At 41.1% G+C, this 243793-nt stretch overlaps 8 protein-coding genes and 1 non-coding gene across 19 annotated transcripts; 3 read left to right on the plus strand and 6 right to left on the minus strand.

Moving 5' to 3' along the window:
* Window positions 1-61590: 61590 nt before the first annotated feature.
* Window positions 61591-63014, plus strand: LOC121199774 (leucine-rich repeat extensin-like protein 5). Of its 3 annotated transcripts, XM_041064712.1 has the most exons (6): window positions 61591-61629; window positions 61708-61763; window positions 61842-62090; window positions 62234-62352; window positions 62623-62871; window positions 62949-63014. In XM_041064712.1, the coding sequence occupies exons 1-6, from the start codon at window positions 61604-61606 to the stop codon at window positions 62952-62954; spliced, it is 705 nt and encodes a 234-aa protein (XP_040920646.1). In that variant the 5' UTR covers window positions 61591-61603; the 3' UTR covers window positions 62955-63014. The 3 variants fall into 3 exon arrangements, with proteins under 3 accessions (XP_040920646.1, XP_040920644.1, XP_040920645.1); XM_041064710.1 differs by having other exon boundaries at window positions 62234-62871; XM_041064711.1 differs by having other exon boundaries at window positions 62234-62851; window positions 62949-63001.
* Window positions 63015-72264: 9250 nt separating this feature from the next.
* Window positions 72265-100792, minus strand: bcl11bb (BAF chromatin remodeling complex subunit BCL11B b). 5 transcript variants are annotated; one of them, XM_041064270.1, is made up of 4 exons: window positions 100380-100792; window positions 99928-100237; window positions 91668-92051; window positions 72265-74534 (listed from the first exon to the last, which is right to left on the minus strand). In XM_041064270.1, exons 2-4 carry the CDS (start codon window positions 99989-99991, stop codon window positions 72469-72471), a joined length of 2514 nt encoding a protein of 837 aa, XP_040920204.1. In that variant the 5' UTR covers window positions 99992-100237; window positions 100380-100792; the 3' UTR covers window positions 72265-72468. The 5 variants fall into 5 exon arrangements, with proteins under 5 accessions (XP_040920204.1, XP_040920206.1, XP_040920203.1 ...); XM_041064272.1 differs by having other exon boundaries at window positions 91668-92048; window positions 99928-100792; XM_041064269.1 differs by having other exon boundaries at window positions 99928-100792.
* Window positions 100793-104496: 3704 nt separating this feature from the next.
* ccnk (cyclin K) lies at window positions 104497-110924 on the plus strand. Its single transcript, XM_041064967.1, has 11 exons — window positions 104497-104625; window positions 105399-105637; window positions 106032-106113; window positions 106207-106338; window positions 106735-106840; window positions 106943-107000; window positions 107877-108046; window positions 108145-108353; window positions 108473-108503; window positions 108676-108747; window positions 109244-110924. Exons 1-11 carry the CDS (start codon window positions 104617-104619, stop codon window positions 109792-109794), a joined length of 1659 nt encoding a protein of 552 aa, XP_040920901.1. The 5' UTR covers window positions 104497-104616; the 3' UTR covers window positions 109795-110924.
* Window positions 110925-111290: 366 nt separating this feature from the next.
* ccdc85cb (coiled-coil domain containing 85C, b) lies at window positions 111291-178871 on the minus strand. 5 transcript variants are annotated; one of them, XM_041064970.1, is made up of 7 exons: window positions 177396-178871; window positions 149190-149269; window positions 147944-147985; window positions 143825-143926; window positions 139992-140084; window positions 114459-114557; window positions 111292-113532 (listed from the first exon to the last, which is right to left on the minus strand). In XM_041064970.1, the coding sequence occupies exons 1-7, from the start codon at window positions 178108-178110 to the stop codon at window positions 113443-113445; spliced, it is 1221 nt and encodes a 406-aa protein (XP_040920904.1). In that variant the 5' UTR covers window positions 178111-178871; the 3' UTR covers window positions 111292-113442. The 5 variants fall into 5 exon arrangements, with proteins under 5 accessions (XP_040920905.1, XP_040920904.1, XP_040920903.1 ...); XM_041064969.1 differs by having other exon boundaries at window positions 143825-143929; XM_041064971.1 differs by lacking the exon at window positions 147944-147985 and having other exon boundaries at window positions 111291-113532; window positions 143825-143929.
* A 737-nt stretch (window positions 178872-179608) lies between these two features.
* LOC121199949 (cholesterol 24-hydroxylase-like) lies at window positions 179609-185523 on the minus strand. Its single transcript, XM_041064968.1, has 15 exons — window positions 185287-185523; window positions 185088-185165; window positions 184626-184707; window positions 184303-184376; window positions 183879-183965; window positions 183522-183660; window positions 183302-183412; window positions 183054-183216; window positions 182540-182605; window positions 181166-181238; window positions 180999-181083; window positions 180686-180796; window positions 180401-180489; window positions 180252-180318; window positions 179609-180171 (listed from the first exon to the last, which is right to left on the minus strand). Exons 1-15 carry the CDS (start codon window positions 185433-185435, stop codon window positions 180022-180024), a joined length of 1524 nt encoding a protein of 507 aa, XP_040920902.1. The 5' UTR covers window positions 185436-185523; the 3' UTR covers window positions 179609-180021.
* A 77-nt stretch (window positions 185524-185600) lies between these two features.
* trnat-ugu lies at window positions 185601-185673 on the plus strand. The gene has a single exon. It is a non-coding gene; the product is annotated as a tRNA-Thr (tRNA).
* Window positions 185674-192752: 7079 nt separating this feature from the next.
* ism2b (isthmin 2b) lies at window positions 192753-204773 on the minus strand. Its single transcript, XM_041063951.1, has 6 exons — window positions 204081-204773; window positions 199570-199821; window positions 198081-198411; window positions 196023-196160; window positions 195831-195899; window positions 192753-195471 (listed from the first exon to the last, which is right to left on the minus strand). Exons 1-6 carry the CDS (start codon window positions 204189-204191, stop codon window positions 194954-194956), a joined length of 1419 nt encoding a protein of 472 aa, XP_040919885.1. The 5' UTR covers window positions 204192-204773; the 3' UTR covers window positions 192753-194953.
* A 734-nt stretch (window positions 204774-205507) lies between these two features.
* sptlc2b (serine palmitoyltransferase, long chain base subunit 2b) lies at window positions 205508-223859 on the minus strand. Its single transcript, XM_041063950.1, has 12 exons — window positions 223628-223859; window positions 219554-219748; window positions 218992-219146; window positions 217945-218093; window positions 217351-217475; window positions 216204-216297; window positions 215659-215764; window positions 214003-214222; window positions 212990-213116; window positions 209683-209818; window positions 209242-209371; window positions 205508-207666 (listed from the first exon to the last, which is right to left on the minus strand). The coding sequence occupies exons 1-12, from the start codon at window positions 223769-223771 to the stop codon at window positions 207553-207555; spliced, it is 1695 nt and encodes a 564-aa protein (XP_040919884.1). The 5' UTR covers window positions 223772-223859; the 3' UTR covers window positions 205508-207552.
* Window positions 223860-231521: 7662 nt separating this feature from the next.
* snw1 (SNW domain containing 1) lies at window positions 231522-238182 on the minus strand. Its single transcript, XM_041065010.1, has 14 exons — window positions 238137-238182; window positions 237499-237652; window positions 237133-237294; window positions 236662-236757; window positions 236215-236321; window positions 235830-235934; window positions 235681-235750; window positions 235469-235534; window positions 235135-235251; window positions 234875-235016; window positions 234029-234131; window positions 233229-233346; window positions 232826-232986; window positions 231522-232147 (listed from the first exon to the last, which is right to left on the minus strand). Exons 1-14 carry the CDS (start codon window positions 238148-238150, stop codon window positions 231952-231954), a joined length of 1611 nt encoding a protein of 536 aa, XP_040920944.1. The 5' UTR covers window positions 238151-238182; the 3' UTR covers window positions 231522-231951.
* Window positions 238183-243793: the final 5611 nt, after the last annotated feature.

The raw sequence follows: 243793 nt of genomic DNA on the forward strand, positions 1-243793 counted from the left end.
GAGGTTGCAGGGGAATGGGCCCCGCTAGGCAAAGTCCCCAGGTGCCCTCCTGCCCCACCACCACCACCCCTCCTCACCCCTCCCTCATAAACTCCTGGCAGTTCCTCAGCCTATCCGCTGCCAGCTCCATCAGCCCCCACTACGCAACCTAGGGTGTGCTAAGTGCCTGCTGTGGCTCTTGGCTCAGTGGAAGTGCATTAGTCCTCATGACAATGTATCCCCCCCCCCCCCCCTGCCAATTATGGATCTGATCTGTGTGTTTAATAATTGCCCTCTTCAGACGCATTCAATTGTGTCCAAATGGGAGTGGAATTGATTTTTTGTAGGATATTAGCCGATTACTTTGAGTGCCCCCGTAATTTGAATCGATTTGAATAATGGTTATTCATGTGATCTTTGCCTTTGCTACTGTGCTGCGCAACAACACGCCCTCAAGGTGCAGCACCGCCACTGTGATAAGTACACCGTATATGCAAGTGTTGGCATGCACACGCGTTTTGATATTACACATTCTTTCATTACTTGAGAAATGTAAAATGATTAATACACTACACTGTAAAAACTTCTATTCTTTGGCATAAATAACAATTACTAGCTCTTGGGCCTTTGAAACCTAAATGATCCGCATTTAAAGTAAAAACTGAAATTGTGTCAACAAACCAAACTAATCTCTGATTTCTACAAAAGTGAGTGAGTCCTGATAACTTTGAATCACCTGTAACTACACAGCGAGAAAGTTCTTTTAACTTAAAATTCTTTAATTATCACTTTCAGAGCTGATAATCACGTGTTCAGCTGACTAAATGTCCAGTGGATTTTCTTAACTGAACTCATCAAATGAAGTTATTTAGAAACACTGTTAGGTTATTTGCCAGCACTTCCCAGCATGCATTGCATTTAGGTCAAAATTCTCCAGAAATGATGATGGAAAGTGTAATGTGTGTTTTTCTAACAGTGTATCAGATGAGTCAGATGGTCTTCTCTCTGATCAAAATTAAAATAGTGCAAACCATGGTGAACATCGGTCTGCACTTCAAAGACTTCCTGCAGCGCTACCGTGTAACACACCCGAGTCTTAGGGTCATATTGAGGAATGCTGTACCTGAGCTTATTGTGACTGTTATCAGTACATCAAAAGATTGAACTTTCACTGTGAGCTGTGATGATACAAAAGAATATGTTGTGCAACAAGTAAGTTAGCAGAAGTAAAAAAAAAAAAAAAGTTGAGTTGAAAAAAGTTGAACTCAAAACCTAAACTTGATTTAACTTGAAGTTAACTCACAAAAAAAAAAAATCTCAAGTTTTTCTGTGTTTACAGTGTAGAGGCTACAGGATGGGAGGGAGACTGAAAGGGCATGGACTGATACAAATTCTTACGACTTATCCTTCCAGTTGGAGATCAAACTCATGTTCATGCTTCAAAATCATGATGGGCCTTTGATTGTTGCTGTTTAAACAGTAAATTAATATATGGTTGTTGTTCACTTGCTTAAATGTGAGGTTTTCAAATGCATAACCCCACTTGATCAGAATGAAAATTTATGAGAAGATGGCCCCCCCCCAACTCGCTTTTGTTGAGCATATATGCAAAGCGCAGGCCTGGGTGCTCTCATCCGTAGCTGAGTGAATGCTGCCCTGGCCATCATATGTGTCTCAAAGAGAACTGGGGGGACACAGACAGTGATTTACCCCCCCAATAGATAGACAATAGGCCTGTCTGACACTTAAAATATTAAAGAGTGGAATATGCACCGCTACGTTGATCTTCACTATCAATATTTAACATCCTCTTATGCATGTATGCTGAGTTGTCCAATTTCATTAAGGCCATTTGTCATCCTGGAGGGCACTGGTCTTGGGCCCCGGAGAGCCCAGGGACAAACCGAGGGGGGCTTGTGTCACCAGCACCCATGTGGGGGAAGTGATCTGCCTTCCTTACAGTATATGCACTGAACACAGGCGACAAACAAAGTAAAGTCTATTGTTTTGTCCTCTCACACTTGTTCAAGTGTTAATTGTATGAAAAGTGTTTTGAGTGGCTGAAACATTATCAGAAACGAAAAAAATATTTATTTTCGCTGTGGATTTCGATCATTTGAAACCTCTCAGTGACAGTGCATAAGCATGTGCTTCTCAGATCTGTAAACACTTTGAACAAATCAGCATTTGGTTTTCATTTACTCAGAATTACGCTTTGAATGTCATTGTGTGGGTACATGTTCCTTTTTTTGTCATTATAGAGAAAATGTATGAGTTCCTAAGAGAAAGGTGTGAGGAAGTATATAACCACAAATTGTGCATTCATCAGTTTGCGTCTGTTCTGTGGGCGTCGCTGTGAGCACGTTGACTAAGACAACGTGGTATACATGGAGCTCTATTTGCTCTCTCCGTCCATTTGGCTTGTGTTTATCACATTTCCTCTAACAATACATCTCGATTCCTAAAGGCACAGAATCTCAAATGTGACATTTTAACAACCCTTATTCCTTTCACGCTGCACCATTTCCTTTTTGCACTTTAGTGTCATTTTCATTCCAAACCTGAATTACCAATTTGTCTTTGTGGCACGGGCAATTTACATGCATCCGTTTCAGTTTTTTTTATATGCAAAATGCACTAAAGTGTAGCATTTTTCCCATCACAAGGATATTTTCCTGGGTCTAATTTCATGGTTTTGATGGTGAGTGAGTCTGTCTCGGAGGAACTGTACCTCTTGTTCTCATAGCTCCTGGGTGACGTCTTGATGACAAGTGTCTTTAATATGCATGGAGAATGGCAGGTCCCACATTTTGTCCCCACAGTTTTGCATGTTGAGGGGAAATTGCCCAGCGCTGGAGCTGCGGTTACTGTAGGAGATGAATGTCAGTTACCATTCTGAAAGAGACTCTGGCTTTTTATGATTATTGCCTCTGTGTACCACCATTAAAAACAGAGTGGGGGGAATTGTCCGTGCGGCATTTTTGGCTCTCTGTGTGGGGGCTAGGTTCCAGTACGAAGGGTTGCACAGACATTTCCCTCCTATGAAAGAGGTACAGGGATCCCATGCCAAAGCCCAGAGGCCTGTTCCACCATGCCACTGCCATGTTTAAATGAAATCTGAGGGCTTGTTTGCTTTCAGAAACACAAAGCCATGTTTATCGGGTTTGTAAGGACAACAAAGGCTTGAAGCTCTGCAGACTGTACAAACCTTCTTCAGACTATCGACACCATAGTATATGAAACCAATGTCTACAGATATTATTTGCTTGCATCTTGCAGTGACTTCAGAATTGCTGATGTGGACTTGGAGTGGTATCAGTGTAGGTGCAGGTGTTTTTGCTCTGTGGGAAAAAAGCACATTGCAGTCTAAAACCACCGAGGGTTTGAATCCACAGCACCTTTTTGCCCTCTTTACTGAAGCGGCACTGCCACAGAACAATCAAACGAACAAATGAATGTGTGAAACGTGTACGTGCGTCATGCCTTTTGGTGTTAAATCTGACAGAATGTGAAGGGACTAATGAATTTCTTGTGCAGTACATGTTTGTCCGTAGAGTCTGGTTTTTGTGGCACACCTTGTGTTAGTTCATTTCAGTTTTACTGAAGCAGCATTACTCTCATCTATCTGAGCAGGGTTTGGATTTTGCTTTGCAACGTCTGGTTTGGTGGTGAACTATTTTCTCTTTCCTGTGAATTCAGTATTGTTCTGCTACAGTATTACCATCACTACAGCCTCTATTACACTATTATATACATATATAAGACTTTTGCTAGTTTTACTATCTCTACCATTCCTGCTGTAATACTGTAACTGTTGCTGCTGCTATTACAGCTTTAAAATGACAACTACTGCCTGAACTATTACTACAACCACTTTTGGGAATAACATGCTGATTTGTGTTATCAATTATATTTTGTTCCATTAGTACTAATTTTTACTATTTTTTTTTCTTTTACAAGAGAGACAAGGGTTGTGCAAAGTTGCAGTGTAAAGTGTCAAACACAGAGTCACATGAAAACTAATTTGCACAATAACAGGACAAAAAGTTGCTGGGTTGTATTTAGTAACAGTAACAACCAAAGGACAGTAAGATATCGTTTTAAAAGTACTTTTGATAGTTTAACAGTATGGATTCGTACCTGCTGCATATTGTAGAGTTTAATCTGTATGTCGGTGTGATTGGTGCCAACACGTCGTTGGTCTGTTTGTTTTATATTTAGTGTTGAAATCTTACTTTTTCTTTAAAGGAGCTAATCAGTTTTGACAAAGTGAACATGTTCCTGTATGCACTCTTACTTTTTCCTCCACAGGATTTGTTTAGAAACAAAGACACATCACTCCACACACACACTACACAGTATATAGAACATGACAGGTGATACCCAATTACTGAAAGTTGGCAAAAAGAGGAATCCATTGACTGATCTTTTACTTAAGAATGAATACTAAATGAAGTTACTTGTTTTGTGGTGGATGTTGCTTTAGTGTTTGGTTGTCTCGATGTATTGAATTCATGAAAGAATTGCGATCTTGTTTGTTTTTTGCTTTTTTGTTTTCTTTCTTCACGTTCTTTTTTCACCTCTCAGTTTTCCACCATGTCTCATTTCTCACCTGTGTGACACTCTCTGCAGTCCATCCAAACACAGATACACACTTATCACATCAAGCACACACACACACACACGCACACATGTGCAAATGAGCACAGTCGGACATAGTGCACATATTCACACACACGCTTCCACTTTCACCACCAATCTCTTGTCTTTCTCTTACACTCATACACACACAAACACACACGCATGCACGCACACACACACACTAGCACACACACAAACACACACACACACCTCTGGTGGCCATATCCGCCACACTTCTTACTGGCGCTAATCAATCTTACAATACATTCATCATCAGCACCGCACCGCAGGCTCCGTCCTGCTGAGTGAAATCTCATTTAGGCCTCTTTGGATGTTTCACTGCGGAAATACGCAATTACATCACGGACATGGAGGGACCGGGCCTGGCAGGGAGCAGCCACTGACAATTAGACACCAAACAGACCAGGTGTGAACTGTGCTGCGGCACATCACAGAAGAAGAAGCCTCTGTATATAGAAACTCATATCTATCTATCTATCTATCTATCTATCTATCTATCTATCTATCTACCATCTCATCAAATGAGCAATATGGAGTCAAAGGAATAATCTTTGCTAAACTAGTAAACTACTCATCTATAGTGGACTTGCTGCAATGTTTGATAAACACATGCAACCCAGCCCCATATTACTGTAATAGGTTTTGGTATCTCAGAATTGATAGCAGCTCTCTTACAGCTTAATTACAGCCAAAACACTTATTGTTGTGTGCTGGAAGAAGGAGGTACCTACACGTTTATCAATATCCTATACCTTGAAAAAGTAAGTGTCATGCTAAGGGACTGACTTTTACATAACCTGGCAGCCTCTTACCTATTATCTAAAGTCACAACATTAATCTTCAATGACCATCTTTGAGGCGTGATAATATTCTTGTGTCCCCACAGTGTTTTTCTCCCCTGACGTACAGCAATGGTCAAATGGTATCGTCGAGCCCTGACGTACAGTATGTTATGATCATAGTTTATATGGTCCTGTTATTAAAAGTGCTCACTGCAGTTGACGTCTTTATTTGAAGTTGCAGTCATAGAGGCAGCATCTCCGTCACTGTCGGCATCTGCTGTGATTGAGGTAAGGGACGAGGCAGGCGCAGACGTTAGGCTATTGTTACCTGAGCTGCTGGCTAACAGCATCGATGTAGCATCACAAGACTGTTTGTAATTCTTATATCAAATTTTTTGTTTGAGTAGTTTCATCTTTCCTATTAATTTCATTAATGAAATAATGCAAAAGAAGCAGTATTTTGTTGCGTTATCATTGAGGTAAACCGACGGGGCAGGTGATAGTTTCCTGTACTACCCTACCTGATTGGCTTACCCTGATATTCTTACCCTAACCAGTCATGACTCTTTGTGCCTAACCCTAACCAACTCAACAAAAGAAGGCAACGGGACTAGCCAATCAGGGGTGGGTAGAGTCGGGCAGGTCATGTCTTTGCAGCACACTACTGAATGATTCGCATCAGATGGGATTTAGAAATGAGCTTACACAATGCAGACTGAAATATAAGTAGTTTTACGCCATATACCTGTGTATACCCTCCACTCAGATTACTGGTAATAGTCTTTGAATAATATTATGTCAGAGGAGGTGCACAGTATGACAGTCAGCACAGCTGGTGGGCAGTGAAATGAAACACATAGGTTCATTATTTCATCATTCATTAATTATTCATTAATTATCACTTTTTCCCTCTTTTCAAGAAAAATAACATTATATTTAGATTTTCACAGCATTTGTGTTAAAGCTGCCTTGTGACTCCAACGTAACAATGGATGACATGGTCCTTTCACTCTGTGACAATCAGGAAACCAGTGTCCTTCAGATATGTTTGTGTGTGTGTGTGTGTCTCTCTCTGTCTTACACTACCTGTCTACGTGTGTGTGTGTGTGTGTCTCTCTCTGTCTTACACTACCTGTCTACGTGTGTGTGTGCGTGGCATACACACAAGTAACTCTAACATATGATTGTGAATAAGCATGCAAAGCAGACATCTTTACAGTGCAGGTGTGTGTGTGTGTGTGTGTGTGTGTGTGCGCCTTTGCCTTTATATGTGTGTGCGTGTGCACGTGTGTGTGCAGGGTTCACAGGCCCAGGCTTTGACATTCACGCTACGCCACCTACGCACTGGGGTCCCATCTCGGGGTCATTTACATATCTTTGAAAGACAGATTGGAAAGAAAGAGAAAGGAGGGAATGGAGGGGTGGAGGAAGGGTGGAAAGAAAACGGGGGGAAAAAGAGATAGATGGAGAGGGAGAGTGGAATAGAGAGAGTGAGAAAGAGAGGAAAAGAAAGAAAGACCAAGCCAGAAGATTACATTCCCCCATCTACAAAATGAGGGGAAAAGGCAGGGTGTGTAGGGGCCTACTGGGAGGATCCTTATTCATATTTGTGTGTGAATTGTTTATCACGGTGACAGAAGCGTGCCAGGGCTGAGATAAAGGCAGCGCTCCATCACGGGGCTGTGACAGCGGGAGGACACGCCACGCACTCACCGCAGCAGCCCCAGAAATATTATTAATAGATGCTGACTTGATTTGCCACGATTGCAGCGTCTTGGCACCGCTTGATTGTGGCCTGTGAAGTTCCGTCCAAAGGGGAAGCTATTTTTCATGAAGTGACAGAAGTCTTCGCGATTTCTATCCCCCCCCCCCAACACCTCCCTTCCTTCCCCCCACCCCCCTTCCTTCCCTCCCGCCTTCTTCCCTTCAGTTGAGCAGTTGCATCTCTTTCCAAGGAGCTGATATGCAAGGCTGCTTATTATGAGAGCGGTGTCAGATTTAGAGAGAAAAAGCCAGGCAGGGAGTGGGAGAAATAGTCGCTGCTTTGATGGGATGGCCTGTGAGATGGCCTGTAGATGATATCCGGTGTGTGTGTGTGTGTGTGAGAGAGACAGTACTCATGCGTGTGTGCATGTGAGCGTGCCGAGCATGCATAAACTTCAGTAGTTTCAAGCAATATCACAGCTTTAAGAATATTGGAAAATTTGTTATCACATGTGCACATACATAAATTCATAAGTTCACACACAGCTGGTAAACAGTTTTTTTTTTTCTTCTTTTTTTTTTTATACACACGTCGACAGCAGTCATGGTGCACACATTAGAAGCCACCTTCCTCACAGTGAGGCTCGGATGAAGGGAGAGCAATTTACAGTACAGAGCAGGAAGCTCCAGATCCTTTCCATATTGACAACATGTGATGTTTCTCCTTGAACACGTCCACCCTCATTCGACACAATATCTTGATCGCATTGTGGGAGGTTTGCTTTCACTTTTCCTCTCCATTTCAACTACACCCTGGGTGTATACTTGTGCAGCCATGAGAGGGCATTGCAGTCCCAGATGTGTGAAGAAAGTGTGAATAAACTTGGTTGTTGCTGTCAAAGTTCAGCTTATACACACACACTGTCTCTGACAAATGGGTTTGCGACTCTGATTTGAATTTCAATCCCGGGCCACCAACAAGTATCATAGGCGCCCCCCCCCCCTCCCACTCTCTAAGTGCCAAACAGCATGGAAAAGATCAGTGAGGATATTTGACAATGAAATAGAGACAGAAACCTTTGTATTGAACAATGTCATCTCAAACCGCAGACAAGCCTCGCTGAGTGAGGTTGAAAGCTGGTGAGTACAGTGAGATCACGACATCTGTAGACCGCCGTCATAACGGCAGGGTCGCCTCACCCTTTCTGACCTTGTTTGCTTACAGACGTATCAAAACGACCATGAGATCAGAACACGGCGGAGTTTCTCAGGTCTCTCTTTGTCGCCGTACACACACACACACACACACACACACACACACACACACACACACACACACACACACACACACACACACACCTGCACCTTGCAACCGCAGGCTCTGTCCTCATTGGCGTGGAGACGGGAAGGAGCTGCGGTCACACACACACACACACTTAAACACACACAAACATGTATTTCAGCGGAGTGCTGTGCTGGTGGGGCCCTAACCTCATACAGGATGTGCGCTTGTCTCCATACAGCCCTTATCTCGGTGCGCTGCACTGCTACTGCAGCCCAGAGGCCACAGTGTGGGTGTGACACCTGCCAGGGAGAGGGAGGGAGGGAGGGGACAGAGAGGGGGAGAGAAAGAGAGGGGGAGCAGGAACAACAGAACAAACTGAGAGATGAAGAGAGTGAGATAACTCTTCACCTCTTACTTTTAAGCAGCTACATTCATAATTTAACTAAGTACCAAGTCTCAGTCTTTCAGTCTAAGCCTTTCTCGTAGTTTTAGTTAATGTAATTCAAATGAAGTCGAATTTGTTTAGGGTGACACAATGAACACCCGGCAATGCAACCGTTGCACTGGTTGCCACCCATGTGGCCCTGACCATGATTTATCCCAGCTGCAGCTTCATACACACAGAAACATTTTCCCTCGCTATATTCCACACATGCACTACTTTGAAAACTGCAGGAGATCTATTCAGTCCCCTGACAAATACTCAATGTTCAGTATCGGCTGACAAATTAATTAATACAGTGGTGGCAGCAGCAGCAGCAGGTCATCTTTATTCAGCATTATGCTTTCTGCACTGAACATTGTTTATTCAATCTGCACCCGTGCCGGCTGCCGTCTACTTTGGAGTGTTCTGTTTTTCGAGCAATCTATTTCTGATATTGCTCTATTTTCCTGAGACAGAGTGATATTTTCACACTGGCCTCGTAATATTACACCACCCTTAATGGAATCACGGTGCCTCCACCCCTACTCCCCCCGCAATTTGAATAAACGCATTCAATTAAATCAAAACCAGGAATACTGTAGCTTTTAATTGAAAGGGAATTATCCTCTATATGATTTCAGAAGCGATCTCCAGGGAGGTAGTGGTGCTTTTCAACAACTCACCAATTAGACACTTGTCTCTTAAATGGAAACTACCTCCAAAGGAAATGCCCCGCATTAGGGCTTAATGATTTGGGCACTTACCAATTACGGTAGCAATGAATTTCTTTTCTCGTTAAAACAAGACATCATTTTATGGATTCATAAAAGCTGCAGTTCTATATACTGTTGCAAAGGAGAAACACGGGGGGGGGAAGAAAAAAAACAGTAGTTACACCATATATTCTGTCACATGCTATTTATTTAACACTACATCATTATTCTTGTAAAAGAGTGAGAGTATATATTAAAAGAAGGAGTTAAAGTTTGAGTTATGGTTACAGAATTTTTATTTGCTTCATTTTAAACACTAAAAAACTGAAGTGATAAGAAAAAAAACCGGAATGAGCTTTAAAGCTCAAATCAACATTTGAGAGGAATTTCTCTAATGTAATTCCATGATTTCATTTATTCACTGGGGATCACAAGTCTGTTGGCTAATAGGTTTTAATTTCACATTAAGTCTTATACTACTGTGATCAAGATGATATCCATTCAGTACAGCCATAATATTGACAAAAGAGGGCAGCAGGCTGCTACTGAATGACCGACCAGACCTTCTGTGTTTGAGAAAAGAAGCAGACTTGGCCACAGAGAGTCTGGGCCTGGTTTCGCTCACTGAAGAGGGCCTGCCTGTCTGCTCGCCTGCCTCCTTGGCTGCCTGTCTGTGTGAGTGACTGCAAGATTGGTTTATTTTAGTTCATCATCTCCCTCATCAATCTTTTACATGGGACTGGGTCAGCAAAGATGACAAAAGTAAATCGCTTATGTGGTTTAAAGTTTCTGGCAGTGACTCGGTGTGAGTACCCCCCCCACCCCCACCCACCCTTTGTCACCCGCTCCAACTTTCTCCCCCCACCCCCAACCCCTTACTCCCCATCACACACCCGCCGCTCACCCCTTTCCAGAGATATATGAAGGCAATGTGTGGATCTGGTTGACTTTGTGAACTAGGTGCCAGACCACATCTGAGAAGCTGTGCTGAGGGAGCAGATTGCATGGTGACGTCTTTCTCTCCTCTCCCTGTTCTTTCTCTTCTTCTTGTGCTCTTCTTTTCTCTTCTCAAGAGGTGTTTGCAAGTCACCGTTGACTGACATTTTTTCTCCCTTCCCTTTCTGTCTGCAACCACTACAAAAAAACTTTACTGCCCTGCAACATGTCCACTGCAGATTAATTCCCATTCATGTATTCTGCTGGCTACTGTGCTGTAGCTTGTGTGGGTGGGGCAGATTATGGGCTCCAGAGTGACGATGGCCCACCGACAGTTCTAATCAAGACCGAGATGCAGAAAAGATGAAAAAAAAAAAACAAACTTAAATGGATAGCATGGAAAAAGAGGAGTCTCCACTTGGCCTTTTGAATTCAAACACATGTCAGATGTTGTAAAGACTTGTCAAAATGGAAAGGAAAAAACAGGGGCAGGGGGAATGAAACGCTGGGACACATTGGTTAGCGAGTGCTATTAGTGAAGCCTGAGCCTGAGACATCTCACCGGGCCATATGAAATTACGCAAAATGGAAACCATGTTGAGAACCTCTTCAGCACAGTATCTAATAGAACAAAACCCTCACTGCTTCCATACGTTTACTATCAAAGAATTCAATAGAATAATACAGGTAAGATTAACTTTTCTGACCAATGATTGTGATTTTATGTCCCTAAACTCCCAGAACTGTCAGATTGTCATGTGATTTTTAGTTAGGTAAACTTTTTCCATTTGTGGTTCAAGACAGTGAAGGCACCTCTGTATGGATAATACAGGAATTATTATATTTCATTAGCGTGAATAGCACATATTGACTTATAGTCCAAATAACTGTTTCTGGAAATTCAAAAACTCAACAACAAAAAATCATGGAAGTCTAAGAAAAGAGCAAATATTCTTATGTGGGAAACTGTAACGAGAGATTTTTGGTCTTATTTTATTAATTAGAATGATTACTTTACTATCAAATGACCCACCATGGCATAGATTTTGGGAATTTATGCCTTGTGTTCTTCGTTCAGCATGGCTGCAGTTCTTGTAGCTGCACGTGATAATTTAATAATAATAAATTATAATTTTCACATTCTGGATCATCTGAAACTCATTGTAAAAGTAGTATTTACTGCATTTTGAACTTGTATTTATATTAACTGTATTTTGTAAATGCAGATTGAAAGCAGACAGTAGCTAAAGCACCTCGTCTCTTCTCTTCCTCTCTGTATGAGGTTCGGGCCTTTTCCACGTGGTCCCTGAAAAAATAAACGTAATAAAACTAAAACTGAAGTGAACTTTTTAACTACTTTTAACAGTCCAGCTACGTTATGTCTTCTGCTGTTTCAGCTGGACTTTCTCTAGTAGACATTAGAAGAGATACCAGAGAAATGTTGACTAAAAGGTTATGAACAAACACCAAACAAAACTTGGGGGAAACAACTGGAAAGAAAAAGTCCGACTTAGCCAAACTGTGAAAACACAACTCTCCAGGAACATGTGACTCACCAAACAAACTGTTTAGCCACAGACGTGATCTGCTCCTTTCCAATACAGCCTCGGTCGCCCTTTCACTTACTAACTCACACACATATAGCACACACACAGAACACGGGTGCAGGGTCGGCCGGCGCACATGAGAGAGACACTTTGAAAAATAAGCCCTCATTTGGGCAGAGTGGATTCAGATGGCTTGGCTACAGCTCAAAGGCGAGCAGCTCTCTGGGTCAGCTTATTATTTCAATGGATGCAAGGCGCTGATGTTCTCAAGTGTGGTGCACTTCAATCAAGCGACCCGACAGCTCAGCACATGGGTCAAGGCTACGGTCTCATCTATCGGGTCTGAAGGCGACCAAGGTTCGTCCTGTAGTGGTTTGGACTGAGCTCTCAGTCCCAGTGCTGCTATCCCCAAGCCTCCTGTATGAGAGGAGCTGGGCTCCTACTTTAAAAAAAAGTGCAGTAAATTGAATTTGGCTGCGGCAAGGGAATCCCAGACCTGACCATGAAAAAAAAAAGAACTAGCAGAAGAAAGAAAAATTACTCAAAGATGCCAAGTTTTTCAGGAGTGAGGGAGAAAAAAGACAGATGTTTAATTTCCTTCAGTGTGCGAGCGGCAGGGCTGAGAGGTGTGGATTTGTTGGGGTGGGGGGGGGGGGGTGCGCTTCTCATGTTTGCATTCTGTCAAAGTGTTTGTGTTTGTGCTGAAAAATATTTTTGACTCTTATTTTTCCTCAAACAGAGGAGAGCGTAATTAACATAAGCAGACTCTCCAAACAAAAACAAACAATTAAACTCATGAGTCACAAAAAAGTATGGAAGTAATCTTTGTTGTTTCGTCTTTATCTTACTTTCTGGCCGGTCTCAAGTGGTTCCTTGTTCATACATTTACTTGTATAAACATACCTTTGTTTGTTCGGCTGAGGACCGATTATTACCATAAAGGATTGCTTTTCCACTTTTAATGTTGTGGTTGTGGGTTTCATAAACACTGGCCGTAATTAAATCACACTACAGTTGACAACACAGAGGAAGAGACACCTCACACATACAGAGAAATATGTATGTGCAGCCACATACACACACACACAAAATGGGACAAAAAAACAAACAGCTAAAACTAATAAACACTTAACACAACAGAGTGAAACACAATCACAGCTGAATGAGAGCCATCATGTGCGCTTGACCGAGCCTGTGCCTCTCTGACTGGTCAAAGGCAGCCTTGCGAGAAGGTTAACCGGACTATATTTGTTGTTATTCCACCGTGGGCATCTGTTACATTGCTTACATTAGCAGTTATCGACTGCGCCAATATTAGTCATGGCCCCGGAGTTGTGTAATTCAGACTTACTAAAGCGTACCATCCACCACCATGGTCTGTTTCCCCCTCTAGCCATACCCTGATAGGGTAATGTGGGGTGTAATGATGGCCAATTAGAAGGGATCACGAAGCAGGACATGCAAACAGAACCCAACAGACCAGACCCGGAGGAGCTGCACCCTGCTGTGGCTGCCGGTAACCCAGCTATCGCTTTGTTTGCCCTGGCGCTGATCTGTTATCAGAATTAGTTTTCAGTGCAGATTTCATCTCAGGCAAACTGATTTGAGATCAGTGTCCTTGAGAAAAATCATTGGTCTTACAGTATAGCAGTCCTTGACTACTCTGGGCAGTGTCAAATAGTTGGACCACCCAGTCTCCAGCTGCACTGTAAGGCCATTGTGCAGCCATGCAGGCAGCACCCTGATTCATAACAGAGCTGATGGTCTATGTCTGAATGAGTGCAGTATGTGGTGAGTGGAGATAACCTCCAGCACTTTGTATCAGTAATTGGCCCTGATGAATTGAACAGCCTTAGAGATTTGGTTGGTGCAAATTGAATAAGGGTTGTTTTCCTGCTGTAGATGTGTCAGATAATGATACTGAACAATGACCTGAGCACACACAGGACGTCGCTGTGTTTGTGTACATGTGCATTTTTTGTGTCTTTGTACCTGCTCCTCTGGCATGTTGCAGTATAAACACAGTTTTTTAGCTCTTATGTTTTTGTGACTTTGGCTTCACTTCCTCATTGTTTGGGGTCTCACAGATCCCACTGTAAACTGCAAAATCAACCATTCATTTCCTTTAAATATGTTTTTTCTTTTCTTTTGACCTTGTTAAAACTTATAATGTAGAAACATACTGAAGTCTAGGCCCTAAACTTTGCCACAAACTGTTCTTGGACATTTGATGAAGGTGGCAAAGTCTGTAACTCAATGTTAGACTTCTTACAACAAACTGTTGTAAAACTCCACATAAACAGAAATTCAAATATTAAGAGTAAATAAAAAAATTCATTCTATTTAATCACGTTTTACAGCCGGGACCTCTAACAGAAGTGTCAGTCTCTGTAGCAGACATGTCAGTTCAAAATCATGTCAATAAGCAAAAGTCATAAAATTAGAAGAAGTCATAAAGTATAGAGTATGTTATTTTGAGCTGCTAAAGAAGGTGAGGGGTGTACACGACCCACCCAAACAGAACATCAGGGGAAAACCTGATGCCTCAAAAAGTTAAGTCTTACTTATTCTAACAATCCTGGGATGACACTCGGGTCTGTGTATGCAAACATGACTAAGTCTCTCCCAAAACTGTAAACCACACATACCAAAATGTTAATTTGTGATGTTTATGACAGAAATGATCTGGAGCTGAACTGCAATGAATATGTGACTGGCAAAAAATATCTTTTTTTTTTTTTTTTTTTTTCAAACACTCATAAATATGTTTTAAATCTGTATTGTGTTAACAGTTCTCCAGCAAAAATACCCACAACACAAGAAAATCACCCTGAGAACTGTCTACCCAGTGTCGACACTTCATCTACATAGCATATACAAGTGGCGTCACAAGTGCCTCTTGCCTTATTTGCAGCTATGGGATTAACTCAGTCATGTGCACAATTCATACTGTGAACCGATCACTGCCAATGAAAAACATATGAATTTAGTTTCGGGGTGGATATTCGCGTCGTCTGAATCGCATTTGTTGCAACAGAAGATGGAAGAGATACAGAAATGCTTCAGATGTTTTACAGCCAGTTTTACCAGCAGTAAAACTGCCTCACTTCGAATACAGTAGTACCATTCAGTGTCTGCTGGGTAACATGTGGGCATCTTGATACAGTATGGAAAACATATAAAGCAAGACCACGGACAGCGTGAGGGGTGTTACTCATTACACAAGATAACATTTGGATAACATGTGAATTCACCTCTAAATGAATGAGTCATGCTGGGCACAAGGAGACAACTGCAGAACTAGTTGTGTTGCAAGGATGAGAAATTCATACTTTCATTTTTCAAGCTTGAGTTTTAACACAGACTCGGTTCCTGCGTGTTCTCGCAGTAGATTTAAATTGATAAGTCTGTTTCAACTTATTAAGTATAATTGCTGTTAACGATTTGAAACTGCATCATCATCTTTAATTTCTTCAGTGTCACCAGAGGGAATATGTTCTCATGACTTTAATGAAGTTAAGATTTTGTTTGGGTGAAGACAGATTGAGCTGTTATGGTTGTGTGCCTACGTGGTCAGATCAACCTGCTAGGGGGCCCAGGGGCAAAAATTAGCTGTGGGACCCCAGTTTGTTTCACCGTTTTTCTTTTTTTTTGTTGTTGTTTGTTTGTTTTTGTGGTGTAATATATAAACTTTATTACAGGCTCAAGGCCCACAACTTGATCACAATACAAACATCAATTACACAGAACAATTCACACTTATTTACGTACAAAAAAAAAAAAAAAAAAAAAAAAACAGTATATAAGCTAATGAAATGTAATATTACTGAGCTCCAGATTTTCTGTATGGTAATTTGAATAAACATTAATTTATGCAACAAATAAGCACAACTGAGGTAATAAAAGTCTTAGTAGTCAAGTAACACAGCAGGGGCCACCTTAAGGCCCTGATAATGTCTTTAAAGTTGAACACACAACCTCGCGTCCCTAAAATTAGTTGGAAAACTGACACATTTATTAACTGACTTGTCCATTCATAGCCTAGTATCTGTAACTAAGCGTGGCAGGTCTGTCAAGCTTTGGATTTTGCCACATGTTGAAGTAGTGTGTGTGGGGCTGTAGCAAGAGCAATACTCAGTATATAAAGTGTTTGGAGAGGGGTGTCATTTTTAGGCTTTTAAAAACCAAAAGCACAACAGCAAATGTGCACTTACCTCAAATATAAGCTGCAAATGTTAGCCTGCAAATGTTGTCCTGCTAACTTGCTAACTACTTTCAGTAGAATAAAAGAAGTACTAACACTCAGGACTTTACTACCTCCAAGTCCAAGGAGAATCTATTTAATTATGTAACTAATGTACTTTTTGTGGGGCTACATGTTATATCAAAATAGTACAATGGTACAATTACAATGGTTGTCGTTTTTTTTAGTGTTTTCATCTAACTCTGCTTCCTTTCTGTCTGAACGGAAGGGGCCAAATGTTGGAAAGATTTCCATGACTTTTGAGTGGTAAATCACCCGCCATTTTTATTGTAAACTGCATTATTAGCCATGCAAGAGCAGAAAGTTTGACAGGCCTTAGCAACAGTAACTGCTAATTATTTGAAATTACTGAGCAGGGCTTAGTGAACGGTGAATCACAATTTACTCCTACACCCTTAACTAGTAACCTTCAAAATACACAAATATCTTTTTCACTGTAAAGGTGGAATATGTTTGACACTGTAGCTCCTAAAATAAAGACACAGACTTCCCCTCCACTGCATCGTAGTGTGCTGCAGGCTTTGCAGTTTGCCTCCTATTAACGATGAATGTGCACAACAACTGACAAACCCGACTTTCCCTTCATCGTAGTTTCTTTTATCAATAAATGCTCATGCACACATGATCTATGCTCAGCTGTGCACATGCAAAGAAACACACACAGCTGATACACACTTCTTTTGCCTTTGAGATGCTTCCATTGGGTCACGAAGCGAAACAGGCGATTGACACCCTCTGGTTTCAACTTCTGTGACCCTTCCAGCAGCCTGTGAAGTAGGCACAGAAGAGCAGAGCGAGGCCCTTGGAAATATCTGCGGTCAGCTGCATGGGGAGGAGGGAGCGAAGGAAAGAAACTTGCTTTTAATAAACAAGATAATGGGTGCCATACGCCCCTTCTCACACCACCAGTGCCTGCAATCTCTCTCTCACTCTCTCTCTTTCTTGCTTTCTCTCTCTCCGTGCCTCACCCACTCTATCTCACATTTTCTATAAAAATTACATTCATTGTTTAAGAATGGGGAGAAAGACTGAGAGAGTGTGAGAGAAAGAAAGCAAGGTTGTGGGGGGGTGGGGGGGCGGCTGATCTTCAAACCAACAATTAACTGGCGTCAGGATGTTTATGGGCAGAGTTAGTTTAAGCGACTGGTCCTCAGTCAGTTCAGCTGTGGCCTTAAACACTCATTCTCTTTAATACTGAAATTACGCAGAGAAAAAAAAAAGAGTGTTCATAATTCATTTCTAGCCCTCAGTCTTTTCTATTGGAAGATAAATCTTTTCACCCCAAAATCAAACTACTCTTTTACCCATTGCATAAGTTTTCAGTGAAGAAGTTATTCCTGCAGTGAGAGAAGTCAACAGGTCTTTGAATGCATATTTTCTTCAGAGCACTAAGTCATACATGTGTGTGCACCAGACTAGGAACAAATGCCTGACAATACCTTCCTATCTGCCTCCACCTGGTTCCAAAAAGTTTGACACAGGTCTGAGTGCGGTCCAAGAATAACATAGAGGTGAGGATGGGCTGAGGGGCTGACATGTTGCACACAAAAACTCCAACCATGAGACTGGAAAAAGACCAAGCATTCAGAGGCACACGAGCATGGAAAGTTGTGGTGCTCTGTTGCGAGTGTGTGTGTTTGTCTCATGGGGCCCACCTCTGTGCTAGTGGCCAAAGAGATGGCAGGGCCCCGGGAAGCTGTAGACAGCCGGTTCGATATGCAAGAGACCCAGCTGTGGTTTTACAAGTGGAGCTGGCACTTACTGTGGAGTGTGTTTATGTGTGTGTGTGTGTGTGTGTGTGTGTGTGTGTCTGAGGCTATATGCGTATGCTAAGATATGCCAAAGATAATGTGGATCGAATGAGGTGAAACAAATCCTTCTCTAGCGTTGCCCTGATACAAATTAGTTAAGGATTTCACAATGTTCATAGTGAAGGGTGTGGGAAACCAATGAGAGCGTGTGCTGCAGAGGGCTTGTTTTGTTTTTTTTACTCTGTTGGAAACTGATCATTTATTTAAGATATTTTCAGACAAGCACAAGCTTGGATGTCATGGAATATCAGAGTAAGATAAGGTAAAATCATTTTTCCAGGAGATTTAGTTCACCTAATGTCTCCTTTCGTCATTTATTTTTGTTTTCCTTTTTCCCACTGACAAATTAGACTACGGTTTGGAGGAATATTATTCAAACAAATTCATGCCACCATGTCCTAACCTCATGGCCTTAGTTGTCGAGCGAACAAATTGCCCTGTGTCTGTTTGACTAATCAGCTAAAACACGGCTGTTCAGAATTTCATTAACAACTATTTTCATGTGAACTGCAGGGGATCAGATGAGCTGCCTTTGTCTTTTAAAGAGTTGCAGTCCTGAGGACATTAAAAGAACTACAGAGTCAGTGAATAACCCTGTTTTTCTAGTCAAAAAAGTAGCACAGTAAGGAGAGTGGCTGCATTTTCTTCATGTTCACTGTATCTTTTATCTCGACTCCACCCTACCAGGCAACACAAACCTTAATAATGTCCAGACTTTTCTCATTATGAGACATCCATCTACCTTTTTTTAGGCTTTGTAATACAAATTTGAAGTGCTGCCTGGTGAGTAAAAAACACAGAGGATCAGTGTTTTGGATCCTTTCAGTGTCAGAGCCCACGATTCTGTATGAACACGTAATTTACATCCTAGGCAACAAAGTGGTTTTCACCACAGAGTCATAGCTGTAAAACCACTGCTAACTGGTTGATGTGGATCCCAGCGTCTTGTGAAATGTAACGTCCCACAAGACCCCATCCTGGCCATCGCCCTGCTGCACTGAGGACTCCTTTTTTATTAGCATGTCCTTTCTTTTTTTTTTCTCCTTTTCTTTTTTTTTTTTTTTGCTCCCCCCTCTTCATTTTCATTGTCTTTCTCTCCCATTTTTGCTCTCGTCTACTGGTGTTGTTAAGCCCTCTGAGACCGCCGCTGTGGTGTTGCGCCAAGTATTTTTGGCTCGACACTGCTTACATGCAAAATGCAAATTATGGTGAAATCCGTTGCTCCATGATCTAATTTGCTGCTAAAACCACATTTTATAGTGATATCTTTTCTGTCACCCTCACTCGTTTCAGATAGATTTTCACTGACACATTAGTTATAGTGCCTCATATTTCTGGCAAGAGAGCATCTGTTTTATTCAATTATATCACTTGACTTGAAATTGACATTTGGTAATGGATACAGTGCTGATATTAAAATGTACTCACCCTACCATATCTGCATTGCTGCCTTTTTATGTGACTTTTCTACTCAATTACATATAATCATAGGATGAGCACATGTCTTCTCAGGTATATCGCCTTCCATTTCAACACAGATGTATTGTTTTCAGCCAACATGGGGGCAGGGGATTCCCCCCCATTTATGCAGTATTAGTGCAGCCCCTTGGCCAGACACTTGGCCGGCCCTCTCTCGTCTGGCACGGTGTAAAGCGGGGCTTGCCAGGACACGCTGGAGAGCCAGGCTGTAGCTGCTCCGCTCGCAGGAATGTGTCAGTCATCCTTGCCAGTCCATCGCTGCTGATAATTCAAAATGACAATATAATGAAAGCGGTGAGGTAGAGAGCAATGTGGTACTGTGATGTGCTACTCTCACCCTCTCTGTCTATCAGTTGAGTGGGCTTGAGGGGGGGTTGGGGAGGAGTGGGGGGGAGTGGATGGTGCCAAATAAAACGTACATAAAAGAAGGTTTGTGAATGGGGCTAAGTGTAGGCAGCCGTGCCAAATTGTTTGTGGATCTCAGTGCTTTTGGACTTTCAGCACATTTGGCCTTGCTTTGCTCAGACTATCGTGAGCTCCAGACAGTAAAGGTTCTTTGCGGTCCATCATTACAAAATGTTTTGTCTCCATTTTTCCAAGATGGTCGCCCAGAAAATGACATCACACGTACAAGTATCAGAGGAGGCAAAAACGAGGGGTTTGGCTTCCTCTGGGAAAGCAGAAAAGTTTCAACTTTTTCCTGATTAATACATTTTCATTACATGAAATATTAATCAAGATGAATTGTTTAACACAGGGGTGGGTGCAGTGGGGGATTTGCATACTCAAGCCTCTTTCAGCTCGCCCATTATTTCATCTCCGAAATTCCACCTTGTGGCTTCTGTCAACCAGAGAATACCTCTGATGAAGGTGTCCTAGTCTGTCTCATTCTGGCTCCGTTGCCAGACAGATGTTGGCATTTGAGTCGGAAACCTTAAGGGACTGGCATGTTCCTCTGGGGTGAAGGGGAGAGCAAATTATATTGACAAACATGCATGAGATTCATCCTCTGTCAGACAACCTTTTCAGAAGAGGAAACTTTGAGTGAGTCAGACAGGACATGAATATTCTTTTTTTTTTTATTAATGCCTCACTCCAGTGACACTCTCCCATTTGACTGACAGATAAGTTGTAAAATGTAAAAACCGATCATTTTCAGTTTTTCTCCGAACACGAGAGTAACTGAAAAACATTACCAAAGCTTTGTGTTTTCACTTAACCAGGTGAGAGAAGAACAATTGCAAACCTTTAGCCCAGAATCCCATTTCAGCATCCCAGCGAGGGTGTTGAGTCTAATCGGTGGATAAGTGTACTGATACTCTTTGCTTTCCCTGATGCCTCCCGGGAGATGTCCTGGCTTGGCCGTCAGCTCAGGATTAATTAGAACCTCCCGTGTCCCTACAGACGTATTAGTGAGCTCAGTGCCGGTCAAACACCAACCGCATTAGCAACCAAAGGCTAATACCTTGCACTTGAACACATCACCAGGTAGTATAATTAATAACTACGTCTCTACCCACTCAGGCATCACCACTTATTATTTACCACATGTGACCTAAAGGCATTTTATTTCTGCTGCCATAAGAGAATGCTTGCATTTTATTTATTTATTTTTTAATACTGCTCAGGAAGTTACTGAACATGTGCAGTGCTGTAATGTTATATGTGCTTCCTGTTGGTGTGCCTTTCTGCAGCAAAAACAAGGCTTCTTTGAATGTCAGACTGACGAAAAGCAAGATTTTTAGTGTGAAATTTGTTTACTAAATGTTGACATTTACAGAATACAGTAGAAAAGAACAACCGTTTTTTTTTTTTTTTAGTCTTAACATCTCAGCAAGTAGGAAAAAATGCCCATCACTTTTCCCAAGAGAAACTGGCATCTTCAAATTGCTTGTTTTGTTTGACAAACACTCTGAAACCCCAAAGAAATTTAAGTTAAAATAACAGAACGCAGCACAAATGCAACAAATCCTCATGTTTAAGGAGCTGAAACGGGAAAGTTTAACATATTTGCCTGATCAATAATCTGAAAGATGAATCTGTTAGTCGATGAGTGTTTCTGTAAAAAAATAAATGGAATAGAATACAGTGAAGAATTAATGCTTTAGTCGCGATATATTGAGATGCTTCTTGCCGTATTCATATTTGGCATAGACTGTGATTGTATGGAAAAAAAGGCATTTTATGAAATTATAATTAATAATCCATGATTAGTTCCTTTGAGGAACACTAAAATAGAAGAGGTGCTTTTTAAAAACAAAAGCATTTTGCAAATTGCAGATCTGCAATTTTGTTGTGTATTATAATAACCCATTGGAGATTACTGTATATTTATATATAGCTTTTCTCTGTTTTGCTATGCACACTAAATTTCTCCCCGACCCTACCTTTGCTATTAACAACATTATCCATGTCCCTTGGATAAAGTTCCCTTTTTCTTTTGTCTTAAGACTCTGCAGGCTCGACTCGACCACTGGTCTCTTGAATAAACATGGGCTGAGGAGGATCAGGGAGGCCTGGATTGCCAGGGGTTTGGTGAAATGTCACCACAGAGAGGAGCTGAGGTAGACGCGGGCTTGATCTGCTTGATCACTCAGTCATACCGCGTCCACTGAAGGTTAGGAGTGAGACAGATTTAGGTGGAACAGCCGTACGCACATGCAGTGCACACACATAGGGACACACAAGCACGGAATCAGAGTCACAGTGGATCATAGCCTATCCCTGCTGTCCAACTAGGAGGCAAGGGAAGGACATAGAGCCTCATATATCCCAGGTTAGAAGACCTGACCAGCACCTTTGAAGGAATCCATAAGAATACATAAGGGTATGGAGAGGGGATATAAGGAATCCCTGCAATATTAATGTCCAAAATGTCATGAAAAAGCCACAGTATCATTCAAAACACGACAGGCCTGGTTAGGGTTGAAGAGTGACATCTAGAGCCGGTGAAAGACTTGCCTTGTATAATGAATGAACTCAGGGCTCCTGCCTTCAATCCCTCTGGACTTGGGTTTGCGAGTTAGCATGGCCAGGACTGTCAAGAGACTTTCCGTCTAGACGTACAGGGAAAATAAACTGCACTCCGCAGGGTCCAGTTCAAACAACAAGGCTATCATCTTGAAACTTACTTGAGTAGATTTGTTGTCAAGGCTGCGGTGATTGTTTTTCCTGAAAACTCCCAGCAGAGGAATACATGTTTATCCACCTCAAATAAAACACCAATTTGCCTTCCATTTTCTGATCACCCCCTCTATAAATTAAGCTGCGCTCAAATTCAAACACGGGCAGTGTGTGCAATAATGAGCACGAGCGTCAACATTGCTACATCTCTTTTGAGAGTGTGTAAGCTTCTTATATCAAAATGGCTTGTTTGTCCCCCAGTCACAAATCATTAAGTATTTTGCTCTACTTTTTTAGCTCAGTGGGTTATATGAAAATGAGCGACAAGCCTCCATCCCTCCTGTGTAGGGATTATGAGGCTGTGTTTGTGAGGGTCTGACTCTAATGGGCTAGTAATTACAGTTTGTTTATGAGTTTATCGATGCATACCACCACCATGCCTGCATGGGTTATGGGCAATGGCAGATAAGGATCACACATTTATTTTCATTTCCCCCCCTCTAAAGAGCGAGTTAGCTCACATTGTGAACTCCCACTGTGATCATATTACAAGGCCCAGTACTTTTGATCTACGCTGGTATGGGTCCAGGGCATGGATCTAACTTGACTTTGCAACCTTGGCATACACAATCTATACTGTTTCTCACAAGATCTGTGAAAAAAAACTATACACAGAAATAGCTCATTATAGAAAAGGCTAGGATTGTCCAATTTACACTTCTATCATGTCCCCACAGTAATACTGCTGTTCATTTAACAAGGTCAGGACCTACACGCACCTCACATTACTAACATACACTGTAATCTTTCCTCCTGTGTCTCCATCTCTCAGTGTTTTGGGCCAAGTCTTGGAGCAGGACCGGATGGTGGGTCACGATCCTGCGCCGGCTCAGGGCTCCGAGGGTATTTTCCACGGTGTGTTGTCAGCAAGGCAGCAACAGCAGGCGGTCTCAGATCCTTCCCTTCTTCCCGGGCTCCTGACGACCTGCATGGCATATGCTCTGGGAACCCTTGACGCAGACCCGCTCGCCTCCATTTGTGTTTGTGCGGTCAAATTTAATCAAGATGGCATCTGTTGGTGTTTAATGTGAGTAATTGTCCTGTACAGTGTGTGTGTGTGTGTGTGTGTGTGTGTGTGTGTGTGTGTGTGTGTGTGTGTGTGTGTGTGTGTGTGTGTGTATGTGTGTGTGTGCGTACAAAAAGACAATGTTAGCATACACCGAGGGAGAGTATTTAGGGAAATGCCATTTCTTTCTATATGCTCACATACTGGATAAAGCTCACATTTACTACTGATGCATAATTTTGCCCCATATGTTTTCACCACCTTTAATAGCACCCTGGACTCCTTCTGTTTTTTTCTGCACCTATGTCTTCTTGTTATGAGTGCACTCCCTCTGTGATAGTGTGTTGGTCTGTGTCAAATCATGTGCCAGAGTAATAACTGCCTTGTATGAATGTACCTGCAACTAGCTGGCTGTGGAAATGAATTTCCTCCTTGACAACAAATAGAGCTCTAATCTGATCTACCCTGCATCTTTCCAGCGTGAGTGAAGATACATGGACATACGGTATATGTGTGTGGTCGTATGTGTATTTCAGTAAGTGTGAGAGAAGAAGACAGAGTGCAAGTGGGTGCATGACTTTGAGTGTGTGTGTGTGCGTGTGTCTGTGTACAGTATGTGTGTTTGCATTAAGGTTCGCCTAAGAGCCCATTGTTGACTTCAAAAGGATTCCTCCGAGGTTTTAATTATGCTACTGCTTAACTTGGCACCAGAGAAAGAGAGTGATCCTGGCTGAAGCCTATAAATCTCTCAGCGCAGACACATCCACGCCCTCCAAAGCCCTCGACTCCCCTGGACCTCCCAGACACACTAAGGAGGAGCGCTCAGGTTGGCCCCAACCACAGTCACCCTGCTCACAAACACAAACACATATACACATGGACACAAGCAAAGCGCTGAGCACACATGGGCGAACAAAACTGCCTGAGCTGACGCAATCAAACTTGCTTTCATTCATACAGTATGTGCAATCACGTTTATATTTGCAGGCGTGCATTTAGGTACACAGAGCTTAAAGTTAAATTCACAATGTGCCTCACACACCTTGATTCTCTTGAAGGATTAGTTTGACATATACAATTATTTTCTGCGTTACATGGGAACATTGATACTTGCCTGGCAACCGAGAGTTTAAGCTTACTCTGACTAAGAAATAGTGCAGCACATATCTCCCCATAAACACAAAATCTTTACACTTTTTTATACAGATTAAACAAGATATCACACTTAATTAGTGAATCTTAGAGGTGCTGTTTGGCAGATATTAAATACCTTTGAACAGAGTCAGACTAGCTGTTTCTCACTGTCAGTCTTTGCGCTAACTTGAGCTAAACAGCTGCTGGCTGTAGAGTGAATTTTGGTATAGACCCTTCCATGCTAGCTGACAGCGGTTCAACTTGAGGGAAAACATAATACTCAGACACAGAAATTAAAAGGAGAGGGGTCTGTAATACGATAACAGTGAGAGGTGGAATAAATTTTGAGTTGTCACACAAATACATACAAAGACTTATTCCACATATGCATGGTTTGTGTGTGCGTTCATGAGGTGAAAATTTACTTTGAATCAAATCATACACCTCTATGTAAACCAGCACACCACCTTTTACTCCATTTACTCTTACTGTAGTCTGCATCCTGGGCCTATAGTATTTGATAGGAGAGAACACCAGTGTAAATGCATTAAAGTGTAGAAGCATGAAAGTTGGTTTGTGATGCTGTTGAAAAGGGGTAAATGCATCTCTCTCTCCAGGATACATATGAAGTCTTTTCTCCTCCCAAATGTAAATGACTTTTTAATGTATTATTAGCTGCCAGGCTGAGTTGTGATTGTTGTAGCTAAACTTAAGTGCACACATTATTCTTATTTTTGAATTTTTAGTTACCAAACAGCTCCAGGTGCATCACCACCACCATCCTCTGGAAGAGAACAGGCTGACCTTGATTTGTATGTAGCCTATGACAACCAAGGCAAGTAAACAAAAGCGTATTAAATTGCATCTGGACTTTATCTGGCAATGAGACACCCGAAAGTGTAAATAGAGCTAATTGTCCCAAGACCTGGTGCCCTTGCTGGGGCCTGAGGGCAGCCATGTATACCCCTCAACTCAGTTTCTTTTACAAGTTGTGTTTCAGTGATACAGAAACTCAACCATCTAACAGTGTAGCAATGTGTGGAGAAATTGTTTATTTGTGTCAGCTGTTTTTTTTCCTCCTTCACTATAAAATGACTTTCTTTATGTCTTCCAGAGTGGCTGACATATAGTTAATGTAGTGTATCCCCCCCGCCTCCTCTGCATTACCCATATGCCTCTAAATCTAAAGTGGAATACCCAGAATTATCTCAAAGGCAAATGATGGTTGTTGGTAGCAGACAATCTTCAAATGACTGTATCTTTCATCTGTGTACCTTTTTCCAGGGTAAAACAGAAGGAGTGAGGGACTTGAAAAGTGATACCTCTGCGTACCTGCTTGAAAGAGTTTCTCCTCTCAGCGAGGGATTAAGAGCAGAGTGTTTTTTTCCTTTTTTTTTTTTTTTTTTTGTTATTCTTCGCCATTGCGCTCCACCCTCCTCATTAAAGACCATGCATATTCTCCCAGGAGAATCCTCCAACATTACAACTCTTCTCCACAGGTACAGCTCTCTGGGGTCCATCACTTTTTCTCATCCCTTTCCCTCTCCTCCCCTTTCCTCTTCTCTGCTCTCCCTCCATCTCCTCTCCTCGTCTGTCTCCCAACCCGTCGCCCTTCTTTTCATGTACTTCCCATCCCCTACCCCCTTAGATCCTCTCTACCTCCTTCCCTCCACCTTTACCTCACTACCTTTACTTTGGTGGCACACAATGCACTCCTTCCCCCTTTCCCTCCTTCTCTCTCACCTTCCATCTGCATATGCAAGTGCTTATTTTGAAGTCGTGGCCCACAACAGATATTCAATATTAATGAGGACCCTCATGAATTTTTGAGCTCTAATTAGACGGCTCCCGGTTCGTTAACTGAGAGGGTTTCGGTGCTCAGTAGTGGCGATGGAGGGCTTGTTGGGGGGTGTGAGCTGTGAGAGAGAGAGAGGGACAGTCCCACCCTCATCTTCCACCTCTGCACTCCTACTCCCCTTCTGCCTTCCCCCCTTTAGTGCCCGTAATGTCCCACAGTGGGGACAGCCATTGGGGCGATGGGGTAATCAGAGGGCCTGGATCGCCAGGGCTCATTATAAGACAGCTGGCCATTAGTTTGCAGGCCCTGCGCATTGTATCATCTCTGCAAACGCCCTCCTGCTGGGACATTATTTAGCTATTCTATTTCATCGTCACTTCAAATGATGCAATGGTCTTTTCAGGCACAGGCAGACAGACGCAGGAGTGAAATCAGACGGTGACACCTCCGCCCTTCTGTGACAAGAGAGACATTCCTTTTCACAAGTGTGGATGACCAATGGGTGTGCGCAGAACACACAATCCCACCCTCCCATGTCTTGTTTTTCCTTCACCCTGCTGACCAGATACAGATTAGGATTAGACCTTTAAACAACCAATCCTCTCTGTACCTTTTACCCTTTTCCTTTAAGGTTTTAGAGCACATTGGTTAGCTGTCATCCCTGTGTTATCATCCACAATGTCACAGACATGTGCCTTGCCCTTGCAACAACCCCCCCACCACCACCACCACCAAAATCCCTCTACTCTGATATCATGCTCTCCCTATTTCTCGAGAAGCATTCCCTCTGTCCTTTGGTTTCTGATTCCCAAAGGTGTGTCAGGATCAGCAGATACCACAGGCATACGTGCCTTGCCACCCCCCCCCCCCCCCCCCCCCAAACACCCGCACCTCACCACCCACCCCACCCCTGCCTACTTGTGCATATGCAGAGGAAGGAAGCATCTCCACTGTGGCAGCAGCAAAACACCACACTACAAAAGAGATGCGCACCTCTGACAGTAACCATCAAGAAGGGCGTTGACAGAATAAGGGCGGGAGATGATGATCTGAGAGGCAGGGATGTGCAGAAGGAGGCAAGAAGGGAAGAGAAAGGGCTTTCTTTCCTCTGTCTCCTTTTTTTTTTCCTTTTTTTTTTTCTTCATTTTCCCAGGACTCATCAAACCCCGCTTGACACATGTCTGACTGGGGTGGCGTTAATCTCCCCAGAGGGTGGGGTCCCCTTTTCTCCTCTGCAAGCCACTCCTTCACGAAGCCCTTTCCTTTTCCCGTCAATTTACATTTCAAAACAGGCGATGAGCCGATCAAAGACGGTCACTAACGATGAGGCCTTTCATCAGTGGCTGGCGTGGTATGCCGAGATAGTATACGGTGAGGGTTTCATTGATCATAAGCAGGTGGGTGTGCGGTTTGGCACTGGTTTGTGTGCTGCTGGGCTCCTGTCATTGTTTTATCCTAAGTTTGTCTCTGGGGGCAAGACGTCGCTGGCAGGGGATGTGCCAGTGGGAATGTCTTTGTCATCCGGAAGCCTTACATGCCAATGAATTAATCACAAGCACTGCAAGGCCTGCGTGAGCACTGAATCCGAATAAATCTGAAAACACTGTTTCTGAGAGAATCCTTGAAGGATCTTATTCTTGGCTGTGATTAAGAACTCAATTGTTGACAATAAGACTCAGTTTCAGTTCAGGTCAGGTCAGCTCCAGAGCCACAAATGCAAGACCGTTCAAAGGTAGAAGAAATCTGACCTCTGATGACTCACTCACCCACCGAAATTAAACACAGCACACATGGAACTCCTCAGTAATACATGTCATTAATCTTGAATATGATTTCTGATAAGACCTTTTGGACAAATACAGAAAAGCGGAAACTGCGTCATGGAAAATTTAATGACCGCTGTGATCAAACTTGTCAATTAATCACTTCTGGAAGAGAAGAAAAATATACTTTATATTCTGATTCTGTTTATGTTTTTGCCAAGTGAGGATGGGCAAGTTGGAGAACTTTTGTCTGGTCTGTGGTAAGCACTGGGCTTAAACAAAATTACAACTTTTGAGCAACTCAAAGGGCTGAATACTGCAATGAATACTGAGTCAGACCCTTAATCTTTGGATCATCCCCCCGGGGTGGGAGATTATATTAGCAGAGCCATTCATCTCCAATAATTTAGTAATGTAGATAGTAGATTAGCTCTATTCCCTCTTGTCTGTGAACACCTGGGGCATAGCTCATATTCAATACCTCCTTGTTCTCCTACTGTATATTCTAACTGTTGTAGGTGGCCTGGCCTCCCCACTACGCTCATTTGACTCCAAATTACTGAGCTCTCCAGGGAGACAATTCAACAGCAGCTGACCAGAGGACCTCCAACACCCCCCCTCCCCCAGCCCCCTCTCAGACGCACAAGTCCACAGACACTCTTTCTCTCAGTTCTATCAAAGATCACACATTAAGGTGTAAAACAGCCGGATTATGCACATTAATGCCTAATCAGATGTCATTTTTTTGTATTCACTTGGTATGTAACCCATGCCCTTTTTCCTGTAATTATAGCCACCGAGTGGCAGGAGGAAGGCACGCTGTAATTGTTTTTGAGGGAGGAATGGCAGTGGCAAAGATAGATTTCAGATGGCATATTTGCACTGAGGAATTTGTGCTTTTTCTCCCCCCTTCGCTCTCTTTCCAAAAAGGACCCTGTCGTTTTCAGAGCTTGCTGCTCCCGGGGTAGTATGCTTTTTATTATTTTTCCAATTAGAGTCAATTGACCTGACAGAATGGAGGGCAATTAGTGATATTTCCCCCTCCTCGCAGGCCTGCGGGGTAATTTGCTGGAGGTTCTCGGCAGTGCTTTATGTGGATATACGCCCCGCCCCACAAACCCCTTCTGGAGCATAATGGCTTATGATTTTTCAGAATATATCTCCTCTTACTTTATTCTTTTTCCCGGTAAAGTACAATTACAGACTGTTGAAGGGTGTCATCTTTTAAACTGCCTATAATGTCTCTCTCCCCCTTCCTCTATCATATAAAAAGAGGGGCTATAGTATCAGCACATTACTTTTAGTATTTATGCCCAGAAATGAGATCTTTACTGATGTTTAGGGATTGTTGCCAGAGAAGTGGCAGTAGCTGTGTTGGTTTCATAAAATATCCATCCAACGAGGCATAATTGTGAGCAGATCATTCCTCTCAGTGTATGCAGAATTAACTTGCGCATTGAAAGCCAGACTTACGGAAGAGGGGGAGGAGGTGTCGGTAGGGTGAGCTCGTTGGCTTAAATCCCAACTTGCTATTGATAAACTTGATGAATGTAATTTGTGCTTGCAACCCTGGGTTATTGTCCCCCTCTATACCTGCAATGCCAGAACGTTCTGTTCCTGCGTGCAGGAAAGCACAATGGCCCGGTCCGTGTTGGCTCCCATCTGAATACCTGTATCTGCCTGTGCCTCTGCTGAGGAGTCTGACACACAAAGAGAAAAATAATCTTCAGAACTAAGCTTGTCTGGCATATCCACTGCTGAGTCTATAAGAGCAGAGAAAATCTCCTCAAACTGATGCACTGAAATAAATACGCTTAATTTACCTATGCAGAAGCCGCATTGGAGATCGTAAAGGCCGGCAAATAAAAGAGCCATCGATGGAGTTGTTTGGAGATTGAGATACAAGACAGTGTGGGTTAGTGGAGCATGCAATGCATATAGTGAAATGCAAATTCTTTGAGAGGGGGAGAGGATGCAACAAAAACACATTTGATACATCGGGTAAAATTTATTCCATGCATGTGAATGTGCCGCCCCAACCCGAGCACATCATTTGCTCGACATTCAGTACATCTGTTGTGTTAAGTGACTGTAATTTAGGTGACATTGGCACAAAGCCTCTTAATGTAGCCCCGGTGGACCCCCTGTAAGAGGGGCACGCGGGACCAAACAGAGGCATCTCGCAGCTGGAGCCGCGTCAAGGATCATTTCCCTTTTCACATGATTAATTACAGTTTGATCACTTGAATCTAAATCTGATTAATTTTGGTCACATGTCAGGGAGGCATCAGTGGTCTATAATGTATACTGTGCTAATCTGTACCAGGCTCTCCTTGAGAATCGTTTCATGAGGTTACAACATGTGAAACTAATGTCGTGCATGTGTGAAGAGCTGAGGCGATCACTTTATGTCATTCATGTGTGAATCTTTGGAATTATCATGTGTAAATTGCCGGAATTGTCATCATGAATGTTCGTACATGCTGTCTTTAATGGGCCACCCGTACAATGAGGTGATTTAAGCTATATATTCATTGTCTCCATACTTTGCATATCGTATGCTCTGTAAATGTATAGCACAATATAGTACAACATTAACCTTCTCCTGCAAATTGCCTGGTGAGGTGTATTTAAGGAACCACATGCATAACAACTCCTTCGAAATCAATGTCACTCACGGCTGTTTTCTTTTACCCTGACCCTCATGAGAAACACCTCAAAAAAAAAAAAAAAGAAAAGAAAAAACACACACACATTCCCTCAGGACCTTTGGACAGATTCCTGTCCTAAGTGGTTGTTGTGGAACTCCTGAGCTGTCAAAGACTCAACATAATCCCTCTCATGGGTCAGGGCACAGTGTTGGAGCTCACTTTACTGTACAGCTCTCCAGTGTTTACTAGTGTTATCCTCACTGTGGCTTAATAGGGCAGATTTGTTAAGTAATTTCTACTATAGTTGCCCAGGACGCTTCATTACAACTGTTGGTGTGAAGAAAGGTGAAGAAATCCTGTCCGTGTTTTGAGAACTAAGGAAAGAGGATCTTTTCTAAGTTGGCCCATTGTGCAGGTTTCACTTCATTCAGTGGATTCTAGAAGAAGTTTTAGTTTTCATTTAATGTTTTTACTCTAAAAATACATTTTGAGCTGCTGGAATTGTTATATTGTGAATTAACTGTTTTGTAATTTCTGAAATCTCTGCTTGCTACAGTAGAAATTCCAAGAGGGACAGTTAAAGTAGCTCCACAGATGCTGAAGACCTGACCTTACAAATATGGCAGGAATGTGTTGTGAGTGACAATAGTACAGTGCAAAGAAAACACGGCAAGGCCAGAGGTCACTTTTACACTACCTGCATGCCCAAGGGCCTAAAGCCTGTGTGTGTGTGTGAAAGTGGATTTTTGTGGTAACAACTCATCAGCCAGCAACAGGATCAGCGTTTCTGCCAAACCAGTAATTAGATAAGAATGATAAACATACTAGTTTATAGTTAACAGGAAAATTAAGGAGAACTGGATGTCCAGTGTTTTACATTGCTTGTTTTCCTACAAGAATATCTGGATGGTGTATTTATGCCCCCCCCCCCCCGGGCCTGTTTCAACTGTCAGATGACAGCTCACTCAAAGTAGTGTAATTTTTCAATTCTGAGATGACAAAAGACAGCATGTCCTGAATATCTTGTCAATGTCAAACATTGTTTAGTATAATCAGGATCACCTTGACTGTGCTTTGTGGGCAAACAGAGGAGGAACTGTAATTGTAGATATGCTGTACGTTTCAACACAAGAATATGAAAGGGGGGGCACAACAACTTGCAGGGAAGCTTTGTGAAGTGTGTGAGCTCTGGAACTGTGATCCTCAAGGGCGAATCAGCGGAAAACAAAAGCACACAACAGTCGTGGCCTACATTCGTGTTGGAGTGCTTTCAACGCCAACAGAGCTTATTTTCATACGCCATTAATTGCTTGAATAGATTGCCTGTTGAATTCTTAATGTGCTATAAATTCCATGTTTGTTTTCCCCGAGTTGACAGCACACAGGCATACTGTGTCAGGCCTTGTCCTGTAATCAGCACTGGCCTTGGAAGAACTTCAGCTAAAGAAAACCCTTCTGTGTTCTCTTCAACTTTATCTTCTCATGGGCTATTGTCCACAGGTCTGTCTCTCTTCTCGTTTCTGCCACAATGAAATCTATCCATTACATCTCTGCACTGTACATCAATGGCCTTGTGCTGCGTACAGTAGAGGGATTACTTTGTGCTCATCTTTTCTATTCACGAGGTGTGAAAGCTGGGTAGGGTCACGGAGCAGTGTGCGGCATTGCCAAACAGATTATCCTTCAGCACAGTGAGGAGTTGGACAGCAGTGAAGGGACATCTCTGGTTTTTGTCTCCTCAAAGTGCAGAATCAGTCGTTACTCCAGGGCTTTTACCTGTAGGAGTCAAACCCTGCTTCCAATCCATTTTAATGCATAACCAGCAGGGCTTTCCTTTCCAGCTTAATTCGTACGCAGGGACTTTGCATGTTTTAAGCTCTATGCAAATATTATTGGATTTTCCAAGGATTTGGGCGGATTTCCTGCCATGGATTTTCCTTTACAAATGTCTTTAGAAAATAAAGTGAACCTATTTTATTTAAATTCGGTTTAAGAAGGCAAACAAATATTTAGATGCTAAAAATATTGAAGAGGGATCTTCTGAAGTAGGGACCAAACTTTTATTTGATTTTTTTTTTTTTTTTTTTGCCTATATTGGCATTTACTTTTCCACTAATCTTTTTCTTTTTCTTTTATGGGAAATTAACTTTCTTTTTGATCACATCAACTGTATTGTCATCACCACATAACCCATGTGGTTCTGTGGTGCTCAAATTGTCTGCATAAAAAAAAAAGTGGATTATGGCTGCACATATCTGTGTAATGATCCTCAGCATTGTTTTTCAGTGGCCTTGACACATTCTACATGGACCCAGCCTTGAAAGGCAGCACTGACAACAGCACATCCTTGAGCAAACCAAAAGGCTGTCCAGAATAATGGGCTGCTGTTGCAGTCGTGTCATCTGAGAGGGCGTTGTGTTCGGGAGCAGCAGTGAGGAATACGACGGGGGTTTGTTTGGACATGACCGTGGTGGATACGCCATCCCCTCTGGCCATGGAAGATGAAACTGTAAAGGGAAAGAAGAACACAAAAGCAGGTACTGTCTGCCCCTGAGAATGTATCTAAGAGAGAGAAAGCCTAATTCCTCCGAAAGATGTTGACTGTGTACACAATATTCATAATCGCAACTCTCACCCCTTTGCCACCAACAAATGTCTTGACAAAGGCCTTAATCAGACACTGCTATGAGTGGAATGTGAGGTGCACATGTTTTTGATTAGTGCTCACTTGTGTACTGTTCCTGTGCTGCCATCTTTAACGGTGCCAGAACTTTCAACAATAATGTTTTCCCAAACAAACTGCAGCAATCCCTGTATTTAAAACATTACGCTTGTGTTCTCCCAGCATACAGGGCACAGTTTTAATGACTATCTCTCACACCCTGCTCGCCTCCTTCTGTCTCTGCCCCTCATTTCTCTCATAGTTTAGTCTGTTGGTGGCTTTTCGGGCTGGGATGGGGGTAGGCCCTGGCCACAAGCTGAAGGCTTGATTACAGTCCTGGCAAGAGAACAGAAAGCTGAGGGGCAGGAGGGATGAAGGGATGGAAGGGGATGGGGAAGGGGAGGGAGAGGATGGAGGGACCTCAGGCCCTGACTAAAAGCAGCTGTGGAGCGGGCGGGGGTGAAGGCCCTGTGTGCTCTTAAAGGGCTCAGGAAGACTGACCTCAGCAGAGCTACACGTGGAAGTGCAAAGACGTCCATGTTAGCTAACTTGGCAGACAGCTGCACTCACTTTAATCACTTTAGAACTTCCTGTGTTTCTGATTTGGATTCTCATTTTAAAGGATAATAACAGTTTACTACAACTTACTTTTTTTTTTTTTTTTTAAAGCTTTGGCTATTGTTTCTATAACTTGTACTCACGACAGTAATTGCTGAGATCAGGGAACATGACGACATTGCTGAAATGAAGTCCGATGTGGAAAGAAACACAAGTGGTTAGACAATCAGACAAGTTGTAAACAAATCCAGATTATCAAAACCACTAAATTTGGAGGTAAAACTGAAAGTGAGCGCACACAAACGTTCGCTTTCATTTCCTCTTCCAAATCACACCGCTGTCTAAACCCTTTGTAAAGAGTTTATACACTTTGCTAAAATTTTGGTCCAGAGCTCGTGCACGTCTTTTCTAGCAAGTAGCTGGTCATACAGTCCAATCAGTTGAAGTTTGAGATGTTTTTTCAACGACCTGGCGACCCAAAAGTTGTTTTTATTAATGGATTATAATTGAGCTACAAAGCTTTGTAAATGGTTTGTTAAACACTGATAAATCCATTCATTAAAAACACTTTATAAGAGGCGGGTTATGAGAAAGTTTTAGCTTCCAAATAAAACAATCTGGGTGTTTGTTCTGCATAAATTGTCTTTTCACAATTAACCTGGTGAATAAAGGGATAGTAAGCGATATTTGATACTTTTTACAGGATTGTAAACCAAAAATGTAAAGGAGTAGCACATACTTTGATATTTTTATAAAATGGCAGTATTTTGATAAGCGAGACCTTGCATTCAAAACCAATCAAGATGTGGACAGGTACTGGAGAACATATGCTAAACCTCAAGAGCAAATGAGTCTGGCTATTAAGAAGCGTCAGTACTTCAAGTGACTTGATGCTCTCTTCTTGTGAAGCTTTTATCTATTCAAAACAAAGAAAAAAGAGAGAAATGGTGATGAGCTGGATGTGATAGTGCTGCCAGAACAATGATATATTCACAATAATGGCTGTGAGAGGAGCTCCCTAATGGCGATGTTCAGGAGCCGAGTATTGTAAAGCACCGCAACAAGGCTAAACTTGTGTGGTGGATTTATATGGGGAAATAGCCAGCGACTCCCAGTGACTCCCACTCTTTTCCTGTGAGGAAAACAGTGTGTGTGTGCGTGTGTGTGTGTGTGGATTGGTTGGCGGTTGTGGGGGTTCCTACACATAGAAGATGTGCAATAGTCAACACGGTGTCTTAGTATAGTTTTCTCACACTCCCACAAACCTTCTGTCAAATGCAACAATATCATGGGAGAGAGAAGAACTAAAGAGGATCTAAATTTGTGAAGCCGCTGGAACCTGAACAGGAGGCACAACAAAATTATATGTTCGGAAAATGACAAGTCTAACACTATAGCACCTTCATATTTCACTGAACTGCACTGTCATTTTGGCACAGCGGCAGAAACGGGAGCACGTTTCTGAATGATCCTCTCTTGCCCTTTGAGTGACGAGGACAGTCAGCTTTATTAAAGGGATATTTCATCCAAACACGGGGCTCCATTCGCCCTCCTGATTTTGATTGACAGCTCAACTTCAGCAGAAAATCAAAGCAATCTGGGATGCATTTGGATTAAAACGAAAGGGTCATCCTCAAAGGCTAAGGTTAGGCACACCGTGTGGATCTCCCATTGCAGTAACACACATTTGAGCACGGATCAAACGCCTTTGTTTCGGAACAGGGCTTTAATGTGAAGATAACATGTTGTTGTTTGGAAATGTTAAAATGCAGTCTTAAGTATCCCTCTTGAATGTGAATCATCTCATTACCAGGCATTCTCACACTGAGATAATGTGAAGCATAATGTGTTTTATATCATCATGGTATGAAACAGGGCCAGCAGTGCACTGTGTAAAATCCCCTTCAGTGGCATTATTTTGGTCGTCAGTAGCATAAATTTGGATGTGAGAAACATCAAAGCCCCCATATAAATGCCTTTCTCTTCATGTTGTCATCCTATCTTTGAATCACTCCCCCTCCCCCCTAGGGCCATGGTTATTTACATTTTCAAATCTGCATTTTTCATATAGATCTGTCTGCCTCTGATTTTAATATCAGTGATGTTTCCCACGACACCTTTTGTTTTATTATGCATTATGAATTTCTTCCCCTCTCACTCCTCCCTCTCTCTCCTTCTCTCTCCCTCTCTCTCTCTCACTCTCTCTCTCGCTCTCTCGCCTCCATCTTTTTCTAATCCCTATCCCCCACACTAGGCTTATGAGTCCCAGTGTTTTATCATGGGGAGAGAGATTTATCATTTCAATCTCATTTCAATAAATAAAATAATCTCTCTTCTCCTGTACGTGACAGCAGCTAATAGTATTTTGTTATCGTGGAGTGAAACTTTGCAGACTTAGTGCACTTGCTGAAATGCTTTGCATTGGCATTCTGCACCAGCATATTGTAACATCGCCTGCATAGTGAGGAATACTTATCGCATTGTGAACTGTGCACAAGTACATTTAAAGATATGTGATCCCAGCCCACTTCATTAAAGTGAAGCGTGGTGTCAAAACATTTTATTTGTTGATTTAATGGGTGTAATAATGTCGTGCTTCTGTTACAACATGCATTCATCTGATGTTAGAACTGAAACAGAGGTTAAATGCGACATCGTGTTAGATGCTTAGTAATTAAATGAATAATGCACTTATTGGGTTTGGTTTGTACCTATTCAAGCAGCAGTATAGGAACCCTCTTGTACCAATTCCATCCTCTTAAAAGCTACTGGGCTGCACTCATGTATGCTTTTATCTTTCAGCCAGGATATGTTCTTAAAGCACGGTCTGTCAGATCCGCCTGCACTGTGGTGTGTAGAAGAACAAGAGCAGCCATCAAGACGACAGTTTTATTTTAATTGCTATCTCCCTTTCCTCCCGGTCCTTCATTTTCCCTTACCCCTGGAGCAAATCAACAGAAAAAATGTAAAAGGACTGACAGGAAAACAATTGCGTTTCAAATTGAACTCCCTGCAGAGTGTGTTCACTTCCTTAACCTGACATCCCTCCCTTCCCCACACATGGCAGAGGAGAAGGCGAGGCGAGCGGCAGCCACACTAAAGCCGGAGAGAGGGGGGAGACCGTCCTTTTGAATATGTGTTTTCTGTTTATCATTAGCTGACTGGGTGCTTCATCATTCGGCGAAAATCCCTATCTGCTGAACATAAGGCCGAGAGACAGCGGGGAATCAATCTTTTGTGCTTGGGCAGATAAACACAGGACGCAATCAGGGGGAGACGGAGCGACGGAGCAGGCCGCGGGACTCACGCCGCCGGTGATGGATGGCGGAAGTGAAAGTGTCAGGATGGCATTATGCAAATGGGGGAGGCATCCGAGCATCGCCCCGGTGATTATGGGAGATGGGAGAGCAGCCTGTGGTCCCCCTGGCACCAAGGCAGCCATTTTGGGAGCTCGTTGTCTCCTACTGGGGAGGAGGGAGAAGGAGGGGTGTGGATAGAGAGGTGGACGGGGAGAGAAAGAAGGAGGAGATGAAGGAGGAGGAAAAGGGAGGGAAGAACGTGTCATGGTATCATTCCCTCACATGCGCCACCGCCTCACCCCCACCCTTTACCCAAAAAAGGGGAGGAATAAGTCTATAAGGAGAGTGAGAGGCATCTGTGTCATTTACTGAAACAAATGACCAGCCTTCTCTTTCTGTGGGGTTTGAATGAGGAGGGTGAGACTCCTGAATGATAGAGATGGAACACTGATGGAACAATCATGAATAATGAACTTGAACTGGACAGAAATAAAAACTGGTTAGGGTGATTGCGACAGCCGCTATGTTTTTCGACAAGTCGAAACGACTGCATGCCGAGGAGCTCTCAGAGGCCAACGTGACCCCTGGGTACAACGGTATCCATCCCCGGCTGTGTCACTTTCACGACCATCTACACTCTCACACACACACCGATCTCAATGACAAGTGAGCAGGACACACACTCCCACTATAATGACCGAGGATGCTACTTGTATTCAAATGAGGGTTGAAGTGAGAGCAAGGCAGATACTTCAGGGAGCAGCCGGGCCCAGAGGGGAGATCCAGCCACAGTCCCCTCTGTACCATTACAGTAAGATTGGATGAAGATGGAGACATGGAAAATATGATAGTGTGAATGAGCTGATGGGGACAGCGCAAGGAGAATGCCGCCCAGATGATTTATGCACACAACCCTGTGCGTGGTTTGTGTGCATCTGAGAGATGTATAGTGGGTTAGCGTGTGTTTGTGTGATGTGAAATTAGCAGCTGTAGTCAGATGAGCCCATTTTTCTCCTGTTTACACAAGAGGAGAGGGAGTACGCCTGTGTTTGTGATATAAGGGAGCAGGGGGAGAGTCAGTGATCATGCACGGTGTAATTCTTTTGAATGAACGTCTGCCACCACCGCAGCGTCATTGTTTCGCAACGGGAACACAATTAACAATAACCATCCGGTCTCAGTCTTTACAGTCTCAAATTTTGTTGTCCTGTCTCTTTGAGCCTGCATCCATTTTTAGTCCCTGTCCTAGTAAGACAAAGCAGGCTGAGGTGCCCGTCCTCCACCTCTAACTTTACCACTCGCCACAACACACAGACAATACCACTCCGTTCCGCCTGATTGGATCCATTTGCATTGGACACCTCCTCTGCATATTGATTGATGGGTTTAATCAGCGAATCAGGGGGAGCGCTCAGACATCAATCTCTGTCAGGCCCCTACCTTTTTTCCGAGCCTGTGATTCCCTGCTAGGACTCATCAAGGAAAGCAAGTTTAGACAGAAAGAACGAAGGAGGTAGGGAGAGGGAACAGAAGAGAAAAAGGGAGAGAAAAAAAGAAGGAAGGCATGCGGGGTGGGGAAGGACGAAGCATTAGAAATAACTTCAGGTGGATTTTTGTGACTGGCTGCAGTAAAAGTAGATCAGGTGTAGCATAAAGGAAGGTTGGCTAACTGTGAAGCCATGTAGGAAATTTAGAAATGAAATAGCAGCCAGACAGAGCAGAATCTATACAGGTTCTACCTGTACAGTTATGCAAAAAATGTATGAGTCCAGCATGGAAAAAAAAGAGTTTTGACAGTTCTCACAAATGATCGGCCACATTATTTATGGTGTTTTACATACTTGTAGTCAATGTTATTCAGTCATTTAATTTGACACTTTTTAAATCCGAATATAACATTTAAACGTCTTTTGACCTTGGTGTGAGGATAAATGAATTCACAGAAAGATTTCCCTCCGCCACCCTTCACTCAAATTAAACTTTTGTTCGTTTTCTCTCCACCTAAACTTTGGTGCATGGAAGTAATAGGGGATGACAAAACAGTTAACTAATTGGCATCAACCAGCTCAAGTCTTAAGAGCGTTCTTCTTTCCTGTCTAATTTCACAGGTCCTACAACAGGTGTAGCTGTCAAAGTCACAGGATCAATAGAAAGAGTTGGAAAGCAGCCTTTTCTCTCCTCTCCCTGCTGTTTGTGTGTGTGCATGTGTGTCTCTGTGCATGCACAGTTGTATATATAGAAAGTGTTAATTGAGTTGTGATTGCCATTGTGTGCCTCATCAGGGGACGTAGGAGACCCCCCTCTACCCTTCCCATGTCAATGTGAGAGTGTACCTGTGACACGTCGAGCTGACAGATACTTCGTTTCCTTCTCACTTGATAATTACTGTAATACAAACTCAATTAAAAGTAAGCAGCTCAAAGAGGAAGGAGATGAGTTTGATTAAAATATGAATAAAAATACAGATCTGAGAATACATATTTTCACATATCTGTCCCCAAGATCGTGTGAGATTTGCACAAATGAATGCAGGTATCTCTAATTTCTGTATCACTGGAGACAGTTAATAGTCTAGAGACAATGCTGTGTTTTTAAGGCAGCTTGTTTCTTTAGTTTTGGAGAAAGGTGTCTTGTTTTTAGGTGAGGAAATCTGACTGCCTCTACGTGACAGTTTAACTAAATCAGCCAGTTAACAATAAATAAATGAACGACAGAATTAAAGGCTCCTTCTTTGTCACGAGCAAACACTCACCCTCTATTAGCAGCACAGTGCTGAGGTTGGTTTAATAGCGACCAGATAATTGTCATGAAACAACATCACACACAACTAGTAAAAACAGTAAATGAACTCTATCCTTCTGTATTTCAACATTTGTTCAGGCTGAGAGTATTTTTTTTATTCCTTCTATTAAACTCAATTACTTCCTGCATGAACCTGGCCTTGATGGAAAGGGCCCCATAATTCAGTTCTGGAGAGAGGGAGAGAGAGAGAGAGAAAAAAAAAAACATTGCAACATGCTCGTTTTTTGGAGGAAGAAACTTTTAATACCCACAGCTCTTAATGACGGCACTGCAATTAGAGTGGCTGCATTTTTGCTCTAGCCGCGAGTCAAAGGAAAACAAATAAAGCAGCTCGATTTAGAAACCTTATTAGACTTTGAGTCCCTGAGCAATTAAAGTATTACAGCTGAAGTGCTTCTGTGAACCCACCGATGGAAAGCATTTATAGGTGGTCTCTACTTTACTGGTGGTCTGTTACCAGGCTTTTTTCTCTTTTTCTTATTTGCACCATTCAGAGCTGCAGCCTTTTCATTGTTTATGTGTAAGCATGTTGTGAAAAGGTATTGGACAATAAAAGCTCTTGATATTACGGTGCCTGTCAAGGACAAATTGTACAAACATTCCTGACCTCTGCTTCAGTTGAATACATAGATTATGGCAAAATATCAGCGTACTTGACACAGATTTAAACAAAAAAAAAAAAGAGAGAAAGATTTAAGACTTAATTTCAGCAAGAAAATTATTAAAATAAACACAACTCATCTTTTTATCATTCATTCTTTAATCTTTTATCTACAGCATTTGCCCCACGCAGTGTCTAAATTGGCTTGGCTGTGATGATGCCCTTTGCAATGCAATCTCTCCAATTTGATGCCTTATCAAATTACTAACCCAAAGGAAATTAATGGTATCATCTGTGTCAAGGCATTGATGTAGTTTCACTTAGCCTGAAACACTATGGTCCTAATTGAATGATTAGATTCCTCTAGATTTTCTATCCATCTTTATACTAATTACAATTTAAGAGGAAAACCAAGTGCCTTTCATATCAATTTAACAAATAAAACCAGGTAAAAATGAAAGAAAAAGGATGCTTCGATCACACCGAATTTAATAATACATAATTGTAATTGGCTGTAATTGGAGAGGAAGTGTTCTGAAGACAAGCTGAATTTTATGTTCTTAAATATATTTTATTTTAATGAGTTGTAATACATTTTGGAAAGAGCACAGTAATAAAAGACTAAATCCTGATGTGCCACTAGGGGGGGTGGTGATGCTTTTTGAGCCGAGCAAGCACATGAGTTGGTGTGCACTGAAAAATACAGTGCATTCAAATGTTGTCTCTCTCATTCATACACATGCACATAAGCGCACAAACACAGCCGCACACACACAGTTACTTTCCCACAAGACAGAGAAGGTAGCTTGGTTTTAATGCAGAGAATGAAAAGGAAAAAAGAGAAAAAAGTAGGAGAATGTGGTCACATGACTACTTGCATTTCTGCTACAGCTCTATCTCGACTAACTTTGGCATGTAGTTTCACCCTCCGCCTGCTAATGCTATAATCCCCCCTCAGTGACCTCCTCCTCTCCGACCACTTCTGACACCTCCTCCTCGACCACCTCTGCCCCAGCTCCTCCCCTCTGATCACTCAGCAAGAGTCCCCGCCATAACTGACTAATGACCCCATATCAATATTTGGCTGTGGTCACAGGCTTTCAGTACCGTTGTAATTTAAAGTGGATTAGTGTTCGCCTCAGCACGTTTCTTTTGGCAGCCAGCCAGCCAACTAGCTTTTGATAACAGGTTCCTTCTTGAGTGAGTGTGTTTCCAGCGTAAGCGCGTGTGTGTGTGTTTGTGTGAACTACATAAGCTGCCCATTGCCCTACGGGACTTAAACACCAGAGCAGCAAAAAGGCTGCAGTTTTTCCTGATGAGGAGATGAGAAGACACACACACACACACACACATACACAGGCTCTGGCTAACTGACTGACTGCCTGAGCCTGTTCCTGTGAAATGCTGAGGTCTCAGTCCAAGTATTTATGCTGCCCTCCCACTGTGAGCAACACATGACGGTGGAGACAGCAACCAAATAAAACAACAATTTTGCATTACTTTTGAAACTGTCAAACAAGTTAAAGCAGAACTCATCAGGTTAGATTACACTGGTATAACTAACTATACTCGTTCTGGATTAGCTCCCACCCATTTTCACGTGTGGGCTTTTGACAGGTTACGGCCTTATTATGTACATGAACTATGAGCTCTTCAGCTTATTTGTTTTATCCCTTTATCTCTCTTGACCCTTCAGATTTATCCAGGGACCCTCGACACCTCTGGTTATGATCCCGAGTTAATTCAGCAAAAACGAAACATTCAGCTGTGCTCTTATTATTGTTTAAATATTTCAGCCATGTTGAGATTTATAGATTTTTTCCCCCCTTTGCCTTTTTATGTCTGCACTGCTGTGGCTGATCAGACACAACCAGGTCCAGACTTGTCAGGGTACACTGTCTGTCTTTTTGCTGCACTGAACAAACTGTGCAGCTTTACTACGGCAATACCCAGACAGACAGACAGACAGAAAGACAAACAGAAAAAAAAGACTCTGACCGTGTCTTACCTTGTCCCTGCACTGTTTTCTGTATGCAGAGTGTGGAGGCAGAGTGTTTATCTCGCTCGCTGGTGGAATGTTTGTGTAACTGAATGCTACGCTGATCGAGTTCAAATCACGGCAGGATAATTAAAACATGTTGATCCCTTCAGTCATGGGAAAGGGGCAGATTTATTAATGATACACTTACCACAGCCCGTGAACTGCGTGCACAGCTGAGAAATGGTAATATTGCATGAAATCGTTGGTTAGATTGTCATTTACCTGCAGGCCCGTGCCAGTGTGAGAGGTCTTTCATGTAAATGAATTTGTCTAGAGAATGAGAGAAATGAGAGACAGAGGGAGGAGTGAGAGATGAAATTAATAGCTTCGGGTCATGGGGATAATGATTTCTTCATGGACCCAGTCAGAGTCAAATGGCCCGGGCATCTCGTTTGTTTTTTTTGAACGGAGGAATGAATGTAAGGGTGAACATTACATTGAACAGGGGCATTTACTGAATATGTAAACGCATTTGGTTTTATGACAGGGTCTACATGCCAACAACGCTTCCAAATGACCCACTTTGTATTCACGCAATGCAAATTTGCCACTGCATCGTTAGAGCGCGTTGATTGAGTGGTGCTCCCATATGTTGAACAAGGGAACATATAATTTACTCATGATATCAAAATATTATGACATGTTTGGGTGAGAAAAATGCCTTCCACAAATCTAACCAACCCTACCTGGTCAACTTCAACCCTGTCAAACAGATTTGTCCCATTTATCCGGCTTAATTCCAAACTTCCAAGTCACCCAGGACAGACATACCCCTTTAGCATTAACTGTGAACCCACACACATAAAGGTGCAGGTGTGTTTTTCCACTCATGCTCATTCATATCTGAATGGGGGTGGGTGCGTCAAAAGCTGCTGGTCAATCTCTTTGCACGTCTATTGTTAGGGGGGCAAGTCTGACAGAGTAAACCAGCATGGACACATGTGAACATAAAGGGCGTACCTCACACCCCCACCGCCCCATGCTGAAAGGACCCAGTGGGGGTGTGATCAGGAGGGACAGAGGAGGGGACAAGGAAAAAGGGTCCAGGCCAGGGCCTAATGGTGGGAACAGTGCGGAGGTGAAGCCGTCTTTTTGTTCGCTGTGGATAAAGGAGGCTTTTGAGAGGCAGCGTGTGTTTTTGTTCCACGGAGGGCCATCGAAGCTGCAGGCCATGCTTGTCCTGGGTTGTGTTGTTGGGGGTGGGGGGGGCAGGAGTGTGGACACAGGCAGGAGACAGAGTTACTTGCTCCAGGGAGAGAAATATGCTACTGTGAGGGAAGGAGGACAGCGTATCATCTGTCTATGAAGAAAAAAAAAATAAGGGGGGGGGTGAGAGAGTAAGGCAGTGCTATAGAAAGAGACAGATGGAAAGGGGGGGTGGTAGAAAGTGAGACAGAGAAAGAAGGAAAGAGAGAGAAGGAGAGGCGTGAAGGTGCTTTATGGGGTACTTAGTGGCTCATGTATCCAAGCTGCTGTCATTTCAGGTCATCCATTGTACTGTGAGCAGCTGTACACACCTGATTTTCCCTCAAAATACTTCAAGATATTCTAGAATATATTTAATTTCCGAATCACCCGAACATCTGACTTTGACGTTGGAACCAAGACTGCCAATTAAATTTGGATAAGCGACTCTACCTTCCTGTGACAATGACCTATTGTTCAACATGCCGATGAGAAAGCTTCAGGCAGCCAGCGGTGAACTCTCAGTGCTCCCTGACCTGTCTGACCTTCCCAACAGTTCAACTTCCACAGACCAGCACTGATTGATCTGCCTTTAGGGCCCTCAAATTGCTCCTTGTCTCCTCAGCTGACAGGGAACAAAAATCTTTGATTCCTATACCGAAACCTGATCTTCACATAAAATCTACTAAACTACTAAAAAAGGGTTAGTATATTAAACCTAAAAACACAGGGATTTATGCACTTATTTTGCATCTGAGTAAACTCATTTGAAATGCTGCATGGAAAATTAAAATTTTTGTGTAGAAATATAAATTCATGCACCCACTTAACAAAATAGGATCACCACTGTAAAGCCTGGCTCAGACTACATGGGTTTTGTGCCGGTTTATCCCCGATTCACCCCCCCCCCCCCCCCCACAATCGGAGGAGAAATCGGGTCTTGCCCCTCAGATAACTTGTTTACTGAACAATCACTTGTTATACATTGCACCACACAAACAAGCAGAAAGTCATCACAGGTGTTAGGTGTCACTTTGTACTGTTAAGTCGCTATTCTCCTGAATGACCCCAGGTGACTTCTCTCCGGTCTTTTAGCCTTTCAGTTGATTGTCAGACATCTAATCTCCTAAAATGTCCATTAAGGTGTGAGGGAGAGTTTGTCTGTAGAGCAGACTGTAATTGATGGGATCAGATGACATTTCAAACTGGTAAAGGGGAGGACAGATTCCTTTACGGGCTGCACAGACATGGAATTAAATGACAAGATGACTGTCAAGATCGCTGCTCTTTTGCTGAGGGTACACCACCGTACAATACAGCAGGATTTTCTTTAAGAAAAACCACAAATATACACTCTGCCTTAACTGTTTCCTCGAATGTAGCTTAGGTTTACCTTTTGAACACTGAAAAAAACTCAATAAACTCCTGAATTAAAGTAATAACAGTGAAAACATTTACATACCCAGTAATCAACACAATTCTGCAATAATTATTCTCTTTAGTGGAATGTAAGTAAACATTTTCAATGAAAATTACGATATGTAGTTAATAATAATAATGTCCTTTGCAATTCCAGGAGACTCACAGAAATCATTGAAAATGGACAAGAATGAGAAGAAAAAAACGACCTGCCAAATCTAAGGTAAGATCACCAGAGTGAGAATTGGCAACACTAATTAGTCCGCAATATGTTTTTCCACATTTTACATGGCAGTATATCACAGTTTGATATATTGTTACATGGCCAATTAGCATCTCATAATGCTCAGTCAGCCACAGAGCTCAGGGTCAGAGGTCATGTTCGCTCTAGTCTGAGAGTGAATGAGACAGAAGCAGAGGCAGCGCAGCAAAAAGGGAGTAGAAACAGACTATTTCAATTTATTTTATTGTGATGGATCAAAGATGAGAGGAATTTCCATTATAATTAATATAAATAGTCAAAACAGGCAAATGGCAGATGATATCTCACCACGTCAGTGTGTGAGAAACATCACAGAGCCTAGATAGCCTGTAGATTAAACACTGACTTCCTCAAGCCATTCCTTATCTTACATTAGATTAGATCTTCACACAGGTACTGAGTAAATGTTCCTCAAAAAGGCAATGCACTGCACACAGTCATCTGTAAAAGGTAAATGAACTCTAATAATAGCCTTTATCTGAGCACTAATTGCCATAATCCATAAATCATCCTCAGAGATTACATCACCGGAGGGCTGTCAAGTATCATAGATGCATGATAAAGCATTAGAATCAGTTAATCACCTCTGACAAAGAATATAAAATGATTGAATGACTCTTCTTTCAAAAGGAGCTTTGTTTGGATAGGCTAGGACACGCAGAGAGTGAGGAAAAAGGCCAAGTATTTTGAGGCCTCTGAAGTGGTAGAGAGCTAGTGTGTGTGTGTGTTGAGTGTGTAGTCCATAGCATAGCATAGTCTCATTTCACATTGGTTACAGATGCATAGTAAAAACACCACAATCACGCCATCGTATGATAGTCAGGATTCCACACCTTCAGCACTCGTTCTCGTACCTACCGGGACCCTCCATTAGCCTGCCCATGTGCTTACATTCCAGGGGTCTGTTCACAAATGATTTGAATGTATTTTTGCTGGCTACTGTTATTTATCACATGCAAAATGGACTGGGACACGGTGATGTATGCTATCAGCAGTGACAATGATAACCAGGACAATAATTACACAAAGCCCGGCTCATCCATCACCGTCACTTATCACTTAAACAATCAGGCAGTAAAGAGTAGGAAGGGTTGGGGAGGAAAGGGAGGATCCTGGACTGGGATTCTCTGTTCCGTATGTTAGTCGAAGCCAATCCAGTTTGGCCACTCTTATAAACGCGGTGAGGATGGAGACTCTCAAGGCGATGTTAATTTAGGATATAGGGATATTAAGTTAAGCTCAAACACTTCCACATTTGATATATTGTGTGAGTGTTTTTCAAAAAGTGTTTTCTTTTATGATAAAGTTGTATTTATTTTTGAGACTAAATTAGTTGCATGTACAAAACTTTGGGAAACAAATCAAAACGAGAGAAAAAAAGATCTGATGTCTCCTTTATGATCAACCATAGCAAGGTTTCATATAAAAACATTTCAAAGAAAAAATTTTTAAAGAAAAATACAAATACGTTGTCACCATTTCCACCCAGACATACAGGATTGCACAACATATACACACACAAAAGGCAAATTCCCCCAGTGTTTTGCTTCAGACAGAGTACTGGATAGCCTCGACATGCCTGGGCTGCTCTGACAGTGAACTTGAACCCTGAAACCCTTGGAAGAAGGGAGTAAACTTGAGAGTGAAGTGCGGCTTGAACGACAGAAAGTGGGAGCTTCACTTGTAGAGGAGGGGGGTCATGGGTTACGTAAATACTGAGAAAGCCCTCTGGGTTGGGCTAATGTGCTCTCGGGTAATGAGGCTGACACCTCCTGGGACTCATAACCTTTGAACCCTGAGCCTACGATGAATTGGCCTGTGGGGTAAAAGAGAAAATTCACTTGAGAGGCTACACCCTCATGCTTATGGTGAGGAGGAGATACAAGGGGAATCTGACCTTTAACCTATTGTTGTGTACTATAAAACTTACTATCATAAGTTAATAGATCTTTAATGGTATAATGTGCAGTGGCTATTTGACCTGTTTAAGCACTGGCAAAAAAAACCCCTCTATACTAAAGGAGGAATGAAGAGCAAACATCTGCTGCATGCAAGCAGCAAATGAAAAGCACTTTACACCAGTGTTTCATTCCCTTGTTTATTGCAGCAGGATTGTGAATACGTTTTCTTTGAACATGATGGATCATTAAAGTAATGGTGTACTGTGGTTTTGTTCTTTTTTTGCTTAGATGTTTCTTCTTTTTAATACAAATTTTTTATCTGTGTATGTGTCTCTCTTGAGAGCTGCCATTGCTCTACTTACCAGGAAATACTTTCTAGATATGCAAATTTTTAGTCATGAGAGAAGGCAAAAGTGTGTGCGCTCATGTGTACTGAAAAAGAGAGGAGGAGAGATGCATTGTTGGATATCTCGTAGCACCAGCAAAGTACGAGCATTTAAGTAACTCATAGCAGCACATGTCGTGTGTCTCTGGTTTGTGCGTATGCTATATGTGTGTGGGTGTGTCTTTGTGTCTATTTATGCAGATACTTTCATACTGTACCTACGTGGCTCTTTGAGGCAGCATGTCATTGTGCGTTTGATACTCTGTGTACTGTTACTCTTTTAACTTAAAAGAATGGTTTGACATTTTGGAAAATTCACTTTCTTGCTGAGAGTTAAATGAAAGGATCAATACCATTCTCATATCTGTGCACCGAACATGAATCTAAAGCCAGGCTGTTGCCTGGCTAAGAAATGGTGTTTTTTACATTTGTGCAGGTTGAACAAAAAGATATAACAAGCTAATTAGTGAGTTTTAGTTAGTGATGCTGGTAAGCAAATTATTTTATTATTGGACAGAGCCTTTTCCCCCTGTTTCACTAGCAAACATATTTGCGGAAACACATTACAAAAGAGGCTGAGAGACCAGTGTCATCAATGACAGTAGCATCAATGGCCAACGAAACAGAACAGCTACAAGGCATGTTGTGTCTGAGAGATGTAGACTGATGTTAAATAAAATGAGACAAGTTTAAGGAAAGTGGTTTAACCAAAAAGTACCTTTCAGTGCATGCCACGATTACAAATATTGTAACTCTTGGAATTGACTATAAAAAATTTATGGCAACTAGATCGTTCTTTTCTAATGTCTCTCAGTTTTCAATGGTTTGACCCAGATGACATAAAATCACTCCAGGTATGAAATTCCCCTAGTTCATCTTCTCTGTCGACAACATCAGAGACCTCCCTCCCTCTCATGGTGTGTGGTCTCCTCCTTCTCGGCCTCGCTTTTGAAACTCAGTCAGACTTCGTCAGCTCTAAGTGACACAGAAAAAAGTCCTGGTGGCTACTCGCTGGTCTCAGAGGGGTCATTTCCCAACTTGGCCCATTCTTTTAACTTTGAACTCTTTCTGTTGTGTGATACACCACCAAAAAGTATGTCAAACACAATACACCCACCAACTGCTGCTGCTGGGTGCAATAACATTTAAATGACAAACCACAGCACCCAGTAACACAATATACCGGAATCTATGGAGTAACAGAGTGTACCACTAAAACTTGTATTTTCAGTTGAGATACAGGAAAGGAAGCTCATGTGGTAAGCAGTCTCACTGTAACTGAACCAGTTTATATCCCTTTTCCTATTGCCAATGTCTTTACTTTGTGAATCCTGGCGGTACAAAGCATAATCACATCTTGCGAGCACTCTAACTAACTTCCACCATGACGTTATGTGCTGGTATCTACCGCTGAACAATTCATCTCTTCACTGCTGTCAAGCTAACCAACAATTTATGTAGTGTTGAATTCAGCTGCATAGAATCACTATCATTACAAAAGAGTGGAATATATTTTCCTATTAAATATGACCGTAGATCAAATGCGCCTTTGGAAAATGTATACAGATGGACACCATATGTTTGTAAGTAACAAGATTCCCCTGGGAACACAAATCAAAACTTTTACTTGAAATCTAAGTTCGTATTGTCAAAAATGGTCCTGAATATGGTGGAATTTGAAGTGAATTAAATGAAGATGTGGATTTTTCAAATGGCGTTTACATTTTTACGCAAAATAGACCTTTGACATTTCAGAAAATTGTCTTGGTTTAATATTTATAAAAGCCAACCAACCCTGACCTAACAGTCATCTATAGTATTCTATATAACGTTTACAGTGAAAATGTTCATATGCAGTCTCAGCCTCATTGTCTGATTGGATGACCCAGCTTTAACTTTTGCTCAGTCTGCCACCTGAAATCTTTAGCTTCCCTGACCATTTCAAACAGCCCCTGTTCAACTTGGTACATCGCATGTATAATGGCCTGGTAGACCAAGAATGAGAGTATAGTATGTCTCTGGCTCACAGATCGTTCTGTTTGCTGTTAAAGAAATACTTTATTTTGGAGGATCTGCTTGTTCTCTGTTTTTTGCAAAAATGGGCTGGACCCAGTGACTTCTCGAGTCTCGATGTTACTGTGAGGTTGTCAGACATCAAGGGGTTGGTTGCTGTATTTTTGAGATCTGTAATGAGCACGGCTAGCTGTTTCCCATTTCTTTTAGTCTTTATGCTACGCTAGACTAATCGCCCCCTGTGGAATCAGTTTGGTTGTTCACTCACATCTTAACAATGTGACACAAACCAACATTGTAAAAAGTTAGAATACAAAGAACATAAATAATAAAACAACGGGGAGAGCACGAGCTTGTGGGTCAGAGTTACCTCCCTTGGCCAGCTCTTCGCGTGGCCCAGCATTATCAGTGACAAAGGAGTCTGTGGCACTCTCGTCAGAAAGTCAATACCATGATAAACACTGCCCTTCACTTGAGCCCCGGTTCACCACTTTAGCAGCCAATTGCCTCGACAGTCATTACCTAACTAGTAAATCACCACAACCAGGATACAAGTAAATAACAGAGCCAGTGAATGAATAACTCAACAAAAGAGGTGAGCTGCAGTGAGAGGAAATATGTTGCTTTGTATTTTTACACAAACTCATTCTAAGTGGAAAGTGAGCATATGCTATAGAAAATGAGCCTGTAAAACGTTTTTTTGTGTTTTTTTTTTTTTTTTCACCAATGGCTCTGGCAGTGAGTGTCATTCAAGATGTGGCCTTTCCACACTCATAAAGAACACATAAAACACACATTGTGCTCTCGTAAAGCACTTACAGAGGTGAGATTTATGTGCTGGGGTCTGGATTTCCAAATAGAGACCAACGCTGTCTCTAAAATGTTTGTGATTTATGCTGCAAATGTATTGGCAAGAATACCAATGTGACTGCTTAAAACTGATTTGAATGAGCTGAGCAATCTAAGTGTACGCTTAAGGAGGTTTCACGCCAACACATTTCTTTAAAAAGATGCATCACCCAGGAGCGCTTTTTCTACCCCCATTGTCATTTTGAGAGGCAACCTTGCTCCTCCCATAGGCCAGACTAAATGTGTGTGCCATCATGCATATAGTCATTAAACACTCCTCTGCTCATACAAAACTAAATACTCTACAACTACAAAGAAAAGAAGTCAGTGCGGCTCAGACCTACTGGTAGAATGAGCACAGGTGATCAGCTCTGCTGTAGCTGAGAAAAGACTCAATTCCCTCTTCAGCAAGAGGTGTCAGTAACTTTGCTAATGTGTCTTTAATGCGGCCCGTTACACCCTTGCATGTGGATATCAAAACGTTTAAATCGACCTGCTCACTGGAGGCAGAAGTGAGTCTTGTAAAATGAATTATTGATGCCGTACGAGGCTCCTCTCTGACTGGGAACAATGTAACTTGCACTGGTGAATTCATCTGAGCTCTTTAAAATCAAGGTCTCACTGCTCGCTTTCATGTTCTGACGAAGGTTTGGTCTCCAAGCCACAAGACATTCCTTGATTGCCGGTGATGTCCAAGTCTTTCTGAGAGGCACCGCAGTCCTGTCGGGACAGAGCAAGTTATTGTTGGGATACCTGCATAGTTGCATGATTGGTGTCAAATAAACATGGTGCTGAGCTACAGTGCTAGAGGTCTTTTTACCTGTAATTATGGCATGGCTAGCTTTCCACTGTGGGACGGCTGCCAGCTTGCTTTGGCTTTTATGGGGCTTCTGGTCCTTTCTTGTGGTTGTCATGCTGCAATTAAAACTGTCTCCAATCGCTGGGTGGCAAAAGGCGCTGAGACAGACTCTTGTCTCTCTCACACATAGACACAGAAACGCACGTGTATGCATATACACACACAAACACACTGTGGAGCCTCAGGCTGGGGGCGATGGGAAAGCGTATGATATAGGAAAAACATAGTTAATTACATTTGACAGGTATCTATTAAAGTGCATTCTTAGACCTTAGAGGCCTTCACACATCTAATGGAAATACACACTCAACTGCTGCCCATGAATAATAGGGCTTCCAAGCCAAAAGCTTTGGCTTTTTTTTTTCGCCCCCTTATCTCGCCAAAATCTAGCGTCTGTCAGCGAATAGACAAATCACCACTAATCAAATCCACAAAAGTATAAACCAAGGTCTTACACTGGTATTCAGATGCTTTTTAATTAGTTATTCAGGGATTCTTTTCACTTTTAGGTGAACGAGCACTTGAATCCCTCCTCCACAGAAGTACCAGCTCTCCTGTTTGTTACAGACAATAGTAGTATGATTGTAATCATGGCACTTTCCCCTGATTTTGCGGCCAAAGAAAAGATGTATGCATTGCACATATACTTGAATCGCGACCTGCAGGTGAAATGTCCAGATCCATGGGTGTACCTATCTGTCCGATAAACTTGGACAATGCATGACAGGGATAGTTGTCCGTCTTTCTGGTCTGTGCATCGGCCTTTTCTCTCGGCCTTTCTCTCTCAGTCTGTCTGCCTGTTTACCTAGCCGTCTGGTTTGTGGTTTCACCCTTTTAAGACCATTTAAACACCCAAGAAAATCTTGAAATCTGTGGAGGTCAGTCTCATTTAGACTTTGTGCCCTATCAAAAATGTCCCTCACACCAAATTTTGCTGTCTGAAATGTGTGGCATGTCTTGGACAAAAAAATATTCTCTGGTATGAAAAAGTAATGATGTAACGTCAAATGTCAAATACTACTGTCAAACTATTTGGCCACCATGTTTATACACCTGGTCCCTCATGGGCCTAAAGGGAAATATTTGGTGGAACATGTATTGCTATCAGGCAATTTTTCGCTCGCTCTTGGCTGTAGGCATTTTCTGTGAAACCTGGGAGACGTGTAATGACTGTTTGCTGCCTCGACCCATTCCTTTGACTTTGTTCTGGATAGGGAGCTGTTTGTGAGCTCTGCAGATTGGATAGAGTGGAAGACCGGTCAGTGACTGATTGATTCATTTATTGATTCAAATGTTTGTTGATTAGCTTGAGATATTTCAGATCGTAAAACCACTGAGCTACGGTACCAAGTGGATATGCCAGAGTGTTCTTCTTTCTGATTTACATCTTAGTCTTTACTCCTTGCTCTGTTTTGTATTTTCTGTTTCACAGAACACTTCTCCCTTTTTTCCCCCTCCTTCCACACCCCTGTGTTTCTCCCCATCCTATCTCCTCTCATTAGAAGGGCTCGAGGATCACACACAAAGCCAGGGAGAGATTATGATGATAGTTTTGTAGCCTGCCCCCCTTTGTCTCTGTCCACATTCCTCTAAAATGAAAGACAGCAACAATTACCTTAGTGTCTGATGCCTCAAGTCTTTTGACTTCCACCTTGAAGAGCAGGTCTGGTTCCCAGCCCATGGCGATGGGCGCAGGTTTGTCTTTTGTGGCAATTACTGTCCAAGTCGAGACAGATAGCTGACGAACTGGGAGTGCCCACTTCTCCTGCAAAGTTGCATTTGTCGAGAGCCAGCATTTGACGGCATGGAAAGCTGCTCTTCATTTATAGACCAACCTTTTGTAGAACAACTGACAGTACAAGTTCGTCATGTATTAGTTATTGCTATGGACAGCTAATCGGGATTCACTCTAAATATTACCACAGGTCAGGGGAAAGGCGGTGTGTGGGTATTTAAATAGGCTGTACATCAAAGCGTGGCAATTTGAGAGTGACATGTGAGTCTGGAAAGTGCTAATAGCCTTCCCGAGCTGAATCCATCCAACCTCCTGCCAATGTCAGAATCCAGCTGAATTTGCTCTCCAAGATGTTCTTCTGAGGTGAAAGCCAGCAGTCAGTTGTAGCTCCACTGGTAGCCGTTTCCGATGCTTTGGTAGCGTAGCATCAAAGTCACAGGGCACACATATATTCCGCAGGATTAGAGTAGCGTAAAAGGACAGCCCCAGCCCATTCACTGTTGGCACGGCCGCCACAGCCTCGGCACAAGTGAGTTTTTAATGCATTCCATTTAACTTTAATTACTCCAATCTCTGCGAGGGCACACAGGAAGAAAAGGCCCGGGCGTTTGTGCCGAGCAGATTACCCCACTGCCCTGCCAAGTCCGCGGCGCGCTGCATCCTAAGATAGAATTCAAATTCAAATGTGGGCTAAAGAAAGTGCAGCTGTCACCCCTCTGGCCTGCGAAGCCCCAACCGGATCAAAGATGAGCTGTCCTCCTCCCTTGCCCGTGTAAAAATGAGCTGTCCTGGCCGTGCCAGTGTCTCGTCCCCCTGGGGCACCTAATCCTCCTCTCCTGACTCCACACTGACAGTCTGAATAAAGGCATTAAACCCCGCAAAATAATTACCAATTAAAACGGATGGAGAAGTCATCAGGTAGTGACTGGGGGGAGAGCAGGCAGAGGCGGCAGAGAGGGATGGAGCCGTGGTGGGTTTCTTTCCTCCCTGCCAAGAACAACCTGTATTTTCTCCTTTATGGGTTATGGTTTTGCAGTTCTGGATGAGTGAGTGACCTTACAGAGTGGTATCAGACCAGGAACAGACTTCTAAAAGCTTCTAGGATGTCGAAGAAAGTTTGTGTGAGGCATCCCAACTGTATGCAAGCCAGAAATCAGTGCAGAAGTTTTATAAGCTCCTGGAATTAATTAAGAGTAGTTGTTTTATCTAGTGCTGTGGGTTGCAGCTGCTGCATAGACCTGAGATATTGTGAAAGTACAGAGATCACTGGGCATTTGTTTGTGTGTTTTAGCATATGGATATGGATGTGGCATGTCTGCAGGTACACGAGAGTGCATTTCAAGGTGTCGGTATTTTTGGGTGTGAGGGCAAACCACACCTGGATGTGCAAAATTAACCTTCAATGTTTGTGTGTTTACTGGCCACTGTGCTGTAAATGAGCGTGTGTGTGCATGTGTGTTTGTACCTGTAGAAGAGTGTTATGGGGGTGTTTGCAGACTAGCGTGCCATGAGGCCCGGGGCACTAATCCACCAGCGCCACACTGCCGAATCCAGGTAAAGTGATCCTAAAGCCTTCTTACCCCTCTCCCTCCTCTGTTCTCCCTGCTCCCCTTTGAGCTCTGTCTATTAGCAGTGGCGGAGATCAGACTAGTGAATATCCACTCAAAAGACCAGTCTGGACCAGGACCCACATTTTGACAACTTAATCTCCTCTTTGACGGCAGGCAGAAAAGGAGGGAATTGCCATGTGACAAAAGGGTTCTGACCTGACCATATTCTTTTGAAATTCCTTCCTCTGGTATGAGAGTCAACCTGTATGCCTGTCCTCTAGCATAAACATGAGACACAAACAAAAAACTAATACTCTTCTATTTGTGAGTGCTCACTTGTTGTAGTAGTATCATTTCTATACAATCAATGGCTGAAACTTACTTTTAAAAACATATTTTACTCTTGACTATGTGAATCTCTTCACGGGAGGACAGATAGGGACACAGCATGGAATTCTAGCCTGAGTCACACAGCCAATAAAGTGCACACTATAAATCAAATTTATATTCAGATGCATGTTTATCACCCTGTGTTTCATAACACTGATTGAGCAAGGTGGCTCATTCCAGCGCTTCAACAAAACTGCTCCTCAGTCTAAAACCCTCTGTAGTATTCCACTGATGTTGATCACTTTTGACCTGAGGGATGGTTTGCATTGCTGATATGACTTGTCTTTTGGTTTCTGTATCTGTGCCAGAATCACCCTGGGCTAAGTACACTGGGCGTGTACACCGCTGTGGACGTTGCAGTGTGTTTGATGCACACATGTGTACGTGGAAGTGTGTGAGAAGGAGAAGAGAAAGAATTTTTTTTGACTATTCTTTGGAACCCGTAATTAGACCTCAACTTAGACTCCTAGCCAAACACATATTTGCCGTATGCATACATACTGTACAGGGAAAACATGTACACTACAGTTTAAAAGATGATCCCTTGTGGGTGTTTTCATCTTTCTTTTACTCTCCCGTCATTAAGCCCAGGATCAATTTAAATCTGCACTTATTTTTTCATCTCAGTATCCCACAATTATCATGTTATGGTCAAATTATTATCTTGATTTACAAAACTGAGCTTTGCTGTTGAGGGGCCAAGACAGCTCAAAGGTGCAGCTTTTATTTCATTTATTGTGAAGTGCCGCCTCAAGCATTTTATGGCTAAAACCTTGATCCCCTGAGATGACAAATCTGCTGTATCCAGACCTCATCTTCAATCCCTTTCCAAACTTCAGTCAAAGAGTGTATGATTCTGATCGTAAGGAAAATCAGTTGCAGCCGTCACTTAACTAAGACAGTTCTTTGGGGTTATGCTATCTGTCATTACAGCCTGACTCCTTAACAATTTAATCAAAATATACATGTAAAACACACCCGTTCTTTGCACCACCCAAGCAACACGGTGCATATTTTGTGGTTTCTCTGGTGTGCTGTGAAGTGGATCGGCAGCCTCTCTTCCTCACCTAAATGAATTGCAACTATTTTTTTTTTTGCAATTAAAAATAACTTCTGTAGATGCTCTTGAATTAACATCATGGCAGGAGTTGTTGTATGCAGTTACCCTCTGTCTGTGATAACAGTTTGAAAAACAGGCCTGTGCGTCCTTGCCAGACAAACTGGTGGAGCAGCTTTCATGCCACTGGCAAGCTGACATGCGAATGGACTTACATACTGTAATATGCTGTAAAAAAAAAGAGAGAGAGAGAGAGAGCTATGTCTATATAATGTCATGATCTCTACAAACAACTTTCTTTTAGATGAGAGGAAGAATTTGGAAATGTTTATCACTGTTAATCTATAACTGACTAGACACACTCACTTGGAAGCAAGAAGTCAGGATCAGCTGTATTTTCCATTAAAGCTCTTACAAAAGCAAAGTATTGATGCGACGATGAATCAAACTACGTGCCCTCGTGTACCAAAAGAAAGTATGAAATGATGTCTTAGATTCAGCATACTGAAAAAAGAGAAAAAGAAAAAAGAGAGAAAAAGATCATTGCACATTGGTGTTCTTGCTAAAAAGAAAAAAAAAAAACAAACTAAAATGTGTTTAACTGAAAACTGGCAATGTTGTCCATAAACTAAGCTGCTGCTGAATCTTTTCAGCAAAGCTTGTGAAAAGCTTTGCTTTCGACTTTTAGTGTGTAGACATGGCAAACTCACAACAGCATTAGCATGACAGAATTTGAGTTAGTCATCAGCATGTGACTGTTTCAAACATAAGCTGAGGCCACTTTCCATTTCTGTCACCCATTAAATTTTAAGATAAAGGACTCCAAAATCAAATATGCTACTTAAGCAAACACATCATTCAGTGTGCATGAAAGTGACTTTGATAGAAAGATGAAAAACTCTGTGACATGCTCAGGTCGAAGGACAATTTGATAATTTAGGGAGGTCAAGGATTTCTCTTTTCATAAAGAGAAAGAGTTCCATATAAAGAAAGAGGAGGCCTTCGGGCCTTGTCAACCATCATTATTAGAAAGCCCACTTCGGGTCTTAATGCATTTCTAGTCATTAGCCAGGGCACAATATGTCACAATCCTCTTCAAAAGAGTACATACACATTGTTCAAATAATTACCCTGTGAAGGACAAACAACTAACATGTAAAAAGGCATCATTATTCAGGCGCAATCACTGGCGGGGACTTTCAGGCCTTCTTCTTTGCCATTGTCATAGAAGGCCATCTGATGTCAGAGTGCCTCTCTGCAGAAGTAAGAATTAAAGACAGAGAGATTTGCCAAACAGCAGCATGAGAGTGCCTGTGTGGACGCTTTAATCAGATCTGCTGCAGCACTGATCATCAGTTAAAGACACTCCGCTGTAAGAATTGCAGTCTCTGGTCTAATGAAATTGTTTCAAACAGGGCGTGTTAATGTAAACTTACACAAAACAATGTAACTGTCAGTACTCAGGAAATTTGACACCCTTTGAAAAACACCATCCCCCTGCTTGTCAATCAAACGGTTGTAGATATGAAATTTGTCCCATTTACTCAGGTTTTTTTTTAATTAATATGCATAGTTAATGAGCAGTTTTCTGTCAGTTGGGAGTAAAATGGCAGCTTGCTGAAATAACCAAAATCACCATGCATGGATGACTGACATATTGTTTTGTGTATTATCACCACTCTCACTCTCAAAGTTCTATCCATCCATAGAGGATATATACTGGTGACCTACCCCACCAGGCAGTGGGACTAGTAAGGCCTCAGAGAGGACTTGTCAAGATCACAGACCAAGTCCAGCTGCCTGACTTGACATGACGTAACCTTCCCAGACCCAGTGGCTGGTGTACAGTACAGTATTTATGTCATGTACGGTACTCAAGGATTTCTACAGCCTCGTGTGCATGATTTAACTCCCCCAAGCAGTGTGTATCTGCAAAAAGTGGTACAATTAAAAAACAAATGAATAACCAAAATCCCCATGCATGGCATGTTATTTTTACACCTCATTTCTTTATGGATTAAACAAAGATAAACCTTGTTAATTATTAAGTTTTTGAGATGGTAGTAGCCCAAGTAGCACTTACCCTTTGTTTTCAGTTCTTCTGTTAAACTAAACTAACTGGCTGCTGGCACTGGCCTCATATTGGTATTGATCTTCTCATCTAATTCATCTAACTTCTCATCTAACTCTTGGCAAGAAAGCAAATAAATGTAATGTCCTTTACTAGTCCTTTAATGAGACACTGAAGTATTGTTGAGTTGTTTACAAAGACCCACATTTTCTTTTTTTTTTTGTACAACCCCATCTGACTGATTCAGGCATGTAAGCTACAGAAGTGTGTGTGCAAGAGGGGAAATGTCAAAGCTTAAAAAATGTTTAATTTGATATGATATTATTAAATATTCAATATGATAATGTTTTATCTCCAGGAAGAATTTTCTCCAGCATCGATTACACCATGAATATTAATTAATTAGATACTTCTACTTGTGATATGTTGCCTAACATAAAACCTGTGGTGCTGAGGTTGCAGGATGGCTTTGGTCAATATGCTGATGCCACGTCAAGCCTCCAAAAACTGGCTGTGCATGCAGAAACGAGCCCCAAAACTGTCTTAATATTAATTAATCTGAGTTTTAAAAATTGCACTGGGTCTTAAGTGATATCCAGCATGAGAATATAATAATAACAGCATTAGAGCCAGGGTGGCTATGCAGATGTAAAGTTTAATACCCACATTCTGTCTGCCAAAACAGGAAAAGCAAGGGTAGAAAAGGACACATTTTTGGCAGCCCTTCATCAAAAGCATAAAGCACTAGCCACAAGGGGAGAAGTAAACAGATTAGAAAAGCTATTGACATTTCCCCGTAGCAAGGAAGGGGTGTCGAATGGCAGCAAGGATGATAAGGTGTACAGGCATTCAGTCCCCCCTCTCATGTTTTATGTATCTGTGATCACAACTGATCGTGAGAGAAATTAATCAATAACAATGCCGCTGGGATGTGTGGATGACACATGCCACTGCCCACCCCCACTCGCCACCTTGTGCCGCCGTCTCCCCCTCCTCCTCCTCCTCCGCCTCCCCCTCCTTCAACACCCTTTGCCACACTCCTCCATTCTCCACCCTCCTCTCTTTCTCCTCACCCCATCCATTTTGATTCGGGGGCCTGTTGTTCGCCCACGTCTAGGTGAGGGATTTTTACATCCCCGGCGTGCTTGGAGGAACTCCATATGGCCGGGATCAAAGGTGTTGCTGGGTGCATGGTTCTGCTTGGTTGCCAGCCACCGCCGTTAATTAGAAAACAAGATCAGAGGCGGTATTAAAATCCAATTAAGCCCGTATGAACAGATTGCCAAGTGATGTTCACTAATGCATTACTGAGCACCATGCAAATTTTAGTGGCAGCATTTGGCTTTATGTTATGTGTTTGTGTCATTAAGAGAGTGTGTGTGTGTGTGTGTGTGTATTTGGGTGTGTATCTGTGTGTGTGTGTGTGTGTGTGTGTGTGTGTGTGTGTGTGTGTGTGTGTGTGTGTGTGTGTAGGAGTGTGTCTATGCACGTGTCACTGGCTGGCTATCCAAGGCTCTGTGACATTGCCTGATCTTTTCCTTGATACAGAACTCTAATCTCATATAAACAATCAGCTAAAGCTCTGCACAACAACAAACACCTATCCACACAATAGGATTGCGTGATATTGCTTCTTACAATTAAAGCATAATTGAGAATGCTGAATTATTGATCCATCATAATTGAGTTCTCTTCATTTGATTTGTATGAGAAACTAATACGATGAACAGAAAACCCAGCAAATTTGGATAAATTGCCACAGAGCATTCGGGTCTGATTCAGAAATCTATAGCCTTTCTGTTTGGTCTCACTGGCCACTCAAAGACATAAATTACAAGAGGGACAGGAGCTTTCCATTTAGATCATTTTAAAATCTTAGATAGCTGTCAGCAGATAAAATTAAACCATGTTAAGGAATTGGATGAGGCACATTAAAATGCGTACATAAAATCATTTTGCACAATAAGTGCCAATTTAGTCCATGAGTTTCATTCGCCACAGCAGACAGACAGGGCATCTGTACCAAAGACTGACAAGTGGATGCAGCTGGTGGCCTATGGCCCGAAGCATCCACATTATCACAGACGAGGGCTGTTAATGTTGAGCTGAATGGAGCCCCTTTTGAGATACAAAATAGCATTCTGATTAGAAAGCCAGGAAATACACATCTGAAGTGCCGGAAATTGTCACAATGCAGAACCTCGGCACATTTGGCACAGTCTCAAGCTGGGTATAGAGGAGTAAGATCTTAATGAAGGGATGTGCCACTATCAAACGCATTTCGATTTCTCATATAGTTGTGCAGGTTATTTGTTTTTCAGGACATGTTCTTTAGGTTATGGGTTGGGTCAATGTTTTCTTCTTACATTACGAGACACTGCTGTACTGTAATTTTAGTTTTTTATGGAGATGACTTCATTATATGTGTTTGTAGTTAAAATGTCTCCGACATCTAGTGTTTACTCTTCTACAGTAGCCACATGATAGGCCTGTTGACCTTTTGGCTGTACATTAGATCTTTCCCTTGGTTTAACCTCTCAAAATGTTACTGTGATTTTTTTTTTTAAACAAATTAAAACATAAACTAAAACAGTTCGACTGAAGATGTACTAAAATGATGTGCTCCAACCATATTATAGTCTGGGCAGGTCAATGTGCAAAACAATTAACACTGGGCAAACTCCCTGTTGAAGCTTCTGCTTGGGGGATGCACCTACATTAGCCTTAATTTGCCAGCAGCTGTGCCTTGTTAACACATCATGTTCTTATTGGTCAGGGCAGGTCACAGTCACGTGTATAAAACTTTGACCCGGCAAAAGAAACACTAGAGCTGCTTGTTCAACATGATGGCTGCGTGGGCTTCCTCAGGGTAAGCAGCTGCTTGGTTGTAATGTTTTGACTGGTTTCTGATGAGTAGTTGTTGTTATGCTTTGTCTCTTTTCAACAGGGCTTTGCTCCTTGTTTTGCTGACTGGTGCAAGTTACAGCTACCCTGCGAAGAAAGGTAAAATACAAGTTTACCAAACTTTGAAGTTGTTTGTGAGTTTAAGTCACTATTAACTTACCTCTTTCTACTCTGTAGGTTTTGATCCTAGCTCCTCCTCTGGTAGCAGTTATGGTGCAAACCCAGCTTCAGCTGGCTCTAGCTATGAAGTTCCTTCCTCTGGATTTGCAGTTTCTGGTTCTGGGGCTGTCTCTGGAACGGCCCTGAGACCAGTTAGGTCTGGGGCCTCTCAACCCAGTGCTCGGAGAGGACCGGCAGCAGCTTCTTACAGTGCTCACTCTGTGGGCTCAGCACAGCCAAGTTCTTTTCAACCTGCATCTACACGAGGTAAGAGGTGCTAATATGACTTGTAAAAACTAGTTTCACTTGAGTTTTCAGAGCCTCTTAAATGTCTGGCCTGCTCTGGGTGGTATATATATTTTTAAATATATATATAAACTGCTTAAATGCCTTTTAACATCTGCTCCTAGACATTGACTGGCTAGTTGCACCTCCCGGTCCTTTTTCTGGTGAGGGAACATCCCCAAGACCTAGTGCTCGCCGGATTGACTCCAGTAACCCTGCCCCTGAACTACTTGGCCCCAGCAATGTGAGTCCACCTATCTTTTCTCCAGAGTACCAGGCCGGTGAACTGTTACATGAGGAGAACAGCTTTGAGTTTGGCTACTATGACTCTGAGACGGAAGACCAAGGCTTCCAGCCATCACCTCCAGGTGTCCATGCTGTGAATGCAGAGTTTAGCAGTGAACTTGCACCATCAAGCCCAGGAAGTGCTTCGATTCCATATCCTGGTCCTTATCCTTATCCTTATCCTTACCCTTACCCTTACCCTTATGACTACATGTTCCTGACTGGCCAGTATCCTCCAGGAACAGTAACTCACTTGAGCAGCAGCTTTGAGCAGGGGGGGGACTACTGGCAAGACACTCACTACATAAGGGATTACTTTCCGGCCTACCCCGACACTCAGGTGGTTGAGAACTTCCCCACTGAATTTGCAGCCCCACCAAGTGTTAAGCAGGCCAGCCAACCAGTTAAGCGGCCCAGCCAACCTGTGAAGCAGTCTTCTAGAGCACCTGGTCTACCAGGTGGATACAGCATGCGCAAGGTATTGTTGGCAACAGTTGAAACACTTTAAGATTAAGATTGTTTCTAATTTATAATGTGCTGTTTCTTCTCTTTCAGGCCTGATATAAAGGTGTGAATCCTTCAAACCTAGTTTTCTGAATAAAATAAAGATCTTGAAAATCACTTGCCTAGCTTTCCTGTCCTCTGGCAAATGACTGAACCAAACTGGTCCAGTTTAGCCATATCTATGGAACAGTCATGTCGAACTAAAGTTTTCCTCCATCCCTGCTGTTTATGGTGATCTTGGAGGCATTAGTTGATAGTTTCACTAATTGCTCAAAGGTGTGTTTTTTTTTTTTTTTTTTTTTGGCCTCCCCCCCCCCCCCCCCCCAACCTAAAATATACATTTAAACTTAAACCTGTAATGCAAACAAATACTTTAAAATCACAGATGCTCTGCTTTGTCAAATGGATGTGTCTAACACTACTGGCTGCATTCCATTAAGGAGTGCAAGCTGAAGAGCTCTGGCATTGTATACTGGCAACAAATATCATTAGTTATACCAGTGCTGCTCCCACAATGACAAATCAAAATCTCAGTCCACAGTTCAATTGTACATAACAGAGCCTTTAAAATTTAATGTGCATAAAATTACCTACAGTAGGTGTTCAGAGTAATGGTCTTATGAAATCAACTCAACCACTTGGTTCTTTCACTGCTCTTTACCAGCTGTGATGCATTGCTGATCTATAATGTGTATTACCAAATCAGGATGTGGGAGCAATGCACTTCAGGTTTTCAAATCCAACTACCTCAACTCCAGCATTAGAAAGACGTGTGCCATTATTCATCTACTGATGCAATTCATACATTAAATAGAAGCCATACGTTCTCGAAAAACATCTGGGGAGTCGAGGGGTGGGAGCTGTTAAAAGGAGTCTGACTTTTTACCATGCCGTGAATAAAGAGGCATTCATAAACAAATCCCATCATTTTGGGCAGCCGTGATCTATAGTTTGGTTTGAGCTGTGGCTCAAACAAGGGTGAATCAATACCCAATCTGTTACAGTGACATTGCCTGATGTCATTAATGGACAGTGGGCATCCTAATTCATATAACAAATCACCTCAGAAAGACTCTCCATTGATCTTTAATTAGAAGCAGCTGTTAATCACCTTTATGACTCTCCTCAGTGGCACCATAATGGTTTCTGCAGCGAAGCCACAGCAGCATCAGCAGGGTGTGTTTACTATCTGTGCTTATGTACAAAGCACCACACTGTTAATGGATCTACTTAGATTTTCAGAATATTTTGACTATTTTATAATTACAATTTTTATTCAATTCAAGCCCAAGAGAACAAGAGAAATGCAGCCTTCATCTCCAACTCTGCCTCTGTAACAACCTAAAATCCTCTTTTTCTAATGGTCTTTTCAGGCATAGGGACAAACAATGACCCACAGGAGAGAAATGGCAATTACCTCTAGTAAGGTGCCCACTTCACACACCTGTCACAACACAGATGAACCCATCATAAAAGACCAGTGGAGAGGGACAAAGACGAGGGAGTTCTCCCTCGGTGACCCTTCAGCTTTCATAGCCTCCCCTCTTTTTCAGCTCAACTATTAAGACATAAAGGGGGTCAGTCCCCAGACAGGCAGCTCCATCCTTTATCCTTCCCTCATGCTCTCATCTCTGACATCTCCTGCTGGGCTCTCTTACTGGTGGCCACTGAGCATCTGCATCAAGATTATAATCGTATCCTGGTTTTTGTTCTAAGTAAATGATTCCTCCCCAGTTTTAGATTTTGTCAGTTACCATTTGCTTTGTGACTTTTCTCAGTGGAAGTTTAGTTTAGTTAGTTCTGAAATCATACAAAGAGAAGTTTGAGATATAGCATTTTATACACAGTGCAATTCGTTAAATCATTTGAGTGATTTGCTGCAGTGCTCCAAAACATATTGCATGAAGCACAGCAAAAAAATTAATATACATATTGCCATATGTTGCGATTTGGCATCTGGCATCCTCCTGTGTAAGTTGATGTGAAGGTGGAATCTGGTTCGACTTAGCCATGTGGCAAATGTGGCAAATGTAGGCCTAAACAAACATGCATTTCAGATGTCTGGCTGTAAAAACCAGATAAAAAGAAACGGCTATATGAGGAAATAATTTGCTCATAAAATTCATAGATCTTCATACTTGAGTGTTATTCCTTCAAGTGTTTTATGGCTCCCTCTTAAGATAATGAAACAGAAATAAAATCCCATGGGCAAAAGATCCAAGTTTTATTTACAGTCATTCACATCAGTGTGATTTCTTTTGATGAGATTTGGTCATTTATTGTCAAATGTACCTGTTTATCTGTCTAACCTCACACGCTCAATTTGAAGTGCACAAAGAACAGCAAATCCTTTATTCTCAGCAGAGATTTTTTGCATTTGAATACCTTTGTGGTATGAAAACCATATCATTAAGGACACCACAGAAATAGAGGAGGCATCAGATTCCATTACCATGTACAACTGCTTACCTCTTGACTTTTTTTTTTTTTTCCAGAATATGCAGGATGTGCACAGACCAGTGTTAAAATCAACCCCCAGCCACTGCAAACGGCCCAATTGCCTTGTGATTAACGCACAATAAAAGAATGTGATGGCTTAAAGAAGCAGCAGGAAAAGCTGCCCAGTGAAAGATGGGTGTATGGCGCACTCTATAATTAAGCCAGTCTGCACTTGATGAAAGTAGATCACACTGGCGGGCCACAGCTTCACAGCCAGTTTGTTTTTACGACATAATTACAGTCCAAATCAAATGAGAAGATTTAATATTGCACCACGACAAGCATGTGTCCAATGTCAACAATGACACTGACCCCCCTGAGGCAAGGTGTGTATGTGTGTGAGTGTGTGTGTGTGTGTGTTGGGGGGGAGGGGGTGGGGCAGGTCGGGCGTCAGGAAGCCGACAGCAGAGAAGCTTCCCCACCGCGGGAGCTATCTACCTGTGTCTGGGCCCACCTGGGAGGTCTGACACCAATGGAATTACACTGACAGTGGGACAGGGGGTAGGAGAGAGAGAAAAGAGCTTGTCTCTGAAATAAAAGGAGGGGGGGGGGGGGGGGGGGGCAGGCTTAAATATGCAGACAGTGAGGGTGTGGCAGGAGCACAAAGATAAACAAACGTCTTGCTTGACTGTTTCTCCATGGCGAGGTGACGGCCAGTGTTTAGGAGAGCTTGTGCAGTCATGGCCCACTGAGTTGTTTTAGTGATAAAAACAGGATCCGTCGAAGGGAAATCAGCGTTAAAGTGGATCACATCAGGTGTCTCCACAGTCACATCCTTTCACACATTGTTTGGGCTGCAGGAGAGGTTAAAAAAATATAGGAAACTATAATGTCTAATTGTCGAACAATAGATTCTAGTTTTCCTATAGTTAAGGAATTCTGATTACATGGGAAGCAATTATAGCAACCCAAAGTTGTCATTTCTGTTTTGAGATGAGTGCCATTTTGATACTTGACAACATGGTTGGGTCGTAAACGACCAAAACCTCCCACTGAGTGGCTTCAGTGTTTTTCCTCCCTCTGAAAAAGTCTGCATTTCCTGTCCTTTAGTTACACGCTCGACATGACCACAAAGCCTTTGTTCCTCTGGGTCAGATTCTCCCCGAAGAGAGAATCTTCCCAAGTCACAGCTGTTGAGTGACCACGCTCGACCACACCGCTTTCTGTCTCCTGACCACCCTTCAAAATTGCTCTTCCTGCTCTCCCTCCATCCATTCCTCCCTCCACCCTTCCCCTACTTCTCAGCCTCTTTCCACCCCTTTTTTCCCCCCATGTTCCCAAGAGCAGCCAGCTGGGCTGGATTTACTCTGGTCGCTGTGTCGCAGGGCGAAGCCTGGTCTGCTCATTGGGCGGGCAGCGTCATTTGACTAGGTACTGGTCAGGGCCGGTAGATTAGTAACTGGATATCTACAGAGAGGCCAGTGGGGCCTGAGCCCTGTGATCCAGTAGAAAGAAGGGTCTCTGCGGTGGACTTGTGGTTCTATGTGGCCCAGGGCTTGAACCGCAATCCCTGCTGACACCCTGTTCCCCGAGGACGTGGTTTTACTCCAAACCATGATTTCCCATCTCCCGCTCCGCGACTCTCTGTCTGTGACTGTAGGGCCTCTGCCCAGTGCTTTCTGGTGAAGAGGATACGGCACCTCCTCACCACTGGCGCTCGAGGCCACTTTTCTCCCACGGAGCTGGGCACACAAGAGGAGGCCTTCTCCCCAACCAGCTCAAAAGAGAGCTTTTTAACCTCACGTCACATGTGAACTGTGCAAAATGGGCTGGTGGCAGAGAAGTGGCCGGAATGAGTCTGTGAGAATACATTTGTGTGGCCTTTGATTATATGGAGAGTAGCCCTAGATAATAAACAGTTCAGTTTGGGCATAAGGTTTGACCAAAATTAGTTGCATAATGAGATGTTAGACGTTATAATATGATTTAAAATTTTGTGATGCATGCACAACTTTGTCCTCCAGCGTGTCACTTTGATAAGAAAAATCTGAGTAATGCCCTGCAGATTGCATCCTTTATGTGTTTCCAATAGATATATATGAGAAGTGAGAAATAAACTAAGCAGAGAGGATCATTTGACATTATGAGCTTTAATCAATTTTTTGTACCTTTTCTGAATCATTGAAAACATCTGCAGCCACTAACCATCTGCAGAGAGTCATGCTATTCCAAATGTTATGTCAATAGTTATGCCATTGCTAGGATAAGAGCTGTGGGAACGTGACATCCTCTCAACAAGCACATTTCTGCTGACCAGAAGACCAGAATCATCAACATGGCACCCAGATGTCAGCCTTCAGGCACAAACAGGCACAAACACACACACACACAAATTGTAGCTGCTTGTTTGATTATTTTCAGAATATTTTGATGTAATAATTACATTTTTACGCTGAATCATGCGTAATTTTGAGACACAGAGACAGTTCATGGGTTGCGTGTGGCAAGAGCTGGCAAGCGTTGAGAATTCCTCCTGATTTGACTTTCTCACACAAAACTCGCCCAACACGAGCCTCCTTTCCTTTCTTCACTCCTCTACCTCCTCCCTTTTATTATATCTCTTCCCTCTCTTCTCACACTCTCTCTTTGAGCGAACGCACACACAAACAAACACGAGCACACGTTCAAACACAAACACGTTCATGTACTACTTCTGTTACGCTATCCAATGGCAGTGGAGGCTCAAGCAAGGACAGGCCTGACTGTCATTGGCTTGACGTCAAGAAATACCTGATGGGTCCCCGTACTCATGCCAGGGACTCATTTATGAAGTATGAAACTGTCAACCACTACCTTCAGAAATAAAACCCAATATAATGCCAAATAACTGCAAGCTAGCAAGATTCCTCAGTGACAACAAGGTAGACATTTCTTAAACTTCAACCATATAAACAACAGCCTTTAGACATCATACTGGAGCAATCCAGGATCCACTGCTGTTTGCATTCATTCTAACCCCCCCCCCCCCCCAAAAAAAAAAAAAACTGAGTGGAGACAGCTTTAATTATCTGTTTTATTACACTGGACTCATGTTATCTGGCATACACTCTGTGAACATTTTGAAAATGTGAGTTTGTAGCTGCTCATGGGAGCAGCATCAAGGTATAATATTTTGAACACTGCATAGAGGGAATTCATCTCCAGCATAAGTGTCTGACTTGAAATTGGACAGCATCAGAGAAATGTGAATTTTGAATTTTTGTGGAGCGAAAACAAATTCGGTGCCTTTGAGGATGCAGCTACTGTATCTCAGAAAACCACTAAAAGCAAGACATCATCAGAGTAAATGCAGCACATTTAATCATGTACTGCATATGATATGTTAAAGTGGTATAGGTTTTTTTTTTTTAATCTGTATTTCTACAAATACTTGTGGCACTCCAGATTCTATTATATACAAATAGAAAATTGGGGAAACATGAAAATATATATTTCTTTGTCGTTATTAAAATGGAGGCTAAAGCCAGCATAAGATTAAAGGTCATACTAAATTATTAGCAGCAGTCTATGATGGTGTGAATGTATGAATGTGTTACTGTAGAAATGCATGATACACCTGTGTGGGATGTTGAGATGTAGCCATTTCTCCCCAGTTTTCAGTGCACACCAGCTGAAATAATATTGTTAGATATATTTAATAAATTACAGATATTGTGAAAATATATTTTTTTTTCTGTCTATATAGATGTGGTACATTACAAGAAGTGGGCTAGTGTGGAGATTTATTTTAAATTATATGAGTTACAGTATAACTGCACACTAAAACCATTAGTGGTCCCCAAAGCTGGTGGAATGTACTGTATGTTTATTATCTGTGACAGTGTAATGGAGAAGATGAAATAATCAGAATGAGAAGTTGTTTCAGTCATAGAGCAATTGCAACATTTATTGAAGTGTTGGCTTTCTTGTATTGATTTTTCAACACATTACAAAAATACATATATGTTCAAAACAGCAGATGTGTACTGTTCTGAAATCACTTTTTTCACAATGATGCACTCCCCCCCAAAAAGAACAAGGAAACTATTTTGTACAAAGAGTGTAAGTGAAAGTTGTGAAAAGTGAAATATGAAAATGTATTTAAAATTACAGCTGTAAGTGCCATCACAAGACCTTCAGCCAACCATGAGGAAAAAACAGCAAAAAACATAATGTCCATAGATGTCTCATAGAATGAATTTGGAAAAGCATTCCCTCACAAACCATTGTATTCCCCTGCCAAAGGTTCAGCTTTCAGGTTCATTCTTCTCTTTTTTTTTTCTTTAAATCATTTTGTTTTACATCCTTGAGGGATAGCTTCACCAAACCAACAACAGGAAACTCATTCAAAAAAGAAAAAAAAAAATTAAAATAAAATTAAAAATGAAAGAAAAAAGCCTGAAGAGACCAAAAGTCAATAATGGCACCACTTTTGTTAGAAAAAAAAAAATCTGGCATGATTCTGCAATATTACATTTAAAAAATCATCTTCCCATACAGTGAACAAGTAATCATACAGAAACATATTCATGAAGATAAAATCCCTCCACCAGGATAATCATACAAAAACTGCTATGGCATTCAAAAACATTTGAAAGAACATTGGAGAAAAACAATACTTTATTATCATTTTAAACACTTACACAGAGTATTTCATTAATGGCATACTTCAACACTGTAAACATATTGTAAGACTGAATGTCCATGTGTGATTTGGATCTCTGTCAGGGTTCCACTGTTCGTCGTTTCAATGTGATATAGTTGTATGGCTCGTTTTGGCCTGACTCCAAACTGAAATTTCCTGGAATGAATACACTGTGCATTTACAACAGGACTTAGATTTTTTTTGCACTCATGCATCAACATGTGTAAGCAAGTTGAACGCAGCTCTTCAGCCGATCTCACTTTTTGTGTTAATTCACTAAAACGTGTTGAACTGTGTGGTAACCGAATAGCTTATGGAGAGTTGCTGTGACCCTAACATCATTTCCTTTCTAAAAAAAAAAAAAATCACAAAAAGAGGAATTTGCATTGAAAGTACACTATATTCCTTTTTCTATCAAAACAAAATTGCGCACATAAAACCTGACAATAGGCCAAAGAAGCAGGTCAAACTTTAAAGTGAAGATGATTCTGATGACTGAGAATTGCAGTAGTAAAATGAAAGATGTAGTCTCAATCTCCTTTCATGTGGCTTCGCTGTCTCCCTCCCTCTCACGCTTGCTCTGTCTCACTCTGATGGTCCGTCATAAGATGTGGCCACTAGATGTGCATTTGGGTACAAAAAAAGAAAGAAAAAAAAACACACTTTTCATATGCTTCCAATTTCATTTGAATGACTCTTCTCCCTGGTCAAGGTCTTGCTCTCTCTCCCTCCATTTCTTTCTCACACTTCTTCATTTCTCAGTTCCAATCTTTCATTTTTACCATAAGAATAGCCCCTACTCAAGGTCGCCCGGCCATCCCCCTGTGCAGCTGTGCTCAAAATTATCATAACTCATATAGCCTGATTCATTTCAGGATGAATGATGCAGAAAATAAAAACCGTAATCCCCAAAAGTCACGAACATGCACACTGTCTCAAAATCTGTTACTGGGAGTTAAACCCATATCACTTTGTGAGGCGAATGAACAGGCTTCCTTTTAAAAGCCGCTCTAATGCATGAATCTGAGCTAGTGAACTGTGAAAAGACGCCGTCGGAGAGAGGCTTAGAGCACGCTGCAGAGAGAAGAACACACACGCTAACACATATTGATATGAATTTCATTTGAAACCGTTTTGTGGGTCCTAAGGGGGACAGGGGAAGTCAACTTGGGTCAGAGAGAGAGATGCCACGCCAGACACGAGAGGGAGATAGAGAAAGACGCAGAAAGTATCACAATTGTTGAAGTAGCTGTCGGTTAACAAATCGCCTTTCGAGTAAGCACACATGAGGTGGGGGAGTGGGGGAGGTAATCCAGTGGGTCTGATAAAGCAATAATGTATGGTAGTTACACTTAGCATATACTGTGGATGATGCAAGCAGCTGGTCTTCTGATTGTTTAACTTTAGGCCATCTTTCACGTACAGTTGGGGCTACATATAAAAAAAGGATATATTTACAAACCATAAACAGGACTGTTCTCCTTCTCACGTTAATCACAAGTAGTCGTAACTTATTCAACATATTAAATATGTTGATTTAATCCTACATTGGGAATGTTCTGAGCATCAGTTAAGGGTACCTCCATTAAGTGCAACCTTTATTTATGTCCTGACTGAAGCAAGGACAGCAATACAGTAACTACATTTTGATATTATTCACATGCCAATATTTAAAAAGAAAAAAATAAAATAAGGACAAATTCCCTGAATAAATTAAAAGTAACTTATCAGGTCTATAAGACAATGTTGGATTTTTAAAATCCAGCATGATGTTTTATTGTCAGGCTGACATTCAGTGCTTTAGGCCTGTATGAGGGAATGGATTGTAGTCCGCTGCTGCAGTTAATATAGAAAAACAATTATTTTTACTTTTAAAAGCTAACTGCCTCACACAATTTTACTCTCACATGATAATAAGCTTCCTTAAAGGAAAAAAAAAAGAAAATTTGTATTAAGGGTGACTTCTTTCCAGTTATCGCATTTTAGAAAAAAAAATGTTTTTTTTTAGCACATTTCAAAACTAACTCCATATGAAATCCCACAAAGATGTACCTGCACATGCCAAATATCATTACAAAAATCCAATAAATACAGAAATTATTGCACAGTAGAAAGGCTCCATGGATTCCTAACTGATAAAATCCTCAGACAGTTTGCCAAGAAACACCAAGTTGGGCATTTCAGACAAGTTCTCATTAAAGTTTCCCTTTGTTTATATTCTCAGGTGGCAGTTTCTGTGACAAGAAAAAAAGATGAACATCAATCAGTCTCAATTTTTTTTTTTTTTTTTTTTAAGAGAGAGATTATCCAGCCAAGCCCCATAGCTGAAGAAGTGGTTATAGGGAATTTGTGTGTGTGTGTGTGTGTGCTTGTGTGTGCTTGTGTGTGTGTGTGTGTGTGTGTGTGTGTGTGTGTACATTGTAGGCTGTATAACTAATGGTTGCTGGCTTAACCTCTGTCCGCCTGCTCCAGTTTGACCTCACTGGCCATCAAATGTTCACCATGCCATTTCTTCATGTGTTTCTCCAGTGTGCTGTAGACACTGAAGGGCATGTGGCAGATGTCGCAGCGGTACACCTCTTTTCCAAACTGCCCGTGGGTCTTCATGTGGCGTGTCAGCTTGGAGCTCTGGGCGCAGGCGTAGCTGCACAGGTCACACTTGTAGGGCCGTTCCCCCGTGTGGCTGCGTCGGTGCACCGTCAGGTTGCTGCAGTTTTTGAACACCTTGCCGCAGTACTCGCAGGTGTCATTCCTCCTCTCCTTGGAGCTCGGGGGCCTCCCTGGTCCTGGTCCCCGCAGGAGGTGAGGAGTGCTGCTGCCGCTACGGCCCGAGGCACTCCCACCTTCCATCAGCTCACCAGGCGGGGTGGAGAAGCGGAGGCTTCCTGTTTCTGAAGAGGAGTGCTCGGAAGAGGTGGCGAACGGTGACTGACGAGAATCGGTGAATCCCAAGAAGGGTTCTCTGATGAAGTGGCGTGAAGCTGCGTAGCCAGCCAGAAGCTGAGAGTAGACATTCTCCGGGGAGATGAGGGGTATGGTTGGGGGAAGCTCCAGCTGCTCCTTCTCAATCTTGATTCTCTTGTTGTTGGAGGGGCTTGGGCTGGTGATGGGGGTGGGCCGACGCTGGAATAGCCCTGGGAAGGAGTCTGCTTCAGACACACTAATTCTGCCATTCATCACTGGCCTCTGGTCCTCATGCTCATCTCGCTGTCTGTCCTGCTCCCTCTCATTCTCTCTGTCTCTTTCGGCTTCACCCCTCTCTCCACCATCTCCGTTCGGTTGTCTCTCCAGGTTTCTCTTATTAGGGTTAAGTCTAAGGTGATTGTCCACATGGTTGTACGGATGCATGATCCCCACCCCGCCACTGTCACTTACTCTATCCCTGCTCAGGGGCTTGTCATCCGGAGACTGTCTTGGGCCGTTCTCCCTGTTCTGGCTGAACTCCTGTGAGTCCTCACTTAAGTTGGAATCTGGCCGACTTCCATTCCTCAGTTCTTCTTCCTCCTCCTCTTCCTCCTCTTCCTCCTCCTCCTCTTCCTCTTCTTCCTCCTCATTGTCCATCCCCATCCCTCTTGAATCTCCCTCCCTACTCTTTTCTTCACCCTCTCCTCCCTCTCCTCTATTTCCCTGCTCTGGTGTGCCAGCCATGGACCCAGACTTGTTGTGCATATGTGTCTTCATGTGCCTTTTAAGCTTGCTTGCCTGGGAACAGGCGTGATCACACAGATGACACTTGTACGGCCTCTCTCCTGTGTGACTGCGCCTGTGGACAATCAGGTTGCTCTGGAACTTGAAAATCTTGCCACAGAACTCACAGGACTTGGCTTTCCCTGGGGCCTGGTTCTGACCCTGGGTGTCAGGAGGGCTGGAAGAACCATGTCCCCCCTGAGAGGTGGGTGGCTGTGGGGCATAGGTGAGGAATGCCGGAGGCTTGGCGCCAGGCTGGAAAAGCGTCGGACTCAGCAGGCGGTGCATGGGGGGCACACGGTTGGGTGACAGAGGGGGTGTGGGGCCCCCATTATTGGTTGTGTTGCCTGCCAGTTCCCTCAGACGTCGAGAGAAGTCCATGGATGGAGGCTCCATGGGGGTCATCCTCATCACCCTCTCAAAGGCACTGGGGTGCTGGGACAGCAGCCCCATCTCCTCTGGGCCTAGCCGCTCTAGAGGAGGTCTTGGGGGAGGTGGAGGGCTGACAAAGGGTGGCGTTGCAGGCAGCCGGGTCTCCATGTACCCTGGAGGAGGGGGGTGTTCCCTGAGCAGGGGTGCAGCCATGCGGAGGAGGTGGAATGGGTTGTTGGCGTCACCGAGGAAAGTGGGGAGAGGGGAACGGGGCAGGGCATCAGCACCGGGGGGTGGAGGCAGAGCCATGCGGGGAGTGAGGGAGCAGTTGACTGGGTGGTTGTCCAGGTAGATGCGGATGCCATGAGTGTGCTGGGCATGTTGAAGCAGGAACCAGGCGCTGGTGAAGGTCTGCTTACAAGTAGTACAGATGTAGCTGGATGGCTCATCTTTATCTGTGGGCCAAGAGAGATGCATCATTAATGTCATATAAACCAAAGTAAAATATGCAAAGAAAAAGATTTTATTCAAAAATTTAAACCAGCATATTATTTTACAGAGCCTGCATGTTTATTAAACAACCTGCGTGCATGTGCGTGGAGTTATGTTTAGGAAAATTAATTGTACGGTTATATTAGCTTTCTGTGTGTGTTTATGTATGAGGGTCTTCCATGGGCTTTGTCTGTGTGCGTATGAAATTTTGAGAGCTTGTGTGTCTACAGGCTAATGCAGATGGCAGGTACTGCCCTAAGGCCATGACACATTATGCTAATTCTAATGTCAGCTAGGCTTTAATACACAGATCCATCTCGTCTACTCTGTCATTTCCATATGGAGACAGGGGAGGCAGCCATGGAAAAAAAAAACACCAATAGGGAAGAAAGGAAATGTGGGAGAGGGGGAGGGAGGGAGGGTGAGATGTGGCATTAGAGAGAAAGAGAGACACACAAAAGGAGAAACAGAAGAGGTGATGGAGACGATGTGTAAACAGTAAAGACCCCTCCGGTCTTAACACAGCATCCACATTAAATAAAGCTCTACGTCACTGGTGTAATAACAAGTACAGTAAAGTGATCTGTTGTGGCTCCACACACATACACACACATACACAAACTGTACGTCACTCACTGACAAATTTCCCCTTTAAATGGCGTGACTTAATAACGCCAAATGAATCTATCAGTCACTGTAGCACGGCCCTGTCAGTCTGCTCGTGACTCATAAAAAGAGCTGGGGTTGGGATTCATCTAATTCAACACAGGCTAGCACTGAAGAGGCATTTCCACAGTCTTGTGTTTACTCGCAAGGCATCTGCATCTACTTTATCATCAGCAGCTACCGCAAACGGAGTCAAGTTGGTATGGTGGTCCCAAAGCTTAGAGCCCGGAGGGAGAAAACAAAGACAGAGAAGCTGTTCTTGCCTAAAGTCTTATGTGATCAAGAAAAGAGCCCTTAAGATGGCTGACTGTCTCAAAACCACCCATTGTCATGGAATGTAAAACACATATGCAGACACTGATACATGCACAGCAATATTTTCTTTTCACTTTCCTTCTCTGTCTCCCACCTCTCTCACAGCCCACCTCGGTACACTCACAAATTCACACATACACACACACACACACCCACACACACACACACACACTTGTGCCATGCGGAACAGATGAGCGAAAGCTGATGTTGGATCAGTGTCTAGTACAGGAAGCTGATTTGGCGGTGTGATTGGTTTGGCTTTCCCCAGGGGAGACAGGGTCAGAAAAAGTTAATGAGTGGCTCATTTACTGATTCTGTCTGTTTTTCTCTGCTATTAGTGGGGCTCTGGTGCAGCCGTCACTCTCACTGTTTGTGTGGGGTGGGACATGACCTGACTCCTGCTACTAACGTGTGTGTGTACGAGCGTGCATGTGCGTGGACACGTATGTGAACGTAATTTTTGACCATTTTTGTGTATGTGTGTGTGCGTGCGTGTGTGTGTGTGTGTGTGTGGCGAGTGGCGGGCTGCCTGCCCGTGTTTAGTTTGGCTAGGCTTCACACGGCCGCTTGGCAGCGGAGAGCTGGACAGCTTAACAGCTTGGACGGGGAGAAGAGAGCAAGAGAGGGAAGGGAAGAGGAGGAGGAGAGGGGGTAAGAAGAGAGGTGGAGGGACTTTAAGGGCCAGACGTGCTTGAGCACACATGCGTATACGCACACATACACACCGGCGCACACACAGACTATTTACATGCCCCGAGGGACCGAGAGGGGTCTATAGACTTGGCAGCTGTGTAATCCCGTTAACACACAAGGATCAATATGAAGTGAAGATGTGAGATTGGGAAAAGGGATTGATGATCTCTGTAAATTTATCAAATTGTTGTTTTTTTTTTTTTGTTGTTTTTTTTGTTAATGTTATCTGTATTTCGGTCTGCACACATGGCCTCATCAACACTACAAGCTATCCAATCATATACCACCACCCCCCACAACCCTCCACCCCATCACCACTGCAGCAGCACATTTGTATCTTGTCATATCTTACACAGCCGAGCCATATGCTGTTAAAGGAAGCGCGGCAGCTAATAGAGTGGCAGCTGATGGCTACTGCCTAATGACGGCCTGAGACAAATTTGATCAACTTCCCAAACAAGCAAGCAAGCAGGGGAAGGCGAGAGAGGAAAAAAATAGCAAATAAGAGATAGATAGATAGATAGATAGAAAAAGAACAGGTTTGCACAAGTCTCACTTCTAATGACTATCTTGGCAACAATTAGAACTTTATCAATCTATTAAGAGGATACTGAAGCCTTAACAAGGGGTCTCTGTATGGAAAGGTATTGCGTGCTGTCACACTCAGCTGTGGTTTGCTCGTGCTACCTCAGCTCCACCCAGATTCCTTCTCTGTGCCCAAATTTGGATTTTTCTGTTCGTAAGCGACAGTAAGGTGAGCGGTAAATCCAAACCTGCAAAACCTCCCTGTAGAAACCTATGTGAGACTTCCTTCATGCTTCTCTATGACTAAATGACTAAGAGACGCACACACGGAAATACACAAAGAAATACACACAGTTTAGGTCGCAGACATCCTCATTCCATTCTTTCCTCTCTCTCTCTCTCACACACACACACACACTTGCACACATGCTGGGAGAGTGTGAATATTTGTCGCTGCTCAGTGCTCCAGCCAATAAAAGCCTTCATTAAAGAATCACGGTGGGCCGTGTCATGCTTCAGTTTGTGGTAATTACAGTCGTCTGCCTGACACGCAGGCACGGACCCCTCCACCGCTGACCGTCAAGGTCAACTACTAGTTAGAATAGTTACATTCTCCTCTTCACGCAGTCACTGATGCTGGACATAATCGCCCAATTTACTCTGGCACACCATATGCACACAGACACACACACTGTTCAGTGAGTATGACTGAGATGAGAGGTTAAATGAAATGGAGTCACAGCAGGATTCTGTGATATGGAGCTGCATTACACACTGAATTGCGCTGCTTTTTGTCATTTTGCTAGCGATGCAACTACTTGGAAACGCTACAGTGTGATGGGATTCACCTACGAAAAAAAAAAACAACTCACTATCAGTTAAATTTCAGCCCAGGTGTCCACCCAGGAAGACTTTTCCATGAAATGGAGAAACACAATGCAAACCTAGGACCAGCTCTTTGCCCTGTTCAACAAAACGAGGGCTAAGGGCCAGGAGGCCTGGAGGAAGTTATTAAAACATTGGCACATGCGTGGAGCTGAGGTGGGCCAGTAATAATGCTCTCCTTCTCTCCTGGGTTGGTTTTTTTACTAAACCACCGGGCCAATTAACCCAGTCTTCAGGGACTAAGATCTGAGCTTTACATCAGATTTTATTCTTTCCAGATTGCCTTTTATAGCCATTATTTTTCCTTAAAAGTACAAACAAAATGCCAGTGAATGAAAGGGAGCCATGGTATTGACTGTTCGCATATGGCCAGTGTAGAAAAGCTGTGTGAGCTTGGCGGGACTGAAGTAGACACCAGGCGTATGGTGCAGACATGTGGATTTGTGTTTAATTTAAGAATTCACATATGCCATCCCTCCAGCATGAGTCTGATTTATATTTCGAAGCATGAGCTCCTTCCATTTATATTACACTTAAATTTTGGGGCCTTTATCAGATGCTCTAATCCAGAGGGATTTATAATAAGACCACAGAAGAATAACAAAAATCCACAAGCTCAGCCTTAGACAAGATGGGCAAACTGGAGCTTCGCAGCTGACAGTGAACAGTGAGTGGATGGTAATGAATGCTCACTGATGCCAAATTTACTCTCACAAAGCTGAGGGGGAAAAAAATCATAATTGAAAATAAGTACAATTTGAACGCAAGCCCACCAACTTCTCTTCATTGTACCACATTCAGGGGGAGAGCGGGGTGAAAAATATTACATCCAGGGAGTGAAGTCTGGACTGTGTGGAATAATGTTGCTTTAGTGTAGAAACAGAAGACAGCACAGGTTCTGGTTGTTAACAAGGAGGTGAGTCGGGAAGCAGAGTGTGTGTGTGTGTGTGTGTGTGTGTGTGTGTGTGTGTGTGTGTGTGTGTGTGTGTGTGTGTGTGTGTGTGTGTGCACTGCAGCATTCCTGGGGTTCAGGTTCGTTGTACTGCTCCAACATTCCATCAAGGACGACAGAACGGCACGGCGACAGATTTGCATACAGAACAAAGCCGCCCGCAGGCTAGGCCACTGGGACAGAAACCTGCCCCTGCAGCCCCTCCTCTCCTCCACCTTGTCTGTGCACGCACACACACTCTCACACCCACATGCGTGCACGCACCAGCACAAGCCCTGGGAGTACGCGTGTGTGCACCTGTCAGGGGTTAGCTGACACCTCTGCTGCTGGCAAAGCAGCTCCTCATTAGCATGGCTGTGATCTAGGGGTCCCCAGGGGTCCCAGCCTCCTCGCCCCCCACCACCCCTCTACACCTCTGCTCCTCTCCTCCTCCTCACATCTTCCATCCATCCCTCCTGTTCCTCCACCTCCTCCTTCTCCTTCCATGCTCCACTCCCCCTCTGCTCTGATGGCTTGTTTGTCATGAAGGGGACTAATCAGGAGACATGGGGCCACGCAGATTGACCGTGTATGTCTGCATGTGTGTGTGTGTGTGTGTGTTTCACAGGGAATAGGGACCTCGGACGGTAAACTATGGCCCCGGCGAGCAGCAGCTGACTGTCACACATATGGAGTAAAAGAAAGGGGGAGATGGAGAGACAGAAAGAAGGAGAGAGACTGTGGAGGGTGGCAGTAGCAGGCAGGGGGTAAGGCTCTCACACAGTGTGACTGGCTCCATGCTAACTCAAACCAGCTTTGGCCTGCTAACCATATACATCTGTGTGTGTGTGTGTGTGTGTGTGTGTGTCTGCAGCCAATATGACCAGCTGAAATGCCTGACAGCCCAAGAGAGGATTTAAAGAAACAGTGCTCCTTAATGTGTTTGCTGAACAGTGTATGAGACTGAAAGCAATACTCAAAATATTTTCTCTTCTACTTCCTATTTATCTCTTTAATTTTCTCTCTCTCTCTCTCTCCCTCTCTCTCTCTCTCCTTGTCTTCTCTTTCTTTCTTGTACACACTGAGCACCTGTACTAGGTATCTGTGTACTCCACCCTGACCCTCATGCCTCCTGGGATGCGGGTCAAATGAACAATAAAAGGGATCAGGTATCTCCAACAACTTGATCACAGGCACGCACACACACATTGAGCAAGTCCAGCTGTACAACAATGCATGAGTGGAAGAGGCTCTCATGTAGCACGACTGAGGGAGCACGTTACCGCCATGAGGCAAGCTATCCCAGGCTAGGGCACAGGGGACACGCTGTGAAAAATAACTGGAAAGACCTCTCTGTCAGTAAAGAGCTATGACTTTTGGCTCGGCTTCTAGGACAAAGAGGGAGGGAGAAGAAGGGAGCGATATAGACCAAAAAAAGATAGAGAGAGAATGAAAAGAAAAGGGGAGCTCTATAAAGTGCATTAGCTAAGCTCTCTGTGGCATTTCTCTAAGCCTGACTCATCGCCATCAGCTCCTAACTGGTCCCAGCGCCTGTATGAGTGTGTGCACAAGCGTGTGTGTCTGTGTGTGTCTGTTCGGGGTATGTGCACACTCTTGTGGGGTCTGCTGTCTATCATGTGACACTGACAAATGGATGACACTCAATCGTGCTTGTGGTTGTGAGTAGATGTAAGAGAGAGGAGCAAGATGGAGGAGAGGATCAAAGAAGGAGAGGGCGGGCGGAGGGAGAAAAAGAAAATAAGAAAAGAAGGAAAGACAGTGAAAGAGAAAAAAGAAAGTTGCAGGCAGAATGGGAGCAGAGGGGAAAAAAAGTGTGCTTTGTTTTTCTTTAACACTTGCATTTCCATTTGCAACAGAGGTACAAGCACTTCAGCCTCTCATTCCATCACCTACACATTTTACCATGACACAGCAGGGAAAGCAAAAAAAAAAAAGGATGCAAGTGCGTCATTACTATGGGTGCAAGCAAGCTGAATTAAAGGAAAAATCCACCACTGATAAACAGAACAAATAGTGGGTGAAATATTTGGGGGGAAAATGTCGCCAGTGATGCAGCAGATGAGCAGAAAACAAAATGTTTGGATAGGTGATGGCATCAAAAGACAAAAACTCACGCTGCTTTGACAATGAAATGGAGACTGACTTTGTGGACTCACACAATGTTTGTTCGAGGTTTTACATCCAAATGAGCTCCAGTTATACCCCTCGGGGACTCTCACTTTGTCCAGAAAGTCAATTTCCTATTCACAGGCAGTGAATAGGAAATTGACTTTGACATATGAGTGACATGCGAATTTTGTTTTGTGGGTTTATTAAATTTTTCATTGGATCAATCATTTTATACAAACAGTGCCTAGAATGTATTGTGTTGTTTTTTAAGAAAATGAAAATGTGGAAATTATTCTTTCATCCTTGAAGAATTAAATCAAACAAAAAACGCACAGCGTTACACGTAGGGATACGCTGCTCATCCCAACCTGTGATAAGCTCATGTCATTTTGCAAATTCCTCCAAGGCTTCACCTTCTGCAGTGACATGTCACACTCACATGTTCATCTTACCTCTGTGTGTGTGTGTCTGTGCCAGAGATTCAGAGCACAAAAAGAGAAGAAGAAAAAGAAAAACAGGAAAAGAAATGTGCTTTTGTGTCTCTGTTTGTGATATGCATGGTGTGTACATGTGTATATGTGCATGTATTTTATGCATGTGTTCACATCCATATGCCCATGCTCGGAGCCTGTATCTCGGTCTACCATTCTGTGACAGGGTGCTATATTCTTTCAGTGGCAGTAATGGTCCCCAGCTGGCTTCTGCCCATTGGAGCCAAGCAGCCAGTCCCACTTAACTAGCAGCCCACAGGAAAATACCACCGTGGCCCTGAATGCAGCACACAAGTCCTTCCAACCCAATCAGCCCACTATAAAACTTGCCCCTCACATGCTTCGGAACAGGCATAGAGTCCATTCCATAGCCTGAACATTCATGAGCTATTTCACTATTACTCTACAATTTTTCTAATTTAATATTTAATTCTGTCAATTTAACTTTGCGAGAGGACCCAGTGCTTTTTCCTGATGTTCGAACACATAGCAGGGGCTGTGGAGGCCGAAGAGAGAGCACAGGGGGTGCTGCATCATTTGACACCATTTTGCAAGCTATCTAATTAGTGTTAGCTCACTAAACTGAAGCAACAAAAGGAGAGAGTGTTCAAAATATAAATAGACCAGGGATATTCAGCTCTGTTAGATCCCCAGTACTGAAGTGTAAAAATGACAAAAACTGTGGTTACTCTATAGGATGTTATGTACCAGACTATTTCTTGCCACGGAGCAGTGACTTCCTGGAGTCTTGTCCCATTTTTTTTTTTTTTTACACTTTTTGTGTGAAATAAACAAAGAAGATATAAAGTGTTAATCAGTGATCTCTGAAGGTGCTGGTAGGCCACTTTTGTTACCGTTTGAAAGAGTCAGACTAGGTGTTTCCCTCTGTTTCCGCTCTTTGTGCCAAGCTAAACTAACTTCCTTCTGGCTGCAGCTTCATATTTAGCGTACAGACACGAGAATGGTATTCATTTTCTCATTTAACTCTAAGCAGGAAAGCAAACAAGCACATTTCACAAAATGTCAAACTTTTAATCCTTTCATCTGTAGTCTGTGGGTCAGTTTCCACCGTGATATAATGTATAGCACTGCTAAATGTGAGACACTCAAACTATTTAGGACAATTTTTTTAAAAACGAAGACAATTACATTCATTTAAGGTCTCTATCCTTTGCTTACCGCCGCATAAATGAAATCCAATCTGAAATGATAAATTCAAAGCTCAAAAGATAATTTTGGCTTTTATGTACAATAAGGCAACATGAGACTGCTCCTCTCTCTTTGTGTTCTCTGTGTCTCTGTTAATCTCTCTTTCTTGTCTTTAAGGTCTCATGTTAACGTGAAGGCCAGCGGCACAACATCATTGGTATTGAAACGGTCATGTCTCCAGGTGAATTCTGTTCTCTTTCTTTTATGGGTCTCGGAGCATACTCAGGTGTGTCAAACTGTCTCTTGACTTGCACTGGCTGTAACACCTAACCTCGAAAGCTACACACACCCCCGTGCACACGTACAAATGCAGACTGTACTGTTCATAGATTCATCTCTCAACATACACACCCAACACATATTTATGAAGTGACATGTGAGTGTGTGATGGGGCTGAGTTTGGCCTCAGGCCTCCCCCTGTGGGTTCTGTGTGGCCTCTCCCTCTGTCTCTCTCTCTCTCGCTCTCTCATTTCTCTCTTTCTCTTTCTCGTTTTCTCTCTGTCTTTCTGGCTGTTATCACGCTGATACATTTCCTGCTCCTGGCACGGCTCCTGCATAGCTTATGGTTAAAGAAAGCTTTCATCTATCCAGTGCCTTTAGGACACACACACAAAAACACACTCACACCCACACATATACAAGCGCTGGTATGGGCCAGCGCTGCCCCGCCAGACCACAGGCCCAGACAAGCTCCGCTGGCACCAATCACCCTGATAACATCTTAGGCTTTATTTCATTTTGGCTTGCTCTGTTCTGCTCTGGGAAAGACAGACACAGAGAAGAGGGCTTTCTGGAAAAAAATATGAATTACGCCAGTATACAGGGAGAGCGTAGCCCCTTAACCTTGAGCAGTTAACTCCCCTGTCTGCAATGCCATCTATGGACATGACAGTGCAAGCCCTCTTTCATCCAAGAAACAGAAGAGAGCAGATGTTTCTTCCTTTTACTTGTAGATGGCAGTGCAGGTTTTATGGGATAAAGTGAATGTGAAAAGTAATACAAGTTAATAAAAAACATATTCATAATGAATAAAGCCTGGTGGAAAATTTTAAGCACCCTCTCATTTGAAGGGTCTGTCCACCCAAAACATTTAACATCTAGCCATGCAAATAGTTTTGGTTTAACTTGCTCAGGTTTACTTCCCTCAGCCCATTCATACGTTTCTGTGGTGCTCACAGCATTGAAAAAATATGTTTGAACTATTCAGTATCAATGTGTGTTTCCAGATAAAATGTCCCCGGTATACTTCACAGACCTCGCTGGGAAATGGAACGACTTTCAACCAAACAAAAAGTCCCTATAAAAACTGTTCACACTGTGTTCTGTGGATTATTATTAACAACAGGGACACTATTTTCTGGAAAGAAAGGTTACTCTTATTTTTTTTGTTTGTTTGTTTGTTTGTTTTTTTGTTGTTGTTGTTTTAATAAGTTTGAGTACCGCAAATGAAATTCCCTTCATCTCTCTTGTGTTTGCGGCAGAGGCAGAAATCCCCGAGACGGATATCTCAACACCTGGGCAAATTAAACCAAATATGTCTCCGTGAGTAGGTAAGTAAGAAAATGTGTTGCTTTTCTTTCCCTCTAATTTTGTGTGAACTGACCCTTTAATATTAGAATTTTTTTTTAAATAACTTTTAAGTTTTTGCATTGTTTTAACTTTTGATACTAACAACAAATAGCTCCTGTGGATGTGAGTGTTGTACAAAGTCCAGTGTGACTGTGTGGTATTATTTGTAAACTAGATATTGTTCCTTTTGCACCACTGATTTATATTTGATCGACAAACCAACATAAAAGCAGCTTGTGTTCGTCATGTGTTTGCCTGTGTCTAGTGTTCTCTCTCGGAGTAATTGCTCAAGACAAATAAGTGGATGAAATAAGGGGAACTGTAAGTGTACCATGAAAGGCTTTCAATATCTCTTGCGGTGAAGCAGCCAGTAAAAGGAAAAATACGGCCATAAACGCTGTCTCCTCATTTTCTTCTCCCACAATCCCACCCAATCAGAGCTGGACGCTAATAAGATAAGAGGAAAGGAACAACATGAGTGTAGCAAGTAGGATTACCCCTGTCTGACTGGCTAACAAGCGCCATCTCTTTTCCTTTTCACAAATACTAATGGTAGCCCTTTTCCTCCCAAAACCAAACACATGCTACTTTTCAATAGAAAAACGGGAGCAAACGAAGTGGTCAGAAAATCTTCCCATTTACTCCTGAAAGGGGCATATTACTTTACATGTTATGCACTAATGTGTAGAAGGCTGCACAATAGCTGAACACACACAGGCACATGAGGATTTTATCTGCATGTTTGTCCTGAGGAGTGTTTCCAGAGCAGGAGAAAGATGTACAAGTTGCTCAGCAGGTTCTGGTTTAGGGTCTTGCACATATGTGTATTTGACAGTGTACATACACACTGGTTCTTTATAAAACTCGCCATATTACTCAGCACTGACAAAAGCACTTCGCTACTGTCAAAAGCAACAGTGAGGAGAAGCAAGAGGTAGCCCAAATAACTACAGTGCAGCAGTGAAATTACCTTGATTATAGCTATTTATGCACAGAACATAAACACATTCACAGATTCCCACTGACACAAGACAACTTATGGTCCATAGCAACGAGACCATGAAGTTCACATCAGCACTTCACTCAAAGCTCCACACAAAGCAGCGTGTTTGTGTTGAATACCAGAGCGCCATCATCACTCTCCATGCGTAGCAGGGACAGGGTGTGAGGTTTCTAATGCCTCTTAAGTAAGGCTGTTAAGGAGCAAAGAGTCCACACATCTGGAAGACACAGTCAGTCGGCACATGCTGAAAGTTAGCGGTGGCGCTCGCAGTCCAAATTAGTGGCGAGTTTTATTCCCCCGCTGTGGTAGGAAAATATCAAATCTGCTGCCATATGAGTGCCATAAAGCTGGCTGTGGAGCGTTTGATGCCTTCATGTGGGAGCCTTTAAGCTGTGTGTGTATGTGCGTGTGTCTGTGTGTGCATGAGTGTGTTTGGTGGGAGATGCAGGCCTTAATGTGAGATGGGAGTCATTGTACGCATTCCTGCATGCACATATGTTTCGTGTGTGTGTGTGTGTGTGTGTGTGTGTGTGTGTGTGTGTGTGTGTGTGGCTCTTATCTGTGTGTGTACTCCCGCTTGCATGTTCCCATTTTCTGCATAAATGTGTGAATGCACATTTCTAACACTGTGTATGTGTGTGTGTGTGTGTGTGTGTGTGTGTGTGTGTGTGTGTGTGTGTGTGTGTGTGTGTGTGTGTGTGTCTGTCAGGTGGCTGTCGTGGTGTGTGTCTGTGCATGTGCAGCTGTGCCATTTTAGCAGCTACCTTATAGACCTAGTTGACCCTGCTGGATGTAGCAGACAGACAGACACAAGCAAAGTCAGACGGCCCCTGGGGTGGTCCTGTCTGAGGTGCAGTGTTATAGGCCAACAACACTAGGGCCCCATACACAGGCAGGAATATGTATATTGTAATTGTATACACACACACACACACACACACACACACACACACACACACACACACACACACAGAAAAAGAGAGAGAGATGTGTATGTGAGCCCCAATGCTTGTACAGATATAAATGGTGAATTAATGGCTGAAAATAGTAAGTATTTGCAGTCATTCATTCATATTTTCATTATTTTACTTTTTTAAGCTCAGGCAAAAGTTTTCTTTTGTTCTGTATTTCCGCAGGATCACCATCACTGCTCATATACAAAACACGTGGCTCACTCTCACATTGATTTGTTGGATTAAACAATACAATTTCGAAATTTTGTTGAAAGATAAACACATTTCTGTGCAGTAAATTATCTGTCCACAAGTGGCTGTGCAGGGCCTGCTGTAGTTGCTTATAGAGGGGGAGTCACATGCAGCATTCTGCACAAGGACATGTGGTTATGTACAGACAAATGCACAAAAACTAACTGCATAAAGTGGGAATAGTTGCTCTTGAATGTACTGGATGTATCTTGGGTTTTGGATTTGAATTATTTTTAAAATACTGCTTTTTTTTTTTTTCAAAAGTAAAATCCAGTCAGGCGTGTGTACTGCATTGCTGCAGGAAAAAAAGCAATAAAATCTAAACTACTAAAGAAACATCCTCCATTCTATGTCCAAGCTGTGGTATTGTCTATAAAGTCTAATAATCTAGACTGTTGACTGTATGGAACATATTCAAGGCCTCTGAATATACCTCTGTTAAATACTTCTAATATCACCACATCTTTTATTTTATCTCTTTGTCTGTTTTGTTTCCCTTATTGCAACTTAAGAGTGGAAAAAAAGAAACACACAGATACTGTATCCTGAATGAGTGTGTGTTCATGTTATTCAGTGGGGGAAGCAGTGGGCTCCTCTTTTTTTTCCCACAGAGGAATAAGGAAATATTTGCCACTAAAAGAAACTGGGAAATGCACACACACACACACACACACACACACAAACACACAAATGAGAAAAATGAAAATAGAGACACATGCCTAACAGCAGACACAAGATAAATTCCTTGGCAAGCATTAAAAACACTCATGTAAGAACACATAAACACACACAGACTGCACCAGAAATGAACACACATGAAACACACTTGCGGGCACGCACACACACACACACACACACAGATACATGCATGAGTGAACACACACCACCTACACAACTGCCACCATGTAACCCCTAATCACAACCCCAGAGCTTGGACATCAAATGAAGCAAGTTTTAAAAAAAAATCATCAGGAGTAATTAACGCATTTTCATATGCAAATGTGATTAATGCAAAACTACAAAGTCATTATGCAAATCGACTTTTCCTTGAGCCTCTGTACAAATATTCGCAGCTCAAATCAGGGATCAGTCTCGCCATCTTTCTTTTTTTATCTCTACCCCTCTCCCTCTCCCTCTATCTCTCTCTCTCTTGGAGTAGAGATAATACGTAAGTAGCATGTGAAGTTATTTCTAACTCACGCAGTGTGTGTGTTTTCATGCGATGGGCCGGGGCTATGGCATTACGCCGCCTGCCTACTGATTACTGGCTGCTTGGCACTGGAGCGAGACAGGGAAGCCGGCGTACAGGGGAAGGTATGAATATGCAAAAGCCTGATTGCTTTTCATGATTAAAGCCTATTTAATATGGAAATGAGAGCAAGCCAGGTGATTAAAGGAGCATTGGGTGGTGGGGCAAAAAAAAAAAGATGGGGGGGAGAAACAGAGAGAGACAAGAAGAGAAGACAGGAGAGAGACACTTCAAATCCACACCGGTGGAGAGGTGTGGAGACTGGAATGTCACAGTTATTTAGTAACAGCAGCAGTGAAACAAGTGTCAAACATTGCAGATTTGACTTCTTTGGGCACAAAGGTCATTGTTACTTTTCATATAGTTTGTAGATTGCAGCACAGGTTATCATCTGGAAACCAATATTAGTCATTTAAGGTAATAAAAAAAAAAATCCCTCGTTTCCCATTAGCTGAGAACACAAACTGATTTTATCACTTTTAAAATGCTCCTGCGCACTTTAACACACTTTCACACCCACAAAAATTTTGTGCATGTAGGTGTGACAGTTCTAAAGTGGCGGGTATCTCATTTAAAGTCTTTGATCATAAATTCAGAGCCTCTTTGTTTCAGTTAAGAACACCGGTATCGGTATCACATCAAGCTTGTAAGCCGCTTCCCACCTAAGTAAAAAAAAAAACAACGAACCAGTGCAAAATCTTCAGCCTAATATAGTGATATGACTGTGTTGCCCACAAACATGACAGCAAAGAGATCAGAGGTGGACGGAGAGAAAAACAGAGAGAGCTGTTTGAGGATGTCGCTGTCGTTCACATCGCCTCATAAAATATTTACTGTGTGATCTCTATACACAGTGTTTGTGAGTGAGAGAGAAAGAGACAGACAGAGAGAGGGAGAGGTTGTCATGATGTGACTTCGCCCTTATGTACTGGATGTCTTAAAGTGCTCCGAGGGGGCCCGGCAGCCGTCCTGGGAGGAGTTCAAAGCAGGGCCAGGGTCGTCTTAGCATGGTAACGCTCCCCTAGCGACAACCTCTCGCTTGCCTGATGACATGCATCATTCTTCACAGACACCACACACATACACACACACACACACACACACACACACACACACACACACACACACACACACACACACACACACACACACACACACACACACATACTCATACACAAATTCATACAAAGCGCACACACATATTAAAATACTCTGACAAAGCCCACACATACAGACACAGAGTGCATGCATCAGCAAGAGAAACTCAGGAAAAAAAAAAAACAGGGCACAGAAGGGCCATTTTTCATCTACGCCATGTGTACGAAAGAATGCGCATGTGCTTGCATGTGTGTGTATGTGTGAGTGTGTTTGCGCCTTTTAGGGTTGAATCTGCTAGCCTTGCAGCATGTTTGCATTTTAAGCAAGCAGGCTGACAGACAAAGAGGCCAGACAGGATGTTATAAAACACAACCAGGTGAAAAAAAAAAACAATCCAGGAGAGGAGAGGGTTAAAGGTTATGCATACAGCACAACCATTTCATGCACACTACAGTACATTATGTGTGCATGTACCTTTCTGTTCTCCTGTGTGTGTGTGTGTGTGTGTGTGTGTGTGTGTGTGTGTGTGTGTGTGTGTGTGTGTGTGTGTGTGTGTGTGTGTGTGTGTGAGTCTCATTTTCTTGTTTCTTTTTCGTCACTTGTGCTGCAAATATTTGTGTGTTCCCTGGCTGCAAAAGTTCTCAATACCACATGCAAGCAAATGTGATGATATTTCCTTGTGTGTGTGTGTGTGTGTGTGTGGGTGTGGGTGTGGGTGTGGGTGTGTGTGTGTGTGTGTGTGTGTGTCTGGGAGAGTGTGTGCTGCTAACACTTTGGACTTAATTAGACCTAATAATGTAATCTAATTTGGTTGAAACTTGAGACTGCCTTGAGTGGCAATCTAATGTGTTGAACAAAGCTCTCCTCCTCTCTTTCATTTGGGGCTTCGAGTGCTTTCATGTCCTGTTCTCTTAGTGATAAGACCGCGTCTGAGTGACTAACTGACGGCCGCTCAAACAGGCTGAGTCGCTCAGTACCTCCACCTAAATGTTTTTCCCCTGACCACCTACCAGACTAAATGCCATGTAAAATGCATTGAGTCTTTTTCACTGCATAAGCTTCCAAATGAGTTCCATGTTTTTATGTTTCTGCTGCAGCTGGGCTGCTTCTAGGTGGGTTACTGCTGAAGGCTGTTTAACTCATTGAATTTCCAAAGTATAAATGAAAAAATTAGACAATTTGTGAAAGCCGCATTACTGTGTAAAATGCAATGTTTGGGAGACAAACTGTCAAACTGGTTGAATATTAATTTTTACTTTTACACTCACTATGTTTTCTTCCTGAGAAAATGTCTGTACTCCACAAAATGATGCCCATGCTTTTTATTTTCTGAAATTAGCAGAGACGTCCAAAACTGTGCTGTCACATATTGTTTGTGATCTTCTTCAGTAAAATTTTCCCTCTGCAAAAGATGGTGACCACACACAGCTGCTGGCCACACACAGAAATCGTGCAGGTGTGCTGATATCTGCAGTGATGACAAAAGATGTCTACACCAGCTTTGACTCTGAAATGAACAAAATGTGGTGCTTTTTTTTTTTTTTTGGTTACAAAATGTTTTGCAATATCTCACCGATCAGCTAAATCTTAAAAACTCCCACAGCTACAGTGTGAGACACACAAAATGAAATGAAAAGTTTCTTCTCATACACCAGTATAACAATAACATAAAGCCTCTCCCTTATGTTTTTGGTGTTTTGCATTTTGGTGGAGTGACTGAATCTGCTCAAGTTTGGTCACAAACTATTGTTGCTTATTTTAAGGATTTATAACCCATCAAACATAATCAAAAAAATAAATAAATAAATAATGTGCACCTGCTGTGAACCCGAAGAACCCAGAGCCTGTCGCCCTAGCATCTACGTAAGGTTGACACTCACACCTTTTTTCCTCAGTTCTTCTAGTCTACCATTGCTTTGCTTGTATACACGAGAACAATCACTCAGATAATTCGAATGCGCGGTTGCAGTTGTGTAAGATCTCTGTTTGTTTGTTTTTTCACTCTGACGTATGAATCTATCCAGTGTCTGTGACACTGTAATGACTGTACCGTTTCATAACTTTTATTTTGAAGGACTGCTCTATATTCTAAACCCCAGTATCTTGGAAACCGACATGTGCAACAATGATATAAAATTAAAGTCTCCTCTTTACAATTTACATGAGACTTTTTCCGACATACCAGTTTAACACTCTGTGGTGACCAGTCTCTGCGTTAATCGTATAATCTTTTTAAATGTGGTTCTAGCTGGTAACTTTTACAACACAGTTGTCTCCCTTCTTTAACCAAGTCCTTCTTAGTCTACTGGAGTCTGTGTAATCCTGGATAGCCTTCCCAGCTCTTGGGTGTGATGGTGACTGTCTCCTCTGATAACTTTGAACTGGTTTCCCTGCAGCGCTGGCAGTCTACACCCCCACCCCCCCTTCCGCCCCCCCCTAGCCAGATGAACGGCCTTGCTGCTTTATTAATCCTCTTCTCCTCACCACGCACACAGATGAATTTTAATCAGCTTTCTTAACCTCTTTTTTTTTTTATATGCTGCAGGATTTCTTTACAAACGCTCAGACACGTGATGTGCACTCACACAAGCAATAAAAAAAAAACACAAACAGACACACACACACACACACACACACACACTGGGAGCGGCTCCTCTATCACCTTCTTCCTCGCCTTTCACAATTGGTTTCAGCTGAAGAAGTCCTTCAGGCCTGCCAGTGTGTGTTTGTTTGGTGTGTGTGATTTTCTGTGTGTGTGTGTGTGGGGGGGGTGTGTGTGTGCATGTATGATGTTTTACTTAGAACGAAGCAGAATAGACACACAGTGCAGCTCTCACTCACTCTAATGAAATCATCCCAGGCTACATTAATCCCTCCTGAAGGCCACTGTCAAAATAACAAGCAGCTGGGATTCTTTAAAGAGAGCTATCTGTCTTGGACAGGTGAAAGATGTGTGCATGTGTTTGTGTGTGTGTGTGTGAGAACATGTTTTTTGTACCTATGTGTGTGTTTAAGACATATGCCTCTACACTGACAAGACAGCTCTCTTCAGACTGTGTGTTTACAATTGTGCTGCTTATTGGTTTTTGTATTTGCATCCTCCTGCAGTGTGTTCCAGTCTCCGTACCTCCTCTCTCCTGTTTGGGGCAGATTCCCTTGGCCGGCGTCAGCCTCCTCTCCTCATCCTCTTCTCCTCCGGGGGTCACCTGGACACCCACCTCCACCGGAATGGACCCTCTAACAAGGTCCAGTGACCTGGCCCTGGGAGAAATGGGAATGCCCGTGATCCCGCCACTCTCTCCAGGCTTGGAGAATGACCCGGGTCTACTCCCGGGGCCCCGGCACAGACGGCGCTTGTGCTCGATGAAGACCAGTATATCGCCGAGAGGGAAGTTGGTCTGGCACTGGCCACAGGTCAGCAGATCGTGCTCCCCGGGTCCTGCCCTTCGAGGGCTAGGGGTGGATAGCTCTGGAGATGGAGATCCCGCCCCTGAATCATGATTGGCCTCTGCTGCAGAAAAGGGAAGAGGAAAGCAAAAGATGTCGGTGAGTGGTGTTTGTTTTTCAAAAGAGAGCAAGAAGAAAGACAGTGCGAGACGGGCAGATAAAAAATACACAATGAGGTTTAGTTATTCCTGATGACATTACCTGATAAAAGCCGTCTCTCCCTACCACACGAGATGATCATTACGTTTACAACTGTGTCACTTTCATGCCATAAAACAAATCCACTGTAAACCTACTTCGCCTAGACAAACACCTGCGCAGCTTATCCGTGAGAGATCTGCGTGGGTGGGACCCAGCACAGACACACATACACAGTATGCATATGTGTGTCTGTGTGTGTATCTGCCAGTGTGTTTGTGTGTGGCCAGGAAGCTATTCATCTCACAGTGCAGGCTGGGTTTCCGGTGAGGGCCCTCGCTGCACTAAGCTGTCATAGCTAGACGGCTGCCTTCACCACGTGGGAGCCCCAGCTTGTGCAGAACAAAGTGTAGCATAGCGGAGGCCACATCCACCAGAATGTGTGTGTGTGTGTGTGTGTGTGTTCATGTTTGTGTGTATAAAAGAATAAGACAAGAGAAAAGAAAAATGAGAAGCAGGGAGAAAAAACAGCAAGATGTCTAAGTGTGTGTGTACATGAATGGAGCAGCACACAGGTGAGTTCGAACACTGTATTCTCCACAGACAGAAAATCTATAAAGCCAAACCCGGGGTCCTGTTAAGAGAGTAAATCTCATTCTTCACAGATCTGACACGGTCATTAATAACCATTACACATTCTTCCCTCCCTCCTCCCCTATGGCAGAGACTGACTCCCACAGCTTAACGTAAATCCCTCATGGACAACCTCTATTTTTTTCAACACTACCCTGATGTACCAGTATGAAAATGTGTCCTCTTCTAAAAAGCCCAGAGGGAACCTGAAGCTCCAGAGACTTAAGGGGCGTCTGAGTGAGAGGGTACCCAGGGAGAGATGTTGATGCCTGGGAGATGAGCATAGCAGCGCCTGCCTGTCTCTGCTGCTCCTCCACTTCCAGCACCTGCATCTCCCCCCACCCCTCTTTGCCTCTCTTCCCTCTCTTTCTCCAAACATGACACCCTAATAATTGCAAAGATTAGACAAAGAAGGTGTGTGCTGGTTTGTGTGTGCCTGTGTCTTGGTGTGTAGTTATCAGAGCAGAGATCCTAAACTCTCTTATCACCCATCTCAAACTGTCAGGGAGGCGTTGCTCCTCTAAACTCCCAATCATAACCGTTAAACCCAGGCAGAGTTCCGGCTGAATGTAACACACGTTTTTACCAATTTAATACTTCAAATATTTCTTTGCAGCTATGAATCACCCCTCCTACCCATCCACCCAACCACCCACACATACACTCACACACACACACACACACACACACACACACACACACACACACACACACACACGTTCCAGTCCACTCACTTCTCCCTGGAGTGATGATCCGATGCCAAATATCTTTTCTCTAAATGGCGATGGGTTCCTGGATGCCTGCCAAATAATTTCCATCTCATAATCTTTGGCGGCAAAGAAAGAACACAAACACATATTTACCTACAGTTCACAGCTTGTGACCGTAATTCACATAAAGCAATGTTCCAGAGTGCTCACACGAGCAATGTAACTGCGTGCATGCATGCAAGTGTGCATATGCGCAGTGCATATCAGTGGGACTGTGCAAGAAATATATCTACAAACAATATGGCGTGCTCTAATTTCTGTCTCTGAAAGCAAGACAGGTGGCATGAGACCCAGATCCTCAAGAGTCATAAATGAGAGAAAGGCAACATCAAGTCAACGAGCTGACAGACACCTGGACATTTGAAGTTCAATTTCAGAGACAGAGACAAGTAGAGTAGGGCCTGTTTGTTAACCTATGGATGAGTAATGTGGCCTGGGGGCAGAAGGCAGTAAATTAGCAGGCGTTGGCACTGTCACTATGCCACTGGAATATCAGTCGGACAGCTTCTAAAAGCCGCACCCCTCTCTGAAACCTCTCTGAGGCTCACCTGTGTGAGAAAAAAACATGTGCAAGATGGAACCGAGCATGGAATGCTTGCAGGAAAAAAAAAAAGAAAAAAAATCACCGTGGACACAAACACACTGAAATGGAAACATAAACACGAAAGAAAAACACGCTAAAGTAGCCTATCATCGCGACAGACAGTGTCTAATTCCTCTGTATAAACTCTTATGTGAAAGGAACATGCTTGATAGGTAAGGGAGCATAGCAGACGCACTGTCAAACATGCCATCGTTGAGAAGGCGTGATGATAGCAATGAAACCCAGCTGTCTAACACGATACCACACACACTTTATTTCTCTCTCTTGGTCTCTCTTTCTTTCGCACTCTCACTCACATACACACACATATATGCAGAGCTATATTCACCCAGTGACAGTCCTACTACTCTGCCTTATCAAGTGTGAGTGAAGTCAGGCAGCCTTAGAGCACCCCCTATCAGTTTGATGAGGAGAGAGTCAGTTAGTCACTCCACTGCTGCTGCCTGCTGCCTGCTGCCTGCTGCCTGCTGCCGCTGCACACTGCCACTGCACAATGTGTACCAGATGGGAGACACAGCTGAAGACAATGGGCCTCTTTCACCAATATTTCCATCTGTGTAAAAGCCCAAAAAATATTCAAACGCCTGGCAAGAAAGTACTTAATGAAGAAACAATGTTGTCAAAGGCCGAGGAATTGTTTCATTTGCAGCTGAGATATTTTTTAATTCCAAACAGCAAAATGTTTGCCATACAGTTCGGTAACAGTTGCACTGTAATTTTTACTGTCAAAGTTGGTCTATGATACAGTAAATGTGATGTCCCCCGTCAGTGTTTTTTTTTACAGTAGTGACCAGGTAAAACAAGCTTGGTAGGTAAAACATGCCAAAGTACATATACTAGCACTGTGGATTCCTTCCACATCCTCTGACATTAATTGCCCCGATAAGTCCCCTCTAATACCTAATTATTGTGTCTGTCCTTATATGCTCCTGTGTCTCACTGATCTCTCTTTATGGTGTCTCATTGTGCCTGAGGTGAAGGTGAAGGCAAAGAAAAATTTACAACATGGTTTGACAAGTTCTGCTCTGCCCTGAGTTGAATAAGAACCGGAGAAATGTCACTTTGCTGGATGTGAAACATTTGTTTTTATTTAATGATGTGACGATGAGATTCTTCTGAGCGGCATAACGGAAAGCCGTGAAACTATTTTCTGTTGAAGTTCTGACCTTATATAACATTTTAATACCAGCTGCACATTCTGTTCTGCTGGTAAAGACAGAGTAAGGTCAGGGGCACTCACATGACAGTCGACCACAGTGTATGGGTCCAGACCTGTCTCCCTTTCTTTGTTTTCCACTTGCATTTGCTGAACTAAAAAACACATGCATACACAAACGCACACAATCACACATGTGTAAACCCCACAGGGAAAGCCGGGTAAGATTCACGCTGTCATTGAAAATAAATGACACCAGCAACGTTGCAGATGGTTGCAATCAAAAATTCAAACAACAAGCGGCCTCGCTTAGCCTATCCCTTTTTCTCGGCTGCGATTGCCAAGGAAAGCTGCAACAGTGTGCGTTGTGTAAGGCCAGGCCTGTGTGTTTCATTATCTTATCACCATTTAATCTGTAGCAGTCTCATTTCTTATCATAAATCTTAGATTATCAGCCTGAAAGTGAGCAAAATACAGCTCTGCAGCTGACTGTGACTTGTCACCAAATCGCTATAAATGACTTGTAAGCTATGAGGCATGACGTTCGTTGGCATAAATCAAATTTGCCAAATGATTTTAGAGGTATAATAATAATAGTGAAAAGAAGCTTTATAGCATTGCAAAATTGATTAAATGTGTTCAATAATATTGAAATGTAGAAAGAAAACCTGAGAACAGACTGCAATGCCTCACAGTAAATCATAAATCGCTCACCAATCATCCCTTGTGAGATTATCATCCGCTTACCACAATGTGTGTGAATATTTACTGTGGTGTTGCAGTGCGTACGGTAGGTTTCTCTCTAGCATTTGACAGCCATATGGTGCAAATAAAGAGGAAAACATTAACTGTTTCACAAGTAGCATGCCAATTCGGAGAGTAAACAGTTATCACGAGGCGTTTCCATGGCTGGATCCAGAGAACAATTCTCTGTAATAATGCTGATATTAGATTGCAAAAATTACCGGTTTCTGAGCAAGGGAGGCCTGTGATGCTAAATAGCAGTCGTTCCATGTTAATGTGTCAGTAATACATGAGTATGTTCCTACGATAGGTCTCTCTTTGTCACGGTTGTGACTCCGAGCTGAATCATTGACTGAAAGAGCCTCAAAAAGCCTAGAAGGGATGTTTGCCTTTTTTTTCCCACAAGAGTCTTAATTAAACAAAGGATGAACTGCAAACTGGAGGTCAAATTCTGCTTCGACAGAATAACTTGTTACATGTGATTTGTTAGCGTGTGAACATGAACAGTCCGAATGCATTTTGACATTTTTGTGCAGTTTTACAGTATATGCTGCGTCTGTGTGTGTGTCTGTGACTGTGTGTGTCTGCTTTCTTTGGCGCATACTTGCACATTGCGTGCATTCGTAACAGTTACACTCACTTATGTACGTCCTTCTTAATGTCTGGCCTGGCAAGTAGATTTCCAGTACATAGTCTTCCACAAAAAGCCTGACCAGAAATATGCTGATTTTCAGGTTCTCTGTGCTCCCAAGTAGAGCACGACCTATAGGCCCATGGCTGCAGGGCACAAGGCTGCTGTGTTCAGTTACACCGAATAACCCCTGATCTGACATGTGGTTGATATATGCTGGCACCCTGCAGAAACTTCATATTATTTCTTGTTTAAGGAGATACCTTGTGACCGGTCTTGACAGCTGATACTGAAACGTGGTAAAGCCCCGAGACCGAGCTGACCCAATAACGACGCAATATTAAAAATATTAAAAATATTAAAAACAAACAAAACCCACTTTTGTTTGTTTTTAATCAGTTTCTGAAACGTTCTCTTGCTGTACATATGCAAAGCTCTCATTATATGTTGACTCAATCAAATTACAGTTTGGTTTTCCCCCAGTGCGTCTCAGATCCTCCAGCCCGAGGTGTGATCCTGGTCCTCCCCAGACCCACCCAGCTTAGGGAAACATCCCAAAACCACATGCAGCCTCCAGACACTGAATGATAGGTACATTAAAAGCTTTCCATCCATCACAACTAGAGATGCAGTATCATTATTAAGATATCCTGTACATGTGGTAAACATAGCATCTTTGTACACAGCTGCACACAGACACACATTGTTCTCTCAGAGAGGAAGAACTACTGGAATCAAATAATAATGACTTTTCACATATCTCTTCATAGTCCAGTTTTGACATGTGACCTCCTGTGTGACTTTACAAGTGAACACAAAAAAAAAAACCCTGCAAGTCCAGTCCTTTATTAATCTTGTACTTGTGCTTCTCAGGTCATTGTCGCTGTTTGAGGCCACAGATCAACAAGCAGTGTGAGAGAACAGGTAGGACAAGATCAGGCCCTCCAGACGGCCCAGCTTTTCAGCATCCTACTGTACGTGCTCAAATAGCCACTTTAGCACAGCAGTGACTTCTGCATGATCGAGCTGAACATCAAACGTCTGCCAGCGTTCACAAATATCTCAGCTTTAGTTGTTGTTGTTTGACACTCTCAGGTCTCTACAGACAGGTCAGCTGTGATCACAAGGATTTCTAAAAGCAGTCACTGAAAGCAAGAACAAAGGCACCCTGGAGTCGCTTGAGTGCAGCTTCAGATCAAACAAGGAAATTAAGAAATTTAAAGCTAATTTGTGAAAAGTAATTATCATTCTAATTCTGTGAGTATCTACATTCAGCACCACAGGTTAAGTTTTAAGAATATGCTGACACAAAACCTTACAGCAGGTGCTGTAAGGTTTTGTGTAACTAGGCTAATATGCAAAAGATGTCAAACAAAGTGACCCATGTCTGGAAGGAGGGGAGGCAAATATTTAACAGTTAGTCCAAATTTGTACAAGTTCCCTGAAGACAAATGAAAATTCGCAAAACGTTTCAATTATTTGTCATAATTCATGCAGGTAAATGTTAAACACAGACACACACATGCCTGAGGTGAAACTGTAGAGATGGCAGAAATTTTGCACAGTCGAAAATATACAACGGGGGTGGAGGAAGGGGGGGGGGGCTGGAGGGTCTCCATCTTAATCAACTGGCAGACAGTGACTGTGACAGCCGAGAGATTTAAGAGTCAGATCAATAATCAAGATGGTCAATATTTGTCATCTGCCTAAAATCTGCTGATGGTGCACCATACTTTCTCATCCAGAAAACAAAAACACTGCTTGTAGGAAACGTTTAGATTTCAGGTTGCCCTTTACGTTTGAAATGACCGTAATTATTTCAAGTGAAACCTCGACTGGAGGAGAGTCAGTGCAATGAGAGAGAAAGAGACAAAGTGAATGGGATAAGTGATTAGTGTAAATGCTAAATGTGTCGGGTGGGACGGAATGCGCCTAACCCTTTTCAACACAAAACAGACTGGCCAAAGATTACATCATGAACTTCTGCAATGAATTACCCAGATTAGGCCTCTATGAAATTGGATTTAGGCAAAGCAGAGCGCTGGGAGATGAAGGTTAGATTCATATAATTGATTAGAAATTGGATTATGCGACTTTTTAATCATATGCTCCCCTCCAAAAAAATCCTGCCTCAGATTTAATCTGTGCAATATAATCTTTTCTTTTTTCTTTTCTTTTTTCTTTTTCTTTCTTTTTTTTTTCTTTTTTGTTTTTTTGGGGGGGTTTTTTTTGGGTCGCAGCATCAAACGAGTTCTGACCCTCGGTTTTAAAATATCGCGTCTATAAAAGTTCAGACTGTCGTCAACTCGTGTGTGATGCTTTCTGTTTTCGGTGTGATCCCAAGCTGAACTTATTTTCGTGCACCATCTGATTTTCGGTGTGTTCTTAAAATGTCATCTTAAAGTACAGATGTGCCTGGATGTATCAAGGAAAATAAATCTGAGTGTGTGTGTGTGTGTGTGTGTGTGTGTTTGTGTTTGTATGTGTGTGTGTGTGTGTGTGTGTGTGCGAGTGTATGAGTGTGTGTTTGTGTGTGGTGTTTGTTTGACAGAAATGTATTTTTATTTAAAATAAAAATACATTTAAATTAAGATGCACGTGACCTTGTGCAAAGTCACAACGTAAATAACTCTATTTAAAACCCATTAAAATGTTTAACAAAGTAAACATAAAGACTGACAGAGGCACATGTCGCAATATGCTGGGGAAAAAAACGCAAAATTGTGTTGTGATGAAATGTTGGCTTTACACACTCTTACACGCGCAACGAACGTGCGTGCACACTCAATCACACACACAAACACACACTCACACACACTCACACACACTTTGCCAGACAGTCCCACTGTTGTTGTCATTAGATCATCTCTCGTAGTAAAGTCATATGAAGCTGCGAAGGTCACGTTTGAAATATTACTGAGCCGTATTAATTAAAAAAACGTGTTTATTAAGGTTTAAACTTTAAACCTTAATAACCCATGGAATGAGTCTAAACGTATGTTAAAATGAACAATGTGATGTAGTGTTTTTTCTATTTATCACATGGTAAATTTATTTTCACTGATCTGAGTTGTTGTCAGTAATTAGCCTCTTTATTTGGCGCGTTCTCAAATACTAAAAACATTTGCATCTGTTTCCCAGTAAATACTTTCGTTTTGTCCAGAAAATCGGAGCTAAAAATAACGACAAACTATAAATCATATAAACCTAAAAACTTAATTATGTAGACTGTGAAGTGGGAAGACTTTAAAGAATTAAACTCACCTTGTATTGTCTCCCTGTGCGTCAACGATAAGTGCTGCGGGTTCACCTGCTTGCGGCGGGACATTGCCCCGGCATTTACTCTGGCATCGCCCGGTGAACGGCACTTGGAGTCGGCTTGGACCGTGGTGTCGGTCCTCTCTGGATCGCAGGAGACCAACTTTCCCTCCTCCTAATCCCTATGCTGCTATTCACACTCTTCAGCTGCAACTTTGATGCGCGTTCGGAAGGTGAAGAGTCGGACAGGAGCGCAATAAGGATGGAAGACCAGTTTGTCCACAATGTCCGGCAGCGTCGGAGGAGGACGCAACACCTGGATTGAGGAAGCCAAAGTGTAGTTATGGGAAGCAGTTGGCAATGAGTGGCCGATGAGCTGATATGTGCGCAGGTAGGTAATATTTTGCAATGACCTTTTTGAAAAAATTAAAAATAAAAAAAAATCCTGGATAGCCCACCTCTGCAGAGACCGTGGTGACAGATAAAGTACGGCGCACTCCACCGGTGATATGTATTGACTCTTATTTGGCTCCTTTCCCTTTCCCCCTTTCTTAATTCTAATGATATGATTATATCATCTAGGGTCGAATGGCTGCTGTTTATTCTAGGATTCCCTACAGTCCTTCGATTTCAGCAGTGGTGCGCTAAAATGACCCTTTGGCACTGACTCCTCCTGCGCGTTTTGGCATCGGTGCGCGGAACGGCAACTCTTGGCTCTGGTGGCAGTAGCCTCGCTGATTGAGAGAGGGAGAGAGAGAGAGAGAGAGCGAGAGCAGGCGGGCAGACAAGACACCTCCTCCTCCTTGTCGTCCAACAAGCAGAGGTCCAATGTTTCCCAGTTTCCTACAGTGTCGAGGCTACTTCTTGTTGACTCACACGATGAAAGAGGCTCTGTTTGGGAGGACCCCGCATTTGTGTGTGTGTGTGTGTGTGTGTGTGTATGTGTGTGTGCAGACTATATACAGCCTATGTTTTTGTGTGCGAGTGTGTGTGTGTGTGTGTGTGGTTGGGGTTGCCTCCTTGGAGTGGGATGGGATTTAAGTTCAAGTGGGTCCGTGACGTTTGCGCGACAAGCACCACAGACATGTGAGGGCGGCGGACAACAACACACGGACACCGAGGGCAGCTAGCGGTGGTTCCTCTTAGCTCAGCTCCAGTACAAAAGCAATCATCACTCAAAGGCATGGTGGTACTGTCTGCCCTTTGAAGGAGTGTTAATTTAGCACCCAAAATGCTCTGTGCACCTAAACATTTGTCAGCTCTAATGGTCATTCTGTTCAAAAGAGCGTGATGTCCAACAGTCTTATCATCATGTCCCCTTTCTCACAGTGCTTTTCCCCCCTTTGTGCTTTGATCAGTTTTACTGATTATTACAACTTTCCTCCTTTCATATAATGCCAGGTGAAATTTTGCAGGCATATCAGAAGGAAATTGCTTTAAAATTACTGGCATATCAGGACCACCTCGATCAGACTAAATAAACCATGTGGGTCTAAAGGTCACCTTTAATTTAGATAATTAATACTTTTATGTTATTGTGGCATTCTGGGCCATGTAAATGACCAAAGAAGGCTACTACACATGATTAATATGAATGCAAAGCACGCCTATTTCCTCACACTGGATCAGAGAGGGGAAAAACAGCATGCTGCATCTTTGTTGTTTGGATAATTTAAACATGTTGTGAGGCAACAGTACCCTCTGTTGGCACAGTCAGGAGACAAATCTGTTTTGGGGGTGATACCTTAACGCAGCGTTACTATGCTTTATTCTTATTTTTAGAATTGAAGCCTCAATTCAGAATCTAAGAGAGTCCTCGAAGAGCAGATCAGGTTCACTCAGTGGCAATTAAGGGCACTAATGGGCAATCATTCTGCACATAATTCACTGTATTCATTTAGATCGGTGTATGCACAGATAAGTGCTTTATACGGGCTACGGCTCAGACAAGAACATACTCAAGGTTCTTTTTTTTTAACCATATCATACAATTCAAGCATGTGCTGTAATTTGGTTGAAATACATTGTTGAATAAAACTGAAATGGCCTAATAAGGCCATTTAAAGTTGACACTATTTCCTCGTGGATCAGCAGAGAAGTGTGCAGCTATAGCAATACATTTTATAGTCCGCCATTAATAAAACATGGTGGGCAATTTTAAGAGCATTAGAAGTTTGATTGCTTCAGGGCAGGCCTAGGGGACTTTCAGGACAGTAATTATTTATATAAATGAAATGTCATCTCAGCTCTGGCTCAAGTAGACATAACCTCAGCAGACTCCACATGGAAACACTACAGCACAACAGCTATCTTTCACAGATAGGCCGAGCATGCTGTCAAGCATATTGCTTTGACTGGAGCGCATAAATTCGGTATGTGATATTACATGAAATGTCTTCTTCTTCGCATCAGGCCAAGAGAGCAACAGCAGTCGTGGACACAGCGGATGCTGAAGGAAAACATTATCCTGAGTTCACACACACTCTCTTGCCATCCCTTCTGGCTGCAAGCAGCTCCTTGATCCTTACCCATGGGTTTCTCAATAATACATCAATGTCTCCATTATAGCTTGTATCTGCTGGCTCCGGGCAAAGGCAGTTTAAGCTGGGTTGCACAGGGCCAACATACCACAAATACCCTGCTTGTGGACACAGGAAAGGTTTTAAGTCCAAAGTGTTGCCTCTAAGGAGACATGCATCTCGCATGGTAAATGCCATTGCTAAATGCGAGATACCTGAACACACTGTGGGGCATTACCTACACAAGAGATGTGGATATGCTGAAATAAAAGCTTTGTCCAAGTAACAAGAGACATTATGTTGACATCTTGGCTCTTTTCCAAAATGACCCCAAGACTTAAGGAGATTCCAGGCACTTATAATTTATGTTAAAACATAAAAATGAGCCCAAGGACAAAGTTTCAGCCTTGCACATCAGTGGCCAAAAGTACATGGAGCTTAACTGGCTTTGATTCTGGGTCACAACCTTCTTGATATCCTTTTATCTTCCATTTTTCATGTATCTCCCATCTGTTTACTCTCTGAAGAATACCAAAATAACATTAATATCTTAAAATAGACCAACATATATGAAAGAAGACATCATATAATACAATATATCTTTTTAAGAAGAAAAAGAGGATTTTGTGTTCTCAAGGTTAAGTGTACGAACCGGTCAAAGCAGCCGTTTTGATGTGTTTAACCACAATGTGACAAGACTGACATAAACAATGAAAGGTCCACTCTAGGACAGCTCATGGTAATATGAATATTGCTCTGGGATTTGCTTATAGTCGGTGCTTCATTATGCAATGTTTAATATTAATAAAGAAAGTACAAGTATATATTATTCATAAGCTGATTTACTGTGGTGTGTGTGTGTGTGTAGACTTGAGTGGCAGATTGAGATGCTCCCTTGCTACGGGCAATACAACTAGACAAGGCTCTTACTTTTCTACAGGACACATCCTGACAATTTCTCCCACAGTTAAGAGGATTTGTCCAAGCACGGGTGAATATATAATGCATGCAGATTCCAAATTTTAATTTGGACCAAGTAAATGATTCAATACTGGTTTTTTTCTCTGAAGTGAGGCTGGGAGGGGAACGAAGAGGGCACAAGATGTTACATGTAGTCTACACTTACACTGTCACATTTAAAGCAATCGAAGGGGAGGATGACCATCATGAGTTTTTGGACATATGAACTTCAAAAGTCAAAGGAAAAATTATCTTTATTCTAATTAATACTGTTTTCCACATTTACCATAAAATCTTCAATCATTAAATCCATGTTTTGTTTTTATGTTGCTCTAAAATGTTGCTACTCTTTGATTTTCTGCATTTCAAAGCCATAGCCTACAGGTATATAAAGCATATCAATGGTTTTGACTTGATGTGCAGATAAAAGCATCCAAGTATTCCTATTTTGGTCATCTTAAAGTTTAATTCATGGCTACAACTGGCTGTACCATGTAACCTTTAACTTGTAAAACAAGGCAATGTTTATGGTATTCCCTATATGTTACACTCTCAGTCAAACATCATTTTTGTAATGGCGCAAATAAATATGCATATCTTGAGATATCAGACAAAAACACTTCCAAAATCATGGTATTGCTTCAATGTATTGATACAGGGGCCTTTTTTTTAATAATAATTTGCAGGATTACAGAGAACCACCTGTCTTTTTAAACAAGTACCAGTTTATTTTTTTTAAACAGACCCTGTGCTGATTTCGCAAGTAACACATCTTTATTTAAGTACCTGGTCAAGTCGTAGACGGCATGTGCCAAAAACCCAGTCCTGCACAAGTCCGAGGGTAATTATTTGTCTCCCTCTAGTGGATATTATTGGAAATAACAAATTTTCATCTTGCTTAAGAAACAATATGTATATTTATCAGTTTATCAGACGTATATCTTCTTTGGAGTTATCCATCAGCAGGAATAGTAGTGAGAGCACTGACCAAATTAATTTAGCGGAGGAAAAGACAAAAATCTAACCAAAGCACACGAGTACCAGATGTCCTGCGTAATGACGTCGGCCCGTTGGCTGACGTCACTACGCACTGCACAATGGCGATGCCCTTGTTACGATGGGGACTGTTGTTGATCACTTGGTAGCCAACTTATTGTGAATAACTGCGGATTATTCATACAGCTGTCCGTTTTGGGTGATCTACTCCGACGGCTACATGTTAAAGGTAAGACTCGTGTTTCGTTACACAAGAGACGGACGATTACCGCGGTGAATTCAAACTACTTTTTACAGGTTGCAGTCTCAGCGTTGCTAAGACCTCGAGCGGAGCAAGTTAGCTAGCCGCCGCGGCGGCCGGCGACAGTCAGCTTGCTAAAGAGACAAGTTTGACTTCCTTTATCGTGAAAGCTTCGGTAATTTTAACCTGCTTGGTGTGTTTTAAACGAGCTTACCCGTGCGCCTCTTATAACACATATTCGTACAATAGAAGATCAAGCACGGCTTGTTATTTAGTCTCAGGAAGCTAACTTTAAGTTATCATTAGCACCGCTAACATTAGCGAATGTTAGCAAGAAGCTAACAGTTTCGTTAGGCGGATTGAGAGGAGACCGTCTCCACTGCTGTCGACATCCCCACTAATCTGTTCAGTATGTCTTATAAGTTATGTTTTGCTGTATTCATAGCTACAACCTTATCGGCAGGCGCAGTTTACTCATGAATGAATGAGAGAGGAAGTGCTAAACATTACGTCCTCGTCACAATCTGTTTTCTCTTTGCTGCTCTCCTGTTTCAAAGTGTTACAGCTAGCTTAGTCACCTCTACAAAAACTGGACAGGAGCTAAAGTCATACAGATAAATAGTGATCTCTCTCGCAATTAAACAGTTTACCATAATAACCCATATTATTATGCTGAGGTACGAAATCTTTTGAAAGCCAAGTGCTAATGGGTAAGAATGGTTTTAATTGCAGCTTTTTGTTGTTGTTGTTTGCTTTCTTAGCCGTCCAGTGCAGCGGGCCCGTCCACCGTTGCTTCTCCTCAACCAATGAAGGAATCCAAGGAGAACTTTTCAATGACTGGCCAAGCTATCCTGGACCACATCAAGCCATGTTGGTACTGGGACAAGAAGGATTTGGCCCACACCCCGTCTCAGTCTGAGGGCCTGGACCCTGGCACAGAGGCTCGGTATCGCCGAGAAGGAGCCCGCTTCATATTTGATGTGGGGACACGACTTGGCCTGTATCCTTGATTGACTGACTGATTGATGGATTGATTTGAATACTATAAGAATACTACAAGATTTGAAGACTATAAGACTATAAGATAAATCAGTTCCACATAGTTCAGTTTATTCCTGATGAAAATACAGTAAATGAAACATGACACCCACATGAAGAAATTATACAACTTAATTACCGCATACAGTTATTTTTACTTCACTCCTTTAATATTGTGAAGACATTCACATGAATAGTTTGCAGGAAGCAATGCTGAGTTATTGTATGTAATGTTTATTGCAGAACAGTCATATTGAAGCATGTTTTTGTTAGAATTTATATTATATGACTGCTTATATCTGACAAATGTGCAAATAACTGCAAATGGTTTCCGTGATGTCCTTGACAGCCATCAGTCACTATGACACACTGGCAACTGGCATCATATATTTCCACCGCTTCTACATGTTTCACTCCTTCAAGCAGTTCCCCAGATATGTAAGTTCAGTTGGTGGTTAAGTTTATTTTTTCCTCATTCCTGGAAGTGGACTAAATGTGAATGAATGAATGTTGTGATTTTTGTCTCAACAGGTGACGGGTGCTTGCTGTCTTTTCCTGGCAGGGAAAGTGGAGGAAACCCCAAAGAAGTGTAAAGACATCATCAAAACTGCCCGCAGCTTGCTGAATGATGTGCAGTTTGCCCAGTTTGGAGATGACCCGAAGGTGCAGTGTCTTTTATTTTCACTCTGTTGTCTTGAAACATTGTTCCTGTTAACACTGGACATTGTAAGTGCAATGGGACGTTATACTTTACCTTTCTGTCTCCATCAGGGAATGTGCTGTGGTCACTGAGTTCAGAAAAGAAAATAATAGTCTTAACGTAAAATCTGTTGTAAACCAGTATTACAGAGCCCTGTCATAATATCATGTCGTTCTAGAAAGAATAAACAAAACAAACATGCCACAGCCTAATCTCTGTTAATCTGCTGTAACAAGCAGCCATACAGTAATCTTACGTTGTGGGATTCTGTCAACACTCATGGCCTTAAAAGTTACAAGTATGTAGTTCAGATTTCCTGCCAACAGGACTAATTCACATATTTGTATTTTCTTCTGCAGGAAGAGGTGATGGTGTTAGAGAGAATCTTGCTCCAGACTATCAAATTTGACCTGCAGGTGGAGCACCCCTACATGTTCCTGCTGCGCTACGTCAAGCAGCTCAAAGGTGAGATGGGATAAGCATGGCATCAGATCCATGCAAAGTCTGGTACATTACTATGCTAGGAACCAGTAAAGCCTATGCTATGTTTTTGTCCTGTTGTCATAGGGGAGAAGAATAAAGTGTGCAAGGTGCTGCAAATGGCATGGACGTTTGTCAACGACAGGTGAGCAGCTGGCATGTAAACACTATTTCTCAGCCTCACTCTTTCTTCTGTAGTGTAGTGTGTCATGCATTTGTCATGTTTAACACTGTTACATAACTCAGCTGGTAAATATTGTGCATTGATGAGCAGATAAATGGGGTCATCACAGTTCCATGTGGTTTAAGACGCTTACCACATAACCGCAATGTCCTCGATTTGAATCCGGCCAAGGAGCTTTGTTGCCTGTCAGCTTCTTTACTCTTTCTCCCCCATATTTCCTGTCTGCCTCTCTGCTGTGTGTTGGCAAATAAAAGCAAAACCCTAAAAGAAATTATTGAATAATTTCAAGAGTATATAAGTAGTGATGGGAATTCTGGTCTCTTTTTAGAGAACTGGCTCTTTTGGCTCGGCTCACTAAAAAGAGCCGGCTCTTTTTAGTGCCTTCATTTACTCCACATAAAAAATAAATGATAAAAAATACAAAAAGCAATTATTTACAATTCAACTTTTAACAGTGTTCAACTTTCAGCTTTTTTCTTTTTAACAAATTTTAAACAAACAATTCTCAGGTGCCTGTGCAGGTTGTTTGTGGAAGCGGTTCTATATGAAATACTTTTCTTGCAGACTCTACACTCTGCCTTTGTATTTTCAATATAATTGAAATGGTTCCAGATTTTGCTTCTTTTCCTGCTGTCACTATTTTTACTTCTCTAATGCGTTTTCAAGAGCTGGCTCTAAGAGCCGATTCATTCGTGGCACAGACACATCACTATATATATAAACAGTATATATACATATATAAGTAGTGTCCTTCAATGTTTCAAATCATCTTTGCAAAAGCATTTTGTTGACACAACTCAGATGTGACTGGAATCATTTTGCCTGTTTCCCTTCCAGCCTTTGCACCATGCTGTCTCTGCAGTGGGAGCCAGAGATTATTGCAGTAGCCGTCATGTACCTGGCCGGCCGCCTGTGTAAGTTTGACATCCAGGAGTGGACCGCTAAGCAGTCGTCGCGCCGCTGGTGGGAGCAGTTTGTCCAAGACGTCCCGGTTGAGCTGCTTGAAGGTGCTCATCATGAAGCCATTGAAACTTCATGCCTTTTCTGTGATACTTGTTTCATCTGCTTTAAAATATGTCTCAACAAAAACATCTGTGTTTTCCAGACATTTGCCACCAGATCCTGGACTTGTACTCTCAAGGCAACAAGCCCATCCCTCAGCAGATGCAGGAGAAGGAGCGGGTACCTGTTCCTGCGATCCCTGCTCCTCCGGCTCCACAGGGACAACCCCCGGCCTCCAACCCTCCTCCCCCACCACCAAAGAAGACTTCCCCTCAGGGTGGCAGCCCTGCACGCCAGCTCAAACGCTCACATGTGAGTATACACTTGAATTACGCTGTTGGCGGCTGAAAACTATGACCAATGGAAAGTCCCTTGCTCAGCATAACCTACATCAAAGTGACACTGAGTATTTGCATTTTTTTTTGTTTCAGACATCCCCCAAAGATGAACCAAAGGCTCCAGGTAACTTTCTTGTTAAGACTCATGAAGGCAAAATTCTGTTCATGTGGGTTTCTAACAGCCTATACAGGTTTTTCATTAGGATTTTGTGAGTATTCAAGACTACAGCAAAATGACCTCCTGATTTTAAAAAGCTTTTGCATTTTATTTACTTTTTTTTTTTTTTTTTTTACAGAACAAGTTGGGTCAAAGATTCCTCGACTGGAGAGCCCAATGCCCCCTCTGCCCACATCGCAGCCTCCCTCAGGTAACTGTCTGCTGCCCTCCTCCTCCAGTCTGATTTGTGAGGAAGTTCCAATGATTTCGATTTTGATTGCAGTAGAGCATAGGTATGTGCTGACGCCCTCTCGAAATCCCGCTGCCTGTTTGCGTGTGTCACCAAATTGGCCCATAATGAGCAGCCTGGACCCCCTGCCTGGGACTCAAGCTCAGAAAGCAACCCAAAGTCTTTAGTCCTCTCAGTCCGCTTACATAACCAGCATCTCGTCTGGACATTATGTTTCCCAACACACACATTCTCCTAACCTCTCCCAGACCAATCTGATTAGTGCTTGAGCCTGATAATGAGACCTCCCATGTGGCTGAAGCCTGGCAGTCGTGGTCTGGCTATGTGCTCACTGTCTGGGAATGGAGAGGTTATTTGAGATCATGGGGGAATGAGTGGCCTTCTGTTACTTGTGGCCAAGAAAACAGAGAATTTCTAACAAGTTGTTTTCTCTTTGCTGTCTTCCGTCGCTCACTAGACCGAAAAGCTCCTGCTCCAGCGCCTCCTACAGAAGCAGAACCAGGAAGTGAGGCCGCCCCTCCTCCCCCTCACGCCCCACCTCCACACCAGCCTCCTCCCCTTCCCCATCGCCCTCCTCCGCCTCCGCCCTCCAACTACATCATGTCCACCACCAGCTCCTACATGTCTGGGGAGGGCTATCAGAACCTGCAGTCGATGATGAAGACAGAGGGTCCCTCTTATGCCCCCATGCCGCCCAGTTATGCACCCCCGATACCGCCATACCACCCCCATGTCTATCCGCCCCCCTCAGCACCACCTCCAGGCCCTCCGCCTCCTCCTTCCACCTACCCACCACCCAGCTTGCCCCCGACCTATCCGCCTCCAGGTTACAACAGTTACCCTCCACCACCGCCTCCGCGTATGCCACCAGGCCACGTACCCCCTCCAGGGATAGGCCTTCCACCTGCTGGGTACCCTCCTCCGCCACCTGTGCCCCCAGGACAGTCACAAGTCCCCCTGCCCCCTCCCCCTGGCATGCCCCTGAACCGTGGTGGGTGGATGAGATGAGAGTGCTAAAACAGTCTGTGAACTGAGGCTGTGCAGAGCCACCACTGGGGAGGGAAAGCTCTCTGAAGAGGAAGAACAACCAGGAACTTGTGTTATTCTGGTACAAACAAAGGAAAAGCCTTTTCACCTCCAGGACGACTTGTGATAAACAGCTCCTGGGGTTGTGAATAAAGGCTTATCAGCAATAGACTTGAAAGGAAAAGTGAGGTTTGGACAGTATTGTTACGAGAACCAGAGGAGGTGCCGAAAGTTTGCAGTTAGAATCCTGAAATATTTTGAAATAAGCGAGTTAAAAGTGCACAGGATGGAACTTGCTGTACCCTGTTCCAGGATCTTGTAACAAACACTGTCCACTCATTGTTTTTGTTCTGGGAGTGTACCAGGAAATTAGGGCACCCTGAAATTTCTTTTGTGTTTCTCTTTTTTTTTAGTGTCAAACTCATTCACTAATTGTAGGGAGATGAAATGTACATTTTGCTTTATCTTTGAGAGGATCAAAGGTTGAGTCTTATATTTCCTTGTGTATTCCATCTCCCTGATATTGTGTTTTGGTTTTGCTGCATTCCCAGCCACCTCAGTGTTGTTTTTGTTTTCTCCACATTCCCAGTGTTTACAGAGCATAACAAAATCTTGAGATGGTTTAACATGCCTCAAACAGGACCATCGCACAGAAGGACTGAGAAGAACACGCTGTATATTCAGACACGTTCACGAATGTAGAGCGTGTTCAAACATGCTGTATATTCTTTCTCTCTTATTACATTTTATTCTGTGAAAACACTGAGGTCGTGCTGCGAGATGTTTGTGCTAACATTAGATGCTGTCAGGTCTTTCTATTTTATCATGCTCATTTCTTATTTCCTGTTCCATTTACTGCAACTGCAACTCAAATTAACTATACAACAGAGACCCTGTTATCAAACCAACCACATCTAACACTGGATAGTCTAAGGTATATTTGTACACATCTGATATTTTCATTTAGACAATGTTTTTTTCTGGGATTTTCTATCCATATGTGCCTTAGTCAGGCCTTGCTTTTCTGTATCCCGTACGCAGCTTTGGTTTTGTTGCAGAGTGGCACTTAGGACAAAAAACAAACAAAAAAAACTTGCTTTTCCTACTTTAAACTGAGTATGTTTTCAGTCTATTTAAGGTGAAAATGTGCTGATTTCCCAGTGAGGTTCTGTTCATCAGATAAAAGTCAGTTTTAAGGATAAACAGTTGAAATAGTTGTGATCAGTGTGATGCAGCTGGACAGAGTGAGTCCAGCTGCATCACACTGATCACAACTATTTCAACTGTTTATCCATTACTTTTAGCTACCGTTATGTCAAAACTGACTTTTATCTGATGCACAGAACCTCACTGGGAAAAGTCTAAATTTTATTACCAATTCATTACCAACAGAGGGCAGCGTTGCTCACCCACTGAGGATGACAGCATGCCTGCAAAAGTGTTTGTTTCATCAAATCAAGACCACAGTTCACAGAACGATTTACCAACTTTGTTTTATTTTCTCCCAAATTTTTCTAAAAGTGGCCTATTTTATGTTTTCTTTTCACCTGTCAAATACTCATCAGTGAATTTCATGAAAAGAAGTTACAGCCATGCTAGTTACTGCAGGAATTGACATTTATTTACGCTGTAGATTCTAGAATTCTGTACTGTGGTTTTAGCATATAGGCAGAAAAAAAATTAACACTATAGATGTTTAAAAAAAGAAAAAGACAATTGGGTTCCAAATCAAAACACCATGCAGAAAAAAATGTGGCACATCTCAAATCAAATGCCATATATAAAGTATTCAAAATTGTATCATGGCTTCAAATCAGTTCCTAGAAAAAAGGACACTTTTAAAAAAACCATACTCTGATTTATATATATATTTTTTGACCCATTATTTGAGAGAACAGAGGCGCATGGCAGGCAGCCTCAGACATGTTCTAATTTGGAACAAATAACACTAGAGATGGGAGAGCCTGAGCTGTCAGTCATTAAACTAACCTATCAGACAACTTTACGGAGTAAATCTGACAAAATCAAAATATGACTGATCAGTTACTGATAGCACTCCCATCTCTATCTGACACCTGGCTATACTTTGACAAACAGTGTTTGTTCACTCTGACATCAAGAAATACTCATTTTAAATGTTAGTGTTTTCTGAAGACATCTAAGGGAAGACTTATCTCTCATATTCTAAGACAAAAAAAGAAGATTCAACTTTAAGAAACATGCGCTGCATAAACACACCTGCTGAATCCATGACTACAGAAAAGGTCTGAGTTTAAGTGACCTTTTCGTCTACTGAGATATAAAATGCTAAATTCAGAACAATCCAAAAAGCGATCCAAACCTAACTTAATGTTTAGTGTTTGGCCTTGAAAGTTTTATTAACGAGAAGATGCTTTTAGTATGGATTCAGCAAATGTCTTCAGCATTCTTCAACCGTGTTGTAACCAGGGTTCAAAAAAAAAAACCAGAAAAGAGGACTCACAGGCAGATGCTACAGCTGCAAGAGAACCAGTCAGTCTCCTTCCACACAGTCACACACATACGCACGCCAACGCTCTCGCAGTCACCGATGGGCAAAGGTAAAGCTGTAGCCCTCCCAACCTGAGAAAATGATTGTCAAGCATGCACACAGCATACAAATTTTAGTAAGAAAATTAATCTGTCAACTCATTGAGATGGTTTCACTCAGAATGGCCTTGATGCATTTTCAGAGGTTACAGAGTTACAGGAATAATAATAATTCATCTGGAAAAGAATTAAAAAAAAAAAAAAAAGGTTAATTACCAAAATCAAACCCTGTTTAAGGTCCGGTTGTGTGTGCTTTTCAAACTAAATCATTGATCACATGGCCACGCTAGAATACAAAATAGATAAAAGTAAAATCAACAATAACAATGAAGTAGTGCCATGGTTTTATACATAATATACACAAGTTAACAGTGATCTCTAGACTTCATTATCCATAGACTTGTCTTATGAGCAAAAGGCGCTAGGTCACAGTGGGTTTCACTTAGTTAACACTTCAGAATTGCTAATGCTAGTTATATGTGTTGACCACTGGGGGTGGGTGGGGGCGATACATGTGACAGGAGCTAGGGTCTCTATAGGAGGTACTATCAAAACTTATCTGAAGATACCGCCACAATGTTGCCTTCACATCCCAGCAACATGAGAAGAGATTTCTGCCCCTGCGGCCTCATCAGTCCCGTGTCTGAAACCATGTCATATCGCTAGCTTAATGTAGCTTAGCTATGCTCTGAAGGACTGTAAGTGGTGTATGTTTGTAGCAGTTTGCAGAGAGAGAGAGATAATAGTGTAGCCGGAAGCCTCCAAACCAACGAGGAAAAGTGGCAAATCAGTGAAACTAGCTGCCAGTTGTCAACATAAGCTCTGAGAGATAAAAACATGTTGTACACGTAAAGTGGTACATGTGACTAACAGGTCCATTTTGTGGCCATCTTAGCCAGTCTTAAGAGAGTGTTTATTGAAGGAATGCTAGGTATTGTAGGCAGTAAGGAGCACGGCATGTTGGGTCGTGTAGGCGCAGGTTGTAAGAGGTGTTCTCAGGTGAGTGTAAGTACTGTAGATCCTGATCTCTCTCTGTCTCTCCATCTCTAGGTGGTTGCCATGCTACAGCGGCCCTTTGAACTGGTTCCCAGAGAGGTGTTGTCTGATGGACAGCTTTGATCCTGCTGCATCACCCAGCTTTCTCCACACCACCTGCAAACAGAAGCGGAGAGAGAGAGAAGTTGAGAGGGGGAAGAGGAAGATGGGAAGAGGAAGAGCGAGACGTGCAGAAAGAGACATAGAGGCAGAGACTGAAAGGGTAAGGCTAGGCATTGAAAAAAAAAAGACTTTCTTCTTCAAGAGAGAAAACTTCAAATGCTCACAGTTTGACTGAGCTGCAAAGACAGCACACACACACATTACAGTAGCGTTATCTCTGTATCTGTATCTGTCTTCTGTTTCTGTGAGGCTGCTCTCTGGTGCTGAGATCTCTCTGTGAGTGAGTGAGAGGGGCCCCTGGGGGACCCTAGTTATATTACAGAGGTTCTATTGTAGCGCTCCCCAGATTCCAGGCCCGTCACATACCTCTGCCGGGCCCAGATAGGCCGGCTCCCGTTCTCTCTCTAATCAACGGACCTTTTTATCCCGAACCAGGCCTTTCAGCACCAACAGAGGAAGATGGAGAGAGATGAAGGGGGAGAGCGGAGGAGAGGAAGAATGGAGGGGGTGGAGCTGGGGGGTGGGGGAGTGCTCTTTTCCCTGCCGCTCCAGTTTAATTGCTCTGACAGCTCAACTACGAGCCTCTATTTAGATCTTCCAGTTTAGAGTTGGCTTTTGAGCAGGGGTGAGGATGGGGGAGTGGGCGAAGGGGAGGAAACAGAGAGAGAAAGAAGGAAAGCGCTAGCAGCTCCGTGCCCAGGTCACCGCTACAAGTGTCATCCCAAATCAAATGAGTTTGAATGAGGGTTCCTCATTAGTGAACACAGCCTGACCTGATTTGCACCCGGTAGAGGAGAACTCAAAACACTGATCGACAAACAGAACAAATAGGAACATTGTGGATATAAGGTTCCCTTGTTGACCACAGTGGGACAGTAGGAGCAGAACAGTCTGGGATGGAGGGCAAGTGTTGAACTTACGTTGCACATCTCTCGCACAATGGCCTTCTCCTTCTCACTGAGATCGTCCTCATAATCCTCAGGGACCTGCTTGTCCAAGTTCTCGTGGACTTCCAGTACCTGATGGCAGACACAGTGATGAGTGTGTGTGTTTGTGTTTTTGGCCGATTTTCATGCCTTAATATACTATGACGTTTTTTGGCACATTTTGAGGTCATACTAAAGTATGACTTTTTTTTGCCGATTTTGACAGCTTACTATACTATGATGTTTTTTATCACATTTTGAAGTCAAAGAAAATTTTGACTTTTTCTGGCCAATTTTGACACCTTGCTATACTATGACGTTTTTTTATGACATTTTGAGGTCATACTAAACTATGACTTATTTTGGCCGATTTTGATGCCTTACTATATTATGACGTTTTTTATGACATTTTGAGGTCAATAAAAATTTTGACTTTTTTTGGCCGATTTTGACGCCTTACTATACTATGACGTTTTTTATGACGTTTTGAGGCCATAAAAATTTTTGAATTTTTTTGGCCAATTTTGATGCCTTACTATACTATGACGTTTTTTGGCACATTTTGAGGTCATACTAAAGTATGACTTTTTTTGGCCGATTTTGATGCCTTACTATACTATGACGTTTTTTATGACATTTTGAGGCCGAAAAAATTTTTGACTTTTTTGTCCGGAAAAAACGCCATACTATACTATGACGTTTTTTCTGACATTTTGAGGTCGAAAAAAATTTGGACTTTTTTTGCCCGAAAAAAACGCCTTACTATACTATGGCGTTTTTTCTGACATTTTTGAGGTCAAAAAAAAATTTGACTTTTTTTGCCCGAAAAAAACGCCATACTATACTATGACGTTTTTTATGACATTTTGAGGTCGAAAAAAATGTTGAATTTTTTTGTCCGATTTTGACGCCTTACTATACTATGACGTTTTTTATGACATTTTGAGGTCGAAAAAAATGTTGACTTTTTTTGGCCGATTTTGACGCCTTACTATACTATGACGTTTTTTATGACATTTTGAGGTCGAAAAAAAATTTGACTTTTTTTGCCCGAAAAAACGCCTTACTATACTATGACATTTTTTATGACATTTTGAGGTCATACTAAAGTATGACTTTTTTTGGCCAATTTTGATGCCTAACTATACTATGACGTTTTTTATGACATTTTGAGGTCGAAAAAAATTTTGACTTTTTTTGGCCGATTTTGACGCCTTACTATACTATGACGTTTTTTATGACATTTTGAGGCCGAAAATTTTTTTTACTTTTTTTGTCCGATTTTGATGCCTTACTATACTATGACGTTTTTTCTGACATTTTGAGGTTGAAAAAAATTTTGACTTTTTTTGCCCGAAAAAAACGCCTTACTATACTATGACGTTTTTTATGACATTTTGAGGTCGAAAAAAAATTTGACTTTTTTTGCCCGAAAAAAACGCCATACTATATTATGACATTTTTTATGACATTTTGAGGTCGAAAAAAATTTGACTTTTTTTGCACGAAAAAAACGCCATACTATACTATGACGTTTTTTCTGACATTTTGAGGTCGAAAAAAATTTTGACTTTTTTTGCCAGAAAAAAACGCCTTACTATACTATGACGTTTTTTATGACATTTTGAGGCCGAAAAAAATTTTGACTTTTTTTGTCCGATTTTGACGCCTTACTATACTATGACGTTTTTTATGACATTTTGAGGTCGAAAAAAAATTTGACTTTTTTTGCCCGAAAAAAACGCCTTACTATACTATGACATTTTTTATGACATTTTGAGGTCATACTAAAGTATGACTTTTTTTGGCCAATTTTGATGCCTAACTATACTATGACGTTTATTATGACATTTTGAGGCCGAAAAAAAATTTGACTTTTTTTGCCCGAAAAAAACGCCATACTATACTATGACGTTTTTTATGACATTTTGAGGTCGAAAAAAATGTTGACTTTTTTTGTCCGATTTTGACGCGTTACTATACTATGACGTTTTTTATGACATTTTGAGGCCGAAAAAAAATTTGATTTTTTTTTGCCGAAAAAAAACGCCATACTATACTATGACGTTTTTTATGACATTTTGAGGTCGAAAAAAATGTTGACTTTTTTTGGCCGATTTTGACGCCTTACTATACTAGGACGTTTTTTATGACATTTTGAGGCCGAAAAAAATGTTGACTTTTTTTGCCCGAAAAAAACGCCTTACTATACTATGACGTTTTTTATGACATTTTTGAGGTCGAAAAAAATTTTGACTTTTTTTGTCCGAAAAAAAAGTGACGTTTTTTATGACATTTTGAGGTCGAAAAAAAATTTGACTTTTTTTGGCAGAAAAAAACGCCTTACTATACTATGACGTTTTTTATGACATTTTGAGGTCGAAAAAAAATGTGACTTTTTTTGCCCGAAAAAAAACGCCTTACTATACTATGACGTTTTTTATGACATTTTGAGGCCGAAAAAAATTTTGAATTTTTTTGTCCGAAAAAAACGCCATACTATACTATGACGTTTTTTCTGACATTTTGAGGTCGAAAAAAAATTTGACTTTTTTTGCCCGAAAAAAACGCCTTACTATACTATGACGTTTTTTATGACATTTTGAGGCCGAAAAAAAATGTGACTTTTTTTGCCCGAAAAAAACGCCATACTATACTATGATGTTTTTTATGACATTTTGAGGCAGAAAAAAATGTTAACTTTTTTTGGCCGATTTTGACGCCTTACTATACTATGATGTTTTTTATGACATTTTGAGGCCGAAAACATTTTTTACTTTTTTTGTCCGATTTTGACGCCTTACTATACTATGACGTTTTTTATGACATTTTGAGATCGAAAAAAATGTTGACTTTTTTTGTCCGATTTTGACGCCTTACTATACTATGACGTTTTTTATGACATTTTGAGGCCGAAAAAAAATTTAATTTTTTTTTGCCCGAAAAAAACGCCATACTATATTATGACGTTTTTTATGACATTTTGAGGTCGAAAAAAAGTTGACTTTTTTGCACGAAAAAAACGCCATACTATACTATGACGTTTTTTCTGACATTTTGAGGTCGAAAAAAATTTTGACTTTTTTTGCCAGAAAAGAACGCCTTACTATACTATGACGTTTTTTATGACATTTTGAGGCCGAAAAAAATTTTGACTTTTTTTGGCCCATTTTGACGCCTTACTATACTATGACGTTTTTTATGACATTTTGAGGCTGAAAAAAAATTAGACTTTTTTTGCCCGAAAAAAACGCCTTACTATACTATGACGTTTTTTATGACATTTTGAGGTCGAAAAAAATTTTGAATTTTTTTGGCCGATTTTGACGCCTTACTATACTATGACGTTTTTTATGACATTTTGAGGTCGAAAAAAAATTTGACTTTTTTTGCCCGAAAAAAACGCCTTACTATACTATGACATTTTTTATGACATTTTGAGGTCATACTAAAGTATGACTTTTTTTGGCCAATTTTGATGCCTAACTATACTATGACGTTTTTTATGACATTTTGAGGTCGAAAAAAATGTTGACTTTTTTTGGCCGATTTTGACGCCTTACTGTACTATGACGTTTTTTATGACATTTTGAGGTCGAAAAAAATGTTGACTTTTTTTGTCCGATTTTGACGCCTTACTATACTATGACGTTTTTTATGACATTTTGAGGCCGAATAAAAATTTGACTTTTTTTGCCCGAAAAAAACGCCATACTATACTATGATGTTTTTTATGACATTTTGAGGTCGAAAAAAATTTTGACTTTTTTTGGCCGATTTTGACGCCATACTATACTATGACGTTTTTTCTGACATTTTGAGGCCGAAAAAAAATGTGACTTTTTTTGCCCGAAAAAAACGCCTTACTATACTATGACGTTTTTTATGACATTTTGAGGCCGAAAAAAATTTTGACTTTTTTTGCCCGAAAAAAACGCCATACTATACTATGACGTTTTTTATGACATTTTGAGGTCGAAAAAAAATTTGACTTTTTTTGCCCGAAAAAAACGCCTTACTATACTATGACGTTTTTTATGACATTTTGAGGCCGAAAAAAAAAATTGACTTTTTTTGTCCGAAAAAAACGCCATACTATACTATGACGTTTTTTATGACATTTTGAGGTCGAAAAAAATTTTGACTTTTTTTTCCCGAAAAAAACGCCATACTATACTGACGTTTTTTATGACATTTTGAGGTCGAAAAAAATGTTGACTTTTTTTGTCCGATTTTGACGCCTTACTATACTATGACGTTTTTTATGACATTTTGACGCCTTACTATACTATGACGTTTTTTATGACACTTTGAGGCCGAAAAAAATTTTGACTTTTTTTGGCCGAAAAAAACGCCTTACTATACTATGACGTTTTTTATGACATTTTGAGGCCGAAAAAAATTTTGACTTTTTTTGTCCGAAAAAAACGCCATACTATACTATGACGTTTTTTCTGACATTTTGAGGTCGAAAAAAATTTTGAATTTTTTTGTCTGAAAAAATCGCCATACTATACTATGACGTTTTTTATGACATTTTGAGGCCGAAAAAAAATTAGACTTTTTTTGCCCGAAAAAAACGCCTTACTATACTATGACATTTTTTCTGACATTTTGAGGTCGAAAAAAATTTTGACTTTTTTTGCCAGAAAAAAACGCCTTACTATACTATGACGTTTTTTCTGACATTTTGAGGCCGAAAAAATTTTTGACTTTTTTTGGCCCATTTTGACGCCTTACTATACTATGACGTTTTTTATGACATTTTGAGGCCGAAAAAAAATGTGACTTTTTTTGCCCGAAAAAAACGCCTTACTATACTATGACGTTTTTTATGACATTTTGAGGCCGAAAAAAAATTTGACTTTTTTTGCCCGAAAAAAACGCCTTACTATACTATGACGTTTTTTATGACATTTTGAGGTCGAAAAAAATTTTGACTTTTTTTGCCAGAAAAAAACGCCTTACTATACTATGACGTTTTTTATGACATTTTGAGGTCGAAAAAAATTTTGAATTTTTTTGGCCGATTTTGACGCCTTACTATACTATGACATTTTTTATGACATTTTGAGGTCATACTAAAGTATGACTTTTTTTGGCCAATTTTGATGCCTAACTATACTATGACGTTTTTTATGACATTTTGAGGTCGAAAAAAATGTTGACTTTTTTTGGCCGATTTTGACGCCTTACTATACTATGACGTTTTTTATGACATTTTGAGGTCGAAAAAAATTTGACTTTTTTTGGCCCATTTTGACGCCTTACTATACTATGACGTTTTTTATGACATTTTGAGGTCGAAAAAAATGTTGACTTTTTTTGCCAGAAAAAAACGCCTTACTATACTATGACGTTTTTTATGACATTTTGAGGCCGAAAAAATTTTTGACTTTTTTTGTCCGATTTTGACGCCTTACTATACTATGACGTTTTTTATGACATTTTGAGGCCGAAAAAAAATTTGACTTTTTTTGCCCGAAAAAAACGCCATACTATACTATGACGTTTTTTCTGACATTTTGAGGTCGAAAAAAATGTTGACTTTTTTTGTCCGATTTTGACGCCTTACTACACTATGACGTTTTTGATGACATTTTGACGCCTTACTATACTATGACGTTTTTTATGACATTTTGAGGCCGAAAAAAATTTTGAATTTTTTTGGCCGATTTTGACGCCTTACTATACTATGACGTTTTTTATGACATTTTGAGGTCATACTAAAGTATGACTTTTTTTGGTCAATTTTGATGCCTAACTATACTATGACGTTTTTTAAGACATTTTGAGGTCGAAAAAAATTTTGACTTTTTTTACCCGAAAAAAACGCCATACTATACTATGACGTTTTTTCTGACATTTTGAGGTTGAAAAAAAAATTGACTTTTTTTGCCCGAAAAAAATGCCTTACTATACTATGACGTTTTTTATGACATTTTGAGGCCGAAAAAATTTTTTAATTGTTTTGTCCGAAAAAATCGCCATACTATACTATGACGTTTTTTCTGACATTTTGAGGTCGAAAAAAAATTTGACTTTTTTTGCCCGAAAAAAACGCCTTACTATACTATGACGTTTTTTATGACATTTTGAGGCCGAAAAAAAATGTGACTTTTTTTGCCCGAAAAAAACGCCTTACTATACTATGACGTTTTTTATGACATTTTGAGGCTGAAAAAAAATTTTACTTTTTTTGCCCGAAAAAAACGCCTTACTATACTATGACGTTTTTTATGACATTTTGAGGCTGAAAAAAAATGTGACTTTTTTTGGCCGAAAAAAACGCCTTACTATACTATGACGTTTTTTATGACATTTTGAGGCCGAAAAAAAATTTGACTTTTTTTGCCCGAAAAAAACGCCTTACTATACTATGACATTTTTTATGACATTTTGAGGTCGAAAAAAATTTTGACTTTTTTTGCCAGAAAAAAACGCCTTACTATACTATGACGTTTTTTATGACATTTTGAGGTCGAAAAAAATTTTGAATTTTTTTGGCCCATTTTGACGCCTTACTATACTATGACGTTTTTTATGACATTTTGAGGCTGAAAAAAAATTAGACTTTTTTTGCCCGAAAAAAACGCCTTACTATACTGTGACGTTTTTTATGACATTTTGAGGTCATACTAAAGTATGACTTTTTTTGGCCAATTTTGATGCCTAACTATACTATGACGTTTTTTATGACATTTTGAGGCCGAAAAAAATGTTGACTTTTTTTGGCCGATTTTGACGCCTTACTATACTATGACGTTTTTTATGACATTTTGAGGTCGAAAAAAATGTTGACTTTTTTTGGCCCATTTTGACGCCTTACTATACTATGATGTTTTTTATGACATTTTGAGGCCGAAAAAAATGTTGACTTTTTTTGCCCGAAAAAAACGCCTTACTATACTATGACGTTTTTTATGACATTTTGAGGCCGAAAACATTTTTTACTTTTTTTGTCCGATTTTGACGCCTTACTATACTATGACGTTTTTTATGACATTTTGACGCCTTACTATACTATGACGTTTTTTATGACATTTTGAGGCCGAAAAAAAATTTGACTTTTTTTGCCCGAAAAAAACGCCTTACTATACTATGACGTTTTTTATGACATTTTGAGGCCGAAAAAATTTTTGACTTTTTTTGTCCGATTTTGACGCCTTACTATACTATGACGTTTTTTATGACATTTTGAGGCTGAAAAAAAATTTGACTTTTTTTGCCCGAAAAAAACGCCTTACTATACTATGACATTTTTTATGACATTTTGAGGCCGAAAAAAAATTTGAGTTTTTTTGCCCGAAAAAAACGCCATACTATACTATGACGTTTTTTATGACATTTTGAGGCCGAAAAAAAATTTGACTTTTTTTGCCCGAAAAAAACGCCATACTATACTATGACGTTTTTTCTGACATTTTGAGGTCGAAAAAAATGTTGACTTTTTTTGTCCGATTTTGACGCCTTACTACACTATGACGTTTTTGATGACATTTTGACGCCTTACTATACTATGACGTTTTTTATGACATTTTGAGGTCGAAAAAAATTTTGACTTTTTTTGGTCGATTTTGATGCCTTACTATACTATGACATTTTTTATGACATTTTGAGGCCGAAAAAAAATTTGAGTTTTTTTGCCCGAAAAAAACGCCATACTATACTATGACATTTTGAGGCCGAAAAAAAATTTGACTTTTTTTGCCCGAAAAAAACGCCATACTATACTATGACGTTTTTTCTGACATTTTGAGGTCGAAAAAAATGTTGACTTTTTTTGTCCGATTTTGACGCCTTACTACACTATGACGTTTTTGATGACATTTTGACGCCTTACTATACTATGACGTTTTTTATGACATTTTGAGGCCGAAAAAAATTTTGAATTTTTTTGGCCGATTTTGACGCCTTACTATACTATGACGTTTTTTATGACATTTTGAGGTCGAAAAAAAATTTGACTTTTTTTGCCCGAAAAAAACGCCTTACTATACTATGACATTTTTTATGACATTTTGAGGTCATACTAAAGTATGACTTTTTTTGGTCAATGTTGATGCCTAACTATACTATGACGTTTTTTATGACATTTTGAGGTCGAAAAAAATTTTGACTTTTTTTACCCGAAAAGAACGCCTTACTATACTATGACGTTTTTTATGACATTTTGAGGCCGAAAAAAAATTTGACTTTTTTTGGCCGAAAAAAAAACGCCTTACTATACTATGACGTTTTTTATGACATTTTGAGGCCGAAAAAAATTTTGACTTTTTTTGTCCGATTTTGACGCCTTACTATACTATGACGTTTTTTATGACATTTTGAGGCCGAAAAAAAATTTGACTTTTTTTGCCCGAAAAAAACGCCTTACTATACTATGACGTTTTTTATGACATTTTGAGGCCGAAAAAATTTTTGACTTTTTTTGTCCGAAAAAAACGCCATACTATACTATGACGTTTTTTCTGACATTTTGAGGTCGAAAAAAAATTTGACTTTTTTTGCCCGAAAAAAATGCCTCACTATACTATGACGTTTTTTATGACATTTTGAGGCTGAAAAAAATTTTGAATTGTTTTGTCCGAAAAAATCGCCATACTATACTATGACGTTTTTTATGACATTTTGAGGTCGAAAAAAAATTTGACTTTTTTTGCCCGAAAAAAACGCCTTACTATACTATGACGTTTTTTATGACATTTTGAGGCCGAAAAAAAATGTGACTTTTTTTGCCCGAAAAAAACGCCTTACTATACTATGACGTTTTTTATGACATTTTGAGGCCGAAAAAAAATGTGACTTTTTTTGCCCGAAAAAAACGCCTTACTATACTATGACGTTTTTTATGACATTTTGAGGTCGAAAAAAAATTTGACTTTTTTTGCCCTGAAAAAAACGCCTTACTATACTATGACGTTTTTTATGACATTTTGAGGCCGAAAAAAACGTGACTTTTTTTGCCCGAAAAAAACGCCTTACTATACTATGACGTTTTTTATGACATTTTGAGGTCATACTAAAGTATGACTTTTTTTGGCCGATTTTGATGCCTTACTATACTATGAAGTTCTTTATGACATTTTGAGGTCATACTTAAGTATGACTTTTTTTGTCCGATTTTGATGCCTTACTATACTATGACCTTGTTTGGCATATTTTGAGGCCATGGCTGAGGTCCTTCAACATCTGTCGGACAATGCTATGCATGTTTTATGAGTCTGCGGTGGCAAGTCCCATCCTTTATACTTTTGCCTGCTGGGGCCGCAGTCTGAGGGTAAAGAACACTAACAGACTCAATAAGATCATCAAGAAGGCCAGCCATGTTGTGGGGGAGGAACTGGACTCACTGAATACAGTGTTGGAGAGAAGAATGTTGTCCAAAGTTTGGACAATATTGGACTCTCCTTCACACCCGCTCCACCATGTGCTGATCAGTCACTGAAGCTTATTCAGCAACAGACTCATTGTTCGATGCTGCACAACAGAGGGACACAGACAATCATTCCTGCATGTCGCAATCAAGCTATATAATTCAGAACTCTAAAAAAAACAGATTCCTGTATACTGTGTATACATTATTTTTATACATTTAAACCATATACCTCATGTACATAATGTAAATATGAAGATGTATGTTTTCTATTTTCTGTTTTATTATATTTTCTGTTTGATTAATCTTCTTAATCTTAGAAACATTTTTTTTCAGTTGGTGTACACATTCTCTGTGCAATTTTCTTCTTCATTTTCATTTGGGAGTTTGTATGTAATAAAAGAATTTCCCTAAAGGGATTAATAAAGATTTTCTGATTCTGATTCTGAGACTAAAGTGTGACTTTTTTTGGACTACCTTGAAGCCTTACTATACTATGACTATTTTGAAGCCTTACTATAGTATGACCATTTATATGACATTTTGAGGTCATACTAAAGTATGACTTTTTTTGACAGATTTTGACGCCTTACAATATTATGACGTTTTTTATGACATTTCGAGGTCATACTAAAGTATGACTTTTTTTGTCCGATTTTGATACCTTACTATACTATGACGTTTTTTATGACATTTTGAGGTCGAAAAAAATTTTGACTTTTTTTGGTCGATTTTGATGCCTTACTATACTATGACGTTTTTTATGACATTTTGAGGTCGAAAAAATTTTTGACTTTTTTTGCCCGAAAAAAACGCCTTACTATACTATGACGTTTTTTATGACATTTTGAGGCCGAAAAAATTTTTGACTTCTTTTGCCCGAAAAAAATGCCATACTATACTATGACGTTTTTTATGACATTTTGATGCCGAAAATTTTTTTTACTTTTTTGCCCGAAAAAAACGCCATACTATAATATGACGTTTTTTATGACATTTTGAGGCAGAAAAAATTTTTGACTTTTTTTTAAGGTCGAAAAAAATTTGACTTTTTTTGGCCGATTTTGACGCCTTACTATACTATGACGTTTTTTATGACATTTTGAGGCCGAAAAAATTTTTTACTTTTTTTGTCCGAAAAAAACGCCATACTATACTATGACGTTTTTTATGACATTTTGAGGTCGAAAAAAATTTTGACTTTTTTTGGCCCATTTTGACGCCTTACTATACTAGGACGTTTTTTATGACATTTTGAGGTCGACAAAATTTTTGATTTTTTTTGCCCGAAAAAATTGCCTTACTATACTATGACGTTTTTTATGACATTTTGAGGCCGAAAAAAAATTTGACTTTTTTTGCCAGAAAAAAACGCCATACTATACTATGACGTTTTTTATGACATTTTGATGCCGAAAATTTTTTTTACTTTTTTTGCCCGAAAAAAACGCCATACTATACTATGACGTTTTTTCTGACATTTTGAGGCCGAAAAAATTTTTGACTTTTTTTGGCCCATTTTGACGCCTTACTATACTATGACGTTTTTATGACATTTTGAGGCAGAAAAAAAATTTGACTTTTTTTGCCCGAAAAAAACGCCATACTATACTATGACGTATTTTATGACATTTTGATGCCGAAAAAATGTTTTACTTTTTTTGCCCGAAAAAAACGCCATACTATACTATGACGTTTTTTATGACATTTTGAGGCCGAAAAAAAATTTGACTTTTTTTACCCGAAAAAAACGCCATACTATACTATGATGTTTTTTATGACATTTTGAGGTCGAAAAAAATGTTGACTTTTTTTGGCCGATTTTGACGCCTTACTATACTATGACGTTTTTTATGACATTTTGAGGCCGAAAAAAATTTGGACTTTTTTTGCCCGAAAAAAACGCCATACTATACTATGATGTTTTTTATGACATTTTGAGGTCAAAAAAATTTTTGACTTTTTTTGCCCAAAAAAAACGCCTTACTATACTATGACGTTTTTTATGACATTTTGAGGCCGAAAAAAATTTGGACTTTTTTTGCCCGAAAAAAACGCCATACTATACTATGACGTTTTTTATGACATTTTGATGCCGAAAATTTTTTTTATTTTTTTTGCCCGAAAAAAACACCATACTATACTATGACGTTTTTTATGACATTTTGAGGCCGAAAAAATTTTTTATTTTTTTTGCCCGAAAAAAACGCCATACTATACTATGACGTTTTTTATGACATTTTGAGGCAGAAAAAAAATTTTACTTTTTTTGTCCGAAAAAAACGCCATACTATACTATGACGTTTTTTATGACATTTTGAGGTCGAAAAAAATGTTGACTTTTTTTGTCCGTTTTTGACGCCTTACTATACTATGACGTTTTTTATGACATTTTGAGGCAGAAAAAAATTTAGACTTTTTTTACCCAAAAAAAACACCATACTATACTATGACGTTTTTTATGACATTTTGAGGTCGAAAAAAAATTTGACTTTTTTTGCCCGAAAAAAACGCCATACTATACTATGACGTTTTTTATGACATTTTGAGGTCAAAAAAATTTTTGACTTTTTTTGCCCAAAAAAAACGCCTTACTATACTATGACGTTTTTTATGACATTTTGAGGCCGAAAAAAATTTGGACTTTTTTTGCCCGAAAAAAACGCCATACTATACTATGACGTTTTTTATGAAATTTTGATGCCGAAAAATTTTTTTACTTTTTTTGCCCGAAAAAAACGCCATACTATACTATGACGTTTTTTATGACATTTTGAGGTCGAAAAAAAGTTGACTTTTTTTGTCCGTTTTTGACGCCTTACTATACTATGACGTTTTTTATGACATTTTGAGGCCGAAAAAAAATTTGACTTTTTTTGCCCGAAAAAAACGCCATACTATACTATGACGTTTTTTATGACATTTTGAGGCAGAAAAAATGTTTTACTTTTTTTGCCCGAAAAAAACGCCATACTATACTATGACGTTTTTTATGACATTTTGAGGCCGAAAAAAAATTTGACTTTTTTTACCCGAAAAAAACGCCATACTATACTATGATGTTTTTTATGACATTTTGAGGTCGAAAAAAATTTTGACTTTTTTTGGCCCATTTTGACGCCTTACTATACTAGGACGTTTTTTATGACATTTTGAGGTCGACAAAATTTTTGATTTTTTTTGCCCGAAAAAATTGCCTTACTATACTATGACGTTTTTTATGACATTTTGAGGCCGAAAAAAAATTTGACTTTTTTTGCCAGAAAAAAACGCCATACTATACTATGACGTTTTTTATGACATTTTGATGCCGAAAATTTTTTTTACTTTTTTTGCCCGAAAAAAACGCCATACTATACTATGACGTTTTTTCTGACATTTTGAGGCCGAAAAAATTTTTGACTTTTTTTGGCCCATTTTGACGCCTTACTATACTATGACGTTTTTATGACATTTTGAGGCAGAAAAAAAATTTGACTTTTTTTGCCCGAAAAAAACGCCATACTATACTATGACGTATTTTATGACATTTTGATGCCGAAAAAATGTTTTACTTTTTTTGCCCGAAAAAAACGCCATACTATACTATGACGTTTTTTATGACATTTTGAGGCCGAAAAAAAATTTGACTTTTTTTACCCGAAAAAAACGCCATACTATACTATGATGTTTTTTATGACATTTTGAGGTCGAAAAAAATGTTGACTTTTTTTGGCCGATTTTGACGCCTTACTATACTATGACGTTTTTTATGACATTTTGAGGCCGAAAAAAATTTGGACTTTTTTTGCCCGAAAAAAACGCCATACTATACTATGACGTTTTTTATGACATTTTGAGGTCAAAAAAATTTTTGACTTTTTTTGCCCAAAAAAAACGCCTTACTATACTATGACGTTTTTTATGACATTTTGAGGCCGAAAAAAATTTGGACTTTTTTTGCCCGAAAAAAACGCCATACTATACTATGACGTTTTTTATGAAATTTTGATGCCGAAAAATTTTTTTACTTTTTTTGCCCGAAAAAAACGCCATACTATACTATGACGTTTTTTATGACATTTTGAGGTCGAAAAAAAGTTGACTTTTTTTGTCCGTTTTTGACGCCTTACTATACTATGACGTTTTTTATGACATTTTGAGGCCGAAAAAAAATTTGACTTTTTTTGCCCGAAAAAAACGCCATACTATACTATGACGTTTTTTATGACATTTTGATGCCGAAAATTTTTTTTACTTTTTTTGCCCGAAAAAAACGCCATACTATACTATGACGTTTTTTCTGACATTTTGAGGCCGAAAATTTTTTTGACTTTTTTTGGCCCATTTTGACGCCTTACTATACTATGACGTTTTTATGACATTTTGAGGCAGAAAAAAAATTTGACTTTTTTTGCCCGAAAAAAACGCCATACTATACTATGACGTTTTTTATGACATTTTGATGCCGAAAAAATGTTTTACTTTTTTTGCCCGAAAAAAACGCCATACTATACTATGACGTTTTTTATGACATTTTGAGGCCGAAAAAAAATTTGACTTTTTTTACCCGAAAAAAACGCCATACTATACTATGATGTTTTTTATGACATTTTGAGGTCGAAAAAAATGTTGACTTTTTTTGGCCGATTTTGACGCCTTACTATACTATGACGTTTTTTATGACATTTTGAGGCCGAAAAAAATTTGGACTTTTTTTGCCCGAAAAAAACGCCATACTATACTATGACGTTTTTTATGACATTTTGAGGCAGAAAAAATGTTTTACTTTTTTTGCCCGAAAAAAACGCCATACTATACTATGACGTTTTTTATGACATTTTGAGGCCGAAAAAAAATTTGACTTTTTTTACCCGAAAAAAACGCCATACTATACTATGATGTTTTTTATGACATTTTGAGGTCGAAAAAAATGTTGACTTTTTTTGGCCGATTTTGACGCCTTACTATACTATGACGTTTTTTATGACATTTTGAGGCCGAAAAAAATTTGGACTTTTTTTGCCCGAAAAAAACGCCATACTATACTATGACGTTTTTTATGACATTTTGAGGCAGAAAAAAATTTGACTTTTTTTGTCCGAAAAAAACGCCATACTATACTATGACGTTTTTTATGACATTTTGAGGTCGAAAAAAATGTTGACTTTTTTTGTCCGTTTTTGACGCCTTACTATACTATGACGTTTTTTATGACATTTTGAGGCCGAAAAAAAATTTGACTTTTTTTGCCCGAAAAAAACGCCATACTATACTATGACGTTTTTTATGACATTTTGAGTTCAAAAAAATTTTTGACTTTTTTTGCCCAAAAAAAACGCCTTACTATAGTATGACGTTTTTTATGACATTTTGAGGCCGAAAAAAATTTGGACTTTTTTTGCCCGAAAAAAACGCCATACTATACTATGACGTTTTTTATGACATTTTGATGCCGAAAAATTTTTTTATTTTTTTTGCCCGAAAAAAACGCCATACTATACTATGACGTTTTTTATGACATTTTGAGGCCGAAAAAAAATTTAATTTTTTTTGCCCGAAAAAAACGCCATACTATACTATGACGTTTTTTATGACATTTTGAGGCAGAAAAAAATTTTGACTTTTTTTGTCCGAAAAAAAACGACATACTATACTATGACGTTTTTTATGACATTTTGAGGTCGAAAAAAACGTTGACTTTTTTTGTCCGTTTTTGACGCCTTACTATACTATGACGTTTTTTATGACATTTTGAGGCCGAAAAAAATTTGGACTTTTTTTGCCCGAAAAAAACGCCATACTATACTATGACGTTTTTTATGACATTTTGATGCCGAAAAAATTTTTTACTTTTTTTGCCCGAAAAAAACGCCTTACTATACTATGACGTTTTTTATGACATTTTGATGCCGAAAATTTTTTTTACTTTTTTGCCCGAAAAAAACGCCATACTATACTATGACGTTTTTTCTGAAATGTTGAGGTCGAAAAAAATTTTGACTTTTTTTGGCCGATTTTGATGCCTTACTATACTAGGACGTTTTTTATGACATTTTGAGGTCGAAAAAATTTTTGACTTTTTTTGCCCGAAAAAAACGCCATACTATACTATGACGTTTTTTATGACATTTTGATGCCGAAAAAATTTTTTACTTTTTTTGCCCGAAAAAAACGCCATACTATAATATGACGTTTTTTATGACATTTTGAGGCAGAAAAAATTATTGACTTTTTTGTCCGAAAAAAACGCCATACTATACTATGACGTTTTTTATGACATTTTGAGGTCGAAAAAAATGTTGACTTTTTTTGTCTGATTTTGACGCCTTACTATACTATGACGTTTTTATGACATTTTGAGGCAGAAAAAAAATTTGACTTTTTTTGCCCGAAAAAAACGCCATACTATACTATGACGTTTTTTATGACATTTTGATGCCGAAAAAATGTTTTACTTTTTTTGCCCGAAAAAAAATTTAATTTTTTTTGCCCGAAAAAAACGCCATACTATACTATGACGTTTTTTATGACATTTTGAGGCAGAAAAAATTTTTGACTTTTTTTGGCCGATTTTGACGCCTTACTATACTATGACGTTTTTTATGACATTTTGAGGCCGAAAAAAATTTGGACTTTTTTTGCCCGAAAAAAACGCCATACTATACTATGACGTTTTTTATGACATTTTGAGGCAGAAAAAATGTTTTACTTTTTTTGCCCGAAAAAAACGCCATACTATACTATGACGTTTTTTATGACATTTTGAGGCCGAAAAAAAATTTGACTTTTTTTACCCGAAAAAAACGCCATACTATACTATGATGTTTTTTATGACATTTTGAGGTCGAAAAAAATGTTGACTTTTTTTGTCCGATTTTGACGCCTTACTATACTATGACGTTTTTTATGACATTTTGAGGCCGAAAAAAATTTGGACTTTTTTTGCCCGAAAAAAACGCCATACTATACTATGACGTTTTTTATGACATTTTGAGGCAGAAAAAAATTTTTACTTTTTTTGTCCGAAAAAAACGCCATACTATACTATGACGTTTTTTATGACATTTTGAGGTCGAAAAAAATGTTGACTTTTTTTGTCCGTTTTTGACGCCTTACTATACTATGACGTTTTTTATGACATTTTGAGGCCGAAAAAAAATTTGACTTTTTTTGCCCGAAAAAAACGCCATACTATACTATGACGTTTTTTATGACATTTTGAGGTCAAAAAAATTTTTGACTTTTTTTGCCCAAAAAAAACGCCTTACTATACTATGACGTTTTTTATGACATTTTGAGGCCGAAAAAAATTTGGACTTTTTTTGCCCGAAAAAAACGCCATACTATACTATGACGTTTTTTATGACATTTTGATGCCGAAAAATTTTTTTATTTTTTTTGCCCGAAAAAAACGCCATACTATACTATGACGTTTTTTATGACATTTTGAGGCCGAAAAAAAATTTAATTTTTTTTGCCCGAAAAAAACGCCATACTATACTATGACGTTTTTTATGACATTTTGAGGCTGAAAAAAAATTAGACTTTTTTTGTCCGAAAAAAACGCCATACTATACTATGACGTTTTTTATGACATTTTGAGGTCGAAAAAAATGTTGACTTTTTTTGTCCGTTTTTGACGCCTTACTATACTATGACGTTTTTTATGACATTTTGAGGCAGAAAAAAATTTAGACTTTTTTTACCCAAAAAAAACGCCATACTATACTATGACGTTTTTTATGACATTTTGAGGTCGAAAAAAAATTTGACTTTTTTTGTCCGAAAAAAACGCCATACTATACTATGACGTTTTTTATGACATTTTGAGGTCAAAAAAATTTTTGACTTTTTTTGCCCAAAAAAAACGCCTTACTATACTATGACGTTTTTTATGACATTTTGAGGCCGAAAAAAATTTTGACTTTTTTTGCCCGAAAAAAACGCCATACTATACTATGACGTTTTTTATGAAATTTTGATGCCGAAAAAATTTTTTACTTTTTTTGCCCGAAAAAAACGCCATACTATACTATGACGTTTTTTATGACATTTTGAGGTCGAAAAAAACGTTGACTTTTTTTGTCCGTTTTTGACGCCTTACTATACTATGACGTTTTTTATGACATTTTGAGGCCGAAAAAAAATTTAATTTTTTTTGCCCGAAAAAAACGCCATACTATACTATGACGTTTTTTATGACATTTTGAGGCAGAAAAAAATTTTGACTTTTTTTGTCCGAAAAAAAACGACATACTATACTATGACGTTTTTTATGACATTTTGAGGTCGAAAAAAACGTTGACTTTTTTTGTCCGTTTTTGACGCCTTACTATACTATGACGTTTTTTATGACATTTTGAGGCCGAAAAAAATTTGGACTTTTTTTGCCCGAAAAAAACGCCATACTATACTATGACGTTTTTTATGACATTTTGATGCCGAAAAAATTTTTTACTTTTTTTGCCCGAAAAAAACGTCTTACTATACTATGACGTTTTTTATGACATTTTGATGCCGAAAATTTTTTTTACTTTTTTGCCCGAAAAAAACGCCATACTATACTATGACGTTTTTTCTGAAATGTTGAGGTCGAAAAAAATTTTGACTTTTTTTGGCCGATTTTGATGCCTTACTATACTAGGACGTTTTTTATGACATTTTGAGGTCGAAAAAATTTTTGACTTTTTTTGCCCGAAAAAAACGCCTTACTATACTATGACGTTTTTTATGACATTTTGAGGCCGAAAAAAAATTTGACTTTTTTTGCCCGAAAAAAACGCCATACTATACTATGACGTTTTTTATGACATTTTGATGCCGAAAAAATTTTTTACTTTTTTTGCCCGAAAAAAACGCCATACTATAATATGACGTTTTTTATGACATTTTGAGGCAGAAAAAATTATTGACTTTTTTGTCCGAAAAAAACGCCATACTATACTATGACGTTTTTTATGACATTTTGAGGTCGAAAAAAATGTTGACTTTTTTTGTCTGATTTTGACGCCTTACTATACTATGAAGGTTTTTATGACATTTTGAGGTCGAAAAAAATGTTGACTTTTTTTTGCCCGAAAAAAACGCCTTACTATACTATGACGTTTTTTATGACATTTTGAGGCAAAAAAATGTTTTGACTTTTTTTGCCCAAAAAAAACGCCTTACTATACTATGACGTTTTTTATGACATTTTGAGGCCCAAAAAAATTTGGACTTTTTTTGCCCGAAAAAAATGCCATACTATACTATGACGTTTTTTATGACATTTTGATGCCGAAAAAATGTTTTACTTTTTTTGCCCGAAAAAAACGCCATACTATACTATGACGTTTTTTTATGACATTTTGAGGCCGAAAAAAAATTTGACTTTTTTTACCCGAAAAAAACGCCATACTATACTATGACGTTTTTTATGACATTTTGAGGCAGAAAAAAATTTTTACTTTTTTTGTCCGAAAAAAACGCCATACTATACTATGACGTTTTTTATGACATTTTGAGGTCGAAAAAAATGTTGACTTTTTTTGTCCGTTTTTGACGCCTTACTATACTATGACGTTTTTTATGACATTTTGAGGCCGAAAAAAAATTTGACTTTTTTTGCCCGAAAAAAACGCCATACTATACTATGACGTTTTTTATGACATTTTGAGGTCAAAAAAATTTTTGACTTTTTTTGCCCAAAAAAAACGCCTTACTATACTATGACGTTTTTTATGACATTTTGAGGCCGAAAAAAATTTGGACTTTTTTTGCCCGAAAAAAACGCCATACTATACTATGACGTTTTTTATGACATTTTGATGCCGAAAAATTTTTTTATTTTTTTTGCCCGAAAAAAACGCCATACTATACTATGACGTTTTTTATGACATTTTGAGGCCGAAAAAAAATTTAATTTTTTTTGCCCGAAAAAAACGCCATACTATACTATGACGTTTTTTATGACATTTTGAGGCTGAAAAAAAATTAGACTTTTTTTGTCCGAAAAAAACGCCATACTATACTATGACGTTTTTTATGACATTTTGAGGTCGAAAAAAATGTTGACTTTTTTTGTCCGTTTTTGACGCCTTACTATACTATGACGTTTTTTATGACATTTTGAGGCAGAAAAAAATTTAGACTTTTTTTACCCAAAAAAAACGCCATACTATACTATGACGTTTTTTATGACATTTTGAGGTCGAAAAAAAATTTGACTTTTTTTGTCCGAAAAAAACGCCATACTATACTATGACGTTTTTTATGACATTTTGAGGTCAAAAAAATTTTTGACTTTTTTTGCCCAAAAAAAACGCCTTACTATACTATGACGTTTTTTATGACATTTTGAGGCCGAAAAAAATTTTGACTTTTTTTGCCCGAAAAAAACGCCATACTATACTATGACGTTTTTTATGAAATTTTGATGCCGAAAAAATTTTTTACTTTTTTTGCCCGAAAAAAACGCCATACTATACTATGACGTTTTTTATGACATTTTGAGGTCGAAAAAAATGTTGACTTTTTTTGTCTGATTTTGACGCCTTACTATACTATGAAGGTTTTTATGACATTTTGAGGTCGAAAAAAATGTTGACTTTTTTTTGCCCGAAAAAAACGCCTTACTATACTATGACGTTTTTTATGACATTTTGAGGCAAAAAAATGTTTTGACTTTTTTTGCCCAAAAAAAACGCCTTACTATACTATGACGTTTTTTATGACATTTTGAGGCCCAAAAAAATTTGGACTTTTTTTGCCCGAAAAAAATGCCATACTATACTATGACGTTTTTTATGACATTTTGATGCCGAAAAAATGTTTTACTTTTTTTGCCCGAAAAAAACGCCATACTATACTATGACGTTTTTTTATGACATTTTGAGGCCGAAAAAAAATTTGACTTTTTTTACCCGAAAAAAACGCCATACTATACTATGACGTTTTTTATGACATTTTGAGGTCGAAAAAAATGTTGACTTTTTTTGGCCGATTTTGACGCCTTACTATACTATGACGTTTTTTATGACATTTTGAGGCCGAAAAAAATTTGGACTTTTTTTGCCCGAAAAAAACGCCATACTATACTATGACGTTTTTTATGACATTTTGAGGCAGAAAAAAATTTTTACTTTTTTTGTCCGAAAAAAACGCCATACTATACTATGACGTTTTTTATGACATTTTGAGGTCGAAAAAAATGTTGACTTTTTTTGTCCGTTTTTGACGCCTTACTATACTATGACGTTTTTTATGACATTTTGAGGCCGAAAAAAAATTTAATTTTTTTTGCCCGAAAAAAACGCCATACTATACTATGACGTTTTTTATGACATTTTGAGGCAGAAAAAAATTTTGACTTTTTTTGTCCGAAAAAAAAAACGCCATACTATACTATGACGTTTTTTATGACATTTTGAGGCAGAAAAAAATTTTGACTTTTTTTGTCCGAAAAAAAACGACATACTATACTATGACGTTTTTTATGACATTTTGAGGTCGAAAAAAACGTTGACTTTTTTTGCCCGAAAAAAACGCCATACTATACTATGACGTTTTTTATGACATTTTGATGCCGAAAAAATGTTTTACTTTTTTTGCCCGAAAAAAACGCCATACTATACTATGACGTTTTTTATGACATTTTGAGGCCGAAAAAAAATTTGACTTTTTTTACCCGAAAAAAACGCCATACTATACTATGATGTTTTTTATGACATTTTGAGGCCGAAAAAAAATTTGACTTTTTTTGCCCGAAAAAAACGCCATACTATACTATGACGTTTTTTATGACATTTTGATGCCGAAAAAATTTTTTACTTTTTTTGCCCGAAAAAAACGCCATACTATAATATGACGTTTTTTATGACATTTTGAGGCAGAAAAAATTATTGACTTTTTTGTCCGAAAAAAACGCCATACTATACTATGACGTTTTTTATGACATTTTGAGGTCGAAAAAAATGTTGACTTTTTTTGTCTGATTTTGACGCCTTACTATACTATGAAGGTTTTTATGACATTTTGAGGTCGAAAAAAATGTTGACTTTTTTTTGCCCGAAAAAAACGCCTTACTATACTATGACGTTTTTTATGACATTTTGAGGCAAAAAAATGTTTTGACTTTTTTTGCCCAAAAAAAACGCCTTACTATACTATGACGTTTTTTATGACATTTTGAGGCCGAAAAAAAATTTAATTTTTTTTGCCCGAAAAAAACGCCATACTATACTATGACGTTTTTTATGACATTTTGAGGCAGAAAAAAATTTTGACTTTTTTTTAAGGTTGAAAAAAAATTGACTTTTTTTGGCCGATTTTGACGCCTTACTATACTATGACGTTTTTTATGACATTTTGAGGCCGAAAAATTTTTTTACTTTTTTTGTCCGAAAAAAACGCCATACTATACTATGACGTTTTTTATGACATTTTGAGGTCGAAAAAAATTTTGACTTTTTTTGGCCCATTTTGACGCCTTACTATACTAGGACGTTTTTTATGACATTTTGAGGTCGACAAAATTTTTGATTTTTTTTGCCCGAAAAAATGGCCTTACTATACTATGACGTTTTTTATGACATTTTGAGGCCGAAAAAAATTTTGACTTTTTTTGCCCGAAAAAAACGCCATACTATACTATGACGTTTTTTATTACATTTTGAGGCAAAAAAATTTTTTTGACTTTTTTTGTCCGAAAAAAACGCCATACTATACTATGACGTTTCTTATGACATTTTGAGGTCGAAAAAATTTTGACTTTTTTTGGCCCATTTTGACGCCTTACTATACTATGACGTTTTTTATGACATTTTGAGGCCGAAAAAAAATTTGACTTTTTTTGTCCGAAAAAAACGCCATAGTACACTATGACGTTTTTTATGACATTTTGAGGCCGAAAAAAAATTTGACTTTTTTTGCCCGAAAAAAACGCCATACTATACTATGACGTTTTTTTATGACATTTTGAGGCCGAAAAAAAATTTGATTTTTTTTGCCCGAAAAAAACGCCATACTATACTATGATGTTTTTTATGACATTTTGAGGCCGAAAAAAAATTTGACTTTTTTTGCCCGAAAAAAACGCCTTACTATACTTTGACGTTTTTTTATGACATTTTGAGGTTGAAAAAATTTTTGACTTTTTTTGGCCCATTTTGACGCCTTACTATACTATGACGTTTTTTATGACATTTCGAGGTCGAAAAAAAATTGACTTTTTTTGTCCGAAAAAAACGCCTTACTATACTATGACGTTTTTTATGACATTTTGAGGTTGAAAAAATTTTTGACTTTTTTTGGCCCATTTTGACGCCTTACTATACTATGACGTTTTTTCTGACATTTTGAGGCCGAAAAAAAATTTGACTTTTTTTGCCCGAAAAAAACGCCATACTATAATATGACGTTTTTTATGACATTTTGAGTCCGAAAAAAAATTTTGACTATTTTTGTCCGAAAAAAACGCCATACTATACTATGACGTTTTTTATGACATTTTGAGGCCGAAACAAAATTTGACTCTTTTTGCCAGAAAAAAACCCCTTACTATACTATGACGTTTTTTATGACATTTTGAGGCCGAAAAAAAATTTGACTCTTTTTGCCCGAAAAAAACGCCATACTATACTATAACGTTTTTTATGACATTTTGATGCTGAAAAAATTTTTTACTTTTTTTGCCCGAAAAAAACGCCATACTATACTATGACGTTTTTTATGACATTTTGAGGCAGAAAAAAATTTTGACTGTTTTTGTCCGAAAAAAAACGCCATACTATACTATGACGTTTTTTATGACATTTTGAGGTCGAAAAAAATTTTGACTTTTTTTGGCCCATTTTGACGCCTTACTATACTAGGACGTTTTTTATGACATTTTGAGGTCAAAAAAATTTTTGACTTTTTTTGGCCGATTTTGTCGCCTTACTATACTATGACGTTTTTATGACATTTTGAGGCCGAAAAAAAAGTTGGACTTTTTTTGCCAGAAAAAAACGCCTTACTATACTATGACGTTTTTTATGACATTTTGAGGCCGAAAAAAATTTTGACTTTTTTTGTCCGATTTTGATGCCTTACTATACTATGACGTTTTTTTATGACATTTTTAGGCCGAAAAAAACGCCATACTATACTATGACGTTTTTTATGACATTTTGAGGCCAAAAAAAATTTTGACTTTTTTTGTCCGAAAAAAATGCCATACTATACTATGACGTTTTTTATGACATTTTGAGGCCGAAAAAAAATTTGACTCTTTTTGCCCGAAAAAAACGCCATACTATACCATGACGTTTTTTATGACATTTTGATGCTGAAAAATTTTTTTACTTTTTTTGCCAGAAAAAAACGCCTTACTATACTATGACGTTTTTTATGACATTTTGAGGCAAAAAATTTTTTTGACTTTTTTTGTCCAAAAAAAACGCCATGCTATACTATGACGTTTTTTCTGACATTTTGAGGTTGAAAAAATTTTTGACGTTTTTTGGCCCATTTTGACGCCTTACTATACTATGACGTTTTTTATGACATTTTGAGGCCGAAAAAAAATTTGACTTTTTTTGTCCGATTTTGACGCCTTACTATACTATGACGTTTTTTTATGACATTTTTAGGCCGAAAAAAAATTTGACTTTTTTTGCCCGAAAAAAACGCCATACTATACTATAACGTTTTTTATGACATTTTGAGGCCAAAAAAATTTTTTGACTTTTTTTACCCGAAAAAAACGCCATACTATACCATGACGTTTTTTATGACATTTTGAGGCCGAAAATTTTTTTTACTTTTTTTGCCCGAAAAAAACGCCATACTATACTATGACGTTTTTTCTGACATTTTGAGGTCGAAAAAAAATTTGACTTTTTTTGGCCGATTTTGACGCCTTACTATACTATGACGTTTTTATGACATTTTGAGGCCGAAAAAAAAGTTGGACTTTTTTTGCCAGAAAAAAACGCCTTACTATACTATGACGTTTTTTATGACATTTTGAGGCCGAAAAAAATTTTGACTTTTTTTGTCCGAAAAAAACGCCATACTATACTATGACGTTTTTTCTGACATTTTGAGGTTGAAAAATTTTTTGACGTTTTTTGGCCCATTTTGACGCCTTACTATACTATGACGTTTTTTATGACATTTTGAGGCCGAAAAAAAATTAGACTTTTTTTGTCCGATTTTGACGCCTTACTATACTATGACGTTTTTTTATGACATTTTTAGGCCGAAAAAAAATTTGACTTTTTTTGCCCGAAAAAAACGCCATACTATACTATAACGTTTTTTATGACATTTTGAGGCCAAAAAAATTTTTGACTTTTTTTGTCCGAAAAAAACGCCATACTATACTATGACGTTTTTTATGACATTTTGAGGCCGAAAAAAATTTGACTCTTTTTGCCCGAAAAAAACGCCATACTATATTATGACGTTTTTTATGACATTTTGAGGCAAAAATTTTTTTACTTTTTTTGCCCGAAAAAAACGCCATACTATACTATGACATTTTTTATGACATTTTGAGGCCGAAATTTTTTTTTACTTTTTTTGCCCGAAAAAAACGCCATACTATACTATGACGTTTTTTCTGACATTTTGAGGTTGAAAAAAATTTTGACTTTTTTTGGCCCATTTTGACGCCTTACTATACTATGACGTTTTTTATGACATTTTGAGGCCGAAAAAAAATTTGACTTTTTTTGGCCGATTTTGACACCTTACTATACTATGACGTTTCTTATGACATTTTTAGGCCGAAAAAAAAATTGACTTTTTTTGCCCGAAAAAAACGCCATACTATACCATGACGTTTTTTATGACATTTTGAGGACGAAAAAAATTTTGACTTTTTTTGCCCGAAAAAAACGCCATACTATACCATGACGTTTTTTATGACATTTTGAGGTCGAAAAATTTGTTTGACTTTTTTTGGCCCATTTTGATGCCTTACTATACTCTGCCGTTTTTTATGACATTTTGAGGTCAAAAAAAGTTTTGACTTTTTTTGGCCGATTTTGATGCCTTACTATACTATGACGTTTTTTATGACATTTTGAGGTCAAAAAAAAATTTGACTTTTTTTGGCTGATTTTGATGCCTTACTATACTATGACATTTTTTATGACATTTTGAGGTCAAAATTTTTTTTTATTTTTACTCTGTGAATTCAGTACCTTCATGGCGTGAACCACAGCCTCAGGCTTCTGGACGCAGGACAGGTACCCTGTGGCTGGAGAGGACTCGCTGGTTGGGAGACGACCTGTACCCTGAGGAGGAATAAAAATTATTTTAGGTTTTTGTGTCACAGCAGCAGCGTTGGACAGGAATAGCAAAGACGTACTTGAAAGGATGACAGGGCTACAAATGTTAAGAGCCACGTCTAAACTCACAACATCTGGAGGACATGCTCTGCAGACTGTCAAACTATCTCCTCACATCTCAAGGAGTCAAATGAGCACCACCCCACAGAGCCCTTCATCTGACCCTCTAAGATACTTCACTCAGTGAGAATAAATAAATAAATAAATAAACCACACTCTTCTTATGAGTGGGTGCTTGGTTCTGATTTAACAAGGGAGATTTCTTATACTGTAGCGCTGAAAATGCCACCCCCTTCACCCCAGCTCAGATCACCTCTCCTCCGCTCATGTTTTTCTTCCCTCTTTGCATTCACCACGTATTCAACTGCCAGCCCGGTCTGCTACCTGCACAGCATGATTTAACCTGGTGTGATGGGAGCAGCCAGCCAGAAAGAGAACCAGGGGGTTTGCTTGACTCATCCCACCCCCTGGTTAGTTCCAGACAGTAGCTCACTGTTAGAGGGACAGAGAGATCTCTGGGACACACAATGGCACCATTCATTGTAACCTGGCATCAGGGTCCTGCATTAGACACAGCTCCGTGGCTCTGTTAGCCCGGGTTCAATTCTCCGCTCACTGGTGACACATTTGCCGGCCCCCATTTGGGTGCAAGAATGAGCCCACACAACATAATGGTACAGAGATAAAATAATAATTTCACTGCGGCCAAGAGAGATGGTTTGTGGAAACTGCCCAACAGTCTATTCATATCACATCACCCTCATGAAAAATGGATTTTTGGCCAGTCCTGAGGGTTATGCCCTGACATGCACGTACCTGACAAAAATAGATGGTAATAGAGGTAAAATAGATGTTTTCTTCACCCAGTTAAACTTGTTAAAGCCAGCCTTTGCCTGATAAATCATGAAAGCCCAATGATGAATAGCGTTTTATTCATGAGCTATATATATAATGAAAAGGTTAATGTGAATTTTGGCAGTTTATTGCATTAAAAAGGTTGCTGGTCAGCAGCACACTCAAAAGGAAAGGAGGGCAAACTTCTCAAATGTTTAATACTGCCTACACACAAGCAGCAATTATTAAGGTTTTGATTCATATGTGCTCAAATACAGGCACTTAATAACAGAGGGAACACTTGAACTGACAGGAAAATTGTTGCAATCCAGAGTAAATATCAGTCCCAGTATACATTGTGCCATTCAGTGTTTTTATTTTGTATTTATTTATTTCTCATATATCAAGTTTTCTAACTTTTCTACATTTCACAGCCAACTCACCGTTTTTATTTGTTCTTACTGAGCTGTTTGGGTTTCAGTTGTTACCGGAAAAGTCTTGATGTTCAATACCCGACCCTGCTGCAACAGCTGCAGGATCCCTTTTTCAACAATCTTGAAATGAATTGATAACAATGGCTTTGAATAATGGCTGTCTAAAAACTTAGTGTGAAAAACGGTATGAAGAACTTCTAGGGTGTATAGGGTGGTAGCTATTTATGACATCCCCACATTTTTAAAGGGGTAAGTCAACATTAGTAAGAAAATGATATGCAGAATAACAATCCCCTCGTTGAATACAGACACATTAAAGACTCTTCTTTAAGGTCACAACAACAAGTGTAACAGCTTAATTCTCAATACGGCTCTTCCGCAGTGGACTTTGAAGTCAATCACATGAAAAAAATATGTAAATCACTGCCACTTCTTTTTGATGTTCTCTTCTGTAGGTTGAAGCTATTATGTGAAATGTGTCATAGTGTCGAACTTTTCAGTTTATTCTACATTGGAGCAGCGCAGTAAAGAAGAGGATTTGGACAGCGCAGAGAGAGAGTAAGCTCCGAGCAATGTTTACCCGTTCATATGGATCTACAGTTGGGGATGGTTCGCCTGCATAAACAAGCACACAGAATCAGAGCCAACTGCTGAAGTGTTTGTGAGAATCACGCAGGCTGGCCGCTTTCATTCTCTATGCATCTTTTCTTTTCATCTTTCTCGCTTGTTTTCTATCTGACAATATCACGCACACTCGCTGACCTGAAACTGGGCCTGAATGAGACATAAAGGACTAAATATAAATGGAGAGCTGATAGATTAGGACGTGTACACAGTACACAACGTGAGTCCAGTTCACTGAAGTTCTGCTGTTATAGTCTTTGGCCCCAACAATCTCTCATCTTCTCTCCCTCTCTTCATCTTCATCTTCTAACAAGAGCTTTCTTGAACTTGAGCCACACAAGTATTAGTATTATCACACAGCTCAACCTGAGTATGTCTCCATGGAGTTGTCACGACAACAAAGCCATCATAAGAAGAGAACATGAATCACGAGAAATAGTTATTCCGTGCTTCATACAACTAACTTGCCAGTATCAATTTGTCAGCTTTGCCAGTATACAATCCCCTGTTAGACCACTATTAGTTGTTTTTACACTTTTTGTGTTTTTGTACAGATCAAACAAATGAGATATAGTGTTTTCTAGCACTTCATAAACACTGAAGTTATAACAAGGCTAAATTTGAACTTATAAACAGTTGGTGTAACCGGCTGCTGAAGGACTCTGCAAAGGCAAGTCCTCCCTGCTTGCAGCTAGTCACAGGTTGACTTAATGAAATATATCTGAAATACTGTCACATAAAACTATTTTCCGTCTCCTAACTGATCCTTATATTGACAATGTCAGAGCGACACCAGATGTCATGCATGCAAAAATGTACACCTCGGGTCAATATCATGACCTTGTTTCATGTGAAACCACAGAGTGAAATTAAATGAGGGGAGACAACCATCAAGTTAATTTGCAGTTTATCCTTCCTCCTGCAGGGAGAGACCTTTCATCGGGTCAGGGTTCATGGACATTATTGAGCGACACAAACCTCCAGGAGGAGGCAGGTTTGACCCATAAGCTTAAAAGGTGGGAGCTGGCCCGCTCCTCATGCTGGGCCTGTGATTAAAACATACATATTGATTTTTACACAGGGAAGATTTAGTCCTCCGGGGTAGTGGCATGGCCCGACTCTGACCTTCCTTAAGCAGTCAGAAAACAATTATCCAGCTGCTCCTCCCCAGACACTGGCAGGGTCAGGGGTGGCAGTGGATTGTAGAGAATTATTACTCTCATAGTGGGATTCAGTTCAAAAAGGCTCAAGGGAGTAGGATGGAACTGAAGGGCAGGGAAGGCTGACTCTTGTTCATTTTCCTTTCTTGTCTCTGTCTTAGTCTCTCTTCTTCCTCTTTTCTTTTCCCAGTCGGTCTTATCCCCCTCATGTCCATGCTCCTTTTATTCTTTCTCTTTCTTCCCTCTCTTCCTCTTTCTTCCTGTATGTGTGTGTGTTTTTTTCACTTCCTGTCACATGACGAGAGAGAGACGTTGCCAGTGGAGGTATAATTGGAGAGTTAGCAGTAAAGTGAATTAGAGCTGACTTGACTTGATTCAGCTGTGGAGGCACCAGCACAGTCCTCCCTACAATTAACTGTGTGTGTCTGTGTGCAATTAAACCCGGTCTCTGTACACAACCACATTTGTTATAAGAAGTGTCATTGTGTTGAGCTTTGACTATGATTGCTTACGTGGTTAGGTATGAGTAGGCATCCCTCTGTGTGTTTCATTGTTAGTCTTTATATGTGTGTACCCTTCTTGTGTGGGTATGTCTATGCGTGTGAATGTGTGTGTTAGCCTTCTGGGTACTGACCATGTGCATGGCATCCTGGCGCTGGGGCAGTGAGGACAGCTGGGACTCTGAGTGGTAGAGGGTCATTCCCTTCCTCAGGGCACGAAGGTCACCTGGGTTGCACTGCTGGGTGCAAATGGGCACAAAACAAACACACAACCAAAAAAAAACAAAAAAAACACAAGGCTTCAGAGACATGGCAACTAAAAATACATACAGAGCTGCTTCCCTGCATGCTAACTGATCAAAATGATTAATCCAAAGACAAAAATAAGTACAAACATACAGATAGGAAGTCATGTGATGTTCAAACACGTTTGGGTCTTAGCACTCAATTTACTTTTAAATTAAGTGCTTTGTATTGATGCTGGACCAGTGCAGGATTTATAGATCCAATACCGATATTCATACATGAGGATAATTACAATATCTGTGAATAGAGCCCACTGATACTGATTTTTTAAGATATAAATATATATGCACATACACACACATGCTAATACCAATATCTGTAATAACCTAACACTGTCAGCTAATATCAGCCTGCCAATGTTTCTGTCTGGCTCCACTGTGTATATTAAGATCCTCAGTGACGGTTCATTAAGGACTCTGTGGCTCTGACCCCCCTCCTACACTGGCACCTGCCCGCACTCTGATTGTCACTCTGACGCCATTGCTTCAAGCGCTTCGTTTGCAAAGCTGATTTTTATTTGTTGTGGCTTTCTACATAAAAGCCACCTCAGAGCACTGGGGCTGTTTCACGTTGTGCATCATCGAGGGCCATTACACAGGGACAGTGTTCCTAAGATTTGTCCTCATTAGCGGCCAAAGACCACTGGTTCCTGGGGGCAGTAACCAGCCTAGGTTCGCTCTGTGGGCAGGAACACGGCACCACCACTGTTCCTTATGACATTTCTCATGTCACGCACTAATGTTCCCTCTGTGCGAGGCGCGGTGTGTAAACACACGTGATGCCTGGGAGCTCTCGGGCTATAAATAACCCAGTGAGCTGTGGGTGTGCGTCTATGAATGTGTGGACATTGTGCTGCGTTGTCTGCTTCTCTCTCTTATATCTCTCTGCGTCACACACTCAGGTGCACACTCACATACAGTTCGAACACAATCAGCATTCACCTTGTCTTCTCTGTCCTTTGATGTCCCCCCTTACTCTCTTCTCCTCCAGCTCAGTATCCTGTCAGTGTTCCTCTAACCTTTCCCGATCCTTCCCTTAGCACTTCTTGATCTACTCTTTGGCTTTTCATATTCATGCCCCTCAATTCTGCACCTTTGCTAACACGTCATTTCTTCAGGCTTTGTGTCTGTCAGCAGTCCACACTCTGTACGTCAGAGCTGGAGGAGTTTTTTGACAGGGTTTCTACCGTCAAATGAAGATTCCTGTCATGCTACGTCTAGCTTTCCAAACACACCAACATATCTCCAACTTTACTTCCTTCCCCGAGTTGACCTTGACCACTGAGACTAACAAAGCTATTTGTTTGCCAGACAGCTGGGGACAGTCGGCCCTCTGCAGTCTTCTTGGCTAAAACTCTGGTCCCTCCGTCTATCCATCCATCACAGTGTTCTTGGTGCTGACAGGGAGAAGCTGTGGACGTCACACATCATTTCCTGCTTGAGTTATGAGGGGCAGGGGTGATGCTGCCTTGACAAAAGGGTAGAGCAGGGCAGAGGATGGCAGCATGCTTCATGAGAGCCACAATTTTATAGAATACAGAGGAGAATGAGTTTAATTTGAGTGGTCTAAAATAATATATATATTTTTTTTTCATACTTAAAATACTAGCACTAACTGTCTTTACACTGCAATACAAGAATGGCTCAGCCAGAAACAGTATTTTTAACTAACTTAAAAAGTTCTGTTTTTATCTACCTCTCTCTGAAATCAATGACCCACTGTTTCAAATCTTGTGAAGAAGTTTGCCCCCAACTTCGTCGGGTGATATCCACGAAAAAAAACGTCAGCTGACATAGCAACAGTGAGTAAACTGTGTTCCACTCCATCTTTTTTTTTTTTTTTTTTTTGGTCGATGTGAGCAGAAACACACAAATCAGTCATACTGTAAGTTTGTCAATGACTAAGCCACAATTCATTAACCTCTGTCATCATTCATGTCCACTGGACCCTACTGCAGTCCACTCTCACAAAACGACTTCAATTAGCCTGCAGTTAACGGATGGAGTGTCATCTGAATCTGCCATATAAATCATTTAGCTCTCAGAGTCACACTGAGCACTTATTAGTTAATGATAAAGCGGCAGCGAGCATGTCAGGGAAACCAGAGTGCCGCACACTTCAGTGAGTTAACAGAGATAAGTGACGGCTGAAAAACATTGGAGATCTGAGTGGGATAAAAGTTAAAGAGCAAATTGAATACATGCATGTGGCTGAGCATGTCTGATTGTATGTGTGCACACACACACACACCTGTTTTTCCTCATTAAGTTTACACCTGTGCTATGTAGGACTTTGTTCATATCTGCCGTGGGACCATGTTGTTAACTCCCTCCCTTGTCTCATCAGTACAGTACAATCCTTCAGCCAAGCTTGTTTTGAGGGTCAACATTCCTGCGATAAGGGGCTTTTGTTTCCTTCAGGCTTAACACAAGTTTCGCTGGACCAGTTTCATAACACAGGAAGTTAGGCAATACTTCCATTGAGGCAACTAATCCATTGTAACAATGCCACCTGCTAGCATTCAGACACATCAGTAACAAGGCTATTGCGTAAGAGTCGGATGCAATAGTAAACTGGACAAATGCTCTTTTTTCATTATCTACTCGAGTACGCTTTTAAGAAATCAACGTTTATTAATGACACAATCATCAGGACAATGTTGCTCAACTTCAGACAGACATTCCCTCATTTCCTCAGTTGCACTCGTGTACCAGTTGTCGGCCATGCATTATGGATGCCTGGCTCTACCTGTGCTGCCTCAGTATCTTAAATTATTCAGCCCACCAGACGTCCCGAACAAGCCAGGACAAGCGTGTGTCATTTATGCACCAAAGCACAATGTAGGATTCATTCACCTAGAGTACCTCATACCAAACACTGACTGTGCGGTGCCAAACAGCTCCAAGGACAGAAAAAGGCTTTCTTGCCAAGATAGGCCACATACAAGCAGGGCCACCTGTGTTCATTCATTAGCACAGCATGCTAGCAGAGCATAGAGGGGCCAAAAACAGGACTGGACACAGAAGCAAGACCTTTACAAGGTAATGCAGTCTAATTCCTTAGTGCCTATAGCATGAAACACTGTGTCAGAGAGCGGATTCACCTCTGTGGCAATGTTTGAGGATTGACTTTGTTGTATTGGACTGTGTTATGACAGATAAACTGTGAGCTCCAACACCACAAGCCTGAGCACAGCCTTAAAGAAATACTACAACATTTTGGGAGATGTTCTTGTTTGCTTTCATGTCAAGGGTGAGATGAGATGATTGACATCACTCTCATGTGCACACGATAAATAGCAGCCAGTTAGTATAGCTTAGAATAAAGACTGGAAACAGGGAGAAACAGTCAGCCTGATTTACAAAACAAAAACAAACAAACAATAAAAAAGCATCAGTCTAACAGCATCTCCATTCTATTTTGTTTGACTAATGTGTTCAAAAACCGAAGTGAGAAGTCATGGTTTTACAGGGGATTATGAGCTGGACTATTTCTTGGCTGGGTGCAGTGACTTCCTAGCAACTAGTAGAGACTCCACCACAACATGTAGTTTTTTCACTTCAGTTTTTGTACACATGTAACAGATATGAGGTAGATAGATACTGAGCCATGGTGTGTGTGGTGTGAATATTCTCATCCAACTCTCAGCAAGAAAGCAAATAATTGTATTTCTCTTCCTATAAACGTTACCACAGAGTTGATCCAACACAAATCTGACAGTGTCTGCATAAACTGGGCATTTTATTATTAGATGTAACTGCAGGCGAGTTCACTCTACTGTACAGGTGTTCCTTTTATTGTGTCCACCCTGTGTATAAAAGAAAAGCTTCAAGCTCAAAGCTGTGAAAAGTCCCACCACCAAACAGACAAAAAAGGGAAAAGGCAGAAGAGGCTCAACCGGCTGACAAGCAGAGAAGCCAACGAACAGTGCCATTTCAAGAAGTTACCTTTTTCGTCTGTATCTGTGATAAGCTATACCGGCTATAAGCCTAGAGAGAGAAAAAAATAATGGTGTATAGGTTCATTATTTGATTAGTGGGAGCCATTATTAGCAGTAAATGTTTAAATGTATTTTTTTCCTGGGCACCAGAAAAGATAAAAATACTGTGAAAAAATATATATTCTTGTCCAACAACAATTCTAAGGACATGAAAAAGAAAAAAAAAGACATTGCTTAAAATGTGAACAAAGACTATTGGTCAACTTTAAAAAGAAGGTTCATATTATGTTACTGCTGTGAGACGATGTGCAGCACCTAATTGTAGCACTTAAAGGCTATGAGGATCATTTAGGTTTCATATCAGGGATTCCAGCCTACACTCTCTGCCTACATATGAAGCTGCTGGGAGATAATTGGGAAAAGAAAAATCACTTCCAAAAAAAAAAAAAGAAGAATAAAGGCTTTGAATCAAAAAGGCTTTTGAACTGTGAAATTCCAACTGTCTGCAGCCTGACGTGCATTCAAACAAACTGAGTTACATCATAAAACATTAAAATAAATCAGAAAGATAACTGATACATGAATATATTTTATGATGTTTATGTGAGTTTACAGATAATTAATGAGCCTTAACTTTTCCCCCACACTTGACCAATTAATATGTTCAGTTGTAAATTTCACCATGGGTCCGTCTGTGGTTGTGTGCATGTAACACACAACTCTGCAGACTGACACGTGACCTCCCAGTGAACCAGACCAGAAATCCGCCCCTGCTTTCTCACACTCCCACCTCCAACTCACTCAGCCCTCCATCCTCCAAATTTGAGAGAAGTCAGAGGAAGGTCAACTTTGGGAGAAATCCTTTACTCTGTCACTGTCACTTAATGCCTCTTTCCCCTTCTTTTGCCTCGTCTCATCTCTCCTCCGCTCCCACAGTTCCCCTCGGGTGCTAACATCACTGCTTGCTACTGAAGCTTACTGACTCCCCATGAATTAAACATGGATAAACATATTCTCCAACTAACTGGCAGGCTGTTGTGAGGGGGTGGCTTCAGAGAAGCATCAGGCAACCACTTTATCTTGCACAGCTGCTGATCACCTGTTTTAGCTTGAGCTAAAAAGTTGCATAAGAGGAGTTTAGTGAGGGTATAAGTTCAAATAATACTGGACTTGGCTAACAGTGTGACTAAAATGTCTACAACTGACAGAAGAGGAGAACATGAGAGTGGTGCACATACGTATGTGTACCTCACCTGTGAGAGAAGCTTATTGTTATCGTCCTCCAGGATCCGCACTTTCGTCTCCAGCTGCCTGATGTAGTTGGAGGAGGAATCTGGGGGAGAGAGGAAGTAGACAAGAGAGGAGGAGAGGTGATTAGCATTTAAAAGACCTCAAGCGGAAAACAGGCAGGCAGGGCCACTGGAGCAAACAGACCTCATAGAGCTCCAAAAGCTTGCTGTGCACTTTGAGAGACCCCAAAAATTCCTTGTGAAAGAGCATTCTGCAGATGAGGATGACAGGAATGTTATTGGATATTATAAAGGTTATTATTAGTTATTATTGGTATTTGGCCATAAATCAATGCTTTATGGACCAATGGTGAAAAAAGGTAATAGGTATCACAGAAATGATTCTGGTAGGGCTGCAACAAACTTACTTCTTACTTTCATGATTGTTATTGCAGTCAATCGATTGATTGGTTAATCAATGAGTCATTTATCCCCTACATTTATGCCTGTTGGCTTTTAGGAAAATGGTTAACTACTAGTATTATTCTACAAATCTGTTTGGTGTCCTGTGAAAAGTCCTCGTGCTAAAAACACTAGCTGTAGCCTCATGTCAAGGGGTCAAGCACCAGGCGTTCCCACCCAGATTAGCTGTGCCTGACCTAACTTTTGACCTCATGCTTGGCTGGGGCCATTTCCCAGTTTGCTCCACATTTTTTCCTGCGCCTCTCATTCACTGTTTTATTTGCAATTTATCACAAAACTGTCTCTATACTGTATACATCTGACAAACAGGACAACTGAGGCCCAGTTGACTCCACAGAGACGCACAACTGTTGCTGATCCTGACAAAGCAGCATTCTGCGTTGACATGAATCTACCGCTGTGAGTTCAAACCAGGGACAACAGCTGTGTGAAGAGTGGAGGTGCAGTTTGACTCTGTAGGTGGCACACAGCCTGTTATCTAAAAAGGCATGTTTAATTTACAGTGAGATCAAAGCCCAGCTACGCACAGGAACTGCACTCCAGCAGCTAGTGAGCAGCGCACCACTGTGCACACAGCTTTATTTTATTTTGATTTTTAAGTGGAAGTACAGAGAGACGGCGATGGGGAGCTGTAATAAAGCCGGTGGGGAGGTTGCTGATGAAAATGATGGGTTGAGTAAGATGCAGATGAGAAGTCACTGCTGTAGGGCACTACACACACACAGAAAATCACAACTTGTTACAGTGAGGTAAGTCGTGACCTCAGTTTTACTCAAACAAGTTTTATAACCTTGTGTGCATGAGCACTATGCAACCAGGGGGCACTGTTCTGCAGACTCGACAATCAAAACACACACACACACACACACACACACACACACACACACACACACACACACACACACACATACACACACACACACTTGGTGGAAGCCTGATTGTGTAGAATTACAATAACACACACTGAGACACGAATAATAACTACAACCTTGTTTCACACACTGGTGAATATTTAGGTGTATGTTTACATGCACTTTAGTAAGCTTTCAATCATCAGCTTTAACAATATGAAATATGACCCAAATTACAGGGTAAAGCAAATTAGCAAAACCAGTTTGGCACATTTATGCTTCAAAATAATGGGATTGAAACATTTACAACTGCATTTACTACTGGGACACCAGAGGAGAAAGATTGAAGTTATAGCGTGAAGTCCTAATACTGGATCCAAAGTTTGACTTTCACTTGAGATGATGCTAAAATAAAATCAGTGGGTTTCCACAGCTAAACAGCACATTATTTATGAAATTCAGACACGTACACTGTGTGTTCTCTCAGTTCTCAGTCTGTCCTCTCACTTCAGCATCAGTTCAAATGCTCTGCATCACTTAGAGACTTGAAATATGCCAGCCTAAGTTAAATAATATGGTAGAGGATGAGGAGAAATCAGATTACTGAGCGTGTAAATCAAAGTTTTCCAGGTTAAGACGGTGCATTTAAAAGTATCTTCTGTTTTCCTCCTGCTTACACCTGATTTATCCCCATAACTTGGTTTATGATGGTGCATAAACGGCAATAAATACACAAAATGGATCCCTTTTCCAAAACCTGAGAGTAGACTCGGGTGAGTGCCTGCACGCCATTTATGTCCAGCCCTTTGACTTTTTAGGTGAGCCAGAGCAGACCGTGCTTTCAGTTGCCTGCTTAGCCGACGGCTGGAGAGCTACAAGAGGAGGCTGTAGTGGCCAGAGCTGGTAATCCTCTCTTCCTGCCCTGTGACCCTCTAATCTGGATTCATCTCCTGGCCTGACCTGCAGCCAGATCTCAAGCCGATTAGGATGAAGGTTCCTCAGCCTTCAGTCATCACCAGCACGCTCAAACAACAAAGGGAGAAGCCACAGAAAGAGAGGGAGGATGGAAAACGAATGCTGATTGTTTTTTTTTTTTGGTGTGTATATCAAGTGGTGTGTATATTAAGATTACTTACAGACATGGAGATCTCTCCATCCAGTAATCCAATAAACTCAAATGTCATCCGAGTCTGTCAGGCTTATTTTTTTTTTATCTCCTCAGAACTAATTTAATAAATTAAGATAAGCAATCAAAGATAAATATTGATATATGACTCAGATGTACCCTGTTGGACTGGAAGTAACTCAGAACTGGCCTAAAAAGTGAGGAATCCCACTGCAATGAGCACTGTGTGTCTTCACTTAACTCAGCACCATCTCTCCCCTCCCATCCCCATCTATAAGCCTTTGATGTGTTATAAGGGGTTACGTTAAATCTCAGGGCGCATCACTTCAGCATCACACACGACATGATTAAGTGGTCCTGCTTAAATATGTGCAGATCTGCCGTGGGAACATTCACAGGAACACACAACATGCACAAAACGCCTCAACACCTCCCATACACACACACACACACACAGTACACATGCACAGAGCTGCAGGGATCTGCGGGGAGATGCCAGCCCGTCACCCTCTCTTTAACACCCGGCTCCGAAGAATCATCCTGATGGGAGAGGGGGTCAGGCAAGTGTTCCCTGGCTCCCCTGCCACTCCTCCATCCTTTTATCCCCTCCATCCCTCCAGCTTCACATTCTCTCCTCACCGCTCCTCCACGGAGCTGGAGGGAAAGCTACAGATCATACAGGGATCACACAGCCGAGCCAAAATAATTACCCTGTAAAACTCAGCCCAGCGCCTATTCTTTCATACATAACAGGCACTGAGGGAGAGGCTATTATTACTTATGCATAACCTGAATGCGATCTTAAGAGCTGATAAAGTGGGTACAAGGCGCTGTGCAGAAATAGGAAAGTAAAAAATGCCCAACTAAGCAGTAAACAATAGGAAGAGGGGCGTAAAGAGACAAGAAGAAAAGAGAGAGGGGAAACCTTGTTGTTACAATGCACAACTAATCTATTTTTAACTCTGCACAAGTGTTGTTTACCCAATGAACTGAGCTGATGTATCTTTATGTGTGAGCATGTGTGCGTGTGTGCACAGGACAAAAGGTGACGCAGACAGTGGCGCGAGTCCATCCCCCTCTCTGCACGTCACTTTCCATCATGTCAGTGCCACTGTGACCCACTTCCAGCGGCCACTCCCTCCTTAACTCTGCCCCACTCTCTTTCTGTTTTATTACATTCATCGACTTTAACTGCTCTGTCCATTGTCTTTCTTTTCTGCTCTTAAAAAAAAAAAGTTCAAGTCTTTGAGAGACTGACCCATTAGTCACTCTTTGCAGGTTGGTGATGAGAAAAGAGACACATTTTTGTGTCTTAAGTTCTCATCACGGTGACTTTGTAGGTTGAACAGAACGAAAAGCAAAATTCCCAAAAACGCGTGTGTGATACTTCGAAAGGTCATGACCTCTACTGGTTCTTCTTTGTTTTCTGTTCTACTTCGAAAATCCTATGCCCATCTGTCCATCACAGCCTCTTCTGCACAGGCGCTTTTTTCATAAAATTTTATAGCTGTTTGGAATGAGGTACAATTCTCCACCCAAAATGCTAATGGAAACAACTGCAGTACTAAAACAGTGTGAGAGGGTTGATGTGTCAGAGGGAAAAAGAGACCACAATATGTTTAAAGACCTGCTTCATGAGCAGGAAAGTTCATTCTTAATCTTGGAAAACAATCCCCAATTCAAGGTCCACTTACTACCACACCACCACATGGTCTTCATCAGTAGACCAAAAATAAATTGATCATACTAACAAGTACTGTCTGTGTAGTCGAAGCCTGATAAAGGTTCAAAAACTTTCCAAAATCCATCAATGAGCCAGCTGCTGCACAGGGTAAAATGCTCCTTCATGACAATGTACAGTTTATTTCAAATCAGTCCAACATATACCGTTTGCTGATGTTAATAATCCCCAGTGCATGAATAGTACAACAAAAGCACAGTTTGCTCCTGTTGGGTAACAGTTGTTTAAAACTAAAGTGCTTTATTTTGCCTTTTTTTTTTTTTTAATTAAAGCATATATTAATGAGCCATTTGTAAAGAGTGGGAATGAATGGACCTGGGGCTGAGAAGAACAGGCTGGGGAAGTCAGAAAGTATTGAGAGACATTTCTGATATTGGTCCTTTCATGGGATTTACTGACAGTAACAAAAAATACTTTTACATTTTAAAATGCTTTGGGGCACTTGCAATAGCATAAGCCTCCTTACATTTCCAGTTTGCTTTTCTATCTCTACATTTGTTCTCACTGTCACGCCCTCCCTGTATATGTTTCAGCTCCCAGTATGGGGCAGTGGGTGGGGGTAAGTTTATTGGAGGTCAAAGCAGGTCCACTCTTTAAGGAGCATATGGGGAAATAGAGGGGGAAAGCACAGAGTAAGGCATGCTGGTAAATGGGTGTTGCAAGAATTAGGATGGCTGGTGTTAAAATTAGGCCACATGTGTAAAAATTTACACTAGGCATTTAGCTGAGACTGGCAGGAATGTACAATTACAGCAAAACCAACCTCCACACTGTTGACTGCAAGGTCTTTGCTACATCAAAATAGCTTTGGTAAAATGGTATAGTTAAGAAGGACTAGGCTTTGGAATCCCCTCATGTTTTCAAGTCAGATCCCTTGGCTGTTTAGAAGCCTGCAGTGCATTGAAATCACTCTGCTTTTATTATTCCTGGTTCGGCTTTGGCTTTCATCTCCTATTCACAGCTGTATCGCAGTGTTTTAGCACAGAGACATGGATATTCTCTCAGCGATGTGTGTAAGTGTGTGTTGAGTATGAATGAGTGCTTATGTGCAGCATTTATAAGATAGAGAGTGCATGTAGGTTGCATGGGTGTCTAAGCTGACTGTGTGTGTGCGTGGGAGGGAGGGAGAGCAAGGCAGTGTTTCTGCGAGAGAGGGGATTTTTTTTAAACCCATCTGTGTGTGTGTGTGTGTGTGTGTGTGTGAGTGTGAGTGTGAGTGTGTGTGTATTCAAGGCAGGAGGTTGGGTCAATTACCTCAAGATGTTGAAGAAAGAGCAGAAACAGTCTCTCTCCCCTTTCTCTGCACCAACACCCAAGTAAAAGTACAGTGAATTCCATGAAATCTGATCTCAGTGGCTACAGAAAGTCCAATTTATCATACAATAACATCTCCGTTAACCAGCAACTTTCAAAAACTCGAGAGAGAACGTACTAAATCCATGGTGGGAAGGGGGATCTGAGTGAGGTCCACCTTAAAAACTGGAAAAAGGAGGGAAAACGAGGGAAAAGAAACACAGAGGGAGAGAGGCACCACTGCATCTGGTCAGAACATAGCAGGTCAGGTGACCTGTATGAATCTATAGAAAGTAAGAGCTTGAATACTGTCAGGACTTCTGCTTCTGCTCATTTCAACTGTCAGTTAATCCACTGATTATTTTTGTGATTAATCAATTAATTGTTGAATCTATAAAATGTAAAAAAAGGGGCCCATCACAATTTCTCACGGCTTGAGAGGGTATCTTCAAATTGCAGTTCAAACCCAAAGATATTCAGTGATATAAAACAGAGACACACTACATATCCTCAACAGTTAGGAACCTGGAATACTTTTTTTAAATTAATAAATGTCTTAAACAATTAACTGGCTATGAATACTAGTTGCAGATGAATCTTCTACCAACTGACCACTCACTATAAGCCCCACAACCATCTGTTACTGTTGCTACGTATGTCAAGCTGCCCATTCTAGCATTGAACATAGATAGTTTACAATAGCAGTGGCAGGTTTACCACTCAAACTTCATTGTGGTTTCTGAAAGAATGGGTCTTTGTTTTCAGACAAAAGTAAACAAAAGGCAGGCCTCTCATTTCGAACCAAAGACCTAACTTGGTGGAGAGATGGGGCAGAGAAGAACCCATTCAATTTTGGTGTGGATCCGGTTAAAGGGGTGGATCCAGGAATTTTTCTTCCTTAACATTACAAGATCGGGCATTTTTGTCAGTTTCTCAGGAAAAAATGTTCAGATCTTCTTGTAAAAAAAAAAAAAAAAATCAGCGATATTTATGGTGCTGACATGTATGAGCTTGTACAGTTTGGTGCAGATCCTGATAATACTCTGGGTCTGGTGGAAGAAAATGCCAAAAGTACATTTCACACAGAGTTGCACTTACTATGTTTTATGACCAAAAAACCCCCAAAACAAAACATAACTTATGTCATCAGGCTATTTCCTTATTCCTTCTATTTTTGTCATACAGTATATGTGTATGACTGTTTGGCCTACCATGCAATTATTCTGATTATTTGACTGTTTCTTTTCAGCTACCTACACATACTCGATTTACCTCAACTGCAGGAGGCAACAGGTCTTTATTTAAAGCATGCTTGTATTACAGGCAGGACTCTGATACATTTCTATTTCCCTCTGTATAACTGGTCATATTTGAGTATGAAGCCATTTGATTTGCCCTGTTAAGGTTACTGCATTATGCTTTTCATACAAACTCAACACGTCCTGTAACCATTTCAATTTAAAAGCCACTGCTAGCGTTTCACTGCACAGAAACCCTTCATTTGTTGTACTTTACTACAAACTACAGTTGGCTGAGACACTGACAGGCATACACCTACACCGCCTGAAATAGGACAATAATACTTCAGATGAATAATCCAGAACATCATGATTATTTTGTTGAATTTATTAAAGCAGCCTTTATTTGTTTATGTCGTCCCTGCCCCCGGCCATTATCGGAGACCCAGCTTTTAACTGACTACCAGTTTTTATTTTAGGAATATGCAGATATGTTGGCGTCTTTGCTTGGATCTCACACACCTCCACACTTTCATCTGTACCTGTAACCACACTGGCATTTTACTGTGTCTGTATGCACTGTCCTGTATATGTGGGAATGCATGCATGTGCTGGGGCCAGCATGCGCATGCCTCCTCTGCCTGGCTGCCCAGTGCTTGGTCATAGCCAGGGCTAACTGACCAAAGGAGCAGAGAGGAACAAGTGGGTACCCATGCTGCATTAATGAGGGGGATGGCAGAACCTGGCAACCCAAGCACGTAAACCCCGGGCCCCTGGAAGGTCTTCAAAGGCTCGACTGGCTCATCAGCTGGCGGGGAGCTAACCCCATCTGACAAGACGTGGCACCCGCTCTGAGGGACGGAGAGAGAGAGCGCCTCACCTCCTGTGTGTGCGTATGTATGTGGGTGGGTGTGTAGTGTGTTCCGGAGAAAGCAAGGCATGTTTTTTCATGTGAATGTCTCTAAGTGATTGTGCATCTCTGTGTATGATAACAGCAATACACTGCTTCAAGCTTGAAGAGAGACAAGCCATGCTGAGTGACTAGTGTTAAAGTTAAAGTGCCCAATGGATAACATCTCAAAAGGACGGCTCGTGCGTATCTACAACACTTAAATATTGACCAAATGAAATAGGCTTTTTAATCATTTGCTGCTTGTCAACAGAAAGGCCATGCAGGGCTTACTAACAACCAGGGACAGCTCAGTGTGGTTTTAACTCAGCACTGAATGCATTTTCCCACCATATGACAAATCATTTGTGTCAAATACGACAGTACTAGAAGAGACTTTTGCTTTGAGGAGTTTTTCATGGCATAAATATTTAGTATACCTTGGCCTATCATACAAACATCATAGCCCTGTGAAGCCCTGTTTGGTCCTGCTGTGGAAATGGAGACTGCTGATTAGCTGTGAGGGGACCTTGGACCTTGACCACGCAGATACTGAATATACAAGCTGTGTGCTAACTGCTACAGAGTATTATTGCAAGAGTATTATTATAATGAAAATAAAATAATCACTAGTTGCAGCCCTAATCTAAAGCCAAAGTCAGTTAAAAGTGTAACTGACAAGAAACTTTTTAATCAGTCATAAAGTACAACCCTCAAACCGCTGACATTTTTTCCAAAAGGAACTATTGTAGAGAGCTATTGGGAAGGCTGCTGCAGCAGAAAAGCCCTTTAAATGAGCTTCTCCAACCAGACAGCAAAAGAGATTAGATGGGATGTCAGACAGACATATTAAAGTACATATCCTTCATTTATACTGCATTCTTCCAACTGGAAATGTTCTCCATTTGTCCAGGAGAGTTCAGTGTAAACACATTACAAAATGCTGCAGGTCCTCACTTGTTTCATGCTTCGTGTAAACAAGCTGAACCTTGTTTCTTTTCATATTCCCAACATAAATCAATCTGACAATCTGGATGAAAAAGAGAGAAGTTGACAGGGAATTATTATTGACTTCTAATCTAATTACCCACACTAACCACAACATGTTACGTATGTAATTACATTCATAATCATTTGAAGGTCAGCTGGGGCTCTTTCATGTAACAAGGGTTGTTAATGTCTATTGAGTGGAAACTGAAGACCTGTTTAAATCTCTCATGTCTAGATATTGATCGGTCTGTCAACATCCTTAGTGGGCGAGAGAAAGAAGGAGAAAAAGGGAGGGACAGACAGAACTAGTTTATTTATAGGTATTCCAGCAGACAGTAACAGAGACGTGTCTTGCTGCTATCACACGTCCTGTCCGGCAAAGTGATGCGCCCCTCCCCTGTCTCCTCCACTCGCCGTCACCACCCTTACAGGGTGGGCGGACGCCTTCACATGCCTGAAGCTGTGCACGGCTGGATGAAAATGTGTCTACATACGAGCCAACGTGTTAATGTGTGGAGGGGATTTAGAAATAACAAGTCTTTATGTGAGCATTATGAGTATGGGGTTATTAAAAATTTTGAGTGTGACATCGGAAAAAAATTGTCAAAAGTTAAAAAAAAAAAAAAAAAAAAAAACTATGCAAAGCTTGACCGTAACGTAACAATCAAACAACAGCGCCACAGCTAATTTGTTTTCGCAGAATGATCAGGCCACTTGCAAGGCTAGTGCCCTGTGACCTTAATCTTTTGATTAGGTTAGAAGAATGGCAATCTGGCAGCCAGTTGGGTTTAATCCCATGAAATCAAAGCTGTGGCTTTATAGTTTGGTCCACACCCTTAATTACTGTCCATGTGTGCATGTGTTGGCTATTCAGTGCGAGACAAAACAGAAAAGATTAGTGACATTTGGAGATGGATTGGTGATGGAGTGTTGCTTGTCTACAGAATGCTGTACTGCTACTTGTGTGTGTCATCATCTGTGTGTATAATTACGTTCAAGACGACTTTCATCATCATCCATCTTTCACCTCTGGGTTAAATACATGAACAAGGTCAGGACCCAAACTGTGTTTCAAGCATGTTGGTTTTGGGTCATACCTCAACTAGAGTACTGATATTGCTATGCTCAACCTTGGGTTTCTAAACTGGAACCCCTGAAAGCCAACTGTTATGGGTGTATACAGACTTTCTAGAGGGAACATTATGTTCTATTTAGTATTCTCCTGTTGCAGGAAGACATAAAAAGCTTCTTGCTATCTCACACTCAGTGAGATAGCTCACTTATGGCCCTTGACACCGAAGATCAAGGGTCATAACTCTTGACTGATACAGGGATGGGGCACTGCATTCCTCTGGATCAGTCAACCTGGTAGGATTTTCTTCTTGCAAATATGAACATGGTGGGATTACGGTGTTACCGAGTCTTTCCCCTTATTTGATTTAAATAGCAGTGTACTAAACTGCACGATCCCTTTTGTTTAAATACATTTAGATGAGATGATTTGTTGTGGGGATTACCTCTCTTTTGCTAGCTGGAATTATGGATATTTACTTGCTGGGTTAAACGGAGGTTAAAGCTGACATTTCGAAAATGTTAGCAAAAACATCAGTTTAACCCACGCCATGCGATAACAAACAAACAGATACGTTGTTTGTGAACATCTGAATGTCATCAACATGATACCCCACCATGCCCATGGAAGGCTTTGCAGAAGAGGCTTAAGTGATGGCTGGCTTTACCTCGCACAACCCACAACGCACCACAGTGTGTAAACAAACACCAGAGGGCATTGTGGGTAGCGAGCGTCCTCCCCGAGCCAGTGGCCCTCTTTAACCTCATTCCTCTCCCCGTTACCACGGTTTCACCACCACAAACCCCATGGCAACCTCATTTACATAAATCTGCATACCTCCCCATTCCTTTAAAAGCCTGTCTGGCTGACTGCTGAGCTGGCAAAGGCTGTGCTTATGTAAGCAGAGTATAACAGCTAGCAGTTAGACGGTAAATACAGAGGACGTTCCTTCAATAAGTATAACCCTGAAACCCCTTTATTATCGGCCTCTGAAAATCCCATCTGCCATGCGGGTTCTGAGGCAATGGGCAAACTGGAGCTTCTTCCAATAATGTGGAAACAACCTTTTCTTTCCAATGACATCATCGAGTGGTTTCATTACTGTTTACATGAATAATAACCGCGTCGGATTTCATTTGAATGCAAATCAGAAAGAAAGGGAGAGCAGGCAAGATTCAACTTGTGGCTCCGCCATATAATCCAAATGTTGACAAAATCCGTCTTGCTCTGGTGCTTTATCTGTGCTATGGCTGACTGTATGTCACAACAGAGCATTACCTGTAACAACACGTAGGAAATCCGAAAAATACTAAAAACTAAAAACACTCTGCAAAAGAACACTTATAAGAATAGCCGTCTAATGCCCGTGGCCTGTCCTGGAGAGGACAAAGCTCCCATGAAACAACTTGGTGACACAGAAAACATTCGCCAGTGTCATCTGGCAGCTTTATCATCTATAAACCAAGCACTGATGGATAAAAGGGACCTCTTAAGGGATATTAGCGCAGTAATTGTCACAAAGAGAAAGATCTTACGTAAGAGCTGTCCACATAGACAGTTATCTCATCCTAACCACCACTAAAATTGGATTGATGTTGGACTGGAAGTACCATAGCCTTTGACTCGACGCGACAGCAGCATTTTGAGATGTGGTGAAACTAAGCGAAGGCGACAGCGCTTATACTCTGCAGTTGTCAGGGAAAGAGGCCATTAGAAAGGAAACAGGAGAATGAGAGCGAGATGTACAGTAGGGAGACAAGAGATACTGTGCAGACAGGACAGAAACAGGCATAATAACCAAGGGAATTCTATTACATCCCATTATAAATGGTTAGTGCTGGCCCCATCCAGGTCTCCACTACAAAAGAAAGCAAGGCTAGCCAGGACTCATTATCCATGTCACTGAATTTTCCCTGCAGTGTTTTTCTGTCTTATTTTTAAACTCAAAATCACTTCGACCTATGGAGAGAAGTGACCAGCGTGCCTGACTTTGAGACATCCTCGTCCTCTGCAGGACAGAAGGGACTGAAACATATCCAAACAGGGACATGATGCTCCCCCTCAACAAACACACATCCACAGAAACAGACTATTTTTAACCCCCCGAAATATAAAATCTCCTTGTAAGAAGCAGCAGCAAAATAACATTTTAATCTACCAAGTGTCTGCACACAGTTTCAGACAGAGAAAGAGGAAAAGCACACGTTCATCTATGCATGTGTTTGCGTGTGTGAAAGATGAAGTCAAAGGTGTGAAACATCACAGAGAGGAAGAGTCAAGTGAGCATAAATGCCAGCGACCTTTTTAGAGCAAAACTTTACAAGCCCTGACAGGCAAACATTAGGCTACACTCCTGTTTATTTTTGTCGCCGTCGTGCCTGCTGGGCTGCAAGATGGGCTGCACCGAGAACATGTTTTCTTAACATGTCTTCCGTTTGATCGCAGCTGCCAAGCATTCCCAAGGTGTCTGATAATTGCTTCCAGTTTAAATTGACCTGGAGCACAGAGTACCCTTCCAAATGGTCTGTTTGTCTCTTCACATCTCTGTATCCGAATTACCGTGAGTTTGATCCTTGGGCTGACTTTAACTAGTGCTGAATTCATTAGGTGACGATGTGACGACTGGCAGCTTTTCTCTATCATCAGTCATTATAAACTGAACACTTGGGTTTGTTGACTGCTGTTCAGAGGAAATAAGCAACTGGACAGCTTGTGGCCTGTGACCCCTCATCACAGGTTCCAATGAACATAAGCTATGACCACATTAACCAAAGAGGAATTTTTCCTTCATAGATTGTTATTATGATCACTTTTTTTTTATAGGTAGCATTCAAATAATTCAAAGGGAAAAAATTATTAGAGGAAAGTCAGAAAAGATACAATTTGTGTTTTATTTTTCTCTGCAGTCATACCATAAAGTCTCACCACCCCGTCAAGAACCACTGTATAATCACTTCATAAAGATGAGAAATTGTTGAATACTCTAGCATTTGTTTGTGTGTAAAAAAAAAAGTCTCCTCATTTGATGTACGACCCGCAAAGACTAAAAATCATCCAAGGTATCAGTTCTCGTCTGTTAGCAACTGAGTTACATACATATAATTTAAGTATATTCAATATTTGAAATATTCTGCAAGGGGAGATGTGATGTGTGCTTAAATATGCTTTAAGTATAAAGCACACTAAATACAACTTGATTTTCAACCGTGCTATTGACTGGCAGAGCACAGAGTGTGTGTGTGTGTGTTTGCTCTAAGTATACAATCAATAAAACAAGCAGCAATCCAACCAAACCCAGCTCCAGTCACATGACAGTGATTAATCACACCAGTAAACATCTAATTGCAGCTAATGAATGGCTTCATCAAGCAGCACTGCTACAAACATCAGCCCCATTTCCACCCTTAAGGCAATAATGACATTTACGACTGCTGCTACTGCCCATATTAAACAAGTTTACATTTTAGGGCACTACATTTGACTGGATGATGGAGCGGATTATGGCATTATATATATCTTGTAGTCCAGTGCAAAGGGAGGGTTTTAAATGTCATTATACACTGCCCTGTGGTATATCATAACGATCCCGATGCCATAAATGCCACTGCAGCGCTGAAGTGCTCCATCCTTTTAATAGGCCTAAACCCCACCTCTGACTCTGTGGCCATTAGGTTTATTAGTGTGGCTTGTACGGGGAGGCAAAAACGTGCACGCACACAAGGGGAGAATCACAGAAACAAATTTCATCTGTGAGTGAGACTAAAGGTTTATAACCAGATGGTTAACCTGACCTGAATCAATCTGATGAAGACTCCATCGTACACACACACACACACACACACGCACATAAATGCCTCATAAAGCCTAATGGAAACTCATCAACCGGTAATTTTATTATATAAGACCTCCCTGACACCCCATCGTCTGGTCGTCAAGTCACGCTTTCTCACTTTATGATGCATGGCTATCATTTACACAGCAGGGTGGTTACAGAGGCAGTTTGGTTTGATACATCCTCTGACGGGGCAGAATCACAAATCAGCCTCATCAATCTAACAGCCGCGGCCTTTGAAGATTTTTTTGGGAGTCTGGGTCCAATAAATGAAATGAAAAACAGCGAAATGTGTTCTCAAACTCAAACTCAAACTATAAAATGAAACTGTTTTTGACTGGAAAATTATAACTGTGGCTGAAGCTGATGTGCTGCCACTGGATTCCAAAGCCACTGAACTGTAGGAGGTGGTTGAATAAAATACTCAGGCTACAGCGTAATAGTTTAAAAGACAGAGAACATTTTATGTGATGAATCCCACAACATCTAGTCAGCTTGGGTAGTTTAAAACTAATATTAGATGTATGAATCTTACACATGAAGTCTTTCTGTTTTTTTTATTTTACAAATGAAACAAACAAGAGGTAATGTATTAATTAATGAGCTTTAGAGGTGCTCGTAAATGATTCTGATTCCCTTGGGCACAGCCAGGCTAACTGCATCAATCTTCTTATCTAAGCCTCTACAATAAAGTAAATAAGCACATTTCCCTTTCTTTAAATTCATGCATTTCTTTAATACACCAAAAATGGTGAATGTTAACTCCAAACTTCAAAATAGAACACCAACATTCAGATGCACAAAAGAAAAAAAAAACTAACAGTACTTTGATTTTATTTTTAAAGACACGTAGTTATGTCAAGTGGGAATTGCAACCAGCTGCATCAACACACTTTGGATATTATGCAAGAGACCACGATTCTAACAGGGTCATAGACTTTTAATGATGTGTGATATTACAATCTAAATGTGTCAACACCATGAAGGACCAGTGCTTAAAATCACAGCATAATGTTCATTTTTGCCAAGTAAAAAGATGAACGCCAAGTCCTTATCTGCTGAGAGGCTTTTTGACTGTCTATTAAAATAGTATAACCTCAGTCACCTTTACAAACAACAGAAAAAAAAGGTACCAGGGATGAGTCAACCACAAAAGACTAACTTTATCTTGGACAGCACAGTTGGGTCAGACACTGCTTGGCCTCCATTGTCTGTGGCAGAGCCAGCTGTCCACTGAGCCAGTGACCAGGTGGTCCCTCTGACTCAGCGGATATTACTAACAGACCCACTGCGAAACAGAGGGAGGTCAACAGTAAATCACTGGCAGAGCCTGGTAGAAGAAACAGCAGTGGATGAAGAGATAGTGTCACAAGGACGAGGCTGTTCATATTTGATCTCTGCAGATTTTAAACACGTCTACAGCTTAATAACATTTGATTGTGAAAAGGAGGGTTAGATGTTTGAAAGAGGCTAAATCAATGTTAACTTACTCTAAACAAGCCTTTAGCTGTTTTATGCCTTTTTTTTTTTTTTTTAATATATGGAGGCTTATCAAACCTCTAATCATCTTACTGTAAAAGCTCCAGATTAGCAAACAGGAACACGTGCTAGCTCTTTGTCCTGCACAACATTCTCTTGCTTCTCGGTTTAAAAACTGTATTACACTCAGTGTTTTCATCTGTTGGAGACTTTTCCGTTTGTAGCTTTCCTGTCCTCCCTGTGTCTCTGGATATCCTCTACATGCTCTGTTTTTCTCCCACTTTCCAAAGACACGCAGGTTAGGCTGACTGGTGACTGTAAATTGCCCGTAGGTGTGAATGTGTTAGTCTGCCAGTCGATGTCCACCCTGTGACATCGACTGGTTGTGCCCTGGCCAGGGTGGACAGCTTTTCGCCCAATAAGCGCTGGGATACATTCCAGTTTCCGGCAACCTGCACAGGATGAAAGTGGGCAAAGACACAAAGGATGCATTATTGATTTCATTGCATCTGTGTGGTGTCAGCACAATGCCCAAAAAGAAAGATGCAAGCCTGACTTTTTAAATTGCTCAATAGTGGCTTATTATATCTTAAAATGCTACAGGCTGAAGACAAATGTCAGCATATTTATCTGCTTCACTAGCTTAATTATTAGCTTTATTTACATTTATGTATAACAGACACTGTATTTTTCAGCACTGCTACATAACACTGAACTGTGTAAATAATTGAAAGACAACAATGCCCCATTCCTCCCTCTCTTCAACATGTGGACTGTGAACTCTAATTCGACCCTTCCCTCACATTTTTCTTTCCGCGTGTGAAATCCCATGAGGCAGTTCGGCAACAGGGCATGTTCACAGACACCGACGCCTGACTTACGTAACCAATTCACTGTTTTTATTATGATATAATGACAATATGCTGTGCGCACTTTACCTCACATCCAAGTTCCTGTCAGCGTGCTCTTCTTATTGACATTCCCCGGGAATTTAAAGGGACGGCAAGGTCCCACCCAAGAGCTATTAACATCTGCAGTGTTGCAATAAACTCGCTTTTACAGTTAACATCTCAGATTGAAACCCATAACTCATCTCAGAACTGTAAATGAGTCAACTTCAGACCACCACGGAGATGTCTGATGGTAGCAAAACCTTTAAGCAGCTGGAAACACTCCGAGTTGGGAATATGTAAATCTATGACAGCACAGCTATAATAGAGATTTGCATAGTGTTGCATTTGTTGGATTAAGCCGCTGACTGGAGTGTGGAAAGGAAGTGTACAAGCATGTGTGCCCATGTAGATCTGCAATCAGTATTCTTTGATTACTCTCTCATTAGCGTTCTTATTTTCAGAATAAATCAAATAATTAAGAATCAGCTATTTGACTTACTTAAAAAAAAAATCTTATATAATATTGTTATTGCAGCCAAAAGGTTTGCAAGACAAAATGTATCTCGCACTCGCGGTGAAAAAAAAAAAAAAATCAAAATGTAAAGCACAAGCAGCTGCATGAAAGGAGATGAAACAGATTTCGCTGTTGAAATATTTACTCCTCTGAAAATAAAAGTATGAAAAGTCTGCAGGAAGTCCTCATTCAGTGCTCTGCAGGTGCAGTGATATTTCAAACCTTTCAGTCTTTTTCTGTGTGTTTTTAAGGGTTTTTTTTCCCCCACTCAACTCTCTCAGCAGCAGCTGAGATTTCATGGATGGCCAATTCCCAGCTGTGCCTCCTAGCACTGACATCTTCTTCTCTTTTATACTCTTGTTTTTTTTCATGTCCCCCACTTTGACTCTCATTTTTTCCCTCTTCCTTCTCACCTACTCCTCCTCTACCTTATCCATCTCTCTTTGCCCCGTCTCTGCTTAGTTCACCTTCGTTTACACTTTTATGTCTTCTTGTTTCTCTCTCTTTCCCTCTTCATGTCTCCTGCTCTAACCCTCAACCCTCATCCATTTTTCCTAAACCCACCTCTCCCTCTGCCACATTCTTCTCAACTCTCCTCATTTGTCAGATTCCCCTTCTCCTCAGCCCTCATCAGCCACTGATGGCCACTGATGTGGGCTCCCCGAAAACCTCCACCGTCAGCCTTTCCACCCATTTGGCGAACCGCGCCGCTGTGCCTGTGGTAAATACAACATCAACACAATGAGAATCGATCGCATGCCTCTGCTTTCATTCAACTTGGCAGGCTTTTATGATACTATTATCTCATCCAGCATTTTCCAAATCGTCAGTTATTAAGTTCTACATGGAAACCGCTCATGTTATACCTTTCATCTTGTTCCATGCTGTATAAATACTGAACCCTATGTAGCCTAGGTCTGGAGAATTACTAACTAGTAGCACATGACACCGCCCTCCTCTTCATCCTTTTCCATTTCATGCCTACTGCTTTTGTTTGTTGTACATGTGCTGACTACAAGGAGGCCTTAAAGGTATACAGTACACATTCCTAAGATTTAAAACAGATTTAAAGTCACCACGGCAACAAAACCATTGGATGTACATGCATTCCTCTGAAACAAGATTCAGCTTGTTTAAAAGTTTTCCCAAACAAACAGAATAAAATCTGACAGGAGACGTTTGTCAAAAGTGGAAAGAGAGATATACAGTAGGGAGGTACAGTGCTGAAGGAGGTGCCAGTCTGTGGAGAAAGCAGAGCAAAGAACAGCCCATAATACTGAATAAAATGGCATGGTATCCTAGCAACAAGGAAAAAGGAGAAGCTGCTTGCTCTGCAGTGTCCTCTGTTGCTCCTGGATCTTCAACCTTGCATCTGTCTTTCAGAGGTTCTCCTCGACAGCCCTCTAGGAGACACTTCCATCCTTTGCCCCATCCTTTCTCCTCTTACATCCTGTCAGAACACCTTGTTGCACCCTAACTGGGACACTTTCATCAAGTGTGCGTGCCATTTAACACTGTTAAGTCTTCTACAGGGTTGAAGACAGTGCCTCCCTTCATACAGTGCATATCATATGCAGGGCTACGTGCCATGTATTTAAAAGAGTGGTGGGCAGAGATATAGCACTGGATTCCGCTCTTCAAATCCTTTTAACAGAGAAGCCCTCCCCTCGAAAACCCTGTGCCATCTTTCAGAGAGCCATGGCAGAGCTAAAACATCAATGGCTTAATCCCCTTACATCTTTTGTTGACTGAGAGGAGAACGAGCAAGGCACCGAGGATATATAGCAGATAACACACTGTAAAACATCTCCTGAAATCCCTCTTGGCTGGTTTTGTTCCTCAATTAATCTATTTCAGATGATTATCACAGAAAATAGTGATGGGTAGCTACAGAGACAGCCACCGGTCAAAGTGGAATTAATACAGAAAAGGGTGAGATTTCAGAGAAAGGATTTCCTGGGCAGTGCCGTTGTGTATGTGAGGACATGTGTGAGTTCACTGAGTTCACTCATGGGTCTAACCTCACTCTGACATTATTAAAAGCGTCACAGCTTCTGTAACGTGCATCAGTGGCAAACACTGGGGGGTTTATAAGTTTCTCAGGATTTTATTTTTTCTAGTATGTCCTTGCTTGTGTTTCTGCTCTTTTTTTTGTTACAGTATGACCACTAGATGATTCATTAAGTCATTGGTTGTTGAGACTATACTTTAATTATGTGGGGTTTACATAATTTATTGAAATTTGACATATAAGTAAATCTGAGTCATTGAAATATCCATAAAGTCAGTAATTTGATAAATTTGGCTTATTGTCCAGCCCCAGCCTTCAAAACAGTATGAATCCAATGGTGACGAAACAATCATTTTCATTTTTCATGTTCGAATTCCAAAAGTTCACTTTTCAAATCGCAAAAACCACAATTTGAATTAATACGTATAGATAACAATGTTTTAGCAAGCTGTCCCAAATGAAGGTTTAAACCAGCCACTTTTAACTTCACTGGCTACAATGACAATTGTTACATTTAGTCAGCCATGACTAATTAACCTCTGAGCTGATGAAACAACAAAAAAAAAACGATTTTTAACACACTCAGTGGAAGAAGAAACAACACTTTCTAAAAGCTTAAAAGCTCTTAATTTAGACCTCCAGGATTGGGGAACGTGAGGCAGCTTGGTGCCTTGTGAGAAACACTCCAAGTAAAGTGTTAACCAACCTTTGTTGCTTTGCGAGCCCGATTCAAAATGTGCTGATGCTGAACTCTCCCAAAAACAGCAGCAGCAGCAGCAGTGGAGCGAAGCAGTGTGAGATCAGAACTAAAGAGGCCACAGCGCTGAGAGAAAGAGAGGAGAAACGGGCCGACTATAATTGGCTGTCAGAAGTGTCATCTCCTCTCAGCGTGTGAATAAGAAGAGTTTGAAATATGCTGCGTGATGCCCATCTGAAGATGAATAACTGGCTCCATTTGCCTCGTCTGACACCAAACCAATTCTATACGAAGCCATAATGTCCATCCTGACTGAAACTGACTGCAGCAGAAACAAGTGGGGGTACCATCTCTTCCCTCTCACTTCCACTGAAGCACTCTAAAACCCAACTTTCTACATCCCTACTTTCGGTCCACTTTCCATATGTCAACTTCCGCCACATCCTCTTTGAAGATCTATAGCTGTAGCCAACCAGAGCCAGGCAGCCCGTGTGTAATCAGACATTATCTGCTGAATCCAGAGCCAACGCTGATGGAGTTAAAGAGGATCGCAGGGGGACCCAGGAACATCTCCAGAGTTTTAGATAATCACGTGGACATCCCTGATGGTTGTTCCACGAACATTAATACCAGCACAAATATCCTCCAATACCATGAATGTCCAATACATGCAAACAGACCAAAAGATAAAAAGCTTTTGTGCTTGGACCTCTTTCCCTCTCATCTACTGAGGCTGCCAGTCATTGATTTAGTCAGACAAACTCCTTTTCCGTGAGCCTGCATTTTCATATGATTATCAGCTTCCACCTAAGCGCTTTATGACAGAAACAGTCCCATCGATGGAATCGAACGCTCTGCACTTGTCTGAGTTCAAATAAATAATGACTTTGATCAGCCTTTATAATCTGAGATCAAGCCTGGTTAAGTGGGGTGGTCTTAATATATTTTTGAGGGAATAATAGGAACAGGCATAATATTGTCGCTGAGTATTTGTCATGAGCAGCACAACTGGGACACTGGGAGAGACAGATGAATCATTTTTTAATAAACTTTTAATGTGGAGGGAACATTGATGATGTATTCATGGCACTGAGAATTCAAAACTGGCCTCTGACCTTTGCCATGTGACTCACCTACTTTTCATCTGTCATATGTCTTCTTTATGTATTTTATCTAAGAAAGCACAAGGCGGACAGGGTTTTAACCCAAAGGGTTAAGCTAATTTCCTGTCAAGATAATGGGACTAATCTGAGTATAAGTAAACACGGGTAAGAGTCTACAACCATGCTGGCGGCTCTGTGAGGCTGTTTTTAGGGACAGTGGTTCTCTAAAATAGCTCCTTCATTGTTAGCCCCTCACCAAGTCTTCAGAGAGGAAACTACTTTTTCCACCGTCTTTGTAACACCAAGTGAACTACTATAGGCTACAGTGACAGATGGCCACAGTGGCCTTAATGTGGGGCATTAATGGAAAAGGAGGAGGAGGGCTGCAATCCCTCAAACTCCGTAACCTCCTCCATTGTAATAGAAAACTTCAAAAAATACGATTCATATGTTCCCTAATTAGTTAATTCTTTACATATTTAGCAAAACGAGAAGGCGTCCCATTTCTTCATTCATCCCTCGCATAATCCCCTTTGATTGATCGCTCAAATGTTGCAACTACTGCTTCTTTCCAGGCTCCGAGTAACAAGAAGGAGTCGAGAGTAATGTCTGTCTCTTGGCCCATCCCAAACCAAAACAGAAACATGTTTTCCCAACTTACACAGTCCAGTCTTGGCACTTAAAACCGGTCTGCAAGAGGAAATTAGCCTCCAGAATAGCAGAGCAAGGTTACCTGAAACCAACCCAAAAAACTTCCTGAGGATGGAGCAACAGCATTGAGACTGTACAATTCATTCCAGATGCTTTAGTCGGCCGTCAGAGCTTCACATTATCTCATCCATCTCGAGGCCCCGCTGTCGCTGCTTTGCATTTTTCAGGCTTTCCAGTTATGCAAACTTACAACTATGACTGTGAAGCTGTTTTCATCTAAGCAACAAATCAAGTGTTTCAGCATTTGTTTACTGCAACAGCACAACAGATATTCCAGTCAGCTAAAACATTTGCACAAATTCCAAATGAAGAGATATGTCCCTCAACTTGAAAACTAATGAGCCATTCCATGTGGGACCAACCAAAAGTGGCCCCCATGACCACAGTCCAAGCATCAGAGAAAACAATCTGTAACTGTTAAACTACAAGTTGCAGTGAGGTGACAGCACTATTTAAATGCGAGAAAGGTGAAGATGTCTGCTGACTCCAGTCTCCAGTGTCACAGTAACCAAAAGCAAAGAGCTGACGGGCAGAGAATCCAGATGAACACCTTGTTCCTCCCAGGCCTCGAAAGGAGCTGATGAAGAGGTGTTCTGTCTAGGAGTTGCTGACTTTTGCCAACCTGGGACTAAACCACTGTCGAAGGTCACGGAGCATGTTGCACAGACAAAACTGAATTGCTGATAGTGAGTTTATGGAGCAGCCCCAGATGGGTTTTTGTCACTGAACCCCGTTACTCTTTTGAATTCCCTCCCCTGTCTGTCCTTTGCATTTTAATCAGCTGTTTAGATCTCACCCAACCTGTTATATGACACAGATCAATAAGGGTCTTGCCAGAAGTGCTATGCCTCTCAATAAAATTAATTTTAGTCAGTTAAGGACAGGCTGACAATGGGGCAGAGAACAAGCAAGGGACATGCCTCTGCTAGAACCTTATACACTGAAGCCAGGTAACAATGCAGGTGACTTTCTTTAAGGGCTCATCTAAATAATTCTTAGTCAGGAAGTATTGTGTAAGTTAAACATATTTCTCACCATAGACTGAATGACTGTGTGGGATGTGAAAGTAAATGTAACTCTGACCACACCCTGTTTATCTCTTATGAGTGTCTTACTTCGAAGCAGCAAAAACACATACACACACACACACAGCTGACCTCACTCTGGCTGGCATCATTCTGCACGGGTCAACCAGCACGGAGGCAGACCATGCCCAAACCTATCCCCATCCCCCTATCCTTTACTTCCCTCCGCTTCAGTGACTCTGAGGCTAAGCATGGGCGCCGTCCACTCGCCCCACTGATCACTGCTGTTACCTAGGCAACTGCGCAGCCCAGCCCCTCCAGCAGCCCACTGCCCAACGAACAGAAAAGAGGGACATCCACTTAGATTATTATAGACATAGACGGAGACACAGAGAGCTAAAATGCATGAATATTTTTAAGAACATATTTTGTTTGCTGGATATGACACAAGAAAACAGCTGCACTCTCATACAGTCTGACAGCAGTGACCACACAGACGTAACAGCACGCAGAACTTGTTGAAAAACTTTTTTTATACATATATATATAAAGGCACTGCATTAGTTCTTACAGTGAGTCCATGTCTGTATGTGCAACCCTCATGCTGGCTCAATAACCTCATTCTGTCGGCTGAGTGCTGCGATGATGGGAACGAACGGACAGAGGATCAGACAGCAGGTTCACCAGAATCAAGACAGAGATGGATTCAGATGGAGGATAAAGGGGAAAGTCAAAAAGCAGAGTGTATCAGGTGAGGGAGGAAAAAAAAAAGTGACCTAGAGACACACGCTTCTTTTCATTTTCCATCTTCCTGTTCCTCTTTCCACGCAGCCTCATTCCTGCTGTGTCACTAGGAAGGAGAGAGACCCACTTACTCTTTTGTTTATCCAGGAATGTGGGACATCCTGACAGGCTGGCTTTTCATTGACAGTACACAGCTAAGAGTTCCCCCCATGGCTCTTTCTCTCAACCTCTTCTGTGTGTATCTATGCATGTGTGTTTCCACGCCACTATCTGTGTTATCAGCCGGCCAGGCCTCACACGGGCAGGGTGCTGGGAAACACAAGCCAAACAAACAGTACTCTTTAAACAGTTCCTGACTCAAATTAGTCACTGTAGAAAATTAACTTTAAAAATATTTTATAAATTAACTTCTCAACAACACCAAAGGACAAAGAATTAGGCAGTATAAATTCAAAGTACTATGCAAACTACAAAACTAAACACTGAAAGAAATTGTGTCAGCATTTCATTTTGGAAAAGTAGGTTTTAAAAAAGGGCAACAACATCTACATGTTTTAACATGACCCAATGTGATCCTATTAATTTTCACAATATGCAATAATCTTAGACCTGAAATTTCAGTTCAGTCGCCAAGAGCAGATCATCATTTTCCCTTTTCTAAGTTTTGATTTTACACCACGGAGGTTCCGCCCTTTAAGAAGAAAATAACAACGTAATCAGAAGTAAGGTTGCAAGAAGTCAAGTCAGCATCTTGGAACCCAGAAACATGAATCTTAGAGTGGACAAACAGGATATCAGCAACAAAAACATCCTATTCCTGCTCAGGCGCCCTTTTTTTTTTTTTTAGCCTCGCAGACCTGCCACACAATGACTTGAAACCACAGTCGAGAGGAAAACACCATTGTTTTGTTGATCCTTCGGGTTCCTTTGAAACGAAAAAGGAGCTCACACAGAGAAAGGCTTTGGGTAGCTGGCTGTGATTGATTGATGTTTATTTAGGGAAAAACAAGAGAAGAGAAAAACTGACTTGCTCTTTGAAGAAATAAAAGCAGTGATAAAGATTTTGCAGCGATGTAAACCCAGTAAGCAGGAAATGTGATTCTTTCTCATAAAGAGTAACCCCAGTGGGTCTTTTCATTCAACACTGCACTCTCAAGAGAAAGAATTAAATGCTTGATCTGTACTTTTAAAACTTAATGATAATTCACCTCAGAGGGAAAACAACCAAATTCTTCTGTCACACATGAACGTGCATATCAAGGCGCTGACTAATTTGCATTAGCATGATGAAATGCATAGATACACTGGTGTCCAACTGGGAGGGCTGGTTCTACAGTTTCGTTGTGAGCTTTTAGGTCACGGCACTCCCCAAGGGTAAAAGAAAAGGAAACTGAGGAGAGAGAGTGAGACAGAGAGAGAAAAGCCTCTAAATCAGAAAGAGGAAGAGCTCACACTGACTGTAGCACCTCATATATTAAGACACACACACACACACACACACACATATATATATATATATAAAGGCCTGGTGCTAAAGACCCCAGTTTAAACATGCAATTTTACAGCTTCTCAGTGAGTTAATTAGGACTAATTTGAACCTAATTTGAGCCCAAGTGGGTAGCTTTACAGGGTGACTCAAAAGAGTGACTAAACATCAGAGGGCTTGGCTTCTCAGGAACAAACGTAGGAGACCGGTGCAAGCAGTCTCCTGATGTGAAACTGATAAATCAAATTCACGGCATTGTGCTGAAGCTCTTATGGGTCTTAATCTCCAGTGAATCATTAACCTATCTGACTGGTTTCTGAGAGCCACAGACACCTGAATGGACTGACACACTCTGTGGTAACGAGGACTGAAAACTATCTATTTTCTCTCCAAAACATTTGGTTCTAGAGGCTCGGCCTTGTAGTGACTGCTGGGCTAGTTGTTATAACTAGCCGGCTAACCGCTAACATGTTAGCCTACCAGGATAGTGACTAGTCATTCACAAGGAGTTCTATAAGGCTCTTTCTATTTTCTTTGTCAATGAGCTTGCAGACTGTTTGGTATCAAAGTCCAGGGTGAGCTTTTCGGTAATGAGGGTCCAGTGTTTTAGCGTGCCGTCTCCGGCAGTCAACAGTACTTGGGTCTAATTCAGCATCTCACCAGCCTCTGGCACACACATGGAGAAACAAACACACACGTACCACACTGTGTTCAAGTAAAGGATTAAGCCACTGTGGCTACATCGGTGTGCAAAACTAGCCTCCGTTGTCCCCCTGCACAGCTTAACTAAAACCATTTTCTAAATCAGTCCTAATTTCTCGACATGTTTTATTTATTTGCATTAGTCTACGAGTCAGGCCATGCAGTCATGTGGCACTAGTCATTCTGACTCTCATTAAATCAGCTTTAATGTACTGAAACAGGTGACGTCATGCAGGGGATAGGCAGAGGAGACTTTCATAGCACAACAACACTTCATGTGAAACAAAACTCCACAGCACAGTGAGAGCTGATGAGATACTATCCAACCTGCTCACATGCGAAAGAATTTCAAAGTGATAAAAGTAGCAAAATATGTAGACAGTAAGCCTGGGTCTTTTTCTCTGCCCGAGTCTGAGAAACCTCGCTCTCTGTGGTTATGCAGAGTCACTGTATCTGCTGAGTTAGACACATTGCTTCTTTAAAGCCATTTGGCAGCTAAAAGGCCAAGGGAATGTGTGAGGGTCTGTTAAAGGTCAACAAGCATTATTGCAGAGAGGTTCTTTATCAGTTCATCTGGACAATGTCAAAGCAGCACTTTGCTGTCTCGCATGGCCACTTTGTCTTAATCTCATAAGGCTATGCTTAGACTCACTCCGTGTGGCACTATAGGGGAGCCTAATGCAAGCACTCTGCGACGGCATCATATTTCAGGCGGTCTTTGACTGGAATTGGGTTCCAGACCACCAAAAGTGAATGCAGACGTTGAGAAGTCTGGAAATAGAAGTCACTATTATAAGTTATGAAACACAGTGGTAGTCAGTGTAGCCCCTGCTACTCTGTCTTTTGATTTCTTCAGAACAGAAGCCTTCGCTCCCCTCACACATTACAGCACACACCCTGTCCAAGTAAACATGCACACACACACACACACGGCTTGCATCCCCAAAGGAAGAGGAGTGGGAGGGGGGTTGTCAGCCGTGTCAACGCACAAGAAATTCAATTAAGCAGACAGCAGGATGCCTCCAAAACCCAGCCTCCTTTGAGCTCAATATGCTCTCCAACAGTCCCCACTACTCCACCCCCAAGCTTCCCAGCCAACCCCTTACCGCCATTCAGCCACTCCCCCATTCCCCCAACTCCTCCAAGACCCATTGAGGGCCCTTTGCTGGGCTCCCTTTCACACACTCCTCTCACAGTGCCCCATTTGCCTCTAAAGAAATGGAAATCTTCCAGAAATCCATTAGCCAAAAAGATGAAAAAAAAAATGGACTAAAATGATATGAAACATAAGCCTCTAGCTCAAACAAGTTGGTTTTACTCTTAGGACACCAAACTCATTTCATCCTCCTCCTTTCTTCCCGTCTGTGTGTGTGTTGTGTGTCTGGCACCCGGACAGATGCTGTTCATTTAGCACTTGAGTGGCGATCCTAGAGCTTGTCTCCTAAATGCCCAAGGGAGCCACTGGCATTTGGACAGCATTAAATAAAGCCACTCTGCAGACCTCACACCGCGACCAGATCTGACCTCGCAACATGGTCGCTTCACTCGGATTTCAAAGCGGCCAAATGAGTAAATCCGTGCTGGAGAAGAAGACCATTCTCTTAGTACTCAAGCCTGTAGAAGCTAGCTTCAACCTGAGGGCAATTACTTTTTTTTTTTAATCTGAGGTTTTGAGAATTATTTATTGATGGAAGCGATGAAACACTTGTTTGATCTGACTGCTTCTGGGTACAACCATCCAACTTGTGTAACAGTAGATTGGAATCGATGTAGTATTGCTTTGTTGCTGTTTTAATCGATTGGCATCTTAGGTAATGTCAATAGTAGTTCTGTTTCAATCCGCGTGGAGTTGTTCGCAATTATGTAAAAGCCAGAAAGATTTGTGATGCTCAGCTTTATTTAGGACAAGATAGCATCAGTCTCATTAACAATGCATTGGTTTGAACAATGAAATAATAAACCTTCTCCCAAGTGCGGCGGGCTGTTCCCATGCTAGCGTGTTATTGTGTATCTGTACATCATTGTCAGTGACGAACACACTGAGCCAGAGCCTCAGGGGCACACAATGTCACACACAAACAGCGGCTTAGAGAGGTGCTAGGCTGCTGCAGACACAATATTGATGTTACATAATGATAGCTAAACACTGCCAAAAAATGTGTTTGCACGAGTGTACGTGTGTGTGTGTGTGTTTCCAGATTAAGGGCTCCCTCGGCTCTCCCTCACGCATGCTTCCATCCTTTTGTATTTGTTACCTTCACGGTTTTCACAGTGCACAATTCCAGGAATGTCCAATGGATAACATGTGACCTACGTGATCTGATTTGAAGCTGCCTGCTCTGAGCTGCTACATGCTGCTGCCGCCCTGTCATGGTAAAATAAAAAAAATATTAAGTTTCAGCTAGATGGGGGATTTTTTTTTTTTTTTTTTTCCCCATGAAACAGTTTATTCCCCTCGCCAAACAGATCATGACGAGTTATCAGCCCATGTGCTAGCTAAACGAGGCTTAGTGTCCTCCTGTTCCATCACAGCATTTTCATCCCAGCTTGCAGCTTTCAGCCGTGTATTTAGGTCTTAAAACAGGGACATTGATTTCTGGTCCCATGCCATGCATTTCAAACGGGCCCTAAGCAGACACAAGTGCTCTTCCACAAGCAAGGACGACAGTGATAATCAGCAAACGACCCTAAAAAAAAAAAAAAACTATTTGATTGAGCCCCCTCTAAAAGCTATTAAGATAAGTCCTCTTCCTTGAGGACCACAAGTGCAGTGACCTAAATCGTTACAGACTCAAGTGACAGGGTAGCGTGGGACTGAAAAGGCCACTTAAGGTTGCTGTGTGAGCATATGTATGTTTGTGTATGTATGTATGTGTGTGTGTGTGTGTGTGTGTGTGTATGTGTCTCATAATCACCCCAATCAAGTCTTTACAGTGAGGTTAAGCCACGACCCCCCCCCCCCCCCCCCCCCGTTAATCCTTCACAGCAATTTTGATCAGTGTATGTTGTCAGTGCAATCACACTAACACGGTAACTATGCAACAAAGCCTGATTGTATGAGAAATGAAACCAACAAGAGGAGTACAGATGTAGTAAGCTACCATGTGCTCACACAGCAAGTTAAATTACATAGAAATGTTCACAGAGTGTAACTTCAGAGGCCGCAGAGGCGCAACAACTTGTTCAGAGAGCTTTTTAAATCAGGGGTAACTTAAAGTCACTCATTTTATCCCATGAGACCTACCTTTATACACACATATATAGGCCTAAACAAAGGGGCTGTTTCGCATGTGTTAAATGAAAAAACAGGGTCTGTAAGCCAGGTGTGTGGAGGCCTTGAGTGTACTCACCATTAAGTCCATTGGGGATGCTCCTGTGGTGGTGCGGGGCTGACAGGTCATCCATGGACCTCCTCATGGTGGGGCCCATCTTACTGTTCTCTGAGGGCTTGTGTATGTGGTTGTGATTGTGGTGATCGGGGCTCCCAGCACTACCTGTGCTAGACGTGCTACTCCCGTCCCCAACATCCCTGACCGTGCCGGTGCCCCCATTCAGATTGGTCAAACTGGACTGACTGTCTATGGAGCTCCTGGACCCTGCTCCGTTCCTCTCCTCATCCAGCATGAGGATGATCTCCTTCAGCTCGGAGTTCTCCCTCAACACGGTCTCCTGGTTGGCCTCCAGCTCCTTCAGCTTCATCATGTAGGTGCCCACCTCCTTCCACATGGCACTGGCAGTGTAGCGGCCAAAGCGCTGCCACTCTCGGGACAGCTTCTTGCCCTTCTGTCGGTCGTCGTCCAGGAAGCAGCAGAGCTCCCGGAGCTCATGGTTGTCGTCTTGCAGCTTCTGGTTGATCTCCTTCAGGCTCCGGATTTCGTGCAGGTGCACCTGCAGCCTCCGGTTGATGTCTTTCATCATGTTCCCATGCTCGATCATCAAGTTCATTTTCTCACTGTCAACCTTCCTTAATCTCCTGACCAGCTCGTCTTTGCTGCACCGCAGCAGCTCCTCGTCCGTCAGCTGGCTCAGGTCATCCTTCGGTCCCTCGGACGGATTTTTAGCCATGGCTGTCTCGGCTATGAGTCTCACTTTGTCTAAAAGGTGGCTTGAAATTAACTATCAAAACTCATTTAACCGGCACTCAATTGCGGAACTGTATTAAAAAATAAATACATTGTCCAGATATATCAAAGTGTCGTTATGCCCTCCTTTTCAACAGGCCGAAAATGAAAAGGAAAATATTAATGTGATGCTATGGCAACCGGAGCACGAACTGAATGCCCTCACTAATCTTTTCCAAGGAAAATCCTTTATGAATCTCGGAAACAACAGCTGATATTCACATTCCGTCAGCAACTAAAACACACTGGTGATTTTTTTTTAATTGATTACCAGTGATTTTCAATCAGGTCCCGGTCCCCGCCGCCGAGTCCCGTCAGCAAAACACACCGTGTCCCGTCGCAATGAGCGGCGTCTCCGCTGGACATCGCTCCATTCAAACGGTGGGAAACGTAAAACGCAACACACTGAAATCGTAATCTCGGTTTTACGCGAAAATGGCAAATCTTCGGGTAAAACGCGCTCCCTATAAGAGTCCACTGTTTTGTCTTAATTTACTCTCGAACGCGTTTTACGGTCAACGACGCTCCTCGGTTAAGCCTCTTTACTGAGGTGCTGTGTCGGTGGACGGAAGAATCAGGCTCTTCCACCCAGGCAGCTCGGAATTAGCAGCAGACACCCCCCTCCTCCTCCTGCTCCGCGTCCAAACACTCGGGTTTGAAACCATTCAAGAGGATTTCGGCCAAGACGGCCAATCAAGACGTGGGAGAGAAGTGGGCAGCAGGTAGATGAAAAGTACGGTGAAGCCTCATAAGGCACAGGCTCAGCCCTCTTAAAGGAACAGTACAACAAGTTCAGCACTGGGGAAATAATAATAATGATACTTAAAATAAATACCACAGCACAGAACTACTGCTTAAGAGAAGTATTTTTTTAGCACATAAAATATATTACATGAAAACACAGTCATTAAAAGTTTCTTTTAACATGACATTCATTAACTTTGAATTTTAGACTGTAAATTCTTCCTAAAGGATTTTCATTGTTAATCTTTAAGTAAAAGCTGTGTTGTGTAAGAAATCGGCCCATTATTTTTTTGTTTCACAATGAAAATCTTTAACCCCCCCCCCCCGTGTACTGATATCAGCTTTCTCCCACAACCCGATTCACCACTTTAGAACCTTAACTTATTACATACAATGACAACAATGTCCTGAAATGAAGTTTAGGTGAGTGAAAACTTTTGTTTTAATTCCCTGAAAAACGTAGTTTTAACAGGTGCTTTTGAAATTTCTTCGCAAGGTCACAGCGCCCTCCTGTGTACACTGTCAGTAATGCCCCCAAAACATACGGCTGAGAACATTAAATATCAGTGCAGAGCAAAGGGAAATAAAATCAGTGTTTCAGGCATTGCATCCATCAACAGCATATTCAAGTGATAAACATAATATAAAATGTTTCTGCATCAGTGAAAAATAATAATACAGATGAGACAGCTGTTGAATGTGCTTCTGTGGTTCATTTTTATTTGTGTAAAACTGGTATTTTCAGTATTAAAAAGGAAGAGCAGTTACACAGAACTAAAGCATCAGCTCCAGATTAAAGTGCTAATGATACTGTAACCTATTTGTTTTGATTTGTTTTCCCACATCCCCATAAACGTCAGGAAATAACAATCATGATCATTAGAACTATTTCATAATGTGAATTCTATTTCATTAAAACATGATCAGGTTTTCTGTACAAAGAATTAAAAAAACACTATTCACAGAAAAAGTAATAAAACAAGCAGAATAAGAGGTTTTTAGTTGTACGTCAGAAAGTTAGTCTGAGCAACCCAACAACCCAATTTCTCCACGATTATGTTTATTCTGGTCATTATGGACTGTTGTGGCTTATTGTCATGTTATGGTACATCTAATTCTTGTAATTCCTGTGTTTGATAGTGCACACCACTCCGCTCTTTGGCCTGAGTGTGCCAGTGTCCAGTATGTCAAAGGATTGTCCGGGCACAAGGGTGAACTCAAACCTCTGGAGCAGCTTGGCCATCACCACTTTAGCCTCCATCTGAAAACACATTCAGTGTGTTTATATGAGCTGTGAGTGTGTGTGTGTGGTGATATATGACGGTTTTTGTTACCACCCACCTGAGCAAAGTTCTGTCCCAGGCATGAGCGTGGACCGAGGGCAAAGGGGTAGTAGCAGTAATAAGGCCTTGTAAAACAAGATAAGAGGCAACTTCACTAAAAGTAGACTCAAAATGAAACATATCTTTTTGTCTTTGTATGTGACTTACTTGGCAGCATCTGGGTGAAATCTGTCTGGATCAAATGTCAGCGGGTCCTTGAAGAATTTCTCCATTCTCCCAGCCACATAGGAGCTGAACTGAATTTCGAAGCAATTTATTGAACCTTTTTTTCCGCAGCAGGTTATTTTTTTTTAAAAATGTTTTGTTGTGTGTTTTTGAGTGATAGGTGTCATTGGCCTTTGTGCATATTAAACAGAAACATATTGTAAAACCATTTTGGATTCTGACTTTTTGTTTTAGGGGTACAAACATATTCAAAAGTGAATGACTTACAAAACAGGTTATTCCTGCAGGTATGGGGATACCGTCAACGACAATGTCTTCAATTACATCACGTGATGTGCCTGGAGCTGTTGGGTAAAGCCTCAGAGTCTCTTTTAGCACCTGGGGTGAAGTGACAGTGTCAGATGCACATTTTAGACATGTTCAGTAAATGAGGCTGGTTTGGCATCTTCTCTGTTTAAGGTGTCTTTCCTCATTAAAGCTAGAAGACATAGGCTGAGTGAATAAATCAATACATGTATTTGTGACTGAACTACACTCCCGAAGAGCTGAACCATATTCTTCCCAACTTTGTGACTTATACCTGTGAAAGGTAGGTCAGTTCTCCCAGGTTGTCATAGCTTATGTCCTGTTTCATCCCAATGACTTCATCCACCTCTTTCCGCGCTCTGACAAACAAAGCATCATTTAAGAAACCATCATTCAGCAGATATATTATGAGACTGTTTTAAGTGGATTAGTCGTTCTTACTTCTCCAGTATATCGGGATGTCTCGCCAGTTCCATGATACAAAAAGCCAGTTGATTAGCTGTTGTTTCTTGGCCTAAAATGTTACAGATGACACAAATGAATCGGAGAATTACTTTCATATGGAGCAGATATGGATCAACAACACACATTAAAGTGATTATTTTCTATATCTCTAAACCAAAAACCAGTAATAATCCAGGACTCCAATAATACACAAAACTATATTCTATCAACGTATGCCATCTGGCTGTTTATGCCCTAGAAGGTGGGAAAAAAACTGTTTACAGAAGAGTGTATGGATTATTTTGAACCTATATCATTATACCTGAAAAATAATATCAAACTCATTCATACAGTTGGTGTATGAACGCTACAAACACCTACAAATATCTCCAGGATTCATACTGAAACTGGTGGATGGCACGCACACATTTCAATGAGATGAACTCCCACACACCGCTGAAATATTTATTTATGTCAGACCACACAAGATTACATAAAAAAAGCACTGGATATGAGATCAAAATTTCTCTCTCTTTTCCCACCTTGGTTTCTATACAGAGAAAATTTAAGAGATTGTTTGGTTCATGTTCATTTCTTTCCCATAAACATAAAAATTGCAACAAACTCTTTTAAGTCCTCTTGCAAACAGTGCAGTGCAGGAACTGTGCTGATTCGCTGCCCATGTGGCCTTTACCACCAGGAAATTAAAACAATGAATGAAAACAAACACAACAATGCGATCTGTCGACTGGACTGGACTGTGATTATCCAGAAGTGGCCCATTTTCATGAGCTGAGACACGACATGGCCTCCCTCCGCTTTTGTGGGATTGAACAAGTTTCAATGCCACTTAGGGGTGGAGATAATGACCTGTTACTAAACAGAAGGGAGGCACTCTGGACATTCCTGTTACAGACCGTCCCCCAAGGGACTGATCAATGAACTTCTACTTAATGTGATGTTACAACTCTTTCTGATTTGAATATCATTGTAAAAGATCAGTAATGTGGAATGGGAGAGGTTACATTCTCTGTAGTCCTCTGATTGGATGATTGAGGCAGCTCCTATGTGCTGTGATGCCCGCCCACATCCCTGACGAATGTTGGACAGGCCGAAATGTAACAATCAAACGCATATTTCAACAGTGAGTGAGCCAGTGTGCCAAACTTAATCTCATTGTTTTCAAGTTGCACTTTCCGCCATCGCACCTGCCTCTCACTCAGGTGTGCAGATTCTTTTTGAAAACACTGAAATCTGGGGTAAAATGATGCTTTTTCATTGTTAGCCCTACTTTGCGCTACAAAGAAACCATCACTCTCAGTCTAATTTTGGTGATTTTCACTCGCCAAAGCAGAAACAACAGAGACTCACCTGCAATGAAGAATGTCACAAAATTGTCCAACATAAACTCTTCGTCTTCCTTAGTCATGCTTTCTTCTGTAATAACAAGCAAATGGAATCAACATGTAAGCTAATCTTTGACTTAATATTACTTGTTAACGTAGGCATCAATTTAGGATATGTTCACCACATTCAGATGAAAATATTTAGGCACTAACATACATATCTATGTGTCTTATCTATCCATATACTGTATCTATTCGTAAAGTTAGCAGTACAAATCTGCACTTCTACCATTAATATGGATGCATGATGAGACATTTATTGAAATGATAATGCTTTCTCTTTTACTGTCATATGTATTTTTTCAGTCTTTATTATACTATTCTCATTCTCAACACTCAACACAATAATATTTCAAAATCTGTGCTCTGTCTTATCTAGACCCAGTTCTTTGCAACTGCCATGACCCTGTTTGAAAATGGGAATATTTAAACAATCTTCTTATCTGATCTAATCCAATCTGAACTTTAGGGACTGTAACCTTTGCCAGCAGCTTTGATGATTTGCGTGAGGATGTCCTTGGGAACGTTTCCACCATTTTGGATCATGGTCTTTCTTTCCTGGATCCACTTAGCTCCAGTTGTGCGCAGCAGCCGGCACGCTTCCTTCACTTCATTAATGAACGGTCTGTTTTGAGGCTTGTACTGGAAATGCAATACTTAAAGATGTCATACAGTTTATGAGGTTTTCACCATACTCACTCCATACAAACTTGAAGTGAACTCCTACCTCAAAAAGTAAGTCTCGGACATAATGCATCATCCCCTTTAGACATGTCTCAATGGCGTTGGGGAAAGGTGAAGTATTCGTCAGCAGGTCTAAATCCACACCAAAAGCAACCTGTGAGATATCAGGGAAACAAACTTGGCAAACAAGTTTGAGCTTTCCAAGAAAAACATGGGTCAGGGTGACTGCATAGGAACCTATAGAACAGACTATGACACAATACCTTAGCAATAACATCAAGGGTGACACAGTTGACTAGTTTGAGCATGTTGACTTCTGTTTTGCTTTCAGCAACCTCAGAAAGTTTATCCATCAGTTTCTCAGCCCTTTCATTGAAGGTGCCCATTAGACCTCTCAAATACCTGGAAACAGGGGCAGTGTTAGACTGTGATATAGCATAGCCAGGACAAAGCTGCAAAACTCTACAGAAACTCTGTAACTGGAAAATACTGCACAAAAAGAACAGAGGAAAAGTTAGCCACTGAGCAGGATCTACAATGCCTGTTAATGCTGAACACTGAAATAAAGGTTCAGCAGATTTGCCACTGTCTAGACTTGTCTCTTTATGTAAGTAACTCACAAGCTGCTGAACGCAGGGTCCATGATCCGGCGCTGTTTATACCACTGCTCATGGTTGTGTGCTGTTACCAGGCCGTTACCAAGAAACCTTGAAAATGTAAATTTCAAATTGTAAATTATTTGACATGACAAAAGAGTGATGTGAGCCAGCAAGAGTCATCGCCTGGTACTCAAAGGTTGACTGACAATACTGACAAATACAACATGCTAAGATTACTTGAGTTGACATTACAGTGTAAGATATTATATCTTACATGGTAATGTCAGTTAAGGAACACTTACACTACACACTTACACTACAATTACACTTATTATTATTAAATTGTAAATTGTTGCTAAACCAGTTTGACACTATGGTACAGTATCTGTTCCTGAGATGTATACAATATGAACAGTAAAGCTAATATGACAATACGATAAATTACCTCTGACCAAATAGGTTGAAGAGTCTCCTGTATACTAATTTATCTTTGGGGTACTTTGGTGACATCAGGATTTCCTGAAACCACAACCATTACAAGAAGGAACAAAGAAAGACAACTAGTTTCAGTGTAAATATTAATAGGACACATGCTTTTACACTTTTACCACAAAGACAGTGCTAGCCACTGCAGAACCATTTTTTATTTACGAGGACTTCTGTCAACTATCTTTTTATATTTTTTATCTGTGCACTTTCACACTGTTTATTGTGCAATGGTTATGCAACTGATGATTACACAAATCCCACTGTGAGGTGCGGTGTTACCTTGGTCATCTCTGGACAGGTGATGAGAACTGAAGCGTAATGCAGAATATTCACCCTGCAAACAGGCCCATATTTCTCGGCCCTGTAGATGACAATTTAATTGTTAGTTTGGCTTGCAAATACTATGTCCGTATTGACACATGCAAACTTGTAGCCAAACAGGAAGTGAACTGGGCATAATAACTCCTGAAAATTATGGTTCATATGTTAAGGTGAATAGTCATATTCACAATACAAACAAACTCCATCAACAAAGTCTAAAATTACTAATGTATACCACGGTCTTGGCTAGCTATAGCCCATAGCAGACTATATGGGGTATGCGTTAACTAGCACTCTAGAGGTCGCTGGGACCCATTTTAACTGTTAGCAAAGTTTGTTCTGCGTTGACACTTTCCCAAACTTTTTAACACTAACCTACTTTTGTCTGCCGCATAAGCACGAAACTTCCCTTGGGCTTACCATTCCAGCATGTTGTCGTGTATAACTCCATTATTTTCCATCGCCTTCAAAAACGTCGTTGAATGTCCTAATAAAAAACTGCAAGGGAAAAAAACTGTTAGGTAGTGTCAATATATTTGTTTTAACTCGCTAACGTTAGCTAGGTGACGGGAAAACAAGTAACGTTAGCATTGACAAAACAATGGCCCACTTAACTTACCTGTCTCTCGGTGGCCCAGGTATGTGGTCATATTTCATGTGAATGTATTTAACGTACAGGCAGTATCCAAGAAACGCGACGAAAATCAGAACGAACAGATACATCAGTACTTGAGTAGCCCAGCTCAAAAGTAAATGGAAAACCGCCATTTTGGCCCGTGAAGTCCCGGCGGTTAGCAAGTCCACAGCAAAGTGTAAACCTCGGTCGATCGGTCGGCCGTTAAACGCTCTGATAAAGTAACTGCGTCAACAGAGCCACACCTGTGACACAAGAGCACGTTGAAATGGCTATTCTTTGAGCAAGATCACAGCACAGGCTCCATAGCTCAGTGGTTAGAGCACTGGTCTTGTAAACCAGGGGTCGCGAGTTCGATCCTCGCTGGGGCCTGGCTTGTGAATGCTTTTCTTTCTCGATGAAGAGCCGTGTGGCTTCCTGGTTTTACGTCCGGCACTGGATTCAAATGTAGTCGTTTGTAGCCTCCTAAAAACCTTTGCATACAACGAACAATATGGTATTTTTTTCTTTACTGGATTTATTGATAGCTAACATTAAGGTGAATAACAACACCAACTGAGCACGTTTAATTAATTAATTAATTGGCTCATTAGCTGGCTAACTTTATACAGTATAGTTATAGTCTTTGCAACACTTAATACAGAATACAGAATAAAAAAAAATCAACTATATTGGTGCCATTAGAAATGACTGTTGTCACACCACTGGCACTGGCACACCGCTGGTAAAGTATGGTACTAAGGAAAATGACCATAAAAAGTATCCTGGTCAAAGTCTAGTGGCAAGTATGAGTGGCAGGCATTTCAGCCCGTCATGCCAGGGCACTTTTTTCAGGATAATTTCATGTATAATAACAGAGTGAATATTTTATAGTTCAGTGGAACTGTTCATACTGATAGCCTGACCGTGTACACTGAGCCAAAACCCAGATTTGTGATTTTTTTTTTACATAATAACATCAAAAGTAAAACAAATTGTAGCACTTGATAGTGAGGGAAAATGAATCAGGAGTGACTTAAGAGTAAACAAGTGCGTTTCAGTTGTATGGGTGCTAAACACTGAGTCATCATTGGAAGGTTTTAGTACAGACAAGTTTTGAACATAATTATTAAGACGTCTTGAAAATGGGGCCAGTCACATTTATACCAGGTCCCCAAGAACTGAGCTATGATGCCAACTTAATGAAACAGAATAAGGACTTTGTTTCGTGCACCCACTGCACCTTGTTAACTTTGGTTCATGATAAACATTGCACAGAGGTGAGTAAGAGTTTTCACAACTTTAAAAGTTTGAATCAAGTTGTATGGCACCCCCACCTCAGAGTTCATCTCTCACCAATGAGCTTCAGCGCAGAGAGACAAGGGAATTCCTCCATGACTGAAAATAGGATCAGCATTGCCAAACAGAGCGTAGAACTACGTAGATAGATGCACTTCACACATTAGATCACGCCTGCTTTCACCTCAGCTGGTGAAGCGGGAAAACCCTCCATCCGTTTATTCAATTACACTCATCTCCTGGAGCGCTGGAATAGTAGCATAATTGTTAGAGTCAACACAGGATCTTGCATAGGTTTGATGGAGACATGCATACAGAAGTGATAGGTTAAATGATGCGGATGGACATTGTGAATCAAATGCACGCTTATGTTTGCTCGTGTAAATATATTGGCTGATCGTTGAACGCATTCTGCAGTGCTAAAAGGGGAAAAAAGGCTGTGACAAAATAGGCGCAAAAGGCACAAAATCTGATTTAGGAACAGCCATGCTGTTGTTTTAACTCTCCGTAATTGACTGCTTCTAAATGCACGTCCTCTTTGATTCCCAGATGCAGTAGAGCATTCCAGTTGTAGGAGGAAATGTGGTAATCCATATGATAAAAAATACATATATTAATGAATATCTGACCTGACTGATTTTTTTGTTCATTTAGGTCTCTAAACATGTACAGTTTCACAGTGATGATACTGTCATTTCAGCAGATAAACTTTAAAAAAAAAGCTACTTTAATTGTCTTTAGGCCGACATGAAACTGGAAGCAGTGAACTGCACACCAACCTGAGCACCATCTCAACCCGTGGGTGGTGATATATGCACTCTATAGGATTATTTTAACATGCTAAACCAAGCCGTTAATAGAGTCACAGAGTGCGAGGCAACAAAAATCTGCACTCTGTTGCGTCTGTGTTAAAATCCATGTGGAGCATTTTTCAGACCACTTCACGTGACAAACTCAGAATTTGTTCTTAATGTTGATGTATCTCTGGTTCCATCTTTATTCAACCCTGCAGATCAACGATGAAAAGCAAAAACATTTATTTGATCAATCATTTAATCGGACAATAGAAAATTAATTGATACTATTAATTGTCATAGGCAGTTTTTTAAGCAAAAAAATCCTATAATTCACAGGCTCTGTCTTCTAAAATGTGACTGTGATGGCTTTCTCTGTCTTTCATTTGGTAAACTGAATATTGACTATTCTCTTTTATAGCACAAGCAATTAACTGATTAATGAGGAATCAATATAATTAGCAGATTGTAGCAGCCCCCTCTAAGAAAGCCTGTTTATGAGCTGGTGAACAGCGGATAACTTTTTTTTAAATGTGGGAAAAGAAAAATCTTCTCAAATTTCTTTAACATGAACAAATGTTATTCTGAATAAGTTGCAAACAAAGCTTTGAATTTTGAGACTGTTCCTGAAGTTTTAGGCTGAATAGTGGGAGGTGGCCTCCACATTACGACCTGTGTATTTAGTCATGGTGACCAGCAGGGGGTGCTCTATGTCAGTCCCCTCAAATCTCCAGTCTCAACTCTCCCATCTCCACTTTTTCTTTGAGAACATGAACTGGAGGCTCGCTGGGAAAAATAAGACAGATTTTGATGTTTCCTAGTGCTAAAAACATTCCTATTGCACAATGAAATGACAGTGTTGTCTGTTTTTGTTTTCGTCATTCCTGCGAGACAAGATCTCACATTCTTATCCAATGCATGCAAGACAGCTCATCTGACCTGCAATACCACTTTCTTCCTACTTGTTTACTACAATCCAGCCACTTCTATCACTATGGCCACTTCATACCTGTACATATTGTTCGCAATAACCTCCAAGCTTGTCTGCATTCTTATCTTAAAAAGAACGTGCAATCATATTTTTGGTCCAGGGTCTTGGCTCTGTGTAAACGCTGGAGGCTAGGGGCTGTTTGATGTTGTTATGGCTGGCTGTCTGCCGCCTCAGTACTACTGGATCTGCAGAGCCCTCTCATGTCCAAAGGTATTGTGTTGGCTGCTCTTTTGATTATATTATCAACAGAGAGAGAGAGGGAGAAAATTAAGACTCCCACTGGACATGAGTAAACAAACAAAAGTTTGTAGACTCTGGTTCATCCAAAGAATGTCAGTTATTCAGACTTCTCTGAGGATATTGATGTCCCGTGTTGGGATTATAGTGCTGAATATTGTTCTTGCTTGATAAAACAATTTGCCTGTCCTTGGTTTGCAAGATTGAGAAGCATGAAAAACATTAAAGAGGAAAGAATTTCTTGACACTAGGCATCCTAAAAAATAAGGATGTTAACGATTTGGAGTGAAATTTCTGTTGGATAGAACATGCCACCTCATTCAGTCCCACCTCAAAATAAATTATAGAAAACGTTTATTTCCACATAGCGCCATCATCAGGTCAGATGTTTAATATGCCCAGTACTTTGGCTTATGATAAAATAATTACAGCACTAAAGACAGTCCCATCAGCTGTACGTTATGCTTCGTTCTAATCACCAAATATTATACTGCTAGCACACTAAGACAGTGAACACAGCAAACATTATACCTACTATACACCAGTACGTTAGCAATGCCACTGTGAACATGTTGGGATGCGGTGGTGGTGGTGGTGGTGAGATTTTCAGTCTTATTATTTTTTCACATGTGAGCCACTTATATAACTTGTAGATGGAGTAGTGAGGGCGAAAAAATGTACCGCAAATAACTGAGTTTTTTGTAAAGTGTTACTCATGCTCCATGACTCCACAGTTTTCTAACCCTGACATGGGTGGAGGTTCCATTTTGAGATTAGTCTTGTTGATCATCTCAGAACAAGGCCTTCCTCTGTGTCAAGCTGGTCAAGGAACGGGATAAGTCAAACTCCAGATAATCCATAAGATCCTAAGATCCACTGGCATTCTTCTCAGTCCTGTAGGTAGAGCCAGCTTAAGCACGTACGTTGAGTTTGTGTGCACGTTTGTTAGCATTAATATAGTGTGTGTTTCCATGATGGCTGGTTTTCAGGACTTCACTGAGCCCTTGTCAGCCTCTGCGTGAGCGTATGTTTGCGTGGGGGTGCGCTCATCACGAGTAATCTACAAGGAGGGAGGATGGGGACGAGGTAGCTTGCATCGGGAGCAGCGAGGGACTTGAAGGGCCCGTGCTGTTTGCAGGTCGACCAGCCACAGTACACCCAGAGGAAATCTCGTGTTCCTGCCAGCCTACAAAAGTAAACAGATCTGTAACCACCGAGCCCTGGCATGAGGCCTGGGCCACCAGCACTATAACTAAAGGAATGAATCACATCACACACACATTCACTGGCTAACTTGTGGGGGCACGGTGAAGCATGCGTTCAGAATTTGTGGAAGGCAATCCAGTCTTTTCACATTTTGTATGCGAAATAATTCACGCTAAATTGAAACACAATAACTTTTGATGAGCTTGAACTTCTGTATAACCACAGCGCACTCCCTCAGTGACATGATGCACATGCCCTCCGCAAGCTGTGAAGTGTGTTCAGCCCAGTTTTCAAATGCATCCGCCTGGGAACTCTTGCTTCATTCAGTATTTCAGATAACATCTTTTAGCCATAGAGTTTTGAAACCTCCCCTCTCTTTTATATTCCTTTTTCCTCTCTCTTCTGTTTTCCCTCTCTCTCTGCTTTCTCCTCTGTCTACACATCTGCGGTTATTTATCTGTTATTCTGTGGCAGCAATGTGGTCAACATGTGTCTGGCTTCCCTCCACGCAGCACTCATCTGTAGTCAACTTAGGAAATCATTGGAGGACCATAGTAAACCTACCAAGCTCTTTATCGTTTATAACACAGTGGATGCTTACCAGAGAGATGGATCTCCATAACATTAGTACATTCTCTGCTAATTGTTTACCACCTTTGACCTTATGTTCTATTGTAAAAGCATGTTTTTTTTTTCCCTCTCTTCTCTTGGGTCAGTGAGAGCAGAAGTGAAGGATAGACACCATGACTTACTGGAATTAGAGTATCTGAGAGGAGTATTTGGATTGCCTAAGCCTATGGATTTGCATTACCCTGACCTTTGACCTTTTAATCTCTGTGTTATTTAATCCTCTATAAGGAGTATAGCCTCATGGTAGAAACAGATCGACCTAGAAATCACAGCGGAGATGGATGACAGTGACAGCGGTTGTTAAGGCATGAAGGAGCTTAAAAGGTCATAGTTATGGTACAGAATGGCTATTTTGTCTTACGGGTTAAGTGGAGACACTTCTACATTATTTTGATATCCAGCCTGCCTTTTCTGGAACTTGAATTTAAAGGATTGTGTGGCAAACACCATCTCTCCTGCTTTGAGCCCAAACCACAACTGAAAATCATATTTATGAAAACTGTGCCACTCTTGTGAATCACCACTCAAAGACTGCCCACAACACATTTGTAAATCACGGATCACACATGGCTTCAAAAGGCTGCGGTTGATTGTTTAGACGTCGGACAGAAAATGTTAGTACGACTTTTGACTCCTAGATGTGAGCCGAACTTATAAAGAAAACCGACGCTAGACTGAGAACACACAGACGATAAAATAGAGTAAACTGCGGAAACGTTTGATGCTGGTGGTTCAAACAGCAACTGCACGCACTGCTAACATTTGCGAGCAAGAGAACTCATCCATGATCCCTAACTGAATCCTGTAATCACATGCAGAAAAGGTGATATAGATTAGAAAAAAACTGAGTCTCATGCCCATTGCTGCAAGTTAAAGGTTATGAAACAAATCCGCACTACAGCCCCCTCCAGCTCACCTATGTAGGCAGGACACTAAACACTTAATAAGGGAAGCTTCCTGTGATGGTCATTGTCACGGGGAGACCCCGTTCCCTTTAGTAAGGCACATGCACTACACACTCTTTCTCACTTCTCACTTTATCAGAATGTCAATCCTGGTGTGAAATGTTGGTGATTTGTGCAGTGTGGACATTTGGATGAGGAGGTGAAGAAGAGAAGAGGCATTGTGATTGTGTATTGTGTTCACCTGTCTCCTTTGTTGTGCTTCTTCCTCTGTTAGACCAGGAACAGCTAAACCTGAGCTGGAGCATTCCAGTTGGTTAAATAGGGGGTTCACAGGGGAAGAAACCAAGTGTGGTAGAGTGGGAGGGGTGTTTTGTCTTTTGTGCTGAAATAACCAGTTTAAGTATCCTGTTTAGAAAGAAATGTGTGTTTTTAACGTAAGGTAACTGAACTTCTATGTGACAATGTGTTATTTGATATCGCAATAACTGTAAGTGTGATGGAGGACATAATTGATTTTGATTAACTGGGAAGGTACAGTCCACCAGTATAAAAGTGAGGAGGCTGTGGTGGTTGGGAGGCTTGAGAGAAGAGAAGCACAGCTCCCAAACACAGCTCCAGAACGTAGCTCCTGCCGTGGGCCTGAGTTTTAAGGGTATAGCCAGGAAGGCAGTTAGAGTGAATTCTTTTGTTGTGTATTACTTAGATTTTTTTGAAGTGAGTTCTTTATGGTATTATTCTTTCTTTTTTTTGCTTACTTTTCTCTTTCTGCTTGCCCAATGTGAATTTTTACCTGGGAGTTTCTGAGCAAGATTCTCATTTTTAACAAATAAAATGGAATTGGGAACTGCTCCAGACTGCTGCAACTCATTGTTTTACACCGGGTATCTCGGCCACCCTCACAGTCATACTTTGTTATTGACTGTTTAACAAAGGATTGAATGAGCTTTAAAGGGCTAGTTTGACCTTTTGGGAAATGTGCATGTGAATAAGGGTATTTCCTGCAATGCCAAACAGTTCCTTTAACATAAAACTCTTTGTTAATGTCGTGATACGAGGAAGTTTCAAACTGTAGGGGTATTTGAAAGAGGAAATTGTATGGTCTGTCACACTTTGCTTCTGTTTGGTCTTTGGTAAAGTATCTCCCAGTGGTTGTCTTAATATTTAGCCTGATGCTGCAAACCAGGAAGTGACATGTTTGCACTGACCAAATGCTTGCTGCACTGTACCTGTCTTGTTGGAGAACACAGGTACGGAAAAGTTTGGTATGTCAGTCAATAAACAGTGTATAACTACTAGGTTGTTTTTAAGGAATTTTGCTCTGCAGCACTATGTTATGCTTGGCTCCACTACACAGCATCTGAAGTGTGGAAAAAGAAACGACACATTAAAAAGTCAGATGATGAATGCAAGGTCTTTATATATATTTCGTCAGCATAATTTCAACATTTTCATAGAGCACTGCAGTAAAACGTAAAATGAAACACACACTTGATGTCGCTGTATGAAGTGATATGAGGCAAGTGGTTTCCCTTTTGATAATGGGTGCCTTCATTTTATTTCTCAGTCCGATTAGTGCACCATGTTGAGTATAGAGTCATTTCAAAGCTTCAGCAAACTTAAAAAAAAAAGAGAACAGACAAATAAATACTGTACAACACCATATATGTAATACTAGATTCAGAAATCACAAAATGATCATGCGTTTCTCAACGGAACACTTGATATATGCACTATCATAGAACAATGCAGCATCTCTGGCGAGTTTCCCTTCACAATTACACTATCATCAACAAATGGCAAACATGAGTACATTTTGATATATATATATATATATATATATATATATATATCACTAGATATATAGATATATACTTTAAATAAAGTGCCTTCCTTTAAAATCGGTGATTCCAAAATGTATATGCGTGTCTGCATATACACATCTGGAAGCAGAATTCCTGAAAAAAAGGTTTGGAGCGAACATCCATAAAATCAGACTGGATAGAAAGAGCCATTCCTGGAGTTTTAAGGTAGTTCTAGGTCGGTTTAAGATTACTGCCCCTGACAGTTTATTAAATGAGGTGCTGAGTTTTATCAAAGCTACTGCTACAATGCTAAAACAAACGCTAATCTCAAATCCTTTGTTCTAAAACTAATGGCAAAAGACCTAAATATTTCTTGAGGGTGACTACTTCCATGTTGCTTTTACCAGTATTTCGTCAGCCATGAGAGGGGCACTTACTACATGACCACTCAGGAATGTTTATTTGAGTAGGAATGTCCTTTCTATCCAATCAAGTTCTGTACATAAACCCGAAGACCCTAAGCCAACAGCTTAAACAGCAATGACATCTTTCTACCGCACATAATGCATTGACAACAATTCAGTAATAAGGGTTCCAATTGCTTTCAGAAAATGCACAAAAGCATTATCTCTTCACCACTTCCAATCTGGATTACACACACGATACCCTCCTACTAATCTTTACCCCAATACACAATACACAAGGTCCAATAGTGCTCCGCTGTCGAGGTAAATGAACAAATTTGTTTATCATGGTCAGTTAGTCCCCCTGAGAACATTGTAGAGACACATCTATGAGCACAATCTACTCACTGTAAAACTGATTTTTTTTTTCCTACATTTGCACCGAAGAGACTTAGGAGGCTGGATTTACACAGGCACCAACAGTCTGATTTTTTAACTCTTTGGCACCCAGATCATATATTTTCCTGGCTGTGAGAACGTGAGGAAACACATGAAATCAATCTGTGTGACAAAACATTTGAAATTAAATGTGCTGTTACTGTATCATTACTGCCTAAAGGCTTTTCTCATAATTCTCACTAGCAAGCCCCATAATGACAACAGAATGTTTCAGATCATTTTAGCTTACCTCTCTGGTTCACACCCCATATCATTTTATTATTATTACCATTTTTTTGCCTCCAAAAAACTGGCTGAAATAAACATTACTGTGATTTCATGTTCATTTTGGGTCTACTAATGTCTCGTCCCCTTCATACCTTTTGAACCTGAAGAATCTTAAATTGTAGCAGCATAGTTGGGATATTCATCTGTTGGACTTTGCCTATGCATGTGTTTGTTATATCAATACAGCCCATAGTCATACATGTCCTAATGTAAAAACCTGCAAGACGCATGATCAGGATGTTTACCATATGTTGCTACTGTCAATCACAAGCGCTCCAGGACACCGTCAAAAAAGCCAGTAGGTAGACATCATGCTTAGACGCACCCAGGAGAGTGTAGTGAATATAAAGAGAGAGAGCTTGATGTCATGCCAAATGTGTAACAGGTTGGCAAGCGATGGGAGAACACTGCATTTTTTTTTTCCATCCATGTAATTCAGTTCAGTTCAGTTGAGCCTGTTGTCAGGACACTGAGCCAAATCCTAACTTGAGACAGCCACACTCCACCATCGTTTCTAAACCCCACAAATCGGCCAATCACAAACGTGCATTTCCTCTGAGTCATCAATGCATGGTTTAGATTTGAATATTTCACGACTTTTAAGGTAGGCAGTCTTCTCTCAAATTAGGATTGGGCCTTCTGAATCTCTGAGTGAAGTGGTACTTTTGGCTGTGGTCACTCAGTACTCCCTGGCCTCTTCCAGTTCATTCATGAACACGTCTTCGTGGGGGTTTTCTGGGCAGCTCAGCCCATTGTTGGGTGGCCGCACCGCATGGAAGCGACTCCAATCTCCCTTGCACAGGATCCAAGGAAGCACATCAACTTTGAAGTGCAGCTCGGGTGAGAACTCCGTGCTGATCAGGTTAGGCGTGCCTGCGCCCTTCCCCCGTGTGATCAGCCGCCCACGATCGTCATAACAACAGTGCTGCGCTGCGAGAGTAGACGAGCCACCAGAAAGCGCCGAGCGGATGCAGCTATGCGCCGATGGCTTGTAGATGTCCAGGCGTTCCTTTGAGCCACTGGCATCGCGCCAGCGGAACTGCTGGCCATGAGTCTCATCGAAGACGCTGACCACGGTGTACGCCGCCTCCGAGGGGTAGGAGCAGGGGCAGCTGGGCAGCTCAGACAGCACCTGGTGGAGGTACCTCTGGAGGAACTCGCTCTTACAGTTGAGCCACTTCTCACAGCTGTCAACATCTGTTGGCAAGAGGACAGCAATACCACATGAAATTATGTGTTACAGTTGTTAAAGGTAGCACAAATGGTAGCATAACCAATGGATGCTACCATTTGTGTCCCTTTGGAGACAAGTCTGAATCCTATGTCTGGAATCCATAAACACCTATAGTAGATGACTGAGAAAGCATAGCATAGCAGTGGCATGTTAATGTAACTCAATTAGCCAAGGGAGTACTATCAAATAAATGTCTGTACATATCTAAGTGAGGATGCTTTGTGAAATTGTGGACTGTAAAGTATGAACAGCCTGCAGTTAATGGCGCAAAATATTATATAAACCTGTAAACTAATGAGCACTCTTCATTAGATAAACTCACCGGTCCCAAATGGCTCTGTGCCATTCTCCATGTCGAAAGGGAAAGGTTCTACCACAGTGTTGACCTCACCTGTAAAGAGGAGAGTGGTACATCAGCTATTGATTTAAAAAGCTGGGATAACAAAGTTACAAAAGAAAAAAAACTGGCCTTGGTTTGGTGTTTTTATTTCTTAAAATCGAAGTATGATCTCACCAGGGCAAGGCTCCAGGTCACACTTAGAGGCTTCTGTCAGAGTGCAGGAGTAGCCACAAGACTTGGTCCTCTTCCTCTCACCGTGTCCACACGTCACTGAACAGGGAGACCAGGCAGTCCACTCATCTGTCTCCTTCTCTGTGGGAAGGAAAATTCAAACATAGTCACTCACACAAACTCAGTACTACTATGAAAATTCATTACAATTAAAACACAGCATCATTCACACAATGATCAGAGAGCTTAAAGAGGAATACATAATGAAAGTACCTGAGCATCATTCAGGCACAGGTGAATATTACACATACTAAATGTACTGTAATTAACAAGCTAATAGGAAGTAGCTTTACAGGGTTGAGTGGGATTATGCACAGAGGGGAAAAAATCCTGCAAATCCCCCCCCTCCAAAACAAGCACCTTACAGTTTGGTGTTGAAGTGGACTCTGTGTTCTCACCAGTCTAATCCACAATAAGCTTACAAAGTTTCTAGACTGTCTCAGTCCATATAAACGTCAGTTTTCTCCTGGTCTAACCTTTCCCATGCAAACCCATATCCTTTTTAAGAAGGCTTCAGTAAAATTAGAGAGAGAGAAGCTGTGCTGTGGCCGTCCGCCTCCGCACCATGTTTCCTTGTGGTGTTAATAACACTGAAAACAAGTCATTCTTGATTAAAGGCGAGGTGGGTGCAGAAATACCAGCCTGGGTGTAGCGAACACCCAATTTTACTTTGTGGGCGCTGCCAGCTCGCCATGTGGCCATACGAGAATGAGGTCTCAGGAGAGTCTTAATTACAGAAGACGCTAAAGGCAGACATCCTTGATTTATGTTCACCGAGTCTTTAGATGTGACCACTTAATAGGCATTGTTGCCTTTTGCTGGCTCGTCTACATGCACAACACTTAAACAGATAAAGTCTGTATATTAGCAGATGGAAAAGTTATAGAGTAAAAACTACTCAGGTTTTCAGGCACCTGCTACTGCATTTTGAGATTACACTACAACAGTAGAACAACAACAACAACCCTCAAAAACCAGCTCATTTATGCACAGATTTGTATCTATGGGAAATTTCTTTAATGAGTAGAAGCTTTAGGCTGTGGTAAGGCCGTGACTGCGCTCTGATCCACAGTAGGCCTCACATACATCGGCCTACCCTCTGACAAGCCCATCAAACTTTCCTGTTTTTTCTTTCTTTCTTTTCTTTCTTTCTTTCTTCTCTGTCTTCTTTCCATTTCTTTCACTATGTACACCTACTGTACATCTTTCCCTCGTCTCATTATTTACTGTTTTTACCACTGAACTAGTGGTGTGTGTGAACTGAGACACAACATTTTTTCCCACCAGAAGAAGGCAGAATTAAGAGGGGGGGGCTGTAAAAGTTATGCAGGGCCCTGAAAGCCCCCGAAATTCTTGAACTGGCTCAAAAGGCCGAGCCGCAGAGGGCAGTGAGAGCCGCCAGGGTCTGGGGGGGCCCATGGGGTCCCGGGGAGGGATGAAAGGGCCGGCCGAATGGCCCCTGTCATTGTGAGTTCCCAATCTGCCCTCTAATTGTCCACAAGCAGAGGGATGTTTTGTCCCAGGGAACAGTGCCGGCCTCACGCTGCCATTAGCGAGCGCATCTGACCCATCTTCAAAAGGCAGGCCTCTGCGACCAGCACGACCAGTGTCGACTTCAAAGTGCCCATAACCCACAATGTCCTGATGGTCGAGTGCTCATGCTGCCTCGCATGCTGGCATCATTTAGTTCTCTCTGACTGTGAAGACAGTTATCATGCAGCTTTCCTAAGCCACTCTGTTGTTCTCGCTCTCTCCATTGTTCTCGCTCACTTTCTCTCCTTCCAGACATTCCCATTATCTCCATTTCTTTTTTGATATGATAAATTCAATGATAGTATTTCCATAATTTCACAATTTTTTTCTTTGATAAAATATTTAGGATTAATTGTGACATTTTTTAAAAGCCATAATCAGTTTGACTGAGTTTGAGTCATATCAATAAGAGCTGTGATTATGTGACTGTGCTAGCAGACAGCGTGTGTACCACTTGGCAAAACTTACCATAGTAGCTCTGCATTGGATCCCAGCCTTCGTTCCAACGAATATCCCAGTCTCCACCCACTCCGCTTGGTAAGGGTTCCTCGCTGCCATAATCCAGGGAGTAATCTTCCTCCTCTTCCTCGCCAGTTTCCTCCACGCCTGACCGGCTGTTGCTGTCCTCACTGGAATCAGCATCGGTGTAACTCCAGAAAAGAGGCCAGAAAAGCTTCTTGCCTCCGAGCCAATCTACTGTGGAAGAGGGGGAGGAGGATGAGGAGGGCAGCCAGTCTTTTTCCTTGGCCAGGTCCATCTCTACCTCCATCTGAGGGTCGTCCACCACCTCAATGGTTACCTGTGCAGAAAGAAAGAGGGTCCTCTGTCAGTTTGAAGTGAACCTGAACAAACGAGCACACCAATATTCACAAATATGACAAACGACACTCTGCTTCATCAAGTAACTACAGTACTACCAATACTTTCAGGCAGCTTTAGCGCTTGACTTACAAGCTCTTCTCAAGAAATCAACCATCTCAGATCTGTGGAGGAGTATTTTAGCACGTGAACTCTCTCCCCAGATATAAGTCAGCCAGCCAGACGTAAGCATGAGCATTCAGCCAACCAAACAGTCCTCTCAGGGAGAGAATTTGAGCATTTATTCTGGATAACTACCTCTCATTACCTCAATATGACTCATCCTAGATGCTACAGCACTTGGAAGGGCCCAGTTCAACTGATGTGAAGACCAGGCTACGTGGAGAATACAGGGGAAGTCTTTTCCTAACTTTTGGGAAATTAATTTCACAGTTAGGAAAGAAATATGATAATTGGAAATGCTTTCATTTGTCTTATTCGAGCATATCCTCAGTGTAAAGTCTTTCAGTCAAAGAACAGCACATCTGGTCTTTATGCAACATAAAAAAATCATACTAAATTTCATTGGTCTCTGTACTTGATGTAGACACAGGCCAGCATCATTATGTCCCTCTAACCACATCCTGATTACACTGACCAGAGTTGGGGAGGCTAACTGCCCTGAGATAAGTTGAACAGAATAACTTTGTAAACCTTTTGGGTCAATTTAGAAGGAGATGATGAGGACTTAATGGACACTTATGATTACAGGTCCCTCTTGCCTTTAATTAAACACTCACAAAAAAAGGCACAGCTGGGTCTCTAAGAATAGACTGAGAAATTGTTGATTTTGTTACACATTAAGGAAATAAATCAGTTTACACAAAGAAAAGACAAAACTAAATTCTCCTTTAATAAAGGGTTTTAATTTAACCCATAAGTTACCGCCTCTTGGCAACAATATGGCTGAAACACACAAATTACACTATACTGTAAGTGGTTGTTTTTGTTGTCTTATACAGAAGTACATATACAATACCCCCAAATCAGTTTAAAAATTAAAAACATATCGTTATTGAAATCTTGAAGGTTGTCTAAGAAGCTTAACTACTGCATGTGCCCAAAAACAGAAATGTGTGACACCCCTGTCCCCACTCACCTGTATGTTTGGGTTCTGCGAGTTGATGTCAGCATTGGCCAGGTCTGGAAAGTTCTTGAGATCCAGGATGAAGGGTTTGGTCTCCTCTTCAGGCTCCGGCTGTGGAAGAACACCAACAGAGCGGTGCTGCGGGTGCAACCACCTCCTCTGGTGGCTGTGTGGTTCAGGCAGCAGACTCTGGACCTGGTTCTGCTGCTCCAGAGTCTCAGGGACATATTGGACCGCTGCGTTATGAACAGGGTGGCCATGGGCCTGGTGGAAAGTACAAATTAAGACATAGGATAAGTTTAAAAGATTAAATCTTTTCATCTTTTCCATCTATGACGACTATGTGCAGACACCACCTTCAATAATGCTAAGAACAAGGACAACTGAGACAACCCTAAAGTAACCACTGTCAGCGGCTATTTTAATGCTAATGACAAAAAAGATCCATCATTTATAGTGGCTCCCTGATAAGTTTAAGAACAATTAGCGCTCTGTTTCCAGGAAGAAACCTTGAAACCATCTACCATCTCACAGCTTGGTCAGCAATTCCAAAAAGCCCCTGAGGCATCCAACTAACCAGCCAAGTGACCAACCAGCCTTCGTTCATTTCATTCTTTTTTTTTCCCACAGCAGTCATGGCATCCAGGCAGTGGACAAAGAGGGGCCTGTGCCAGAGAGATCCTCTTTTAGCTTTAATGAGAGGGCCTGGGAGGCGTGGGACCCCTGGGCTGGTGCAAGTGTGTCTGAACCTGCTGTGCTGCCGCCACTACGGCCACCACTTAATTTGATCTTTCAGGTTTTACAGTTGCTAAGAAGGAAGACCAGCAGGAGGAAACATTGATCTCCGAGACAGATGGTGATGAATGGTGACATTATAATGGTGGGGAACTGCAGACACACATACTGTATGTGGAATATAGTCAGTGAAAATGGATTTTTGGCTGGTCTGATTCTCCAGTGTGCATGTGTCTGTTTCACTGCTAAAAGGACACATATCTATTTCATTCCTGACACTGGTCAAAACCAAAATCCAGACCTAAACAAACTCTAATGAAACCTTCTCTGCTATTCACTCTATATTATCCTGAATGCACTAAAGTGGCATAAACATATGATTGGACAGGACCTTGAGCTTGGACCTGAGCCAGTTTGTGGTCTGCTCGGAGCAAACCAGTGGCAGTTAGAGGGCTAAAGAGGAGAAGAAATGTCTGAATTAATGACCAGTCAGTTGATGATTTATAGTTATGGCCTCTAGAACAGGGTGTACTTTTCACTGACTGCTTGTGATTGTAAAGAAGTTATGTGGTCGGTCAAATCCAAGCATGTGAACACATAATGCCTGTTTAGAAGAGAAGGCCGTCAAGCATGATAAATGATGGATGAAGAGTTGGCCCCATCCCCAGATATCCGTAAACTGGTGGTGACAAGTAGATAACCTTTTTGGGATATTTAGCCTTTCTCTGTGTTATACAATGTTTGTTGCAATAGTGTGCACAAATATTTCGCATACTGCAATAAATCCCAGTTGACCATTTACAACAGTTTTTGCCAAGAAACCTCCCGTTAAAAAGACTAATTATAGAAGTACTGCTGAAAACACCTTCTACAGGAATTTGTAGCACATGCTAATAAAAAATATTACAAGTAGTACTACAACTTAAAAGAAGAGTCATGTGAATTTTAACACTTCTTAGGTCAACACACTTAGATTTCATAGAACTCAGATTTTCAGGTGATCATGTCATTTTGCTATTGTTTTGGCCCAGTTTTCAGCACTGGATATCATGTAAGCAGAGTCAAACAGTTGAGTGATCAATTAGCCTATCAACACATAATAAATAATAATAAATTCCCAGATCAAGCCTCTGAATAGTGAGTATTTGCTGCTTTTCTATCAGTATAAATGGAGTATCTTTGAATTTTCAACTGTTTGTTGCACATACAAGACATTTGAAGATGTTACCTTGGAATCTCTCTTAAACTCACTATATCCTGACATTTTATACAGTAGACTAAAAGATTAATTGATTGTTTGGAAATTGTGATCAGCATATTGTTCAATAATGAAAATCATTAGTATTGCATAGGTCAGGTAGTGAGTCAGGAGTGAGTGAGTTTGTTAATTAGCTAGTTAGTTTGTAAAATGTCAGTTTCTTTTTATAAGAATGCACCAACAACAATTTCTACTGCCAATACCTCCAATCTGATGTATACCTTTTGAAATCCAAGGCAAACAAACATTATTCTCCATGTCAGTGATAGCCATAAATAGAAGCCTCATGCCTCAGCTTCTCTCATGTTACACCTGATTTCTGGTGTCTGGCTTTATTAGATGTTATTGGCGAAATCCTCCAGCATGATGCTCCATCTTACCCTGTTGGCCTGTTACTAGCATGAACTGACCATATACACCTAACTCTCACACACATGTCCTAGCTTCTAAATACTTGAGCAAACACAAAAAAGATGATGTTCAGAGTCATGAGAGAGGCCACATACTTTCACACCCTCCTCATCTCGTCTTGTTACACATCTGGATCCTGTATTCTTTCGCCCTGTATATCACTCTCCTCCTCCTTTCTCCCTCCCCCTCATTCTCTCTGATCCTGCTCTCCTCCTCTCTGTAGTGGGGCTGTTCTGATCAAAGGCCCAATGGCTGATGGCATGCAGTGTGTTTAACCGGGAGACTACATGGATGCAGCGGGGGACCTCAGCTTGACTCTGAGACTGTTTCTCTCCACAGGCAAACATCAATGACAAATCCAACCTTTTGGCAAAGCGGTGTGTCTTCCTTTCAAATGACTGAAAATAATGCATCCATCTTGAGCTACTGTCATAGCTTCTGCTGAAGGTGACACATATTCAGGTTAGGGAGAGGAGGTGGGGAGACGGGATGGGGGCAGCAGGGGCTGAGGTGAGGGGTAGGGATGGGATCCGGTGGAATGGGGGGCAGGCTGGGGAAGGCAGGCAGTATGGCAGCCCTGATTTATGTGCCCGCAGATATCAAAGGCTTCTGCACTTGGCTGTTTCCAAACCATTACAGAAGAACAATAAACTATGGGCGCTCTTTGATCGTCATCTTTTGCAAATGGAAACGGGACAACAAATGCATGCCTGGTGGAATCGGGGTGAGGTTGTGGAGGTTAGGGCGGGAGGTGGGGGTATAAAACACACGGGGCAAACAGGGCAAACAGGTCCCAATATTTGGGAAAGAGGCCACTTCGACACAAACTCCTCCTTCTTCTTTGCTGAGAGATGGGGGTAAAACCAAAAACAGGAAATTCCACATTAACACAATAAAGAACCAATGTAAACAATCAGATGGATGACACTTGACCTCAGCTCCAGTGTGAGAGATGCCGAGGGTTCGCCTTATTCTGGTTACATAAGCATCTCGTTACTGGACACCCGCTTTACTGAGCCTCCCCTCCTCCTTCTCTCTTCCTCTGCTAATCTCCCCTCTCCCTCCAGCACTTACAGACACGCACCCAGCAGGTCACAAGCGAAGGTACAGAGTCACCAACTTCAGCCTTTTGCTGAATGAAAAGAACAATCTCACAAGCCGCAGTGAGATTTTTTTTTCCTTACTAATCACTCCCTTCTCTTCTTCCCTCCCTCTTTTTCCTCTCTGTCTCTTCTTGCTTTGACATCAATCAGACAGATGATGAGAGAGAGAGAGAGAGTCTCAATAGGGCATCCATGGGAGGCCACACAAGAAGGAGAGAGTTCAAAGGCAAAAACTGAACCCTGACACAAACACACACAAACAGACTTTGATATCCAAATATGTCCATGTGTAACACAAACATTCCCTTAGACACACCACACACTGCACTGTGTGTGTGTGTGTGTGTCTGTCTGTCTGTCTGTGTGTGTGTAGGGAGTTTAGATTTATTATAGCAGGGTGTATGCCCAGTGATGGCAAACCTTACTATACATGGAGAGAAAAGTGGAACAAAAGAGAGCAACGTGCACTGACCTGCTCACTTCAGCTCACTTCATTGATTGAATCACTTGATAGAAACTGATGAAGGGTAATGGTTCAGTGTTTAACCTCGTTTCCGATATTCAAATTTTAATGTTTACAATAAAAGGTAGGACATGTGTCTTCTATGACACAAAATCACAAGCCTAGATTATAATGTAAGGTTTAACTTACATACTTAACAATTATGCTAATATTGGACATTTTATGGGTAATAAAAACTGCGCACGAACTTTTTTCAACTTTAATTACAGTTTTCAACTATGTTTGTTTCATATTGTCAAAGTTATATTAATATATTTTTAAAAAAAGGCATTGTATTAATGAATGGGACATAAACATGAGCGTACATACGGAAAAGACATTTTCTAAACAAAGCGGTTTTAGCTGTCTTGTTTGAAAAAAAAAAAAAAAACATTACGTTTTATCAGCAGCAGGTGTGATTTTAAGACGTCGCAGCTTTGTCAAACTTGTTGCTTAACTTTCTAAGCTATGAAAAAAAAAATAAACAAAAACAAATGTCAGAGGACAAACTTACCTTGTGGGCAACGTTCTTGTGTCTGGTAGGAAACCCCGTCCCCAGACTAAGGACAAGTATGGACCAAAGCACAAGCAGCATCTGAAATCTCCCCGCGACCTCTTGACGCATCGTCTCTGCTTCAAAGCTTCCTGTGATGGTTCGTACAAAAAAAAAAAAAAGTACTTTGGATGCTTTTCTCGCACTATTATCTCTAAATTACTATGCTGGTTTGGAAGAGGTGTCTATGTCCTCCTCGTCCTCCGTTTGTCAGCAACTTTGAGTCAGGACAAATGAAGTTTTAGGCCTCGTCGGTCTCGAAGTGTCGCACTTTATGAAGATGCGCACCAGTGTCCAGAGGTATCCCGCGCGCTATCCATATCTGGCACCAGCTCCTCGCGCAGCAACTGTCAGTCCGTATGGCTGGTCGAGTTCAGCGCCTCTCTTCCCCATAAAAACCACAGTTGGGAGAGCTTTAAGTACCAGAAAGAAGTCAGATACCGCACTCAGAATCTCCCCGTCCGCACCGGCGCACGTTTATTCGACTACTTTAAACTGTGAGTCATTCCGTCGTGGGTGGGTGGGTGTTTTCTTCCAATACATTGACATCTGGAGTTCATAGTACGCTGTGCGTTTTGCTAGCTATCTGTCTGATGCGTTAATCCATTATCCAGCTGAAGTTCATCCACCGGTTCGAGTACGTGTGAGTGTGTGTGCTGGTGTGTGTGTGTGTACCGCCCAGCCAACCGGTTTCGGTAAACTTGCCTTTTACGCACGCATTCAGAGGGTTGATGCTGGAGGAGTTTGGGGGTGGGATGCTCATTGCTCACAGCTGTGTGAGGAGGTGGGGGTGCGTTGGGGCCACTGACTTTCTTGATAAGGTAACAAGGTTTAGTTTGCATATAACCTACAAATGGCTGCAGCCTCTTAAATCACGTTTTTTTTTCTTTATGCTCATTTTGCCATTTTCTAAACTCTGAAAAAAAAAGCCATCATCTCTTCCCACTAATATACTGTTTCAGGAAAACACCGTTTTAAGACTGTAGCGAATGACTGGCCAGCGTGGACTGCTGTATACTGGCAGGGAGTCAGTGACTTGTCGCTCAAAAAAAGCTCTATAACGTGTTCGTCATTAGCTTTTAAGTTGTGACTGCGGTGTGTGAGTGCTGTAAATAAACACGAACTCATTCCAGAGCTTGATACTAAGAAAGTGATTTAATCTTTGCAGGACTGTTTCCACCAGCATGGTCAACAAACATCATGGCTTTACAAACTCCCCTAAGTGGTTTATCTTGAACCCAAATACAACTCCAAGGGCAAAAGCATCTGATAAGTAAGTTTTCAGTGGTCACTTAAGGTCAGTTCGCAGGTATGTGTGGTAGGTAGGCTGGAAAATGTCTCTCTGGACTTTTAATTCCTCGGTTTCAGTGAAGGAAACCTGGCTGAGAGAAACAGTCACGTTGCTGTTTGCAATTACATTTTTTTTTTTTGCCTCCATCGACAGAAACGTAGAGACCTAACATACTGCACGGAGCTGCAGACAGCCTGAGAGGAAAGTTTGAAAAGAAGAAATTCTTTATGTCAGAGCACATTTCTGAAGAGTGCAATTCCAGATCATAGTCATGTGTTCCACCTTTTATATTATATTTATTAAAAGCAAATGCATCACTGAGTTGTTTTCAAGCCGTTGCCTGTGAAAAAAAAAAAAAAAACAGTATTGGAATGACTCACAAAAATGCGTCTAATGCCTAATGGTACAGTTAAAAGGGACCCCAAACCCCTTGGCATGCTGTGCTAAAATGCCATAAACATCAACAAAAAGCATCTCGAAAGTTGTGTTTAATCACTTTGATAAACATGCGCAGGAATGGTCACAGCTTTCAGACTGGCTGCGCTGACGCACCCTCCAATTCACATCAATAAAGTAACAGAACATAAACACAGACACACACACAAACCGGATGTTTGACAGTGGCATGTATGCCATGTTTGGGGTGACCACACAAAGAAAACTGAGACGCAACAGTAAAACAAAACCCAACACTTCAACAATGGAAGCAGGTTGATATGGAATGTCATTCCAGAAGATGATCACAGATGATACGTAACGAGAAGAAACCATGACGTTTGAAGCAATACCTAAACAAATCTTGCAAATTTCAGTGACTACGTCATCTGTGCATTTATAATGCCTGTCAGTAGTGCTGCACTGAAGTTAAGACGTGTAAGCAGTCAGTTTAAAATACACATCTTCCACTGGGACACCTTTGGAGCTGCCTTTCAGGTAATAGTTAACATTTTTCACAAAAGTACATTAGCCGAAGGATGGTAAATAAATAAAGCTGTCTGTATATCAGATAAGCATGGGCACAGCATCGTCATACATACAGATCCTAGTTACAGCGTGTCATCGTGCTCAGAGATGGGTGTCGACGCTGCTTCGCTTGAAAGCACTTAAGTGAGAGTGATTGAACGAAAATAAAAACAAAAGTAAAAATAACAATCACACGTAGCTCATTAGCTTATAGAAATGTTAAAGACACTGGGCTCAAGTTTTTGAGTGCAGGTGTAAACAAGTAAATAAGGCTGAAAAATATTTCTAGAAAATAAGCAGTAAAAATACTCCTTAATCTTGCTCCCTGGGATTCTTTCCCTGTTAAATGTTTTCTTTTGGAACATCTACTTTGCATTTTAAGAGAAAAGGTAGAAAATATATCTATACATATATATCCTTTGGTGAGGGAAAGAACCCAATATTCTTAACTCTTTATTCAAGTAAAAGTGATTAGGAAAAAAGCCGTCAGATAAATACATATGGAGAACACATGCTTATGTTACTCCTGTGAAATAACGGATCTCTCTTTGAGGTTTGGGATGCTACCCTAAGGCAGTTTTACCAACTTCGGGATAAATAATATTTACATATATAATTTTTTCCTTTTGAGTGCATCATAGCAATGGCTATGATCAGATTTCTTTTTCTCCAAGTGCACGAGTAGAAACTCATGGCAAAAAAAAAAAAAAAAAAAAAAAAAAAAAAAAAATCAGTCTACTTTGCTCCAGGTTGTTTGACAAAGAAACTCCACATTGTTGTTATTATTGCACAAATAAGATACACATTCAGTGTGCACACAGGAATAAGACTTGACGTTAAACCGATGCAGTCACAATAAGTTAGGACAAACTGAAAGGCTCTGAACGCACTTTGTAACGACCGACACAAAGACGTGGGAGATTTTGGTCCTCCCCTGTTAGGGGTGAAGAAGCTAGGCAGGCCACAGAGTGCACACAGGCTAATGAGCGATGCTAGTGTGCAGGTTTTAAAATGGGGTGGACCATAGTGAAGACTTTGGTTCTGGTGAGTCCTCTGGAGCTTGACGTAAGGAGACATGGAGAGACTGGCTCAGAGGAAAATGAGGGATATCAGACGAGAAAAGGTGAAGAAAGGGAGGGAAGGTGAAATGGGCCGAGGGGCTGGAGGGGATAATGTGGCTCAGTCCTGCAGCAGGCTCTCCTCAGACATCCACCCCAGAGAGGGAAGAGGCTGTTCACGTCTGGAGTACTTCAGCTGCAGCAGGTCGCCCACTTCACTGATGGCCTCCAACGCCTGGAATAGGAAGAGGAGGAATGCCATTAATCTGAATCCAAAGAGACGTTATTTACATCCATCAGAATGAGAGAAGATAGCCAGACAGACAAGCCAGACAATAAAAAACTCACATCTTAAAAGGGGATTTCTTTCATAGGTGATAAATGAAGCGATAAACGTTAATCACACTTGAATTTTCAAACATTTAACATGTCAGAGAGGTGAAGCTGGCGGGGGGGGGCTTCTAAAGCAAAGGTGAACAGAAGGCTCCCTGCATAAACCACAACTGAAAAGAACCTCCTCCACTTCTTTCCACAGGAGACTGTATCAGCATTGCAACACTGCAGGACACCTGGAAACAATTTACCTTCCTCCTGACCTTTTTTCTGATTCCGTGGTTTGAGAAATAGCGAGGGCTGGCTTTTCCAAAGACGGAAAAAGCGGCTCCTCGAAGTGCTCTACAAAGACAGGCTGATGCCCTTTAAATGGACTATTACAAACGGTGTTGACATGCCCCTCAGTAAGATGAATGAAGTGTCTTTGGAGAGACAGAGCAGCTCAAATAAAAGTCTCTGAGCCACACTGTAATACTTAGAGACAGCTTGGCCTTCCAAGTTCCTTCATAATAAAGGACACATTGGGAGCCTTTATTATTCAACAGGCACGCACACACACACACACACACACACACACACACACACACACACACACACACACACACACACACACACACACACACACACACACACACACACACACACACACACACACACACACACACACACACACACACACACACACACAAAACCATCAGTCAGCAGCCAAACAGGCAGATCTGGTTGATTAACAGCTGAGAAAAGCCTACTGAGTGCTTGGATCCACAATCACCCGTGGATCAAAAAAAAAACTCTTATATCATGTTAAGGATAAAATTAAGTCTTCAGCAATAAATGTCTGTAACAACAACGTCTCAACTGGATCCAGTGGTGAAGAAGAGAAGAGGCTAAGCAGAGATCAGATGTGTCTTTCTCTTTACAGCTTGAATGATAAATGAAGACCAAGTGGCTGTGGTAGATTGGAAGTGGCAGCCTTCAATAAAAACACAAGAGGCCGGAAATTTTAGTTTGACTTTTTTTTTTTTTTTTTTTTTTTTTTTAAATCAAAAACACTCTAAAAGGTACCAAACATGTTTAGTGAGATTTTCAAACTGATTTTGTTTCAATGCCTACAAAAGCTGTTCTGTTCCTCCTGCAAGTGGAAACTATCCACACCAGTTTAGAGTAGAGGCTTCTTTTTTTTTGCCAAGTCATCTGAGAGAGACTTCTGGTAATAGAAAGTGAAAGGAAAATGGGAAAAAAATGCAGATGAGCTGCTGGTATGTCACCTGTCATCAGTCACAGTCCATTTTTTATAATTTAATACACCGTGAATCGATATCGTGTGTCTACAGGAAATTCAAGCCAGTTTTGGGGATTTTTGCATTACTGATTTCCCAAATTAAAGGCACTGACCTATATGACGTACATATAAACTCACAGATTTTTTTATTTATTTTGTGTTTTGCACAGTGATTGGGCTCACTGGAAGACTTACTGTGTCGAGCATCTCTCTGGTATGAGCAGCTGAAACGCAGAAACGTGCCCTCGATTCGATGATGGGCGTTGCCGGGAAGCCGACTACCACCGTGCCAATGTTCCTCTTCAACATCTCCCGACCAAATGCCCTGCAAAGCAATGGCAACATTAAACACAGGGCAACACTTGGAAAAGTCTAAGTTATGGTCTCGCCATCACCACATCCTGAAGATGTTCTCTTTAATGTGTGAAGCTCAAATCATGAACAGCTTTCCACACATTAAGTCAGATTCTATTTAGAAAAGTAAGGAACGTGATTAAAATCAGAGCTATGAGCCTTTATGTCTTTTCCAAATGTGAAATCACTGGGGGCGATTCTTCCTATTAGCCACCATAATTATCCTCGATGCTGAAAAGCACTGAACATATACCAAATAACAAGAGAAGGAGAACTGCATACCCAATTTTGGCAGGCATGTAGAGCATCATTGGCACGACAGGCGAGTCATCGTTGCCGTAGATGATGAAGCCCATTTCGCGGAGTTTCCTGCGGAAGTAGGTGGTGTTCTCTGATAGCTGTCTGAGGCGGTCAGCGCCTGGAAAGGGCAGAGAAACACACTCAGAGTGGTACTTAAGAGCTGGATTTAACAACACAGACATATGCTCGTTGGTAAGCTTACTGTTACTCAAAGCCAGCCTGGATGGATGGCAGGTCAGGACCAGGTTTAAAGTCTTACTCTACTGTAACTGTAGCTCAACACCACGACCTGTGCCACCTGTAGACTTCACTGATGAAGAAAATCCTATAAACTGATTCAATCACAATACTTCAGCAGCTTCTTATCTATTAAAACTAACTAGTTTTTTTTTTTTTTTTTTTACCTTCTGTCGTAATTAGAAAACCTTGAGTATCCGTGAATTAACATCTCCTGGCTTTGATTGAAGCCCTCTCTCACCCCTGGTGCAGCCACACAGGTGTTTTCACTTTGCCTGATTAGATCTTTTCTCATCAGCTCTATGCATTCAGACTCTTCATGATTGACACTTTCCTCACTCTGTTAGTTTTGCTGCACCTGTTAGGATGGGACAAGGTAGACTTTTATGATTTCTTTTAGCACATGGAGTGTGGTGACCTCGTGCAGTTTCAGGCAACCTGTGCAGAGGTCTAATCAGCCAAAGTGAAAACATCCGTTCTTTCAACCACAGCACTATTTTTGATAGTGCTGTGGTTGTGAACTTCTGAACAAAGTGAACAAAATAGCATGTGTTAAAGTAGACTTTTGCACTGCTGGTGATTTTTGCATTCCTCTATTTATTCTGCTTTTAAAAATGCGCAAGATTAATATCATTTAACACCACAAGCTCAAGTTAATGCACTGAAACTGATCCAAGGTGGAATAAGAGGTCAGTGTTAATGAGCCTCGTCCTGCTCATGTAACAAAACCATGTTAGAAAAAAAAATGCCTCGTTTTTTGTCATGTTATACACATATTTGGAGACAGCACTACACCACGTTCCTTTGAAGACAGCCAGGATTCTTTAAGTCTGAGGTCAAAGGGCTGAAACTACACAGGCATCAATCTTCACATGTCAGCCTGACGCACACTGTGGATTCACTCACTGAATCCACAGGCCGAGCCTCCACAGACAGCATCTTGACCAAACAAATAGCCATATGGCACAAAGCGCCAACAGCAACACACATCTGCCTGGCTGTGCTGAATAACAGAGCAGAAACATCACGGCTTCAAAGCACCCCTGAGACACAACAAAGTAACATTATATTTATCCAGACATTTTTCTCCACACACGAGGAATCCAAAGCTATTCTCAGCACTGAGTGATCAGTTGGCAAAAAAACAGCAGTATATGATATTCAGACATTTTGCTTTCCAAATGCTTTAGCATTCTTTTTGTATTGAAGAAAGCTTTGCCCGTCTTGTACACTCATGTCCCATCCACATATCTGATTGATGTAAGCTTCAAACAACAAATGTCCATTTTTGATGCAAGCCGGTGCCGGGAACCAGCCGCCCTTAGCAACTTAAACGCAGAAACAAACCGTTAGCAGGCAGCTCAACTGTCACTTCAACTTCATGTCAGTGTCTGGATCTTCAAAGGCTTGAATTTCAAACAGTGACAGGGCTGCAACCAATCAGACTGTCATTGTTAGTCTTCCACAAGGAAGACGTGTCAAGCTGGGATATGTTGCAAGGTCAGCCCTCCTGGCCTTCCCTTCTCAGAAATGGTTTGGAGAAAGAGTTGATGACATTGTGGAAAAGGCCATGCTATAAAGGGGATACTCCAGGTGTTTATTCCAGTTGCTAATGATTGAATGACTGGGGAGCAAGGTAATCTGATCTTATATCAGCATTTTAAGGGAGGCTGCATCAATCAAGCCCCGTAAAGAGTAAAGAGGTGCCGCCCTGCAAGAAAAACAAGCCTCCGTGATCTGTTTGTGTGTGTAGGACATGAGTCCAACAGAGTTTGATCTGCCCTAAGCACCATGCTGCTTTGTACCCAGCGTGAAGGCGAAAAAAGCACAGATATGCAACGAAACACACATCTGAAAGCCATAAGGGGAGATGGTAGAGGAGTCAGCATACCACCAATTCAAGACCTTCCATCAGACTGGACAGAATCAGAATGAAGCAAGGAACTGTCCACATATCAGTTCCTAAAAAATTCACATCCTGTTAGATAAAGACAGGAGGAGACTGCTGTGGAGGACCACAGAGAGACCTTCAAATATGCAAAACTACGATCAGGAAATTCAGCTATAGTGCAGGTTTTTTCTCACCATCGTCTGACTGGTTAGTGAATAAAAAAGCATCTGCAACATTTAAGAGCAATGGTTCAGCCAACAAATAGATCCTCAAAATCTGAAAAGACCATCTCAATATACTAGAAAATATACAGAATTTTTCCAAAGTAATACATTTTAACTTAGAGAGAACATCCACTTTCACAGCAGCCATCTTGAACAATAAGATCATGTGACTAAAACATGAAGTGAATATTAATGAACTGTCCCATTTTACATTCCAAAAGTCACGATGTGCACGTAGATGCATGCAGGGGATGGAACGACGTGGCATTAAAGTCATACCTAGAATAGGATAACACGTTACACAGTTTGATGAGGCTGTATAACACAGCTTTATTTACTAGTAAATAATTGCCAGTTTGCTAGTGACAGTGGCCTTTATCACTTGACTGGGAATAAAACATGACGAAGGTAAACAGGCACGCACAGTATGACGGGGTGAAAGTACAAAGCTGGCAAAGGTGATGGGAGTTGAAAGAAAAAGAATGCCATGTTAATAAATGTCCTCAGCTACAGACCTCTGGTCTGCAGGAATGAATAAAACCTGATTAATGGGTCTATACTGCCATCTTGTGGTCATGTGTAGTACCACCAAGCACAGCACAATCTTCAGACTAAATCATGAGTGACCCAGGAAGTGACATTAAACCTCTGACATTTCATAGTTGCTGCAACTGCAAAAGAAAAAAAAAGGCAAAAAAAAAAACTCCACTACCAAGAGACTGTTCTTAAATCCACCATGTGCTAAGCAGGACACAGTGTGAGCTTCAATTTGGCATGATGTGCTAAACCAAACATCAAATTTAAACTTCTATATTCTGTGTACCTTGTCCATCTAAGGGTCTCTGTAAACTACCAGTACATGGTAACCACTGTAAAAGGTTATGTCCTTCACCACAGATTAATGATTAAGTAATTAGTATAATTTTCTGGCAGTTACCCAGTGAGGTCCCGTCCTCTCCCATGATGATCTTCATAGAGGTGATTATCTGCTGGGCCACAGGAGGGGACATGGAGGTTGCATACAGAGCACTGTGAGAGTGGCACCTCAGGTAGTCAATCAGCTCCTGCCAGAGAAATTACATTAAAGTTATCTTTTTTTTTTTGTTGGGCTGTAATGAAAGAGATACATTACATTTCATTTGGTTAATGTGCGGATTGCATGATGCAAGACACAAAAAACTGTACGAGAGGAGACAATTGTCCTAATGCAGAAGCACTGGTGGACAAAATGACTTTGTATTAATACAGCTCTGACATACATGAGTATAAGAATTTAAAATATATTAAAGTATGCTAAAAATACATTAAAGTTATTCTTATAGAGTGCTAATGAGTAAATGTAGGAAATTAAAAAATATTATCATTACCACATTATCTCCTATGCAGGAGATAATGCAGCTGGTTACATAAACAGCTTTAGAATTTAAATGCTGTAGATGAAGTCTGAATGTTTAGGACAAAGGTTTCTTCATTGTTAAAGAAAGAATGTCAGTACACCATCATCTGAGCATTTTGGGCATGATAAATGTCCAATATTAAAGTGTTACAGCCAGTGTTGATGAAGATGTAGTTCCATCTTGTATGTGTTCCCTTGTTATGTATTTGCATATTTTTCTTAACATAGGCCAACTGAAGTAGCACAGAATTACAGACTTGTTTTCAGTTTTACTCTCACTGAAAGTGACGGCTTACAGTGTAAGCCTTACACTGATTCAAAGCCTTTTCAGAAAAACAGGAAGCTAAGTTTCCCACTGCTGGTAAACAGTGTTGACCAACACCAAAAGTGAATGACACACATGGTGCTGGGTTTCAGAAGTCTGGGAAATTGCTCAGAGCCCTCGAGGGGATGACTAAGTCCTCCAGCTACCGTTTCCATTACAACAAAGGAGGCTTCACATTCCACTGCCTTATGTCACAGCTTTAGTTTTACCTGTGTCAGAGTTCACAAACCTTTTTGCCTCCAATGTATCCTCCGGCAGCACCAAAGCTCTTGGTGAACGTTCCCATCATGATGTCCACATCTTTGGGATCCAGGCCAAAGTAATCCACCACTCCCCTACCGTTAGGTCCCAGTGCCCCGATACTGTGGGCCTCATCCAGGTACAGATAGGCCTTGTAGCGTTTCTTCAGAGCAATGACCTCTGGCAGACGCACTATGGACCCCTCCATACTTCAGGATAAAAAAAAAACAGTGATGTAAAAAAATATAAAATATAAAAAGTCCCACAAGTCATTTTTTTAAGTACAGAGAGACCAGAAGATGGCAGCTCACAGATGCTTCCCATCCAATCTGTCACAGCTTGAGAGGATATGCCACAAAGGACTCTAACCCTACACTGCCTATGTCCAGCTTACAGCCTGATATGGCTTATAGGGAATGCTAAATTCTTCTTTTCACTTTGTCATTATAGCTTACTGATGTAGAATGATGGGCAACAATGGTAACTGTATCCACAAACTATTAAACTACAACACAACGCATGCAAAAAGTGAAGTGGTCTAAATACTTCCTGAAGCCACTGTAGTTAAACAAAACAAATAATCTAAACCTCAAATCAGAAAGCTGCAGTGTAACTGAGGGAGGATGTGAGCAGATGACAGTACAGACAAGTGCTTAGCTGTGTATGTGTGGGTGTTAATGTGTGTGCAAGCACTGTCTATTTTAGCAGCTGAAGCATTTTCTTTGAAAATCCCAGTGGAAATGAAACTCCATTAACATTGCATTAGTGAGGAGCATTGATTATGTCAGGCAGTTTCACTGAGCACTACATTGATCAACAGAATTGATTGCCTTTATAGTAAGTACACTTCAAAGAACAAGGAATACATTATCCTCAAAGGAGTGTGTGCACCCTTCCAAATCGCCATCATTTTCTATATTTAAACAAAATGAAATCAGAGAATGTTGCTCCCATATAGGGATCATACGGAAGAAACTGACCAGGAAAACTCTGATATTGGTATTTACTTTTTGTGAAATAGTCTTTGTACAGTATGTTAGTATGTTTTATTCAGCAGGTGAGTGTAACATCAGGAACAATCCATGTTGAGGCATATTCTAACACTGAAATCTCATCTGCTGAAATATTGCTTCACTAATAAAAGTGCCCTGGTGTTTCAGTGGAAAAGAGTTTTCTGATGCAGTGAAGATGCGGTCATAAAAATAAGCCTTAATGACCTATGGGAGGCTTTGTAAATACACCATAGTGTCTTAAGCAAATAACACTTCTACTGATATGCATCATGGCCGAATATGGTACACTTCTATTTTGAGAAATGCTGTATTGTGTTTTCTCAAATGTACAAATAAAGTGACAAATGAACTACCAGTCAGGCTAAAGAAAGTGATGAGTCCCCATCCGGTAAACTGTGGGTGTCAAGTATATGGCAATAAACACAAAGTAATGTGATACAGCTGTGACATAAAAACACTCACACTGCAATAACAATAAAGCAGAAATAAAACTTAACTAGCTACATTACGTCTCTAAGTTTTTATGGTAGTGGGTTATCTAGATCGGGCAATTTTCAAGCCTGTGCGTTTGTGTGTGTAAGGGTTCGCACCACACACAAGTGTAAGAGAAAGACAAAAATTATTGCGTATACCTGTATATGCCCTCCACCACAATGAGGATTTTCTTCCAGGGTCGGTGGGTTCTCGGCTGCCCATGTACAATAGCATCTCTCAGCAGCTTCTCCAGGCTTTGCATGTCTACAATACAAAGGAGTTCCCAAATAAAAAACACTTTCTCACACAAGTTTTAAGTTATATATTCAACAACTGATAGTGAGAAAATAAGATTTCTGAGTCAAAGAGAAAAGGGTTTGTCAGCTAGGGAAAGATGTTATTTCTCTAAAGTAATGTGAGAGCTTTGTTAATTAATGGATGGGTGTGAATATTTTATGATTGCAACCCTTTGAAGCACTGAGTGAAGCAACTTGCTGCAACATACACACACCTATGTATTTACATTCCTGTTGGGTAAAGAAGATTATAGCTAATTACTGTCTCATAGTTTTGAAAGAGACAGTTTAGCCAATCTAATCCTATGCATTCTGTGTTGTTGTTTGTGCATGTTTTGGGTGTACCCTATGTCAACGCTCTATCAAACTGATCTAATGAAAGGTGTTTGTTGTTGGAGGTCACCCACTGTTGTGTTTGAAGACCCGAATTGTGGAGCCAGACAGACGGGCTCCGAGCACCAGCGACGCGTGATTCAGCTCGTCACTCAGGATAAGACAACCCTAAAACAAGAAAAAGAAAGAAAAAGATTTTCTTTTTGAACTAATTTTGCAGAGTTGGGATTTTTCTTTGTTTTTTAACGGTGATCAGACCTCTACGTTGCAAAAGTGGTGATCCCTAATTAGCCAAAGTCAAACACTATTCTGTTCTTAAGAGCTTTGCTTGCAAAATTCACAAGTAGTTCACATACTGGAGTTTTTAGTGTTGAGCAATGACACTAACAGTTTCTGTAACATGCACAAAGTAGCATGTTCAGATGAACCTTTAATACTCTTTATTACTTCTAATACATTTTGAATGAATGATTATGACATTATGGATTTTTTAAATATTATTTTATCTTAACGACTACATTAAGTCAACACACCCAAACATTCACACAGCTCACTCTGTTTCCTCTGGTCAATGACTATACAAGCTCGTTACACAACACATAATTGTGCCATGACATAAGGATGTGCGTTAGCAGAAAAGTGACAAGCGTAGTTAAGAATTTATGACAAGGACAGCGACTCAGATCTTTACGGTCTCGCTTGAAGTTTCTCTCTGCCCATCGACTTTTTTGTTTTTCACTCATGTGGCTGTCAGGAAATATTTGACTTGACTCACAAGGTACACATGCCTGTCAGCTCAGATCTGTACTTCCTGTCCAAGCAACACTGGCTATGGAAGGAAGGAGCACATAAGGATGCAAGTAAGAACCGGTGTGTGTGATTTGTTAAGGTTAGAACAGCGACTGGGGCTAACCAAATATCAGACTCCGACCTTCTGCACTCTGAATGTTTTGAAAGCTTCGGCCGGAAACTAGTGTATTGTGGAACACTGTGAACTGTTCAAGCTTGGCTGTACATCTGAAAATGTAGCATGTTTTCACTCTACACAGGAAACAGAGTTTTTCCATAACAGTGTGAATGTCACTAGCTTACAATTACAGCTTTGGATACAAGAGCAACTATGACTACAGACACACAAAGAAAATTTAAAAACAATCAGATCACGGAGCAGGATGTTCTAGGGACACAAAAAAACAAAAAAAAGTGAATGAAATTCCTTACCTTCCCAGTGAGAGCAGGAATGTTCATAGAGTTGGTTGCAAATCCCATACCAAAAGCCATGGATGACTCAACACCCAGGAACCTGGCAACCAACTGCTCCAGCTCCTCATGGATGTCCAGATTCCCTGGAAATGACGTAATCTCAGTTTAACAACAACTCCCCATTATCATACTGTAACTTGCAGAGTTGTCTTATGTTGTCTAAGTAACACTTATTTTAACTATGAGGTCAGTTTACTTTGCTTCAACTAAATACACCTCTGATCTGAGATTTTCTTTTGCTAAAGTTAAAACAATTAAATATGACACGCTAATCCGAAAGGTCAAAGTGAAGCTGCTGCAAACTGACGAGGCACTGAAATAAACTTCAAAGCTTTCACGGTGCATGGTTATATTTCAAACTCTTCAAATCTTTCAGTCTTCCTGTGCCTGTATTCATGAAAGAGAACAAAAGTGGGAGCGGCTGTTGAAGTACCAGCGGAGGTGTTTGAGAAGTCAGTTTTTATAATGAGAGAAGTCTCATGATGACAAATCATGGAGACTACTTAGCAACCAGATCTTACGTTCAAAATGACTTTTTTTTTTTACCCTTACCCATCTCACAGCGAGTGCTGCCCACTCCAGCCCCGTACTTTTGCGTGGCTTCAACAGAAGCGTCGGCACAAGCCCCCGTGTTCTCAGCAAAGCCGAGGTAGTTGTACGAGCCCATATTGATGACATCCTTCACCACTTTGCCCGTGTGCCTAAAAGAGACAGAGACGGGGGAGAATCAGACAGAGACTTGGTTCTCTGACTCAAGGCCAATTTAAATAATTACGTTCAACAGTGTGACCCTGTGTGCACTCGTTGCCTGGCAACAATTTCCTGCTCAATGTTGTCCTTTAACCACCACAGTTATCATGCACCGTGATAATATACAATAGTTTATTGTCCCCAGGGGACTTTAGCTAGCAAACACAAGCACTGACAAAAAAAAATTTGGTGTATATTATAAATTCCAGTCAGATAAAGAGGAGGAATATGACTGAACATTCACTTCTCTGGGCAGTTTGTCTGCAGAGATATTAATGGACTTTGCAAATTGGCTTTAACTATTTTGCAAAAGGTTAAATTTATTAGTCTGGCTAACATACAGTTTTTATAAATGTTTGTGTGTATTATAGTATAGTTGTGTCTTAAATACCACAGAGATCAAGCAGTCCCTCTACATACAGTAGGAGTTACAGTGTTCACTATCTCCTTGGGGTTACAATTAGGAATAAAATTAACTAGGTATCAATTGTACTGACACTGAATTATACTACCACAGTCATTTGTAAAATACTGTGGGTTTCGGTCTTCTTTGTGTTACTGGATAGTGTTCCTGTGTAGTATCATATGACAGATACTAGTGCTTTCAACACAACCATCTGAATCATAGCTTACGCAATTCTTATTATCAGAAATACAAGGTCAGTGACTTAAAGTGCTAATCAATGAACTTCCCACTGAACTAAGGATCAAAGGTATACAAACACACACCTGTGGGAAAAGAATAACCTTCACGGACAACGCCTTGATTCTAAATTAACCCTGTGCACATTTAGACGTGGAACAACATGGAAATATAACGCAACATATTTCCACAATACAGTGACTTACTCGAAGGTCCAGTTGTAGTCGTGGGAAACTCTCTCCACCAGGTCCATCTTGGCACCAGGGACGCTACATATGGGTCGGTTCCAGTTGTCTCGGATCCTCATGTATAAGTTCCTGGTGTAAAAGTTCTCAAAGTCCTGATAGAGTGGGACGAAATCCTGCAGAGGAAATGGGTAAGACAGAAAAGAATAGAACAGAGTAAGCACAGTAAAAAAAAATGGATCTGTAGCAGTCAAGGAAAACAGTCAATGTTTACTGTTGAACCAGATATAATAAGTGTGAAACAGAGAAAGATTGACAGCAAATGAGGCCGGAGGCTCTATTCAAGCCTCAGATATCCAAATTCAAAATATGAAACCTTTACCACTGTGCTGTAATAATAGCTAAGCTCCATCTTGCAACTTCAGCTTGAAAAAGAAAAAACAGTTTCAAGGAGAAAAGAATAAGTATTACAAGTAGTGTTCCACAGAGAGTCTAACTGAGGTGATGGCTTTAATGTTTCTGTCCCTGAATTATCCTTAAATGGCTTTGTACTTAAAAAGTTCTACTGTAAATACTGATCTACCTTCTGCTCCTCTCTCTCTCGGGCCACGTGGCACTTCTCAATGTTCCAGTGGCGGAGGAAGTCTCGGAGGTAGCCGAAGATGGTGAGGATGCCGTAGCCCATGTAGGTCAGCACGGCCACCAGGAGAGGAGTCTCCTCAAAAGACTCCACAAAGGGTTTCTTGTACAGGCTGGAGTTGTGTGTGACATTTTGGTTCTGTGGAAGAATAAAGCAAAATAAGTTGTCATTATCTCTATAGACACTGTTACAGTTAAGGATATAGCCCTTAGTAGGGCTGGCTCAGGCAACTGAATCATCCCCTAGTTATGCTGCTATAGGCCTAGGCTGCTGGGGGACATCCCATGATTTACTGCGCACTTCTTCTTCTTTCTCTTTCTCTCCTCAGACCCACTCTCAAATTTATTAGCCTTTATTACATGTCATTAACTCTGTGTCCTCTCTGTCCCGTAGTCCTGTGTTTGTTTCTCTCTGGTCTCTCTTTCTCTGTACCTTACTGCAGGTACCTCTGGCTCCGGAGCTGCATGTCCTATGGTCCTGGCTCCACCCACCTGCTGCTGTTTATTGTTTACAATGATCTATTTCTAACATGTTTAATGTTCCGTTCTGCTACAGATAAATATTTGATTAATATTCTTTGCAAACTGTAATGTAAATAATTACCAGTCATGACAGCTTTTTGCCTCCGTGCTCTGTTTCATAATTCTAATCTGCTGAGCACACATTATCCAATAACTGTTCACTAACTGTAATGTAAATACTGACCCACATTGTCTGTATTATGCTGCATGTCTTTCTCCCCCTCTCCTCCATTCCTAGCTGTCCTATCTTCCTCCTTTTCCTCCTTTCACCCAGCCCGGCCATCGGCAGGAGGGTCCCCCATCTGAGCCAGGTTCTGCTCAAGGTTTCTTCCTGTTAAAAGGGAGTTTTCCTTGCCACTGTCGCCTTAAGTGCTTGCTCTGGGGTCAGGCTCTGGGTCTCTGTAAAGCGCTTTGAGACAATTTTGATTGTGGAAGGCGCTATATAAATAAAATTGAATTGAATTGAATTGAATTGAATTACAAGTCTTTATGAGTTAAAATTATAATCAAAATTTTTAAATGTTATGTGAGTCATACCACTTTTAGTTCAAATAAGCCATTCTAACAGATGGTGGTTTCTGCTTTAAAAGGTAATGGTTTATCTACGCTTCAAGTCTGTTTACTCATTAAATCAGCCACACCAGGCAACCCCATAAACTGGGATAAGCAGGCCAATCCAGTAAAAGCTGGGCACACACTAGATGACAGCAGGGCTGATTTGCTAAAATTGTGTTTTTCTTGAAAAGTGAGTTAGAAGCCTAATAAATGGTCCATAAGCTCATTTATTGAGGGAGACTTTGCCACGCCCGGGCCCCCATGGACCAGTGAGCAGTAAAATGAACATCAACCCAGGGTCCTAATTCATTGACTTTTATGAATAGCAATATTGACCTTGAATTATAGGCCCGTACGAACATGATCATGATGGAGGAGCGCCACAAAAAAAAAAAGCTAAAAAATACTAGCATCATTTCAAGCCGGACTGTGGACTGGTTGTCTACAAAAGCAACACTAAACAAATGAGGGCAGTCACTCATTACAGGCTCTGCCCTGCAGCTTAGCAACCATTCCTCATGTGACCAGTCATGCTTCTCCAAGAAATACCTCTGAGCCAGAGAACAGGAGAACGCTGCATTGTGTGTGTGTGTGTGTGTGTGTGCGCGCGCGCATGTGTGTGTGTGTGTGTTTAAAGCCAGTCAAACAGGTCCTTCTCTCCATGAGTTCCAAGAAAAGGCACTGAAACACCAGCAGTCCTGCAGCCACCGTCATGGCTTGTGAACTCCCTCAAAAACAAATTCATATCGAAGTACACCACTCAAAGAGACTGCTGCACACTGACGCCAACCACAGCAGTTAAATCCAATTTTCCTGACGTCATGTTTAATATTTTATAGTTGTGGACAAACAGAGACGGAGAAGAGGTAGGCCTGTGTCACTCCTTTATAGCTGGGCAGCACAGCCCCTCTCCCCAGAAGAGAATCCAACCGTCACACTCTGAGTACCAGCTCTTTCAAATGCTTGCTCTGCAGCTAAAGAGATGATGATCATATTACATTGTGTACACAATAATAAAAGCTTGCACATGGTGTATGTTTCACATCAGGCATAAAACAGAGTAAGTATGCCTCCACTCCCCTCTAATTGTCAATTCAATGCATGGCTCGTTGATACTAAGAAATTATTGGCACCATCATCCCAGCTGAAAGCTGTTAGTGAGATCATTTATTCCTGCCTCTTCATAAAAGTCCTGTTTCTAAGCATTTTCCTATATTCTCCATATGAGGATTATAGCTAATCCCTATATGGAAACTGCTCCATATAGGGAAAGGAAAGATCAATTTTTTCAGCTGAGGACCCAGACCCTGGAGGAAATTCATCTATCGGTCTGTGACAGACACCAGAGCTTTACTGTTGAATGGTCTAAATATTGTACTTGTCCCTGTGGGGTGTTAACAGACAGAGGACAGTCCCATTTTGACTAACTGATGTAAGAAAAACTGACAGTAGAGACACAGAGTTCTTCCACGCCCTGATTACTCTGGCAGACATAGACCTATGTGCATCTAACGCCTATAAGTTGCCTTATCAAGAACCAGCAGAGCTCATTTCACAACAAGATGACATGATGCCATTTTTTAATGTTTACAGTAATTGTAAGCACACCTAATAGTTGTGTATTGTGCCATGTAGAATAATGCCATTTATGTTAGCCTAATCACAATCTCTGACAACAATGAACCAAAAAACTGTCAGCATACTGGTCTAGTTCATCTGAGATATACAAAAGACCTGTGGCTGCAAATACTAACTTTAGTATTAGTGAAGTCTGACGATGACTATTCACTATAACTGACTGCACTACCAGCAGTGACATAACTTGCAGCTGTGTTAACTTCTCGCAGGGTGGAGAGATCATCTGCATGAGAATCTAACTGTTATGACAATCACAGCATCTGGACCTGATTGTGTAAATCCACTATATGTTGAAATCAGCAGTCCTGCAGCTGAATGCTATCACAAGTCTGGAATGTGATTTTCTCAAACATGAGAGCATGAGCATGACTTTCAATATACACATTATGCGTGGTTTCAAACTTCTCTTTTGAACCTAAACAACTGAAGAAAAACAAAGGCATGTGTGTACCCCACCTCCAGCACTACACACACGCACCCTCTGTGTTTTCTGGGCTTTTCATTCCACCCCAGGAGGGGCCACACCCTTCACAGCCTGGAGACATTCCTCTCCCGCTAAAGGCTCATCTGAAGCAAGCCTGTCCTCCTCTTCCAGGAGACCGACAGACAGACTGACAGCTTCTCTAGTAACAATATAATAGGACCCTGGTCCTCCTCATACTAGAGCCAGTGTAAACAGAAACCAGTCCAACTTCACCCATACACACACATACAGGGGCACGGAAACAACAGGGTGTAAGGTTACAAATAAAGTCACCACTACAACCCCCCCTGATCAGGTGGCATGCACCACTACACAAGAAGTTTACAACGAAAAAATAACACAGCTGGTTGCAAGCTAAATCTGCGCTTTAAACCACAATGAGTGCAGTTTTAAGTATTTCTAAAGCCACGTGACTAGAAATCACAAATGAAAATGAAATTCCGTGTAGCTGTTGGCAACGAGCTAGCCTGAAATGTGTCGCATTAGGACAAATCACCGGGCCAGCACCTAATGCTAAGAACAGGTCCTCATACAAGCTAAATAAGCCAAGCTAATTATATTAATGTTACACGGTTTACTGGAGAGATGACGTTATGCCGTCGTCACATGGCCGGACCTCACACTTTCCGTCTTCCTGCTAATCAAACCTACTCGAAGACAAGAATTTATAGCAGCGATACGCACACGGAAAAAATAAATGAACTACACATGAGCTAACAGCTTTTTCTTAATTCAAACAAGTTCACTACACGCAACACCAAACACAGCATCGCTTGTTTACAGCCCGCCTCCACCGAGCAGTTGACGGTTGGGCCTTACCTTCTCCCTGGGGCGACGATACTTCTGTGGCTGTTGAAACAGGCAGTGGTTCTTCACGAAGCCATTTTTGCTCGATTTTTTGCCGTTCGAGGTCCGTTGACAGGCGTCCCCGTTAAACGGCTTGCTCGCGGAGCTTTCCGTCATCTTCGTCGGCCTGACTGCAACTGCAATTTTCACAACTTCTGTAACGTTAGTCGTGAAGTCATGTATGAGCTCAGGAAGAAGACGGATTAAACGCCCACTCTGCACTGTGGCCGCACGAGCCTGCCGGAAATCCACGCCCCTGGGTAGTTTCATTGGCCAATGCCGTTACTCCTGTACAAAGATCGTCTATGTAAACTTGATTCGTAACTCCTAACAGATAACACTGAGGACATTATTGGGGTTTTCCATCCATATTTACACAAAATCTCTGTAATGACTCATGTTAAAATGAAACAATAATTATTTCCTCAGCATTCAGCAACAATATAATGAGTCCACAGGAGCTGTATTTGAATTATTATATTTCTGGCACGTTAATATTTCAAGAGTATGAGAGCTCCTTTCTACTTCCCTGTCTCTGCTAGGCGTCACCCTCTCTCCAGAGAGGGACGTCCCACAGCCCTGCCCATGGAAATAACCCATAATAACCTTTGCTTAGGCGTCAGCTGAACACCCTTTTCCAGTGACGCTGTCTCTCACCTGTGTTGGGAAGATGCAACACAAGGGTCAAAGGCTGTCTCCAAGGTGATTCCCACAAGAAATAGGAAATGGCTGTAGGTGGTGCCAAGATTTCACCGAGCAATCACTGAGCTGACCTGTAGTATTTTGAGATGGTTAAAAGTTCACTTTAAGGTATGGTAAAAGTCTCTTACTAAAAGCTTTTGTGTATGGCTGTGTTATATTTGACTGGATGCCTGTGCCTGTTTTCACTGCTCATTAACCTAAGACAAACAGAACATGTCAGTGGTGATACTGTCTCTGGTGTTAAACTGTAACTTGTGACATCAGACATTTTATCTGACCCATATCAGGCTATCCAAACAACACAATCCTCTAATTTATGGCACCTGAAAGGTGCTTAAACCTCTGACAACCTAACAAATGAGAAAACCCTGTGTCATAAAATTATTTTTAATTCATTTCACACGTTGTGTTGTATTGTACTGCATTTATTGCTTTACAGTGCATCTTTCCCTTTAGTTCATTGTGTACTACAAGATAGAGAGTCACCAGTGTTGATAATTCAGAAACACAGAGAAGAAGAAAAAGAAGAAGAAGTAGGAGAAGAAGAAGAAGAAGAAGAAGAAGAAGACAATAGGAGAGTTTCCTGGAGTCACGTCCAGTCCAGGATTTTCCAGTCAACCACCAGGCTGTGCTTCCTGTTCTCTTCCTCTTTGGTAAATATGGTCTGGTGAAACATGCCACTTATCACAGACCCTGCTATGTATGCATGTGTCTCAGATAAGGGATGATTGTATAGCACTCCACATGCAAATTGAGCAGAACCATGCCCCCCTCCCTCCCATCCCTCCTTCATGGCCTGCATGTCTTTGCCTGTGTGCTTGAGGTTTATTTTCATGTGGAAATAATGCAAATGCTTTGCACACTCTTAAAAAGTAAAATCAACACTACAGATCTGTAAACCTACTACTACAACTTTCAACCTCCTAGATGGCACTGTTGGGCCACACAAAGGTTGATCCCTGTGTGCTGACAGACCTACAGTCAGAGGTTGTGCTGGTGCCATGGGTTATAGGTCATTGTCTGGTGGCATTGGAGTGCTGTCTGTTGTTTCTAGGGTGTGACCTTCACGATTAAGACACTGATGATAACATCTAATGATTTGATTCTCTAAGCGGTTTTCAAGGCTTTTCGCTTTTGTTTCCTGTCAAGGTTGTAACCTTGAATGTGGAATAAGGAAACATCAGTCTGGTCAGCTCTTGCCAATGTGCACAAAGTCAGCTAAGCTCCCATCCATTCCAAACCAGATAAAAGTGATAAGTACCAAGCTTTAATAGGATCAGAGGCAGGGTTAAAAGGAAAGGGGATCTGTTCTCGTTGATAGAGACACTGCAAGGAGCTTTAATCATGATTGCAATTCATTCTGATGAGACAGTGAAAATCATACTGGCCTAAAATGAATAAGCAATTTTGAATGATCTATTGTTAATGAGATCCCTAAAACCCACTGGTAACGAAAATGTTTTTGTTCACATTAACAGAGCCACATTAACAATCCAAAACGAGCAGCTGGACTTGATAGGTAGAGTCTAGAGAACATTTCACCAATAACCAACAAGGCTTTATTGATGTAATTTCTCAGATAATCTTAACAACATTTCCCTTGTTTCACAGCTGGGCAAACAGGGCAACTGTCCAAGGAACTCAATCTCAGGGGTTTGTTGGGAAGAAGCATAATTCAAGCACAATATCAATTACATAATTTCCAGGGTCATTGGCAAATACAAACACAGAACGTCAGAGTCACCACGTCTGCCATGAGTGCAGTGCAAACTGCCTGCGTAGGCACTGGTTGGTCATGTGACATGTCATCACTACTCCCAAGCCTTGAGAACTAAGGCTCTGTACATCACCTTGTGCTGTGCGTCGATTTGCAGTGTAACATACAGAGTGTTTAGGTTACAGGATTCTACTCATTGCGGTGAGTTTTTGACAGTCTGGTCATTTGCTATCACTGCACCTTCAAAGATTTTTCCAGCAGGCTTATAAGCAAACTTTGCCTAGGGCCCACCTAGCATCTTATTTCGGCCCCACATGTGACCTGGATGCCTAAGTACTGGCTTTCACAAAGATATAACTGCAAAAACTATCCACACATATCAGTTCTTACTTTGGTCTAAAGATCTATAATAAACATTTTTTTCACTATTGCATCATAAACTACATATTAACTATCTATGAATGTAACAATCTGGCCAAATATGATGCACCAACATAATATACCTATTGAGAAAAACATTATAATTACTGTGTCTCCACTGACAAGGTTACATGCCACTGTTGATGTTCATACAGTATCATTCAAATGACAGATGATTTCCTATTCACTGAAGATGTGTTCCCACTCTCTGTTGCAATTTCCCTGCTTTGATGTCATCTAATGAAATCATCAGGAGGATCAATCTCTCATCCTATTCCCCTGACAGCCTATTAAGACCTGCCGCTGCTAGAGAGGAAGTCTAAGCAAGCAGCCTTTTTTCATACTTCAGTGGCGTCTTAATGTGGTAGATAACAAATGATGAAATCACAATAGTACACAAGTAACCACATAAATGAGTATAAATGAGTGTACTCATTGCTAGGCATTACGCTCATACACAAACAGAGCCAGCGCATGTCACATCCCAATAAATGATCCATTCCCATGCTGCTTCATAATTCCTGCAATCAGCGATTCTTGCAACCATGAATGGACAAAGTGTCAATCAGGGCATTGCCTTTGACATTGAAAATGGCAAGTTAAAGTGGGAATAATGGAAACAGATACAGTGTGGAGAAATATTACATGATACTTTCTTGCATAATCAACATGTGAGCAATGAACCCAACTCAGAACATAACCCAGCTCTTTCCTTAGATGAAGACACTGGCTGAGGCGTCAATCAATTCCTGTCACAGCAAATCCCAGAACAGTTGATGAGCACTCCCACCACGGTTGGGTAGGCCCTGCCCTGTGTAGCGGGCAGGCTGCTTTCTGACTGACACAACCATTAGAGATTGTTACGCCTGTCTAAATCCTCCCTCCATAATAGATTATCCACAGAGGGAGCCGCTGAGGAGAGGACGAATTCTGCTCTCCAGGATTCAGGTGAGGCAGGCAGGATGGACAGATTGACAGGCGGACCATTTTCCAGTGAGCAGCAGACTCTGTCCTACTCTAGACTGCGGGTATAATGATGAGTGAATTCCAGCCTGAATATGCACAGATGAGGAACTAATGATAAGAAAGTGAATGAGTGACAGAGGAAAGACAGGTTGTGCAGGTGTGTGCTGCTAGTGGTGAATGTCAGTTTGACAGATTCAATTTATGGACTTAGTGGCTTTGTACACTGTAAATTCACACAATGAATTAGAGTGACAGAGTACATAGGAATAACGACATAAATATGAGTTAGCCCGAAGGGAATCTGCAGATTGTAATGTGCAATAATGTTTGACCTCACACAGCTGGAGTATAATGCAGGCCATATTTTTAAATCCCAAATGTTCAGCATGTAAATTATTTTTTAAAGCAATGCATGAATATTTTATGTAATGCATGTTAAAGCAGCATTAATTAATCCAGAAAAAACAACCAAACACAACAGAGACATATTTTCACATTATAAAGTACATGGCTCATGTGTTAGCAAACTGCTGCACAATGCAGCAGACACAGAGTTTGTTATTCTTCATGTTTCTGGCCACTTAATGAATCGAAGTCCAATGTTCACTCTCCTTTTACCTCAGTTTTAGTCTCCACCCTCAGAAAAAGGTTTATAAGAGTGATGGGTGATGGGTCAGTAAATCTGTGAGCAGTAAAACCAAAACAATGAGCTAAAAATGCTATAAAAGCTTAGACTACTTTGAAAAGAAAAGCGTGAATCAACTGATGTGTAAAGAAAATAAAATGAGCACTACACCTTGTGTTGAAAGTTTCATGCACTTTGCCCTTCCGACCACACCTCAGTCACTGATGTCAGAGTAGAAACTGATTGTTGCACTTGATGGAAAACAGCTGTGACTTCACCATTTGGGGTGTGGTCACTAGTGCGACATGCTTTAATATTTCAGCCGATAGGAAGTAAGACATTTTTACACTTGTGAATCAGTAAAAATGTTTACTCACTTGTTCATTTGTAAAAAATGACTCCTCGCTCCATGTGGAAGAAGAGCAGTGTCACTGGCAGGGAGGAAATAGGACCATTGTTTTCCATGGATGTGGGTGTGTTTCTTCAGAAAAACAAAAAAAACAGGCCGCCTTTGTTGCAGCAGCAGCAGCAGCCCTCAATACTGGAAGAGAGGAACAAATCTCATAGTGTGAGATAAGATCTCTCTCTGGCCAACGTCTTCGACAGGTCAACAGAAGCAGTGGGGACATTTATCACCAAACTTATTGCTTTACTGCCACTGAGGGGTGGGAGGAGGCAGAAATATCACAAAAGGCATCACAAAATAAAATAAGCCATCCTCGTTCAAGTCCAAAGAGTGAAAAGATGCGCCGCAACAACTCAATATTGTTTACTATTTCTGCATTTGTTTCCCTGTGGTGCAAAGATAAGGAGCTATCCATCATGGCCCCCGTCTGTGACCTGAGCATTCCATTATGGCCCAACACAATATGTTCACCGTTTACATCCAACAGCACACAAAAGCAATGCCAAGGAACCAATTTCCTCTTACCTTCATGAATAAGAATCTCATTCATCTTCCTCTGGGCTCATTCATAAAGGCAGACAAGAGCAGAGTGGAGACCCATTATCAAGCTGTCTTTAACACTTCAACACTGGTGTGTGCACGAATGCAGGCTGAAGGGTGCACATCTTTTCTGTTGTTTTGAGATAGGAGCCCTGCTAGATCGAAAAGCTTGAACTGATTATGTTGACGTTTGACTTTTTTTTTTTAAAAAAAAACATTATATTTTTAAATTTTGTCTATTCCTGTTCATACATGTGCTTCCAAAACCCAACAATCGAACCACCCATGATTCAGTTACCCTAAGCTGGTACATGTCAGATTGATTTCTTCACACTGACACTCATACCAGGCCCTGACAAAAACCCCCTGCTGTCCTTAAATCACCTCACACTGGCAGCGGGGTGACTTTCAATTCACCCATTCCTTCAACATTTATTCATACACAGGGATAAGATACACATGCTTGAGCAAGTTCCCCTTTCATTACATTGTTCCAAAGCAGATAACGTATATCAAACATTTTAAAAGTACAGTATAGAAAAAAGATAAAGAGACTCCCGGCCGTACAGATAACAGAACAATGCCAAAAAAGATACTTGTAGGCAGAATCAGAAGAAAGTGGGAAATGCTCTGGGTATGAATGGAAAAGAGATACGGCACTCTACATGATAAAGGTCGGTGTTAAATTACATCAGAGCCTCTCTCCTGCCACAGAGTCATGGTTTTTGTGTTGTTCAACCTCAGGTGCAGAGGGGAGACTAGGAAAAACCGTCGCCTTTCACCCACTCTGGTAAGAAATCCAATGACCTCTGAGCATGTCAGCTCCTCTCCACACGAGTATAGGTCAGTGTGAAATTACATCAGAGCCACTTTTCTGTAATTGAGTGAGGGATTAATGTGTTCTAGTCTGGTTCCTCTGTTGCAGATGGGAGGCAGGGGGAAGCTGGAGTGCTTCACAGTGTTCTTCCTCTGACCCAAAAGGTGGTGAGAGCTGTGCCGACTGACCTCTAACACTGGGAAGAGCAAATTTAAAACTATAATTTATAAGATTTTCATTCTATCAAACCCAGTTTTTGACAGTATTTATGTCTGCTAATTCTCTTTCTATAGGCATTAAATTTGTTTACACTTCGTTATCTCAATATAGTAGTTTGCTTTTCCAGTGACAGTACATCATTCCCAAGCTTTCTTAGGTATTATAATCACAGTAATCACAAGTATGGCTAAATCAAGCAGAACTGTGGCTGGAGAAAACGGTAATTTTCTTCTCCTATCTTTATGATAGGATTATCAAAAAAAAGCGAGACCTTGTTTGAAAAAAAAAAAAAAACATAAATCAAAAATCCTTATTATTTCACGTCCTCTGCTTCGCTGAAATGTTTAGTTGGATATGAACTTAAGAGTTGAACGGTATATTTGTACTGAAATCCCACCAAAAGTCTGGGGAACAAGGCTGGCTTTAAGTTTTAAAAGTGTGATGAACACAAGCAAGCAACACAAGCAGTGTTCCATTTGGATATTCAAATATTATTCATTTTCATTTGGCGTAGATTCTCTCTGGTTTCGAGATCCTCAATGTGTTATTTCACAGTTCTAAGACTATAATTTTTCTGATGGCTGTAAAAGACCGGCAGTAAAACATAGCATGCAGGCCCAGAACACTGCACTAATACAGGAAGCTATAACTACAAACACTGCCCACTGAAAAAAGCATAAATCATGTGCATATAACAACTGTCGGAGCCCTATTCAGGCATGAGTGAAAGATGGCACTGCGCAGAGATTTGTGAGTCTGCTGGGCTGTCTAATGCCGCGTTGATTATTTTCCGAAGCCCGGGAAAATAAAACTGTCAGACTGCATAAATCATAATTAATTGTAATTAATGGAACCAGTTTTACTCTAATCATCACATAAATCGTAGAGCCCATTTCTGGTAAGGAGAGAAAAAAAAAAGAAGTCTCAGTCTGAATACATTTTGGGCTTTCAATCATCTATGCTAATGGGATGCATTACACGGGAAGTGATTAAAAAAGGGAAAATCTACTACAGGCAAATTAAAACAATTACACAACCAATGGGCTTCCCACTATGTTGTAAAAGTTTCAATAAAACTGCTCTAAACAGGATGGAGACGGAGAAGCTGATGTAGGAAAAAACAATTATCTAATTTCTAAACTTGTCAATATCTAACAAAACAGTTTACTTCAAAAGAAATACAGAGACACCAATTACACACTATATGAAATTTATTCCATCGGTAGTAATGTACAAGACTTATAAAGCTGGTTTGCTTTACATCTTACAGATTATATTGCTGTACATCATCCGCCATCAAACACGGGCTGTAACTGTGCTCACAAATACACCAGGGGCTTAAATAAAACACAGCTGACAAAAACTCAAAGTGGGAAATGTGGGGGACAAAAGAGACAAAGGTAAATATGAACACTTCCTGCTGAGCTTGTGTTAGGTCTGTATGTATTAAAAAAAAAAAAAAAAAAAAAAAGACACATAATGACTAAAATCTACACGTTCTTGGCCCAAACACCACCAAATACTGCCATCAACATCTGAACTGACATCAGCATAACTTTTCATAGAGATGTTTTCAGATGCTGAGGTAGATCTCATTCATAACTATCGCTTCAGCTCCACTTGCCTTATATTTATGTTATATTCAGCAAGAATGCTCAACATGTTCTGAACAGAGCTGAGTAAACAACAAATATATATATAAAAAAAAAGAAACATAAAAGAGCATCTTTCACCTTCTTCCACACTGAAAGAAAACAAAAATCTGACATATTCCTGGTACAGACTCGAGTATATCAAAACCCCTCTCGACTGCTGAGAGGGTGCAACCTCCTCAGCCTCTAACAAGCCTTCAACTGTCCTGAGTGGACTCTGCGCCCGTGCGCTCTTACTCCTTCCTGCGTTTCTTGTCGTGGTAGTCGTCCTTTGAGCGGCTGCTGGTGGAGGGCCTCTTGGAGGCACCGTGCTGCTTGGCTTCCTCCAAGAACTTATCCAGACCGAAGGGATCCTCCTCAAACTGCACCGGTCCTTCCCGCCTCTGGCCATGGTCGGCACCTGAGAACTCTTTACCTGGAGCAAACCGGCTGTTGGGCAGCAAAAAAAAAAAAAAATCAATATGCTGCTAACTACTAGTTTTCTCTCACAGAACTGAAGATAATTTATCTGCACTTGCACTCACTGACAATCTGGTTATTGTTGCAGATTTATTGTAATTTTTTTCCACCTCAAAACAGCAAAGAAGACGGGGGATTGGAACTACATGCTAATTACTAGCAGGCTGCTTTTTGTCCGACACATGTAAAAACAAAAATGTTTTCTATGAGCAGAAAAACAGTGTTTGAATCCAAAATATCAGGGTATTCCGTGGAAGATATGCTTTTATGTCTCAGGGAAATTTGCTCTTAAGTCAAAGATTTTCTTTTCAGTGTTCTGCACAGTGGTGTAGCACCCTGCAGCCAGCCAAACATTCCTAGAGGACAATGACAAGCTGGTGACTAAACATATGGGACAGGCTATGCTCGACTAGTGGAGTGTGGCACTGCTGCCCCAAGGACAAGGTCTCCTGCTGGGACATCATGTGTGTGCTTGCCTCGTGCCTCAAAATAAAGCCAGAATGACCTCAAAATGAATCAGGCTTTTGTTGTTATTTTCTATAATGATATTTGAGAAGGCTCAAACTTCAGAAATCCTGTAATCGCAAACATAGAGTCTGGGATCAATTGCGGGCTGTGACATAATTGTAGGGAATATATTCCTAGTACCTGCTGTGAATGAGAGAATCAAGGTCATCTGTGTAGGCGTCCTTGTCTATATTCTTGCTGGGCCTGTAGATGTGTGAAGCCATGTCTCTGCCGCTGCGGAATGGGGGGTCGTACACGTTGTATGTCTCGTCCTCACCGCCAGCAAAACCACTATCCATACCCTGGAAAGACAGAAAGAAAAGAGACTTTCAGAAAAATTTGCTTTTACTTTCTCAAGTAAGGCTCCTTCTACAAATACATCTAACTGCTTCCCTGTCAAGTGGGTCCACACTAGGAAACACTATTTGTACCTTGTGTTGTGGAGCGCGGCTTTCAGCCTTGTACACATTTGTATTTTTTTCCAATCAGCACAAATCACCTAAGCTGATGTTAATGTACTAATGTGGGTGTGAAATGCTCTAACCTTGCTCTGATTGAAGAGCCTCTGGTCGTACAGGGCCTCGCTGGAGGAACGAGGGTTGGGCATACCCAGGGCGATGAGCTCGCTGATGTCCCTCTCCTGGTCTCTCTGCAGCTTGGACCTGGAACAAAGAATAAAGTCTCAGATTAAGCAAGGAGTCACAGCCAAAACCAATGACACACAAAACGACGACTCAAAAACTTGGAAAAACTACTGCTAGAAAGAAGCTGTATTATATTAGGAATATTATAACTTCAAAGTTTAAGTCACATAAGATTGTACTGACCTAAAACTGCTTTATTTTAGGATGAAAAATGTCTATGTAATAAAATGTTGCTGAGAAGTCTTTCATTCAGTTCTTGGTGACTTTAACATCCTGACTGCCCTTCAGTAAACAATCATCTCAAAGTTAAGTGAAAGGTAATTTTAAGATAACAAGGTTTCTGCCTCCTGACAGCTGGAATCGTGATTGTAATGAGCTCTCCCCTGAATTTCACTTCTACCGCTCCTCCAGGGAACCACTGTTCCATCAATAGACAACCTGACAGGGCTCGCGCAGACTTAACACACAAATGCACACTGATCACACATCTCACATGCAGAAACAGTCTTTGGATCATTGCAGACAAGGACTAATACTGGAGTACTCTGCTGGATCCTGCTGCGTTTGTTCAGTATTACTGCTAGCCCCATGAATGATTCAGCAGTGAGCAGTACATCTGTACCAGCATGCGCGTGTGTGTATATGGAAAGGAGGGATAGGTGAGTTCACATGCGGTGTGTTTAAAGTGCGTGTCCAGCACCTCTTATCAGGAGCAGCCCTGGAAATGTTCCTGTCGTGCTGTCTCTCTTTCCTTCTGTCATGGCGGATCTCGTCACGCTCCCTGGCCTCGCTGTCCTCGCCACCTGCCGCGTGAAACACAAAAAGGAAAATGTTGAAGAAAAAAGGAAAAAAGAAAAAGAAAACCATACGAGGTGGGGAATGGGAGACAGATGATGTGAAATGGTGCAGTACAAGTAGAGAGGTGAAAAGAAACATTGGGGATTGAAAGGCAGAGAGAGTAATGAGAAAACAGAGGTGAGAAAAAGCGGAGGTTGGTGGTGGGTGAAGGGAAGGTGGAGGGAAAAAAATGGATGTGTAGAAATGTGAAGGGGATAGATGGACAGGAGGAGAGGGGCGATAAAGTGAAAAGAAGCTGTCAGTGATCAGTGAACGTATAAGACAAAAACCCAGCTGACGAGTCAGTATCTGTATCAAAACATGGAAAATCTGATGTTGCAGCCTGAGTCGATGTGATGTGATGAAACTAAATGGTCATTCACACAGCATGTGCAAAAAGAGGACGGGCAGCACTGATATTTCTTCTCCTCAAATATATGTGAATTATCAGTAGGGAAGCAGAAACATCATTTCACAGCTTACTGGTCCTGTCAACACCGGCCGAGTGAGAAATGTTGTCATCGCTTATGCCACTCATGTTCCAGATTTAGAACTGGAAACAGCACCGACGACAGGATCTCCACATGCTCAGAGGACCACACACCCGTAGGTGTCACACACATACACACAAGCTGGTCATTTATGCTTGAATACTTGATGTCTGATGAATAAACCTTTCTGCTTCTGGCTGCTTGTCTTCAGGACTCACCTTTGTCCCCGTGACTTTTGATCCCTGCCCTGCGGTCTCGAGCCATTTGGGCCAGCTCCCTCAGTTTCTCCTCCTTCTTCTCCTTCTCCTTCTGGGCCATCTTCTTCTCTACCTGGGCTCTCATCTCCACAGCCTCTCTGGCCTAAAAGCGCAACCAATTTTTCGGTATGTTATTTAAATATGAGTTTAAAAAAAAAAAAAAAAGGTGCATATCTTAGAGAATGCTACAGTTATGGTCAGTCAAAATGACGGTGCAGTACCTTTCTATCGGCGATGTAGAGTGCCTCAGCCAGCTTGGCAAAGTTTTCATTAATGTGAACCGTTTGCAGCCCCCTACCATCAGCAGCCAGACGTTTGTCAAGAGGAATGGTGTAGCCCTGAGAGAAATTGAGCACATCAAGGGAAAGAAATCATCAGAGAAAGGAAAAGGCAGCATGGCAATATAACTGAAATAACAACAACAAGGCCTGGAGCCCTAAAAAAACATAAAGTAAAAACACATAGATATGCAGTATATCGAAAACAAAAAGCGGGTATATGTCTACAGGAACTGCTCACAATCAGTGATTGAATCAGTATCTGGTGTCATGTTACCTTAGCGTTCTTCCAGTTGGATATGCACGGAGGAATCTTCCACTCCTGCTGCTCCTTGACTGTCATCTAAAAATAAAAAAAGAAACTATGTCAGAGATAGGTATCGTTTGGACAATGCAAGCAACTACATTTTAAAAGTTTAGTATTAACAGCACAAGCAGCCTGTGTTACATTCTCAAATGTGTAAGGCCGACTGTATAAGGTAACTGTACCTTTCTGCTTGGAGAATGCATGACGGGGGCGGGAGGAGAGGGAGGTCCTCGAGGAATCTTCTTATTGATCCTGAAACACACAATCGCATTTAGAACAAGGGATGGCCAGGATTATCTATTCAGTTTGCACAAGAGACATGTTCACTTACTTGAAACGTGGAGGTTCCATGGGGTCTTTCTGCATTTCCACCATACGGATCACTCTCTGTTTGGCCCCTGAGTTGAAAGCTACTCCCTGCTGGGATGGGGTGTATCTTTAAGAGAGAATATGAAGAAGAAACGTGTCACTATGCATTAAACTTTTATCCTCAGCCACTTGCACCAACACAGCTGACAGAGATGATAATATCAATTAATGATAAGTAAGTACTTAAGTGTTTCATAATATGGCATCACTGGGAATCTGCCTCATCTTTACCTCCAGTTCCCCATGATGAAAATGTATGAACTCATAGTCGTAAAACAATGCTGCTCCACATACGGACCCTCTGTCTTCTGAAATGGTGCTGAAATAGTTAAAATTCTAGCACATACCTGATGTACTGTGCAGGAGCCTGTTTGTCTGCAGCTCTTACAGGCATGGCAGCAGCAATCTTCTGAGACACCTGCTTGTCCAGGGCAGCACGGGTCTTCTCTGTAAGCTACAAGGGACACACACACACACACACACACACACACACACACACACACACAGTGATTATCAGATTTACCAAATAATATCTCTGTAAAATTAAAACTGAATAAAAGATTACCATAACTAGTCTATTTCAGATTTTGATTCCAGTGAGAAAATGGCGACAGTTCCACTTTAAGTTTGTATAATTTACTCAGTTCTACAGATCAGATTACGGATGTGATCATAGTAACACCAGCTTGAATTCTGCAGAGACCAATTGATAAGCTGAGCACTAAATGCACTCCTTGGGTAAAAGATAAAGATGTTTGAGTAGACAACTCCACACACATTCCAACATGTCTTACTTCTTGTACAGCCTCCTCGTCAGGTCTCTGTAGCTCTGGAGCGTCATCATTTAGAACTTCCTTTGGGAGAAGGTCTGTGTACTTACTGAAGATCACCTGCAACAACGAAAGATGAGAAATTCTTATACATATGACTAATGAAGCTGAAAGACTTTTTTGTAATCTAATCAAGACACAATATGCATCATAGCAATGGACTGTTTTGACGATAAGTATCGTAATACACTGTGCATACTGCAAATGAAAGGGGACATATAAAGCATCATCACTGATTATGTCCTAAGATACTGTCAGTGTAGTTGATGTTAAAGATAAGGTTGCAACTCTGGTAAGCTGGATTTTTCACACAAATTATGCCTGCCTTATAGTTTCATTTGGGCTTGATATTTTTCAAGTTGTGCGTGGCTACATTTAAAGTGCATGCTGAGAGCATCCTTGCTGACAGATGTCAGCAGACATGTGCCTTTATACCTTATCCTTGCCCTGTCCTTGTCTGGCAATGGCATCGTATTTGATCTTTCCTTCTGCATCCACCTGTACAGCAAGAGCATTGGAAGTCTTCTTCTTCCTACCCATCTCCAGAGGAAACTGGGCCACATGGATCTCTGGGAAAGCTCCCCCATCTCCAAAGTCCTGCAAAAACAAAGATTTTACAGCCAAGATGAGAAGACGTACTTGTGTTGATTAGCCTTGCACTGTTTTATGGCAGTGACTCTTCCACATTTAGAAAGCCATCCAGATACAAAAATATCCACCAAAGTGAAAAAATATCCATCTTAAATAGTTTCTTCACGTCTAAGTACACTGTACATCTCACAATTAAATTAACTTATTAACCTCAAGTGAACGCGGCACCCAGCCTTTCCTGTGTCCGTACGGTGGGGGCTCTCTGAGGGACGAAACCAGGGCAGTGGAGTAGGACTTCTGTGCTCGGAGCCTCTCCTCTGCCTCCAGCTGGTCTTGAGACAGCTGGGTCGGCGCCGGTAAAAAGCTGCGAAAGGAATAACACGTGTTTAAGTCCTATTGTTTTGTATATTTGCGCAACCGCTGTAAGGCCTAGCTAGCGTTAGCCGAGAGTGACACCGTGTAGCTTTACCCATTATCCGTGTTAGAACTGCTAGCTAGTTAAACGTCGAGAATACACATTAATACAATGCTTAAGAGCTCAAGTGAGCTCGACTCTAACTACCACACCACTAGTACACAACTGATGATTTGTGTTGTTGGACTGGTTGTGTGTTGGTGAGCTAGCTGGCTAATATCAAGCGTTTAGCTTACGACATATAATTTCAGCTAGCTAGCGTTAGCTAATACCATTAGCCCTTAATTAAAACAAGGCAACGATGGCGGACAGACCGAAAACATTAACCTTAAATATTAAGTGCAGTCTTTAGAGCATACATGGTAGATAGGAAACGACATATGACCACAATCTCATCAATTAAAAACACAAAAAGCCTAGTCGCGGGACTCACCTCGCCAGAGACATTTTCCCCTTTCTTCCTTAGCGAAGAACTGCGCATGCGCGATGCCACTATAGAATAGAACAGAACAGAATAGACCGAAAATATAACACACACATAAAAAACAATAATAACAATAACAATAATAATAATAACAATAATAATAAAATGAAATTATATATATATAATTTATAGTTTCATTTTACTATTATACTGTTTCTATCCAAAATGACAAATCTCATTAAAGAATCTGTTTTGCAATTGCCTCTGAGTAGTTGTGGAGTCTGACAATAGCAAAAGTAGCAACAGAGTGAAATCAGCAAGTAAATCGCACACCCAGTAACTCTCAGCAAATATTATTTCAGAAATCCATTCATAAGTAACTTCAAGTTGACTGATCTTGGATTACAAGCAGATATCTAACACAGAATGGATGTCCACATCAATTAACGGGCCTTTATTCATAACATTTTGGCTTATAATAGTAGGAAAAGCACAGGTGTAACTAGTAATATCAACAATGGCTCAGTTCTACTCAAGTGACCAACTTAACACATCAGCAATGTAATAGTAGTATGATATGTTTCATTGGTAAACTGGTAGAAAGTCATCCACACCAGAGTTACTCCCATAGTGCAAGTACTGTTTAGTTTTTTCTTAATGTTGTTAGCAGCAACTAATTCTACCTGCTTCTATGTAAAGAGTAATGAAGCAGCATGAACAGGAAGGACAGCTGACATTATCCTGTGTAAAATAGCCAGACAGAAACCCTCAAGCTGTTCTAGTCTCAGTTGCCATTAAGGCATATATATTTCACTCGAGACTACTAAACAGAGGGAGAACATAAAAGCTTGCAAAATGAGTTTTGCCATGGAACAGGAGAATTATGTAATGTCGCCATAATAGACGCTGCTGTTATGATGAATGCAATGAATCTTGACTCAGGCTCTCCTGCCATAATGATCAGCAATAAAAGTGACATCCTTGCTGAGAATGACAACTTGTTGGTCTTCTTTCTTTCTTTCTTTCTTTCTTTCTTTCAATGCTAATGCTTTTGTCTGGCTGTCTGTATCATCTTCATCTCTCCATTTCCACTGTCTCCCCTCCCTTCCCCTCTCTCTTCCTTCCTCTCCCTCTGTGTTTCTTGGAGGAGGAGGAGGCAGTCTGTCAGTCTCTCAGCAGAGACGTAGTTTATTAATGTGACACAGGGTAAAAGGACACGTCAAAGAAGATCAATCACTGGACTGTGGCACGGGACAAGAAAGCTTTTAATAAACCCAATCATCTGGGTGCTTCTCTCTCAGCCGTGCCTGGCATTTGGCATTGAGGAGATCTATACCATTCTGTCTGCCCCTCCTTGGTCTTGCTGCAGGATGAGTGATGGAGCAGGTATCGTTTCACCGCTCAACTGAAATCACCCTCCAGGGAGTGTGTAAACAGTGCTTTAGATTTTTGAGTGTTTTCTTGAGGATGGTGGGAGATGTTTGAATTCAGTTCTTGGGAAAATAATAAAGAATTATGCCATATTCCTCAAACCACAGCTTTATTAATTCATTGATTAAATTTCCCAATTGGATCCTGTGAATGAAATATTTAACCTGTGGTTAAAGTCCCTTGGGTGGGATTTACAAATCAAAGACGGGGGCTAAGGCCAAGGCTATCTCTCTTCAGTCTGAGAAGCAGCTTTTAGTGGAAGAAACTGATCAGCATGAATGTCAGACCATGACAGCTATGGAAATGGTTTTCATTGTTTTCATCATGAGGCCAGACTAACAATAGGTGAGGGCATCCACGTGCTGCTTGCAGTATTGCTTGAGTTGAGGATGTGGCAGAGGGTTTTGATGCAGCAGGGCTATGCCAGTGTTCCTAGCAATAGTAAGGTGTGGGGCTCAGGGAAGCAGTACATGCTGTACAATGTCTCAACAAGCTTCATCTCCAGTGTCACTGAAGGGCACAGAGGGACCAGGGCAAAGGGAGGTAAAGCTGGAGTGGAGGAGGAGCAACAGACACATCATGCAGAGAGAAAAACACATGCATTTTCTGGTCTAATTGAGTGAAAACAAACCTGAACCAATGAAAAAGTAATTCTAAATGTCTGCTATAATACGTGAATATTGCATCACTTTGCAAGTATTGCATAATTGTGAGAGACTGTATGTGACTCCCCCACTAATGGGAATACATGGTGCCCTTGTACACAGCAAATAACCAGCAACTGCAGTGAAACACACTTTGTGGCAAATACACATCCGTATACCTGATAGTCCAGGATAGAAGATGGCAACTGCTCTTCTCCCTCCTCTTCCCCTACCACTTAAATGGAAAGATCCATTTGGACCTTTGAATGACAGGAATCTAGACCAGCAGGCTGAGGACATAGTCATTCAAAGTTCTAATCGTTTTGATAAAACTGAGCACCGTGCCGTGGCTGCTAAAGGAGGATAATGGCTTCAAGAGACTCAGTCTTCTGTCATGCAGTGAAATCGCTGCATAGCATCAGAGACAGAGGTGCTGAACAACATGTCCGGAGAGATCAAGTCCAAGAACATCATGTCCTAGTAGGGTGAACCTATACCATTGCTAATGGCATTGTTTTTAATAAGGTGGTGAAAATGGGTCAGAAATGCACGACAATTTATTGATCACCTATCACTGTGAGTGCAATATATATATATGTATTTATGTTTTGGTTTCCTCACTTAAAAATATGGTGGTGATTATATTTTCATATCACTAAGACATGCATGTTGTAACTGTGTATTATTTAAGTATTTACCTACATATTTTCATTTCATGCCAGAAAAAGAATGCATTCAATTGCTGGACTGTTGCTTTACCTGTATTTCCTATCACAATCTTTATTTGTAAAACATAAAATCAACAAATTTACTGTCTTTTCCCCACACACAACATCTCATGCTCCCAGTAAACACCCTGCCCACCTCAGATGTTCATGTTGTTTCACTGAAATCAGTCAAAAGGCAAACACGGAGATACAGGGAGCACTTGTAAATTCATCATTTTCCTGAGCTGCGGGAATCAAAAGAGAATTTCTCTTCCTCTCCTCTGGCTTTTGTAGTGGGAGTTCGTTCTCAAACCTGAGCTCCTCCCTGTCGGAAATGATTCATGTCACAATTATTACCAGGTAAATACTGGGAGGAGAACGGGAAGAAGAAAATAAGAGAGAGAAGTGGAAAGAAAGCAAGAGCCTTGTGGCTGCTCACGGGGAGTGAATGAAAAATGAAAACAACTCAAAGTGGGTCAGCATCCTGCCAGTTCCCAGTCTGGTGAATGCACACGCACAAACACGCACGCGCACACACGCACACGCACACGCACACGCACGCACGCACACACACACACACACACACACACACACACACACACACACACACACACACACACACACACACACACACACACACATCCATGTTTTACTTTATTCACAGGGACCTGTCATTGACATAATGCATTCCCTTGTCTTCTACCCTAACCTTTACCATCACAGCTGAATGCCTCACACTAACCATAAGCCTAAACCTAATTCTAACCCTAAAACCATGCCTTAACCCTCAAACAGCCCTTTAAACTTGTGGGGTCCAGCATTTTGGTTCCTGCAATCTGTCGGACATCCCCAAATAGAGTGGGCCACTGGTTTTCAGATCCCACAAATACAGTAAAAAGAGCAGACACACACACTAACACACATCGCATGCATGCAGAATATGTATACACACACACAAATTGAGATACTCGAGAGGACGTTTACTGCATGAGGCACAGCACATCTGACAAATTGAAGTAATGCTATAGTGGCACTTTGCTTATTCACTGTAACACTGCAGTCCTCCACCTGATAGAACAATCTCATATAGCTTCTTTACTATGTGTCAGCTCAGATTATAGATGGCAGGAAGATGGGCTTAGATTAGTTTAAGTCTATTTCCATTCACTCCTTACCTGTCAAGTGTGGTTACACAGTGAATTTCGTTACTGTTTCCCTCTGCAGCTGTTTTGATGAAGAGAATCAGTTTGAATTACATGGATGTATGTTCTTGTTTATTGGGCAAAACAACATCCGTAAATCCAGGAGACAGGTATGGAGAGCTAGTGTATGTGCCGGCTGGTTATCACTGACTCGTCATTAGTGCCTAATGTTCACAGACTGTCTTTTTTTCTGTCTTTCTCTACTAAATAGACATTTCTTGAGTACACTGCTGTTGTGAGTATAGGTGGTTGAAAAAAAGCATGGGGTGGAAAAAGAGGTAAAATAGAGAAAGAGAGCAGATAAAAAAAAGATGAACACAAAAATGACATTACATAATTGGTAAGAGAAGCAGAAGCAGACTGAAAGAAAATGTAAGTTTAATCATTTAATGGCTGCTATATTCTCCTTAACCTTTAACACTGACCTTAACCCAGTGCTGCTGGAGCTGTGGGCAGCGCTATCTGGCCTTCCCAAAGAGGAGCTGCTCCTGCTCAGTGCTCCTCTTTGCTAGCACCAGGATAAAGTCCAGAGAAATACAGGGCCAAACAAGGTCAGCAGAGGACTTGCAGAGCTTATGAGGGCTAAACAAACTGCCGGCACCGCCAGTGGAGCCTTTAGTCTAAAGGAAGGGGAGCATTTATGGGAGCCCTGAGGAGGAAGAGGAGGGAGCTGGCGTGATACACAGCAAGGTAAAAATGTTACTCGTCATCACTGTGTCCCAATATTTTTTCATTATGAATTTGCTTCACCGAGCTGTTCTATTGAAAACATGAGTACGTTTCCTCTATGGAAATAATCAGGTCAAAGGAATGGATGATTAAGTCTGCAACTGAATGGATGATCCAGTGTTTATAACTGAGTAGTTTATGCAGTGATGCAAACATAAAACACAGTTACACATCACATAATCTTTGTTGCCTGCTTGAGGTTGTGAATCATGTGTTAACCACTTTCCTTTTTCCATATGTAATGAAAAAGCTTAACAATCTATTAGTAAAACTGAACATCATCTGAAGGTATTCCATTCAGGCTGTGATATGGGAATTATTCCTTATTATCCCTTATTTTTCATAAATTGAATAATAAGCATGTGATATAGTAAAGTGTTTATTAACCTGTCAGTTTATTATATGATGAATGAGCCAAATCATATAGATCACATGCAACGGGTTCTTGAGTTCATATATTCACCACTAGATGGCAGCACCACTCAAAGCTGCATTGCCAAGCTTTCACAGACGCACACAAACACACTTCCAAGCGCATACACTCTCACAAGTGACAACAAAGATGCCTGCAGGTGTTTCCACGACTCTGAGCTCTACTACACTGCATCTGTTTTGCATGAGAAAGAGACAGACATCGAAATGGAGAGATGATGCTGTATCTTTGTAGGGTTTTTTTTTCTGTGTGAGTGTGCTTGTGCGCAGTACTGTGTGAATGCCAGAGAAAGCATTAGCAGAGTGAGAGAGAGGGAGCCAGCAGCGGCCAGTCAGGGCCTCTTTACATCAGCAGGCGGGCTGTCTGAGATACTGTTCCCCCTTCTGTATTTGGACTTTCTCCAACTTGCACTGTGCACATCCCATTCAGGGTGCTTGGAGGGAGGTGGACTCCCATCAGCACCAGCAGTCCCATCATTGGCCTCCCAATTTGGAGAGGAAGTCATTAATTTTCTAATCGA

This window comes from Toxotes jaculatrix, chromosome 19, assembly GCF_017976425.1.
Source record: "Toxotes jaculatrix isolate fToxJac2 chromosome 19, fToxJac2.pri, whole genome shotgun sequence".
NCBI lineage: Eukaryota > Metazoa > Chordata > Actinopteri > Toxotidae > Toxotes > Toxotes jaculatrix.

Coding starts and splice junctions, on each gene's coding strand:
- LOC121199774 (XM_041064710.1), top strand. CDS start 61,604: ATGATGGCTGCGTGGGCTTCCTCAGG. Junction 61,630..61,707: donor GCTGCGTGGGCTTCCTCAGG/GTAAGCAGCTGC, acceptor TCTTTTCAACAG/GGCTTTGCTCCTTGTTTTGC. Junction 62,091..62,233: donor TCAACCTGCATCTACACGAG/GTAAGAGGTGCT, acceptor ATCTGCTCCTAG/ACATTGACTGGCTAGTTGCA.
- ism2b (XM_041063951.1), bottom strand. CDS start 204,191: ATGCGTCAAGAGGTCGCGGGGAGATTTCAGATGCTGCTTGTGCTTTGG. Junction 199,822..204,080: donor ACAAGAACGTTGCCCACAAG/GTAAGTTTGTCC, acceptor ACTTTCCACCAG/GCCCATGGCCACCCTGTTCA. Junction 195,900..196,022: donor TGACCTGGAGCCTTGCCCTG/GTGAGATCATAC, acceptor TCCTCTTTACAG/GTGAGGTCAACACTGTGGTA.
- ccnk (XM_041064967.1), top strand. Junction 106,339..106,734: donor AGTTTGGAGATGACCCGAAG/GTGCAGTGTCTT, acceptor TTTCTTCTGCAG/GAAGAGGTGATGGTGTTAGA. Junction 108,354..108,472: donor GCCAGCTCAAACGCTCACAT/GTGAGTATACAC, acceptor TTTTTGTTTCAG/ACATCCCCCAAAGATGAACC.
- sptlc2b (XM_041063950.1), bottom strand. CDS start 223,771: ATGACGGAAAGCTCCGCGAGCAAGCCGTTTAACGGGGACGCCTGTCAA. Junction 218,094..218,991: donor GACTACAACTGGACCTTCGA/GTAAGTCACTGT, acceptor TGTCTCTTTTAG/GCACACGGGCAAAGTGGTGA. Junction 209,372..209,682: donor TACATGCCTGCCAAAATTGG/GTATGCAGTTCT, acceptor ATTGCTTTGCAG/GGCATTTGGTCGGGAGATGT.
- bcl11bb (XM_041064270.1), bottom strand. CDS start 99,991: ATGTCCCGCCGCAAGCAGGTGAACCCGCAGCACTTATCGTTGACGCAC. Junction 92,052..99,927: donor GCACAGGGAGACAATACAAG/GTGAGTTTAATT, acceptor CCTTTTCTGCAG/CAGAGGCCAATCATGATTCA. Junction 74,535..91,667: donor CCCCAAACAGGAGAGAGGAG/GTACGGAGACTG, acceptor CTTGGCCCACAG/ATAAAGATGAGCCATCCAGC.
- snw1 (XM_041065010.1), bottom strand. Junction 237,295..237,498: donor GGGTGCCGCGTTCACTTGAG/GTTAATAAGTTA, acceptor TTGTTTTTGCAG/GACTTTGGAGATGGGGGAGC. Junction 235,017..235,134: donor TCTACATCGCCGATAGAAAG/GTACTGCACCGT, acceptor TTGCGCTTTTAG/GCCAGAGAGGCTGTGGAGAT.
- ccdc85cb (XM_041064969.1), bottom strand. CDS start 178,110: ATGGCTAAAAATCCGTCCGAGGGACCGAAGGATGACCTGAGCCAGCTG. Junction 143,930..147,943: donor CACAGATACAGACGAAAAAG/GTAACTTCTTGA, acceptor ATTTGCACCCAG/CAGTGCAACCCAGGTGACCT. Junction 140,085..143,824: donor GCCAGGATGCCATGCACATG/GTCAGTACCCAG, acceptor ATTCCTCCTCAG/GGTACAGGTCGTCTCCCAAC.
- LOC121199949 (XM_041064968.1), bottom strand. CDS start 185,435: ATGGCGGTTTTCCATTTACTTTTGAGCTGGGCTACTCAAGTACTGATG. Junction 183,661..183,878: donor GACCCTGCGTTCAGCAGCTT/GTGAGTTACTTA, acceptor CCCTGTTTCCAG/GTATTTGAGAGGTCTAATGG. Junction 183,217..183,301: donor TCCGAGACTTACTTTTTGAG/GTAGGAGTTCAC, acceptor TTGCATTTCCAG/TACAAGCCTCAAAACAGACC.